The sequence below is a fragment of the Eschrichtius robustus genome, chromosome 16 (genome assembly GCF_028021215.1).
Source record: "Eschrichtius robustus isolate mEscRob2 chromosome 16, mEscRob2.pri, whole genome shotgun sequence".
NCBI lineage: Eukaryota > Metazoa > Chordata > Mammalia > Artiodactyla > Eschrichtiidae > Eschrichtius > Eschrichtius robustus.
This window is the reverse complement of record NC_090839.1, coordinates 21414240-21702597: the sequence shown is the minus strand read 5'-3', so window position 1 is coordinate 21702597 and position 288358 is coordinate 21414240. Positions and strand designations below refer to the sequence as shown.

At 44.2% G+C, this 288358-nt stretch overlaps 4 protein-coding genes, 2 long non-coding RNA genes, 6 other non-coding genes and 1 pseudogene across 20 annotated transcripts in view; 9 read left to right on the top strand and 4 right to left on the bottom strand.

Moving 5' to 3' along the window:
• Positions 1 to 208, top strand: part of LBP (lipopolysaccharide binding protein) — a 27541-nt gene extending 27333 nt beyond the window's left edge. Inside the window, exon 15 of the mRNA XM_068565618.1 lies at positions 1 to 208. This exon is cut by the window's left edge and continues 174 nt beyond it. The gene's annotated coding sequence lies outside the window, so the exon portion shown is untranslated.
• A 64302-nt stretch (positions 209 to 64510) lies between these two features.
• On the bottom strand, positions 64511 to 71456 carry LOC137750250 (uncharacterized). 4 transcript variants are annotated; one of them, XR_011070405.1, is made up of 6 exons: positions 71303 to 71456; positions 67774 to 68033; positions 66535 to 66687; positions 66171 to 66355; positions 64957 to 65056; positions 64511 to 64850 (listed from the first exon to the last, which is right to left on the bottom strand). It is a non-coding gene; the product is annotated as an uncharacterized lncRNA (long non-coding RNA). The 4 variants fall into 4 exon arrangements; XR_011070404.1 differs by having other exon boundaries at positions 64511 to 64879; positions 67774 to 71456; XR_011070403.1 differs by having other exon boundaries at positions 67774 to 71456.
• Positions 67075 to 67206, bottom strand: LOC137750842 (small nucleolar RNA SNORA71). The gene has a single exon (XR_011070622.1). It is a non-coding gene; the product is annotated as a small nucleolar RNA SNORA71 (small nucleolar RNA).
• LOC137750838 (small nucleolar RNA SNORA71) lies at positions 68777 to 68910 on the bottom strand. The gene has a single exon (XR_011070617.1). It is a non-coding gene; the product is annotated as a small nucleolar RNA SNORA71 (small nucleolar RNA).
• On the bottom strand, positions 69941 to 70074 carry LOC137750840 (small nucleolar RNA SNORA71). The gene has a single exon (XR_011070619.1). It is a non-coding gene; the product is annotated as a small nucleolar RNA SNORA71 (small nucleolar RNA).
• An 11152-nt stretch (positions 71457 to 82608) lies between the features above and the next one.
• Positions 82609 to 89463, top strand: LOC137750485 (uncharacterized). 3 transcript variants are annotated; one of them, XR_011070460.1, is made up of 8 exons: positions 82609 to 82733; positions 83770 to 83840; positions 84368 to 84686; positions 84913 to 85070; positions 85668 to 85728; positions 86911 to 86983; positions 88807 to 88977; positions 89064 to 89463. It is a non-coding gene; the product is annotated as an uncharacterized lncRNA (long non-coding RNA). The 3 variants fall into 3 exon arrangements; XR_011070462.1 differs by lacking the exon at positions 84368 to 84686 and having other exon boundaries at positions 82613 to 82733; positions 83770 to 83848; XR_011070459.1 differs by lacking the exon at positions 84368 to 84686 and having other exon boundaries at positions 82614 to 82733.
• Positions 84069 to 84202, top strand: LOC137750841 (small nucleolar RNA SNORA71). The gene has a single exon (XR_011070620.1). It is a non-coding gene; the product is annotated as a small nucleolar RNA SNORA71 (small nucleolar RNA).
• LOC137750843 (small nucleolar RNA SNORA71) lies at positions 86315 to 86447 on the top strand. Its single transcript, XR_011070623.1, has one exon. It is a non-coding gene; the product is annotated as a small nucleolar RNA SNORA71 (small nucleolar RNA).
• On the top strand, positions 88004 to 88137 carry LOC137750839 (small nucleolar RNA SNORA71). Its single transcript, XR_011070618.1, has one exon. It is a non-coding gene; the product is annotated as a small nucleolar RNA SNORA71 (small nucleolar RNA).
• Positions 89464 to 107228: 17765 nt separating the features above from the next.
• Positions 107229 to 213136, top strand: RALGAPB (Ral GTPase activating protein non-catalytic subunit beta). Of its 4 annotated transcripts, none has more exons than XM_068565358.1 (30): positions 107229 to 107485; positions 126077 to 126292; positions 129816 to 130018; positions 137407 to 137570; positions 139146 to 139332; positions 141893 to 142024; positions 152480 to 152658; positions 153709 to 153857; positions 153984 to 154200; positions 157727 to 157928; positions 160727 to 160894; positions 161420 to 161534; positions 161917 to 162064; positions 170172 to 170236; positions 171438 to 171567; positions 173384 to 173517; positions 177930 to 178112; positions 179374 to 179525; positions 185093 to 185280; positions 187610 to 187716; positions 189274 to 189426; positions 191585 to 191794; positions 197011 to 197169; positions 198781 to 198946; positions 201616 to 201738; positions 202995 to 203131; positions 204828 to 204936; positions 205715 to 205793; positions 208043 to 208191; positions 209027 to 213136. In XM_068565358.1, the coding sequence occupies exons 2-30, from the start codon at positions 126107 to 126109 to the stop codon at positions 209218 to 209220; spliced, it is 4488 nt and encodes a 1495-aa protein (XP_068421459.1). In that variant the 5' UTR covers positions 107229 to 107485; positions 126077 to 126106; the 3' UTR covers positions 209221 to 213136. The 4 variants fall into 4 exon arrangements, with proteins under 4 accessions (XP_068421459.1, XP_068421460.1, XP_068421461.1 ...); XM_068565359.1 differs by lacking the exon at positions 107229 to 107485 and adding an exon at positions 111306 to 111379; XM_068565360.1 differs by lacking the exon at positions 107229 to 107485 and adding an exon at positions 125746 to 125761.
• LOC137749719 (small ribosomal subunit protein uS3 pseudogene) lies at positions 175733 to 177004 on the top strand (annotated as a pseudogene).
• Positions 213137 to 215415: 2279 nt separating the features above from the next.
• Positions 215416 to 219459, top strand: ADIG (adipogenin). The gene is made up of 2 exons (XM_068524820.1): positions 215416 to 215542; positions 219347 to 219459. Exons 1-2 carry the CDS (start codon positions 215416 to 215418, stop codon positions 219457 to 219459), a joined length of 240 nt encoding a protein of 79 aa, XP_068380921.1.
• Positions 219460 to 233481: 14022 nt separating this feature from the next.
• Positions 233482 to 243124, top strand: ARHGAP40 (Rho GTPase activating protein 40). Its single transcript, XM_068524728.1, is given in 10 exon segments — positions 233482 to 233544; positions 234136 to 234179; positions 234181 to 234277; positions 236653 to 236713; positions 236716 to 236817; positions 238343 to 238433; positions 239053 to 239124; positions 240878 to 240914; positions 240971 to 241171; positions 242966 to 243124. Coding segments are annotated over 10 exon segments (927 nt in total).
• The last annotated feature ends 45234 nt before the right edge of the window (positions 243125 to 288358 follow it).

Below are 288358 nucleotides of genomic sequence, written 5' to 3'. Positions count from 1 at the left end.
CTCGGTCCCCACACTCCTCCTTTTCAGCACATACACCCACACCCCCTCTAACTCTGGACTTTACTTTCCCACCAGGACGGACCGTCCTCCCCCACTAGCCTGTACTATCTTTAAGGGCAGGCACTGTCTTTTTTATTCACCATCGGATCCCTGTGCCTAGCAGAGTGCTTGCACTTAGTAGGTCCTCAATAAATATTTATTGAATGGCTCAATGAAGGAACCATCTGGTACTCTAGCTGAACCTCCCTACTGCCAACCCTCTCTTACTTAAGGGGTCCTTGGATGGTCAGCTCCATCTGTGGTCTTCAAGGATGAACTCTGACCACATTCTCATTTCTCAGCACTGCTGCTGTGGGAACCTCAATGAGAGAACGTGGGATTCCACTCCCTGCTCAGCCCTGGACCTGGTGCTGACGCTGGCTCTCTAAGACAATTGTCCATCTCAGTTTGGGGGCAGTTCATGGGTAGTTCATGGGCTCATTTCAGTACATGCTCCCTCTCTCCCTCCCTCTGTGTCTGCTGCAGACACAGGAGCCAGCGGGTCTCCGGGAGCAAAAACTCAGCCTCCTGCTGCTCTCCCCATTGAAACGGGTGTAAATTAGGAGGAAATGGATCTGTCTAGGTTTTGGGTCCGACCCGCATAAAAAACTCATCCAACTGTTGTTTATGAGCCCCAAGCCTGGAGGAAGAGGCCGTGATTTCTAATTACTGAACAACCAGCCTTTGATCAGACTTTACCAAACAGTCATTTCCAAGTTATGTGGTTGGGCCCCCGGGGACTGGGAATCAGAAGGCTCATTGGATGCTTTCTTAATTGTGTTAATGAGCGGATGGATGGAGCTGCCAGCTAGCAGATAATTCACAGGGAATAGACCCATTTACCCTGTGTGTGACAGAGATGCATTCCAAGATGGGACGATGCACTGTCCCCCAGCTGGAGGCAGGGTGAGCCGTGGCTTCGCCGCGTCCCTTTTGTTCACTTGTCCGCCACCATCATCCATCCTGTGATGGACTGTGAAGGGCTCGGCTTCATCCAGCACTGGCCACGTGGCCTCGGACTGGTCCCTTTCCCCCTTTCCCCCACTTTATCCTATAAAATAAGGATGGTAATAATAGTAGCCATGTCCTAGGACTCTTATAATGATGATATTAGGTAACCCATGTAAAAGGATTTATTTAACCCTAGTGGGGATTCAATATTTATTGACTGGACATGCTTACTGAGCATCCTCTTGTTTGCAGGCACTGAGTTGGTCAGCACAGGGGAACTAGAGGCAGCACAGACCCAGTTCCTATGTCTGTTTTTCAAAACGTTGCCTCACCATGGAAAGAGCCAGTCTTGATTCCAACTTACTTGCTTTGGGCCTCTGGGAAAGGCCTCTCTAAAGCCTAAGTGTCCTCCCTTGTCAAATTTGCTGGGAATACCTCCTTGCAGGGTGACTAGGGACTCAGTGGGTTCACGTCCAGCTTCTGGGGGTGAGGGGAGGATAGGGCATAACCAGGTCCTGGTAAACAGCTGATGCGATTATCACCTGCCTTCCTTTGGGCTCCCCAGAAGCAGACTCTGAAACAAGGAGGTGGGTACAAGTAGTTTACTGGGAAGAGGATCCCAGGGAAATAGCCAGTAGAGGAGAGAAAATGTGATGGGGAAGGGAAGGCAGCCTTTAAAGTGTTCATGATCAAACCAATTACCACCTTAATCCCACTCGGGAAACTCTGGGAGCCAGTGTAGAACACTCAGAGTGTCCACACAAGGGCTAAGATTGCCGGGATGCTTGTACATCATCTCCCATCAGCCACTGTTTGAGGGGAGCTCCTGGGGACATTAGTTCTTTGGTTCTTCTACTCTGGGCAGGGCGGGCTCTAGCAGCTGTAGAAACCTCTCAGGCAAAGAAACGCAAGTGCCAGCAAGTAGAACTCAGGTTGGCGTGCGCTGACTGGTAAGATGGGCGGGGACCGTGTGTGGCTGTACAATGGGGTAGGAGTTCACCAACTCAAAATTCTGGTTGTGATATGAGACTGTTTGCCACATTGCCTGGAAAAGCTGTGGGTTGGTCTCCTCTGCATATTTGAAAAACTTTACCCATACATCATTTCTTATTCATGCATCCATACAAACATAGGAGCAGGTACATCTGTGAAATAAATATCCAGAAATGGAATCCAATCATTTAAAGAGACCCTTCCATCAATTTAGCGATGGGGTATTTGCTCTCAGTCGCTCCTCTTTCACCCTCCCGCCTCCTCCTGAGTATACAGGGGAGGGGGCTCATGTGGTATCACGGCAGTGGCGTGGGGGAGGGTTATGTAGTAAAGAATTCAGCTTGGCTCAGAGAGGGGGCTGGTCTTTGCCCTCAGCCCCTGAGAAGTCATCTCTAGGCCCTTGGGAAGTCCTGCCTGATCAGAGTGTCTTGTCTAGCTGGGGGCACTGGACATGCCCGACAGTTAACGGTGTGATCTATGGTGGGGGCTTTGGGTGACGTGGTACCATCTGGACCTCCAAAGGGGCTGCAGATGGGGGTCAACCACTTGGGTGATCAACCATGTCTACAGATGGAGCCCCAGTAAAGACTGGACACCAAGGCTTGGGTGAGCTTCCCCAGATGGCAACACCGTGCATATTGTCACACTGTGTTGCTAAGAAAGTAAGGCCATCCACGGATCCACAGGGAAAGGACAACTGGAAGCTCGGTATTTGGAACTTTCCTGGATTCTGTTCTCTGCCCCTCTTCCACTGGCTGACTTTAATTGGTATCCTTTCCCTTTAACAATCTGTAACCAGGAGTGTAACAGATTTCCGTGAGTTCTAGAGTCCTTTTAGCCAATTATAGAACTTATGGGTGGTCTTGGGGACCCTCAAACTTGCAATGGATATCAGAAGTGAGGGTGGTCTTGTGACTGTGCTACCTCTAACTTCACAAGGGGTCTTGTATTCTCCGGCTCCGAAACACTGCTGGCCTCAGACACAGAGCACGAGGCCAGTGACACTGATATCTGTTCTCTGTGGTCTGACCAAGCCTGGAGGGCCCCCATCTCCTGGCCCACTGACTCATCCCCAGCTCTGCTCTTTTTGGTGCTACAAGTCCTGTACTGGTCAGGATCCCTAACTGCAAACTTCAGAATCCACTCTGGTTAATATAAGCAAGAAGGAGCTTTCAGTCTCCAAAGATTTGAAGACCATCAGTGGTTGCCATGAGCCCCGAGTATATGCCTTTGGTCCAGACCTCTCTTCTGAGATTCCGACCTTTCCCATAACTATAGGCTTGACATTCACCTCCAGCTGACTGGATTAGGGGGCTGCACCTGGCTCCTGTGACAAAGGAATCTGTCAAGGTGTCCTGAGGATTTCCCTTGGAGTCTGGTACATAACTTCCCTCACAGCACATCTACGTGGGCCTGCTTCTCCCAGCCCACAGAGGATTAAAACACAGCAGAATAGATGGCTGCTTTATGGCCACTAAAGAACCCAGAGCTGGATTCTCTCCATCCCTTAGAGAAGGCTTTCCTCCCACCTCAAGTGATCTCATGGGGCCCTTAGTGCAGACCTATCATCACAAACCCCAGGGACAGGTAGGCTGTTTTTAAAGGATGCTCTCACCACTGCCATCTCATCTTGGGGTGCAGGGCTAGTCCCAGAGCCATCACTGGCATCCCCCAGGCCCAATCAAGCCCAGCTTTCTTTCAGCCCTACCCCTCCACCCCCAGCTAGCTTTCTAGGACCTGCGGTTCAATCAAGAGTGCCTCTCTAAGAACTCCCCCTGACAAAATCCGGGTGTTATCAAGAATGTGGAGTAACTGGAACACTTGTCCACTGCTGGTGGGAATGTAAATTGGTACAGCCATTGGAAGGATCTGCTACAGTTGAACATGGATGTGCCCCATCACCCAGCAATCAGACACCCAACTGAAATGCCCACCTATGTTCACCAAAGACACATACTGGTGTGTTCATATACACTCTTCATCATAACCCCCAACTGAAAATAACCCAAATGTCCATCAGTAGTGGATGGATACGTGGTGGAATATTCGCACAACAGAATATTAAGCAGCAATGAGCACAAAAGAACTTCAGCTGCATATAGTAACATGGATACCTCCCACAAACAGAATGCCGAGTTAAAGAAACCTGACACAAAAGAGTACCTGCTGTATGAGTCCATTGACACAAAGTTCAAAAGCAGGCGAGTCTAATTCCTGGAAGCAAAAGTCAGGAGAGTGCCCATGCTGCCTGGGAGGAGGACTGACCAGAAAAGGACACGAGGAGCTCCTAAGGGGGTTTGATAGTGTTCTACTTCTTGATCTGTGTGCTGGTTACATGGGTGAGTTCACTTTGTGAACATCAATCTATCTGCACACTTATTATTTGTACACTTTTCTGCATGTATTCAAAGAAGTATACACAAAATGAGTCTGTCTGTATTTATGAGACTTCTTATAGTGTCTTTTATTATGTAGGCTCCCCATAAACAAAGTTCGATTTTTCTGGGTTTATTCATCTACTATACCAGAGCTGTGTGGGCTGTTTATTGTGACATTGTTTGTGATAGCAAAACAATAACCAAACCCTACAAAACAAAAACTGAAGGCAACCCCTGTGGTCCTAGATAAAGACTAACAGATAAATTATGCTGCATCCACACAAAGGAATACTATGCAGTCATTGAGAAGAATGACTATATATGCAGACATGAAGAGACGTCAAGGCGTAATTAAGTAGAAAGCCTAAGCTATAGAACAGTAGGTACAGTATCATCTCCTTTTATTTAAGATGATATAGACATATGAATGCTTATATGTACACAGGAAATTTCTAGGAGGTTACCCATTACTGGAAACAGAGGTTACCTCTGAATAGTGGAAATAAAGGGTTCATTAGGTTGGGAAGTTTTCATTTTCCTTGTTGTGCCATTTTGTAGTTTGGATATTTTTTACAAAAGCAAATATTTCTTTTTAAAAATAAAAATTTTAAGATGTCAATCAAAGCAAATTTAGGCACATGCTTTAAAAAAAATCAATGTACAAAATGGATAATCAACAAGGACCTACTGTGTAGCACAGGGAACTCTACTCAGTATTCTGTAATAAGGACTTCCCTGGTGATCCAGCAGCTAGGGCTCCCCGCCCCCAATGCAGGGGGCCCCGGTTTGATCCCTGGTCAGGGAACTAGATCCCACATGCCGCAACTAAGAAGTCCGCATGCCACAACTAAAGATCCCGCACGTGGCAACGAAGATCCCGCATGCATCAACTGAGACCCGGCACAGCCAAATAAATAAATAAATATTTTTAAAAAATATTCTCTAATAACCTATATGAGAAAAGAATCTGAAAAAGAATGGATATATGCATATGTATAACTGAAGCACTTTGCTGTACACTTGAAATTAACACAACATTGTAAATCAACTATACTCCAATATAAAATAAAAATTAAACTAAACAAAAGAACAAAAACATCAATGTACAAAAGGGTCCATAATAAGCAGCAATGGTCTCAGAGGGAACAACTTTTAATTCCTTAAACGTTTCTGTTTTTAGTTCTGGATACCTCCAAATATTAAGTAATGTTCCTATTTCTCTCTCTCTCTCTCTCTCTCTCTTTTTATTTACCAATATTAAACAAAATTACTGACTTCATTAACCCGCCCCACTTACAGTCCCTCTCTCAAAATAGTTATGTAACTTCATATTTTTGGCTTCTCTGTTGGTCAGTTTATAATTTCAGATACTACGTTCGCACATTTGTTTTTTGCTCCATCAGCTATATATAGCTGGGGTCTCTCAATTTCTCTACTCACTGTGACCTAGCACCTCTCTGAGCCTAAGTTCCCTCACCTGAAAAAGAGCAGGTATGAAAGAGTCTGACTAGATAGCTAGTCACAAAACCATTTCTCTTTCTTCCTGGGCTCACAGCTGTTTCCCAGCCTCCCTTGCAGTTAGATGTGACCATGTAGCTGAGCTTTGGCAAGTGGAATGTGGGCAGAAGTGATGTGTGCCACTCTGGGTGTAGCCCATAAACACCCCTATTTGAGTCTCATTCTCTCTCTCTCTCTTTCTCTCCCCTCCCCCATCCGGATTTGACACCCAAGGTAACTTGAGATAAATGTACTGACGATGACAGAGCCTCCAGCAGCCTGGATCCCCTAATCATTCTGTGTCACGGACTTCCAGTACTATGTTGAACAGAAGTGATAATAGTGGGCATCCTTGCCTTATTCCTAATCTTAGAGGAAAAGCTTTCAATGTTTCACTAATGAGTATGATGTTTGTGGTGGGCTTGTCACATATGGGCTTTGTTAGGTTGAGGTCGTTTCCTTCTTCTCCTAGTTTGTTGAGTGTTTTTATCATGAAAGGGTGTTGAATTTTGTCAGATGCTTTTTCTGCATCTATTGAGATGACCATGTGATTTTTATCCTTCATTCTGTTAATGTGGTGTGTAATTTGCATATGTTGAACCGTCCTTGCCCCACACAGGTAAATCCCAATTGGTCGTGTTGTATGATAATTTTAATGTGCTGTTGAATTTGATTTGCTAGTATTTTGTTGAGGATTTTTACATCTATAGTCATCAGAGATATTGGCCTGTAGTTTTCTTTTCTTGTACTGACTTTGGTTTTGACATCCGGGTAACAATGACCTTGTAAAATGAGTTTGGAAGTATTCCCTCCTCTTTCGTATTTTGGAAGAGTTTGAGAGGTATTGGCATTAATTCTTCTTTAAATGTTTGGTAGAATTCTCAGTGAATCCATCTGGTCCTGGGCTTTTCTTTTGGGGGAGATTTTTGATTACTGATTCAATCTCCTTACTAGTTACAGGTCTGCTCAGATTTTCTACTTCTTCATGATTCAACCTTGCTTGGTTGTACGTTTCTAGGAATGCTTCCATTTCTTCTGGCTTACCCAATTTGTTGGCATATATTGTTTATAGTAGTCTCTTATCATCCTTTTTATTTCCGTGTCGTCAGTTGTAATGTCTCCTCTTTCATTTCTGATTTTATTTGGATCTTCTTTTTTTTTTAAGTCTAGCTAAAAGTTTATCAATTTCATTGATCTCTGTAAAAAAGCAGCTCTTAGTTTCACTGATTTGCCCTGCTCAGTTAACCCTTCGTTTCCCCTCAGCAAGAAAATATGCAGCCTATCTAGACCATAAATAACCAGATAATCTCTCCTGATTCAGAATTCTAAAAGCTTGTCATCAGTTCTACAGTTCACTTGGCAAATGATTGTGTGGCACTGTGAATTGCTATTTAAATATTTTGTTATCTTACTTCTCCTGAGTCTTATGTCTAACCTCTGTAAGTAGATTATACTTTCCTTGAGGGCAGGAAACAGATATTATATGTCTTTGTATCACCCATGCCTCATTGCAGTACTGAGTTGGGCACTTAATATGTATCTGGTGATTTGATTTGAAGTCTCTTGTCACTTAACCTAATTTTCCAATCTTTTCCCCAGCTATGGGCTGCCCCAGGCCCTTTTCACATAGCTCCTCCAATTTAGAGTCTGCTGTTAATTGTCTCCGTATCATTGCCTCTGCTGTGCTGCGTATGCTCAGTGCCCCTGCGTTTGACTTTCATATCACTCCTGTTCAGATCACAGAGCTCCCCAAAGGATATCTCACCCGGTTCTCGCTCTTTCTGACGGGTCTAAGCCCTCTGTTGGGGCTCCAGAGGGTATTCGGGAGGTAGATGAGCCATGAAATGTTAAGTCAGGAGGGTGTAAACCCAGGTCAGCAGGAAACAAGAGAGGATCTGAAAGACCTACATTTTAAAGGGTCATCAAGTGTTGCAGGGATTAGCATAGTTAATATTTTGGTGAATTTCCTTGGTGACTTTCCATTTTAGGAGAGCCTGGGCGTGGTTAAGGTCATGCAGAGAGGGAGTATAGAGTGGGGTGGCTTCATAGAAAAAGTCCCTTTTAGATCTAATACTCCATGATTCAAAATTACTTACCGTTATGTGTTGAATTGTGTCCTCCAAAACAGATACGATGAAGTCCTAACCTCCAGTACTTCAAAATGTGACTTTATTTGGAAATAGGATCTTGATAGAGATAATCAAGTTAAAATGAGGTCATTCAGGTGGTCCCTAACCCAATATGACTGGTGTCCTTATAAATTTGGACATAGAGACAGACACCCACAGAGAGACAAGATGATGACAGAGGCAGAGATCAGACATGCAGTTTCAAGTCAAAAAATGCTTGAGGCTACCAGAAGCTAAGAAGAGGTAAAGAAGGATTCTACCCAGAATCTCTGAGGAAGCATTGCCCCATGGATATCTTGATTTCAGAATTCTGGACTCCAGAACTGTGAGACAATAAATTTCTGTTGTTTTAAGCCACCCAGTTTGTGGTACTTTTTAGCAGCAGCCCTAGGAAACTAACACACTTATCTTCTCCATGCTTCCTTCCCCCATCCATAAAATGGGCACCTAATGTCAACCTCACAAGAGTGGGAGGCTTTTTGCTGAGATAAAAATACCAGTGGATTTTTATTTTTTAAACATTTATTTATTTATTTGACTGTGCCGGGTCTTAGTTGCAGCACACGGGGTCTTTGATCTTCATTGTGGCATGCGGGATCTTTAGTTGCGGCATGCGAACTCTTATTCAAGGCATGTGGGATCTAGTTCCCTGACCAGGGATTGAACCCAGGCCCCCTGCATTGGGAGTGCAGAGTCTTAGCCACTGGACCACCAGGGAAGTCCCACCAATGGGTTTTTAATTAGTTATGCAAAAGTCAGCTTCTCACTGAGTTTGCAAAATAAGCACAGCTGTTCCAAGTATGCTTTTTTTTTTTTTTTGGCTGTGTTGGGTCTTCATTGCTGCGTGCGGGCTTTCTTTAGTTGTGGCGAGCAGGGGCTACTCTTCCTTGCAGTGGGCGGGTTTCTCATTGCGGTTGCTTCTCTTGTTGCAGAGCACAGGCTCTAGGTGCGTGGGCTTCAGTAGTTGGAGCATGCAGGCTCAGTAGTTGTGGCTCATGGGCTTAGTTGCTCCACGGCATGTGGGATCTTCCCGGACCAGGGCTCGAACCCGTGTCCCCTGCATTGGCAGGAGGATTCTTAACCACTGTGCCACCAGGGAAGTCCCTTGACTATAGTTTTTTATTCTTTAACTATATTACTAGATTCTACCTCTTAGTCTTTCATGAAGAAGTTCTGCTTCAATATTCATAGATTAAATTAGTCTGTGAATTTCTTTTTGTTGCTTTGTCAGGTTTCGATATTTATCTTAGTCAACTCAGGCTGCTATAACAAAACACTGGGGTGGCTTTAACAACAGAAACTTATGTCTCACAGTTCTGGAGGCTGAGAAGTCTAAGATCAAAGTCCCACCAATTTGCTTCCTGGTTAGGGTCTAATTCCTGGCTTACAGATGGTCATCTTCTGGCTGTCTTAACATAGCAAAGAGAAAGGGAGATGTCTCTCAGGACACTTTTTATAAGGACACTAATCCCATCATGAGGGCTCCATCCTCATGACCTCATCCAAACCTAACCACCTCCCAGTTGGAAGGCCCCACTTCCCAATACCATCACATTGGGTGTTAGGGCTTCAACATATGAATTTGGGGAGAGGACACAATACAATCCGTATCAATATTAATACCCTTCCAAAAAAAATCACTGGGCAGTTTCCTTCTTTCTTTTTGCTCTGGAAGGGTTTGGTGAGCTTTGGAATTACCTGTCACTTGTAGATTTGAAAGAAACCATGGGGTTGTCTTGGACAACTTTCTCAGCTACTTCCAAAGTTATTAGTCTGTTCAGGTTTTCTATTTCTTCTTAAGCCTGTCTTGGGAATTTTTATTTTTTAAATTTATTTTGGTTTTAAATCATCCAAATTTTCAAGAGGATTAACATTGCATTGTGTTAAATGGGCCTTCATAATTTCCTCCTTACCTTTATACTGTATAATATCATGCAACAATTAAAGAGAATAAAGTAGATCTATATATGCTGACATGGAAAGATCTACAAGATAGAATGGGGAAAGAAAGCAAGTCTCAGAAAAAGAAAGAATCCATTTTTTAAAATAAGCTTTTATTTTGGAATTAGAATCTCCTTTTTATACATTAAATGGATGTAAAATGGTCTAAAAAGATACTCACTAATATCTAGTTGTAGCAGTATTCCCCTTAGACCCGAGCAAGAGGGACGTCTCCCTTGGGCTTGCTCTTTAGAGGGGCTGCTCATCCTCCTTCCAGACGCACCACATCCACAGAGGACATGCCCATCTAGAGTCTGAACCTTCCTTCTAGACCAGCCTTCCTATTCCTGGGACCCCAGCATTCCTTCCAGAGTCTGTGGGGACCTTGCCTCAGGTATGTCTTCCTGAGGATGGAGTGTACCACTGCTGTGACCACTGCTAGGTCCTGCTTGAGGGGTGTGTGGAGAAACCTGGATGTGCAGGTTAGAGTCTCCATCTATGTATGCATGAGGCCCTGGTGGTGTAGACGGAGCCGGGCAAGGGAGGAGAAGGGAGGCCCTACACCACATTCTAGGAAGAAACTCTGGAGAGTCCAGGAATTCTAAATCCAAACGTGGTTTCTCAGGTCAATATGAAGGTATATTTGTCCAGGTAGGAGGATAGAATGTTTCTATTTAACAGTTTGTTAGCTGGATTTACAAAAAATATGTAGATATATGGTATGTGGGCCTTGGTTTGACTCTTGTCCTGGGCCCCACAAATGTCATGGGGTTAATCATATTACTTCTGGGAGAGACGTGGAACTTGAGGGGGGAAAAGGGAGAGAGGGTGTTATGGGCTGAACTGTGTCCTGCAAAATTCATATACTAAAGCCCGAAACCCCACCCCAACCCTGTACCTAAGAATGTGACTCTATTTGGAGATGGGGCCTTTTAATGTGGTGATGAACTTAAAATTAGGCTGGGCCCTAATCAAACTGACTGGTATCCTTATAAGAAGAGGAAACTTGGACACACAAAGAGACACCAGAGGCTCATGTACAGAGGGGCAAACGTGTAAAGAATGGTTAGCCTCGGAACTGTCTGCACCCCAAGGAGAGAGGCCTCAGAGGAAACCAACCGTGTGGGCACCTTGATTTTGGACTTCCAGCCTCCAGAACTATAAGAAAATAAATTTCTGTTGTTTAAGCCACCCAGTCTGTGGTATTTTGTTCTGGCAGCCTGAGCTGACTTTAACTTTTTACTCTATTTTTTTCTTCTTCTTTGACTTTTATTTCTAATGCCTCTGTATCCATGCATTATTTATGTAATTAAAAAATACATATTAAAATGTTCTCTTATCATGCGTGTCTTTCATTTCTCATCCTAATTATGTGTTCTCTATATGTGGTCTTTTTCCTCTTGATTAGGCTGGCTAGTGGCTTCTCTATTTTACTGTGTAGGGATTTTTTCCACAATGAATCAGCTCTTCCATTTACCAATTCTACCTTTGTTTCGTACTTTAATTCATTAATTTCTGCTTGTCTTCATTCTGCCCTTCTTTCCTTAGATGTATTTTGTTGCTCATTTTGTATCTTCCAGCTTTGAATGCTTGATTCATTTATATTTGTCTTTCTTTTTTCTTTTTCAGACATATAAGTGTTTAAGAAGAAATTTCCCTCTCATAATTTTTTTTTTTTAATTTTATTTATTTTTGGCTGCGTTGTGTCTCCATTGCTGTGCGCGGGCTTTCTCTAGTTGCAGCGAGCGGGGGCTACTCTTTGTTCCAGTGCATGGGCTTCTCATTGCGGTGGCTTCTGTTGTTGCAGAGCACCGGCTCTAGGCGCACGGGCCTCAGTAGCTGCGGCTCGAGGGCTCTAGAGCGTAGGCTCAGTAGTTGTGGCACACGGGCTTAGTTGCTCTGTGGCATGTGGGATCTTCCAGACCAGGGATCGAACCCATGACCCCTGCATTGGCAGGCAGATTCTTATGCACTGGGCCACAAGGGAAGTCCCTCTCATAATGGTTTTAGCTGTATCTCATTGCTTTAGACACATAGTGTTTTCATCTTTGTTTTCCAATCTTGTTTGAACTTACAGTTTTGACTTTCTTTTGTTCTCAAATGGAGTTTTAAATTTTGAGGAGGGGATGCAACTAGAGATTATCATACTAAGTGAAGTAAGTCAGAAAGAGAAAGACAAAAACTATATCATATCACCTATATGTGGAATCTAAAATATGACACAAATGAAGTTATCTATGAAACAGAAACAGAATCATGGACATAGAGAACAGACTGGTGGTTGCCAAGGGGAGGGGGTTGGGGGAGGGATGGAGTGGGAGGTTAGGGTTAGCAGATGTAAGCTTTTATATAGAGAATGGATAAACAACAAGGTTTTACTGTATAGCACAGAGAACTATAGTCAATATCCTATGATAAACCATAATGGAAAAGAATATTTTAAAAAAGAATGTATACATGTGTATAACTGAATCATTTTGTTGTATAGCAGTAATTAACACAACACTGTAAATCAACTATACTTCGATTTTAAAATAAGTAAATAAATTTTGAGGAGGGTTTTAAAAGATTTTTTTTCATTTATTTATTTGGTTGCACTGGGTCTTAGTTGCGGCATGCGGGCCCCTTAGTTGCAGTTCCCTGGCTCCTTCGTTGTGGCATGCAAACCCTTAGCTGCCGCATGCATGTGGGATCTACTTCCCTGACCAGGGATCGAACCCAGACCCCCTGCATTGGGAGTGCAGAGTCTTAATCACTGCACCACCAGGGAAGTCCCAAGGAGGGGGTTTAATTTTTCCATGTGGTTCGGTTTTTGTCTCATTTCTACTTTTTTTTTTTAAATGTATATACTAGTTTTTTTGTTTTTTGTTTTTAAATTATTTATTTATTTATTTATTTATGGCTGTGTTGGGTCTTCGTTTCTGTGCGAGGGCTTTCTCTAGTTGCGTCAAGTGGGGGCCGCTCTTCATCGCGTTGTGCGGGCCTCTCACTATCGCGGCCTCTCTTGTTGCAGAGCACAGGCTCCAGACGCCCAGGCTCAGTAATTGTGGCTCACGGGCCTAGTTGCTCCGTGGCATGTGGGATCTTGCCAGACCAGGGCTCGAACCCATGTCCCCTGCATTGGCAGGCAGATTCTCAACCACTGCGCCACCAGGGAAACCCCTCATTTCTACTTGTTGTTTTAATTTCTGGTTTTATTACTTGGTGGTCAAAGAAGTCTCTACTATTTCTATTTGGGGGAAAATTACTGGTATTTTCTTTATAGCCATGGTCAAGTTTTGTAAATATTCTCATGGGTGTTTCAATGGAAGACATATTCGCTGTTTACATATTCATTTGTTTGCACGATGCCATATTATCACTAATATCAACCTGATTCATTGTTTGATTCGGATCCTCTGTATCCCTTTGTGACCTGTGGCTCTTGGTAAAGCCCTTTAGCCAGTGTGGTTGAGCTGATTCACCTCTGTTCAGCTGGCATTGTACAAAGGTGATATCAGAGTGTGATTCTCACCTCTCTCTCCTCAACTTGCCCTTAGCTTGTTGGTTTGATATAGGAGCCCAGCTCAGAGAATTACAAGGGTGGTAAAGTTACAGGGTCATCCTTACAGCCCTGGTTCCCATCACCCTGGGGCTTGAAGACAGTCGCAAGGTGTGACCTTCCCTAACACTCTTGAGTCCTCTTTTGCTCTGAGTTCTCATCTTTCCAAGTAAAGATGTTGGCCAGACCCTTCCAGACCCTCTTGCTTTTAGGAAACCTGTACCTACTTAATACCTGGGAGATAGGCAGGGACTCTCCACGTCTTCCTTAAATGTGTTACAGATATCTCTGTGCGTCTGGAAGGGTACTCTTGCCAATTTGCTCAACTCTGCCACATTCATTTCAGATGACACTTTCTTCTGTTACTTGCTCCGTCAATTTGTCTCTGCTGCTGCTGTTGTTCACCTGAAAGGTGTTGGAGAGGGTCAGCGGGGCTTTCACCCTGCCACCTTTTCCTCCTCATACCCATCAAAGCCAATTGCTTCTGTCTCTTGCCACGTTCTATGAAAGCCAATAGCTGGATCCTCACTAAATTGAGAGACTGTGTGCTGAAGTGTCTGACTCAAAATAAAAGCTATTAACTTCATGGATCCTTGGGGACACCTCAAAGGTCATTCTGAAACTAGAGTTCAGCGGGAAGCCCATGTGCTTGCTGATGAGGACAGACAAGGCGTGTTAAGGTGCCTTTGAGAGAGAGCACAATGGCTTCAATCACATGTCTTGAGGACGGAGAGATGCTCCCTACTGTGTCTCCCACAGGCAATTCGAAGTGGCTTCTAGATAAGCAGCAACCAGGCTGCTCTGGTTTAATAATATTCCTCTTATTTTCCTGAGCAATACCAAGGAGTCAGTTGAGCTGTCTATAAACACAGTATTCTCAAATTTTCTTTGCTTTTTCTTTACTGTTTTACCTTTCTCTTTCTCCTTCCCATTTTGTTCTTTTTTCTTTCTTCTCCTGTTCCTGCAATAAATTTGAAAGCATCAGTGTTTCTAATGTCCAGGAAGTATTTTTACGACTCTTTTTCTTTGCTTTAGACCTTATTGGCTCTTTCTTTAACCATAATTCTCACCTCCTCATAGTAGTATTTTACAAAACAGGAAATTTCTATTTACTGTAACTGGCAATTATTCTATAAACATTCTTCATGTGTATTGGTCAGGTTTCAGCAGGTTGTGCTGCAGAACAAACAACCCCAAGATCTTAGCGGCTGACCACCACAGTGGTTTATTTCTCACTCACATGACATGTCAGTTGCAGCTCTGTGCCAAGTCCTCTTCATTCTGGATCCAGGATGCAGGAAGAAAGGGAAGATCAAAGGGCAAAAGGGACAAACTAGCCAAATCTAATCCCTTTTAGAGGGCTTTTCCAGGAGTCCACCCTTTCCTGGTTCAGGTGGGTCACTCAGCAGCCTCCTACAGCGCAGGCAGCTGCTCCAGCACCCGTTCCTACAGTCTACAGCAGCCAGAAGCACTGAAAGGCCAGTAGCTTCCCCCAGCATCCCCACCTTTGGCAATTTTGTATTCAAGTGCTTCCATTGAGATACCTCAATGGTATCAGGATAGCTTTCCCTGGTATGATAGAGGGCAGTTTTCTGGCAAGTTCCACCAGGGCAGACCTCAGTAACTTCTCTGCTGTTCAGTGAACCACAGCTGTGCCCAATCCAACAAAGTCTGGACCTCAGCACTGGAGGGCATAGGGGAGGGGAAGCTCTGTCTCAGCCCTGAGAGTCATGACTGCTTCTTATAACTGCTACTTCACCTGTATTCTTCAGAGTTCTCTTTACCTCTTACTAGGCAACCCCTCATTACTTCAATCCTCTGTTATAGTCAATAATTCTTTATATTACACTTTCCCTATTCAAATTACCATGTGGTTTTTCTCTCCTGATTGAATCCAGACTAATACACCAGCCCAGCTTTGTTGGGTCACATCTCATTGGCCAGGACTAGCTGCCAGTGCTGGGAAATGTAGCTCTTTAGCTGGGCAGGTGGCCACTTCAACTAATCCAGGGTTCTGCTAACAACGAAGAAGGAGTTGAGGTCTTGCATAAACAATGTGCAGCGTTGACCTCAACAAAAGTACATATTGATAAGGATGTCTTCCAGATCTCCAGTCAAACTTCTCTGCTTTCTAGGACAATTCCCTTGACCACACCCATTGGTGAAAATCCCCACCTGCCCACATCTCCAGGTGAACATTCTTACCTGTCCACGTCTCCAGGCTCATTTCACACCATCCTCCCCAATACCATGGATCCCTTCCCTTGAAAATCCCCTCAGTCCTCCTAGAAAAGGATTAAATAAGCGGAAACAAATTCAACAAGTATGATTTGCTCTATTATGAGCATTACACAGACTGAATGTCCCAGTGTCCCCCTGAAACAGGTGGGAAGGGGGCAGGGCACAACCTTTAAAAGAATGACATAGCCTTTGGATATGACATAAACTGGTTAGAACCAACTAGGTCCAAGATGGCAGAAGATTCGACTTCCAGTAGACCTTGAGCTTCATTTTATGCTCATTGTAATACATTAGCATATGCTAAATGACACCAGGGCCATGACAGTTCTGAGGCTAACCATAAAAGGCCAAAAAGTGGGCGGTGGCCCAATTCTTGGAAATCTCCACCCCTCCTCCAAGATAGTTGGAATAATCCTCCCACTCATTAGCCTATGAAATTACCCAGCCCATAAAAACTAACCATACTATATTTCGGGGCCTCTCGCCTTCTGAGATAGCCCACACTCTGTCTGTGGAGGGTGTTTCTCCCAGGGCCACTCTCGCCTTTTGAGACACACCATGCTCCGTGTATGGAATGTGTATCCCTCTAAGTAAATCCACTTTTTACCTATTGCTTTGTCTCTCACTGAATTGCTGAGACATAAAGACCCTGAACTTCAGTAGGTCCTGAGACCAGATATGTGATTTTAATTAAAAGACAGTGGATTCAAGTCCCCATCTGGGTTTTGACCAGGTTTGAGTTCTGGCCCATGGGTTCAAATCCCAATCTGAGTTGTGTGGTTTCACCCCCAGTCTTTGAAAGCCCCCCAGTCCCTCCAGCCTCTCAGAGTCTCTAGACAGCCTGCCCACTGGCCCTCCATGTGCTGTGACCCATGTCGTGTCTGCCTCCCTAAACAGTTGAAGCCCCCTTAACAGGAGGACTGACCTAGTGTCTGTCCCTTGCAACTCCCTGCCCAGTCACCCTGGCCCGCAAGGCAGGGAAGGGCATCCTCTCCTTTCTCAGGATGCTCCCCAAGCTCTCAGAGTCTGCGCCTGAGGTGCAGACATTATTGCTCCCCGTCTGATCCTCTGACTCAAGCACAAGTTCCAGCCAAGATGGAAACAGGAGGTAGTGATGGGAACTTGCTGTGTGACTGTGGGAAGGTTAACAATCTCCTTCTCAGGGGTAGCTGTGAGCGTTAAATGAGAAAGCGAGAGTCTTGCTAGTCACACAGTAAGTTCTCAGTAAATGCTAGCTGGGGTATTATTATTTTACAGTTGCTGGCTAGCTCTTCAGAAAGAGGGGTCTCTCACCTCGAGGAGTTTAGGAACCTCCAAGTGAGTTCTGACCACTTTGAGGTCCTGGGGCATCAAGAGAAGTCACTCTGAAGGAACAGGAGGGGAGAGCAGCTTAAACAGCCAAGCTCCCCTGGTGGATGTTAACTTGAATTCACAGGAAGTTTCACAGGGAGATCTTTCCAGAAATGCAGAAGCTGCATTGAAAGTGCAAACTGCACCGCCATCTACTGGCCATGTCTTGGAAGGACCGTAGACAAGTAGACAACTGGCCACACTGTGCTGGTTAATCACGTAGATTCCTGGCCCACACTCTCAGGGGTACTGGGATGTCTGCATGTTTATCGAGTCTTTCAGTGGATTCTTGTGCAGGTGGTCCAGTGCCCCTCACCTCTTCCCATGAGGGGACCCTATTTTAAGGCATGAACAAAAATATTCACAATGATGTGATGCACTGAAATGCACTCTTGCCCAAAACACCTAACCTGAATCTGATTATGAGGAAACATCAGACAAACCTAAGGAGAGTGACTGGGCTATACTCTTCAAAAATGTCAAGGTCATGAGAGACAAGAAGACTGGGAAACTGTTACCAGGAGACTGTTACAAGGAGACTAAAGAGAAAGGAAAACTGAATGTAATACATGATCCAAGATTTTCATTCGTTATGTAGGATGTTATGGGACAGCTGACAAAATCTGAATATAGTCTGCTGAAAATAGTATTTTATAAGTGTCAATTTCATGATTTTAATCATTGTACTATGACTATATAAGAGAATGTCCTTGCTTTTAGGGAATACACACTTAAGTGTTTAGGGGTAAAAGGCCAACAGGTTTGCATCTGACTTGCAAACAGTTCAGGAGGGAAATTTAGGTATGTATATGTATAATCTTGATGAAGGGTGTTCAGGAATTCTTTGTATTCTTTTGCAACTTTTTTAGCAGTCTGAAATTATACTAAAATAAGAAAAAATTTTTCACAGCCCTACTGAGAAAATAGTGACATAATGCCACCATAAATCAGTTACACATTAAAAACCTCACCTTTTTACAGAGCCCTTAGTAGGTGCTGGACATGTGCTTTTCATGGTTTATCTCATTAAATGCTCACAGCAATCCTATAAGAGAAATGCTACTATTACCCTCCAATTTTCACATGAAGAAAGCTTCACCTCAGAGAGGTGAAGTAATCTGCCCAAGATCACACAGCCAGTAGGTGATAGAACTGGGATGGGCTCTCTCAATCCAGAGTCATAAGAATCCAACTAGCAGCGAGTAGGGTCCACAACACTAGAAGACATGGTTCTCATTTTTGAAAGGACTGGGGACCACTCCTGCAGTTGCCAGATTGAACTCTACCATATCCTCCAAACATGGTCTGCCTCTGTCCAGACCATTGCTCCTGACTGCCTTTTTTGCTGTCTTCAATGTCCCTCCCCTACATCCTCTTCTGGGCTGAGAAACCTCTTCCCCCATAGTTCCTTCCCAAGCCCTGTACCTAGGAGGGACCTGTCCCCGCTCTGCAGTCCCACAGCCCTATACTTGTCCTTCTCTCAGAGAATATCCTATTCTCCATCTCCCACTATAACCCTTTGGCAGAGGCAGAAGAAGCAAGCTATTGCTGGCTCCAGCTCTGCACTCAGACAGACCTGGATTCGAAACCTGGCTCTGCCATTTACTGGCTGTGTGATCTTGGGCAAGTCACTTCACCTCTCTGAGCATCTTATAAGTAAAACAGAGCTACGATAACCCAACTCATTATAAAGAGAAAGAAAGATGAGCTATACAAGACATTTCCTATAATATCTGGCAAGCAGCAAGTACTTAAAAATGTTAATTACTATTCCTGTGTCCTACCTCCATAATGACTGTTTTAAATTTTTTCAGATAAATTACTTATAAGCACGTGTCAAAGTTTTATTTTGATCATGCCACAAAGCCAAGTCAGAGTTCCCTTTTGTTAAGGACATTTCCCAGGAAAAGAGAATGATTGGATAAGCATTATTAAACTGAATACAAGATAAAGAATGTCTGATAATCAGCTGAGTGTTTGGGTAGCTGATTTCTCCAAGGAGGTTTTAATCTTGTTAGAGTTTATCAGAGAATTGCTTAAGCATTTATCAAGAATGCTAATTTCCTCCCAGAAGGAGATTGTGAATTGCATCAAGCAAGAGAGTTCTATACCAGATCGTGACGGGAACACTTTTCTCTTAATCAAACTCATAATAATCAAGGCTGACATTTCGTGAGGGTTCACTATACACCCAGCATAGAGCTGTGTCACAGGCCTAGCCTTGAAGCAGATCCTGGATGTTCTTTTGTCACTGTGCCCTGTTCTGACTTAGTTCAGAGTCAGACTATGCAGGAGGCTACAAAATGCTGGTGGAATATGTGAACGGGAGTAGCGGCCATCACGTCCCAGGACTTTGCATGATGTGGGACACACACCCTCTCCTGTCCTGCACACCACCAAGATGGAAACAAACAGGTTTCTGAGAGTAGAAACCATCCACTGTTCCCCCAATATAATGGGATGTAAGTACATGACTTGGTTAGGCTTTCTGGTTCAATACTGTCAAGAAAGTCCTTTACCGGCTAGATGACAAAGTGCTTAATTCTGGCCACAGAGCCTGGCAGAGAGACCAAAGACTCATTACCAAGCATGGATGCCTTTCCTCTGGCAGACAATAAAGAGTTGGATCCAAGTTGCTCATTAGTTTCTTTAGGGATTTGTTGGACATCTTGCTACTATGTGAACAAACAGATGGACTTGGCTGTTGGCCACAAGGATATTTAATAAGGAACAGATCTGCCTACCCATTGTGAGAAGCAAAACGCTGTGTCTGAAGGGGGTGCACTGCCTCCCATACGGTTTTGGGATGAAGTCAGTGATCTTCAAAGTGTGGTCCCCTGACCAGCAGCATCAGTATCACCTGGGAATTTGTTAGAAATGTGAAGTCTTGGTCCCCACCCCAAACTTACTGAATCAGAAACTCTGAGGTGGGATCCAGCACTCTGTGCTTTAACAAGCCTTCTAGGTGATTTGGATGCACATTCAAGTTTGAGTTAAATTGGGTTAAGTTGTAATATGTTTTCCTCTTTCTGTCTAATCTGGCTTCCCCACATCTTCTCTTCCTCCCCATCATCTCCCATCCTTTCTCCTCTACAAACCAACACCTTCTCAGAATCTCCTGGGATTGAATATAAGTACTCAGCTGGGTTGTGAGACCATCCGTGGATCACCAAGAAAAGTGGAAGATTATCAAACTCCAGAAAATTGTCACATTCTCCCAGCTGAACGTTTGAGAACAGGCCTGCCTGGATGAGCTAGAAGACACCTTGATGGCATCTGAGGCCACAGCACCACATGCTTCTGAGGCAGAAACAAAATCAGGCCAGAGTTTGGAGTCTGTGCTGTCCTGGAGCCAGCCATGGCTGCTCAGAAGATGTTCAGAGCAAAATAGCTCAGGGAAAGAACAGCAACTGGGAGAAGAGGTGAAGAAATGGCTGTAGGTGACCACAAAGAGGCCTGCCACAATGGAGCCATTCAGAGAAAAATGCAACAGCTACAGGATGGATCTATGGAAACACATCAGCATGTACTGGGCTCTTGAATGGATTTCCTGCAGATCTGGAGGCTGATATTCAGTGGATGTTCAAGGAAAGGGTGACTCCTGAGGGCTGGAGAACTTGGGACACTCATGTGACACCTACAAAAAGAAGGCACAGTCAACTGATTCTTTTAATAAACATTTGCAATTCACCATGGCACATGCTGAATTTTAGGCAGAGGGCAGATCTGGTACCTCACTCTGGTACTGTGGTCCCTTCTAGCAGGCTCTCCAGCCAGCTCCACAGTCATCTCTAGGTCTACTTAGACCACTCAGGATCCCAGGCAGCTCAGGGAAACTAAATTTCAAAGCCTCCTGCTATGGACAGAGTTATGTAACCCCAAAATTCATATGTTGAAGCCTAACCCCCAGTGTGCCGGTATTTGGAGTAAGGAACTAATTAAGGTTAAATGAAGTCATAAGAGTGAAGCCCTAATCTGGTAAAATGAGTGTCCTTATAAAAGACACCAGGCATATATACAATGGACTATTACTAAGCCATAAAAAAGAATGAACTTTTGCCATTTGCAACATCATGGATGGACCTGGAGGGTATTATGCTAAGTGAAATAAGTTAGACAGAGAAAGTCAAATACTGTATGTTATCACTTATACGTGAAACCTAAAATATAAAACAGGTGAATGAATACAATAACAGCAACAAAAAGAGACACCAGGGAGGCCACTCTCTGTCTCTCTCTGTCTCTGCTATGTGAGGACATGGTGAGAAGGTGGCCATCTGCAAGTCAGGAAGAGAGACCCCACTGGAAACCAAATTGACTGGCACAATAATCTTAGACTTCCTGGCCTCCAGAACTGTGAGAAAATAAATTATTTTATTTAAGCCACCCAGTCTATGGTATTTTGTTTTGACAGCCCAAGATAATGAAGATAGCTCCCTCTGCCTGACCCCACCAGGCTGTCCAGTTGTCCTGGATATACTACAGGATAAGACAGGGGATAGTTCAAGAAGTGGCTTCTTTCAGATTGCTAAATGGGAAGCAGAGTAAATGATTTCCCTCCTATCCTCAGTGTTCCCTCTAATGCACCTTTCCCCCTGCAACCCAAAGTCCACAGAAGAGACACCTTGGACCCCTCAGCCATCTGTCCAGGATCCAGTCTCCCTCACCAGTGGGCCAACACTAGCCTTGGGACATCCCAGATACTGCAGCCAGTTGTATCAGGAACTGGCCCCACCCACCAGCAGGCTGACACTAAATCTGAGACCCCCAGCCCCACAATCACCCACTCCAGAACCCAGTTCTGCCCACCAGTGAGCCAGCACTAGCTCCAGAACCCCCCAGGATCACACAGCCAGCAGCCCCATGACCCAGCCCTGCCAGCCAACCAGTGGCTGGCAGCCTCTACACAAGGTAGGGCCTGACAACAAACCAGACCAAGTGCCAGCCACGCCTACCAGATTGCCCACAGCAGTCAGTCTGCCACAACACGCAGCCCAAATAGTGGGCACCCCTAGAGCATATAGCTTTGGTGACCAGAGAGAGAAGTGGGCTGCTGAGATACACAGGACGTCTCCTACAAAAGGCCACTTCTCCAAGGATGGGAAATGTAAACAACCTACCAAATACACAGAAATAAAAAGAGCAAATTAGGCAAAATGAGGTGACAGAGGAGTATCTTCCCAATGAAAGATCAAGATAAAACCCCAGAAGAAGAACTAAGTGAAGCTGAGAGAGGCAATCTACCCCACAGAGAGTTCAAGGTAATGATCATAAAAATGTTCAAAGAATTTGGGAGAATATTGGATGAACAGAGTGAGAAGTTAGAATTTTTTAACAAGGTTAGAAAATATATAGAAGAACCAGAGATGAAGAATACAATAATTGAAATGAAAAATACCTAGAAGGAATTTCTAGAAAATTTCCTAAGAGTCAACAGTAGACTAAATAATACAGAGGAATTGATCAGCAAGCTGGAAGACAGATTAGTGGAAACCAATGAAGCTGAAAGGAAAAAAAATAAAGATTAAAAAGAAATAAGGACAGTTTAAGAGATCTCTGAGACAACATCAAGCATATTAATATTCACATTATAGGGGTCCCAGAAGAAGAGAGAGAGAAAGGGGCAGAGAACATATTTGAAGATATAATAGCTAAAAATTTCCCTAACCTGGGAAAGGAAACTGACATCCAGGTCCAGGAAGCACAGAGAGTCCCAAACAGGATCAACACTAAGAGGACCACACCAAGACACACTGTAATTAAAATGGAAAAAATTAAAGAGAGAATATTTAAAGCAGCAAGAGAAAAACAACTAGTTACATACAGGGGAACTCCAATAAGAATACCAGCTGACTTTTCAGCAGAAACTCTGCAGGCCAGAAGGGAATGGCATGATATATTCAAAGTGATGAAAGGGGAAAGCCTACAACCAAAAATACTCTACCCAGCAAGGCTCTTTTCATTCAGACTTGATGGAGAGATCAAAAGTTTTACAGGCAGGCTGGGCTTCCCTGGTGACGCAGTGGTTAAGAATCCACCTGCCAATGCAGGGGACACGGGTTTGAGCCCTGGTCCGGGAAGATCCCACATGCCACGGAACAACTAAGCCCGTGTGCCACAACTACTGAAGCCCTCGCGCCTAGGGCCTGCGAGCCAACTACTGAGCCTGTGTGCCACAACTACTGAAGCCTGCGTGCCTAGAGCCTGTGCTCCCAACAAGAGAAGCCACCACAATGAGAAGCCTGCGCACCACAACGAAGAGTAGCCCCTGCTCACCGCAACCAGAGAAAAGCCCACGTGCAGCAATGAAGACCCAAAAGCAGCCAAAAATTTTTTAAAAATTAAATTAAATTAAAAAAAAAAAGTTTTACAGGCAGGCAAAAGCTAAAAGAGTTCAGCACCACCAAACCAACCTTATGAGAAATGTTAAAGGGACTTCTCTAAGTGAAAAAGGAAAGGCCACAACTAGAAACAAGAAAATTACAAAGGGAAAAAAATCTCATTGATAAAGGCAAATACACAATAAAGGCAAATACACAATAAAGGTAAATTAGCAGTGTGTAAAGCTACTGTGAAGGTTAAAAGACAAAAGTAGTAAAATCATCTATGACTGCAATAAGTAGTTAAGCGATACACACAAAAAAAGATGTAAAATATGATGTCAAAAAGAGTAAACGTTGGGGTGGGGAAAGTAAAAATGCAGGGTTGTAAAAATGTATTTGAACTTAAGAGATCAGGAACTCAAAATAATCACATATAGATTGCTATATACAGTGTGGGGAATATAGTAAATAACTATGTAGTATCTTTGTATGGTGACATATTGTAACTAGACTTATGGTGGTGATCATTTTGAAATGAATAGAAATACCAAATCACTATGTTGTGTAACAGGAGCTAACATAGTGTTGTAGGTCAGTTATACTTCAAAAACAAACAGATAAACAAACTCATAGAAAAAGAGATCAGATTTGTGGTTACCAGAGGCAGAGGGTGAGGAGAGGGGGAACTGAATGAAGGCAGTCAAAAGGTACAAATTCTCCATTATAAGATGAATAATTACTAGTGATGTCATGTACAACATGATAAATATAATGAACACTGCTGTATGGTATATATGAAAGTTGTTAAGAGAGCGAATCTTAAGAGTTCACATCACAAGAAAAACTTTTTTTCTATTTCTTCTTTTTTTTTTTTTTGGCTGCATTGGGTCTTCGTTGCCACGCGCGGCTTTCTCTAGTTGCGGTGAGCATTGACTACTATTCATTGCAGTGTGCGGGCTTCTCATTGCAATGGTTTCTCTTGTTGCAGAGCACAGGCTCTAGGCACGTGGGCTTCCGTAATTGTGGCACACGGGCTCAGTAGTTGTGGCTCATGGGCTCTAGAGCACAGGCTCAGTGGTTGTGGTGCATGGGCTTAGTTGCTCCACAACATGTGGGATCTTCCCAGACCAGAGCTCGAACCTGTGTCCCCTGCATTGGCAGGTGGATTCTTAACCACTGTGCCACCAGGGAAGTTCCTCTATTTCTTTAATTTTTCATCTATATGAGATAATGAATGTTCACTAAACTTATTGTGATAATCATTTCATGACGTATGTAAGTCAAATCATTAGGCTGTACATTTTAAACTTATATAGTGCTGCATGTCAATTATATCTCAATAAAGCTGGAAGGAAAATTAATAATAATAAAACATCCATACTACCCAAAGCAATCTACAGATTCAACGTAATTCCTATCAAAATTCCAATGGCATAATTCACAATAATAGAACAAACAAGTCTAAAATTTATATGGAACATAAAAGACCCCAAATAGCCAAAGCAATCTTGGGAAATAAGACCACAGCCAGAGGCATCACACATCCTGATTTCTAACTATATTACAAAGCTGTAGTTATCAAAACAGTGTGGTATTGGCATAAAATCAGAAACATAAATGAATGTAACAGAATAGAGAGCCCGGAAGTAAATCCATGTGTATAAGGTCAATTAATTTACAACAAAGGAGCCAAGAATATACAATGAGTAAAGAACAGTCTCTTTAATAAATGGTGTTGGGAAAACTGGAAATATACATGCAAAAGAATCAAACTGGACCCCACTCTTACTCCATACACAAAACTTAACTCAAAATGGATTAAAGACTTGAATGTAAAACCTGAAACCAGAAAACTTCTAGAAGAAAACATAGATGGTAACCTTGACATCGGTCTTGGCAATGATTTTTTGGATTTGACATGAAAAGCAGAGGTAACAAAAGCAAAAATAAGCAAGTGGGACTACATCAAACTAAAAAGCTTCTGCACAGCGAAGGAAACCGTCAACTAAATGAAAACGCAACCTACTGAATAGGAGAAAATATTTGCAAATCATGTATCTGATAAGAGGTTAATAATCAAAATAGATAAAGAACTCATAAATTCAATGGAAAAAAAAAACAATCTGATTTTTAAATAGGCAAAGGATCTAAATAGACATTTTCCAAAAGAAGACATACAGATGGCCAACAGGTACAGGAAAAGATACTCAACATCACTAATCATCGGGGAAATGCAAATGAAAACCACAATGAGATATCACCTCCCACCTGTTGGAATTATTATCACATAATATTTAATAATAGCTATTATCAAAAAGACAAGAAATAACAAGTTTCGGCTTGATGTGGAGAAAAGGAAACCCTTGTGCATGCCCTGTTGGTGGGAATGTAAATTGGTGCAGCCACTATGGAAAATAGCATGGAGGTTCCTCAAAAAATTAAAAATAGAACTACCATATGATTCAGCAATTTCACTTTTGGGTATTTATCCAAAGAAAACAAAACCACTAAATTGAAAACATATCTGCACCACCATGTTCACTGCAATATTATTTATAAGATATAAAAACAACCTAAGTGTCCATCAAAGGGCAAATGGATAAAGGAAATGTAGTATGTATATTCAGCTATAAAAAAGAAGGACATCTTGCCAGTTGTGACAACATGGATGGACCTTGAGGGCATTATAATAAGTGAAATAAGTCAGACAGAGAAAGACAAATACTGTATGATCTCACTTATCTGTGGAATCTGAAGAAAGAAAAAACAAGCTCATAGATACAGAGAACAGATTGGTGATTGCCAGAAGTGGCGGGCAGGGAGTGGGCAAAATGGGTGAAGAGAGTCGAAAGGTACAAACTTCCAGTTATAAAATAGATAAGTCATGGGGATATAATGTACAGCATGGTAACTCTAGTTAATAATACTGCACTGCATTTTTTTTTTTTCTGCATTGCGGTTTTAAAAAGCAATTATTGTGTTGGCCAAAAAGTTCGTTTGGGTTTTTGTATCATCTTCCAGAAAAACCCAAACGAACTTTTTGGTCAACACAGTATCTCATACCATTTTCAGGAAGATTACTTAAGTTTCTTTTATGATGGTTGTCAGAGGCATTTTTAAGAAATAATCTAACTTAACTTTCACTTGTGTTCATGAAATAAGCTGGATTTAGTTTTGCTTGCGTGCTTAAATGGTTTTGTCTACTCAGGGAATTCTCAAGTCCAGTCTCCATTTTGTATTTAAGTTTAACACTTCTTTGAACCATTGTTTGTAATATGCAGTCCAATCTAAATTTAAATAATACGATGGCAATGAGACAAATGGGGAAGTCTGGAGCGGGGCTTCTGGGGAAGTTTTTCATTCCTAAGAAAGAGACACAAGAAAGAAACGGTGTTTCTGTTTTTCCTGTGGGTGCTGTCATGTCAGGATACACCAAAGCAAACTTGATACCAACCAGAGGATGGTAACACGTAGAGATGAACAGGTTCAAGAGAATCACAGGGAAGCAGAGCAAAACCAAGAGCACACTGGAGCTGCCTGCAGCCCAACTTAACACTGCACCTCTTGTCATGAGCGATGATAAATTTTCTTATTGCCCAAGCCAGAGGGCGTCATGGATTTTGATTCCTTGCTGCCAAAATCCTGATACCCACCCTACTAAAATTTAAGGTCCATAGGGTAGCAGCTCTGCCTGTTTTGTTCATGGCTTTATCCCCAGCATCTAAAATACCACCCAGCACATGATAGATGCTCAATAAATCCTTGGTAAGGAATTAATGGATGAATTTGTTAAGTGGAAATAATGATACCCATTTGAGATAATAGACGTGAAAGTCCTTTGAGAAATCGAAAGCACCAGGCATAACAGCCCATTATTTACTATCACTGTTATCTGAAAAGAGCAGCAGCCACCATTCCCGACAGAGGGGTTGGCCTGAAGCTCTCTGGTCATGCTCAGCATCTACCGCTATCGCCCAGCACCTGCACGGTCCAGTGGACCTCAAGTATCAGGCCCTCCCTCCCCACCTTCACAATTTTGCCTGAGCCAAAGACCATCTGTACCACTATGTACTATTTCATTAAGTCCGCTTTACATTAGCAAGCCCTTTAAACTCAGTTTCCTCCTAAACAATAACATTCATGAAACCACAGTTTTGACATCCTGGTTATATTTTTTCCTCAAATAGACTAAAATAATTCTCTAACTATCAAAACTTAAAATATGCATTCAGGAATCATCTAAAATGCATGTTGGCAAACATTTTCTATAAAGGACAGATAATATTTTCAGCATCATGGACCATATCTACACAACTATTCGATTCTGATGTTGTAGCGTGAAAGCAGCCATAGGCAATGGGTAAATTCATTAGTGTGACTGTGTCCGAATAAAATTTTATTCTCAAAAAGAGATGGTGGGGACTTCCTTGGTGGCGCAGAGGTTAAGAATCCGTCTGCCAATGCAAGGGATACGGGTTCGGGCCCTGGTCTGGGAAGATCCCACATGCTGCGGAGCAACAAAGCCCCTGTGCCACAATTACTGAGTCTGCACTCTAGAGCCCGCGAGCCACAGCTACTGAAGCCCGTGCACCACAACTACTGAAGCCCGCGCGCCTAGAGCCTGTGCTCCGCAACAAGGGAAGCCACCGCAATGAGAAGCTCGCGCACCGCAACGAGGAGTAGCCCCCGCTCGCCGCAACTAGAGAAAGTCCGCGCGCAGCAACGAAGACCCAACGTAGCCAAAAATAAATAAATAAATAAATAAAAATTTATAAAAAAAAAGAGATGGTGGGCCAGCTTTGGCCCACAAGTCATAGTTTGCCAACCCCAGGTCTAGAGCCAACTTAGATATCATCAAGATGGCAGGTCAGATTTGGATAGCAAGAATAGAGTGGACAAAATGTTGTTTTGGGGATCAGGGAATTTGATTTCAAACCTCTGCTCTGCCATTTACTAGTTGTGTGATCTCAAGCAGACACATATTTTCTAAGTCTCAGTGGATTCATCTGTGAAATGAAGAGGCTGTGACCTCATCAGATGGTCATGAGAATTGAACACAATCATGTATACAGAGAAGCTCTCGGTAAGCCATAAATAAGATATATGTGTGAGTAATTGCCCAGGAGATAGATTCCCCTGAAAGACAGTAAGTATTATCACCTCTACCTGCAACACACTTCCTCCCTCCACCCACAGCCCTCCTTCCTCACCGGGCCTGTCCCCATTCTTCTGGTAGGACCCGTAGCTATTCACATGAAGAAACACATATGTGTGTTCTCTGTACTGCTTGTCTGCCTTTCCCACTGGACCACACAGCAGGACTCATCTCATTCCCAGCTCTATCTCCCCCTAACCAGGCCAGTACCTGGCCTGGAGTCTTCTCAACAAGCACTTGCTTAATCTTTTCTTGAGTTCTCTTCCCGCAGTCTTCTATTGGGGTGGCCAATAGAAGAAAAACGTTCATTTGGGTTTTTCCGTAATGAAATTTTTGGCCAACCCAGTACTTAAATTTCAGATACTCTGTGAAGGAAAGTTGGATGGAGACAATGGAAACATTTCCAAGTTCGTGGGTTTGGGAAAATTCCTTATAAAAGCTGGATGAGAAATCACTGCCCAGGATTCTGAGTGTCAGAGTCTCTGGAAATACTCTGAGAAGTGGGAGGCTACATGTGTCCAAATGTTCCCACACTTCTCATTTCTGTTCTATTTCCTCCTTCTTTAAGGGAAAGGACATCTACACTTTCCCCCAAGCATCCTTGGGGGAAACTTCAGCCTATATGTGGGAAGTCCTTAGAGATTTTTTTCTTACATTTTTTAAAATCTCCCCTCACTTCCAGGCAAGCAAGTTATACAGGTAGCCTGAATAAAAGGGAGTAATTGGCCCTCCTGCAGTTCACTTACCTGCTAAGTTTCATTGAGCATATGCCTACAGTCCGCCCGCAGAAGCATATGGGGAAAGTCTTCAGTCTAGTAGTGAAGTAATGGAAGAGATCACCCCCTACATCAATTGTTTCCCCTTGTGAGTGCCAGGGGGAAAAGTCCCTCAAGCCTGCAGCCAGGGAATGCTTTGCTTCTTATGAGCAATTGGTATTTTTTTCTATGCCATAAGTCTTGTTTGCCACTTTGCTTTGGCTGCAGGGAAGCTCAGCATCTACCTCTAATAACCTACATGTGAACTTTTCTTCCAACCTCACCTCACTCTTCTAACCTTATTTTCCATCAGCCTTGATTTCTTTATCTGTTTTCAGCTTATCGTAGTGTTATTCCTTCTGTAAGTTGCTTTAAAGCCTATTTAAGTGAATTGATTATAGACACAAAAACACTTTGAGCCTGGTGTGTGTTATTGCCCAGAATTCATCTGGGGCACCTGGAAAAATTGACTTGAATACATCTGACCACAGATGTCTATGTCTTTGGAAGCAGAATCTCCTCCCTACAATTTTGGAGAAATCCTGGTGGGCTTACATTCTCACTTATTCACTCAACTTACATTTCATGAGCATGTAACCTGCTCCCTCTGTATCCAGTGGTGCCACACATATAGCCTCAATCCTAAACATAAATGCAACTCCTTGGATCCAAAAAAAAAATTAAACATAGAATTGCCATGTCATTCAGCAATTCCACTTCTGGGTATGCATCCAAAAGAATTGAAAGTAGGAACATAAATGGCTATTTGTACACTGATGTTCATAGCAGCATTATTCACAATAGCCAAAAGGTGGAAACCACACAAATGTCCATCAACAGATGAATGTATAAACAAGATGTGATATATACAAACAATGGAATATTATTCAGTGAATACAACTGACATATGCTGTAAAAGGATGAACCTTGAAGGCAGTATGATAGGTGAATGAAACCAGTAACAAAAGGAAAAATATTTCATGATTCCACTTATATGAGGTACCTAGAGTAGTTACATGCATAAGACAGAAAGTAGAACAGTGGTTACCAGGGGCTGGGAGGAGGGGAAAATGGGAAGGAGGTGCTTGATGGGTACAGAGTTTCAGTTTGGGAAGATGAAAAGGTTCTGGGGAAGGATGGCAGTGATGGTTGCACAACGATGTGAATGTACTTAATGCCACAGAACTGTACACTTAAAAATGTATAAGTGGTACATTTAAATGTTAAAGTGGTAAATTTCATGTTATATAAAACATATACTTTACTGCAATAAAAAATGTTTAAAGTAAGTCAGACAGAGAAGGACAAATATTGTATGATATCACTTATATGTGGAATCTAAAAAATGGTACAAATGAACTTATCTACAATACAGAAATAGAGTCACAGATGTAGAAAACAATCTTATGGTTACCAAGGTGTTAAGGGGCAGAAGGATAAATTGGGAGATTGGGATTGATATATACACACTACTGTATATAAAATAGATAACTAATAAGGATCTACTGTATAGCACAGGGAACTCTACACAATACTCGGTGATGACCTGAACGGGAAAAGAATCTAAAAAAGAGTTGATATATGTATATGTATAACTGATTCACTTTGCTGTACACCTGAATATAACACAACATTGTAAATCAACTATACTCCAATAAAAAAATTTTTTTTAATGTTTAATGCAGCTCCTTCACCACTTTCCACCAAAGGAATACACTAAAATAAAGACTCCTAAATATCTCAGACCTTACCAAAGAGTTAAGGGAGGTAAAGAGGAGATCATGTAATGCACCACCCAGAAAAAAGATGTTCTAACATACATTCAGCATTGCCATTCTGAAAGGTCCCTTGTGGCCACTTTGCAGCCTGAGTTTTCTTTGACATTTTCACCACACTCATCTCCCTCTTCATTTTGGTTCCTCTCTGGTCCCTCCACTCCTCTGCATTTCAACTCCTACTGTTCTGAAATTCCAATCCCCCCCTCCTTAACTATGTATATAAGTTCGGTTGTCGCCAGCGTCTACATACTTACATAATCAGTGCCTTCCATTGAATGGAAGCCATCTCCTTGGAAGGCTAATGTGGTTGTATGTGCCATTATTTCCTGGGGACCAGATCAGGTTGAACTCGAATGTAAGTGTTCAAGGATATGAGTGGCTGAACAAAAGGTCAACTCACTTCACAGCCCGGATAGTACAGGTAAGGGGATGGTCAACCCGTCAGTATAAAGACCTGCTCCAAATGAAATAGCCTACAAGAACCGGATAGATCATTCTGTCTTTCCAAGGCAAACGCCTCCACCAGAACGCTTACTCTCTTTGAGATTCTGTTTTATTGATAATTACCTCTCTCAACTCCATTTTCTCCTCGCTCCTCCCAGTGGCTCTATATGTCAAGTGAACACTGGGCTCAAGCATTGGGGTTCAGATGGCCAATGAACTAAAAAACAAAAATAATTTTTCCTCAACCTCACCAGCCCAATGGTTCATTATCTCATCTCATATTTCTTTAGAAAGAAGAAGAAACCTGTAGGGAACGTTCTCAACAACGGAGTCTGCATCTGCAGAGGTCAACCTCCCAGGGCACAGTTAGGGTGGAGAAGGACGGAGGGTAGATATAGAGAGGCCAGGGAACACTCTCCAGCCACTTTACTCCAGCAGGTTTTCAACGCCATCCAAATACAGAAGATTCCCATATTTATATCTTCAGCCCAGGGACTTCCCTGGCGGTCCAGTGGTTAAGACTCTGGCTCTCCCAATGCAGGGGGCATGGGTTTGATCCTGGCTGGGGAACTAAGATCCCACGTGATGCATGGTGTGGCCAAATAATTTTTTTTTAAAGTATATATATTTTCAGCCCAGATCACTCCCCTGCCGTCATATATCCAAATTCCTGCTTGACAGCCTCACCCCACTGAACCATAGGCCTGCCAATCCAAATATGTCCAAAACAGAGATCTTGATTTCATAACTGGTGGCTCCCTGATCTTACCCACCCCAATGAATGGAACCACTAAACATGCATTGCCTAAGCCAAGAAAAGCAAGAATTATTGTTGATTCCCCTCCCTCTTCACCCATATCCAACACATCAGAAATCCCCAGCTACATACACTGCCACCCTAATCCAAGGCACAGTCACCCCTCCCCAGATCTAATACCCTCTTAGTAGGGCTTCTGGCTTTCACTCTCAGCCTCCTCCAATCTATTCTCTTCTCAGCGGCCAGGGCGTTTGTTTAAAAGTGTTAACCAGATCATCAGGCTCACCTGCTTTAAATTCTTCATTCACAGAACAATATCCAAACCCTTCATCATGGCCCCAAAGCCCTATAGGAGCTGGCCCCTGCTGATCTTTCTGACTCCATCTCCTACCTCCCTGGCCCTTCTCATCTTACTCTTCCTCATCCTCGCTCTTATTCAAACACTGTGAGCCGAATTTGGGCAAGATGGCGGAAGAGTAAGACGCGGAGATCACCTTCCTTCCCACAGATACAGTGGAAGTACATCTACGCGTGGAACTGCTCCTACAGAACACCCACTGAACGCTGGCAGAAGACGTCAGACCTCCCAAAAGGCAAGAAACTCCCCACGTACCTGGGTAGGGCAAAAGAAAAAAGAAATAACAGAGACAAAAGAATAGGGACGGGACCTGCACCAGTGGGAGGGAGCTGTGAAGCAGGAAAGGTTTCCACACACTAGGAAGCCCCTTCGTGGGCAGAGACTGTGGGTGGCAGAGGGGGAAGCTTTGGAGCCACGGAGGAGAACGCAGCCACAGGGGTGCGGAGGGCAAAGCGGAGAGATTCCCGCACGGAGGATTGGTGCTGAGTAGCACTCACCAGCCCGAGAGGCTTGTCTGCTCAGTTGCCGGGGCGGGCGGGGGCTGGGAGCTGAGGCTCGGGCTTCGGTGCTAGCCGGGAGGGAGTCCGGGAAAAAGTCTGCAGCTGCCGAAGAGGCAAGAGACTTTTTCTTGCCTCTTTGTCTCGCGGCGCGCAAGGAGAGGGGATTCAGAGCGCTGCCTAAACGAGCTCCAGAGACGGGCGCGAGCCGCGGCTATCAGCGCGGACCCCAGAGAAGGGCAGGAGACGCTAAGGCTGCTGCTGCCGCCACCAAGAAGCCTGTGTGAGAGCCCAGGTCACTCTCCACACCGCCCCTCCCAGGAGCCGGTGCAGCTCGCCACTGCCAGGCTCCCATGATCCAGGGACAACTTCGCCGGGAGAACGCACGGCGCGCCTCAGGCTGGTGCAACGTCACGCCGGCCTCTGCCGCCGCAGGCTCGTCCCGCATCCGTGCCCCTCCCTCCCCCCGGCCTGAGTGAGCCAGAGCCCCCGAAGCAGCTGTGCCTTTAACCCCGTCCTGTCTGAGCGAAGAACAGACGCCCTCAGGCGACCTACACGCAGAGGCGGGTCCAAATCCAAAGCTGAACCCCGGGAGCTGTGCGAACAAAGAAGAGAAAGGGAAATCTCTCCCAGCCAGCCTCAGGAGCAGTGGATCAAAGCTCCACAAACAACTTGATGTGCCTGCATCTGTTGAATACCTGGATAGACAACGAATCATCCCAAATTCAAGAGGTGGACTTTGGGAGCAGGATATATTAATTTTTCCCCTTTTCCTTTTTTTGTGAGTGTATATGTGTATGCTTCTGGGTGAGATTTTGTCTGTATAGCTTTGCTTTCACCATTAGTCCTAGGGTTAGGTCCGTCCGTTTTTTTTTTTTTTTTACTTAAAAAATTTTTTTTCCTAATAAATGTTTTCTTAATAATTTTTTCCTTATTTTCTATTTTTAGATATTAAAAACTTTTTTTAATAAGTTTTTTCATATTTTTATTTTAAAAAATTAAAAAAATTTTTTTCTTAATAAATTTTTTTCTTAATTTTTTTTCTTCTTTTTTACTACAAAAAATTAATAAATCTATTTTTAAAAATTAAAAAAATTTTTTTTCTGAATACATTTATTCTTAATAATTTATTTCTTATTTTTTATTATAATAGCTTTATTTTATTTTATCCTCTTTCTTTCTCTCTATTTTTTTCTCCCTTTTATTCTGAGCCGTGTGGATGAAAGGCTCTTGGTGCTCCAGCCAGGCATCAGGGCTGCGCCTCTGAGGTGGGAGAGCCAACTTCAGGACACTGGTCCACAAGAGACCTCCCAGCTCCACGTAATACCAAATGGCGAAAATCTCTCAGAGATCATCTCAACATCAAGACCCAGCTTCACTCAACGACCAGCAAGCTACAGTGCTGGACACCCTATGCCAAACAACTAGCAAGACAGGAACACAGCCCCATCCATTAGCAGAGAGGCTGCCTAAAATCATAATAAGGCCACAGACACCCCAAAATACACCACCAGACGTGGACGTGCCCACCAGAAAGACAAGATCCAACCTCATCCACCAGAACACAGGCACTAGTCCCCTCCACCAGGAAGCCTACACAACCCACTGAACCAACCTTAGCCACTGGGGACAGATACCAAAAACAACGGGAACTACGAACCTGCAGCCTGTGAAAAGGAGACCCCAAACACAGTAAGATAAGCAAAATGAGAAGACAAAAAACCACACAGCAGGTGAAGGAGCAGGGTCAAAACACACCAGACCTAACAAATGAAGAGGAAATAGGCAGTCTACCTGAAAAAGAATTCAGAATAATGATAGTAAAGATGATCCAAAATCTTGGAAATAGAATAGACAAAATGCAAGAAACATTTAACAAGGATGTAGAAGAACTAAAGAGGAACCAAGCAATGATGAAAAACACAATAAATGAAATTAAAAATACTCTAGACGGGATCAATAGCAGAATAACTGAGGCAGAAGAACGGATAAGTGACCTGGAAGACAGAATGGTGGAATTCACTGCTGCGGAACAGAATAAAGAAAAAAGAATGAAAAGAACTGAGGACACTCTCAGAGACCTCTGGGACAACATTAAACGCACCAACATTCGAATTATAGGGGTCCCAGAAGAAGAAGAGAAAAAGAAAGGGACTGAGAAAATATTTGAAGAGATTATAGTTGAAAACTTCCCTAATATGGGAAAGGAAATAGTTAATCAAGTCCTGGAAGCACAGAGAGTCCCATACAGGATAAATCCAAGGAGAAACACGCCAAGACACATATTAATCAAACTATCAAAAATTAAATATAAAGAAAACATATTAAAAGCAGCAAGGGAAAAACAACAAATAACACACAAGGGAATCCCCATAAGGTTAACAGCTGATCTTTCAGCAGAAACTCTGCAAGCCAGAAGGGAGTGGCAGGATATACTTAAAGTCATGAAGGAGAAAAACCTACAACCAAGGTTACTCTACCCAGCAAGGATCTCATTCAGATTTGATGGAGAAATTAAAACCTTTACAGACAAGCAAAAGCTGAGAGAGTTCAGCACCACCAAACCAGCTTTACAACAAATGCTAAAGGAACTTCTCTAGGCAAAAAACACAAGAGGAGGCAAACACCTACAATAACAAACACAAAATATTTAAGAAAATGGGAATAGGAATATACATATCGATAATTACCTTGAATGTAAATGGATTAAATGCTCCCACCAAAAGACACAGACTGGCTGAATGGATACAAAAGCAAGACCCATATATATGCTGTCTATAAGAGACCCACTTCAGACCTAGAGACACATACAGACTGAAAGTGAGGGGATGGAAAAAGATATTCCATGCAAATGGAAATCAAAAGAAAGCTGGAGTAGCAATTCTCACATCAGACAAAATAGACTTTAAAATAAAGACTATTACAAGAGACAAAGAAGGACACTATATAATGATCAAGGGATCGATCCAAGAGGAAGGTATAACAATTGTAAATATTTATGCACCCAACATAGGAGCACCTCAATACATAAGGCAGATACTAACAGCCATAAAAGGGGAAATCGACAGTAACACAATCATAGTAGGGGACTTTTAACACCCCACTTTCACCAATGGACAGATCATCCAAAATGAAAATAAATAAGGAAACACAAGCTTTAAATGATACATTAAACAAGATGGACTTAATTGATATTTATAGGACATTCCACCCAAAAACAACAGATTACACATTTTTCTCAAGTGCTCATGGAACATTCTCCAGGATAGATCATATCTTGGGTCACAAATCAAGCCTTGGTAAATTTAAGAAAATTGAAATCGTATCAAGTATCTTTTCCGACCACAAAGCTATGAGACTAGATATCAATTACAGGAAAAGATCTGTAAAAAATACAAACACATGGAGGCTACACAATACACTACTTAATAACGAAGTGATCACTGAAGAAATCAAAGGGGAAATCAAAAAATACCTAGAAACAAATGACAATGGAGACACGACGACCCAAAACCTATGGGATGCAGCAAAAGCAGTGCTAAGAGGGAAGTTTATAGCAATACAAGCCTACATCAAGAAACAGGAAACATCTCGAATAAACAACCTAACCTTGCACCTAAAGCAATTAGAGAAAGAAGAGCAAAAAAACCCCAAAGCTAGCAAACACTGTGAGCCCTTGGACATTTGCACTTGCTGTTCTCTGTGCCTGTAGTAATCTTTCCCCAGCTAGACCCTCCTTACCCTTCAGTCTCCTCTGAGACACCTTCCCTGACCACCTTATCCAAAGTAGATCTCCCTCCTGCTCAGGTCCTAGCTTATCACCCTATTTCTTTTGCAGAATCTGCATGATCTATAGCAGACATTGTCAGCATCCTCCCAGAGCCCTCAGATCTTTTTTTTTTTTTTTTTTTGGCCGTACTGCACAGCTTAGGGGATCCTAGTTCCCCGACCAGGGATTGAACCTGGGCCCTGGCAGTGAAAGCACAGAGTCCTAACCACTAGACCGCCAGGGAATTCCCTAGATATCTCAGATCTTTCTGTGTGTTTCCAACTGCTGGGGAATCAACACCCCCTCACCCTGGGAATAGTCTCACCACACGTTGGGAGGCGTAGTTCCAAGGCATGTGTTTTGCACCATTTCTTAGAGTTTCCCTCCAGGATTAAGCCCCAGTCTCCCACTGTGGTCTCTGGCTTAATATCTCATCTTTTGTCAGCTGCTTTCCCTTCCTGTGTGGATTCCCCATCCCACTACCGTGTCCCTTCCATCTTCAAAATAAACCACTTACACTCAAATCCTTGTCTCGGGACCCACTTCTGGGGAAATCCAGGTGAAGACACTACCTAAAATTATCGTGTTTATTCAGTTGTTCATTATGTCCCTGACAAGGATGTAACTTCTTTGCCGATATGCACTCTGTCAGCTCGGGCCCTCCAGGAAGCAGACACCAAGATGAAACTGAAATGCAAGAGATTTATGAGAGAAAATGCCTGTGAAGGATAGAGAGGAAAGGAAGCAGGAGTAGACAGAGTCTTCAGACTACAATTTTGGTCTGACATATGTGAAGGGAGAGAGGGAAGGAGGGAGAACTGAGTTGTTCTAATTGAGAACTGTATGTGTAAATCACACACTGGGTTTTGATGACTTAGTATGGAAAAAATGTAAAATATCCCATTAATTTTATAGTGATTATATGTTTAAATGATATTTCAGATATACATATTAGGTTAAATAAAACATTATTAAAATTGGCTTCACCTGTTTCTTTTTACTTTTTTAATGGGGTTAACAGAAAGTTTTAAGTTACACATGTGGCTCGAATTACTTTGTTTTTTGCCCAGCACTGAGCTAAACAAAAGTTGTGAGGTTTGGAAGACAAGGACCGTACGAGGCTTCACATATTAGAAAGTGCCAGTCATGTGAGAGGCTCTATGTACATTGTTTTATAACAGCTTTATTGAGAAGTGAGTCACATACTATAAAATTCACCCTTTTAAAGTGTACAATTCAGTGATTTTTAGTATATTCCCATAGTGGCACAGCCATCACCACCATGCCATTCCTAAACGATTGCATCACCCACCAAAGAAATACCCGCAACTGGGTATAACCTGCAACAATTCTGAGCCTTCTGACAAGTTCAGACCTTTCCCATTTGGGGGCTCCTAGACTATTAAAAACTGAAGAACTCCTAAATAAGTTTACAGGCTCAATTTACAAAATTTATTAAAATTTAGATATTTACATTTAACAAATAAACACTATTAAAATACTCACATAAAAATACCATGAAAAATAACTGCGCCATTCACAAAATAAGTATAGGGTATGTTTTCTAAAACATTAATTCAGGGAATTCCCTGGCCGTCCAGTGGTTAGGACTCCTCGCTTTCACTGCCAAGGACGCAGGTTCAATCCCGGGTCAGGGAACTAAGATCCCCACAAGCCAAGCCGAGCGGCACAGCCAAAATAAATAAATAAATAAACAAAACATTAACTCACTGTGCACCAGAGGCAATATTGGTCCTGGAAAGAGACACAAATTTATGTTTGAGGATTAACCTCCTGAGAGTCTAAATCAACAGACCCTTTGAGAAGGAGAGACCCAACCAAACATGGCCCTCTTCCCACCGAGCCCACCCCTACCATTCTAGGCCTTGCTAAGGTTATTTGGGGATTATGAAATACTGTATTAAGTGTTGTAAGTACACACATTAAGGAAGTAACCACCAAAAAGGATGGACTTTTATTAAAAATTAGGGGAAAAATCTAGTTTTCTCTTCGAAGAGTATGTGATGACTCTTGCTCACCTCTCCTTAGAGCAATGCCAATCTTAACAGGAAGAAGACTCCTAGGTATTTGGCTAAATTTCTGAATGGATGTATGATGGAGCCATTTGAGACACCTACTAGACATCCAAGTGGAAATGTTAGTTAGAAATTTGGGTCTATGAGTCTGGAACTCATGGAAGTGGTAGGCACTGGAAATGTAATGTGAGGTCTTATACAGATAGAAGATGTTTAAAGCCAAGAGACTGAATGAGGTCACCTAGGAAGTGAAAGAAGAGAGGAAGGCCAAGGTTGGAGCCCAGGACACTCCAACATGTAAAGGCTGGAAAGAGGAGCAGGTGTGAGCAAAGGGCCCTGAGAAGAAATGGTAAACGAGATAGGAGGATATCCAGGAAAAGGTATTGTCCCAGAAGACAGGTGAAGAAAATGTTTCAAGAAGGGAGGAATCAACTCTGTCAAATGCTACTGATGAGTTTGGCCAAGATGAGGAATGATAGTTGACCAATGTTGGCCTCAACAAGAATAGTTTTGGTGGAGTAGCGGTGGTGAAACCTGATTACCATGAGTTTAGAAAAGAACAAGGAGACTTCCCTGGTGGCACAGTGGTTAAGAATCCACCTGCCAATGCAGGGGACACAGGTTTGATTCCTGGTCCGGGAAGATCCCATGCCTCGGAGCAACTAAACCCGTGCGCCGCAACTACTGAAGCCCGCGTACTGAAGCCTGTGCTCCGCAACAAGAGAAGCCACCGCAATGAGAAGCCCGCGCACCGCAAAGAAGAGTAGCCCCTGCTCGCTGCAACTAGAGAAAGCCCGTGCACAGCAACGAAGACCCAATGCAGGCAAAAATAAATTAATTAATTTTTTAAAAAGAACAAGAAAGAGACAGTGAGCCTATGCAACCAAATCAACAAAGGAGCCACTAATTTTCTATACCCCTTTCCTGGTGCACATTCGACTCTTCTCCATTTTGCTCTGTGCCCAGGGAGGTCAACCTGTATGGACCACACCAGTGGGCTCCTTATCCTCTGGCTTCCAAGTGTGTCTGGCAGGAGATGGGAGGGAGGAAGGAAGTGAGTTGGGGTGTCCTCTACAGGAGGCCTCTATACAACTCTCTTCTTCCAGCTCTGGTAAGTTCTTCCTCCCTTCTCCTTTTGTGCCTGGGGTATGAGTTCAGCTGTCACTAACTTCAAGTTCTTGAACTATCCCTGTGGATCCCCTAAACTTTGCCCATACCTTTGAAAACAGTCTCTTTGTAAATAAATTCTCTTTGAATCATCCTTACTTAAATATGTCCTCCATTTCCTGTTGAGATATTGACTTATACAAGTTATAATCCAAGAATTGAGCAGGTACCTGGGAACCTTTTGTTAAAAACATTTATTATGGAAAATTTCAAGATATATTAGAGAGAATTGTTATAATAAACCCCCATGGACCCATTACCCAGCCTTAGCACCTAACTCATGGCCACTCTCATTGCATCTAACCCCTGCCTGCCCACTCCCCACCCCTGCCACTGGATTATTTTAAAGATCTTGGACACCCTGGACATTCATCCATGAATAGTTCAGTATGGATGTAAAAAGTAAGAATTTTTTACATTACCACAATACCATTATCACACCTTAAAATTTAAGACTAATTCCATCGAAATATATAGTCGGTGTTCACATTTCCCTAATTGTCTCATAAATGTTTTTTTTCCTGCACAGTTTGTTTGTATACCAGGATTCAAACAAGTTCTCTTAAGTTTCTAAATGTCCCTTTTATTTACTTTTTTTCTTTGCCATTTTTTTGGTTGACGAAACCAGATCATTTGTCCCGTGGAATTTCCCACATTTAAAAATTTTTCTAATTGCATCCCTATGGAGTCATTGAACATATTTTCATTCCCGTGTATTTTCGGTAAACTACTAAAATTTAGAGGCTGGCTAGATTCAGATTTGAGTTTGTGGCAAAAATACTCATAGATGTCTCTGGGTACCCCTATTAGCACCAAATCAGGACTTACATAATATCTTTCGAGTGCAATGAGCACACCTACTGTCCAGATCTTGATTTCTAAATACCTTTCTTCCCTAAAAGGAACCAGGCTCCTTGGAGAAATGACAGATGCCAAGTTGGGGGCAAACAAAATATAAGATAAGCGTGAAATATCTTCTTCCATCGGAAAGTAAGTAAGTGCTCAAAGGAAGATGGAGACACATCAAAAGGACATGCGAGCCAGCTTGAATGGACTCTCACTGGACAAATCTGAGATAAATTTTTTTTTAAATAAATTTATTTATTTATTTATTTAGGGCTGCATTGGGTCTTCTTTGCTGCGCGCGGGCTTTCTCTAGTTGTGGCTAGCAGGGGCTACTCTTTGTTGTGGTGCGTGGCCTTCTCATTGCAGTCGGTGGCTTCTCTTGTTGAAGAGCGCAGGCTCTAGGTGCGCGGACTTCAGTAATTGCAGCACAAGGGCTTAGCTGCTCCGCGGCATGTGGGATCTTCCCGGACCAGGGATCAAACCCGTGTCCCCTGCATTGTCAGGCAGATTCTTAACCACTGTGCCACCAGGGAAGTCCCAAATCTGGGATAATTTGAGTATAAAAATAAATAATGATATTAATGAATTATAACTCAGGGAACAAAACAAAGATCCATGAGTCCACACTAATATAAACAGATAAATATATAAGTAAATACGAAGGAAACACTCTTCCTTACAGTAGAAATTCAATTAATTTGTAACTTTATGTTTGGTAGCTTTTTATTATAAATAATTTAAAACCTACAGGAAAGTTGCAAAAACAGAACAAAGATCTCCTGTATACAATTCACCAAAATTCCCCAATTGTTAATGGTTTCACTATATTTAGTTTAGCTACCAAAACATAAAGTTTTGCATAGTTGAATTGTAATATGAAAATTCCAACCCCATTTCCCGACCAACATCTCCTTATACATATATGCTGGCTTAGATACAAAAGCATATTCTTACAATAATTTCTTGGCAGTGAAATTAATGGGTCAAAGTGTCTTAAACTCAAATATTATCCCATTGCCCTCTGTATTAGCTCCCTAGAGCTGCTGTAACAAATTACCAGAAATTTGGTGGCCTACAACAACAGAAATTTATTCTCTCTCAGTTCTGAAAATCAGAGTCCAAAATCAAGGTGATAGCAGGGCAGCAATCCTTCCAAAGACTCCAGGGAGGATCCTTCCTTGCCTTTCTCAGCTTCTGGTGGCTCCTGGTGTTCCTTAGCTTGTGACTGCATCACTCCAATCTCTGCCTCCATCTTCACACGGCCTTCTTCCCTATGTGTCTCTCTGTGTATCCTCTCTTCTTATAAGGACACTCTCATTGGATCTAGGGCTCACCCAAGTCCAGTATGACCTCATCTCAATCCTGACCTTAATCACATGCACAGACACTGTTTCCAAATAACGTCACAGTCTGAGGTTTCAACAGGAATTTGGGGGCACACTCTTCTATCTACCACACCCCTCTGAAATGCATGAATTTATACTCCAGCAACAGTGTGTGCATATGGCACCACATTGTTCAGCTTTAAAATTTTTTTTTGTTCAAGATCAGCCCCAGCCCCACTGAACTATCCCATGATGGGACCCAGAAGTTCCTAAGAAGTTCTTTGGAAAAGCAGATGTCCAGCCCAGCTGTGAACTCCTGCTCCAGTTCCCTTGTCCTGCAGCTGCCTTGGGGCCACTGTTTCTTACATCTGCCCTGGGTGACATCCAACACTGCTGGGAAGAAGAGGAAGCACTTTCCCCTTCAAAAGCCCCTCCTTGGACTGCAGGGCAGTGAGAGGACAAAGCTCCATCTATCCCTCCGAGGAGGAACTACAACAGAACTCAATGACACATACAAGCAACAACTTCCTGGCAACCATGATAGTCTGCAGGGGAAATCCAACCAAGAAAGCACAGTCCAGCAGCCCTTCAAGCAACCTTTTCCTTCATCACAAATTGCTGGAACTTGGGCTGCCCGAAAGCCTTGAACTTTTTCAGCTCCTCTCAACTGGCTCAGTTCCTCATCTGGCCCCTGGCTTTATAAGCACCTAAGCTTCTGCTTAGGGAAGCTGCAGGACACATAATGCAAAGCCAGCTCGCAGCGTTACCAAAAGTGGGGTCCGGCTCCTTGCAGCTTGAAAGCCAGTACTTGAGAGGCAAGGTTGATAGAAAGGAAAGTTTTCTTTATTTCGGAGGCTGGCAACCAGGGGAGAGGGTGGGCTCATGTCCAAAGGCCAACTCCACACTGACAATCAGTGGGCAAGAGTTTCAGGGGTGTATAGGTGGAGGGAGGGGGCTACATGCAGAAACAGCACAGTCAGCTCTGACAGTCATCTTGAAATTGGGCATGCAGTGGTCTGATCAGCGTCATCTTGATTGTTTTAAGTACAGTTAGTCTTCAGTTCCAGGGTCGGTTTGTTCCCATTTCTTGGAGACCAGTTCTCAGAATTGTGGCAGCCTACGTCATGGCTACAGTCTGGTCATCATGTATCGATAGTTAACTTCTTCTACAAGGTGTGGGTTTCGGTATATACAAAACAGCTCAAAGGATATGGCTCAGAATATTACCTATAGCCCTTGAGGAGGAACTTAAGGTCCTTGACTTTACTGAATGACTATATTATTATTTGGTCTCGTTTGACTGTTTTCCTTTGTTTCTACATGTTTTCACTTCTCTGATTAAATGTATTCTTTGACTAAAGTTCTCCTACAGACAGGCAGGCGGAGGACATGTGTGGGGCTGGCGTGGAGGACCATCAACATGGTCCTTGCGGTGGTGAGAGCCCAATGAGTAGGATGGACAAGGGCAGCTAATGGGGGTGGGTGTCTGAGGCGAGAGGAAGGTCTTTAGTCTTGGAACGCTGGGGAAGGCTTCCTGGAGGAGGTAGAGCCTGAGCACACCTTGAAGGATGTGAATGAGATGATTTAATTGTCCTTTGCGGTTTAAGTCAATAAATTTGAAACAGCGTGAGAGGCTGAAGGGGATTCTCAAGATTCATTCAGAGGAGTGATGTGCCCTTGGTTTTTCTGAGTTTGATGATCTGTCTTCCTTCCCTAGACTGAGGATACATCGCTTCTTACTCCGGAACTCCAATCTGAGTCTACACCCAGGGCAGGGTGTCAGAGCCTCCCTGTCCAATAACTATGTGTCTGTCAGTGGGAACTGGAAGGTGTTTTTCACGTGAGTAGTACTGGCGTTAGACTGTTTCTCGGCTTTGGGCAAGGGCATGTCCTCTTCCACTGGAATTCCCTTTCTGGGTTCTGAAACCTCCAGTCTATAAAGGACACAGATCTGACCATCTCTAAGCCTCAGTTTTATTATCTGTAAAATGGGGTCAATAATAACCCACCTCATAGATGCAACTGCGGCTTAAATAAAATAACAGATGTAAGGCATTTAGCAGTGTGCCTGGCACGTAGCAAATAATCAACACCGGCGGTTTTAATTTAAAAGTTGAGGCTCAGGGACTTCTCTGGTGGCGCAGTGGTTAAGACTCCGCAGTCCCAGTGCAGGGGGCCTGGGTTCGACCCCTGGTCAGGGAACTAGATCCCACATGCATGCCGCAACTAAGACTTCACATGCCACAACTAAGGGGCCCGCCTGCCACAACTAAGACCTGGTGCAACCAAATAAATAAATAAATTTTTTTTTAAAAATTGAGGCTCAGACAGGACACACAGCTGGTTAGTGGGGACTGGGAGACAAACCTGGGTCTTCATACGTTTGGCTTCTCTTCTGGGAGGTGACTGGTTCTACACCCTTTGCTTCTCATTTCTCCCACCCAGCACCTTATATGGTACTTTTGATCTGAGTGTGGATGGCACTTCCATCTCGATTTCTCTGAACTTGGGCAAGGACCAGTCTGGGCGACCCACTGCCTCCATGACCCACTGCAGCAACTCCACTGGCCATGTCAGCATTGAAATTTCTGGACACCTAAGGTAAGTGAACCCACACACTTGCTGGAGATTGTCAGAGTGGCCTCGGCATCCAGCTCACCCAGGGGATGCCTCTGATGGGACATCAGAGTTAAGACTGAAGATTCATTAAGATCAGAGTTCAGCGAACCAAGGCCTGTGGGCCAAATCCACCTGCCACCCATTTTTGTAAGCAATATTTCACCGGAACACAGCCACGCCCATTTGTTTACATTTTGTCCGGGGCTGCTTTAGTCTGACAACAGCAGTGCTGAGTAGTTGGCAGAGACCATACGGCAGGCATTGCCGAAAATGTTGACTATCTGCCCCTTTAAGAAACAGTTTGGGGACTTCCCTGGTGGCGCAGTGGTTAAGAATCCGCCTGCCAATGCAGGGGACATGGGTTCCATCCCTGGTCCAGGAAGATCCCACATGCCGTGGAGCAACTAAGCCCGTGTGCCACAACTACTGAGCCTGTGCTCTAGAGCCCACGAGCCACAGCTACTGAAGCCCGCGCGCCTAGAGCTGGTGCTTCGCAACAAAGAGAAGCCACCACAATGAGAAGCCCGCGCACTGCAACGAAGAGTAGCCCCCGCTCACCGCAACTAGAGAAAGCCCGTGCGCAGCAACGAAGACCCAACGCAGCCCAAAATAAATAAATAATAAATTTCTAAGAAAAAAGAAACAGGCAAGATTGTCTTTAATGGCAAGCCAGCATTTCAAAGTGACTTCCTTGGAGGGGCTGCTCAGTGACTATGAAATGAACGATGGTGGTCTCTGGGGTGACTGCCTCTCACTCAGTTTGGGTTGGCACTGCATCACTCAGATCCTGGCAGGACACAGAGGGCAACTCAAAAGGCTTAACTGACAAGAGTCTAATGAAGAGAAGATTAACTGGAGTGTGGTTAAGATTAAGGGGTGTTCAACAAGGGGAGGGAAGGGGGTTACCAGAGCCTAGAAAGAACTGGAATCTTGGAGAAGGAGCCAGGGGACAGGAGTATAGTGGTCCAGCAGGGAGGCACCTGGGTGTAAATACCCCATCTCCTCTCTCCTTCCTGCCTGTGTCTCCCATTAGCCAAAACAACCAGCAGCCAGGCAACAAGAGAGCTTGGGAGATGAATCTGCTGTCAGCCCTCCAGGACACAGAGAACAGAATGGAGCTGGCAGGGGGAGCAGTGGCAAATAAAATAAATTGTGAATTAACTTTTTGCTTGAGATGTATATGTTGGGTGACCATGTTGAGTTGAAAAAATGTTTCTTAATCCTGTCAGTTTTGGGGGAATTTCTATTTTGGGGAACCCAGAGACTGTTCCTTGTTCATTTATTCAACTGACAAATGTTTTCTGCACAAATACTAGAGGCTTTAAACCTGAGGCTGCCATTTGGGAAAGAAAACTTTTAGCTGAGCCTGTATAGCTTCAAACCACTGTATTGTTTTTGGTGTTTTGTTTGTTTTATTTTTCGCTGCGTTGGGTCTTCACTGCTGTGCACGGGCTTTCCCTAGTTGCAGCGTGCGGGGGCTACTCTTTGTTGTGGTGCGCGGGCTTCTCATTGCGGTGGCTTCTCTTGTTGCGGATCATGGACTCTAGGCACGCGGGCTTCAGTGGCTGTGGCACACGGGCTCAGTAGTTGTGGCTTGCAGGCTCTAGAGCGCAGGCTCAGTAGTTGTGGCACACAGGCTTAGTTGCTCCGCGGCATATGGGATCTTCCCGGACCAGGGCTCGAACCCGTGTCCCCTGCAGTGGCAGGCGGATTCTTAACCACTGCACCACCAGGGAAGTCCCCACTATATTGTTTTAATTGGATGGGCATAATACCCCATTTCTCAGGAGCAAATCCATGAAATTTTATATGGTTTACACACACACACACAAAGTGGAAATGGACAGAGTAGAGCCAGCAAAATGTTTTAGCTACTTCATTATGGTGGTGATAGCTACATGGTTGCAGTGCTATTGATATGGACACAGAAAACATGAACACACATGCTCTTGACCAAAATGGGGACTTAGTAGCTTTACTTAATCATTCGTTCAACAAAGATATCTTGATCCCCTATTATTTGTCAGATCCTGAGGTAAATGCCAGGAATACAAGATGATGCAAAATAGACAGGGTCCCCATCTTGGTGCAGTGTATACTCTAGTGGGAGAAAGAGACATAAAATATTTTAATATATATTGAATTACCTTCAACATACCTGTGATAACATACTCATCAGGAAAGTCCAGATGCTATGGACGCAGAAGGATTTTCCAGCCTCTGGAGCAGGGATAGTTTCTTCATGGAAAGGATATCTGAATCAAGCCTTGAATTCCAGCAAAAGCAGAGGAGGGAGAGCTTTTCTAGCAGAGGAAGAAGCATGTGCAAAGATCCTGAGGCATGAAATAGCCTGTGCTTTCCAGGAAGTATAAGGAGATCAGTGTACTTGGAGGGGGAGCAATTAATTAGGAGAATTGAAGGGAACGGGCAGCAGTCAAATTTCGGTCTTTACCCTAATAGTAGGCAGTGGGAAGCCATTGGAGGATTTTAAGAAGGGCAGTGACATAATCAGAATTGCTTTTTAAAAAGAGCACTTCCTTTAGGAGAGATTAGAGTAGGGCAGAGTGGAGGGAGGGAGACCAGAGAGGAGATGGAGGCAGTAGTCCAGGTGAGAGACGGTGATGCCCCAGACAGGTGATGGCAGTGGAGGTCGGGGAAACAAGAGGAAGAACCAGTCCAGGATGACTTTTAGTCTGTGATCCACGGAAAGTCTCTTAGTGCTTCAATCTTTTATACTTTGACTCAGCACTGGAGAGGTACCCATAGGTGTCATGGGGGGCAAGCTTTTCCAGAAGCAACACCCCAACCACAGCTGCCTGGGAACCCAGCCACAGTCTCTATGGCCAAGGTCACTCAGGCCCATCCAGGGGCCAAGGGTCAGCCAGGCTGTGAGTCCCAGGCTTGCTCAGGGGACAGAGCCCCAGAAAGTTCAAGATGCTTTCTGCAGAACCCCAAGAAATACTTGTGTCCGATTTTACCACATGGCTTTATAATACATGTACATTTAAAATAACACGCATAACTAATCATTCAATCAGCAAGCATCAAATGGGAAAGGAAACTTTATGGGAGAAAAAATTTTATCGGAAGTGATTCCACAAACTTAGTTCACTTTTTTCCTACAACCCCTTAGACTCACCCCCAGGTGAGTATATAGCGTGACACGCCCCGTTCTGGACCACGATTCTCACAGAGTGGTCTGTGGCTGGAAGTGGCTTAGACTCACATGTGAGCTCTGTGAAGTTCATGTAAGTTTCATGAGATCCCCTCAAGCACCTAACAGTGCTTAGCATGTAAATGAGGTTGGCAAATGTTTGGGGTTTTTTTTAAACCTATTTTTTTAAATTAATTTATTTATTTAGTTTTTTGGCTGTGTTGGGTCTTCATTTCTGTGCGAGGGCTTTCTCTAGTTGCGGCGAGTAGGGGCTACTCTTTGTTGCGGTGTGCGGGCTTCTCATTGCGGTGGCTTCTCTTGTTGAAGAGCACGGGCTCTAGGCGCACGGGCTCCAGTAGTTGTGGCGGCACATGGGCTCAGTAGCTGTGGCTTGCAGGCTCTAGAGCGCAGGATCAGTGATTGTGGTGCACGGGCTTAGGTGCTGCGCAGCATGTGGGATCTTTCCGGACCAGGGCTCGAACCTGTGTCCCCTGCATTGGCAGGCAGATTCTTAACCACTGCGCCACCAGGGAAGTCCCCCAGATGTTGTTTTAAGTATTTGTACAAATGTTAATGTATTTAAATTTCATACCACCTCTATGAAGTAGAAACCATTAACATCATCCCCATTTTATAGGTGAGGAAGTTGAAGCACAAAGAAGTTGGAGACTTACCCAAGGTCCCAGAGCTAGTAAGTGGCAGGCCAGGATCCCAAACCATATAGTTAAGCTCCAGAGTCCATACTTTTCACTGGGCTGTGCTCCCTCCCCTGCATCCTGAGCCTGGAAGAACACAGGACACAGCTCCCCACCCAAAGAGAAGATTCTGTGACAGAGGAATTTCAGGCAGCTGTCAGGGCCTACATATTGTGGAGCCAGAGGAATCTTCCAGGACCCTGATCCACAATCTAGAGAGGAATCTCCAACCCAGCCACCATCCAGGCAGGCGTTGGATGCTTCTGCCCGACAACCTCTCTGGTAGGCACCTTGGTGGTTGATATGTCCTTCTGTCTTCAGGGTGAATTATTTGGCTGAAACTGGAGCTCCCCAGTCCCCTGTGATGCTCCGCCCATCAGGCTGCCCCCAAAACACAACCGCATGATCTACTTTGCAGTCTCCGAATATGCCATCAACGTGGCCAGCAGGGTTTACCAGCAGTCTGGGCACATGAAATTCATCATCTAAAATAAGCATGTGAGTAGGGGAGGGAGGAGGGTGGGGGCCCAAGGAGAGAGCATCAGATGGGATGGTAGACCTATTGTGGGTGCTCTCAGGATCCAGGGGAAGAACGTTGAATTTGAAGCCTGCCAAATAGGGGTTCAAATCCAGGCTGTGCTTCAGTTTCCCTATCTGTGTGTATGGTTCCTAATCATTCTTATTCCCCAGGGATTATATGAAAGACAGTCTGTAAAGAGCTTGGTGTCTGATGCACGTATGTACATGTTAGCTATTATTAGCAGTATTTCTAAAAATAAGATAGACTCTGGTGTGTCGTATCAGGTACTCCAAGCAGCAGATGCCAAGACAGCTTTAGACTTGTAAGAGATTTATTAGGGAAACACCCGAGAGAGATAATGGGGATTGGAGGATGGAGCAGGCGGGGAGAGCCCTCAGACTGGGATGCCCGAGAAGCAGAGGGAAGGCAGGCAGATGGGGTAGAGGAAGTGCTGCTGTAGCTCTAAGTCTCAGCTAAACTGATGGGGAGCCACAGCACAAACCTTGCTCATTAGAGGAGTGCACATCAGGCAGAAATCAAAGGAGTCTGGCTCCAAGGTGAAATCCTATGCGTGATCTTTTAGGTCTGACCATAGGCAATTACATAAGCTTTACCTGACAGGTCTTACCTGGCAGACCAGACTTGGTTCATGGCCAGCGTTCGCTAGTTTCCAGAGGGAGCTGCCCTTAAGGACACAAGCCCCCGCCCTGCTCCCGCCCGGGGCTGGCCACGCTCTTATGCCCATCTGCGTTCCTAGCTTAGACACCTCCGTTTAGAGGCCGATTTATGGATGGGGAGGGGGGAACTTTAGCTGAGACCCCTTACTGGGGGCCTTGAAGACAGTTTTCTCCAGTTTGACTCAACAGTCAATACTTTTCTCCTCCTGGTCCTTCCCCATGTCCTCCACCTCCTCCCCCTGGGTCCACAATGATATCCTGTGTCCTGCCACAGGGAAAAGTACAGAACACAGCGGGGGCCAACGTCCTTTCCGGTTTAGCCTCCTGCTTGCACTCTCGCAGTAAGTGAATGAAGCCTTAATTGTGACGTTCAGTGTGGCTCATTGTCTTAACCAATCACCTCGAATCCTGAAATCTGACAAAATTCTCCAGCTCTACCACCCGGACTGTGCCCAGTCTGGAGCTGGGAGCTGTCTGGAAGAGGGTGGCTCCCGCGTGAACGATGTGGGCTCTGAATGTGACGCAGGGGATGCGGGGTGCTGGGGGGAGGCTGTCAGCCGCTGCCCTCCTCACAGCTGATCCCCTGAAGGGAGGTCTGAGCAGCGCACACACACAGCCCCCAGCCGAGCGCTGTGATAAGGAGCAGCCCCGGTGAAGAGTGGGGATCTTGGGGGGGGGGGGGGCGGAGAGATGGAGGAAGGTGCGCTGTGGACAGGTGTAGGCAGCGCTCACCAAGCTGAAAGAGGAGCAAGTCAGAGGCCTGGGTAGAGAATAGCACCAGGAGAGATTTCTGGCCAGAAAAGGAGTTTGGGGGAAAGCCATATCTGGAAGCACATTAAATCCAGATTGCGGTGGTTATCAGCTCTTGTTGGCCCTTTAGGGGAGCACCCTGAGAAGTGATAAATAACAATAACAGACATTTATTAAGCCCTTCCTATGTTCCAGGCCCTGCATGTAGCACTTTACCTTTATAATATCTCATTCAGTCCTCACACACCCTGTACAATTTGCTATTACATTCATCCTTGTTTTCGAGGTGCAGAACCTAACAAAGTTTATCAACCATCAGTCAGCCAAAAAATGGTAGAAGCAGTATCTGAGCCCAAGCTGCCTGACCTCCAAGTCCACCCCTCTAACTACTCTGCTGTCCTGCTTCTCAAGTAGCTTCCTGCTTCGTCTGCTGCAGATTCCCTTGAACTTTCCAATCCAGCTGCACACCAGCTCATTCCGGGCCATCATTCCTCAGGTAAGACCTCTGCCCGCTCATCACAGAGGACAAGACAAGCCTACTGACGTGGGCCAAATGTGGAGATTGTATGTGGACATCTATGAATGGTGCATAAACTTTCTCCAGACAAACAGCTTACTTACTAGCATAGTGGATAAAAACAGAAGTTATTAAATGATTTTTTTTTTTTTTTGGTACAAAATTCCCATCATTCTCTGACTCCTTGTGGCATAAAGACACAGGATCTGGATTCAGATCACCTGGGTTTGAATCCAGGGTCTGCTGTTTCCTGTCTTGGGAACTTGATCTTGTTGGGTCTCAGTTTCTTCATCTGTCAAATGGGAACGACTCTACTACCTGCCCCACTGGGTTGCTGGGAGGTCAAGTGGGAGGTAACACTCAACCAGTGCAAATACACAGGCTCCTTCCAGGATGCAAATAGGGGTACATAGGGCAGGCTAATAATTGGGGGCTAGACCAATAATTGATTATTTGTTTGATGTTTATGTAGAACAGAGCTGAAAAGTGGCAGGAGCAAAGTGGAAAAGAGCTCTCAGCCTCCTCTTTTTTGAACCAGGCAATTCAGCTCTGGCCCCAAACTTGCACACTAGTCAACACAAGCTGGCCTACGTAGGATGCAGTATGGTGACCATCCACTGTTATTGGAGGATGCCCACCGGGGTGTCTCACCCATCCCAGATACTTTATCAAAGTGCCCTTTCCAAGCATAAAGCCCACTGAAAAGGAGTTCTGAAAAATATAATTCCCACCATCCTGTGATCTTCTACTACCATTTTAGGGCCCTTGAAGATTTGAGTCTTGGAGCTCTGCCCATCTGACCATCTCCGATACAGCTCAGGGTCCCTCTGTCCATCTCCTGTCCTCCCCAAGTCTCTGCCCTCTTTTTCCAGCTGGCCAGATTGTACCCCAATATGGAGCTAGAGTTTGAGACGTCACCTCAATCAGCTCCATTCCTGATGTTCACCCCCGGAAATGTGACCCTCGTGCCAGTGATGGACATCCAAGCCTTCGCTTTCCTGCCCAACTCCTCTGGCCGCAAGCCCCTCTTCCAACTCAGGGCGGTAAGTCTGAACCTGGCCAGGGCAATAAAGGGTCATGTTTGCCATGGGTGGAAGCCCCTCGCTCAGCTGAAGGACTGGGAGACTACGCAGCTGATAGATTCTGGAGGCTATTTGTTTCTGGAGCGTGGTGAGTGGGTCTTGCGTTCCTGGTCTGAACAGCCAGCCTTCCTGAGGCCACAGGTAATCAAATCATACACTGGCAGAGTTGCAAGAAACCTTAAAAGTCATTTACTCCAGCTGAGGTGGAAAATTTTAGCTTTCTCACCGTTACATTTACTATAAAAATTTGTTTAATTTAAGGCATAAACTTATTTAAATTGTTATAAATAAAAATCATCAAATTACCTTTTTAAAGAAGGTATAAAATTTAAAGAACTTGTAAAATAGCAATACTCTTCAAATTTATTTACAGATTCGACACAATCCCTATCAAAATCCCAGCTGGGGGCTTCCCTGGTGACACAGTGGTTGAGAATCTGCCTGCCAACGCAGGGGACACGGGTTCGAGCCCTGGTCTGGGAATATCCCACATGCCACGGAGCAACTAGGCCCGTGAGCCACAACTACTGAGCCTGCGCGTCTGGAGCCTGTGCTCTGCAACAAGAGAGGCCGCGACAGTGAGAGGCCCGCGCACCGCGATGAAGAGTGGCCCCTGCTTGCCACAACTAGAGAAAGCCCTTGCACAGAAACGAAGACCCAACACAGCTAAAAATAAATAAATAATAAAATTTTTTTAAAAAAGGAATTCCTTTAAAAAAAAAAATCCCAGCTGGGTCTTTTGCCAGCTGATCCTAAAATTCATTTGTAAATTCAAGGGGCCCAGAATAGCCAAAACAATTTTTTTAAATTAATTAATTAATTTATTTATTTATTTTTGGCTGCGTTGGCTCTTCATTGCTGCACGTGGGCTTTCTCTAGCTGCGGTACTCTTCACTGTGGTGCGCGGGTTTCTCATTGCAGTGGCTTCTCTTGTTGTGGAGCACGGGCTCTAGGTGCACAGGCTTCAGTAGTTGTGGCACGTGGGCTCAGTAGTTGTGGCTCGCGGGCTCTAGAGCACAGGCTCAGTAGTTGTGGCACACGGGCTTAGTTGCTCTGCGGCATGTGGGATCTTCCCAGATCAGGGCTCGAACCCGTGTCCCCTGCATTGAAAGGCAGATTTTAACCGCTGCGCCACCAGGGAAGTCCCAGACAAAACAATCTTGAAAATGAAAAATTAAGTTGTAGAACTCATACTTCCCTATTTCAAAAGTTACTATAAGGCTATAGTAATCAGACACTGTGGTACTGGTATAAATTGATGGAATAGAATTGAGAATCCAGAAATAAATTATCATAATTATAAGTCAGTTGATTTTCAATAAGGAGACCAAGACAGTTAAATGTGGAAGAATGAACATTTAAGAAATGGTGCTGGGGCAACTGGATATTCACATGCAAAAGAATGAAACTGGACCCCTTCCTTATACCATACACAAAAATTAACTCCAAATGGATCATAGAAATAAATGTGAGAGCTAAAACTATAAAACTCTTAGAAAAAAGATAGTAAATTTTCATGACCCTGGGTTAGGCAAAGCCTTCTTAGATACGCCTCAAAACCACAAGCAACAAGATAAAAAACAGCTAAATTGGACTTCATCAAAATGAAAAACTTGTGCTTCAAAGGGCACCATTTGAGAAAGTGAAAAGATGACCCGCAGAATGGAGAGAATATTTGCAAATCATATATCTGATAAGGGATTTCTATCCGAAATAGTTAAAGAATTCTTACAACTCAGTAATAAAAAAGACAACCCAATTTAAAAATGGGCAGAGCACTTCTGGGAAGATGGAGGAGATGTACATTTCCCTATGCCCCCTGCTAAGTACAACTGAAAACTCATTATGTATAAAACAAACATAAGAAGACTCTGCAAGGCAGAAATAAGAAGGCAGATTAGCTAGGGACCTCAGGACTTATGCAACAACATAACCATGAGCTCTCTGAGTTTTATTTTGCCCTCCTGCATATCCCAATTTGGGGCTGAATACGTCAGCGACCCAGAAATGCCAACAGGCACAGACAAAAACAATAACAACAATGACAACAACAACACCTCCTTTCTCCACCCAAAGAACCAGAAAAAGGGAAGCCTAGTAAGATAGAAAACTTTTAGACAATAATTCCTCTACTGCAGCCAAACACCAGAGAAAAAGAAATGTAGCCCTAACCCCACCCCTGCCAGCAAACACTGATTGGAAAGCTTAGACTTCCACTCTCATGAAGCTGTAACAAGTGCCCCAACACCCCTCCTGGGGTGGGGTGGTGTCAGTGGAACAGAGAAAGAATAAGTGAACTAGAAGATAGAAAAGTAGAAATCACTTAATCTGAACTACAGAGGAAAAATAGACTGAAGAAAAAGAATGGAAAGAGCCTCAGAGACCTGTGGGACTATAACAAAAGATCTAACATTCAGGTCATCAGAGTCTCAGGAGAGGAGAAAGTAGGAGGGGCTGAAAAAGTCCTCAAAGAAATAATGGCTGAAAACTTCCCAAATTTAGCAAGAGACACAAATCTACAGATTCAAGAAGCTGAGCACATTCCAAACTGGATAAACCCAAAGAAATCTATGCCAAGACACATAATAATTAAATTTATGAAAATTAAGGGTAAAGAAAAAATCTTGAAAGCAGCCAGAGAAAAATGACACCTTATCTATAAGGGAAAAACTCTTCCAATGGCAGTATGTTTTTCATCAGAAACCATGGGGGCCAAAAGAAAGTGACACAATATTTTTCAAGTGCTCAGGCTCCCATAACAAAATATCATAGACTGGGTGGCTTAAACAACAGAAATTTATTTCTCACGGTTCTGGAGACTGGGAAATCCAAGACAAAGTCTGGAAGTAATGCACATTTATGCCCACATTCCATTGGCCAGAACTCAGTCACATGGCCATACCTAACTTGAAAGGCGGCTGGGAAATATAGTCCAGCTCGGTGTCTTAGAAAACATGTAGCAGGCTCTGCCACAGGACCTTCCTTGTTCATCCTCAATACTTCTTGGCCACTGTTCAAACTGATAATGACCTTGTCTATACCTGAGCAGAAGCCAGCCTTTTTCTGTCCTTTGGCTGGAACACAAATAATGTTCCCTTTTTCCTTCCACAAGCCTTTGGGACATCAATTAGGTTTCAGAGTGGAGCTGTTCAGTGTTGCTGCCACAGGCATTCATTCAAGTGTTGCAGGTAAGATCTCACCTCCTGGAAAGAGGAAGTGGACTCAGGTAGAACAGCTAACCATCATAGATGGGACAGGCTTTACAGGGCCTCCAAATCCAATCACCTGGTTCAACCCCACCCCTGTAACAGGTCAAGCTTCATCATTAAACACAGATGTCAATTACTGGTGTCTTTAGATGTCCTTAGGGCTCGGGGACTCTCTGAACTTCCCTTGGTAGCCTGCTTATAAGTGGATGATCTCCCCATTCAAATGCTCTGTATCTTTAGTTTGGACTTCTTCCCCTTTCTTGATGCTTCCATGAAAGTGGAGACCTCTGAAACCTCAGCTCACCTCTCATAACGTCAGCTGTGGAGCCACCAACATCCTGCATCCTCAGTCCATAATCCTTGGGTAGCTGCTCTTCACTCATCTGTCCCACATCTGGCTGTAGTATGTATCTCCAATATTTCTGGAGATTTGTCTCCTGGACTTGGACCCAACAGGATGCCTTCATGGGCTGAGAGTCTGGGTCATCCTCTTTTGCTTTTCTAGAGAACCAACATCTCCATCACCATCAATGTGAACTCCAGCAGGATCGTTGGTTCATTGACCACAGGAAGGTAAGAGGCCATGGGTGGGGGGAGGGGAGAGGATGGGACGGTTTGGCACTTGTCCTAGCGGTGTCCTCTGTCCAGAGCCTTTACCTGTGCCCCACATCTCATCCACTCTGGGCGCTGCTCCCTGCTGAGGTACAGGTGCAATGGGTTGACCAGAGGAATGAATTCCTGGTCTCAGGGTTAGATGCTGTTGGCTAATAGAATGCCCGGATCCTGTTAAAACAAACATCTCCTTAAGGGATCTTTAAAAAAGAAAAGGTAATTATGAGCATTTGGGGCTTTTGGAGGTCCTGGAATTTGAGTTTACGCATGTGGCTTGGGGGTCTCTGCAGTGTCAGGGAAGACAGCCAAGGGCTTAGACTATGAGGAGACCACAAAGTAAGGAGGCTTTGTGAGAAATCTCACACAATGATTTTACCAGGGAATCAATGATACTCCTCTGCCCCATGAGCGGAAAGCCAAGAGATCTGTCCAGGGTAATTAGAATTCCTGAACAAGGGAACCAGGTCAGCAACGAAGTGAAAGTCCATCAGGAAGGAGATCAATGGGGGGAATTGGGACTCGGCTTTTATAGTGACAGCAATCGGCATGCCAGCATCATTTGTGGTGCCTCTTTTTTCCATTTTTATTGTCTATTGCCATATTATAAAAGTATTGCATGCTCATGGCAAGAAAAAATTGGAAATTACAAAAGTATTGAAAAACAAACAAAATCACCCATCACTTTGCCACACGGAGATTATCACCATTAATTGTTTCATGTTTTCTTCCAGTCTTTTTTTTTTAATTTATTTATTTATTTATTTATTTATTTATTTATTTATTTATTTATTTATTTTTGGCTGTGTTGGGTCTTCATTGCTGTGCATGGGCTTTCTCTAGTTATGGTGAGCGGGGGCTACTCTTCGTTGTAGTGCACGGGCTTCTCATTGCTGTGGCTTCTCTTGTTGAAGAGCACGGGCTCTAGGCACGTGGGCTTCAGTAGTTGAGGCACGCAGGCTCAGTAGTTGTGGCTCGCGGGCTCTAGAGCACAGGCTCAGTAGTTGTGGCGCGTGGGCTTAGTTCCTCTGTGGCATGTAGGATCTTCCCAGACCAGGGCTCAAACCTGTGTCCCCTGCATTGGCAGGCGGATTCTTAACCACCGTGCCACCAGGGAAGTCCCCAGTCTTTTTTAATACATTTTTATATCATTGGAGGCGTACATTACTTTTTGTATTCCACTTTTTCCAGGTAGTATTTATATCATCCTAACTTCTTCAATTTATCAAAGAGGCTCAGCAAACATTATTTTGAACAATGTCACTTCTTAAATCACAATGCATGCTTAAAGCCTTAAATCCACAAGCACCACATTGCAGAGGAACCCTTGGGTATCCAGCCCCCAGAAATGCCTGTGCCCTTAAGCACCACACACCCCACTGGGGTGACCTTGGAGAAAGTATCAGCCATGGTCCGTAGTGACAAGTGCTTCTTTCTTTCTCTGCACAGTGAGCTGAAATTGGAACTGAAGCACTCCAACATCGGTTTCTTCAATGTGAGTTGTTTTCCTTCAGCATTTCTTGAATGTCCTCTCCAAGCAGGGCTTCATGGGAAGAAGCTTCATGGAAGGGTTCCAGGAGAAGCGACGTGGTCCCAGATAAAGACGCACTGTAGTCTTGCAGGAAATGGGATACCATGTCTGAAAGTTAACCATCCAAGAAGGGCTAAAGGGGCAACAGGACATGAAGATTAAGAGCATGAGCTTTGGAGGAAAATAGGTCTGGGCTCTTCTATCAGCTCTGCCACTTGCTAGCTGTGTGACCTTGGGCAAATCCCTTAACCTTCCTGAGCCTCAGCTTCCTTGACTATAAAATGGGAATGATAATAGCATCTACCTCAAATGGGAGCTGTAATTTGAGATGAGCAATGAATTCAGTAAGACCCTTTGATCAAGTGCCTCACACATATTAAGCTCTCAATATATGTCACTATTGTAATAATAGTGCCCAGGTGCACAATCCCTTCTCTAAAGCCCTTGGGACTGATTGGTTTCAGAATTGGAAATTTTTGAGAGGTAATATGAGGCATGGCCCCTGTGTTATAAAACACTTCCAGCAGGACCTGGGGCAGCATTCTATAATCAAAACACATTTCATAATTTTGCAGCAAAATGTTAAAACATTCACATAAAGTAGAATAAAAAAAAAACACTAAATAGTCCCATGACAGTTCAGGTCATGTTTGCCATAAAATAAGCTTGCAGGCCCTTATGGGGAATGAAGTTCACAGATTTGGGATTTGGGGATTGTGAGTAAGGAGCTGTTTATTGTGTCATGGTGATGGTCATTGTCAACCTGTTTTTTAAATGGGGTGACAGGTTGATGTTTCCAGAGTGGGGAGTCAGATGTTCTTCCCTTGGATTTGTTTTTATTCATGTCTTACTTGATTCCTTTGCTCTGGCCCCTCCTCTGCTCCAGATGAATTTGATGGAATCCATCCACAATTACTATGCGCTCCACATCATATACCCCTCTCTCGATGGTAAGAATAGCTGCTACTGACTGCCCCATGCAAAAGCTGAATTCTACCCTTTCTGTAGGATTCATGATTTGTTCATTTATTCATTCATTCCTTCATTCCTTCGACAAGGTGAGCCTCTCTTCTGTAGTGGCTGGGGGACTGGCAATGCATGATCCTTGCCCTCATGGAGTTCACACTTTGTTGGGAAGGCAGACGTGTAAATGACAACAGATAAATGCCACAGCGGAAGAAAACTGTGGGGACTCGAGGGCTGCAGGAGCTAGGAGGAGGCACTGAACCTGACTTAGAGGTCAGTCTAGACTTGCAGGAGGTGAGGGCTATGTTGACTCCCAAAGCACAAGGAGTTAGGCCAAGGGAGGAGGAGCATTCCGGGTGGCACCGTGGAGAGCACCTGGAGTTAGCAAATTTGGGTCCTGGTCAGGTTAGGTCACTGACTTGCTGGGTGACCTTGATGGAAGGAGGGCTTGGGACAGTCGCTGCTTGTGAACCTAGTGGGTTCCTCCGATGCCAGGGCCTTCTCCAACTGGCCTCACCATCTGCCTTTTATGACCAAGAGGTAAGAGCAGCGAAACTGGCTGGGAAAAGAGAAAGTGGGGGAGATGGTGGTCCTCGGGGATGAGTCCTTGGATATAAACACTGCATGTCCCAGCCCAGGCTTCTTTGGATGGTGGATGAAAGAGGGCTCTCGAAGGGGCCAATAGAAGCTCAAGAGTCTGTCACATCTGTCCACCCCTGAAGAGGCCTGTGTCTCTATGTGCCCTGCATCCAGTAGCCTGCCACCTGTCAAAGTAGCCCGCTCTCTCATTGGCCAGCTGGGAATGCAACGTTCTGCATCTATATCTGCAAATATATTGAAATAAGGTATATAAACTGCTCAGGGCAATTCTTGGCTCACACTAAGCTAGATCGATAAATTATAGTTGTCATCATCCATTCTTACTTATTAAAAATTCCTTAATATACTAGTAGGATGACACTTCTTTTTTTTTTAACTTTGGGTTTATTTATTTATTTATTTTTATGGCTGTGTTGGGTCTTCGTTTCTGTGCGAGGGCTTTCTCTAGTTGCGGCAAGCGGGGGCCAGTCTTCATCGCGGCGCGCGGGCCTCTCACTATCGCGGCCTCTCTTGTTGCGGAGCACAGGCTCCAGACGCGCAGGCTCAGTAATTGTGGCTCACGGGCCCAGTTGCTCCGCGGCATGTGGGATCCTCCCAGACCAGGGCTCGAACCCGTAACCTCGGCATTGGCAGGCAGACTCTCAACCACTGCGCCACCAGGGAAGCCCGACACTTTTTAATTTTAAAAAAAGTCTATCTTAAACCATCAACCAATGTCATTCTTCTGGTGAAATCATAGAGGTGTTCTGTTTTTATCTTGGAAGGCCTAGGGAATTAGCCAGGGACGTCTGATGACCTTGGCCAGGAAAACCGAGGTACCAAAGAGTAAAGACGTGAGATTTTTGGCAAGGATGGTGAAAGATAATGAACCAACGCCAAATAGTATCCTGGAATGCTTGGTTAGTTAGCAAAGAAAGTTACGATTTTTCCTGCAGATTACTCTATCCAATCTACTGCTCTAATCATGGGCTGTTTGAAAAAAACTTATTATAAAAACTTTCCAGTCTCCTTGGCCCCTCCTTCTCTGTTTCTGCATCTTTTGGCAGCAATAGGCTCCCCAGTTTCTCATGGGTTTTCCTGACCAAGGTCATTGGACAACCCTGCCTACTTTCCTGGATTTTCAGGGTAGAAACATGTCCCCTCCAACCACAAAGGCCCACTTCACACACCACACACCACACACACACACTTCTCCCACTGGCAGGAGGCATGCCTACTGTTTTATTTTTAATGTCAGCAGACATGTAGGCAGATTGACAAACAAGGCTGAGTCTCTGAGAACAGATCGTTGTCTGGGAGCTGGGAGTGACGGCTGACACACACTTATTTAAACGGTTCAGCTGGTCCCCTTGCCTTCTGGACTCCTGGGTTAGCTAGGCCAGCACCACAAGCGGGCAAGTCTTCCTGAAGAAGTACAACACCTGCTGGGCCTCATGCCAGGGCTGGGCCCATCATAGGATACCCTAATAAGAAGCATCATACCTGACAAGCTTAGAAAAAGAATCGATGATGCTTTGGATTATAGTTGACAGACATCCAGCTTGACTGGGTTTATGCAGAAAATAGACTTGATCAGAAAGTTCTTGTAAGCAAAAGCCAACATTGGTGGGAAGATTTTAAAGGCCTGACCAATGATGTTTCTCATGCATGTCCTGTCTACAACCAAATTCTGACAAAACTACGGACAGTCTGAAGCCAGAGCCTCAGGGTCCCTTCAACCTCCCCCAAATGGACTGCATTCAATTGTCCCTTAACAATGGGACATATGTTTTGGTCATTGTATGTCTATTCAAGAAAGGATCAAAAATTCCTCTTGTGAGAAAGTCACACTTTAACAGTGACCAAAAAAGTTTATGTTGCAACAGGCGAATAAATCTGACTTTATTGTTCCCTTGTGGTCTTTATCAGATGGGTTTTATCAGACTATTCAAGTTTTCCTTCTCCTTGAGGCAATTTTTTTGGATGTTTTCTAGAAATGTGCTCATTTTGTCAAAGCTTAATTTTTGTTTTTGGCCACGCCATGCAGCTTGCGGGATCTTAGTTCTCCGACCAAGGATTGAACCCCGGCCCTCAGCAGTGAAAGTGCCGAGTCCTAACCACTGGACCGCCAGGGAATTCCCAAAGTTTAATTTTTTTATTTTTTTTTAATAAGTACCTGATTATTTTTTATTTATTTTTTAAATTTATTTTTGGCTGTGTTGGGTCTTCGTTTCTGTGCAAGGGCTTCCTCTAGTTGTGGCAAGCGGGGGCCACTCTTCATCGCGGTGCGCGGGCCTCTCACTATCGCGGCCTCTCTTGTTGCGGAGCACAGGCTCCAGACGCGCAGGCTCAGTAATTGTGGCTCACGGGCCCATTTGCTCCGCGGCATGTGGGATCTTCTTCCCAGACCAGGGCTCGAACCCGTGTCCCCTGCATTGGCAGGCAGACTCTCAACCACTGCGCCACCAGGGAAGCCCAAAGTTTAAATTTTTATAGGCGAAAAGTAATCTGTATTTTTTTAAATCCCAGTTCTGTCCTATGTCCTATTCCCTTCCTGAAATTATTTTTCTTCATCAGTTTCATGACTTTTCAAAGAACCAACTGTTAGCCATGTTGATCGTTGTTGTATTTTTGCCTTCTGCTTTAGTTTCTGCTCTAATTTTTATCATTACTTCTATTTTTTATTACTTATTAATAAAAATTATTCAGCCTTTCTTCTAACATAAGCACGTGAGGCATAAACTTCTTCAGAATTACTTTAGCTACAGCTCACAAGTACTGGCATGTAGAAATTTTCATTATCATTCAGTTCTAAGTATTTTGTAATTCCCCTATGGTTTCATCTTTGATGAGTTATTTTTAAACGTTTTAAATTTTCCAAATATTGGATTTTTCCAAACCCATTTTTGTTGTTAATGTCCTTAATTATATTGTAGTATGATACAAATGTAATCTGTATAACTGATTCTTTGGTATTTGTGACTTGTTTTGTAATCTGGAACATAAAAAGTATTTGTAAATGTAGGTGCTTGAGAAAAGCATATATCCTCTAATTTGGGGGTATATGTTTCTAGATATTTATTAATCATTGCATTATACATATCTTAAGTTGTAAAAGGAGGGGAACTATTTTTGCTTTCCTGGAAACTTCAGCATTACAGGCTATACCCTGAAAGCCTCAAGGCCGAAAAAAGACAAAAAAAAAATTGAAGAGGAAACTTCAATAAATAATAATAGCTATCAGTTATTGAACACTTTCTGAAGCCACACCCTACACAGGCTTCCACATACAAGTCTGTTTAATCCTTACCTCACCATATTCCTGTGGAGGTGTGGTTCTCATTTCACAAGGGGAAATGGAGGTCAGGTGATGGAAACTCACATTATGTCACCCTGCTGGGTTAGACCCCAGGTCTGTGACTCAGAAGCCAGTGCTCTCACGCCCCCTCCAGGCTGATGCCCCCGATTTACCCAACCCCACCCCCACTCATAATCACAGGAATGCAGCGCCAGGCACAGCAGCCCTCTTTGGGCTCCTCAAATGACAGCCTTTCTGTAAAGGTGTCCCAGCAACTCCTTTCATGGAATTCAACTCCTTATTTTCTAGACTGGTGCTGTCTGAACTTCCTGCAGTGATGGGAATATTCTATGTATCTGCACTGTCCAACCCCGCAGCTACTTGTGGCTACTGAGCACTTGAAATGTGGCTGATAAAACTGAAGACCTGAATTTTAAACGTTTTATTTAAATCCATTAAAATAGCCACAAGTGTCTGCTGGCTTGCCATAATGGACAGCAGTTCTAAACAAGCTCCAGGAGGCACCCCGTTTTGTTTAAAGCTGCATCCCCAATACCTACAGTGCCCAGCAGTGCGTGTCCTGTAACGTTTGGTGTGTGGAGACATTATCTATATACTTATTGGTGACCCCTTTTAGGGCACAAACTTATTCACCATTGTACCCCTATGTCTAGTATGATGTCTGGTTAATCTCCCACCAGCTGCTCCAGTGAGGCCGAGTTTCCCAGCCAAGGTTTGTGCCTTACTGACCTTAAGCCTGGTTCCTGGGTCACCTTGGATGAATGCCCTCCTCAGATCTCCTCAGGCCCTCCAGACCTGGGATGGCTCCTGCTTCACACACTGCGGTAGAACAGGGCTGGCACGATGACCAGTGCCCGGTGTCCCCAGGAACACTTGTCAAGGACTGGCCTGTGTCCTGCTGCTGCTGCTGCTGCATGGCAGCAAACGTCACGCTCAGTCACAGCTATCTCCAGTGGACCCAGACTCCTTCTCTTCGCATCTTTCCAGGCAGCTACACCCAGCTGAATAAAGGTGGCAAACAGAAGTCAGAGGATAGTCCTTGGAGTGAGACAGAAAAAGGACTTCCCGCTTCTGGATGCCTCTACCAGGAACTGGCTAGCGGGGCAGAACATTTCAGCCATGAAGAATGGCTAGCGGGGCAGAACATTTCAGCCATGAAGAATGGCTAGCGGGGCAGAACATTTCAGCCATGAAGAATGGCTAGCAGGGCAGAACATTTCAGCCATGAAGAATGCCTGCCCCTGCACAGACCTTCAGGGTCTCAAAGCCACCAGGCAGGCCTGACAGCCTGAATCCTGCCTCAGCTCAGCCAAGGTGGTTTCAATTCCAAATGCAGAAACTGGACAATTAAGTAGAGCCTTTCATCACAGCCTTTGGGACATACTTCCTCATGTAGACTCCTCCATCTATAAAATGGATATTAAAAAGTTCACATACATGTCCTCAGTGCAACTGTTGATTTTACCCCAATTATCTCCAAAAGACTGAGTCCACCAATGGCAGCTCCACGTTCACCATTCTCACCTTTACTCAGTAACCTGTCCTCTCAAGTTGACACCATGTATTTTACACCCAGATAAGCTGACCAACTTGTTCCAGTTTGCCCAGGACTTTCCTGGTTTTGGCAATAGAAGTCCCATGTCTGAGAAACCCCTCAATTCCAGGCAAACTAGGCCAGTTGGTCACACAAGCAGGTACGTACTCATGAGACAGGCACCCACAGCTTCCCCAATGCCATCAGCACCTGTCTCACTCCGGTCCCCATCACCCTTCCCAAGCCCTGGCCTGACTGTTCCTCGACGCCCTCAACTCTCACAGGTCCTAACCTGAGCCAACCACCAGCGTTTGTTCACCCCCGTCCTAACAGAACACCTCAAACAACAGCCCGTGTGCCAAGCCTCAGGAGCAGGACGGAAAGGCTCAGAGTGAAAACAGGATTTGGCCTGTGACCCACTTTCTCCCTGCCCAGCCTCGCTGGCACGTGGCTTGTTACTGACTTAAAACACAGGCGGGGTGGGTGCATACGGTTTATTGAACGGATGCGTGGAGAGAAAAGTGATGAAGATGAACAGCTGCCAACTCAAGAGAAAAACTCTCGGTCACTGAAGCCACGCAGGCACGGCAGAGGGACGGGGGCCGGCCTTCCCCGTCCACGGCGTCCAAGCGCACTACTGTCGGGACTCAGAGCCAGCTGAAGGGGACCCCAAGCCCCCCAGTCCCAGCGCTTTGCCCTGATTTCTCGTGCTGAGTGAACAGTTCTCCCATGACACTCCGAGCAGGCGGCGGGGAGCTCTTCATGTGTGGACTGCACTCTCCACTCTCTGCCCCGCTGGTGTCCACGAACAAAAGGAATCTACAAGAAAGGACAGGCGAGACCAACGGCTGGGAGTTCCCATTTGCATAAACTCAAACCAGCCAACCCTCTGGCGGTGGGTTCCCAGCCCGTGGCATTAACTCACCTTGGGGAGAAATACCAGCAATGCCAGATCCCAAGTCACCCCAAAGTCACTGACTCATGGCCTTGGGACCTCCTCAACGATCTCCAGATCTAACGCTGACCTAGGAGGGAGAAGAACCATACAAGCATTTAATCTCCAGCACCATCTTCTCCCCAAGTAACATCACTGAGAGGGTCCCAATCGACTAGGCCCTACTAGGTATCACCAGAATAGGACTTCCCTGGTGGTCCAGAGGCTAAGACTCCACGCTCCCCAATGCAGAGGGCCCGGGTTCGATCCCTGGTCAGGGAACTAGATCCCACATGCCGCCAACTAAGACCCACCACAGCCAAATAAATAAATATTAAAAACAAACAAACAAAAAAAACTGACCTTAGATATCACCAGAATAGACGGGATAATAAAGGAAAACACCTCAAAGGTTCGGTTTTTAGAATAAACAATTTTCTTTCAAGCAGTTCCCGATCAAGGCAACTGGCCAGATACACCAGAGCTCAGTCTGAGCTCACTGTCAGAGACTTTGACACCAAGTTCCCACTGCATCTTGATCAAAGGATGGACCACCGTCCTCAGCAGTTGTCCCACCACCGTCATTACTTCTCTGCCCAGTCCATCCCAAGGCCCCAGTAGCTGTCATCCTATTCTGCAAAGACCCACTTAATATGCCCACCCAAGCAAGGCAAATGAAAGAGAAACTTCCAGAAAGACTCATTAGGTGCCCAGATGGGTGAAAATCAAGACTGCCAGGCCCATTTGAAGGATAAATGAGAAAATATCATTAACGCTTGAGGACACTACACAAGTGACCCCCAACTCAACGTGTGGGACTTTGCACCCAGAGGTTTAAAGTGCCAGGTCTGGGATGGGGGGGGATGGGGTGGAGATAAAGTCTTTTCAAAATGGTCACCATCAGCCATTAAATCCTCCAGGCTGGCTGAGGAGCCCCAGGACCAGGGACTAGGCTGTGGGACAGGACAAGCCTCTGATGCGAAGGGGCAGAGGGCAGGTTTGAAAGACAAGGGAAGTCTCAGATTTGTTAGACGGCTACCGAGGACCGGGTGGTTCACATATATTAGTCTCACTACCTTCACGTCATCATGAGATGAGAACAAAAACATCTGGCAAAACAGGATCAAACCGGAGAAACTCGAATGTAGATGGAAGAAAAGGAGCCCTCAGGCCAAAAGTGGGGGGTGAGTGGGACCCCACCTCACCTGTTGTCTGGGAGCCAGACACGCCTCTTGGGAGCACCACGTTGCCCCTGCGGAGTCTACTAAGCGAAGGCGCCGGTGCAGGGTTGCGGCCTCCACCCAACACATCTGCAGCGCAGAAAGGCAGAAGGGCAGCCTCTGCTGACGGCTGACTACATGGCGGGAGACACCTCCTGCCACACAACATCCTAACATGAACCAGAAAGCAAGCCTTGAGTCTACAGATACAGACTCACAGACCCACAGGCCTGGGATTTCTTCTCCAGTGAACACCTGGGGTCACCCTTTTTAAAAGAGAACCCATAAAAGCACAGGTTAAAAGCGGGGGCTACAAAGAGGTTGGTGAGTCAAGGCACTCTTCTCTCACCAGTGACTGACAAGAAAACTCCTCGGGCTTCTGGCAGACCGTGATGAATGGAACCTTTCTGAATGATTCAGAGTTGGTAGGACCCCTCTTTGCTCCTACATCTGGCCCACCTTTATTTTTCTTTCTCCACATATTCGACACTACTGGCGGCTCCTGGAGAAGCAATACACATTGTGCTCAAGAAACAGTAAAGGGAAAAAAACCAAAAAAAGAGTAAAGGAGCAAAGTCAACACACAAACAAGCATGTCGGTCATGGGCTGCCTTGAGTAATCTATTATCATGGGTTGTCCTCCATTCCTGTGAAGTTCATAGAGCAGAACCCACGATTTACAGTTCTCCCATGTGCCCTTCAGCATTATCTGAACTTATTCCAGTGTGAGGTCCAAATACAAATGTATGCACTGGTTTCTGTCCGGAGGCTCCTTTACTTCAAAGACAAAGTGAACCTCCACAAGCCCGGGGCCCAGCCCGGTCACCATATCACATGTGGGCCGGCAAAGGCCCGTGCTCTGAAGGAAATGGCAGGACCAAAAAGCTAGTGTGTGAAAGCTCCAGGGTTTGGAAGGGACAACTGGGCCCTTCAAACACGGGGAAAGGTCTTTCAGCGACTCCTGTCCCTGCACTATCGATGACCAGGGCACGGGCAGCCCACGATCAATTTCGATGCAGGAGCAGAAAAGGACAGAAAGAGCCAGGAAGGACGGGAGGCTGGAGCCAGGGGCCTGGGTCAGGGAGAGCAGCCCAGCCCAGCCGAGTCCCAGCAGCTTCTGTCGTGTCCTGCCAAGACCCCACAAAACCTCCCTGCCAGGGGGGAGTCAAGACACTTCCAGCATAAAAAACTGGAAATGCTTTCGGGCTGAAAAAGATCAGGATCATGTGGTCATGGCACCACCATGAAAAGTTTTTTAGAACTTTTGCTGCTACCCCAGCTTTGCTCTTCAGATGAAGATGTGGAGTCTGAGATGGGGTCACAGAGCTAGACAGGATGAGAGGCGGGACCGGTCTCCATCACAACGGTACTTGCACTGACACCCCAGGGCTCGGAAGGGAGATGCCCCGGGGAGCCCTTCACCCAAGCAGGTTTCTACAGGGCCCTCCCCTAGGCATGTGGGGGACTGCCCCACAGCAGGATGCTACTGTCACCGCACTTCCCCTTACATGATCACCCAAGCCCCAGAAAACACGCACGTGACTTTACACAAAACACAAAATTCCAGAGAAAGGTCCAAAAGCCTTACCTGGGGCCCCAGGGCCTAGCGCCTGGCTGACACGAAGATGACGCCTCCTGTGGAGCCTCTGTGCACACAGACCCAGCTGCAAAGGAAAATCGGTGAACGGGCACTCACAGCAGGCCCTGGGGGACACACGGAACACTTGGCACAGCAGCTGGCAGTTTCTAGCACCCACGAAGGCAGGCTGTTACTGCAGGACCTGAACGGCCACACTACGGTATCAGGAACAAGGACGATTTGGCCCTAGGAAGGGGTCTGCAGGTCATCTGCGACAGGAATAACACCCACGTTACCCTGTGTGCCAACTGTGAGCAATTTGCTGCTAACCAGTCTGCAGGCTGTGGCTACCTGGCAATGACTAGAATAGACCAGGAGGGGTAACAGGTCGGGGGAGGGCCCCGTGCCTGCTACGTAGTATAAGGGCGACTTACACATGCATCCTCAACTATACTGGGCTTTGTCCAGGTCGGTCACTAGAAAATCACCCACAGCGGACCACGGGCCCTGCTCTTGACCAGGATTAAAGGCAGATTATAGTAAGTCTACCTTTCATTACAGAAACAACAATTCCAGTGTACAAAAGGAGGCTGACCCGGCAGGCTGGCTTGCTGGAGGGCTTGGTTCCCTGACACTCTGCAATGGGAGGAGCCCTGTCACCTCACAACAGGTGGGTCATCTCCACCTCTTCGGGGTTTTTTTTTGGTCCAGGTGCTATGCATCAGGCACCAGACACAACACAAAACAAGGAGGCGCTGCCCTCAAGATTACAGCATAAGGGGCACGATCAGCCAATCAGCACTTTCTAGGTGTGATCAGTGCTGAGGGGCGGGGCTGAGGATGTGGGATGAGGAAGGGGTGCGATGGGGAATCAGAGAAAACTTCCGGAGGGGAGCCCTCCACTGCCAGCCCATGAACTGCTGAGGCAGGGCCCTGTTCGGGAAAAGGGGCACTCAGTGAGCACACAGCGCCAGGGACCAGGAAGCAACACAAATCAGTGGGAAGAAAGACATGTACGAAAGCTCCAGAGTTTGCAAGGGACAGGAGTGAACCCTCCAAACACGGGGAAAGGCTTTCAGCAATTCCTCTCCCTGCACTATCAATGACCAGGGCATGGGCAGCCCACGATCACTTTCGAATGCAGGGGCAGGGCAGTGAGAGAGCTGAGAAGGGAGGCCACTGCCAGCATCCTGGGAAACGGCCTGGCCTAGGAACAGACCAGCAGACAGGTCACTGACCAGACGTACAGCCTGAGATGACAGAACCACCCGATGATTCACCAGTCCCTGCCAAGAGCTGAAGAGAAGACTAACCGGCAGAAATACTGAGAACTCTTAGGTACTGAAGGAATGTGTGTAAGTGGCACCAGGATTGAACCCCTGACAGAATTCTCGCTCAGGCTCACAGAAGGGCACTTGGCTGGTCACTGCATGTGAATCTCTGTCCTCTCAACATCACAGCAGCCTCCATCCAGGCTCTCAGGAGCAGAAGGGGGCCCAAGCCTCCACTGCACCCTCACTCTCCACACCTCAGCACCCAGCACCTCTGGCCTCACAGCCTGCACACAACCCAAGTACTAGAGAACCGGCAGGACACCATTATGCTCATCGACAGGAAAACACGGAGCGTGTGCTGGGGGGATTCGGGTCTCAGGCAATGAACGCACTATAGCCTGACTCCCTCCACCCTCAGACTGCCTCATGCTTGGTCACTGCTAGTCACTGAAGCCTGTCCTGCATGGAAGGGACAAGTATGGGTCCCCTGAACATGGGGAAAATCTTGCAACTTTTCCTCGGCCCATATTACCAATGTCCAGGACACAGGCAGCCTGTAACCACTTCAAATCCAGAGGCAGAAAAGAACACAGGGCTGCTGAGACTGGAGACCAGGGTCAGAAGACCACAGCTGTGGCAAGACCCACTCCCACTCTCCTGTTTTAAAGCCTCAGAGAAACCAGCACCAAGCCAGGCAGAGGGCACTCAACAGACGCCAGGTGCCAGGAGACATCTAAAGAGGTGGTGGAGGGATTCCCTGGCAGTACAGTGATTAGGACTCCGTGCGCTTTCACTGCCATGGCCTTGGTTCAATCCCTGGTCAGGGAACTAAGATCCAGCAAGCCGTGCGGTGTGTAATAATACATAAGTAAAATAATAAAAAGGCGGCGGGAGGAAGGCCGTGTGGGACAGCTCCAGAGTTTGGAAGGGACGGGAGTGAACCCTCCAAACACGGGGAAACGCTTTCAGCAACTCCTCTGCCGGCACTACCAGTGACCAGGGCACAGCCAGCCCACGATCACTTCCCAATGCAGGGGCAACAAAGGGCAGAAGAAGAGCCAGGCAGAGGAGCCCATGTTAACAGCCGGCTCTCCGCCCAGGCAGGGGAAAGCTGCCCAGCCAAGCCCGGGACCCCAACGCTATCCTCACTTCATGGAAAGACTCCATCTCCCCTCATCAACAGAGGCCACAGGACGACCAGCTTCTCGTGAAAATGCCTCAAGTACTCATCCACCCCCGAAATACCAACTAAGTACCTACTAACCACTTGCCAGGCACTGGGGGTTCAAAGGCACAGACCAGGCCTCTGCCCTCCCGGACTGCTTGTTGTTTCCCCCGTGGAAGGAGAGGAAAGCTCAGGAGAATGAAGTAACTCACCCAAGGCTCCACGGCTATCGAGGGGCTGCGTCAGGATCTGAACTCAGGCCTTTCTGGCCCCCAAACCCAGCCCCAGCCTCCTGCACAAGACTTTGCAAGTCAGTTCCCAGACCCCCACCTGAGACCAGGGACCACCCCCTCTGCGGCGGGGCAGGAAGGCCACGGCCCCCAGTTCAAGGCCCTCGGGAGCAGCACTTGCCCAAGGGACAGCTCAGCCCCTGGACACAGTGGGGCGCAGAGGCAGTGCGGCTCAGGGTCCTGCAGGAGAGGAGGGGGCGCTGGCAGAGGCAGGCGCAGCAAAGCCCTTCGAGGGAGGGTCTTCAGCAGCGCAGGGCCCGGCCAGGGAACGGGTGCGGAAGGGCTTCGGTGCGAAGCAGGGACAGGAAGCCAGACTCTGCCCCTCGGGGGCCCTGGCGCGCCCTCACTTTAAAGCTCAAACACCCGTTTGGAAAATGGACGTTTCAACACTTTCCCTTAAAGCTTATTAAGGGGAAATGGGCTAACGGTCACCAGAGTATTTGGCCGGTAACCGACGAGCGGCTTTGAGGCGTGAAACGCTGGAGTCGGAGGTGATGGGCAGTGAATCAGGGGCTCTGGCGCCTCTCGGGCCAGGTTCACACGGGCTCTGCACGACCCCCTGCGGGACCTCGGGCCGACACGTCACCCGACCGGTCTCTCGACATCAGCGGGCACAAGTCTCCCCACGGGGCGGGTGAGGCTCCGAGACGGCGCCGGCCGGTGGCGCGGTGACCCGAGGCCTCTTTGTCGAAGACACGAGGGCCGAGAAGTCGACACGCGGCGCTCCCCGCCCCCTCGGGCCTCAGTTTCCCCTTAGGGTGGGGGGGGCGGAGCAGACCACGTGCCCAGCGCTCCCCGCAGTAACGCACCCGGGGCGCCGTGAGAGACGGCGCGGGACAGAGGCGGAGACACAGCAGACAGTGCGGGAAAGTGCGGATGTCCGCGGGTGCTGGAAGATGGCGTGGATCCAAGAGAAACAGAAACCACCAGAGCCGGGAACCTTCTCCACCCGCGCAGCGGCGGCGGAACTGCAGCAGAGGCCAGGCCTGCGGCCTAGAGCGGCGTCGCCGGGAGCGGATCCCTCGCGCGCGGTCCTGCAGCGACCTCCGGTGGAGCGGAGCCCGAGTTCTGCGTCGGGATGACTTGGTAATTTCCAGAAGCAGTCTGAAATTTTGAAAATAACATTCCCTCACCTGTTTTGCTTTTCTCTGTGTTCTGTTTGTTGTCGCTGATTTGTCATTAATTTGTAGGAATGGTGACTCTTCCACATGAGGAGCTTTAATTAGCGAAAGCTCTTTTTATTATTTTTTTTAATATCCGAGTATAGTTGATTAATAATGTTGTGTTAGCTTCAGGTGTACAGCAGAGTGATTCAGTTATGCAGATACATATATCTATTCTTTTTCAAATTCTTTTCCCATTTAGGTTATTACAGAGTACTGGGCAGAGTTACCCCTGCTATACAGTAGGTCCTTGTTGGTTATCCATTTTAAATATAGCAGTGTGTACATGTCAATCCCAATCTCCCAATCTATACCTCCCCTGCCACCCTTTCCTGCTGGTAACCATAAATTCGTCCTCTAAGTCTGTGAGTGTGTTTCTGTTTTGTAAATAAGTTTGTTTGATCATTTTTTTAAGATTCCGCATGTAAGCAATATCCTATGATATTTGTCTTTGTCTGACTTACTTCGCTCAGTATGACAATCTCCGGGTCCATCCATGTTGCTGCAAATGGCATTATTTCATTCTTTTTAATGGATGAGTAGTATTCCATTGTGTATCTGTACCACATCTTCTTTATGCATTCATCTGTTGATGGATATTTAGGTTGAAGAACTCATGTATTGTGTTGAGTTTGGACAATAGGGATCTTGTCCGATTGACCATTGTACTCAGTTTAGTGGCTGGCACAGTTGAACAAATGAATGAATTCTGGCCGTATACTTATTTGGACACATCACCAGACTAAAATATTGTTCGGATGACCTGAAACTGGAACATGAGGGTGACAAGGAGATAAGCCTACAGAGGTGGGCAGGTGCTCTGCTAAAACGTCATCCTAAAAGTAAAAGCAGTCTTGAAGCAGAGGGACTTGATCAAATTTGCATTTCAGGGACCTGGTCAGATTTGCATTGTGCCAGAGAAGACAGACAGAGGTCCCATACTCCCGATGGCACTGCAGAGAGGCTTGCTTGAGAGGTGGGCTCACAGCCCCTAATCCCACAAGCACTAACACTGCCTGCATCCTGGGCCGGGTGTATCTCTCAGACCTGAGGCAACCCTGCCACTGACTTGGTCCACATTCTCAAGTGCAAACAGCCCACCCTTGTGTCCGAGCAAGCGTCTCCCCACTTCAGATTCCTGGCACTTCACTAAGTCAGCACAGTGTGGAAATCCAGGCCTGACCGATGCAATGGAGAAGGAAATGGGGGGGAGTGTCTCTGAGGGTGAGAACACTCCATCTTCTGTACCTGGGAGGAGCCCGTGGGATTCTAACACTGTGAGAACACTGGGGATCTCCGTGATGAGGAGGGGCCGTGGGATGCTGTGGCGGGACGGACACTGGACAAAGGGGTCAGGTGTGCACACAGCCCCAGTGTCCTCTGCTGCCTCCTGCTCTTGCCCTTACTCTCCCTGTGGCTTTGGCTAAGTGACCTAACTTTGCCCGGCCTTAGTTTTCCTTTTCTGGAAATGGGCAGAGTCATGGTCCCCCCTCCCCCAATAGTGTTGCTGTGAGAATTAAGTGAAACAGTGCACACCGGGAACACAGCACAGAGCCTATGGCCAAGCACGGTAGTTGCTATACTTTGGTATTTCTGCGAAAGCCCAGAGCTTCTGTCACTGTGAGGACACCGTGAAATTATTTATGAGGCAGAGACAGTGTGCTGTATTTGAAGAGCCTAAGGCAGCACTATCCAGTAGAAACATAATGCCGGCCGGCCGCATGTGTAATTTTAAACCTTCCAGGAGCCACATTAAAAAGGTACCAAATGTACAGAACATATAAACAACAAGGTCCTACTGCATAGCACAGGGAACTATATTCAGTATCCTAGGATAAACCATAATGGAAAAGACTATAAAAAACAAGGTATATATGTGTATAACTGATTCACTTTGCTGTACAGCAGCAGAAATTAACACAACATTGTAAATCAACTCTACTTCAATAAAAATAAACAAATTAAAAATAAAAAATTTAGGGACTTCCCTGGCGGTCCAGTGGTTAAGACTCCATGCTTCCACTGCAGGGGGCACAAGTTCCATCCCTGGTTTGGGAACTGAGATCCCACATGCCGCATGCGGTATGGCCAAAAATTTTTTTTAAAATTAAAAAAAAATAAAAAGGTACCCAAAAAGGTGAAATTAATTTTAATAGTATATTTTATTTAACCCAAGATAACCGAAATATTACATTTCAGTGTGTAATCAATATTTTTAACTTATTAATAAGATATTTACGATTTCTTTTCCTTTGTTCAAAGTCTTTGGAATCGGTGCTTGTTTTATACCGACAGCGCATTGCAGTTGGGACCGGCTACGTTTCCAGTGCTCTGTGCCGCATGTGGCTGCACGTGTCTCGTGGCTGCTGTATATCAGCACACGTCTAGGGCCACCTGGCTTTGATCAGCCCTTCAGAGCCAGAGGAGAAAAGCAGCAAGCAGGAGGCTGAGAGCATGTCCCTACCACAGGCCCCCGCCACCCATGAGCCTGGGACATCCTGGGGGGGGGGTCTGGGCCTCCTGCAACACTCAGGTTGGAAGCCTCATTGTTCTGAGCTGGAGATTAAGGGAAAGGTGCCTTCCCAAAGCTGGGAAGGGGCAGAGCCACAATTCCAACCTAGATGATCTCCTGTACCCTTTGCACCCATGATGCTAGGGAGGGGATCTAGGCTGGTTCATTTCTGCATCCCCAGTGCCTAGAGGAGGCTGGGCATCTAAGAGGCGTGGCTGATGTTTGCTGTTAGTGTAACAGGCTATTAAAATGGACATTTCAGCCAAAGCACCAAGGCGGCACCAAGATAGTGGAATGAACCGCGTAACAACAACAAATCACAGTTGTGGTAGGTAAAAGGTGGTTCAATCTTGGCAGTCTTTGAAGGTTCCACCTGCTATCATGGCAGCGGCCTTCTAAAGAAGGCATTGGACCAGATGCAGAATTTAGGAAGAAAATAACTGGAAAATGGTTACTTGTGACTCAATTCTCTCTTCTAATTTGAGGGTCTTAACAGTACAGTGTTAGACATGAAAAAGAGAGGGAATTATGGACTCTGTGTCTTAAAATAGTCCCCCCCCCACCTTGCCCCCAAGAGGGAGAGTAGGAGGAATTTCCCCTTTCTCTGGTGATCCTCATACCAGGAACTTCAACAGGAACACATGAGAACTTGATAAATGTCACCTGGAGTTGGGGAGCACAGGTGACCAGTGCCCAACCCGCTCCTCAGTCAAAAGTTCATTGTCTCCTTCAACAGGTGTAAAATCTGGGATAGGACTGTCCACCTGCTGCCCAAGAGGTTCTGCCCTACAGGGAGCCTGCTAGGGGGAGGGGACTCCAAGAAGAGGGCCTGTTCACATCACTGGGGGTACATTAAAAAGGGCAGCAGGAGGGAGGGTCTCTGAAGAACCCCTGAAATAAGGGCTGAGGGAGAATACTCAGCATTAATTTCATGCCCAGCCTGGAGAGAAATGTTCCCCCATCTCACTCGTCATTCCATCTGATTCTGGAGGTATTGAGAGTGGGGGTGGGCTGGGGAGAGTGGGCAGAAACCTGGTGAAGAGAAACACATTTGCATAAGTAAGGAGAGAAGGTTCCCATCCCCTCCCAGCAGACAGCAACCCACCCTATGCTTGGCCCCAGTTGGTGGAGAGCAGAGAAGTCTGACCTATCAATGATCATTGAAAACGTGATTAATACATGAGATGGACATTTAAAATAATTGAATGAAAACTATGTTCCCCATTTTTAGTAATACAAGACTTGTTACCTAAGAATGATCAGAAGACTGATGGCTGCCTGATATTTTTCTAGGGGCAGGGAAAAGACACTTCCACTTAGAAAGCTTAAAGAGACAGGCAAAAAAAAATGTTTTTATGATGACATACCAGAAGTCCCTCTTTCAACATACTGGTCACATTTATAAAGGATTGGGCTGTGGTCTGGGAGGCCAACCTTCCATCATCTTGGAGTTTGTGACCTCACAGTGGCTGAGAGATTCCTGGAGCCTGGAGATGGGGGGGATGGGGAGATGGGGTCTCAGCTGGCTAGACAGATTGTCCCAAGGAGGTGATGCCCAGGGTCTAGGCTGGAAGTCAGCAGCTGGCCCGGTGAGCCCCGCAGGATCTCCAAGCCCTGTCCCCGCACTAAGAATGATCAGCATGCTGGCGGTCTTGCTTATTCTGTTCATCTTCCTCCTCGCCGTCTTACTGATCAGCTGTTACTGCATCTTTCGGGAGGAATAGGCTTGGGCTCCTGCAGGCTGGGACTGAGGCCCATCGGTAGCCTTGGCCAGTCCAGCCACCCAGGGCCTCTGCTGCCCCATGGCCTGGGTCTGGGCCTGTTTGGGAGCCTCCAGCAGCCCCCAGGCCCTCACTGGATGCTCAGACACACTGAGATGAGACAGAGGGTCTCCCCGGCAGGGTCAGTTCCCACTGAGGTGTCAGCATCCCCTCCTCCCTGTGTCCCCTCGCTGGTCCTCTGACCCCCACAGCCTCTTTGTCACTAGTTCCGCTTCTGGTTCATTTTTGTCCTGGGCTGAAGGCCACTGGTTCCGGAGAGGGGGGTCAATGTGGGCTCAGTGAAAGTCTAAATGGCTCAGGCCTCTGACATGGGGACAGACAGGAGAAGAGGTGGCCCGTTTCCTTCCCAAACAGGCAGGGCTGGGCCCTGGGGGACCGGAGTCCAAGCAAAAGACTGATAACCTTCACTGGTGACATCGGACTTTCCTTCTATCTGTGGTGGACAATCCTTGAAAACAACCTTCTTGACTAATGAATCTGGATGCTCTTAGCTAATTAACTTGGGTTTCCCTGAACAACAACTTTGGACCTCCTTTGCTAACTAAATAACTGAGATGTTTGTGGCTAATTATACTTAAGCTTTCCTGGCTTGAGAATCATGAACTTTCTTGCCTGCATACCTGGGCCTTCCGGGATAACAATATTTGACTTTGGGTCGTTCTCTCTCACCATGCTAGCTGACTATATCAATTCTTTACTCTTAAGACCTTGGGTTGTCCTGGCCAAGGGCAGCAGACATCCCTGACTATTTTTCTGGGACTTCTAGGATAAAAATAGAAGAATTCTTCTATGATTTCACCATTACATGTGATATTGACCGATGGTTTATGATGTATATTCTATTTTTAGAATTCTAAGACTCTTTCAAAGTTATGAGTGAATAGTAATTTTTATCAAATTATGATAATCGTGATGATGATGGTGATAGCTAAAATGTATTACTAGCTGACAATAAGCCAAAAGCTAAAAAAAAAAAAGCACTTATGGTATTCATGTATTTCAATGCATTATTTTACCTATTTTTACATTTTTGAATTGTAAAGTACACATAACATAAAATTTACCATCTTAATCATTTTATTTTATTTATTTATTTTTGGCTGCATTGGGTCTTCGTTGCTGCGTGTGGGCTTTCCCTAGTTGCGGTGAGCAGGGGCTACTCTTCGTTGTGGTGCGCAGGCTTCTCATTGCGGTGGCTTCTCTTGTTGCGGAGCATGGGCTCTAGGCGCATGGGCTTCAGTAGTTGCGGCACGAGGGCTCAGTAGTTGTGGCTTGCGGGCTCTAGAGTGCAGGCTCAGTAGTCGTGGCGCACAGGCTTAGTTGCTCCGCGGCATGTGGGATCTCCCTGGACAAGTGCTTGAACCCGTGTCCCCTGCATTGGCAGGCGGATTCTTAACCACTGCACCACCAGGGAAGCCCCAGTCATTTTTAAATACTCAGGTCAGTAGTGTCAAGTACGTTCGCATCGTTGTACAATCAATCTTTTCATCTTTCAAGCTGAAACGCTGTACCTATTAAACACTAACTCCCTATTCCCCACTATCCCCAGCCCCTGGCCACCACCATTCTACTTTCTGTCTCTGAATCTGACTACTCTGGGTACCTCATATAAGTGGAATCATATAGTATTTGTCCTTTTATAACTGGCTTATTTTACTTAACGTAATATTATTAAGGTTCATCCATGTTGTAGCATTTGTCAGAATTTCCTTCCTTTTTAAGGCTGAATAATATTCCATTGTATGTATAGACCACATTTTGTTTATCCATTCATCCATCAATGGACACTCGAGTAGCTTCTACCTTTTGGCTATCGTGAATAGTACTGCCACGCACATGGGTGGACAAATATCCCTTTAAGACCCTGCGTTCATTTGTTTCGAGGATAAGTGGAATTGTTGGATCCTAAGGCAATTCTATTTTTAATTTTTTGAGCAACCACCATACTATTTTCCATAGTGGCACACCATTTTGCATATTTTATCTACTTTGAAGTTGAAAACTTGAGGTTCAGAAGGATTAAGTAGCTTGCTAATGTGTAAAATGTGGTAGAGAAAAATTTCAAGTATGTCTATTGAATTAGTTTCCTAGGGCTGCCATAAGAAATTACCGCAGGGCTTCCCTGGTGGCTCAGTGGTTGAGAATCTGCCTGCTAATGCAGGGGACACAGGTTCCAGCCCTGGTCTGGGAAGATCCCACATGCCGCGGAGCAACTAGGCCCGTGAGCCACAACTACTGAGCCTGCGCGTCTGGAGCCTGTGCTCCGCAACAAGAGAGGCCGCGATAGTGAGAGGCCCGCACACCGCGATGGAGTGGCTCCCGCTTGCCACAACTAGAGAAAGCCCTCGCACGAAACAAAGACCCAACACAACCAAAAATAAATAAATAAATAAATTAATTAATTAAAAAAAAATTTACCACTGTTTAAAAAAAAAAACAAAAGAAAAGAAATTACCGCAAACTGGGTGGCTTAAAACAGAAATTTATTCTCTCACTCTTCTGGAGGTTAGAAGTCTGAAATCAACGTGTCAGCAGGGCCATGCTCCCTCTAAAACTCTGGGTAGGAGTCTTCCTTTTCCTAGTGTTTGGTGGTGTCCATCAATCCTGCAGCTGTGTCACTCCAATCTCTGGCATTCTCCTGGGGTGTCTTTGTCCTCACTTATAAGGGCACCAGTCATGTTGGATTAATGGTCCTCCCTCCTGCAACATGACCTCATCTTAATTTACATCTGCAAATACTATTTCCACATCAGGTCACATTCCCAGGTACCAGGTGTTAGGACTTCAACATAACACCTTTTGGGGGTACATAACTTAATCCATAATATCTGTCTTCCTCCAAATTCTGTGATATTTACCATACTTTTGACCTCTTAATGTGATAAACTACCAGACTTCCCAATAGAAAGCCATGCTTGCATTTATGGGACAGAACTTATTTGATATTAGTGGATTATTAGACTCTAAGCTTGGAGGAAGGCAGACACAATAGGCTTCTTTCATTCATCCCTTTGCCTCCAGTCATTATACAAAAACAAAAACAAAAAACAGTATTGGAAAAGTGGTATAGCTTTTCCAGTGCCTTTATGGGGAAAAATCATTTGAACAGTTGTTTGGGGAATTATTTAGGTGGTAGTTTTTGTTGTTCCTTTCTCAATTTCCTGCCAATCAGGCTGTTGTTGACATCTGTTGGACACACCCACCAGCATAGTGCCCCATAGAGCGGAAGCGCTTATTTACCATGTATTGAATGAATGAATAGAAGGTTCATTGGCTCAGCAGTGCCCCTGCCCCCTTTTTGCTGCTACTGTTCTGTCTTGATGACCAGTGGCTCCAAGTGGCTGGTGGCTCCTCCTCCCCCTACAGCCTCCTTAAGCCCCCTGTGTCCACTCCTGAAAGAGCCTTGGTCCAGGCAGACCTAATCACCAGCCTACTCCTGCCTGGGTAGGTCCCCAACACATCCCCTTCTGGCAAAAGACCCACTTGAAACATTCATCCCTTCTGGAGCTTGCAGAGAGTGCACTGCAGTTTTGTTTTGTTTTTAACGTCTGCAGACACATTGCTGACTGACAAATAAGGACAAGCCACTGAGCATGGACTGTTGTCTGAACGCCAAGAGCAAAGGTTGTCGTAACACATTTATTTCAAGACCTCAACATGCTGCCCTGTTTGCTGGAATCTCCAGTTAGGTAGGCCAGTGTCGTAGATGGGAAAGTCATCTGAGATAAGCATGCAGTGCCTCGTGCAAATGCCAACCTCCCCCCCCCAACCCCCACTGATGGAATACCTTAATAACTGGCCATTTAGGATAAGTTAAGGAAAAGACTTGGGCATTTAGCCAGGAGTGTTGGTGACAGAAACCTAACTTACGCTAAAAAAAAAAAAAAAAAAAAAGAATTACATTCTTAGAAAGCTTATGTAACCGAACAAAAGGAAAGGCAGAGGTGGAACTGGGCTTCCAAGATGACAAACACCGGGGACTGAAATTCCACCAGTACTCTCTGTCCTGCATCTCCCCCTCTCTCTGTGTGTGGATTTCTGACTTTACATTTACTCCGTTTCCTGTATATGGGGTGGGGGGGACATATGCTACATTTGCCCTGAAGTACATCTCCATACATCTTCCACTGTAGGTAGGCAGGATTGCCACATATGGTTGTGCAGGTTGTGTACTGCCCAACTCATGGACGTGCCATTCACATCATAGACTCTGGCTGAAAAGCAGAGATGTTAGGGATACTTGGCTGAACATAGAAAACACTTGATGTTTTCCTAGCACATCCTTCTCTTGTCCAGCAGAGTCACCCTACGTTCTACCATCCTGAAGGGAGGGGTTCAAAAATCTCCATTCTAATCCTTAAATGGTGGGCCCTTCTAATGAAGACTCTTGGGAATATCTTTAAAGGGCAACACTTCGGGGGAATTTTCCCACAAGCTTCATGAGGACAAGCAGAAGATAATTAAACCTGTGACAGTGTAACCCGTGCAGGTCCATTAGAATAAGAGAAAGGTTTGCAAGAAGTAGAAGGGCCGTCTAAGAAATGCAGCCCTTAACGCCACAATCTTGGAACTCTCAATCCTCAAAGTTACTCTCCAGGCCAAAGGATAGGTCCTTCTACCTTTTCATAGCTGTGGGAGGAGTCACCCATCTCAGAGGTCTCTCATCTCATGGGTGGGTTGGGAGGTGTTGAGCGTGCATAGGTGCATAGGTGTTAAGCATGCATAGACTTCAGAGTCTCTGTGGTTTGCCCTGCTTGGGATGCTTGGCCAAGACCCAGCTCCTTCCTGGATGAGCTCACTGGGCAGGCCCTACCCAGTGATGCAGTGGGTGGAGGGTGGGCAACAACGGTGAAAGGAAGAGGAGCCTGAAGGTGATCGAATCTGAGCTGGGTCCTCTGTTAACCTGTCATCACTGACCGAGGCTGCTTCCGCCTGAAACTTACCAATATACTTTTAGGATGTTTAGGTCTACATTACTGAATAAATTAACCTGTAATTTACTTTTCTTTTATTAACCTTTTCTAATTTGGGGATTATGTGAACTGAGAACTGTTCTCTCTTTATAATCTGGGAGACTGTGTAAGGCTACAAATCTTTGTAGAATTTACCTATTAAGACAACTGGGGGCTTCCCTGGTGGCGCAGTGGTTAAGAATCCACCTGCCAATGCAGGGGACACGGGTTTGAGCCCTGGTCCGGGAGGATCCCACATGCCGCGGAGCAAGTAAGCCCGTGCGCCACAACTACTGAGCCCGTGCTCTAGAGCCCGTGAGCCACAACTACTGAGCCTGCGTGCTGCAACTACTGAAGCCCGCGCGCTGCAACTACTGAAGCCTGCGCGCCTAGAGCCTGTACTCTGCAACAAGAGAAGCCACCGCAATGAGAAGCCCGCTCACCGCAATGAAGAGTAGCCCCTGCTCGCCGCAACTAGAGAAAGCCCACGCGCAGCAACGAAGACCCAATGCAGCCAAAAAAACAAATCGATAAAATAAATAAATTTTTTTAAAAATAATAAATAAATAAATAAATAAATTTATTTTTTAAAAAAAGACACCTGGGTATGATGTTTTCTTTGTGGGAAGATTGTTAACTGATTCAATTGTTTAAAGTGTTATGAAATTATTTAGGTTTTCTATTTTTCCTTCAGGCAATTCTGTTAAATATATTCCAGGAATGTGTTCATTTTACCTAAATTTAAAATCTTATGGGCAAAAAGTCAAACATATTGTTCTCTAACTTTTTACCCTCTGCTGACTGTACAAAGCCCCTTTTCCCATTCCTCAAGTTGTTTGGCTATGTTGCTCTAAATATGGTTATGCTCTTTTTCTGCCATTTTGGTTTCTACTCATTGTTTTATTGATGTTACTTTATTTGGGTCATTTCAATTGTCCTTTTCCTCATCTTTTTAAGCCCTCAGGAACCAAGAGCAGACTGAGACACATGGAATTTTTCTTACATTTCAGAATCAAGTGAGTGCCTCTCCCATTGCAACAATGAGAATTTCTTTCTTCTCTTGTAACATTTAAAGATTCATCTATTACAGGCCATGCAATGAGATGCCCTATCCAGTTTCTAACTTCTTCACATCCCAACACATGTATCCACTCCCCCATCCCTTCCCCCACATCAGCTTGTGCGTCTTCCTTTTCCTCCCTTTTCTGAACATCTTCCCCTTCCCCCTTTCTGTTTGAGTCCTTCAAATCCCTGCTAAGGTACACCACCTACAAGAAACCACCTTAGTTTGGAAATTGATTGAAGTATGACTCCACTCATAGCTCCACAACTAGCCTCCAGGCTCCTTTAGGATCACTGCTCTCTCACACTGGAGATACATAATTAAGGAAGAAAGTATAATTTTCCCAGCTTGGGTCCCACGCCCAACCCTTTCTCAGGAGAGGGCAGGACACCATAATTGATATTCCCAACAAGACTGAATTCAACAGGAAAATTGAATGCCACAAGAAAATCAGGGAGAAGGAGTAGACAGGTCAAAACTACAGATGTCCTAGCCATTTAATATTCAGATGGGTGGTTGGGAAGAGGAAAGGATGCTTGGAGTCTTGGGAGGTCAGTTTCAGTTCTCATCCACAAGGGGGCGCGAAGGAACCGCTTGCGCGGATTCCGCCCTGGGAGCTGCCTCTCTAGGCGGCATCCCGCACCTCGCCTGCATTTCCGCTGGCGCTCAACCGCTGGACGCTGGGCCCTGCGTCCTAGTCGCTGGGAACCGAGCCGCATTTTCTCACGTCGTCACCTGTGACCGGCAGCCGACAGTCCAGGCGCACTGGGTGAGTCACTGCGGGGCCGCGCTGCCCAGGGACCCCCGGCGGCCTCCAAGGCCGGTGCTCCGTCTCCCCGCCACCGACAGGAGGGGAAACTGAGGCCCGAGAGGGCGGGGAGCTCCGGCCGCAGCTCACCTCGGAGCCCTTGTCCGCTCCCTGTTCTGAGCCCGTCCCCTCCGCCGCGTGTGGACCTTTCGGGACTCGTGTCCTCGACAAAGAGGCCTCGGGTCACCGCGCCACCGGCCGGCGGCGTCTCGGAGCGTCGGGTCCCCTGGCCTCACCCGCCCCGTGGGGAGACTTGTGCCCGTTGATGTCGAGAGACCGGTCGGGTGACGCGTGGGCCCGAGGTCCCGCAGGGGGTCGTGCAGAGCCCGTGTGAACCTGGCCCGAGGGGCGCCAGAGCCCCTGATTCACTGCCCGTCACCTCCGACTCCAGCGTTTCATGCCCCAAAGCCGCTCGTCGGTTACCGGCCAAATACTCTGGTGACCGTTAGCCCATTTCCCCTTAATAAGCTTTAAGGGAAAGTGTTGAAACCTCCATTTTCCAAACGGGTGTTTGAGCTCTAAAGTGAGGGCGCCGCAGGGCCCCCGAGGGGCAGAGTCTGGCTTCCTGTCCCTGCTTCGCACTAAAGCCCTTCCGCACCCGTTCCCTGGCCGGGCCCTGCGCTGCTGAAGACCCTCCCTCGAAGGGCTTTGCTGCGCCTGCCTCTGCCAGCGCCCCCTCCTCTCCTGCAGGACCCTGAGCCGCACTGCCTCTGCGCCCCACTGTGTCCAGGGGCTGAGCTGTCCCTTGGGCACGTGCTGCTCCTGAGGGCCTTGAACTGGGGGCGTGGCCTTCCTGCCCCGCCGCAGAGGGGATGGTCCCTGGGCTGTGGGGGGGGGGGGGGGGTCTGGGAACTGACCTGCAAAGCCTTGTGCAGGAGGCTGGGGCTGGGTTTGGGGGCCAGAAAGGCCTGAGTTCAGATCCTGACGCAGCCCCTCGATAGCCGTGGAACCTTGGGTGAGTTACTTCATCCTCCTGAGCTTTCCTCTCCTTCCACAGGGGAAACAGCAAGCAGTCCGGGAGAGCAGAGGCCTGGTCTGTGTCTTTGAACCCCCAGTGCCTGGCAAGTGGTTAGTAGGTACTTAGTTGGTATTTTGTGGGTGGATGAGTACTTGAGGCATTTTTACGAGAAGCTGGTCTTCCTGTGGCCTCTGTTGATGAGGGGAGATGGAGTCTTTCCATGAAGTGAGGATAGCGTTGGGGTCCCGGGCTTGGCTGGGCAGCTTTCCCCTGCCTGGGCGGAGAGCCGGCTGTTAACATGGGCTCCTCTGCCTGGCTCTTCTTCTGCCCTTTGTTGCCCCTGCATTGGGAAGTGATCGTGGGCTGGCTGTGCCCTGGTCACTGGTAGTGCCGGCAGAGGAGTTGCTGAAGGCATTTCCCCGTGTTTGGAGGGTTCACTCCTGTCCCTTCCGAACTCTGGAGCTGTCCCACACGGCCTTCCTCCCGCCGCCTTTTACATCTGCCTCCTGGCCCCTGGTGTCCGGCTTACTGAGTGCTCCCTATGCGAGGCCCAGTGCTAGTTTCAGAGAAGCTTTTAAAAAAGGAAGATAGGGCTTCCCTGGTGGCGCAGTGGTTGAGAATCTGCCTGCCGATGCAGGGGACACGGGTTCGAGCCTTGGTCTGGGAAGATCCCACATGCCGCGGAGCAGCTAGGTCCGTGAGCCACAACTACTGAGCCTGCGCGTCTGGAGCCTGTGCTCTGCAACAAGAGAGGCCGCGACAGTGAGAGGCCCGCGCACCGCGATGAAGAGTGGCCCCCGTTTGCCGCAACTAGAGAAAGCTCTCACACAGAAACGAAGACCCAACACAGCCAAAAATTAATTAATTAATTAATTAAGTAATTTTTTTAAAAAAAGGAAGATAAAGCATGGGCTGTGTCTAAGGAGCTATGGGCTGGCTGTGGAGCCCCTGTTCGGGTAATTTTCACCAAGGGCTTCCCTCCAGGAAGCCAGGTCTGCCTCCCCCCTCTCCCCTTTCCAAGTCCTTAGTCAAGCATGTTTCCTGGTGTGATGTAGTGTGGGAAGTGGCTTGATGTGAGATGAGGCCATTAATCGTACTTCATGGAAATCGTTGGTTTTCTTGTTTTTTTGCCTCTCTCTGATCTGATCTCAAGGTCAGTGTCTGAGTTTTGCCTCTCCGCAGGCTCAGTGCCTGGCAGGTGTCCGGTGCTCAGCAACTGTGGAACAGCTGCCCAGCAGGAAAGAAGGAAAGGACAGACGCATCCCGGTGAGGTGGCGTGGCCCATCATGTCATGGAGAATCAGGGAAAGACTGCTTGTGAGCCAGCCAGCCGGGGGAGAGGTGAGGGCACTTCCTGTGTTTCCTTTTCTTGGAATTGTTCTTCCTATTGACCAGTATTTATCCCTCGGAGGTCCCTTGGCATAAGATGGAGCCCAGTCTGCCAGGGGAGACTTTCCCCCTGGCCTGCGGTTATGGTGGCAGGAACCAGAGCGTATTGCAATTGGACAAGGCTTAAATAGACACCAGACCTCACCTCCGCAGGCAGCCTGAGGTGCCTTCACCCCTCCTACCCCACCCCTGGGTCAAGGCCAGACCAGGCCAGGCACGGCCTGTCAGGTGCTGCATGCTCCCAGACCTGTCCTGGACTTTTATCCTGTTCAAGATCCAGTTTCCAGAAACTGTACAGTGTCATTAGAGTTTGCACAAAAGACGATCTGAAAAGGCCTCTGCCTCAGATGCACATGAGCTGTTGTCCCATGTGGAGTAATAACTTCCGTCCTGTTCATGAGTAGGTGGCATGGCTCGTGGGTTGGTAACAACAGCCCACGTTTGTGAAGTGGCTAGCCGCTATGCCATGTACTCTGCCTGGGCTTCCCAGGACATGCAGTGACCAGGTGGGATCTAGGTTACTCATCCAGGGCTTCTCGATTGTTGCAGAGGAGACCCTTGAGAGGTGACCCCATCCTGTCAAGAAGCGGCTGGACCACGTGCTGCTGAGGTGAGCTTTGTTCCCTGGAGATCTGGGGCTTTGCCTCCCTCAAGGTGCACGCAGGTCCCGCCGTGGTCTGGGAAGCAGCTAGAGGAGAGACAAGAGTGGCTTCGACCCGGCCCTCAGCTTTACCCTCTCTGGGGCCTTTGAGAACACACCTGGTTCCTCTTTATGTGCTTGTTTCTGAGAGCCCCTGGGGAGCCCTTCCTCAGACTGTTTGTTATGTTGGCAGCAGAATGTGTGAACGGAGGCAGGGAAAGGGTTTCGGTGTGTCCACCTGTACCCAGGTGTCAGTCACTTCTCTGCCTCCTCCTAACTTTGGGACCTTCTCTTATCGCTGGTTTCATCCTCCATAAAGCAGGACTACAATGAGGCCATTTGTCTTCAGATCACCTAGTCCCTGTCTTTTACAACATAAGAACTCTGTCACTTTTCTTTCAGAGGTGTCCTCCCTTTGTCTCTCCCTTCCGGGCCACGTGGAAGGCTTTTTTGCAGGATTAGAAGCAGATACTGGGCCCTTGTGCTCCGTTAGGCTGACTGCTCCAGGCCTCTGCCATTGGCCTCCTTTTTCAGCAAGCCCTCTGTCTTTTCCTGCCCCTGCACTTGGAAGTGATCACGGGCTGCCCGTGGCCTGCACTTTGGTAGTGCAGGCAGAGGAAACGTGGTAGGGTTGTCCTGCATTTGGAGGGTGCACATCCTCACCCTCCAGTTCCGGGAGCTTTCCCACACACTCCTGCTTCTTCCCTGCCACACCTCAGGCCTCCGGGGCCTTGGGGTCTATCATGCGTGCATTAGTGTCATTGTTGGGGCATTCGCTTCCTGCCCCTGCTGTTGGGAACCAGGCCCTGTGTGCTGCTTAAGTTCCCCTTGATGCCCAGTTGCTGTCAGTCGGCCATGGCACGTTCCCGTAAACCTGGCAGTGGCATCCTTTTCCGCCTATCACTGATCAATTACACATTGATCAGCGCTGGCCACCCTGCCATAGGCCATCCACTGTCTCCCTTTTTAGAGTTAACTACTATTTTTTGTATGAAGAAATAGTGTGTCTGTTCAGGAAATAATAACAGCCAACATATGCAGAACGTTTGCTGTCTGGTAACTCTTGCACTAAGTCCTTTCCTGGTGCCTGACATGCTCTGCTGTGAGCAGGGACAAGTCGGGTGCTCATCCTTGGCTTCTTGTCTGTTGCAGATGAGTCCACTGTGTGCAGAGGTGTCATGGAAGTTGTCATGTCAGGAGTGGTCTAGACCCCAGTGTCCTTGAGGTAAGGTCTCTGGTCCATTCTCTGGAGTGTTGGGTCCTCTCATCCGGTAGTCGTGTGTGTGTTCCCAGGGGCTTTGGGTGAAGCTGTAGGGGAGCCGAGAGGTGAGCTGAAGGCAGCATCCACGAGTCCCCAGGTCTGCTCACCACCCCAGCCCTGGGCATCCTGGACCACATCTGGCCCTGCAGTGGCTGCTGCAGGGGTGGAGCCTCTAGAGTTCCACTGGGGCAGTGAAGAGTTGTGGGGTATCTGTCTTTCCCTGGAGTGTGGGCAGAAGCATGTTGTGATGGAAAATGGGTGGACCTGGGCATCAGAGATTCCTCCCCTGGCTTTGAATCCCCGTCTTAGTCAGTGTCCTATTCAGAACCTTGTTTTCTTCATTTGAAAAACCAAAGCTGTGTTAGAGGTGACTTTGTGGTTCTTAAGACCACATGATTTCTGTAATTTCCAACCGTAGTATTTTCCCGTTTTTGTCCAAAGTGACTTCTCTGTTTTTTTTTTTTGAGTGGACCTTTTACTGTGCTTTTTTTTTTTTTTTTTTTTTAATTTTTGGCTGTGTTGGGCCTTTGTTGCTGTGCGCAGGCTTTCTCTAGTTGCGGTGAGCAGGGGCTACTCTTCGTTGTGGTGCATGGGCTTCTCATTGTCGTGGCTTCTCTTGTTGCGGAGCACGGGTTCTAGGCGCACACGCTTCAGTAGTTGTGGCTTGCGGGCTCTAGAGCACAGGCTCAGTAGTTGTGGCGCACGGGCTTAGTTGCTCCGCGGCATGTGGGATCTTCCCCGGCCAGGGCTCAAACCTGTGTCTCTTGCATTGGCAGGCAGATTCTTAACCACTGCACCACCAGGGAAGCCCCAAAGTGACTTCTCTTTGATTCCCCTTGGGAGAAGGTTTCTGTTGGGCTTTTGCAGGAAAGAATGGCCACTCCGTGGGTCCTGTGCTTGGCTGGGTGGTTTTCCCAGACTCAGTCTACCCTGTAGGCCACTGGCACTCCCTTCTCTTTCTGGAGCTCTCTCTGCCTTGTACGCACCTGCATTCAAAAGTGACCATGGGCTGTCCGTGCTCTGGTCGTTGATAATGCAGGGAGAGGAATTGTGGAAAGCAATTTCCCGTGTTTGGAGGGTCCACACCTGTCCCTTTCAAATGCTGGCGCTTTCACACACTCCTGCTTCTCTCCAGCCCGTGCTTTCCAGCCCTCAGGCACTGGGGGCTGCTGTGTGACAGGCAGTGACAGGAGACTTCCGAGCTTGGCCTGTCTCAGCTTGGCCTCCTGTTAGCAGAGCCAGGCTACGTCTGTGTCAGGTTTAGATACTTTAGGGGGTATAGGGAACCAGGATGAATTACACATAATGAATAAGCACGATGTTGGGTGGTGTATAGTGGTTGCCATAAGATTTTCAAAGGGAAGCAGCTTGTTGGAGGTGGTGGACCTGGCCTTTGAAGGAATGGGATGTGATAGGCCGTAGGAAGGTCTTCTGGGGGGGAAGGGAGGGACACGAGGACGATTTGAGGCGGGGGTGAGCGTGAGCACCTGGGAGTCCGGTGTACAGGCAGGTAGTGACAGTGCAGGGGACAGCTGCTGGGGGTGGCGGTCCCCAGTCCTGCCACAGGGGGTGGGGCCGAGTGGGAAGAGCTCCTGAGAGCAAGCTCTCCAGCCGTCTCTCTGCCAGTTACTACATTTGCTCTGTCGCCCTGAGAAGGCCCATTTTTTAAAGACAGTGTTCATTTTGACTCTTCTCTGGGAGTTGCGAGATTGCTTTTTGAGCCGAGTTTGGTGTGAAAAGCCCGCAGCTCATGCCTGACTAATTGGGGGCACTCTCACGTGTGTCAGCTTGAAGGAAGACGAGGTAACGTTGGAGAGTTATCCCTGGTCCTGACCTCCTGCCCCGTGGCCTCCTCATCACTCTGGGGTGCTGCCTTGGAGGAAGCCTCAAGGGATGGAAGCTCTGGCCTCTCAGGATGGTGACCTGGGTCCCAGCTCCCCTGGAAGGGCCTCCTCATGGTGAGTAACTGCCACGGGGCTAAGTCGGCCTGTGTTTCTGAAATAGAAATTCCAAGCTGCCGGCCTCATGTGACTTCCTCCTTTAGGTTGTTTTGGGGCTGTTCACGGATGCTGGCGTAGCAGAGTGAAGAGGGATGTTGCCGCTGATTGTCACCAGACCTTCTTCTCCTGTTGCCTTAGCACAGTATGGAAGGACTTTGTCCCCGTGAGCGGGGCAGAGGGAAAGTCCTGGGACTCTGGGGACTTGGGATTCAGAACTGGAGACCTTCAGCTGGCTCTGCCCTTCCCAGCAGGTGCCACAGAGCACCGCGGACCCAGAAGACTGCTTTCCTTCCGTCTGGACCAGGTCATCCAGTGGCCTCCGTGTCCCCTTGTCTGCTCCTGGTGTAACTTTTTAGAAACAGGAGTTCCCATTGGAGTCTTCTGTGCTGGCCATCGTGTCCTCTCACCCACTTCAATAAATCTTGAAACTGTCTTGCCGCTTTTTATGGTTTTGTTTTCTTTTTTTAATGCTTGCTTCCATGTGCACAGCTGGGTATAGAGACAGTGGGTCACAGGGGCAGGTCTTCCAGGTTTCAGTCATTGAGACTTTCCACTTAGCACACTCCTGAGGCCTGACCTAGGGATGGGGATGGGATGTAGAATTGACATGGGGTTGAATAATCCCAAGTGCTTCTGGGGGCTCAGGTTTAGCAGAGACGGGAATTGTTGGCGGAGGAATGTTTGCTCCGGGGCTTTGGAAGAGAGGATGAGGGCGGGGTGGACGTAGAGACAGACAGGGGCTGAAGTCCTCGAGGAAGGCAGGAGAGCCTTGGGCTCTGGGGGTGAAAGTACACGGGGTGAATTTGGGGAGATGGTTTTGAGCAGGGCTGGGAGAGGGGTGTATGAGGAACAGCTGCCCTTGGGAGAACTCTGGGGGTGTGGTGGGCAAAGGCCAGGTGTTGGGGTTACTGGTACAGTAACAATAACGGCAGTGGTGCGCTTCACCACCCTGTGGGTACATGGTGCTCTGCTCACCTTTCAGGTGTCGTCCACACAGGGGAACTCTGCCAAAGGCCCTGGTGAGAACGGAGGAGTTCGCTGTCCATTCCTTCCAGTGACGTTGAATCACCTGACTGGGGCTGAGGTAGCAACCAGGTGGTTAGGCCCACCTTTGTGAGGTCAGCAAATTGATGGCTTCTGTCAGTGGGAGGCATTCTTGGCCCTGGAGGGTCCACACTGCCGGGCAGCCGCAGCAGAAGTCCTTGTTTCTGCCGTTCCCCTCTCCTCGGTACCTGCCCAAGGGCCATGTGAAGTCTCCCATTTGCTCTCTTGAAGACCCCCCACCTGCTCCGACTCCTCTCTGGGCCAGTTTCATCCCACCGTGGCCCTAGTCCTCTAGTGAAAAAGGAGCACATGTCCGCCCACTTAGCCAAAGCCCCTTCCTTTCCAGCGAGATTTCACTGCTGGCTGTTGCCTTGACACTTGGAGCCCTCTTTCTTTAACACCGACTGTCCCCTCATTGCTAAGCAACTTCCTGTCAGCTTTTGGTACAAGTGTCTATGCCCCATTCCCCTCCCCTTTATTCTGTTTATTCTTTCATGGTTTTCTGGACCCCCTACCTCAATCCTATAGCCCGGGGGCCCATGATGCCGTTTTGTCTGTGTTCTGTAGGAAGGGGCAGCGATGGAGCACTGGAAAGGGGAGAGGTGCGAGGTGCTGTGGTTGGTGAAATGGGGGAGGGGAGGGGAGTCACAAGCCTATGGAGGTGTGATCTCTGACCGTGGCTGGGCCCAAGGGCACCAAAATTTCCTTCGTAATTCGCCAGACTGGTCACTTTCTGGAGGCGTCACTCATTCCTCGCCCTGTTTCCGTGGCATCCTGGTATAATGACTGGAGGTGGGGGTGGGTGAAGTAATGCATTAGAAGTGCAGGTTGCACCACCCCGCCTGCCCGCCCCGCACGTAGCACTCAACAGAGGACAGCGCTTCCTGATCGTTAACCTGTTCACTTTCAGATTATAAGTGATGCTCACCCCTGACCCAGCCTCTTAAGTCTGCCCTCCCCTGCCCTCTGCTACCCTCAGCCCCAGCTTAGGCTTCCCACTCGCCAGGGTAGACACGCAGGGCCCTCCCCTGTGACCGTGGTCTACTGTCCACCCGCATCTCACACATCACGCCCCACTAGCACCACAGGCCCCAGCCATGCTACCACGCAAGGTTCCTGACCATGCTGCCCTTTTCCTGGCCTGCGTTTTGTGTGCCTGGAACGCCCCTTCCATTTCAGATGCTCGCCTGACTCAGCTTGTGTCACTTCCTGTGGGAAGCCTTCACTGGCTAAACCTCCACCCAGACTGGATCCCCTGCCCTTCCTTTCATTCACATCAAGTTCAATTTTGGATAGGCATGATTCTAGGAAATGATAAATAAAAGAAGGCAAAAGAGTGAAAACCCCTGCCTTTATGGTGCTTCCATTTTAGAGGACAGGGACATACCATAAACAAAGTACTGAAATGTCTAGTATGCTAGAGAAGGACTGAGAAGAAAAATAATCAAGCAGAGAAACAGGACAGGAAGTCTGGGGGCAAGCAGGGGGCATGGCCTTTGAATCTGTAGATGGAGAAGGCCTCACCTAGGAGGTGTGATTGGAGTAGAGTGAGGAGCTCTCCCCTCTGGGTGTTCATGGCAGCCTGTGCAGTCTCCATCACAGCACGGACCAGCGATGGGAGGAATCTTTCCCCTGGGATACCAGGCCCAGGGAACTGGGGGGACGAGATACCTCTGAGGCCTCTGCAGGGCGACGGCTAATTAGCAACGTCTGCCGTGTGGTGAGGGCGGCAGCCGAATCGAGTTGGGATTAGCTAGTCAGACCAGGCTGTGCACGTCTGGAGGGTAGGCTCCGCATTGTCAGCGCGCAGCCCCTCGCCCCACCCCGCAACCACAGCTCGGTGGACTCGGTGCCATCACCCATGGGCAGGCCTAACCCATGACCCTGGTCTAGGACCAAGAACAGTGCTAACCAAGCCAGGCATGTTTTCCTCTTGGGGAGGAGTTCTTAGCATGTCAAGAGCCTGAGTGATTGGTTGCAGGAACAAAAACAGGAAGAGATGGAAGAATTAAGTCCCTTTAACAGCAGAGTCCAGAGGTGCAGAGCATTGAGCTCCTGTTGTAAGCAAGAGAACCATTTCTAGAATTTTTACAGGGAGAGGATGAGATTGCAATTCCCAAACCATGTTTGTGCTGCTGTACAAGGCCTGGCTATGGAATCTGAGCAGCACTTGATACAAGGCCTGGGGTTCAGTTTTCCCTGAATTCTTATAAGGCGTGGCCAAGTGACCAAAATTCCCGTCTTCCTTTTCTTTCTAAGAGACGTTACATTCACCATCGCTGTACCACTAGGAGAGGGAGCTAAATGAGTCCTTGCTCATAACAGCCTACAGGGTGTTACTTACCAGTGTAGTGGCTGACACAGGCGAGGAGCTCAATCTGCATTTAAGGATGAGGGATGAAGCCAGTGGTGGCCTCGACCATGGGTACCAGGAATAGTTCACTGAGGCCCCTCTGCCCCCATGACTACAACTGCCATGTCACCAGGATACCTAACTCGGCCTGCATTAGGAAGCGACCTAGAGAAATCATTAAGAGCCTGTTGAATTCTGATGTTGTCCCTTAATTGCTGCGGGGCCTGGAGCACATTCTTTTGCCTCCTTGAGCCTCGGTTTCTGGCTCTGTGGTTTGACCATCAGAATAGGACCTACCACAAATAGTAATGATGAAATAAGATGATGCTTGTTAGATGCATAACACAGTACGTGCCTCGCACTGAGTGCTCTGTACACATCAGCTATTTTTATTCGATGAGCACGTCTAGCTTGTTGATAGTTAAAATGAAGAACAAATATAAAATGTCATTATGACAAACTCATCTATTAACGTGACACCATAAATACTTACTTCTTTGCAAATTTGCAGACGTCCCAGTGGGGCTGGTGTTAATCATCCCTACCATTGATTGAACTTTTATTAAATTCCATGCACTGTACTAAGTGAGCCTGCATATATAATTACTTCACTTAATCTTCACAACAACCGGTGAGGTAGACTTAATTATCCTCCGTTTTATAAATGAGGAAACCAAGGCTCAGAGAAATGAAGGGACCTGTCTCCCTTCCAATGAACGGTTCAGCTGGTTTTCCATTGCCTGGTGTATCAAGTAGTGAAAAATGTTGCAGGCTGATTTCATAAATAGCACAAGCATACGAGGCTGTCAGATGCTTGTTTGTACTGGGAGACTGGAAATTAGGATATTTTACTATTCCCTCCATCTGTTTCAAATTATGGCCTATTATCCAATCTTCCTAAAATAGTCCCCATCTAAATCACCAGTCTTGAGGACTGAACTTGTGAACCTGACATGTACAGAGACGATAGGCATGTTTCAGCCAACGTCAAAGTATCAAGTGCGCATCTCATTACGGTTGTGTCTGAGGCAGGTGTCATCCTAGGTCTTCTAAGCTTGAAAAAACCTTGGCAGGGTATGACCAAGGTGGCCCAAGAACCAAGATTAGGGTCAAGAAGGGCCATGATCCTATCAGCAAGTTGGTGCCTGGTACCAGAGGTGAGGCAGCTGGTGGGAGTTTTATATACAGTATAATCAAGCCAGGAGAACGGACATCTGGGAGAATGAAGGTTTATTTGTCCATGCAAAAAAGATTTGTCAGGCATTGTGCTGAGAAGCAGGATCTGCCCTCATGGGGTTCACATACAGGTATATAGATAATAAGTTCTATTTCCAGATATTTATGGAACAGTCACTATGTGCGGGCCTTGCTCTAAGCTGTGCACACAATCCTGAACTAAGCTGAGGAGGGGCCTCATGGAGTGTACAGTCTAGAACAGCACTGTCCAATATAAACCCATACATGTAATTTAAAATTTTCCTACTAGCTGCATTAAGGAAATAAAAAGCAGATGAAATACATTTTAGTAATATGGTTTTATTTGATTCACTACATCAAAAAATATTGTCATTTCAACATATAATCAATATAAAAATGATTGAGATGTTTTATATTTTTCCCCCAAACGAAATCTTTGAAATCTGGTGTACATTTCATGCTTATAGCACATCTTGGTTATGCTTGTAGCACATGTGGCTGGTGGCTACCTTACTGGACAGCACACAGATCTAGATGATGAGGGGTTCGAGGCTAATTCCATGAAAGAAGAGTGCCTGTAAAGGATGCCTCCTTTACAGGAAGGCTGCTGCATCTGGTAAAGAAGTTCCTCCAGCCTGGGTTCCCCATCCCCTGGAATCCCTCTTCCCCATCTTGGCAGAGCAGGGCCAGGTATATATCAGGTGTGCCGGATGGAATCCCTGCATCATGTTCCAGAACCTTCTGGAGGCAGGATGCCAAGTTCCGTAGTGCTCGCCCAGCATAAGCCACACCTCCTAGAGTTAACCTTAGTGTGCTGGGAGTGCGTTCATTCAGTCAGTTACTACTTGTTACTGAGCACCTACTAAGTGCCAGCCTCAGTGCTAAGTAAGCACTGGGAACACACACCAGTGAACATAGACAGTTGGTATCTCACAGTTCCATCATGATAAACAAGTAACCCATAAATGAAGAAATCATTAAAGACTGTAAGAAATGCTATGGAGGACAAATGACAGGTGCTGTGAGATTCAACAGGGCCACCTGACCTCTTTGGGTGTCAGAGAAGTTCTCCCGGAAGAAGTAGAATTAACTGGGCAAAGGAGGAGTGGTCCACGTGCAAAAGCAGCGTAGGGGATGCAGGGAGGAGCTCTAAGACAGCCAGTGGGGATGGCATGCACCACTGAGGATTAGGGCAGCAGCCTGGAGTGGCTGGGAGAGCGCTAGCTTTAGAGTCGCACAGATCTGGTCCAACCCAGCCAGAAACTTGGGTGACAAGTTTCAACCTGTCTGGGCCCCAGTTACCTCCTTTAGAGGGACGTGGTGAAGGTTAAACAGAGTGATGAATGAAAACTCTTGATATAGCAGATGCCCTACCTCACTGTTAAATTATTGACCTTTGTTATTATTTATTGAAGGTTCTTCTGCACCATATCAAGAAGATGGCCAAGTTTTGTGTTTGTTTCCTTCTCTTGGGGATTTCAGAAGGCTCCAAAGTAGAAGTGTTTGGAGAACTGGAGACAGAAACCTCCCCCACCCTTTATTTTTTCCCCTTGCTTTATTTTTACTAGAAAATTTGAACAGTACAAGTAATAGACGACTTTTAAAAATAAACCCTTTATTTTGGAGTAGTTTTAGATTTGCAGAAAAGTTTAAAACCTAGTACAAAGAGTTCCCATGCATCCTTCACCCAGGTGCCCCTAATAAGCAAATTTGTCAAAATTAAGAAGTTAATACTGGTACCTTACCATTAACTGAACTCCAAGCTCAGTTTGGATTTCACCAGTTTCCCCACTCATGTCCATTTTCTGTGCCAGGATCCAATCCAGAATACCACATTACATTTAGTCATTATGTTTCCTTAATCTCCTCCAATCTGCAACAGTTTCTCAGTCCTTCCTTATTTTTCACGACCTTGACAGTCTCTTGTTTTTGTTTTTGGCTGCTAAGTATGTGGGATCTTAGCTCCCCGACCAGGGATCGAACCTGTGCCGCTTGCATTGGGAGCACGGAGTCTTTTTTTTTTTAAGGTCACTGCAGTAGTGGTTGGAATAAGAGGCTGAAAGGATTTTTTTTTTTTTTTTTGGGCTGTGTTGGGTCTTTGTTGCTGCGCGCGGGCTTTCTCTAGTTGCGGCGAGTGGGGGGCTACTCTTCGTTGCTGTGCGCAGGCTTCTCATTGCGGTGGCTTCTCTTGTTGCGGAGCACGGGCTCTAGGCACGCGGGCTCAGTAGTTGTGGCTCGTGGGCCCTAGAGCGCAGGCTCGGTAGTTGTGGCACACGGGCCTAGGTGCTCTGTGGCATGTGGGATCTTCCTGGATCAGGGATCGAACCCGTGCCTGCATTGGCAGGCAGGTTCTTAACCACTGGGCCACCAGGGAAGTCCCGACCTTGACAGTTTTGAAATGGGTTTGTAAGATATTTTGTAGAATGTCTCTCAATTTGGGCTTTTCTGATGTTTTCTCATGATTAGACTGGAGTTATGGGTTTGGGGGAAGAATATCACAGAGGTGAAAAGCCCGTCTCATCACATCCTATCAGGGAGTATATAACATGACTTATCACCAGTGATATTAACCTTGATTACTTGGTTAAGGTGGTGGCTGCCAGACTTCCCCACTATGAAGTTACTATTTTTCCCTTTCCATACTCTAGTCTTTGGAATATAGGCTTGATTTTAATAGATATTTAAGAAAACATATTTGGAAATCATTGCCCAACAGTGAGAGAGTATATCTCTTTCTCAAGCACATTTGGAGTATTTACAAATAATGACCACATTATCTGCTGCAAAGCGAGTCTCAAATACCAATGCATCAGTATCACATAGATTACAATATGACTACAGCATAAAGATACGTAAAAACAAAACTTCAGACAATACTTAGACTTGAACTATTACGAATATACCATATATCAAAACTTGTGGAATGCAGCTAAAACAGTACATAAGGAGAAGTTTATAACTTCGAAGGCCTTCATTGAGAAATTCCCTACAGTAAAGGGAGCGTGTGACTCATCACACAGGAGACTTACCTCCACTGACCAGTGTGGACAGGAGTTCAGAGGGTTTCTCCCCAGTGTTATGGGCTTGGACACTCCTCCAGCACTTTAGCAAAACCCTGAGGGAATCAGAACCACAGTGAACCACTGAGATTGAATGGCCCACCAGTTCCAAAAAATGGAGGCACAGAACAGTTCCTATTCGATTCTACAAAGAAAAAGGATAAAGGGAACTATGTTCAATATGCTGTGATAGGGACTTCCCTGGTGGTCCAGTGGTTAAGACTCTGCGCTTCCAATGCAGGGGGCGCAGGTTCGATCCCTGGTCAGGGGACTAAGATCCCACATGCATGCCGTAACTAAGAGTTCGCATGCCACAACTAAGGAGCCCACCTGCCGCAATAAGACCCAACTCAACCAAATAAATAAATAAATATTTTTTAAAAATCCTGTGGTAAACCATAAGGGAAAAGAATATAAAAAAGAATATATATATGTATATAACTGAGTCACTATGCTGTACAGCAGAGGTTGGCACAGCACTGTAAATCAACTATACTTCAATTAAAAAAAAAAAAAAGAAAAGGGATGAGATATTTTCCCCACCCTAGCTTTGTGAAATAAGTTGCAGTTGTGATATCCATCAGAGGTGTTGAGGGAAACCAGAGTTTACGTTATCTTTGATTTAGATCTGCTAAAGACATTGTTTTGTTGGGAGCAAGAGTTTTATAATTTTTTTAAAAAGCTGTCCTTTCCAAATGCAAGAAAGACAGCTTCTCAACAGTGAAAAAAGTACACAAGAATATAGGTTTAACCTCTTCTTAAAATAAAAAATTCTAAGTAACGAAGTTTGCTCCGACGTCACAGGTATTGCCTTTAAGTGCTACCTTTTTCAGAATGTGCCACCTCCTTGTAAAACTCTCGCCACTTCTGATAGACCCTGTGCGGGTTCTGCTCTCATAGGTTTAGCTGTCTTCTGCTTGAGGTGATCAAGCCTGGGACTACAAAGCTTCAAAGTGCCGATTCTTTGAGCTATTCCCTGGCAGCTCTACCAGGGAGATCATTAACGGTTAGGGTGGGATTCCTTGAGCTCCCTTGGAATGGGCTTGTCGAGGACCACCCTTCCCCACCAGAGAAGAATGTACTAAGAAAACCTACCCTTCTCTTTCAGTCAAGCATTTTCTATGGCGTGGGCTCAACCAAGCATCCCCAGCATCTCTGCTTCTCAGCTATGAAGTGTGATGTGAATGGCTCCCAGGAGGTGTACAGTGTACATCCATATGTGGCAACCCTGCCTACCTTCAGTGGAAGGTGGATGGAGACATGCCTGGGATAAACCTAGAGTATGTCTCTCACTGTATGCAAAAAACCGGAGTGAGTGTGGAGTCAGAAGTCCACACACAGGGAGAGGCAGAGCTGCAGGACAGGGAGTCCCAGAGGAATTCCAGTCCCCCGTGCTTGTTGTCTGGAAGGCCCAACTTGACCTCTGCCCTCCCCTTATTTGACGACATAAGCTTTCCAATAAATATTTCTTTTTAAAGTATAAGTTAGATTTCCATCGCCAATGCACCCTCGCTAAAAGCCCGAGTTTTCCCCTTAACTTGCCCCAAATGGCCAGTTGTTAAGGTGTTCCATGGAGGGTTTGCTTATCCAGGTTGACCTTGCCTACCTAACGGGGATTCCAGCAAACAGGGCAGTGTATTGAGGTCTCAGAATAAACATGTAGTGACAGCCTTTGCTCCTGGCATTCAGACATCCGTCCATTCTCAGTGGCTTGTCCTTATTTGTTGGTCACTAAATTTACTTCCTGGTATTAAAAATAAAAGAGTAGGCTCACTCCGTCCATGTGGGAGATGTATGTGTGATTTGGACCTTTTGACTGGAGGGGATGTTCTGGGGCAGCCACTCCAGTGGGGGCCCAAGTTGGCAATTAAGACTGCCTGGAAAATGGTGCTTTCAAGAGTCGGGGAAGTGAGCTCAGAGGAGCTCAAGGGGCCTATAGGGAGAAGAGGAGGACACCAGCCAAGGCAGTCCTAGTATGTGCAAGGCCTTGGCAAATATTTTTTGTAGAGCCCCTGTCTATATAAACAATTTTCTTAAAAATGTATTACAGAGGGGAATTCCCTGGTGGTCCAGTGGCGAAGGCTCTGCACTCCCAATGCAGGGGGCCCGGGTTCGATCCCTGGTCAGGGAACTAGATCGCACATGCCTCAACGAAAAGATTCTGCATGGTGCAACTAAAGATCCCGCATCCTGCAACTAAGACCCAGTGCAGCCGAATAAATAAATATTTTTTTTTAAATGTTATTACAGGGAATTCCCTGGAGGTCCAGTGGTTAGGACTCCGTGCCCTCACTGCCGAGGGCCTGGGTTCCATCCCTGGTCAGGGAACTAAGATCCCACAAGCCACGCTGTGTGACAAAAAAACAAACAAACAAAAAAACATAGGCCCCATGTGGAGCATTGTGATTTACTGATGAAGATTTAGATAATGGGTAGAGAAGAGGTGCTGAGACTTTATTTCTTGTCCTCTCAGTGCACGTGAAGATTCTTGGTAATATCCAGACGCCATCTCTTCCTCTTCAACTCCAAGAACCATCTCTTCATGTTATTTATTGTGAAATGTGCCATTCTTGCTTAGTTTCTTATTTCCCACTGCAAAAAAAAGGTATGCCGTTTGGAACCTGTTAGTATTGAAGCAATACAGATCTTCTTAACTTTGTATTTCTCTATAATACGTTTCTTTACTTATATATTACATTACAATTCATACATTACTCATGATGCTGCAGCATCCATGGTGGTGGTCCCTACGTACTGGCTTCCAAGGACTCTCTCAAAGATTTTTACTGTGCCTCATTGATGAGAACTACGAATATAAATCTTACCCAGAGTATGCAGGAAAATGAGAATGATGATTTATTTTCTGGTCATGTTAAATTTATCATTTGCAAGATTGTTTTGTAAACGTGGAGTAACACAGCTTCCAATCATGACTTGAACTCTCTTTTTTTTTTTGGTAGAAAGGAAAGTTGCTTTAAGCAGAAAGCCAGCAATCTGGGGAGAAAGTAGACTCATGTCCTAAGAACAACTCCAAAGATTCTGCTCAGCCATGACAATTTTTAAAGGGAAAAAGGGGGAAATAATCTCAGTTAAATATTAAGAAGGTCATATTCTTTGTCATTTTTCCATTGCGTGCAGACCTGCCGACTTCTCCTGATCTTCCTTTGGATGCTCTCCTGCCCGTGTGGTCTGCCTGCAAATTTACCAAGGGGAACCTAGGGGTAGATAGTAAGTCATTCTTTAACTACTTAATTCTTCATTATTACTCCTTCTAATCCAGGAAAGGAATCAACAGGTTAGGCAAGGCATTGTGTACATTCAGTAAAGCAAAAATCAGGAGTTAGGTTAAATGTTACCTAGTGATATCATTTTTATGATTAAGGTCTGAGGAAAACAGAGATGAACAAACAGAAAAGGGACAAAAGAGATGCTTACATATCTACTGTACAAAAGCCTAGATTTGCTGAGAACACCGTATTTCTCTTTTTATTACAAGTCTTTTCTCTGAAGTCAATATTTCATTCTGTTTCTTGGTAATATATATTTTCTCTCTAACTAATTTTATTCTTTTTATTCCAATTCTGGTTTTATTTATTTAAATTAATTTTTATTGGAGTATAGTTTCTTTACAATGTTGTGTTAGTTTCTACTGTACAGCAAAATGAATCAGCTATACATATACATATATTCCCTCTTTTTCAGTTTTCCTTCCCGTTTAGGTCAACACAGTGCATTAAGTAGTTCCCTGTGCTATACAGTATGTTCTCATTAGTTATCTATTTTATACATAGTATCGCTAGCATTGAGAAGCTAGCATCGTTTTGGATTTGGACTCTGCTATCCAGAGTATTCACCAAGCCTCGGGGCTTCATGTCTTTTGAGAATCGGCTCAGCTGGTTTTCTAGGTTCTCATCCAAGTCTCTGCAAGAAACTGTTGGGTCAGCCAGAGCTTAGGGCTGAGTCCTCTAGGATTCTATTGGAACACACTCTCCAGCTTGGCTTTGACCCTTTGGAGACTGGCTGAACTCGCTAGGCAGTCAACCAACTGTGTTATTGTCCAGCTTACCTCTCTTTATCTCACTTAAAAAGATATCATGAGGGTTTGGGTCAAGGGCCTTTCAGGCATAATATGGTTACACACAGGCCTTCCCAACCTATTAGTCTCTGATTCTATCACAAAAACCGAATAAGATTACTTGCTATAACTTATTCTTGGGAATCCTTTACTGGCTCCTAGAGCTCATTGGTCCCTCTCTAAGGGTCTACATACTACCTATTTGGGAACAATTATAGTTTTTTTTTTTTGAATAAATTTATTTATTTTATTTATTTATTTTTGGCTGCTTTGGTTCCTCGTTGCTGTGCACGTCTTTCTCTAGTTGCGGCGAGCGGGGGCCACTCTTCGGTGTGGTGCGCAGGCTTCTCATTGCAGTGGCTTCTGTTGTTGCGGAGCACGGGCTCTAGGCATGTGGGCTTCAGTAGTTGTGGCTCACAGGCTCTAGAGTGCAGGCTCAGTAGTTGTGGTGCATGGGCTTAGTTGCTCCACGGCATGTGGGATCTTCCCAGACCAGGGATTGAATCCGTGTCCCCTGCAGTGGCAGGCGGATTCTTAACCACTGCGCCACCAGGGAAGCCCCTCGATTATAGTTTTGAGTGAGTTAGAATTTGCCACACAGTTTGTCAGGTCTATCAGAATTTATTGAAGGGCTTCTTAACCTAGGGTTTTTGAACTTGCATGGGAATAAATTACATCTTTATTTTCACTAATCTCTAACTGAAATTTCGCATGTTTTCTAATTGTTAACGTAAGCAACAAATCACAGTAATGTTACTGTGACCTGCATGACCTTGACTTTGTCGCCAATACAAATCATGGATTTTTTACATCACGCTGGAGTCGTTGTAGACATTTCAAAACACCTTTCAAGTTCAAACCTACTTCAAAATTATGGTACTTATAAGACCTGCTGCTAGATCTTGTTATTTAATGCATTACTAAAGAGGCACATATATTACCATATTGCAGGTTTAAAAAAAATTCTAATAGCTTTATTTTAATATAATCGGCCTCCCTTGCAATCTGACATATTTCATTTGATGCATTTAAAAATACGACTCTGAGAAGAGGTCTGTAGGTGTCACCAGTTTGCCAAAGGGGCTCATGTACAGAAATCCATGCTTGTCATGATGGTAGCAGCCCCTCCTCAGAAGCCTCAGGGGCCAGAGCTCTGCCCGGAACTCCCCTTTGCCCAGACAGATCTCTCGAGGGGCAAAAGAACCCTCACCTCAACTTTGGGTTCCTGTCTTCTCTTCACTCAGACTAAGCTAACACTAGTGAAGCTTTCCTTTCGACTACACGTCTTGAACTCTTTAGGCCATAATCACTGCATTCCTGAATTATGATTGCTTTCAATGCTGGCCACAGTCCTGCCTTCCACACACCACACCAGCGGGGAGCACAGGAAAGGGGCCTGTGAGCAGAGTGAGAAGAGCGGCCCCCTTCATACAAGATACATCCATCCCTTGTTCTCCATGGCTTACGACAGATGAGAGCACCATGTCATCACACTGATTGGAGGCATGAAAAGTACATCAATGGAAAGAGCACGTCGGCATTGCAGATCAGCATCTCAAAAGTCCTTGGAGGAAACAGGCATGGCTGCTTCTGCCAAAGGGAATGAGGTGACCACCCTGGGGGCTAGCTGGGGAAGGGACAGCAGAACACACAGAGTAAAGGACATCTGCTGCCCTTTTCTCCCATTTCCCTGGCTGCAGTAGGTCAGAGGGGCACTGTGGTCTGAACAGAGAGGTGCAAGTCAGTACCTGGGTCCACGCTTGCGGCTCAAGCGTCTGCAATGGATTGTTGGTGGCTCACAATCTTAAACCCAGCCTGGTTCCAAAGTGAGTGAGAATCATCAAAATCAGCATCCTAATAAAACTATTTTGGCAGCCCAGTCTTGCACAAATGGTGAAAGAACTACTGTATCAGACAGCAAGAGTGAGGTCCTTGCCTGGCTGTCCTCTTGGAACCAGAGCTGGCTATGGGGCTCCATGATATGAGTCCTGGAGTATCTCAGGGCATCTGGTCAACCCCACACATGAGTGAGAGAGGGCTGGGGGTAAGATAGAGGGTTGAAGAGTTCTTCAAAGAAAAGAAATGGAGAATGAGACCCACCGGGGATGGACATGGTCTGGGACGGGGTAGCTGTTCCTGGACGGCACCTCTGGCCAGCCCCAACCACTGAAGTGAGACTTAGAAGATTTCAACGTAGAAATTTCTGGCCAACAGGACCCACATGGGGCCTGGTCTGGATTGGGGCACCTGGCCAAGATGGCATTGGTGGTCTTGGAGGGGCATTCAGAAAATTTTGGGGAATACCAATCCAAAATGCAGTACCACTTGAGGCACAAGGTCTGGGGCAGGGGACCTCTTACCTAGATCTAATGATATTTTCTACCTCTACCACTGGATATTATTCACTAAGACTTAACGGTCCAGCAAGAAACTGGGTTCAACGCTGAGCCAATGAATCTTCCAACCACCCACCCATCCATCCAACAAATGTTCGTTGAGCACATAACACTGTGCTAGTGTTGCGTTAGGTTCAGGAGAAATAGAAGTGGATCTTCTTAACCATTATCCACACCAAGCTAGTTCTGTACAACTGAAAAAGGAAGAAAAGGGAAAAAAAACTGGCTGCAGATGACATACCTCTCATACATCTGTTCAGTTAAACACTTTTCTCAATTATGGCTTTTGAAAACTGTTCCAGTTACTATGGTTCCACACAATTTACCCCAAAACTTAGTGGCTTAAAACAATGACAATATTTAGTTTGCTCATGAATCTGCTCTTTGGGCTGGGGTTATCTTGTCTCTGCTTTGCTTGCTTTCAGGTGAGTTGGCTTGAAGCCTGGGGACTGGAATCATCTGAAGCTTTCCTCACTCACACGTCTGGCCATTGATGTTGTCAGCTGAGACAGGTTGTCTCAGGTTGTCAGCTGGAACATCTCCACATGCTCTCTTCATGTGGTCTGAGCTTCCTCCCAGTATGGTGACTGGGTACTGAGGGTGAGCATTGCAAAAGGGGGTAAGCCAGGTGGAAGCTGAATCCTCTTTATGACCTAGCCCCAGAAGTCACCAAGCATTACTTCTGCCCTATTGGCCAGAACAGTCACAGCAGCCTACCAGACTCAAGGAGAGGGAATATGGATCCATCTCTCAGTGGCAAGATGTTGGTTACATTGTAAGAAGAACTGGGGGATGGATTATATATATTGGTGAGGTCAATTCAGGAAAAAAGTGCCACATAAGGTTGATACAACTGCTCCATTTTTTTTCCTTTTTCAAATGCAATACCTTTTAATACACAGTAATTAAGTACATGATACAAAGTGATTATTCTGACAGTACAGTTTCAGATGAAGACAATTCCCCAATTCATTCTACTTTTATAGTTAGAATTTACGACGTAGAACAGATTTGAATTGTGCCCTGTTTGGAGAATCCAAATGTTTTATTCTGTATAGCATTTCATATGTCTCTTCAGTCCATTGTGCATGCACACTTTTCGCATATGTTTCAAAGTGTTCTGATGTTTAATTTTCCCTCAAGGTGTTTTGTGTGTGTTATAACTTTATTTTTATATTGGTTTAAGAGAAACCCTGAAAAATTTTTTTAAAATTGTAAAAGAAAAAGATGCAGAAATATAATCTCACCTTTAAAAAATGACTGCTCACTTGTATCTTTCCTCCACCCACGACCCCTCACCTAATATTAAATCTTGTCTTCTTGGTCAGTACATTAGTCCTTATACGTTACATTTTTATGTAGAAGCCACATTCTTTTTTTTTTAGCATTTTATTTTATATTGGAGTATAGTTGATTAACAGTGTTGTGTTATTTTCAGGTTTACAGCAAAGTGATTCAGTTTCATTTATTTATTTATCTTTTGGCCACACCGTGTGGCCTGTGGGATCTTAGTTCCCCGACCGAGGATCGAACCCGTGCCCCCTGCATTGGGAGCGCAGAGTCTTAACCACTGGACCGCCAGGGAAGTCCCACAAAGTGATTCAGTTACACGTATACATGTATCTATTCTTTTTCAAATTCTTTTCCCATTTAGGTTGTTACATATTATTGAGCAGAGCTCCCTGAGCTATAGGTCCTTGTTGGTTATCCATTTTAAATATAGCAGTGTGTACATATCAATCCCAAACCCCCTAACTATCCTTCCCCCCACCCCCGTAGAAGCCATATTCTTAATTTAAAATTATTTATTTATTGCTTATATGATTTTTGTTTCCATTGTTCCACTGCTACATTTTTGCCTGTTAAAAATATTTAGGTGTCTTGGGTTGGAATTGAACACCTATCTTTTTCCCATTAAAATTAATGGAAGGGCTTCCCTGGTGGTGCAGTGGTTGAGAATCCGCCTGCCAATGCAGGGGACACGGGTTTGAGCCCTGGTCCGGGAAGATCCCACATGCCGCGGAGCAACTAAACCAGTGTGCCACAACTACTGAGCCTGTGCACTAGAGCCCATGAGCCACAACTACTGAGCCCACTTGCTACAACTACTGAAGCCCAAGCGCCTAGAGCCCGTGCTGCGCGACAAGAGAAGCCACCGCAATGAGAAGCCTGCGCACCGCAACAAAGAGTAGCCCCCGCTCTCTGCAACTAGAGAAAGCCTGCGCACAGCAACGAAGACCCAATGCAGCCAAAAATAAATAAATTAAATAAATAAAAATTTAAAAAATTAATGGAAATATATATTTTTTTCATTTATCAGCTTTTCACTTAGAGGCAGAATTTTCAGCAATGAATTAAAGTCATCAGGTGGGAGCCAGATGTACTTTCATCATCTCCCTAAAAGCTTTGACAGCCTCCCAGTCCTCTGTGTCTGTCATTTTTCCAGTTCCCATCACCCATTGCTCTTCTAAGCCATCACCTCCATTATCAGCTCCTTACCTGTCTGATATATTACAGATGTTCCATATTTATTACATTAGGAATGAGTCTGGTTTAAATTAACAGGTAACTTGACAAACTGTGGTCTAAAAAATATTTTTTCCCCCCTCATAAAACAGGAAGGCAGTCCAGGGTTTGCACAGCTACTTGAGTATGTCCTAAAGTACCAGGCTTCTTTTGTCCTTTTATTTTATCTTCCTTAGCACAATCCTCCTCATGGTCTCAAGATGATTGCTGCACCTCCTGGTGTTGCGCCTCAGTTCCAAGCATGAAGTAGGGGAAGGGTGAAGGTCACAAACTTCTCCAAAGAGTTCCTTTTTATTCTGGAAGGGAAGCTGTCCCTTGGGACTGCTGCCTACATCTTATTGGCCAGGACTTTGTCTTATTGCCACTTCTAGCTGCAAGGGAAGTTGGGAACTGTGTGCTTTGCTTTCCAGCCTCTGCAGTTTGGAAAGGCAAGGGTTAAGTGGTTGGAATAAATATTGAGAGCCTCTTACAACATGTGCCACACTGCGTTTAATTGAAATGTATTGCTTCGATCCACAAAGTATCCTGGATATAGCCTGTTCTTGTCCTGGAACATTCTTCCTTTTCCTTTTCTCTCCTCTAGTTACTTTCCTGGGTATGTATGTGTGTGTGTGGGAGGAGACAAAATATTGAGGAAACACTCTTTTTTTTTTTTTCCGTGAAGATACCAGTTCCCTTGTCGCTCCTTCCTCCATGGTCTCTTCTAACTGAGGGTAAGGAGGACGAGTCAGCATCTTCTTTGCTCCATTCTGCTCTTTTCACACACAGTGACTTCAGCACTTCTACCCTGATCCCTTCCTCTCTGAATATCAAGGAGAGTCTCAAGGCCAGGTTCTCCCTCCTCTTCTTTCTCAGCCCAAGTTTCCTCCTTTACACTCCCAAGGGACTTGAGCTGTATCTCTCTAATGGTATTTATCATTTTCTTCGTTGAAGCTGAAACCGAATGATTGGAAGTGGTACTGTTTACGAAATGTGTGGTGCATTGTAGGTGCTCAAACCGGTAGCTCTTGCTATTATTACTACTATGAATAATGTCTTATCGCCTATATCAGACGCAGCTCCTTAATGACAGGCTCTGAATCTGATGTCCGATTCATCTTTGTGACACACATCTGGCCTGGAATTGAACATTGCTCATAATGCTATCAATATAACGGGGGGGGGGCGGGTAAAGGACAACATTTCAAAGGAAGGGTGCTGTAATGGTGTGAGAAATTCCTAGAACCTGAGTGGGAGCCAGAATCTTGCGGAGAAAACCCTTACTCCGTCCGCATCAAAAACACGCAGAGTCCCAACTGTTTCGTAGGGAAGCATGTGGACCGCCTCCACGCCTATATTGCGATGAGGTAGGAGCGTCCGTCACTTCATCCCTCCTGCTCCTCCGGAAAGGGAGGCGGGACTATACCCCGCGCGCGGCGAGCTGGGATAGCTGCGCACGCGCAGCTTCCGGCTCCGTGTCTGGGGAATTATTTGACGCCGCCGCTTCGGCCCCCACACAAGTCTCTGATCAGGCGCGCCGCGCACGCGCAGTGATCCACTAGGCTCGGGGAGTTATTTGACGCTGCCGCCCCTGGCAGTCGGAAGTTGCCTGAGCAGAGCCCAGCCGGCCGGCCCGAGTGGCCTTCGTAGACCCGGGCGCCCTGGGAGAGTCGCTGACGGGTGGACGGAGCGACCGCCTGAGGACAGCCGGCCGGGGCAGCGAAAGCGCCGGGCCTATGGCGCGGGTGGCGTGAGGCGGAAGGCCGAGTGCGGCCGGCGGCGGCGGCGGCGGCGGCGGCGCCCGCCCCAGCAATGCGGGCCCCGCCCGTCGCCTCAGGTAACCGGGCGGCCCTCCCCGTCGCGACCGGACCCTCCCTTCTCCTCCCCTCCGGGTGGTCTAGGGATGGCTAAGCCTTGTTTCTCGGCCCCGGTGGCTCCAAGGGCCCTTCGGAAGCGCATCTCATTTTGGGGGGGGACCCACGGGGTCCGGGGGAGCTTGGCCGTGGAGTCGGCGGCTTCTGTCGGGTCTTTTCAAACCCGGGGTGGCCCTTGAGAGCTGCCCCGGCCGGGCGAAGCTCTTTCCTGGCAGCCTGGGGGAGGGGGCGGGTCTGGAGCGGAGCTAGACAACTCTGGCGAACAATCTGGTCCAGCAGCAAGGTTGGTCGAGTGGCTGTCTCCCTGTGGGGACGATGCTGCCCATTGCACGGTGACTGTCGGATGAGGAAGAGTTAATAATGAGAATAAACAGCTAGCCCTTTTTAAGCGCTTACTGTACGCCGGCCATTGTGCCAGACCATTACGTTCATCCCATCTAACTTCACAGCAACCCTGTAAGGGAGAATGATTATCCCCATCTTACTGACGAGGCAACTGAGGCCCTGAATGGTTAGGTGACTTCCTTGCCCAAGGTCACGGAGCTGGTAAATTTGACTCGAGATTCAAGTTTTTAACAATTAGGTCAGTGGCTCTCCAACTTCGCTGCACGTAGAAATCATCTGGGGCAGCTTTTAAAGATTCCTGATGCCCAGGTAGCAGAGCCAGGCCAATTAAATCACCGTATTTGGGAGTGGGGTCGGTGGGGGAAGCCAGACAGCAGTATTTCTTAAAGATCCCCACATGAATTCAGTGTGCAGCAAAGTTTGGGAACTGCTACCGTAGATAATTCTGCATCTCAGTAAAACGTTTCGGTGTTTCTCCAGTTTAAGTGTGTACGAGAATTTTCTGGGAGTTTGTTTAAAATGCAGTTTCCACCCGCAGAGATCTTTTCATTAGGCCCACGGACTACTACACCTTGTGAAAGCCTGTTGGGGGTGGGAAGTAACTTTCTCTGCAGGATTTGTGAGTCAGCTGGACCTTTTAAAGTGCGTGCATCTCATACAAAACTGTTAGTTTGCAGTTTTCCTGGATACACAGTACTCGTGGTTACAGCATCTCTGATCTCTGGGTCTTGTTTGAATATGCTGTTCTCTGCCTAGTCTGTCCTCTGTGCTTTCTCCCTGCTCCGCCCAGACACACACACTTCTGCTGTTTCTTGCACACATGCACGTAGTCTTTTCTTCCCATCTCTGGCTGCGTAACTCCCAGCATTCAAGAAGCCTCTGTGACCCTCACACCTCTCACTCCCAACCACCTTGGGTCTTTCCTGTTTGCTCTTTAGCATCATCATAATGGAATTTACCAGTGATTTTTCTGTGTTGTATTTATGTCTGTTTTATTAGATTGTGAGCGACTTGAACCATGTTTCCTCATCTCTGTATTCCTCCCAGTTCTTTGACATACAGACTCACAAAAGTTTTACTGAATGGAATGTTTGTGTCCCTTTTATGTCACAGACTGCATGCTGCAAACCGATTCTTCTCTATTTCCAGTTTTGCAAAAGGTGTTTGGTAGTTCTTGCCCTACAGAGTTTTGTTCTTTTTGCTTGAAAATACTCTAGTTAGGTCTGTTAACTTTTCCATCCAGTAGTTAAATAAACACATTGAGTTCTTACAACTGGTGAGACACTAGGGAAGACTAACTATGTGCAGTCAACATTGGTTGATTTTTAATATCTAGTTTTATCACAGTCAGATACAATCAGTTCTGTAGTGGAAACCCTTTTATTGCCCTTAGGCCTTTGCGTGTGTTCCCTACTAAACACTGTGCTGTCCAAACTAGTGTTTAGTTGTCATCCACTAAATGTTGTTACCTTTCTGGTACTTGGTAAATACTAGTAGATGGAAATGCTGTTGGTAGTAGTTCATCCTGTTACCAGGAGAGATGACTTAAGCAGTACTTAGATTAAAACCTTGATGTCAGAGGAATTGACAAACTTAGTATATATTTATTACAGAATGCCTGAACTGCTGTTGCCCAGCATATTTACAAATTATAAAGGAAGGCAGCCCGGTAATTCAGATTATATTTGTTCTTGGCTGGTCTTAAAACCATGTAAGGTTTATAAAAGTGAGTGAGTGAGTATGTGTGTGAAGGTCATTATGAAGAGGTTTTTGGACGATAAAGTTTTTTATAGTAGTTAAATACGGTAAAGTATGTGGACTGAATAAGAAACACATTTCACGTAATGACATTCTTTACATCATACAGATTGTTATAGAAAGAGTTTTCTTGGTTCTGTTTTGTACTGTTTACTCAAATTTTAGGCTAAGGCTAACGTAGAAACTGATGGGATAATTTATGTTAAATTCAGATACTCAAGAAACTTGCCCTTGTTTCTCGGATCAGATATGGGCAGAGTATCCAGTTCTGGCCTCAGCACATGGAAGAAACTCAATCTTCAAGCCTGAGGTTTTAAGTCTCTAGTTTGAGCCCCCAGAAAAGGTGAAAAACTACGCATGCTCAGTTAAAGACCAAAAATGACTCTAATCATGATAGCCTGAGACCTAGAAATGGATTCTTTTTAATTTGAGGTACCTATCAGTGTTAGCGGATGTGTTCCCTGACATGTGTAAAGGCCTTTTTGATAGAATACATGATTTTCTTTGGTGCAAGACGATTAAACGTTTTAGAATTAAGGTACATGGAGTTTAAGTTTTAGATGCAGAAAATAGGTAACTTGCCCAAGACTACTTGGTTGGCTGTAGCACATCTAAGAATAGAATGCAGGTCTCCTTCCTCTGGACTCAGTATCCCCTTGCACCCTCATGCCCCTCATGTGAGAGGATGTCTTGTTTCTTGTTGTTGTTGTTGTGTGTGTGTGTGTGTGTGTGTGTGTGTGTTGGGGATGGGGGAAGTGGACAGAGTAGTCTGCTATGTTTGAGATATTAAGTTAGATATATAATGAGTGCTTGTAGTATGACATGTACTTTGCTATATAAACTGGGGATACTAAGATAAATAAGACACAGCCCTTTTCCTTCAGGAATCTATAGTCTAGTCAGGGTTGTAGTAAAGGTAAAAGTATAGTATCTAAGGCAGCTCTGTCAAATAGAAATTTCTGCAGTGATGGAACTGTTCTATATCTGCACTGTCCAGTATGGTAGCAGTTAACCACATGTGATATTGAGGACTTGAAATGTGACTAGTTTACCTAAGGAACTGAATTTATAATTTAATTTAAATTTAAGTAATATGTGGTTATGGCTGCTGTGTTAGAGCAAGTCGGGGGCATAAAAGATGAGAACTGTGGTGGGGGTGGGAGCAGGCAGGGTATCCATACTTTTTTGGACAGACTAGCAAAAACTACCTGTTTTCACTTTTGGGGAGGAATGCAGGCAGAACCTGTCTCCCTTTCTTGTAATTCAGGTGTTTGATAGGATCCTTAACAGAATCTGGTGCACAGGTGAATACATTCCTTTTTGGCCAAGCTTGATTGATATTTGCCTTGGGGGTCAATAGGACTACAACAGAAATATGAAATATGTTCCTTTTGCCTTTATTAGTTGTAAAGGTTATATGGATGACCTTGAATGCACTTATGCACCTTAAAATCCAGCATTTATTTACTCAGCTCATTTATTCAGTGTTTTGGCACCCTGTACCCTATTTTTCCTAAGAGAAACAAGGCATGCCTGATAGTGTGTACCTTGCATTTGTACAGCTCAAAGTATGTTGACTTACGTTGTTTTATTTGATCCTTTTCCCAAGTCACTTTAGCTAGGTACTGCAGGTATTCTCCCTGTTTTACAGGTGAGGAAACTATGACAAAGAAATGCCAAGTGACTTGTCCAAGGTCATATGGTGAGGTACGGAGTCAGAACAAAAGAAGGAGCATTGGACTTCGAGGCAAGAGGTGGAGTTTCTTGTCCCAGCTCTACTGTTACTTGATGTGACCCTGAGCAAGTTGTAGAGGCTAGTGACATCTGTCTTGCTTAAATTTCTAGGCTTGTTATTGAACTGAAATGAAGTAACATGTGAAAGCTCTTTGAAAGTGATCAATTATGCGAAGGCACATTGTTATCAAGCAAGATCTGAAATAGTTTTTCTGTTGTAGGATGCCACCTTCGTAACTCATCACGTCAGTTACCATGTTGAATACTGCTGTAACACGGATTTATTTATCATGGATTTCTCTTGTCTTCTTCACTATGAAACTTTCTCTTGGGCAGCCATGGTGTCCTATTCATACCTGCCTCCCTACATGTTAGGACAATACCTGACACATAGCAGGTGTTTAATAAATGTTTGTTTAATGAAATGACTGATGTACAAATTTACAAAGTTAAAAGAAACTGTTCTCTGTAATTAGATTTGAAGCTCCTTGGGAGCAAGGATGATGTTTATTCATTATTGTAGTCCCTGTGTTTGGTGTATAGAAGGCATGTAATAAATATTGGCTGAGTTAATTGATGTAATTAATACCAAGCTGTGATCTTAGTGTGTCTACCACTGTATTGATCATTTTGGTAGTTTGTCAATTAGACCAAACCTTCATGTTACTTTGTGGTAGTACCTACAAGTCATAAACTGTTACCCAGCACACAGTGACCTGATAGTAGAAACATACAGAGATTACCTAGAAAATGGATACATGCAGAGTTGGGAAGGAGATTAAGTGATCTGCAGGGTAGCACTGTCATCTTTGCTTTCCTCCTATCACTTCTGAAGTTTGAAAGTGGAGACTTCTCTGCTCGCAGCTCAAGTTGATAGCCAACAGAGCCTAGCTGGGAAGGAGACTCATATGATCCTAACACAGCAGTCAAAGCCCTCAACCGTCTGACTTCAGTATCTCACCACAGTGCCCAACCCTCCCTGCAATGTTCCCATCCTTCCTGCCCTCCCTTTCCTCAATATATTAGAGACACTGGAGTCTGCTTTCCTGCTGTCCCTTCAGACTGTCTTCGATACTTCAGTCAAATTTCCTTAATAGGAATTCAGTTCCTGTTGTATTATTCCTATGATAAAGTTAAACTTTCTCTCATTCTCTGCCCTCAGTTTTTACTAAGTTAATTTCAAATCTCCAATCTGAGGATTCATAGTATTCTTCCTCCATAAGGGCTATCGTTTGTTGATTGCTTACTATGGACTAGATAGGACATGTTCCAAACATCTTACATGTCTTGATTCTCTAATCACAACTCCAGAGTAGGCTGTTATCCTACTGTTATCTCCATTTAACAGATGAGGATGCTCAGGCACAGAGGTAGAGCAACTTTTGCAGGATTTTCCAACTTGCAGGTGGTGGAACTGGGATTTGAATCTAAGAAGTCTAGTTCCAGAGTCCTGGCTCTTAACCAGTCTCCTATTTGTTTTCATGCTTCTCATCTCTGTGTTTAATGGCTACATTATAGTATATAGAGTTAATATGCCCTAATTGCGAAGGTATTCCATTATTGATGGACAGTTAAATTATGATCACTTCCCCATCTTATGTGCAATACTGCAGTGAATGAATGCCTTGTGCATTTTTCTATTGAGTTGTTTATCAGGATAAATTAAGTGGTATTACTGGGTCAAAGCACCTGATATTACTATGTCTCCCACTATGTATTGGCAAAACATTCGTGCTATCCTTGGGTGAATGGTTAGAAAAGTGGCGTTAGCCTGAGGTGCCTTACAAGTGTGTCAATTTATCGGCAGGATAGAGCTACAAACAATTCCATGGCAAGTGAACTAGGCAGTCAGGGCCCAGCAGAGTTTTGCCATGGTGCTATCCTGAAAGGTTGATGCACATATGAACATCTTTGCCCAGGAGGACCTAGGCTGTGAATCAATTCTGGTTCTTGAAACTACAGATGTTCTCTGAGATCTCTGGGTTGCTTTGGACAGCCTGAGCTGCAACAGCAAGAGGAGGTTCTTATTTGTGTGTTTAAGACTAGGCTGGCCACTGACAAAACTGGACCCAACAGGACTTACCCTGCCAAATCTGTGACATTACACTCTGCCCTCATCTTTTTTTTTTTTTTCCTAACAGCAACAAACATGAAACAAAATGAAGTTATAGGACTTCCATAGTTGGGTTATAAGCCCAGACCCTGGAGCAGAGGTGGGATAGGGTGACTTTCAGGGCAGCAATGGCTCATTCATAGGGTATGCCTCCCTACCTTCCCTCCACAAGAATCATGCTAATTCAGTTACCAAAAGTAGCATATGCCTTTATCTTTGATCAGAGGCGTAAGTTGACCCATAGATGAGTTCTTCTTAGCTTACATCCTGTTTTGTTTTTTTTTTAAACTTGAATTAGTTGCCAACATTTAAAGAGTGGACTTCACAGAGATGTCCAGATTTTCTGTGTCTCTTGAAAAACTGGATTATCAGGCAACACTGGGTCTACATTCCTTCAAGGTAATAGTTGGCTAGGGCTGAGTAGTGATTGTGTCCTTTAAAGAGAACCTTAATTCTCTAATTTGCCCCAATGTGCACCCTACCCACTTCACCCCATGTTTGGTTTCCTAGACTGGAGGTTTTCATCCTTCCCGGACCTAATGACCGCTTCACTATCCTGAAATTAACAGATAATGTATAACCTACCAACACATAGAATTTTAAAAAAATCTTTGAAACTAACAATAACAAATGAAAACCATAAATTACTGTCCTTCCAATAAAATTGGTATTTCGGTAAAAATGCTCAGGTAGAGCTATACTAGAGGACATAACAAAGTGGTCAGATGCTTGTGTCTACTTATAACTTGAGAAGTAAGACAGTAATATGGCACTTTATATTTGACATTTTGAAATAAGGGCTAAGTAAGTAGCCTGTAGTTCTTGTGATTGTGTTCCTGACAGCAGTGTGTGGTATTAGCAACTCAGACACCACAAAAGGTATGGCCTTAGGTGATGTGATTGTTCTGAAATGGTGAGCAATTCTTGGTATGGTTAAGGTTCCAAACATAAAAAAGTTGAATCTTTCCTCGGTTTGCATGGTTAATTGTGTTACTGGAAAATTAAGTGTATATTAAAATAGCACAAAATATTTTATATTTATGAGTAAAATGAAGTTAGATTTTTAGCCTTAGACAATTAAGAACAGAATGATTTTCTGGCAGACATTAGAAAGTCAGGTGAAATGTAGCAAAATTATTCATTGTGCAGGACTGTCACCTGTGTTACAGGATGTCTAGATATCCTGGATCTGCCCATAAATACCAGTAACATGCCCCAATCGTTGCGTTAACCAAAAGTGCACTTAATATTTCCAAAATACCCTGGGGGGGGGTAGTCTTTTTTTTTTTTTAATTGAAAATCATTGCCCTAAACTCTTGAGTGTGTCCTGTTGGCCTTACCTCCTAAATCCGAGTGAGTTTTTATCACTCATTTTGCTAGTTTAATATTTACAAAATGATGCCTTAGTTACTTTACTTTGTGTTTCTTTGATTTTTTTTATGTTTGTTTCCAATGTTTATTTTCTCTTCATTGTTTAATTTGCCTGTGCAGTTGGCCCTTTCTGTTGGTGGGTTCTGCATTTGCAGATTCAACCAACCATGAATCAAAGATACTTGGGGAAAAAAAATCCAGAAAGTTCCAAAAAGAAAAACCTGAATTTGCTCTATGTAGGCAGCTATTTACACGGCATTTGTATTGTACTTACAACTATTTACATAACATTTACATTGTATTAGGTATTATAAGTAATCTAGAGATGATTTACAATATATGGGAGGATGTGCATAGGTTATATGCCACATACTTTTATATAAGGGACTTGAGCATCTGTGATTTTGGTATTGTCGGAGGGTCCTCGAACCAGTCCCCCATGGATACCAAGGGACAATTGTAATTATAAGGTACATCTTTGTCTTATTATTTTTTGTCTTTTATGCATTTTGTTGAAATTTAGCAGCTGTATTTTTCTATTACATGCGTTAAATATTTTAGTTCAACCTTTTCTCTCTCTCGGTCTTAGTTGCAGTACGTGGGATCTTTAGTTGGGGCACGTGGGGTCTTTAGTTGCGGCATGCGGACTTCTTAGTTGCGGCATGCATGCAGGATCTGATTCCTGGACCAGGGTTTGAAACCAGGCCCCCTGCATTGGGAGCGCAGAGTCTTACCCACTGGGCCACCAGGGAAGTCCCTACCTTACATGTTTCTTAAAGCATTTATTTCATTTTCTTCCATGTAATCATTTAAACATTAATAGATTTGAAGAATTTAAATTTCTTACATTTAAAAACTTTTTTAAAATTTTAAGAAGAATTTAAGAGCTATTAATCCTGTTTTGATTGGTCTTTCATAGTGTTTTTTCAAGAAAGATACTCCTGTCTTTACTTCAGAATTGGGAAGGGTGGTAGCTGTTTCTTAAAAATGCAAATTCCCAGGCCCTAACCCAAACCTACAGAATTGAGCTTTTTAGGGATGGAGTTTTGAAATCTACATCTTAAACCAGAGGGGGCCCCCCTCAATGATTCTTATGTATACAGTGGAGTTTGAGAGCTAGCTTGTCTTTTTTTTTTTTTTCCTTAAAACATTTTTTTCCCTCTAACAATGTATTATCCGAAATGGCCGCTAAATATTATTTAAATATTCCTTGAATATTTGAAAACCATCCAGCTACTTTTTTTATACTAATAAATAGCTTAAAGCAAATGGACATTTTCAATTTTTATATGTATACAACATGCAAAATTTTGGACTTCCTTCAGTGGCATAAAGGGAACACCTTCTAACATCTTCCTTTTTCCCATTGATACACCTTGGCATTCTGAAACATTCAGTATTCACTGTGTGCCAAGGACTTCTCAAAGATTCAGGAAGTGAGGTTTCCCCTCAAAAAAGGTTGACACACTTGTGGTGAAGATATCTTTACAAAGCTAATGAATAACCAAACGTGAAGCTTAATATGAATAGCCTGTAGGCACTCAGAGCTGGTGAAGAGGGGTGATGGGAGGAGTCAAAAAAAGTTTTACCAAAGAGGACATTTGAGCTGTGCTATGAAGTGTGAAGACTTCATAAGGTGGATAGAGGTGGGGAACAGCATGAGCAGTAATATAGGGCATGAACAAACTTGTCGGTTTTGAGCAATCATCAGTAGTACTTTGGGTCATAGCTTGGAGGATGGGGTGGGAAAGTGGCCGTAGAAGATAAAACTGGGAATGTGGATAAGCAATTTTAATTAGAATTTTAGCAAGGTTTTTTTCTTTAATTGGATAAAATCATCTTAAATTTTATATAAAAGAGTAAATGCCTGAGAATAAGTGATAAAGTTTTGAAAAAGAGTAGTCAAAGTAAAGGGGGCTTCCTTTTCAGATGTTAAAACATTCTGTAAAGCCATTGAATTTAAATCATTATGGCTGGACTTCCCTGGTGGCGTAGTGGTTAAGAATCTGCCAATGCCGGGGACATGGGTTCTAACCCAGGTCCGGGAAGATCCTACATGCTGCAGAGCAACCAAGCCCGTGTGCCACAACTACTGAGGCTGCACTCTACAGCCCACGAGCCACAACTACTGAGCCTGCGTGCCACAACTGCTGAAGCCCGTGCGCCTAGATCCCGTGCTCCGCAACAAGAGAAGCCACCGCAATGAGAAGCCCGTGCACCGTAACGAAGAGTAGCCCCCGCTCGACACAACTAGAGAAAGCCCGCACGCAGCAACAAAGACCCAATGCAGCCAAAAATAAAAATTAATTAATTAATTTTTAAAAATCGTTATGGCATTAGCATAGGAATAGACAAATAGTTGAACTGAACAGATTTGTAAATAGATTCCTACATAAATGAGAGTTTAATACATGACAAAATTGGTATTTCAGGTCAGTGGGAAAGGACGTGCTTCTTTTTTTTGTTTTTTGGCTGCATTGGGTCTTCGTTGCTGTGCATGGGCTTTCTCTAGTTGAGGCGAGTGGGGTCTACTCTTCATTGAGGTGCACGGGTTCCTCATTGCGGTGGCTTCTCTTGTTGTGGAACACGGGCTCTAGGTGCATGGGCTTCAGTAGTTGCAGCATGCGGGCTCAGTAGTTGCAGTGCAGGGGCTTGGTTGCAAGGATGTGTTTTTAATAGATGATGTTGACACAACTTACTATACATCTCTAAGAAAATAAAATTGGATCTTTCCTATACCACTTGTAGAAGTAAATTCCAGATGATATAAAACTTAAATGTGGAGAATTAATTATCTTGCATGGAAATCTAGTAACTACATTATACACTTCAGGATTATGTCTTTAAACTTCTGGACCTAGACGCATAGTAAATATTTTATGTATTTTACATTATGACCCAGAACATATGCATATATAAAAAATGAAACAAGTCTCAGAACATTGCTTACCTTTACTGTGTGTGGTGCCTTTATTGTATATTCTATTCCATATAATTAAAAAGTATTATCTATTTCATTTATTTTATGACCCACAGTTTGAAAAACACTGATACAGGGGATAGGAGGGAGAAATCACCTAAGCCAGACTCAAAACTAGAAGTTATAAAATAAAAAAAAATATTTGGCTAGAATAATGAAATTTCACTTCATACCTACCAAATTGGCAAATAAATAAATATGTAAATAAATCTGATTCTTGGCAAAAGATTGGGAGTGAGAGGAGGGAAGGGCTCTCATCCATTCCTAATGTAAATGGGAGTTGTTACAGCTTTTTGGGAATCTATCTGGCAAGACCTATTAACATTAAAAATACATATACTCCTTGATCCAATGGTTTCACTCTTGGAAACTTGTTCCATAGAAATTAAAAGGCCACTACTAAAGGATATATAAGCAAGCATATTTATTGCATCATTATTTCCTGGTGACAAAATATGGGAAATGAAGTAAATGTAAATCATTGGGAGACTGAATGAATCTTATTGGAAGGATATTCATAAGGTACTGGTGAATGGAAAAAAGATGTAGAAGAGTATATAGTCCCTAGCTATGTGTGTATATAAATTATTTTAATATGATTGAGTTAGGGTGGAGCAAAATACACAAGGAAATGTTAGGTTGGTTAAATGGATTATCTATTCAGGGAAATGAATTATTTGGATAGGGAATGAAGACAAATATAAAGGGTAAAAAATCACACTAAAAACAAAAAACCTTGTAGTATAATGTTCTTGTGCATTTATTGAAGAGATTATAGTGTGTGTATATATATTATACTATATACTATATGTATATGTGTGTGTGCGTTTATATATATGTTTATAAAAAAAAGGTGAGAAAAACTGTGTGGGTATAAGTTATCCTCTGATGAGAATGGCAACCTATCAGAGTCTCCCCTTTTTACCCTTCCATTTTTTTTTTAAAATTCTTATTAGTCATCAGTTTTATACACATCAGTGTATACATGTCATTCCCAATCGTCCAATTCATCACACCACCACCCCCACCACCCCCATGGCTTTCCTGCCTTGGTGTCCATACGTTTGTTCTCTACATCTGTGTCTCAATTTCTGCCCTGCAAACCAGTTCATCTGTCCCATTTTTCTAGGTTCCACATATATGCGTTAATACGCGATATTTGTTTTCCTCTTTCTGACTGACTTCACTCTGTATGACAGTCTCTAGATCCATCCGCGTCTCAACAAATGACCCAGTTTCGTTCCTTTTTATGGCTGAGTAATATTCCATGGTATATATGTACCACATCTTTATCCATTCATCTGTCGATGGGCATTTAGGTTGCTTCCATGACCTGGCTATTGTAAATAGTGCTGCATTGAACGTTGGGGTGCATGTGTCTTTTTGAATTATGGTTTTCTCTGGGTGTATGCCCAGTAGTGGGATTGCTGGATCATATGGTAATTCTATTTTTAGTTTTTTAAAGAATCTCCATACTGTTCTCCATAGTGGCTGTATCAATTTACATTCCCACCAACAGTGCAAGAGGGTTCCCTTTTCTCCACACCCTCTCCAGCATTTGTTGTTTGTAGATTTTCTGATGATGCCCATTCTAACTGGTGTGAGGTGATACCTCATTGTAGTTTTGATTTCCATTTCTCTAATAATTAGTGATGTTGAGCAGCTTTTCATGTGCTTCTTGGCCATCTGTATATCTTCTTTGGAGAAATGTCTATTTAGGTCTTCTGCCCATTTTTGGATTGGGTTGTTTGTTTCTTTAATATTGAGCTGAATGAGCTGTTTATATATTTTGGAGATTAATCCTTTGTCCGTTGATTCATTTGCAAATATTTTCTCCCATTCTGAGGGTTGTCTTTTCGTCTTGTTTATGGTTTCCTTTGCTGTGCAAAAGCTTTTAAGTTTCATTAGGTCCCATTTGTTTATTTTTGTTTTAATTTCCATTACTCTAGGAGGTGGATCAAAAAAGATCTTGCTGTGATTTATGTCAAAGAGTGTTCTTCCTGTGTTTTCCTCTAAGAGTTTTATAGTGTCCGGTCTTACATTTAGGTCTCGAATCCATTTTGAGTTTATTTTTGTGTATGGTGTTAGGGAGTGTTCTAATTTCATTCTTGTACATGTAGCTGTCCAGTTTTCCCAGCACCACTTATTGAAGAGACTGTCTTTTCTCCATTGTGTATCCTTGCCTCCTTTGTCATAGATTAGTTGACCATAGGTACGTGGGTTTATCTCTGGGCTTTCTATCTTGTTCCATTGATCTATGTTTCTGTTTTTGTGCCAGTACCATATTGTCTTGATGACTGTAGCTTTGTAGTAGAGTCTGAAGTCAGGGAGTCTGATTCCTCCAGCTCCGTTTTTTTCCCTCAAGACTGCTTTGGCTATTAGGGGTCTTTTGTGTCTCCATACAAATTTTAAGATTTTTTGTTCTAGTTCCGTAAAAAATGCCATTGGTAATTTGATAGGGATTGCATTGAATCTGTAGATTGCTTGGGGTAGTATAGTCATTTTCACAATATTGATTCTTCCAATCCAAGATCATGGTATATCTCTCCATCTGTTGGTATCATCTTTAATTTCTTTCATCAGTGTCTTCTAGTTTTCTGCATACAGGTCTTTTGTCTCCCTAGGTAGGTTTATTCCTAGGTATTTTATTCTTTTTGTTGCAATGGTAAATGGGAGTGTTTCCTTAATTTCTCTTTCAGATTTTTCATCATTAGTGTATAGGAATGCAAGAGATTTTTGTGCATTAATTTTGTATCCTGCAACTTTACCAGATTCATTGATTAGCTCTAGTAGTTTTCTGGTGGCATCTTTAGGATTCTCTATGTATAGTATCATGTCATCCGCAAACAGTGACAGTTTTACTTCTTCCTTTCCAATTTGTATTCCTTTTATTTCTTTTTCTTCTCTGATTGCCATGGCTAGGACTTCCAAAACTATGTTGAGTAATAGTGGCGAGAGTGGACATCCTTGTCTCGTTCCTGATCTTAGAGGAAATGCTTTCAGTTTTTCACCATTGAGAATGATGTTTGCTGTGGGTTTGTCGTATATGGCCTTTATTATGTTGAGGTAGGTTCCCTCTATGCCCACTTTCTGGAGAGTTTTTATCATTAATGGGTGCTGAATTTTGTCAAAAGCTTTTGCTGCATCTATTGAGATGACGGTTTTTCTTCTTCAATTTGTTAATATGGTGTATCACATTGATTGCTTTGTGTATATTGAAGAATCCTTGCATCCCTGGGATAAATCCCACTTGATCATGGTGTGTGATCCTTTTAATGTGTTGTTGGATTCTGTTTGCTAGTATTTTGTTGAGGATTTTTGCATCTCTATTCATCAATGATATTGGTCTGTAATTTTCTTTTTCTGTAGTATCTTTGTCTGGTTTTGGTATCAGGGTGATGGTGGCCTCATAGAATGAGTTTGGGAGTGTTCCTTACTCTGCAATTTTTTGGAAGAGTTTGAGAAGGATGGGTGTTGGCTCTTCTCTAAATGTTTGATAGAATTCACCTGTGAAGCCATCTGGTCCTGGACTTTTGTTTGTTGGAAGAGTTTTAATCACAGTTTCAATTTCATTACTTGTGATTGGTCTGTTCATATTTTCTATTTCTTCCTGGTTCAGTCTTGGAAGGTTATCCCTTTCTAAGAATTTGTCCATTTCTCCCAGGTTGTCCATTTCATTGGCATAGAGTTGCTTGTAGTAGTCTCTTAGGATGCTTTGTATTTCTGCAGTGTCTGTTGTAACTTCTCCTTTTTCATTTCTGATTTTATTGATTTGAGTCCTCTCCCTCTTTTTCTTGATGAGTCTGGCTAATGGCTTATCAATTTTGTTGATCTTCTCAAAGAACCAGCTTTTAGTTTTATTGATCTTTGCTATTGTTTTCTTTGTTTCTATTTCATTTATTTCTGCTCTGATCTTTATGATTTCTTTCCTTCTGCTAACTTTGGGTTTTGTTTGTTCTTCTTTCTGTAGTTCCTTTAGGTGTAAGGTTAGATTGTTTATTTGAGATTTTTCTTGTGTCTTGAGGTAGGCTTGTATAGCTATAAACTTCCCTCTTAGAACTGCTTTTGCTGCATCCCATAGGTTTTGGATTGTCGTGTGTTCATTGTCATTTGTCTCTAGGTATTTTTTTATTTCCTCTTTGATTTCTTCAGAGATCTCTTGGTTTTTTAGTAACGTATTGTTTAGCCTCCATGTGTTTGTGTTTTTTACATTTTTTTCCCTGTATTTGATTTCTAATCTCATAGCGTTGTGGTCAGAAAAGATGCTTGATATGATTTCGATTTTCTTAAATTTACTGAGGCTTGATTTGTGACCCAAGATGTGATCTGTCCTGGAGAATGTTCTGTGCACACTTGAGAAGAACGTGTAATCTGCTGTTTTTGGATGGAATGTCCTATAAATATCAATTAAATCTGTCTGGTCTATTGTGTCATTTAAAGCTTCTGTTTCCTTATTTATTTTTATTTGGATGATCTGTCCTTTGGTGTAAGTGAGGTGTTAAAGTCCCCCACTATTATTGTGTTACTGTCTGTTTTCTCTTGTATAGCTGTTAGCAGTTGCCTTATGTATTGAGGTGCTCCTATGTTGGGTGCATATATATTTATAATTGTTTTATTTTCTTCTTGGATTGATGCCGTCATCATTATGTAGTGTCCTTCCTTGTCTCTTGTAACATTATTTTAAAGTCTATTTTATCTGATATGAGTATTGCTACTCCAGCTTTCTTTTGATTTCCATTTGCATGGTATATCTTTTTCCATCCCCTCACGTTCAGTTTATATGTGTCCCTAGGTCTGAAGTGGGTCTCTTGTAGACAGCATATATATGGGTCTTGTTTTTGTATCCATTCCGCAAGCCTGTGTCTTTCGGTTGGAGCATTTAATCCATTCACGTTTAAGGTAATTATTGATATGTATGTTCCTATGACCATTTTCTTAATTGTTTTGGGTTTTTTTTTGTAGGTCCTTTTCTTCTCTTGTGTTTCCCACTTAGAGAAGTTCCTTTAGCATTTGTTGTAGAGCTGGTTTGGTGGTGCTGAATTCTCTTAGCTTTTGCTTGTCTGTAAAGCTTTTGATTTCTCCATGGAATCTGAATGAGATCCTTGCCGGGTAGAGTAATCTTGGTTGTAGGTTCTTTCCTTTCATCACTTTAAGTATATCATGCCACTCCCCTCTGGCTTGTAGAGTTTCTGCTGAGAAATCAGCTGTTAACCTTATGGGAGTTCCCTTGTATGTTATTTGTCGTTTTTCCCTTGCTGCTTTCAATAATTTTTCTTTGTCTTTAATTTTTGCCAATTTGATTACTATGTGTCTCGGTGTGTTTCTCCTTGGGTTTATCCTGTATGGGACTCGCTGTGCTTCCTGGACTTGGGTGCCTCTTTCCTTTCCCATGTTAGGGAAGTTTTTGACTATAATCTCTTCAAATATTTTCTCTGGTCCTTTCTCTCTCTCTTCTCCTTCTGGGACCCCTATAATGCGAATGTTGTTGCGTTTAATGTTGTCCCAGAGGTCTCTTAGGCTGTCTTCATTTCTTTTCATTCTTTTTTCTTTAGTCTGTTCCACCACAGTGAATTCCACCATTCTGTCTTCCAGGTCACTTATCTGTTCTTCTGCCTCAGTTATTCTTCTATTGATTCCTTCTAGTGTAGTTTTCATTTCAGTTATTGTATTGTTCATCTCTGTTTTTTTGTTCTTTAATTCTTCTAGGTCTTTGTTTAGCATTTCTTGTACCTTCTCGATCTTTGCCTCCATTCTTTTTCTGAGGTCCTGGATCATCTTCACTATCATTATTCTGAATTCTTTTTCTGGAAGGTTGTCTATTTCCACTTCATTTAGTTGTTATTCTGGGGTTTTTTCTTGTTCCTTCATCTGGTATATAGCCCTCTGCCTTTTCATCTTGTCTGTCTTTCTGTGAATGTGGTTTTTGTTCCACAGGCTGCAGGATTGTAGTTCTTCTCGCTTCTGCTGTCTGCCCTCTGGTGGATGAGGCTATCTAAGAGGCTTGTGCAAGTTTCCTGATGGGAGGGACTGGTGGTGGGTAGAGCTGATTGTTGCTCTGGTGGGCAGAGCTCAGTAAAACTTTAATCCGCTTGACTGCTGATGGGTGGGGCTGGATTCCCTCCCTGTGGTTGTTTGGCCTGAGGCAACCTAACACTGGAGCCTACTTGGGCTCTTTGGTGGGGCTAATAGTGGACTCTGGGAGGGCTCAGGCCAAGGAGTACTTCCCAGAACTTCTGCTGCCAGTGTCCTTGTCCCCACGGTGAGCCACAGCCACCCCCCGCCTGTGCAGGAGACCCTCCAACATTAGCAGGTAGGTCTGGTTCAGTCTCCACTGGGGTCACTGCTCCTTCCCCTGGGTCCCAATGTGCACACTACTTTGTGTGTGCCCTCCAAGAGTGGAGTCTCTGCTTCCCCCAGTCCTGTTGAAGTCCTGCAATCAAATCCCACTAGCCTTCAAAGTCTGATTCTCTAGGAATTCCTCCTCCCATTGCCGGACCCCCAGGTTGGGAAGCCTGACGTGGGGCTCAGAACCTTCACTCTAGTGGGTGGACTTCTGTGGTATAAGTGTTCTCCAGTCTGTGAGTCACCCACCCAGTAGTTATGGGATTTGATTTTACTGTGATTGTGCCCCTCCTACGGTCTCATTGCGGCTTCTTTGTCTTTGGATGTGGGGTATCTTTTTTGGTGAGTTCCAGTGTGTTTGTGTTGATGAGTGTCCAGCAGCTAGTTGTCATTCTGGTGTTCTCACAAGAGGGAGTGAGAGCACATCCTTCTACTCCACCATCTTGGTTCAGGGCCACAAATTTCCCCTTCCATGTTTGAGAGTGCTTATTTTAGGGCGGTGGTGCCGGGGGCGGGGGGAACATCAGGATATCCTTAGGGGGGTTCCTTATAAATCCTAAGGAAATTGAGGCAACTTTAACAGTCAGTCGCATCCACCCATCCTTCACATTGTAGGTACCTTGTTCGATTCTGGTTCATCCTTTCTGCCTTCCCATTTTCAGGGCCTCTTGGTTCAGAGGAGGACCATATCCTCTTGAAAAACAATGATACTTACTGATCTGGAATGAGGTTTTGTAAGATAAAATTAAACAAAGCTTCCAGTTTGAAGAAAAGCTAGTTTAAGGGATAGAACTTTTTAAAGCTTAAGTGTATCCTTAAACTCTGCTGGCTGGGCAAACGGATTTCAGAGCAAGTAGAAAATGAAAGTTAATAGAAATTAATTGGAAAGGACTAACCATCCTTGATTCTCCTCATGGGTATGGCATTTATGATTGTAATATTTACATTGCATTCATATAGATATGTTTTCTGTGGCTAAAGTTTCTCATTTGTATGGTAGACTTAGATATCTTTACATGGAGAATATACAGCATAGGGAAAAGTAGGACATGTCATGGAGAATATATAGGTTAGGGAGGGGCAGTACATGCTGTGGTTAAGAGCATGGTCCCTGGAGCCCAACAGATGTGGACTCAAAACCCACCTCTACCATGTTATAGTTCTGAAGCCTCAGGGAAGCAGCAGACCTCTCTATGCCTCAGTTTTTTCATCTGTGAATTAGGGATAGCATTACTTAATTTTCATAGAGTTGTTATGTGATTTCATGAGTAGTATGTAGTAAATGCTCAGTAAGTGGCAGGTCTTTATATATTTTCTGAAGGACATTGACTTCCAGGGGTTCCATTACCAGAAGAATGTATGCCACTGCTGTAGAGAATGAAATATTCTCAAAGAATTTTATGTCTGATTTGAGGGCATTGGTGGGGAATTGCAGGGGTATGTTTCTAGCAAGTAATAGGTGCTTGGAAACTGTTGACTGAAAAATCTGGGGCCTAGAGTAAACCCTTTCCTTTGTCTCCCTTTCTTACTTAGAGCATACCCTTCTTGTATCTTTTTCTATCCTGGAACATGGAATGTAGAAGGTTCCCTCATGCTGTGAGTGTACCAAATTTGATTATTTTATCCCCTTGCACGGTGGCCATCTGCCCCAGCTCTACTCTGGGCTTCTGAGGGCTCTTTTGGGGAGGTGCTCAGACAGCTGCTTCCCAGGGTCTGCCTTTCCTACCTGATCTCACTAAGAGGCTATTTAGGACATTCTCAAGACATTTAAATGTTTTTTTTCCTCAGTCTTCTCGAGGCAATATATTTACAACTTCTTTATCTTGCTATGTAGGGTAAATATGTATTTTACTAAGTTTTATTAGTTTGCAGCAATATAGTTTGACTTGTAATTCTCTTTTGTCTTTTCAGGTGCCATTTGGATAGTCCTTTAGCGGCACGATGTACTCTGAGTGGAGGTCGCTGCATTTGGTGATTCAGAATGATCAGGGCCACACCAGTGTGCTACACAGCTATCCAGAGAGCGTTGGGCGAGAGGTGGCCAATGCGGTGGTTCATCCTCTCGGGCAGGCCTTAGGTACCCTTTCAGCGGCTGGTAGTGAGAGTTTGTTGAAAACTGACAAAGAAGTAAGTGTTTTCTCATTTCATTCTACTCTGTGAAAATATAAGTTTGTTACTGAATAATTTGTTTAACATTGTCTTTTTAAGTGGATTTCTGCTCAGTGTAGTGTGACGTCTTAATTTGACTGTATTTGGGTTGAGGGTTGGGGCCCAGAGTCTGTGGGAGTTATGAAGAATAGGTTGTACCATTGTGCTGTTGGGACTTCCTGCTAGCCGGACCCAGTTCTCCACTTGAGCTGTGAGCTGAGACAGAGACTTGCCTGTCAGGTCCCTTTCCCTAAGTCTTAGGCTTAGTCTTCAGATTTCCATTCAGAGGTTGTGTTTGGAAGGTCTTCATTCCTACCTCTAGATAGCCTCTGACTGAAGGCCTATCTTGTGTTGTCTTCAAGCTACACATGTGCGCTGCGCTTGAGGCTCTCCCGCTGTCTCCATCCCAGTCTACCCTTGTCTGACTTCTAGGTTTAAGAGTGCTACAGAGCAGCTAAGTCTGTATGGCTGTGAGCCCACGTGGTTGGAATGGGGGTTGTGTTTGCTGTTTCTAAAGATGAGGAGCTTTTGGAGTGGCTTGGCCTAGAGCTGGTCCTCTGTTCTTGGGTTCAGGGGACGGGGCTGAAGTTAAGTTGCCAGTGGGGAGTCATGAAGGGGCCCTGAGAACGGAGTGATACAGAGCTTGCTAGTATGAGGTCTGGCTAAGATCGGGATTAGAACTTGTCCCCTGTGCTTGAGGACATTCATACAACCTTTAGGCTTTGAGTTTACCGATTTCTCAGACACCGCCCCTGCCCCCCGCACCGTTTTTCACTTACATTTTGATTTCTTGTGAAGGAGAGATTAGACTTAATCTAGATATAAGACAACTCTAGATAGGAGACTAAGGTTTATAGCTCAGGAAGCATTTTATTTACCCTCTGTAGGCCAAAGAGCCTGGGTTGCCGGAGGGGAAGCCCCTCATACTGAGGAGCATTTTCTTCCCAGAGTGCCCTGGCAGAGACTTACCCCGAGGACCAGCGCTTGTCCTGGTGCACTCTCTTCTTGGTGTGTCTGTAATTCCTTGCTGCCCTCTCCTGGGAAGAGATGGCATGTGAGTAGATAAAGGTGCTCAGTGCAGCCCTTGTTTTTTCTCCTTTTCTACCCTCGAAAGGATATGAGAGAATAGGTCTTGAATCCAGTGTCCTCTCGAATTATACAATTGAACTATTGTGTGAAGATATTACCAAAGATATCTTCTCCTTGGTCTTTCTTGTGATAATTAGGGACTTGCAACCTCTTTTAAAATTCTTTCTCTTGTTCAGCTAAATCCCACCCCCTCCATACCCCTTCCCACCTCATTTGTCACAGCTTCACTGTGTTTTTATAGTCACTTTTAACATTTATTGCTGTTATATGTTACTTTCTATTATATTATATTGTTGTTATGTATTTTCTACCCTTAGCCTTTGTAGTTCTGAGGTTAAAAATTTCAGTACATGTATTTATCTTGTTAGATTCAGCTTTAGTTTTAAGCTGTTATAATCTTTTTTTTAAATTATTACTTTTTATTTATTTATGTTTGGCTGCGTTGGGTCTTTGTTGCTGCGCACGGGCTTTCTCTAGTTGCGGCGAGCAGGGGCTACTCTTCATTGCGGTGCACGGGCTTCTCATTGGGGTGGCTCCTCTTGTTGCGGAGCACGGGTTCTAGGCGCACGGGCTTCAGTAGTTGTGGCACACGGGCTTCAGTAGTTGTGGCTCGCAGGCTCTAGAGTGCAGGCTCAGTAGTTGTGGCGCACGTAATTGCTCCACGGCATGTGGGATCTTCCAGGACCAGGGCTTGAACCCGTGTCCCCTGCATTGGCAGGCGGATTCTTAACCACTGCGCCACCAGGGAAGCCCAAAGCTGTTATAATCTTTTTGAATCCTGAATTTCTATTTAACAAGTTAGTTTTTTTTTTTTTTTAGCTTTGTGATATCTACAAATGGTCAGCATGTAATCTGTTTTTCTCTAAGTTAAAATCTTGGCAGAGCCTTTGGCATGCCATTGGGCATCTTCTTCCAAAATGATCTTGGTACAGTAATCCACTGCTATTCTCCCATGTTATTTTGACCAGTTACAAATCCAACCATTCTACCTCCTTCTGGACTGTATCTTTCCATCTTGTCCACAAGGACCAAATTTCTTGTTAAAGCCCAGATCCGCCTTTGCCAGAGAAGGCTGTTAATGGCATGGTGAGAATAGCTTTAGATTTCTAGTTGGAAGACCAGGGATCAAGTTTTCAGCTCCAGCATTTTCAAATGAGTGCCATGGGCCAAATTGCTTAATTTGCTAAACTTCAGTTTTCTTATGTATGAAATGAGGATGGGGACTTCCCTGGCAGTCCAGTGGTTAAGACTCCACGTTTCCACTGCAGGGGGTACACGTTTGATCCCTAGTTGGGGGACTAAGATCCCACGAGCCATGCAGTGTGGCCAGAAAATAAAAATAAAATATAAAAATAAAATGAGGATAGTTTACCGTTTCACACCGGTTATTTTGATGTTTAGATAATATTTATGAAAGTACCTCAGAAACTGGTTTTAAATCAGTGCCAGGTTTCTACATTTGTCAGGTGCTTTCATAGTAACCCTCTTAATAAAGGAATGAAGCTTGTCTGGCATGACTTGTTCTTTTTGAGCAGGCTGGTTCTCAGTGACCCTGCTTCCCTTTCATAAGTGCTCACTGATCATCTGCTTAGTAATTTGTCCCGGAGTTTTGTCTGGAATTCACTTAAACTTTCCAGTCTACATTATCTGGAATATAGTTTCATCCTCTTTTGCAAATTAGGCCATTTCCCCTTTCTCATTGTGCCTTATTCGTTCATGACTGCAAGCAGTGGTTCAGCAGTCTCTTAGGCAACTTCTCTCGGCCCCTGTGATTTAGACAGGTCAGGAGGCTGGAACTCGTTTAGTGCAGCTAAGTGCCTTTTTAAGATCTTACCCAGCTTCAGTCCCTTCTGACCTGTGTTTGTTCTTGCCCTTCCATTTAAAATATTGTTTTCTTTGCCAATGAAAATAGTCACAAAATAAGAGTTGGGCAGTTCATCTTCCTTCCTGTTGTTTGTTAAAGTTGCGTAATCTGGAAATGGAATATAATTAAATTTATGTAAGTGATTTCCTAAATGACACACATACCCGCATGCAAATTAAGTGGAGAAAAATATCTAAAATTTTCTATTTCTGTGCCTCCAACCTCTATGGAAAATCAAGATGACCTGTACTTACTTTTTATTTTACAGAGCAAACAATAATAATGTTTAAGGGGTGAAAGCCAACATAGGCTTAATAATTAGAAATAAGTAATTTATTTTCTTCTTAAATCTTTTGCTTAGGAAACGTTGTCTGAGTATGTCTTATACATGGAAAGTACATTCTGTAGAATTAATCTGATGTATGTTGAGATGAGTATACTTCAGTTGAGAGGTTTTTGACAATAAAAGAGGTTAACATTTTATATCAGTCTACTGATATACAGATAGGAATGTATAATAATTCTATATGTATATTTTCTTTTGTTTAGGTAAAATGGACCATGGAAGTAATTTGCTATGGACTGACCCTTCCATTGGACGGAGAGACTGTAAAATATTGTGTTGATGTATATACTGACTGGATTATGGCTTTAGTGTTGCCGAAAGATTCTATTCCATTGCCAGTTATTAAAGAGCCTAATCTATATGTTCAAAGTATACTAAAACACCTGCAGAATCTTTTTGTACCAAGGTAAGCTGTACTAGTCTATCTGGCCTGTTATCAGGATCATAATAAACTACTCATCAATGTTACTTTTCTATATTATAGGAACTAATTTCATTGTTAGACCTTTGAACAGTAACTTTCATTACTTGTTCAGTTAAAGAGTGTGTTAATATGAATGAGAGAGATGGGCTTGTATAATGTTTACTAGGACTCTTTAACAAGTGTGTGTTCATTTTAACGGCTTTTGGCTTTGCTTCTAAGATCTGATAGCTATTAGACGTTAAAATACTGTGACCCCTTTCCCTTCCAGTCAAAAAAAAACATACTTTTGCCTAACGTAATTCTTGTCTCCACTTAAGCTAAAGGCGACTAAGCCATCTACCTTAAAATGAATCTTTCTTATGAGAAAATGAAGACATTGAAGTAAGCAGATTTGAAATTATAGGCACATTTGTAGTAGGCCAAAAGAATACTTTTGACAGTTTGTTACTGAGTTTTTCCCCTATCTCTGCAGCAGAGACCTTAAATATTGTAATGTAAGATTGCCTTACTTGTGCCTAAAACATTTTTTTCCCATTCTAAAAGAATTATATGTCACTATAAAGGATTTTGGAAATATAGAAAATAATGGAGAAGAAAGCATTAGTTGCCTACCTATTTGTAGGGATTTCCTTTGAGAAAAATCTGTTTTCAGCTGTTTTTTATGTCTGTGGAAGGGGCAAGTGGGCTTCCCTCCTTTTGGAAAAGTTCTGGTTAGGGCTTTTGGTCTGTCAGATGATGAGGACTTTGAATCGTCCAAAAACCAGCCCTGTAGATTTTAACTTTTTAAATTTAGAAGGAAGATTACTTTGGAAAATCTGAATTAAAAAAGAGGAATCTCCTTTAAGAGCTCTGGTCTATAGGATCAGTTGTACAAACATACCTCAAGATATTGCAGGTTTGGTTGCAGACCACCACAATAAAGCGATCATTGAAATAAAGCAAGTCACATGAATTTTTTGGTTTCCCAGTGCGTAAAAGTTTTTATACCATACTGTAGTCTGTAAATATGCAATAGCATTATGTCTAAAAAAACAATTATATATCTTGATTAAAAAATACTAGCATTGCTGAAAAATGCTAACCATCTGAGCCTTTAGTGAACTGAAATCTTTTTGCTGGTGGAGGGTCCTGCCTCAATGCGATGGCTGCTGACTGATCAGGGTGGTGGCTGCTGAAGCTTGGGTGGCTGTGGCGATGTGTTAAAATAAGACAGCAGTGAAGTCTGCCACATTCATTGACTCTTCAGTTCATGAACCATTTGTCTGTAGCGTGCAATGTTGTTTGATAGCATTTTACCTACAGTAGTTCTTTCAAAATTGGAGTTAATCCTCTCAGACCCTGCTGCTGCTGTATCAACTAAGTTTATGTAATATTCTAAATTCTTTGTTGTCATTTCAATAATTTTCACAGCATCTTCACCAGGAGTAGAATTCCAGCTCAGGAAACCACTTTCTCTGCTCATCCATAAGAAGCAACTCCTCTTCCATTAAAGTTTTATTATGAGATTGCAGCAATTCAGTCACGTCTTCGGGCTCCACTTCTAATTTTAGTTCTCTTATTATTTCTACCACATCTGCATTTACTTCCACCACTGAAGTCTTGAGCCCCTCAAAGTCATCCGTGAGGGTTGAAATCAGCTTCTTCCAGACTCTTATTAATATTGATGTTTTGATCTCTTCCCATGACATAAATATTCTTAATGCCATTTAGAATGGTGAATCCTTTCCAGAGGGTTTTCAATTTCCTTTGCCCAGATCCATCAGAGGAATTGCTATCTGTGGCAGCTATGGTCTTAAGAAATGTATTTCTTAAATAATAAAACTTGAAAGTCGAACTTGCTCCTTGATCCGTGGGCAGCAGAATGGATTTTGGGTTAGCAGGCAAACATTAATCTTGTTGTACATCTCAGTGTTGACTGAAAAAACTGCACAGTCGAAAAGTTGAGAATTATGTTTTATTCGGCGGACTTACTGAAGACTATAGCCCGGATACTGTTTCTCCGCTCTGAGGGGCTGTTCCAAAGAGGTAAGGGAGGAGCGAGGATGTGTAGGACTTTTGCTGGGAAAAAAACAAAAAAACAAAACTGTGTAGTGGAACATCAAAAGATTACTGCTAATCAAAAAACAGACATCTCAAGTTAATGATTTTAGTGCCTTTCTGTGTATGGGAAGGTGCAAGAGTTTGGGCTCATTGAAATTATTCCTTTGGTATGCATCTTAACTATCTAGGGCCACTATTTTGTTTCCCTCTGTCCTGAAGTCCCCTCAGGGTGCACCATGGGGGTGAGGGGGCAGCTGCAGCAGCTGATGGCTATGGCCACAATATTGTTTGTTTACTGAAATGGCAGGTGACATTCTTTGTCCACATCCATTAGAGCTCTTGGATGACCCAGGTACATTGTTAATGAGCAGTAATATTTTGAAAGGCATCTTTTTTTCTGAGCTACTGTAGGTCTCAGCAGTGGGCTTAAAATGTTGTAAACAGATGTGTTGGCATCCAGGCTTTATTGTTTCATTTATATGGCACAGGCAGAGTAGATTTAGCATAATTCTTAGGGGCCCTAGGATTTTCAGAATGGTGAATGAGCATTGGCTTCAACTTGAAGTCACCAGCTGCATTAGCCCCTAACAAGAGAGTCAGCCTGACCTTTGAAGCTTTGAAGCCAGGAGTTGACTTCTCTATAGCTATGAAAGTCCTAGATGGCATCTTCTTCCAATAGAAGGCTGTAGGCTGTTTTGTCTCCATTGAAAATCTGTTGTTTAGTGTGGCCGCTTTATCTTGGCTAGATCTTCTGGATAACTTGCTACAGCTTTTACATTAGCAATTACCGCTTCATCTTGCACTTTTTTTTTTTTTTTAATAGAGACATTTCCTTAAACTTCATGAACCAACCTCTGCTGGCTTCAGACTTTCCTTCTGCAGCTTCCTCAGTGCTCTCAGCCTTCATAGAACTGAATAGAGTTAGGGGCCTGCTCTGGGTTAGGCTTTGGCTTAACGCAATGTTGTGGCTGGTTTGATCTTCTATCCAGACACTAAAACTTTCTTCATATCAGTAGTAAGCCTGTTTCTCTTCTTATCATTTGTGTGTTCACTGGAGTAGCACTTTTGATTTCCTTCAAGAACTTTTCCTTTGCATTCACAATTTGGCTAATTGGTGCAAGAGGTCTAGCTTCCAGCCTGTCTTGGCTTTTGACTTGCCTTCCTCACTAAGCTTAATCATTTCTACCTTTTTACAATGTTGTGTTAGATTCTGGTGTACAGCAAAGTGATTCAGTTTTTTGTGTGTGTGTGTATATATATATATATATATGTACACACACATACATATATAAACACACACATATATATGTATATTCTTTTTCAGATTCTTTTCCGTTATAGGTTATTACAGGGTACTGAATATGGTTCCCTGTGCTATAAGGTAGGTCCTTGTTGTTTCTAGCTTTTGATTTAAAGTGAGAGACATATGATTCTCCTTTCACTTGAACACTTAGAGGCCATTGTAGGGTTATTAAATGGCCTAATTTTAATATTGCTATCTCTCAGGGAATAGGGAGGCCTGAGGAGAGGGAGAGAGCAGGAAAATGGCCGGTTGGTGGAGCAGTCAGAACACACACAACATTTATCAGTTAAGTTCGCTGTCTTATATGGGCGTGGTTTGTAGTGCCCCAAAACAATTACAATAGTAACATCAAAGATCACTGATCATAGATCACCATAACAGATATAATAATGAAAATATTGCGAGAATTATCCAAATGTGGCACAGAGACACAAAGTGAGCAAATGCAGTTGCAAAAATGGTGCCGATAGACTTGCTCAGTCAGTGCAGGATTGCCACAAGTTTTCAGTTTGTAAAAAAACTGCAGTATCTGTGAAGTGCAACGGAATGAAGTGCAATACAATGAGGTATGCCTGTAAACTCCTTATATTGTGTGAAATGCCTGCTGTAATCTGGCCCCTAACCAGGTTAGCTGCTGCTAATTCTGCGTGAGCCCTGCTCTTTGGTCAGACTCATAAATTAAACATTCTCCCAAGACTCCTAAAAGATCTTCCCCATCATTACCTACTCTTTTGCCATCCTCATCCTCCTCTCCCTGTCCTAGTTGTCCACATCTCTCTCTTGATGGTTCATCTTAAATTCAGCCTTACCTGATCATCCAGGCCCATAGTGATCACACCTTCTTTGACCCTGTAGGGTACTTCCTGTGTACTTCTTGTATCTCTCCAGTTTTATTGCTTATCTTTTAAAATGTGTATGTCTCATTTCCCCATCTAACCAACTTGAGGGTAGGAACTAGGTTATATGTAGTTTGGACTTCCTCAGTACCTAGAGCAGTACTGGTATTACATTAGGGAGAATAAAATGCTGGTTGCTTATATTTATTGATTTCAAATAGAATTATAACAGGAAATGATGGGAAGTAAGTGGCATATTGTTTGTGGCTAAGCAGGTTCTTCTAAAATAATATAATACTTCTAATGCTTTCTTGTCATCCCCTTTAGGAGACTAATTTACTAGGCTTTTTCTTAGTGCGTGGGACAGTCTCATGGATAGTACAGCCACTGTGTTTCTTTCCTCTTTGTACTCTTACCAACTCTCAGTGCTCAGTTAGTTTGTATTGATGAGAAAAATCAGTGGCATTTGAGTTAATTAGGATTTTGCTTTGGCTTTTCTCTTTTGAGAAACATGACTACCTTATAAATTGTTCATCTTACTGTTTGGTAATTAGCTTATTTTCTCAAAAGTGTGTGTGTGTGCATACTTCTGAGTGGGTGCTGAACTGAGTATTAGAGTTCTCATGGCCAGTAATGTCTTAGGGAGCTGAATATTTTCAGTGCTAAATATTGGGAGTTGTGATCTCATCTCCTATTACTGGAAGTTTCTTTTTTTTTTTTTTTTTTTAATTTATTTATTTATTTATTTTTGGCTGTGTTGGGTCTTGCTGCGCAGTGCAGGCTTTCTCTAGTTGCGGCGAGCGGGGGCTACTCTTCATTGCGGTGCGCGGGCTTCTTATTGCGGTGGCTTCTCTTGTAGCAGAGAACAGGCTCTAGGCGTGCAGCCTTCAGTAGCTGTGGCATGCAGGCTCAGTAGTTGGGGCTCGCGGGCTGTAGAGTGCAGGCTCAGTAGTTGTGGCGCATGGGTTTGTTGCTCCACAGCATGTGGGATTTTCCCGGACCAGGGCTCGAACCTGTGTCCCCTGCATAGGCAGGCGGATTCTTAACCACTGCGCCACCAGGGAAGCCCTCATTTTTTTTTTTTTGATTCAGATAGTTCACAAAATTGTCGTCAAGTTTACTTAATTAGTTGTTTTTATGAAAACTAACACTCAGAATAGAGGAAACAGCCTCTACTACTTTGCTAGAGATTAAGTCAGAGTGGATGTAACCTTTCTCTTTTGCCTTTCAGTTTTTTGGGGTTTTTTTTTGCGTAATTGAGTGAAGAGTGACCCATCGTTTAAAATTTAGTGTTTTCATTGCTCAAATAAACTTCTTTAGAAAATGTGATGTTCTTCTAAAGCAGTGGTCAGCAAACTTTTTGTGAAGAATCATATAGCAAATATTTTAGCCTTTGTGGGCCATACGGTGTCTGTCACAACTATTCAACTCTGCTGGTGTAGAGAAGCAGCCATAGATGATATATAAATAAATGAGCATGGTTGTGTTCCAGTAAAACTTTATTTATAAAAACAGCAGGCCAGATTTGACCCATTGGCCATACATAGTTCACCACCCCATGTTCTAGAACAGTTTTCTGAAGTTCACAAGTTGCTTTTGAAAATATTAAGGGGAAAGGAACATCTTTGGTGTTTAGACCTTTCTGTTTATTTTTCAGTAAAGATTACCTTGTTTCTCCTAGCTGTAGAAACTTGGACACTGCTCTTAAATTTAGGCTGTCTGAGTGAGGCTACAGTTCCTGAGGAGCAGATGTTTCCTTTTCTGCCACTGGGCAGGTAGTACCTAGAAAGGGTGGGTAGGCCTGGGTTACCATTTGGAAGGCTTCTAGTGTCATTGCTATCTTGCAAGAGTGTCACCCCCAGGACTGCTAGTGGTATTTTTCTTATTCTGGGTTTCCTCTTACATGGCTACATGAGGTTTGGGGCTGTTATGTATTTCTTACTCTTCTTTAGTAGCCAGAGCAACAGACACAAACTTGAGCCTCATGGCTTCCCATGGACTGGATTCAGATCAAACTGAACATGGGACATCTTCCTGCTCTTGGGGACTCTTGGCTTTGCCTAAGTGAATGTCTCATCATTTTACTTTAGATGTGACTTCTTTAGGGAAAACTTAAGGTTGTCATTTTTTGGCAACTCCAGTGTAAGTTTCTGGTTTTCTGGGTCATGGCCCAGAATCTGAGAATCTTTATTCTAAGGTTGTAATGGGAGTTCTAAGGGCACTCACTTCATTTTCTGGATTTCTTGAGGCAGCTCTGTGATTCCCTACTCTGATTCAGACATGTTTTATGAATTTTTGTAACATGAGTCATAATATATAGAAACTTGGCCTCAAGATTTATTTCAGTAGTATTAGTTACTTCTCTTGGGTTTCACATGGGAACTCCAGAGGGCAGTTCAGCATTTGCCGATGCAGTGGGTTTACTACGATTCTTGAAATTCTCACGGTGATCCACTTTGGACAGTGGGGATAAGGGCTGGAGCTTGGACCTGATATATTGATCTAATTCTGTTGGGGAAAAATGGTCCTGTGGACTAAAAAGCGTTATAAAACTGTTCTTCGGGAGTATCTTGGGTACCTTTGGAGCCCCCATCTTGGGTTATGTTACCTTTTTTTTTTGTAGAGCAGCAGTAGCAGGTGCTCATTTCTGAGGCAATTGCCTCTATATCTCGTCAGTTTTGGGGACCTGTTAGGATATTCCGTTCTGTAGGCTCTTCTCTAGCAGACATTAGCTTCAGAGGGACTGTGAGCACTATGAAATCACGTGCAGGATTCTTGTAAATGTATGTTTAAAATTTTTAAAAAGAATATAAAGGCCATTCTGCTGTGTGAGCAGCAGAAGTGGCTGTGGGTATTTACTCATTCATTCAGCAGAAACCTATTGTGTATCTGTTGTATGTGCCAGGCACATTTCAGACTTGGAAAATCTAGAGGTGAAGTTTATTTTGTATTATCCTCTATCTCTCCAGGAGCTCTTCAAGCTCTTTAAGAGTGGTAGGCTGAGATCCCAGAGGGCCAAACTGTATGACGAGGAAGTAGCTTTGAACTGAAGAGGGTGCACCTAATTCTGTCTGCTGATGCTGTTAGGGAGTATCATTGGATCATTGCTTGCTGTGTCCAAAAGTCGCCTGTCCTTAACTGTTGCATTCCCTCCTCAAGGCTTGTCAGTGATGTCTGTCTGTCTTCTTCAGACAGGAACAGGGCTCCAGTCAGATCCGACTATGCTTACAGGTCCTGAGAGCCATTCAGAAACTGGCCCGTGAGTCATCCATTATGGCCCGAGAAACCTGGGAAGTCTTACTGTTGTTTCTTCTGCAGATTAATGACATACTTCTAGCACCACCAACCGTTCCAGGTTTGTTAATTTTTTTTCTAATTTATTTCTGAGCTCCAAATGCTGTTTACTTTTAGTCTCAATGAGTAGTAGACTCTGTGGGGATTTAAATTTTGGCACTACAGTTGACAAACCAAGATGAACAGTTCTTAGAATGGAAAACCCTCAAAGGCACAATGCAAAGTTATGTTACCTTCAGTGATGATTTTGCTAATATAGGGAGGGACTCAGTGAATTAATGCATGTTTGATGATGACAGTAACAGTAGCTTGTTCAGTATATTAAGATAGAGCCTATATACGAAACAACTAATGCACCTGATTACAAAGTAGTTATCCAGGTAGACTCTGAAAACTTGATAGCTAGATGATATTTTGTTTAGCAGATGAACCCTACAGAATCTTAAAGTGTTCTATTTGGAAGTATGACAGTATGTCATTCATTGCCTAGCCATTAAAAAGCCTCCAACTTTATAAGATTTTAGAGCGTATTTTAGACATCCTGCTTTGTATGCACAGTATACACAGACAATAAGTTGATATTCTAGATCCAAGTTCCCTTGTTGTTTATTCATCTGTGCAGTCTCTTTACTAACACATGTGAGTGTGCTTGTGCTCTCACACAAATGCAGTGTCCAGGAAGATATCTTAAAAAAAAACTAGAATTTTAGTGTTGCAAGGGACCCCATAATAGGAATGCCCTCTCTGGTATTGATGATAGCTGGCCAGACACAGATAGTGTGTCTCTCTGCTACACACTCCCCATGCCAGGGATTTCAGCACCATGAGGCAGGCAATCCATCCACTTCTGGGGCTTATTATTGTTGAAACTTCATTTTTGCACATTTGAAATAGGAATTCTTAGAACTTTTCCTTCTCGTCCCAAGTTTGCCTTTGGAGCTATGCAGAGTACAGACCACTGCTGTTCTTCCTAGTTCCGGGGCTTGGAACAGAGCAGCAGCTCTGTTTTCATGGTTGAGGCTCTGTCCTGCCCAGCACCAGTCCTTCGGCTCCCTTCTTTGTCTCCCTCTCCCTTGAAGGGTAGCTTTCAAACACCTGAAGCATTTTATAGCAGAGTTTAGAGGTAAAAAGTCTTGGGTATTTGTTCTGATTCCTTTACTTATTGGCTGTGTGAACTTGGGCAAGTTACTTACATTTCCTGAACCTGTTTTCTCATCTTCAAAATGGGTATAATCGATAATTGGTAAGAGATACTATAAACACCTATCCTGCAGAATTAATGTGTATGAGCTGTGTGCACAGAAACTGACTTATAGCAGTCGTTCATTATAGACACTCATCCTTTCCCTTCTTCCCTCTGTACTCCTTGTCCCACTGCTGGAAGATTAAGACGTTCAATACGAATCGAGCAGGGCCACTTGAAAACTTTCAAAGTGATAATGGGTTGATGTATCCATGATTTCCTTCATAGGAGCTTCTAAGAATAGTTTTTTGTTCTCACTGTTAAGTGGTTATTTGAAAGTCAAAACTTAACATTGCAGTTATTTTAATTTTTTGACAGTTCTCCCAAGTCAGTGAATTAAAGATTCTGCTTTACAAATAAGTATGCCAAAGATGTTTTCTTTTTGTTGGTAAGGTGGCATTGCTGAGAATCTAGCAGAGAAGTTGATTGGTGTTCTCTTTGAGGTTTGGTTACTAGCTTGTACTCGGTGCTTCCCAACACCTCCTTACTGGAAAACAGCCAAGGAGATGGTGGCTAACTGGAGGCACCACCCGGCAGTGGTGGAGCAGTGGAGCAAGGTCATCTGTGCGCTCACTTCCAGGTAAGTTACCATCATCCACTTGCCTTCCTTCATCCGTCTGGCCTTGGGTAGCTTTCCCCTAGTTCTGTGTCTTTCTGGGAGTCACAGAGTACATGGTAAAAAGTCTCTATTCTGTGTCTCTTATTACTGTACTTTAGATAGAGAATCAAACCACTTTTTAAAAATAGATGTGTCAGTTTGGCTAGTGCCTGTCTAATCCAAAACATTTTAGATTAAGCAAGTATTTTGGAGAGGCAGATAAATTCTGAGCCCTACCACTCCCACCCCCAAAATCCCACTCTTATTCTGATTATTAAAATATTCATGATCATTATTTTAAAAAAACAAACCAAAGAAAGGTATAACAGAAAGAGTTAAGTTCACCAGAAGTCCTATTATATATGTTTATACATAATTTTACAGAAATAGGACCATGCTATAATGTTCTCCTGTGTAACCAAAGTAGGCAGTATTTTATTATAGTAATTTAACTTTTTTTTTTTTTTTTTTACCATTTATATGTAATGCCATCACTATTCTGTGAGTAAACTGTTAGGCTTCATTTTTTTCAGACTTGTTTTCTTCATTTCTTTTAATATGACTCTAAAAGCTGAGCATTCTTTTTTAAACATAATCACAATACCACTTACCACACCTAAACAAAATGTTAATAGTTTGTTAATATTGGTTAGCTGTTGAGTGTTCAGATGTCCCTGCATGTCTCAATTTTTTTTATAGTTGATTCCATTGAATCAGAAAACAAACAAGGTTTGGACATTGTATTTAGTTGACATGTTTCTTAAGCCTATTTTAAACTGTAGGTTACTGTTCTCTCATTTTTATTTCCTTGCAGTTTTTTTGTTGAACTGGATTGTTTGTCTTATAGAATGCTTCACATTTTGGATGTTTCTGATTATGTCCTAGTTGTGTTAATTAGCATGTTCCTCTGTCCCCTGTATTTCCTGTCCACTGGTGGTTAGATCTAGAGACTTGATCTGATTCAGATTTGATTGGGGGTGGGGTAGTGGTGGAGGTGAGAACAGATCATTCGTAGGTGGTGTCATGTATCAGAAGGTAGACTGGTCGTTTTGAGAGTTAATAAATGTTTATCTCTTTATCATCGTTTAAACTAAGATGAAGGTTTGGAATATTCTATCGATTCTGGTATATCTTTGTGAATGTCAATATTATGAGTCTATTTTTAAATAATACATCCTTTTATCTTGATTATAAAAGCAATACATGCTTATAAGAGAAAATTTGGAAGATGTAGGGGGAAATGTCCATCACTTACAAATAACCAAAGTTTGAATGTATTTCTTCTGTTTTCTCTTTTTTAAAAAATCAATTTGAGATTATTTGATATAGTATTATCTTCTTTTTTTAATCTGTTGTCTGATTCTTGTCCCAGTAATTACATGTGCCTTTTTTCTTCTTAAATAAATCTCAAGATCATTTTTTAATGGCTTTATAGTTTTTCATTTTATAAATGGAATTATAATTCATTTAATAATTTCCTTGCTGTTTTGATATTTAAGTTTTTCCCTGTGTTTTATTTAAAAAATATTGTTGATATGTGAGTACTTTATACGTAGTCTTTGTGTATATTCTGGTTATTTTATTAAGACATAATCTTTAGATTATATAACTATAATAGATTATAATCTATTCTAATTATAATAGGTTAATAATTGGGTCAGAGGGCTTTGAACAGTTTTAATACATTTGGAATATTACTATTTAGTTAAATAATTGAATTGTCAAATTCATTTTATGGCACACAGACCATAAATTCTAAACTTCATTTAAAGTTATGTAGCAGTTATTATGAACAAATTATAGCTTAGTTGTGTTGAAGGCATTTGCAGTGTGATGAATCTTTTAAAAGTAATTTAAAGAATTTATTATTTATATTACATGACTAATTATATAATCAACATGAGCATAATTGTGTATTATGATTATATGATTTGTTATTTGCAATTTTAAAGTAAACTTTTAGGTAATTTTTAATTTTATAAAGTAATATTTAATTTGTAATTTATGTTATAGTATATATTATAAAATTATATTATGTATAATTATATTATATACACCATTGTATGTTACATGTTATACATATTATAATGTTATATACAAGATGTATTATAAAATGTATATGAGATATAATATTTAATTTATAAAATCACTTATTTGATAATTATAATAAAATCATATAAGTAAAATAAACTTACAATTAAATACATAAATTTATAAAATTATAAAGAAATTTTATAAGTAAATAAAATAAACTTATAAATTATATAACTTAAAAATATATGAACTAAATTATAAATAACATTAATTATTTAAAAAAAGAAATACATGTTTTAAAAAATCCTTTACAAAACTGGAAATCCTCTTCCAGTTTGTCTATTTTATAAACAAGGGTTTTCATTTATTTTATTCACTTCAATGAGGTATAATACAAGTTTCATCTATTTTCTCTTATCATATTTCTCTTAGTATATTTTAATGCTTGAATGTATTTTCCATTCTGTTACAAAATGAACTTGGTGGTGTGATTTTTTTTATTTTCTAGATTGCTACGCTTTACATATGGTCCTTCATTTCCTCCATTTAAAGTTCCCGATGAAGATGCCAGTCTGATCCCTCCTGAAATGGACAATGAGTGTGTTGCACAGACATGGTTTCGCTTTTTACATATGTTAAGGTACTGTTGTTGTTGTATTTCATGTGGTCTTTACGCAGTGAGTGTCTTAGGGCTTGGAACAGAGGAGCAGCTCTGGAACGGTGCTATAACTCCTTGTTGGAGTTCACAGTGTGGCTGTTAAGCCCAGTCATCAGATGGAGCCAAATTGGACAGCACACACATCTACATCATGTGCCCCTGCTCTCCCCGTCCCAGCAGGGTCAGGCTGTCCTCAGCTGTTCTTGGGCCACACTCTCTAGAGGCTTGTTCCCTACAGTAGTTGCAGCATTTGTTCTCTTGCCTGTTGGTGCAGCTTGGATGATGATCTCTCTCCCAGGACTTTGTCACATTCTGTGGGGACTGGAGACTAGCTTGTTCCTCTCTATGACCAGCACTGACTGGTCAGTCTGGCTCTCAGGACCTCTCCTCCAGTAGCGTTGTTTAAAATTTCACTGAGGGTACCCCATAAAATTTCACAGAGGGACAAATTGCTAAAAGTAATACTTCATGCTCTTTCTTTTTTTATAGTAATTCTATTCAATTCAATTTCATTGCTTCCTACCTTTCTCTCTACTAGCCCCATCCTTGTGCTCTGTGGAACTTTGGTTCTGTTGTATACTGTCTTGATTTGTAAACTTTTTCCTTGCATATCTTTTCTTTCTGGTTTGACGAGCCTCATTTTTCTATTTGTGTATTAGTGATTCTAAATTACTCTGTATGACCTGTTTATAAGTTAGGGATCTTAACCACTTTCTATCATTTTTTTTCAGTTTGTATTGTGTGTTTTTCATCTTTCAGTGATTTTAGTTTATTTTTTTAAATCTGTCTTTTTCTGTGATTATTTTCTGTTTCCTTTAAGATTAGAAAGTCTTTGTGTTCTTTGATCAGATAGATATTCACCTATGATTTCTTCTGACTTTGTTTCCTTTGTGCCATTAAGTTCCTTTATATATATGGGTTTTGTCTTTGGGTCACATATTATTCCATTGATCTTTTAATTCATTCTTATAGGAGATTAGTACTTTTAATTATTTTAACCTTATAATAGTTATTGATATTTGGTGGGACTAATATCTTTTTCCCTAAAACATTTCTTGGAATATTTTTTAAAATCTCTTCTTGCCTGTTTAACATTTTAGATGAATTTTAGAATCTGTTTGACATGTTACAAAACACAAGTGAACAGAAGAACCTCACAAAACCTTTTGGGGTTTGGAGTGTGTGTTAATTAGGGTAAGGAACATGTCCTCCTTTAGCAGATGAACCTGAAAATCTTAGTGGCTTACTACAGTATGTTTCATAAAGTCTTGGGTAAGGAGCAGCTCTGCTTAGGTAGTTGTTCAGGGACCCAGGCTGGCAGAGTCTCTGCCATCTTCAACATGTGGCTTTATTAGGGCCTTAACTTTGTAGGCAGGTGCCTCTGTATCTGGCTAGAAGATGGAAAAGAGAGAGAGCAGGAAAATTGTGTGGAAGGTTTTCATGGACCAGCTCCTGAAGTGTGATGTAAATCACTGCTACCCATATTCCATTGGCTGGAACTCAGACATATGCCACACTTAATTGCAAGAGAACATAGGAGGAAAAGAGAAGCTAGTGAACATCTAACCAGACTCTGCCAAAGAGGAGAATTGCATTAAGCTTGTATTTATATTTAGGAACAGCTGACATCTTAATATATTGTGTTTGCTTTTCTAAGAGTAGGTATTTTTCTTTTTTAGAATCTTAATTAATTAATTTATTTATTTATTTATTTAGGTTGTGTTGGGTCTTTGTTGCTGTGCATGGGCTTTCTCTAGTTGAGGCAAGCGGGGGCTACTCTTCATTGCGGTGTGCAGGCTTCTCATTGTCATGGCTTCTCTTGTTGCAGAGCACAGGCTCTAGAGCGCAGGCTCAGTAGTTGTGGCACATGGGTTTAGTTGCACTGCAGCATGTGGGATCTTCCCGGGCCAGGGATTGAACCCATGTCCCCTACATTGGCAGGCGGGTTCTTAACCACTGCACCACCAGGGAAGCCCCTAGAATCTTAAATATCTTGCAGAAGTGTTTTGTAGTTTTCTTCACAGAGATCTGCATAATTTTTTTCTTTTTACCATTATTCCTATGTATTTATTGCTGATGTTGTGAAAGGCTAACTTTTTTTCTACTGTTAAATCTTGTAAGTGGCTATTGCTGCTGTAAAGAAAGTGTTTTGCTTATTTTATTTTTGTATATTTTTTATATGTTTGGGATTTTAAAATGCTCTGAGTATTTCACTGATTCTTTTTAAATTTCTAGATATAATGAACACATATCTGCAAATAAATGTCTCCTTTCTAGTAATTCATACTCGAATCTGTGGTAATTAATTATAAGTGCTTTGATTGCAGTAAGATCTGTATATGAGTTCATGTTCTGCTACTTTTTTCTTTGTGAACTTGAGCAAGCAGTTTAGTCTCTCTGAGTCTCAGTCTCTTTTTAATCTATACAATGGGGATAATAATAGTATCCATCTTGTTATAAGTATTGAAGATAAAGTATGTAAAACAGTACGTCTAATGCTTGAAAAGTTGCCATTGTTGTTATAATTATTTTTGTATGTGTTTTACTACATTAGGCAGAATTTCTAGTACATTGTTGAGTTAAAATGATACTGTTTTGGCATCCTTCTTTCATTCTGATTTTCATTGGAATGCCTCTATTGCGTGAAATTTTGAGTGGGATATTGGTTGTTGATATTAGATAGTTATTCTTTTTTATGTTCCTGATTTCCTAAGCAATTAAAAAATTTTAGGGCTTCCCTGGTGGCGCAGTGGTTGAGAATCTGCCTGCTAATGCAGGGAACACGGGTTCGAGCCCTGGTCTGGGAAGATCCCACATGCCGCAGGGCAACTAGGCCCGTGAGCCACAACTACTGAGCCTGCGCGTCTGGAGCCTGTGCTCCGCAACGAAAGGCCACGATAGTGAGGCCCGCGCACCGCGATGAAGAGTGGCCCCCACTTGCCGCAGCTAGAGGAAGCCCTCGCACAGAAACGAAGACCCAACACAGCCAAAAATAAATAAATAAATAAATAAATAAATAATAATTAAAAAAAGAAAAAAACTGTTTAAAAAAAAAAATTTTAAATTTAAAAATATAAGTAAAATCAGAAATAGTACTGAATTATTTTCAAATCATATTTTGGCATCCATTTAAACAATTAAATGTTTTTTCTTTTACCTATTGATAGTATGTTAATTTTCCCCCAGTACTGAATCATCCTTCATTGTTTAGAGAAAAATTCTGCTTGGTTATGGAATGCTGTTCTATTGAATCATCCTTCATTCTTTAGAGAAAACTTCTGCTTGGTTATGGAATGCTATTTTAATGTTTTCCCAGATTATCTCCGTTTCTATTTTTTGACTAATTTGTATTTTGGTAACTTAAATAGGAAACTACCTATCTTTTTCTATGCTCTGTTGCATGAAAGTTATATATTTCTTAAGAGTTTGTAGTTCTTGGATAATCTTTTCCTATTCCTTCACTATTAATTGATCTCTTCAGGCTCTCTCTTTCTTCTTGAGCTGAAAGATTTTAGTATTTTAGTCAGGGTTTTTTTTGATATACAGAATAGGAACTTACTTAAACAAATGCAGGTGAAAAAGAGGCGTTATTGTGTGGTGATAGAGAGGTCTCACTGGGCTCCAAGAAGCAGTGAACATTCAATCATGATAGGGAGGGATCAAGGCAGCCTTGGGACAGGCTGCTCTATTGTCTGTCTCTTGGCATTTTTGCTCCTCTTGGGCATATGCACTGCTGTCTTTCTCTGGCAGGCTCCCCCTGAACCCCTGTTTCTTCCTCCCCGGTTTTCGGTATCAAACAGATACGAATTTAGCAGAGCTCTGCTGGACTGAGGTGTAGTCCATTCCAAGCTTATTGCTTATTTTTCTAATTTTTGAACATAGAACTATAATCCCCAGTAGGTACTGCTTCTAGAGACTTCTTATCTTCTCTATGCCACATAGTGGACCACAGTTCTTTGGATACAGCGTACTAACACTAGAAGCCCCTTTTCCATACATGCACACACACGCCCCTGTCCCCACTTGCAGTTATGTGAAATTCAGAGTCTGAGTAGATGGAGAAAGGTTTCAAAGGCTCAGGGCATCTATAAACCACTGATTTATGTTTCTCAGCCTAGTTCTTTTCGTCTTGAAGCTAGTGGAAGTTCTTTCCAGGTGCTGGCTGTAGGTTGACTAACAATATTACTTTGGGTTGGAAAGGCTGTTTAATGGACAGTTAAGCAGACTATTTTGAGTGGAAGCCTAAATCTATTTTTTAATGGAAATGTTTAAAATTATTTATATATAAAATATACCTCAAGCCCATTGTTTTAAATACATTGAAGTGGGTCTGCTGCCCTATCCTACCTGTCTGCCACACATGCTGGGGTGTTGCTCCAGGACCTTACTTCAGACATCCGTGTGGCTGACAGGGTCGTGGTGCTCTGGCCTGGTGTCAGGCCTGAGCCTCCAAGGTGGGAAAGCCAAGTCCAGGACATTGGACCACCAGAGACCTCCCGGTCCCACGTAATATCAGTCGGCAAGAGCTCTCCCAGAGATCTCCATCTCAGTGCTAAGACCCAGCTCCACCCAACGGCCAGCAAGCTCCAGCTTGGCTGGACGCCATACCAAACAACTAGCAAGACAGGAACACAACCCCATGCGTTAGCAGAGAGGCTGCCTAAAATCATACTAAGTTCACAGACACCCCAAAACACACCCACCACCGGACGCAGCCCTGCCCACCAGAAAGACAAGATCCAGCCCCACCCACCAGAACACAGGCACCAGTTCCCTCCACTAGGAATCCTACACAAGCCACTGAACCAACCTCACCCACTGGGGCAGACACCAAAAACAACGGGAACTACGAACCTGCAGCCTGCGAAAGGGAGACTCCAAACACAGTAAGTTAAACAAAATGAGAAGACAGAGAAATATGCACCAGGTGAAGGAGCAAGGTAAAAACCCACCAGACCAAACAAATGAAGAGGAAATAGGCAGTCTACCTGAAAAAGAATTCAGAGTAATGATAGTAAAGAGGATCCAAAATCTTGAAAATAGAATGGAGAAAATACAAGAAATGTTTAACAAGGACCTAGAAGAACTGAAGAGCAAATAAACAATGATGAATAACACAATAAATGAGATTAAAAATTCTCTAGAAGGAATCAATAGCAGAATAACTGAGGCAGAAGAACAGATAAGTGACCTAGAAGATAAAACAGTGGAAATAACTACTGCAGAGCAGAATAAGGAAAAAAGAATGAAAAGAATTGAGGACAGTCTCAGAGACCTCTGGGACAACATTAAACACACCAACATTTGAATTATGTGGGTCTCAGAAGAAGAAGAGAAAAAGAAAGGGTCTGAGAAAATCTTCGAAGAGATAGTAGTTGAAAACTTCCCTAATATGGGAAAGGAAAGAGTCAATCAAGTCCAGGAAGCGCAGAGTCCCATACAGGATAAATCCAAGGAGAAACATGCCAAGACACATATTAATCAAACTATCAAAAATTAAATACAAAGAAAAAATATTAAAAGCAGCAAGGGAAAAGCAACAAATAACATACAAGGGAATCCCCATAAGGTTAACAACTGATCTTTCAGCAGAAACTCTGCAAGCCAGAAGGGAGTGGCAGGACATATTTAAAGTGATGAAAGAGAAAAACCTACAACCAAGATTACCCAGCAAGGATCTCATTCAGATTCGACAGAGAAATTAAAACCTTTATAGACAAGCAAAAGTTAAGAGAATTCAGCACCACCAAACCAGCTTTACAGCAAATGCTAAAGGAACTTCTCTAGGCAGGAAACACAAGAGAAGGAAGAGACCTACAAAAACAAACCCAAAACAACAAAGAAAATTGTAATAGGAACATACATATCGATAATTACCTTAAATGTAAATGGATTAAATACTCCAACCAAAAGACATAGACTGGCTGAATGGATACAAAAACAAGACCCATATATATGCTGTCTACAAGAGACCGACTTCAGACCTAGGGACATGTACAGACTGAAAGTGAGGGGGTGGAAAAAGATGTTCCATGCAAATGGAAATCAAAAGAAGACTGGAGTAGCAATTCTCATATCAGACAAAATAGACTTTAAAATAAAGACTGTTACAAGAGACAAAGAACGACAGTACATAATGACCAAGGGATCAATCCAAGAAGAAGATATAACAATTGTAAATATTTATGCACCCAACATAGGAGCACCTCAATACATAAGGCAAATGCTAACAGCCATAAAAGGGGAAATTGACAGTAACACAATCATAGTAGGGGACTTGAACACCCCACTTTCACAAATGGACAGATCATCCAAAATGAAAATAAATAAGGAAACACAAGCTTGAAATGACACATTAGGCAAGATGGACTTAATTGATATTTATAGGACATTCCATCCAAAAACAACAGAATACACTTTCTTCTCAAGTGCTCATAGAACATTCTCCAGGATAGATCATATCTTGAGTCACAAATCAAGCCTTGGTAAATTTAAGAAAGTTGGAATTGTATCAAGTATCTTTTCTGACCACAACGCTATGAGACTAGATATCATTTACAGGAAAAAAACTAAAAAATACAAACACATGGAGGCTAAACAGTACGTTGCTAAATAACCAACAGATCACTGAAGAAATCCAAGAGGAAATAAAAAAATACCTAGAAACAAATGACAATGAAAACACGACGACCCAAAACCTATGGAATGCAGCAAAAGCAGTTCTAAAAGGGAAGTTTATAGCAATACAGTCCTACCTCAAGAAACAAGACAAATCTCAGATAAACAACCTAACCTTACACCTAAAGCAGTTAGAGAAAGAAGAACAAAATAAACCCCAAAGTTAGCAGAAGGAAAGAAATCATAAAGATCAGATCAGAAATAAATGAAAAAGAAATGAAGGAAACAATAGCAAAGGTCAATAAAACAAAAAGCTGGTTCTTTGAGAAGATAAACAAAATTGATAAACCACCTGCCAGACTCATCAAGAAAAAAAGGGAGAAGACTCAAATCAACAGAATTAGAAATGAAAAAGGAGAAGTAACAACTGACACTGCAGAAATACAAACGATCATGAGAGATTACTACAAGCAACTGTATGCCAATAAAATGGACAACCTGGAAGGAATGGACAAATTCTTAGAAAAGCACAACCTTCTAAGACTGAACCAGGAAGAAATTGAAAATATAAACAGACCAATCACAATCACTGAAATTGAAAACTGTGATTAAAAATCTTCCAACAAACAAAAGCCCAGGACCAGGTGGCTTCACGGGTGAATTGTATCAAACATTTAGAGAAGACCTAACACCTATCCTTCTCAAACTCTTCCAAAATATAGCAGAGGGAGGAGCGCTCCCAAACTCGTTCTACGAGGCCACCATCACCCTGATGCCAAAACCAAAGATGTCACAAAAAAAGAAAACTACATGCCAGTATTACTGATGAACATAGATGCAAACATCCTCAACAAAATACTAGCAGACAGAATCCAACAGCACATTAAAAGGATCATACACCATGATCAAGTGGGGTTTATCCCAGGAATGCAAGGATTCTTCAGTATATGCGAATCAATCAATGTGATATACCATACTAACAGATTGAAGGGTAAAAACCATATGATCATCTCAACAGATGCAGAAAAAGCTTTCGACAAAATCAACACCCATTTATGATAAAAACTCTCCAGAAAGCAGGCATAGAGGGAACCTACCTCAACATGATAAAGGCCTTATATGACAAACCCACAGCCAACATCGTTCTCAATGGTGAAAAACTGAAACCATTTCCTCTAAGATCAGGAACAAGACAAGGTTGCCCACTCTCACCACTATTATTCAACATAGTTTTGGAAGTTTTAGCCACAGCAATCAGAGAAGAAAAAGACATAAAAGGAATCCAAATCGGAAAAGAAGTAAAACTGTCACTGTTTGCAGATGACATGATACTATACATAGAGAATCCTAATGATGCTACCAGAAAACTACTAGAGCTAATCAGTGAATTTGGTAAAGTAGCAGGATACAAAATTAATGCACAGAAACCTCTTGCATTCCTGTACACTAATGATGAAAAATCTGGACGAGAAGTTAAGGAAACACTCCCATTTACCACTGCAACAAAAAGAATAAAATACTTAGGAATAAACCTACCTAAGGAGACAAAAGACCTGAATGCAGAAAACTATAAGACACTGATGAAAGAAATTAAAGACGATATAAACAGGTGGAGAGATATACCATATTCTTGGACTGGAAGAATCAACATTGTGAAAATGACTGTACTACCCAAAGCAATCTACAGATTCAATGCAATACTTATCAAACTACCAATGGCATTTTTCACAGAACTAGAACAAAAAGTTTTGCAATTTGTATGGTAACACAAAGACCCCAAATAGCCAAAGCAATCTTGAGAAAGAAAAACGGAGCTGGAGGAATCAGGCTCCCTGACTTCAGACTCTACTATGAAGCTACAGTAATCAAGACAGTATGGTACTGGCACAAAAAACAGACATACAGATGACTGGAACAGGATAGAAAGCCCAGAGATGAACCCACACACATACGGTCACCTCATCTTTGATAAAGGAGGCAAGAATATACAATGGAGAAAAGACAGCCTCTTCAACAAGTGGTGCTGGGAAAACTGGACAGCTACATGTAAAAGAATGAAATTAGAACACTCCCTAACACCATACACAAAAATAAACTCAAAATGGATTAAAGACTTAAATGTAAGGCCAGACACTATAAAACTCTTAGAGGAAAACATAGGCAGAACACTCTTTGACATAAATCACAGCAAGATCTTTTTTGATCCACCTCCTGGAGAAATGGAAGTAAAAAAAAAAAAAAAAACAAATGGGACCTAATGAAACTTAAAAGCTTTTGCACAGCAAAGGAAACCATAAGCAAGATGAAAAGACAACCCTCAGAATGGGAGAAAATATTTGCAAACGAAGCAACTGACAAAGGATTAATCTCCAAAATATACAAGCAGTTCATGCAGCTCAATATCAAAAAAACAAACAACCCAATCCAAAAATGGGTGGAAGACCTAAATAGACATTTCTCCAAAGAAGATATACAGATTGCCAACAAACACATGAAAGGATGCTCAACATCACTAATCATTAGAGAAATGCAAGTCAAAACTACAATGAGGTATCACTTTACACTGGTCAGAATGGCCATCATCAAAAAATCTAGAAACAATAAATGCTGGAGAGGGTGTGGAGAAAAGGGAACCCTCTTGCACTGTTATTGGGAATGTAAATTGATACAGCCACTATGGAGAACAGTATGGAGGTTCCTTAAAAAACTAAAAATGGAACTACCATACGACCCAGCAATCCCACTACTGAGCATATACCCTGAGAAAACCATAATTCCAAAAGTGCCATGTCCCACAATGTTCATTGCAGCACTATTTACAATAGCCAGGACATGGAATCAACCTAAGTGTCCATCGACAGATGAATGGATAAAGAAGATGTGGCATATATATACAGCCATAAAAGAAACGAAATTGAGTTATTTGTAGTGAGGTTGATGGACCTAGAGTCTGTCATACAGAGTGAATGAAGTAAGTCAGAAAGAGGAAAACAAATACCGTATGCTGACACATATATTTGGAATCTAAAAAAAATGGATATGATGAACCTAGGGGCAGGACAGGAATAAAGATGCAGACGTAGAGAATGGACTTGAGGACACGGGGGTGGGGAGGGAAGGGTAAGCTGGGACGAAGTGAGAGAGTAGCATGGACATATATACACTACCAAATGTAAAATAGATAGCTAGTGGGAAGCAGCTGCATAGCACAGGGAGATCAGCTTGGTGTTTTGTAACCACCTAGAGGCATGGGACTGATTCAGTTTGTTGTACAGCAGAAACTAACACAACATTGTAAAGCAGTTATACTCCAATAAAGATGTTAAAATAAATAAATAAATTTTAAAAATATGGAACAGAAAAAAAAATAAATACATTGAAATGTATGGCTTTAGTATGTGCACGTGAACACAAACACTAATCCCAATTTTCACATAGTTTTTAAAAAATTGGAAATGTTAATATTAAAGTAAGATTTTTCTCCTTGGGCTTCTTGTTGATTTATTTATAGTTTTACCATTCCATTGCTTAATTCCAAACATATTACAAAATATCCATGTATACGTTAAAAAAATTAAAAACTAGTCTTATTTTGATTCTCATTCTCTGAATAGGCAAAGTAAGTTCATGTAAGCACACTGCAGGTCTTCTGTAAAGTAGTGTTGATGTTTGAGTCCCTAGCTTATTAAATACAGATTAATCTCCTCTCTGAATCAAAGAAATAGGCACAAACAGCCTGTTCTTAAATTAGATTGCATGCATTTTATTGCTAAAGAAATTTCTAAATGTATAATTAATTCTTGCTCTCTCTTTTGATAGTAATCCCGTGGATTTGAGTAACCCAGCCATTATAAGCTCTACTCCCAAATTTCAGGAACAGTTCTTAAATGTGAGCGGAATGCCGCAAGAATTGAATCAGTATCCCTGCCTTAAACATCTGCCTCAAATATTTTTTCGTGCCATGCGTGGAATCAGCTGTCTGGTGGATGCATTCTTAGGTGAATTTTGCGTATGTTGCTAGATGTTTGAAGATAACTCTAGAGTCTAGTTTTAGAAACTTTTGTGGACAGCCCAAAGCAAAAGATGAACAGAGTTGATTACAAATAATAACCTGGGAAAAATTATTTGCAACGAGTGTGATAGCTAGAGGGTTTTTGTTATTATTATATAAATAGATCAAATAATGCAAAGAAAAAGAATGAGACCTGGTAGATAAATGGACAAAGACTATGAGTAAATAATTTGCAAAAGAGAAAAGTGTTCATTCTCAGTAGTAATCCAAGAAAATACAGATTAAAATGCATTAGGTATCATTCTTATGTGAATCATTAGGAAGCAGTTTATACTTTTTGTGAACCGTTGTTTTAAACTGTTTTTCACATGAAAAGTCAGAATTTTTTTAACCTGTTAAAAGGCAGCGATATTTAATACCTATCATTTTCAAAAACGTTTTGTTATGTGCAATTAATATATTACAGAGGTAATATATTAGTTCAGTTAACTTTGGCTGCCACCTAGCCAAAAGTACTAGTGGTTTAAACAAGGTAGTTTACTTTCACACGTGTTAAGTGCAGGACTAAGCTGTATACAGGGCTGCTATAGCAGTTCCACCATTGTCAGAGACCCAAGGCCCTTCCATCTTCTGGCTCTTCATCCGTTGTACACACTCTCATGGGCCATGATGGCTGAAAGAGTTCCAGCTATCCTGTTCAGGAATTGGGAAGGAAGGAGCATCTACCTTTGATTGGTTCTTTTAAGGAGATTTCTTGGGGAAGACCCACCCAATAATTGCCCACTTCTCTATGGTCAGAACATGGCCACATCTGGCTGTAAGGGAGCCTTCAAAAGGCAGTTGTTTATTCTGGGTAGCCATGCCTAGCTAAAATTTGTGTTTTGTAACTCAGGAAGAAAGGACAAATTGATATTGGGAGGCAGCTAGCAGTCCCTGCTGTAGGCTGTTGTGAGCCTTCACTGGTGTTGCTCGAGGAAGATTTACTGACCACATATTTTGAACTATGAAGAGTAACTCCATTTATCTTTCTTTAAAGGCATTTCTAGACCCCGATCAGACAGTGCTCCTCCAACACCCGTGAATAGATTGAGTATGCCTCAAAGCACTGCTGTCAATACCACCCCACCACATAACCGGAGGCACCGGGCTGTTACTGTGAATAAGGCCACCATGAAGACAAGCACAGTAAGTTTTCATGACCATTGTTATACTGTATAAAATGGGCTTTTTAATCTGCCCTCCTTTTAAAAAATTCTGCTGTTTTCTCAAACTTTTCATGAGTGTGGCTATATTCTTGTGTTCTTCTAATAGGTTAGTACTGCTCACGCCTCAAAAGTTCAGCACCAGACATCCTCCACCTCTCCTCTGTCAAGTCCAAATCAGACTAGTTCAGAACCCCGGCCACTGCCTGCCCCACAGAGACCAAAGGTTAACAGCATCTTGAATCTCTTTGGATCATGGTTATTTGATGCAGCATTTGTTCACTGTAAACTTCATAATGGGATAAACAGAGACAGCAGCATGACTGGTAAATATTGCTCAAGAAATACGTTGTCATTTTTTTCTTTTCTTTTTTTTCTTTTTAATCTTTCCTACCTGCAAGATTAATATGTATCTTAAAAAGCTCTCTGTCTCTGACCAAGCAGTGTCTTGTGCTTAACCCCTTCCAGCTGAAGTAATTTTGAAAGTTTCCCTACTTGTCCTTTTTATGTTTGTTCTATGAGGTTTGGCTTTTGTCTGGCTTTTGTCTAACACTTCAGGTTAGCCACTTTTTGTTAAACCAGATTCCTTTCAGTAGGTGACCTGGAAGTTCCCTTCATGTCAGCCAGGATAATAATATTGATATAAAGAATTAAACATAATTGACCAGAAATTTATTCATAAGAAGTGTTTTCTTAGATTTTGACAGCCATTCACTCATTACTACATATAAATATCAGAAAATTTCTGCTTCCCAGAAGACTCTAACCTTTTAGGTTTTAGTCTAGAGAACTTTATTTCAAGGGCACACTTTGAAAAATATATTTTCTCTGTAAGTAAATAAGGCTGGTGAAGAATTAATAACTCAACCCTGATATCTTCATTTAGATTTTATTACAGAAATGAAATTCTATCTAAATCTGATTGATTTTTGTCATCTTACCATTATACATGGAAGTAGTGGCATAGGGTGCAGGATGGAAGGCTGGGGTACTGCAGAATATACTGAATATTTATGACTGTTTTATAGAGCTGAACAATAAAAATGGCTAGCACTTATTGATCTGCAGTTACTCTGTGCCAGGTACTATGCTTTATGAATTAACTGTGCTTTATGTAATAATATAATTAATATTGGTTGGTTGGTAAGAGAAGCACTTTTCCACTGGGGTTGGAAATAACTTGAGATAAAAGGATGCCTAATTGCATTAGATTATGCATCTCTAGGGAGAGTGTTAATTTCAAGGATAAAACTAATAAAATGGTCATAAGGGTCTCTGCTTTCTCTCAGAAATGCATTCTTATTATGTATCATCTCGGAACTAAGGGTCTATGACTGTTAGCATTATATACATGTAAATTATTTTGGTTGTCCTTACAAATCTTTAAATAATTTAGAAAAGTAGTGCATATAAAGGCATTTTCAGGAGTATCATTTGAGATTGCATGATTGAGTTTAGGGATTCCTTTGTTTATTTTGTTCAAATTCAGACACTTTATATTCTACCATTTCCCTATTTTATTTGCAAGTTTGACTTACGGATAAGTAAATGTACTTATTTGATGACTAAATGAAAACATTTAAAAAACATTTTGGCTTATGTTTTCTTACGTTCATGTGCCTTATATTTTGAGTTTTATGACCCATGTTTATATTTATTAATTTGTATTGTATATTCTAGATTGAGTTAGTCATATTTTTATTTTTTATTTTTATTAAGATACAATTCTTTACAGTGTAACTTTTGGGTATCAAGCTGTTGACACTAAAATCCCTGAATCCAGAGTGGTTCAACCTGCTGCTTCCTTGGTGGGCTTGCTTAAAGGGAATTTATAGATCTTCCCACTCTCTAGGGAGTTTTTAACAGCTTTTCTCACCCTCTTGTGCCAAAAGATAGAAACTAGAATTCAAATCATGTGTGGGCTACAAATTCCTACTTTTAACTCTTACCATTTTCTTTGGTGGGGAAAAGATAGAAGCTCTTCTTCCCCCACCTTGTGTTCAGAGATGAGAAAGGCTGTTGTATTTATTACCCAGGAGATAGGAGGTGTCCGGATAGCTGAATGGGTTAGAGTGCTGTTGGGTGCTACTCTTGCGGTCTTGGGGGTGGTGGGAAGTTTGAGAATACTGACTCTGTTAGTCTGTTCTCTAAGTACTGGCTGCCATCAAGGAATTCTGCCATGTAGTTCACCTCTAACTTAAAATGTTTGCTTCTGTGAACTGGTTAGCTTTAGAGTTACATGACAGTACACTGTGCTTTGTAATTGTAACATTGAGCTGGGAAGGGTTAATGAACTAAAATTTTAATGCACGTTATGGGCAGTTCAAAACCTCAATTTTTTGTAGTTGTGTAATTTTCTTCGTTCATTGTTTTGCATGATACAAAAATCATAATTTTGGATCTGAATGCACAATTTCCTGTTTTTGAACTAGCTTGTGGTATCATAAAGCTTTTAATCTAACTTTTAAAAAGCTAAAAAGCTTCTTAACTTACTGTAAAATTTCACCATCTTTAAAGTATTTTATAATTACTACTGTCCTTTGATTTGTTTCCATTTATTTCTATTATCTTGCAGCATCTTTTATCCAAATTCTTCTTTCTTATAAATCTTGTAAGTAGGAACCAGAAGCTTCTCCTTAATTGCAGTCATGTTTTTATTTTTTTCATAATTCCATTAAAAATTTTGATTGTCATTGTCTCTTGTAGTTTTTGCACTTGGGAAGAAAAATACTTTTCTGTGTTTTGAATGGGGAAGATTGTTGGCAAAAGCAAATTAATCTGCCTGAATCAGTCCCATTATTTTCGTACACTAGTCTGGTCATGTCATGAATTCCAGGATTTTGCACTAACTGTGTTTTGGCTTTTTTTTTTTTTTTTTTTAATTTAAAGCTTTAAGCGTATTTTTATACAGATTTAGTGTTTGATTTGTATGCATTCTGCATGTAGTGTTTTTCAAATGTATTATTGCTGGATAGCTTATTCAGGACTAAAAATGGCTCATGGGAAGTTGCATAAAGATTTATGCTTGACTCTGCATTCTGTTAAATCTGTTATTACAAATAATTTAAACATTTCATGTAGAGTGATAAAAGATTTCAGAGTGATTTTCAATACACTGTGAAATCTTTAGTTAAAAATAAAAGCAACTTTCGAAGGGCTTCTGTTTCAGTGACAACGAATGACCATGATAATCTTTCTTACCAATCCAATTTTCTGATTTATCAACCTCAAGTTAGCTGCTGTCTGTGGTTGTTAAAATTCATTCTCATTTTGCTTGGTTGGGCGATTCTTTGGTGTGTGTTTTAGAGTTGGGTGGGTGGTGGGAATGCTCTCTCTTCCTCCCTACCCATTTCTTATCCTTACCTTGCCCTCTCCCTAAAGTATACAGCCTGGCATGGGATTACCCATTCAATTATGATGTCTGTCTGGGGTAATGTGTAAATTTGCAGTACCTATTTTTCTCAATGTTTAAGCATCATTTTTTAGGGAGAGGAAAAAAACAGAATAAATAATAGAAAGGCCAAATTCTGTGTTATATATCTGTATGTATGTGAATACAGATATATACAAATGTACTCTGCTAATCAGAAATTCAGTTGAAAAATGCATCTTGTAGAATCTGTTAAACTGACAGTACCACTGTAAATTGTTACCCCTTTTCAAAGAAGATTTCAGAGAGCCCTTTTTAAAAAAAAAAAAAAAAAATTAAGACATAATTGCTAAACAAAAGCATTATTGGATTCTATTCAAGTAGCTATTTAATGACACCAACATTTGATCTTTGTGTCCAGGGTCCCATGAGCCTATTTACATATCAACAAATATAATAAAACCCTCCTTTTTTCTCCCCAGCCATTACAACACAAGCTAGCATGGAGTTTCGACGGAAAGGGTCACAAATGTCCACAGACACCATGGTTTCCAATCCTATGTTTGATGCAAGTGAATTTCCTGATAACTATGAAGCAGGAAGAGCTGAGGCTTGTGGGACACTGTGTAGGATTTTTTGTAGCAAGAAGACTGGAGAAGAGATTCTGCCAGCTTATTTATCCAGGTCTTAGAATTTTTTTTGTTTATTTTTCCATTTATATAGTTGTGATAGTGAAACTATTATAGCATGGCTTAGTAGGTTGAATTGTTAAGTAAACGTTGGTTTGGAATACCTGCAAATGTATGTAAGTAACTGAAATTTTTTGCTTGAATTCTTCCTTTTTACCTGCCTTACCAGATTTGGTGAGGACCCCTAACACCCTTTTTATTTTAGATGTATTGTTAATTCCATCTTACATGATGTTTGTTAATTACAGAGAGATTTGAAGGGCCACACTAAATTTTTAATACATTTTTACCACAGTACTAGACACTATAGATGGTCCAGAAATGTTAGCTGTCAATCCTGCCTCTAAGGAGCTTATTTTCTCAAGTGAGCAAAGCCATGTACACAAGTAACACCAATCCAATAGCAATAGGAAGCTGGTAAGAGAGAGACACAGAAAAAGTGCTATAGGCATTCAGAGGAAGCAGCAGCATACACTTGCCCTGGGGGTTCAGGAGAGAGTTACAGAGGATTGGATGATTGTGCTGGACTTATAAAAGATGACTAGTATTTAGACTATGTTAGCAAGTTGGGTAGGGTCATCCTATCCAAATTTATGACTTCAACCAGTCTTTTTGAATGGCTCTGCCATCCATTCAGTTGCTTATGCCAGAAACTAGGAGTCTTTAGGCTTCTCTTCTCTCCCTCTGTATCTTTAGATGGTCAACCGACTCTTGCCTTTCTGCTACTTAACCCTCGAAAATCTCTCCACTCTGTCCCCACCATGACACTTCAGGCCTTGTCACTTTTTTGCTAAATTAACTTGTAATGGCCTCCTATTTTTCTTGACTGTCTTTTGCCCTCCTCAACTGATCATTCACACAGCTGCTGAAGTGATACTTATATTAATAAGAACATTCAGGTGTCTGTACATACTAGGTTCTCAGGAGAGAGGATTAAACTGACTCAGAAGGAAAAAGTGTAGAAGAATACAGATATGAAACAGAATGGTACATGCAAGGAAGTAAGCAGTATCTTAATAGGCACTTGACTTTAAGTAACAGAAAACTCTTTCAATGTGACTTAAGCAAAAGGGGAATGAGTTATGAGAAACTCACGCTATTGAATACTTTCTAAGGTCAGGACATGCAGCAGGGTCTCACGAAGGGCAGGAACCAGGAGCTAGAAAGTGTTCAGGGACCAAAACAACCTTCCTCCTTTTTGTTTCTCTGTCATCATGGTCTCCCAGAACTGCTTCGTTCTTCTCTTACCTGCAGATCATGTTTTTATATTGTAGTATGCTTCTAAGTTCAAATTTCCGTGACCTTTGTCTAGGTGACCAGCAGGGCCAATTAGCATTCTGAATCCTAATTTCAGATTCCTGAGAAAGAGGATCTGATTAATCAGGTGTCTACCTCTGGTCTAATCAGCTACAGCTGTGAAGGTGGGTCCCATTGGATACTGGCACCCCATGTGGTGGGGGCACATTTCTTAGGAGGGAGACGATGGGTTGGGGCGATACTCCAAACGGTATCGATAGCAGTAAGGGAGAAGGCTGTGAACACGAGCCTTCCATCTGGCCCATAAGATTGGGTGGGTGGTAGTGTGACCGAAGAAGGGATTTGTGAGGGGGCCAAGGATGGGGTTAGTGTTGAACCTGTTGAATTTGAGGTGCCTGCGGGCTATTTATCAACAAATATTTATTAAGTTCCTACTTTGTGCCAGTCGCTGTGCACAGGGAGTACTAGAGTAATCAGTAGACATGTCCTGCCCTCAGGTCTCCAGTATGCTTTTGGCTAGTAGATCTGGAGCTAGAGACTGATCTGATTATGTTTGGTGGCTTAAGTAGTGTTTAAAACCAGGCTAGTAGAAGAGATAGCTTAGAGAACTGAGGTTGGCAGCCTGAGGAACACCAGTGTTAGGAGGCACGTGGAGTAAGAAGATCTGTTAAAGGAACTAGCCATAGAAGCCAGAGAAGAATTAAGAGCAGAAGGGAGTAATCAAAGGGTTGAATGCTTTAAAAAGGCAAAGTTAAGACTTAGACATGTCTTTTGGATTTAGCAATTGAGAGGCCATTGGTTATTTTCTATAACATGGTTTTAGTTGAGTTCTAGAAAGAGAAGATAGATTGAAATGGGTTGAGCAGTGACCAGGCGGTGAGGAAGTTGTTTCTGAGGAGGTTTGTGGGGAAAGGTACCTTACAGTAGCAGAAGAGTATACTAGTGTAGTTGCTCTTGAATGATGGAAGATTGAATGCTTAGTTCATTGGGGGTTAGGGGAGGATGTTGAAAGTAAGGTATGTTCAAGTACATTCCTAAAAGGATTCTTATTCAGAGTGACCTTCATATCGTGGGGAATACAGGGTCGAATGAGGTTTCTTTCTTTCACTGTGCCCCCAAAAATAATGGGGGAGGGGGAAAGGGACACAACACACTTTTTTTCAGGAATTGTGAAACGCTACAAAATTTTACTGACATGGAAATCAATTCAGTAATTCCTCCAGTTTATTGATAATTACTGCAGCCTTTTGTTTTTATCAATACTTACTTCATTTGCAGGCACCTGTAACTGAGTTGCAAGGCTTAAAACTTCAAGAAAGTGTAATAGACATGAATCTTTTTTTTCTTTTGATTAGGAAATATAACTTGGTTCTTAGTGTATTTAATTCTGATTTGTTCTAACTCCAGTAATACCTTTTAAAGGATAGAAGTAGTGAAGATTGGAAATAGACTTTAAGATGACTGTGTAGAAAATATTAATAATTATGAAAATAATTGATCAGCAGTTTGTTTAAAATTTTTTTCTTGCTTTCCTAGATTTTACATGCTTTTAATTCAAGGTTTGCAGATAAATGATTATGTGTGCCATCCTGTCTTGGCCAGCGTTATTCTAAACTCCCCTCCTTTGTTCTGCTGTGACTTGAAAGGGATTGATGTTGTGGTTCCTTACTTTATTTCAGCTCTTGAAACCATTTTGCCTGACAGGTAAGCTTTCATTCTGTACTAGTATGTCAGTTGTCGGTTTTGGCCTGGTCTGTTTTGGTGCTTCCTCCCCAGTTTCCCAATTTATCCTGTCCAGTTGTCTTCATGGCCCAAGGGAACTCAGGCCATATTAATTGAGTGCAGAACATCCAGGCCTATCTCGTCCCTGAACTCTTTCAGTTCTCTTTGTCCATAGGCGTGTTGAATCCTTCTTGGTCTGGTCTAGAGGGGTAAGAACAGCCCCAGCCCAGAGGTCTTTTGTGGAATAGGCCTTACATTTAAAATCAATCAATCAATCAGATTCTAGTTTAATTCCATAACAGTTTAACATAGAGATTCTCTCTCACACACACACACACAAATTGCAGAATATAAACTCAGTGGAAAGTAATTACTGCATTCTTTATAAAACCAAACCCAGTACGTGTATTGTGAAAAATTGGCATAATGTATATTTGGCAATAGCTAAAAACATACTTTACTTCAGAAATACTAATAGCTGTCTTTATTATTATTTTTTTTTGGCAGAGAACTCTCAAAATTCAAAAGCTATGTAAATCCAACAGAATTAAGAAGATCTTCCATTAATATCCTGCTTTCTTTGTTGCCCCTCCCACATCACTTTGGCACAGTCAAATCCGAGGTAAAGTTTTATTAAAGTTTTTTATATTCTGTATTCTCTTTTGTGTGTTAATTCAAGTCAAATTGAATTTTTAAAAATGGAACAGGAGCTTTTAAAAAATTTTTCAAATTATTTCAGGTGAATCAACAAAGTTGATTTGTTGAGGTATTTCTTCTGTCAGTGAGCCAGCACGCCCTTGGCCTACCATTTCAAGCGGTGATGAGCTAGTGATGTCTGATCTCATATGTTGTGTGAGTTAGTGACACACTTAGCACAGTGGCTAATGTTAGTCAGACTGAAAGCCTTGCTTGTTAGACTGATCTGTGTGTCCACTGTAGCAGTTCCTACATGGGCATAGCGTACCACAGCAGACGATGTTAAATGTTATTTGTTTCTTCCGTAGGTGGTCCTGGAAGGAAAATTTAGTAATGATGACAGCTCTTCTTATGATAAACCAATAACTTTTTTGTCACTGAAGTTGAGACTTGTGAATATACTAATAGGTGCCTTGCAAACGGAGACAGACCCCAACAACACTCAAATGATACTAGGTTTGTGTTCACATGTTTTTTTGTAAGTAAGTGAAAACCCAGGTATGTTGACCTCAGGCATGTTGAGGAGGCAGGGGTCAGGGATGGGAACCTAAGCATAATATAGCCCTACTTGTTCTGAATCAGAGGCAGAATTTGTTTGCTTTTATATGTGAAAAATTTTGAAGGGGTGAGATGAGGGAAGGAAAGCATCCTAGTTGCCTTGGTAGGTCATGTTGGCTTAGTTTTATTTGTGTTCTTTATTTTTCTCGTTCCCTCTTGCCCTTCCTCTCTCCTTCTCTCCCCTTGCCTCCCCTTCTTCTCCCCTTCCCTCTCTTCTCTTTCCTTTCTGCCCTCATTACTTCTGCCTCTGCCTCTTCCTCCTGCCTGTTACATACATGTGAAAATGTTTGGAGTTGGGTGTAATTCTGGAAGCCATGTTTGAACAGCCAAGAGGAGATTGAGGAGTAGCTGTTGCTGTGCCTCCTCCCTTTTTCCTTCTTATTTCCTGTTGGTTTTCTAATCATACTGACTCTCTGTCTTAAGTGGCTCCTTATTATTATTGCCACTTACATATTTTAAACCCTTATCACCTCTCAGCTTGGTTACTGCAGCTGTCTCTTACTGTACTTCTGGTTTTTTATCAAAGCCAAGGGCATGGTCCTATGTGCAGGTACTCCAAGGAGAAAGAAGAGAATGGCATGGCTTTTATCCTTGAGCAAGTCTCATTGCAGAGATTGGAACACCTTCACAGAGTACTCAGATAACAGCAGAAGGCAGTGCTGATTGCGTGTCATGTTGAGTGTCTTCAGGGTTGAGAAAGAAGAAACCAAAAGAGCAAGGAAACTTCATAGAGGGAAGTGGAAGTTAAATTGCATCTTGTAGGGCAAGATTTGAATAGGTGCCAGTGAGGTTAGGATTTCATTCCAGGAGAGGAGAGGACAAGGCCAGAGAATTGGTGGTGGCAGTAGTGGTTGGAGTGGGTACTCAGGAAGTATAGTATGTTATGCAGCAAGAGAGGGGAATAAACAGGGAAGAGTAAATCCTTTCATTTTGGAAAGGAGTTGAAGGAACAGAGGTTAAATCTCGATGTGAGAGAGCCTCCAAATTATACTTTTTTAGGTTATTCAAATAACATCACTTGAAATCAGATAATTTCTACAGTTGATAGAGTATTTAGTTCCACTTTATCCTTTTTCTGAAGAAGCTCCTATGTGTGTTCCAAGGAAGAATCAATTGTCGGTCTTGCCATAGATTGGCAAAGCTGTGTCTGTCCTCTCTTTATCCATAGTGCACAAGAGCACTCCCCCACTGGGATGAGAAGCAGTGTGCTAGGCTCACTATCTTGTTTCTGTCCTAGTCTTTCTAGGGCTATGAGTTCCTTGGTAATAAATACATACAGCTTGCCTTCAGAATATGCAGCCATGGGCGAGCCCTAAACCATTCGTAAAAAGCAGTTGGTCAGAAAGATATAGCTGTGATTTCTATTTTGTTATTTTATATTGAAAAGATCAGGGCTTCCCTGGTGGCACAGTGGTTAAGAATCTGCCTGCCAACGCAGGGGACATGGGTTCAAGCCCTGATCCGGGAAGATCCCACATGCCACGGAGCAACTAAGCCCGTGTGCCATAACTACTGAGCCTGCGCACCACAACTACTGAGCCCGCATGCTACAGCTACTGAAGGCTGCATGCCTAGAGCCCGTGCTCTGCCACAAGAGAAGCCACCGCAATGAGAAGCCCGCGCACCGCAAGGAAGAGTAGCCCCCGCTCACCGCAACTAGAGAAGGCCCGCGCGCAGCAACAAAGACCCAGTGCAGCCAAAAATAAATTTAAAAAATAAATAAATTTATTTAAAAAAGAGGAAAGATCAGAATCTGGTTTTGAAAGTATTACATAATATTTTTCTTAGTTTATATTACCCTCGAAATTGAGGTGTTTACATCTGGTCTTTCACACCAATTAAAAAATACCTGAAAACGGTCTTTTTTTTTTTTTTTTTTTTTTTTTTTACCATTTTAACTATTTTTTTTCCTTTTTTTTTCTTTTAATCATTCATCAATTTTATACACATCACTGTATACATGTCAATCCCAATCGCCCAATTCAGCACACCACCATCCCCACCCCACCGCAGTTTTCCCCCTTGGTGTCCGTACATTGGTTCTCTACATCTGTGTCTCAACTTCTGCCCTGCAACCCGGTTCATCTGTACCATTTTTCAAGGTTCCACATACATGTGTTAATATACGATATTTGTTTTGCTCTTTCTGACTTACTTCACTCTGTATGACAGTCTCTAGATCCATCCACATCTCAACAAATGACTCAATTTCGTTCCTTTTTATGGCTGAGTAATATTCCATTGTATATATGTACCACAACTTCATTATCCATTCATCTGTCGATGGGCATTCAGGTTGCTTCCATGACCTGGCTATTGTAAATAGTGCTGCAATGAACATTGGGGTACATGTGTCTTTTTGAATTACGGTTTTCTCTGGGTATATGCCCAGTAGTGGGATTGCTGGGTCATATGGTAATTCTACTTTTAGTTTTTTAAGGAACCTCCATATTGTTCTCCATAGTGGCTGTATCAATTTACATTCCCACCAACAGTGCAAGAGGGTTCCCTTTTCTCCACACCCTCTCCAGCATTTGTTGTTTGTAGATTTTCTGATGATGCCCATTCTAACTGGTGTGAGGTGATACCTCATTGTAGTTTTGATTTGCATTTCTCTAATAATTAGTGATGTTGAGCATCTTTTCATGTGCTTCCTGGCCATCTGTATGTCTTCTTTGTAGAAATGTCTATTTGGGTCTTCTGCCCATTTTTGGATTGGGTTGTTTGTTTCTTTAATATTGAGCTGAATGAGCTGTTTATATATTTTGGAGATTAATCCTTTGTCCGTTGATTCGTTTGCAAATATCTTCTCCCATTCTGAGGGTTGTCTTTTCGTCTTGTTTATGGTTTCCTTTGCTGTGCAAAAGCTTTGAAGTTTCTTTAGGTCCCATTTGTTTATTTTTGTTTTTATTTCTATTACTCTAGGAGGTGGATCAAAAAAGATCTTGGCTGTGATTTATGTCATGGAGTGTTCTTCCTATGTTTTCCTCTAAGAGTTTTATAGTGTCCGGTCTTACATTTAGGTCTCTAATCCATTTTGAGTTTATTTTTGTGTATGGTGTTAGGGAGTATTCTAATTTCATTCTTTTACATGTAGCTGTCCAGTTTTCCCAGCACCACTTATTGAAGAGACTGTCTTTTCTCCATTGTATATCTTTGCCTCCTTTGTCATAGATTAGATGACCATAGGTGCGTGGGTTTACCTCTGGGCTTTCTATCTTGTTCCATTGATCTATGTTTCTGTTTTTGTGCCAGTACCATATTGTCTTGATTGCTGTAGCTTTGTAGTAGAGTCTGAAGTCAGGGAGTCTGATTCCTCCAGCTCCGTTTTTTTCCCTCAAGACTGCTTTGGCTATTCGGGGTCTTTTGTGTCTCCATACAAATTTTAAGATGATTTGTTCTAGTTCCGTAAAAAATGCCATTGGTAATTTGATAGGGATTGCATTGAATCTGTAGATTGCTTGGGGTAGTATAGTCATTTTCACAATATTGATTCTTCCAATCCAAGATCATGGTATATCTCTCCATCTCTTGGTATCAGCTTTAATTTCTTTCATCAGTGTCTTATAGTTTTCTGCATACAGGTCTTTTGTCTCCCTAGGTAGGTTTTTTCCTAAGTATTTTATTCTTTTTGTTGCAATGGTAAATGGGAGTGTTTCCATAATTTCTCTTTCAGAGTTTTCATCATTAGTGTATAGGAATGCAAGAGATTTCTGTGCATTAATTTTGTATCCTGCAACTTTACCAAATTCATTAATTAGCTCTAGTAGTTTTCTGGTAGCATCTTTAGGATTCTCTATCTATAGTATCATGTCATCTGCAAACAGTGACAGTTTTACTTCTTCTTTTCCAAGTTGTATTCCTTTTATTTCTTTTTCTTCTCTGATTGCCATGGCTAGGACTTCCAGAACTATGTTGAATAATAGTGGTGAGAGTGGACATCCTTGTCTCATTCCTGATCTTAGAGGAAATGCTTTCAGTTTTTCACCATTGAGAATGATGTTTGCTGTGGGTTTGTCATATATGGCCTTTATTATGTTGAGGTAGGTTCCCTCTATGCCCACTTTCTGGAGAGTTTTTATCATAAGTGGGTGTTGAATTTTGTCAGAAGCTTTTTCTGCATCTATTGAGATGATCATATGGTTTTTATCCTTCAGTTTGTTAATATGGTGTATCACATTGATTGATTTGCGTATATTGAAGAATCCTTGCATCCCTGGGATAAATCCCACTTGATCATGGTGTGTGATCCTTTTAATGTGTTGTTGGATTCTGTCTGCTAGTATTTTGTTGAGGATTTTTGCATCTCTATTCAAAAAAATAATCAGTGATATTGGTCTGTAATTTTCTTTTTTTGTAGTATCTTTGTCCGGTTTTGGTATCAGGGTGATGGTGGCCTCATAGAATGAGTTTGGGAGTGTTCCTTCCTCTGCAATTTTTTGGAAGAGTTTGAGAAGGATGGGTGTTAGCTCTTCTCTAAATGTTTGGTAGAATTCACCTGTGAAGCCATCTGGTCCTGGACTTTTGTTTGTTGGAAGATTTTTAATCACAGTTTCAATTTCATTACTTGTGATTGGTCTGTTCATATTTTCTGTTTCTTCCTGGTTCAGTCTTGGAAGGTTATACCTTTCTAAGAATTTGTCCATTTCTTCCAGGTTGTCCATTTTACTGGCATAGAGTTGCTTGTAGTAGTCTCTTAGGATGCTTTGTATTTCTGCGGTGTCTGTTGTAACTTCTCCTTTTTCATTTCTGATTTTATTGATTTGAGTCCTCTCCCTCTTTTTCTTGATGAGTCTGGCTAATGGCTTATCAATTTTGTTGATCTTCTCAAAGAACCAGCTTTTAGTTTTATCGATCTTTGCTATTGTTTTCTTTGTTTCTATTTCATTTATTTCTGCTCTGATCTTTATGATTTCTTTCCTTCTGCTAACTTTGGGTTTTGTTTGTTCTTCTTTCTGTAGTTCCTTTAGGTGTAAGGTTAGATTGTTTATTTGAGATTTTTCTTGTTTCTTAGGTAGGCTTGTATAGCTATAAACTTCCCTCTTAGAACTGCTTTTGCTGCATCCCATAGGTTTTGGATCATCGTATTTTCATTGTCATTTGTCTCTAAGTATTTTTTGATTTCCTCTTTGATTTCTTCAGTGATCTCTTGGTTTTTTAGTAACGTACTGTTTAGCCTCCATGTGTTTGTGTTTTTTACATTTTTTTCCCTGTAATTGACTCCTAATCTCATAGCGTTGTGGTCAGAAAAGATGCTTGATATGATTTCGATTTTCTTAAATTTACTGAGGCTTGATTTGTGACCCAAGACGTGATCTATCCTGGAGAATGTTCCGTGCGCACTTGAGAAGAACGTGTAATCTGCTGTCTTTGGATGGAATGTCCTATAAATATCAATTAAATCTATCTGGTCTATTGTGTCATTTAAAGCTTTTCATCTTTTATAGCTGTTAGCAGTTGCCTTATGTATTGAGGTGCTCCTATGTTGGGTGCATATATATTTATAATTATTATATCTTCTTCTTGGATTGATCCCTTGATCATTATGTAGTGTCCTTCCTTGTCTCTTGTAACATTCTTTATGTTAAAGTCTATTTTATCTGATATGAGTATTGCTACTCCAGCTTTCTTTTGATTTCCATTTGCATGGAATATCTTTTTCCATCCCCTTACTTTCAGTCTGTACATGTCCCTAGGTCTGAAGTGGGTCTCTTGTAGACAGTATATATATGGGTCTTGTTTTTGTATCCATTCTGCAAGCCTGTGTCTTTTGGTTGGAGCATTTAATCCATTCACGTTTAAGGTAATTATCGATATGTATATTCCTATGACCATTTTCTTAATTGTTTTGGGTTTGTTTTTGTAGGTCCTTTTCTTCTCTTGTGTTTCCCACTTAGAGAAGTTCCTTTAGCATTTGTTGTAGAGCTGGTTTGGTGGTGCTGAATTCTCTTAGCTTTAGCTTGTCTGTAAAGCTTTTGATTTCTCCATGGAATCTGAATGAGATCCTTGCTGGGTAGAGTAATCTTGGTTGTAGGTTCTTTCCTTTCATAACTTTAAGTATATCATGGCACTCCCCTCTGGCTTGTAGAGTTTCTGCTGAGGAATCAGCTGTTAACCTTATGGGAGTTCTGTTGTATGTTATTTGTCGTTTTTCCCTTGCTGCTTTCAATAATTTTTCTTTGTCTTTAATTTTTGCCAATTTGATTACTGTGTGTCTCGGCGTGTTTCTCCTTGGGTTTATCCTGTATGGGACTCTCTGCGCTTCCAGGACTTGGGTGACTATTTCCTTTCCCATGTTAGAAAAGTTTTTGACTATAATCTCTTCAAATATTTTCTCTGGTCCTTTCTCTCTCTCTTCTCCTTCTGGGACCCCTATAATGCGAATGTTGTTGCATTTAATGTTGTCCCAGAGGTCTCTTAGGCTGTCTTCGTTTCTTTTCATTCTTTTTTCTTTAGTCTGTTCCGCCACAGTGAATTCCACCATTCTGTCTTCCAGGTCACTTATCCGTTCTTCTGCCTCAGTTATTCTGCTCTTGATTCCTTCTAGTGTAGTTTTCATTTCAGTTATTGTATTGGTCATCTCTGTTTGTTTGTTCTTTAATTCTTCTAGGTCTTTGTTAATCATTTCTTGCATCTTCTCGATCTTTGCCTCCATTCTTATTCCAAGGTCCTGGATCATCTTCACTATCATTATTCTGAATTCTTTTTCTGGAAGGTTGCCTATTTCCACTTCATTTAGTTGTTTTTCTGGGGTTTTTTCTTGTTCCTTCATCTGGTATATAGCCCTCTGCCTTTTCATCTTGTCTGTCTTTCTGTGAATGTGGTTTTTGTTCCACAGGCTGCAGGATTGTAGTTCTTCTTCTGCTGTCTGTCCTCTGGTGGTTGAGGCTATCTAAGAGGCTTGATGGGAGGCTCTGGTGGTGGGTAGAGCTGACTGTTTCTGTGGCGGCCAGAGCTCAGTAAAACTTTAATCCACTTGACTGTTGATGGGTGGGGCTGGGTTCCCTCCCTGTTGGTTGTTTTGCCTGAGGCAACACAACACTGGAGCCTACCTGGGCTCTTTGGTGGGGCTAATGACAGACTCTGGGAGGGCTCTCGCCAAGGAGTGCTTCCCAGAACTTCTGCTGCCGGTGTCCTTGTCCCCACGGTGAAACAGGGCCACCCGCCCCCCCCGCCCCCCCCCCCCCCCGCCTCTGCAGAAGATCTTCCAACACTAGCAGGTAGGTCTAGTTCAGTCTCCCCCGGGGTCACTGCTCCTTCCCCTGGGTCCCGATGCGCACGCTATTTTGTGTGCGCCCTCCAAGAGTGGGGTCTCTGTTTCCCCCAATCCTGTCGAAGTCCTGCAATCAATTCCCACTAGGCTTCAAAGTCTGTTCTCTATGAATTCCTCCTCCCGTTGTCGGACCCCCAGGTTGGGAAGCTTGACGTGGGGCTCAGAATCTTCACTCCAGTGGGTGGACTTCTGTGGTATAAGTGTTCGCCAGTCTGTGAGTCACCCACCCACCAGTTATGGGATTTGATTTTACTCTGATTGCGCCCCTCCTACCATCTCACTGTGGCTTCTCCTTTGTCTTTGGATGTGGGGTATCTTTTTTGGTGAGTTCCAGTGTCTTCCTGTCGATGATTGTCCAGCAGCTAGTTGTGATTCTGGTGTTCTCGCAAGAGGGAGTGAGAGCACGTCCTTCTACTCCGCCATCTTGGTTCCTCCTCTGAAAACGGTCATTTTTTTATGTAAAGCAAAGTTTGACCTTCAGAGTTTTTTTTTTTTTTTGACCTTCAGATTTATTTTAGGAAAACGTCATTTTAAAATTTGGGGGTGAGATCAGGAGATTAGGTCATTTCTAAAGAATATCTTTTCTGACCAACCAATGGATTTATTAGTAATTTTATGGAACCTTCAGGAATACTCAGCTAAAGTAATATTCTTATCTCTGTATTAATGGAGATGTTTTAGCCATTTTAGTATTCTTGTCATGTATTTAAATGTATTTTTTTGTTGTTTCAGGGGCAATGTTAAATATTGTTCAAGATTCAGCACTTTTAGAAGCCATTGGTTGCCAGATGGAGATGGTAAGAAGCATACAACATGTAATTTGTCAGAGAATATCAACTTCTGTTTTTATGTAAATTATATTCCAAAATGTCTGTCCTTGTGTTTTTTAAAGGCATTTGTTTGTAAATTCAGCTCACTGATTCAGAAAGGATCCTTTTTAAAATATCTATTTTGAGGTTTCTTACCTTTCAGTGCCTCATCAGGTCCCTGAGAGATTCGGCATGAGAGAAATTCCAGCTAAACACTGTCTTTATTCGTGGACAGTGTTTACTTAAAGCTCTTACTTCTTTTGCTGTGTTGGTGAATTGGCTTGAATAATCTAGAAAAAGCCCCCTACTGCATAATTCCTTGTATCCCTTGTAGATCTAGTGTTGGCTGTAAACAGCATCTAGTTTATTCTTTTCTATCTCATCAGCTCTTTCTGGCCCCTCTAGACCAAAGTTTGAAGATCCCCCCAAAGCACCAATGCTTCTAAATCAAAAAAACTTTCCAGAGACTCCCAGTTCCCCCTGCTTCTGTCTTCAAGATATGTGATCCCTCTACCTGGAGTAGAGGTGGGGCGGTGGGTGGGTGGGGAATTAATAGAGTATACTGGAGTGAGATGGGTGGATGTTGGATGGGTGGTCAAGTTATTATTAAGGAAATTATGTTCATGTCCCAGTAGGTGGCTAATAACAGTCACCTTATCTGGATAAAAGGAATTGTGTTTGTAGGGGAAGAAAATGAGGAATGTCTTTAACAGATACCTTTGTTAGCCCCTATACATACAGGAGTTAATCATATGTTTTATTGTTTGTGTTTTATCATATAACTACATTTGAAAGTTGTTTGTTTATTTGTGTTTTGTTTTTTTAAGATTGTATTCCTGTTCTGATGTTTTGCTTGGGAGGCACTAGGGTATGTCTTTAAGGACCCAGAGTCATTAGCTAGTGAAGTCTAGTGAAGATGGGAAAGGTCTGGCCCTTTTAAACAGCAGCAAAGAAAACCCCAGAATGGGTACCCTCTAATCATCAGACCCTTGATACCTCCAATAGGTGGTGTTTATGTGAAAACACCACAGCAGTTTTAATCCTTTGTCAATTTTTATCTGTGTATCAGTTTGTGCTGTTTAGCTGGCACATTCCATTTTATCAACATGGCTTTAGTGATTGACTTCTGTCTATACTTGTAAACTATGGGTCTAGCTGTCAAATATTTGATTCATTTTTATTTGACTAGGGTGGTGGAGAAAATAACTTGAAGAGTCATAGTCGCACGAATAGTGGTATTAGTTCAGCAAGTGGTGGAAGCACGGAGCCCACAACTCCTGACAGTGAAAGACCTGCTCAGGCTCTCCTAAGAGATTATGGTAATCCATGTTTGTTTTTTTTTGAAATCTAAAGTTTATAGAATAACTTTTAATGCACAGATATACAAAACAAGCGAAGAAACTTTAAACCAGATTTTAAGTTCATGACTTTTATGTATCTAAGTGTAACAGAGTGGCTATTAGTCCAAAACATTAAGAACAAGAAAACATTTAGCTCTGTAGCTTTTAGTAGTTAGATTTGGGGTGGTTTCTTAGATTTTATAAGTGATTATAATGTGTGGTTAGGAAACATTTCTGAATTCTGTACCAAGCGCTAGTAGTACAGAGTCAAATAGGATTTACGCTCTGCCTCAGAGTCTAATGGCAGAGTCAGCCAGTATATCAGTTTTTGCAGTGTGGTAAGGGTGGGTGATGGTTTATGCATTAGATGGCAACCCAGAGGAGAGTCTGTCTTTGTGTTTGAAGGCTATATACCCTACTATATCTGGTTAGATTCTTCAGTCACAAAATGTAAGAAAGAGTAAGGAAACACTTGCCATTAGAGCATCCTATTCAATAATGTCCTTTATCCTGGGCAGTTACTTTATGGGTTCTGTGAGTTTATGGGTGCCTTTATGTTTTTACACATAAATACTAATGGTGTATTGAATCTGTATTAATCCAGCTAGATTGGGATGCAATCTAGCTCCTTAGATATGAGCTTAATTTTTTTAATCATTTGGAGAGTTCATGAGCCCAGGAGTCCAGGCATATTTCAGTGATTTAAGTTTGTTTTAAGTATCCTTCAGCATGTCAGATACATAAGGTCATTATGTGGCTCTTAAACACATTTAAATATTGCATTTATGAAGAAGTTATTTAAATTGCTGTCTTACTCATTATGCTTGTGGATTTAAGTGTAGGTGAAAATTTGTTTTATTTTTCATGTTTCTAAGACACTTTTAAACTAAAGAAATTTTCGCGTTATTATATGTGTTCTAATATAAATGTTTGAAGTGGTTATTGTTTGTTTCAGTATTTTGAACTGGTGTTAGTGAGTTCTGCTTGTAATGTCATAAAGTATTTTTCCTAAGAAATCCAGATTTGTGTTAGTGTTGCATGAATGTCTCTCTTTAATGATCATTCCTTTTTTTGTTGTCACTGCCCTCTTTCTGATAGGATCGACAGGTATAATGTCCCTAAAGCTTCCTTTATAAATTCAATTTAATTTGTCCTAATTTATTATTAACTAAGTAGTAATTACTTTTAAATATAGAATTGGAGGCTAAATAAAAACACAATAACTTGGTTATTTAATTTTTTTAGAAGTATTAAAGTTGTCTTAGAGAATTCAGTGTTAAAATTTGTTTGAAAAGGGATTGCATGTAACTTTTGGTGGTTTAAACCCTGAAAATAATTTCAGTAGATGCTTTAGGGTAATTCCCAGCATCTGAGGAGATTCTAAAATTTGAATTCTTTCCTCTATAAAATTCCAAGGAAATAATTGATAGCCTTTTCATTGTTTTGCTTTTTTGTTTTTTAAATGTAACTCTGTGATTTAATTTAGAAGTTTTAAGATTTACATTGTTATAAGAATGATATTGAAACTTTCAAATCCCAGTGGATGTCTGTATGAAAGTACCTGAGCTGGGAGCTAGAAGCTGCTCTGGTCCAGTGTGTATGTATGCCCTGTGCACTGTTGTTCAGTCAGGCTTGACGCTCAGGCCAGTGGGGCGGGGAGCATAGTGCTGTGTGGGTGCCCATCGTGCTCACTGTGGCTGCTGTGGTCTGTGCCTAGTGGAATGCTGTGCTTCTCGTTACTAATGCTTAGTTGTTTTCCCTCCCTGTGGGATGTGGCATTGGGGTTATATCCTAGCTCTTAATACAGATTCAGCTGCCGGGCTCCTGATTCGCAGCATTCATCTCGTCACCCAAAGACTCAATTCCCAGTGGCGGCAAGACATGAGCATATCACTGGCAGCTCTAGAGCTCCTCTCTGGCCTGGCGAAGGTGAGAAGGACAATCCTTTTATTTTAGCCCAGCGGCCTTGGACTATGGCTCTTTTTTCTGTACCTCCTGACCCCTTCTTGGGGTATTGCGGTGTTGGTTATATTCAATGCAGTTGATATCAAGGTGTGCAGAAATGAGCCTCCAAGTGAGATTTTACAAAATGATCTTTAGTATTTTGTTTAATAGGTTCAAAGAGTGTGAATGATATTTTTTGCTGTTAAATTACTGGAAACATTTCGATGCTTGCTATTCATTTGTACATAATAATAGAATACCTGTTGATTTATACCTGTTGATTTTGTATTTGCTTATAATACCCTTAAATTTTCAACAACATTTTGTGCCATTATAAGATCATCTAACTTCAATGAACAAATGCAGATTTGGCAACAAAAGAAAAGCTTATCCTAAAATATGCCATTTGGGACTACCTGTGATTCTTCCATCTTCCATTATCAGAGATAAGTGAAAATTGGCTATGTTTGCAAATTTCTTTCATAGCTCTTTTTCAGTTTTGTGGAACCTTAGAGCTGGGTGTCCATTTGCATTTCTCTAAGTATTTTCTTTTTTTTTTACTGAGGTAAAATTCACATAACATAAAATTATCCTTTTAAAGTGAACAATTCAGTGCCTATTAGTACTTTCACCGTGTTGTGCAACCACCACCTCTATCTAGTTCCAAAACTAGATAGAGTTTTATTTATAACCCCAAAAAGAACCCTGTACCCATTAAGTGGTTGTTTCCTGGTCTCCGTTTCCCCTAATCCCTAACAACCACCAATCTGCATTCTGTCTCTATGGATTTACCTATTTTGGATATTTCTTATAAATTAAGTCATACAACCTATGACCTTTTATGTATGGCTTCCTTCACCTAATATGTTTTTGAGGTTGATTTATGTTGTAGAGTCTGTCACAACTTCATTCCATTTTATGGTGGAATGATATTCCAGTATATTTATGTACCAATTTGTCCGTTCCTCTGTTGCACATTTGGGCTGTTTCTACCTTTTGGCTATTGTGAATAGTGCTGCTATGAACATGGACATACATGTGTTTATTTGAATACCAATTTTCAGTTGTTTTGGGTATATACCTAGGAGTGGAATTGCTGGGTCGTATGGTAATTCTATATTTAACTTTTTGAGGAGCTGCCAAACTGTTGTCCACAGCGACTGAATCACTTTACGTTTCCGCCAGTGATATAGGAGGGTTCCAATTTCTCCACATCTTCACTAACATCTAAATGTTTTCTTATCTGTAAAATGGGCAGGATTATCTTCTGTATAACACCTGGTGATGTGAGGATGAAATGAAATGAAATATATAGAACACTTTGTAAACACAAAGGTGATGTACACACATAAGGTGATATTGTCTGAGATAAAATTTAAGCCCTCGTTTTACAGATGAGGGGACAGGTAAACAGAGGGTGTGACTTACCTAAGTTATGAGAGACAAAATAGGCAAGAAAACCTGAGATGTTCTCACCACCACTTAGAGCTTACCTTTACCTCAGAGATTCTCAAGGATAGATGAAATGGCCATAGTTTTGTGAGGAGCAGTATTGATGCAGAAGGTAAGAATAGCCATTTGTGAGACATGCAGGACCACACTGTCTTTGAGAGCAAGGTACTGTTGCCTGTGACCTTCAGTACACTTGCAGTGGTAAGGAATAATTAGTCCTAGATGGAGTGCTCTCTGGACCTAACAAACCATAAAGGGCTAACACTACGTGATTTCAAGACTTGCTGTATAAAGCTATGGTAATCAAAACAGTCTGGTATTGGTATAGGGTTAGACAACTAGATCAACAGCGTAGTATATAGGGAGTCCAGAAATAGATCCACACATGTATGGACATCTGATTTTTGACAAAGGTGCCATGACAATTCAAAGGAGAAAGGATAGTGTTTTCAACAAATGGTGCTGGAACAATCAGATATTCATATACCAAAAAGAAAAAAGAACTTTGATTCATACTTTGTACTATGTACAAAAATTACCTCATAATGGATTGTAGACCTAAATATAAAACCTAAACTCTAAACTTCTAGAAGAAACAATGGGAGAAAAATCTTTATTGGTTGTACAGAGATTTGGGTTATACAAAGATTTCTTAGATATTACACCACAGAGGAACAAACTATTAAATTGGACTTTATTAAAATTAAAAACTACCATTCTTCAAAAAATACTGTTAAGAGAATGAGATGACAAGTCACAGATTGGGAGAAAATCTTTACAGAGTATGTATGTGGTGAGGGACCTGTATCCAGATCATATAAAGAATTCTCAAAACTCAGTAATAGCCTTTCGTTTTGGTGTGTGCAGTAGTAATATGGTGGTGAAAATTTCCAAGAACAGGACGTTTGTTGTTGATGGCTTTTTTAGAATTAAACTGAATGAGTTCCTCACTCAGAGGCTGGCTGAAGATGACTGCTCTGGAATTGAGGTCTGAATTATACCAACCAGGACAGAAATCATTGCCTTGGCCTTCAGGAGCAGAACGTTCTTGGTGAGAAGAATCCAGGAATTGACTGATGTAGTTCAGAAGAAGTGTGGATTCCCTGAGGGCTATGTAGAGCTTTGTGCTGAAGAGGTGGCCACACGAGGTCTGTGTGCCATTGCCCAGACAGAATCTCTGCATTACAAACTGCTAGGAGGGCTTGCTCTGCAGAGAGCCTGCTGTGGGGTGCTGCAGTTCATCATGGAGAGGGGGGCCAAGGGCTATAGGGTCATGGATGTCAGGGAAACTCCAAGGACAGAGGGCTGAATCCATGAAGTTTCTGGATGGTGTGATGATCCACAGTGGGGACCCCGTTAACTACTATTTTGATACCCCTGTGTGTCAGTGTTGTGCTGGGCATCAGAGTGAAGATCATCTTGTCCTGGGATCCAAGTGGTAAGACTGGCCCTAAGAAGCCCCTTTCTGACCACATGAACATTGTGGACTCTAAGGGTGAGATATTATCCACCATTTCCATCTGGGGACAGAAGGATAGGACGCCAGAGCTACCTGCCATGCTCGAGCCAGTCCCCACTGCATAACATGGTCTTCTTGGCACCTGGATCTGGAGTCTGGATGTTGCTTTGTAAGGACCTTTAATACAATCTCTTAAAAAGACAGTATCACAATGACAGCAAAAGCCCTCAATAATACAACAAAGAACCCAATTTTAAAATGGGCAAAAGATTGGACAAATACTTCTCCAAAGAAGATATACTGATGGCAAATAAGCACATGAAAAGATGCTCATTATCATTACTTACTAGGGAAATGTAATTAAAATCACAGTGAGATACCACTCCATACCTTTTAGGATGGTTAAAATTTAAAAGACTGACCATACCAAATGTTTGGTGTTGATACAGAAGAATTGGAGCTCTCATATACTGTTGAAGGGAATGTTAAATGGTGCAGCCATTTTAGAAAACAGCTTGGCAGGTCCTTAGAAAAATAAACATGCATCTATCATATGATTCAATCAGTCCACTCCTAGAAAATAAAAGAGCATGTACATGTACAAAGACTCGTACATGAATGTTTATAGCAGCTTTATTTGTAATATTCAGAAGCTGGAAACAATCCAAATGCAACAGGTGACTGTATAAATTAATTGTGGTATAATACATATAATGGAATACTACGCAGCAATAAAAAGGAATGAACAACTGATACACACAAAAATGTGGATGAATGTCAAAATAATTGTGCTGAGTGAAAGAAGCCAGACTCTCTCCCCGACCCCCGCCAAATAGTGCAGTACTCTGTGATTTTATTTATATAGAACTCTAGAAAATGCAAGTTAACCTATAGTGACAGCAAATCAGCAGTAACCTAGGGAGGGGGCAGAAAGGAGTGAGAGGAAGGATCACAAAGGTGCATGAGATTTTGAGGGGTGATGAATATATCCACCGTCTTGATTGTTGTGATAGTTCACAGGTGCATACTTAGGCTAAAATTTATCAAATTTTACACTTTAAATATGTGTAGTTTACTATATGTTAATTATACCTCTGGGCAGCTGCACAGAACTTTGTAGCCCATAGAGCATTACTGTGGGGTTGGGTTAAGGGGCTTAAAAAATGTACACATGTGCCATTGCCAGCTATTCTTGTGATTTGTGGCAGTGATGAGTAGCTGCACCCCAGGAGTTTAGGTTTTAGAGCATGAAAAAGTATGCTAAAGTGAAATACTGTTTTAGGGTTTGAAAAATGCCCTCTATTTTTATAGAGTAGTATATGATAATACATCTGAAATGTTATGTTCTTCTATATAAATAATACTTTAAAAAGCAAGGCTTCCTGTGGTGTGTCATAGTCTCAGAAAGGCTGGGCCTCAGTATTGAGGCTTTGACATTGGTACAGTGGTTCCTGGCTAACTGTGTTCACCGTACGAATACGCTCAGGTGAAGGTGATGGTTGACTCAGGTGACCGGAAGCGAGCCATCAGTTCCGTGTGCAGCTACATTGTGTACCAGTGTAGTCGGCCAGCTCCTCTTCACTCCCGGGATCTTCACTCCATGATAGTGGCAGCTTTTCAGTGTCTCTGTGTCTGGCTGACAGAGCACCCTGATATGCTTGATGAAAAGGTTAGTCTACTAGATCTTAAACCAGTAAATAGAAACAAAAATGTATGTTGGGAAAATGTCTTTTGAAAGAGAATATCTAAATGTAAATACAACATTGCATACTTTAAACTGAATATACTTTTTATATTTCAGGAGAACACTTGTCCTAGTGAGCATAATTCAAAAACTGTCATCGTACTTATATAGTTGACCCTTGAACAATATGAGGTTGAACTGTGTGGGTCCACTTATATGCAAATTTTTAAAAATAGTAAATACTACACTATTACATGATTCCTGATTGGTTGAACCCGTGAATGTGGAACTGTGGATAAGGAGGAACCGCATATATGGATGGCTGACTATACATGTGGATTTTCGACTGAACTGAGGGTCAACACCTCTAACCCCCATGTTGTTCAAGGGTCAGCTGTATTTGGTTGCAAATTAACCCATAGAGAAGTTCTTTTCAAAGACGGGGCTTTGAATAATTTATCTGTGAACTGTCAAGAGATGGCCAGTAGGTACTTTGGTCACCTGTCATCAAACCAAGAAGGGCAGTTGATAGCCAGGCTGCAAACCTAGAGCACTGCTTGTTCATAAAGGTTGCTTGTATCTAAAAATTTCATTTCACACACGTGTCTTTCTTTTCAAGTAGACACAGATATCTAGGCTGCTTTCTCTACCATTGTTCCATGTAATACTTTTCTTATGGGAAGGCAGACAGTTATAAAGAATTCACAGTGTAAATAAAAGAAGAGATACCAGGTTTATTGGAAAATTATAGAGAGCTTTATATAGTTTTTAAAAAGTAATACTGTTGATTAATTCTTAGTCATTTTCATGATGACTTGTAAAGTTATCATACCAGAAATTGCTTTAAAATGTCACTAACCTATGAGCTTCCCTTTGGATAATGTAACATGTTTTACACCATCTAGGTTTAACTGAATTACTGTTACATCTCTTTCACTCGGCCTTTCACGATTTACAGTCCATGGTAATTTTACAAGAATTGTGACTCATAAAATTGAATTGAATTTATCATTACTTATTATCTAAATCTCTTAACACTCAAATTTAGTGTTTTAAAGAGAAATTGGGGGGGGGGGGACAAGTTTATTTTAATAAATTATTATGCAGTTAATATATACCTATTCAAGAAAATGAGAAATTAGAGTTCCACCACCAAAACACACCCATATTGACAATTTCATGTATTTCCTTGTCGTCTCATAAGATAGGTGTATTACAAAAGCTAATCTGCTTTTCCTTTTTCTAGGACTGTCTTAAGGAAGTGCTGGAGATTGTGGAACTGGGTATTTCAGGAAGCAAGTCCAAGAACAGTGAGCAAGAGGTCAAGTACAAAGGAGATAAGGAGCCAAACCCTGCATCTATGAGGGTAAAGGATGCTGCTGAAGCCACCCTAACATGGTATGAAAGTGACTGCACAGGGATTGTGCCTAAGAGTTAGATGGGATTAGATGTGATCCTATGTTGTTTCATCTCCTCCCCAGTTGTTCAGCATTAAGTGACACAACCCCGTTTAGGATACTTTTTCTCCAGAAATAAAATGGAAAAGAAAATGTCTTGTTTTTTGGACCAAAGGAAACCAGGAACTTGGGGCTGAGAGTTTGGGTCCTTGTTCTTCTATACTGGTTGTCAGTTAATTCAAGTCATATCATTTTAGAGCTGGAAAGGATCTTGGAGAGCCTTACCCACCCCCTCACTTTGATGGCTGAGTCCAGAGACAGGGTATGTCCGTGGTCACACCATTAGGTCTCCTCCTTGCCAGCTCAGTGGTTTGTATTCTCTGCTATACCATTTATATTACATGTTATAGGTTCATTCAGCAAGATTTATAAACTTCCTCTTATGAACTGGTAATAGGATTGTAAAGATAAATCAGATTCAGTTATCACCCTCAAAGAGCTTCTTGTCCAGTAGGGAAGATAAGATGTGAACACAAATATCTATAATGCTAGTTAGATTAAATGCTCCAAGAGAAGAGGTACAAATGAAATGCCGGGGTGTTGGAAGGAGGAAATGAATACTTCCAGATTCGGGGAAATCAAAATAAGATTCCTAAGGAAAATGACATTGACCTGACTCTTAGAGAATGGATGAAGTTTGAGCTGTAAGTCAGGTTGCAGGGTGGTTAGGCAGCAAGAGAAGACTCCTGTGTCGAGCAGTTTGGTAGTGAAGGGACAGAGACAGGTTGGTATCTTGAAAAAGTATTAGAGAATTGAAAGAGTGTGTTTGGCCAGTTAGTGAGCAGAGTAGAAAGAGGGAAGAAAGGCAGTTTATCAACTGAAAGGACGAGGTAGGTGGAGAAGATTAGGTGGAATTGGTACAGATGGAAAGATGAGGCTTATGAGAGGGTAAATGTGGATGAGACCCCAGAACAACATAAAAACAGGAAGGAGGAATGTCAAGTCAGTCTGGGTTGGCTCATCTTGGTCTTCTTGGTAAAGTGGTAGGTAAGACAGCTTGTAGATTTGTATGTAAATCAGCCCTTACCAAGATCCCAGAATCTTTTCTGAGTTCTGTGACCCATTGAAAGCTTCACAGTAAAGTGTGCACAATAAAGTTGGGTTTATTTCAGTTCCTCACGGGCTTAGGTCATTCAGTAAAGTTTTAGAAGCGCACTTGCTTTAGTTCAGTCCTGCTCACTATGCTAATGATGGGCTTTCATTGACTTTGTGGAGGTTTGGCTAATAACTAGAAAATTAGAAAAATGCGATTGAGTACTAGAAATAATAAAATTCCGGAGAGAAGACCATGTGTGGGCTGGGGCGGACTTAAAAGCATTATTAAAAAACTAAGACTTGATGTGTGTACCTTGAAGAGTAAGGAATATGGAGAAAGGGGGAAGGACATTTCTCACTGGGACTCTGCATTATATAAAAGTCAGTTTGCTCCATCCTAGGCTGGATGGGACATTCCATTGAGAATATGATTGGCAGTGAGGATTGGATATGAGCTCGGAATAAGTAGAGAGTCCTGGGATGCTTCCAGGACTAGCCAGTAGTTAATCCAGGTGGCTCATCTGTCTTATCTCTGCTGGCAGCTCTACAAAAGGCATCTTCAGTTTTAAGTCTTGAAGAGGGCCCTGAAGAGTCATCATGAAACATATCCAAATCACGTTTTCTCTGTTCCCTCACAATTACAGCTTTATGTCAGTATCATTGCTGTTTTCCAGTTATGCAAACACAAAACTTTGACGCATTTTCTCATTTATCTCTGCTTTATCTATTATTCCCCATATGAAGCCAGTGACTGAGTCCAGTAGACTTTACTTTTGAAAGTATTTCCTCCATTTGCTCTGACCTCAGATAGCATTCCCAGTCCAGGCCCTTATCACTTCTTGCCTGATTTCCCTGTTTTCAGTCTCTCACACTTTTCATTTTGCATTCTGTTGCTGAACTCATCATCTTAGGTACTGTGCTTATTCTGCTGCTTGAGTGATTGAAAACTGAATAGATTGCTGTTTACTGCCATATGGTGTGAAATTTTTGGTCTCGTTTTCAAGGCCCTCCTTGAGTCCCCCACTCAAACTGTCTGATCTTTCCCAGCACATCCCTTCTGCTACAGCTGGCAGGCCACTTGTGGCCGTGAAGTGCACATGTTCATACCTGTCTGTATACTTCCCCTGGGTTTCAGGACTTCCCTCTTCTCCTCTTGGCCACATCCTCCATTGTTCGGTGCTCACATCATATCCACTACTTCCATGGACCTTCTTTGGTCATTCTGCTTCTTTTCCACACCTCTGTGCTCAATTAGTCTGACCTTACCACACTGCATGAATTCTACAGTGTCATGATCACACCTGGTTATATTTGATAACATGCTAGTGTTACCTCCCCAACCTGGGTAAAGGCCACATTTCCCTCTTCACACCCCTCACAGTGCTGAGCACACAGGAGATAGTTACGGAATGCAGATCAGCTGGTTGGTGTTTTTCCCCTTGTTGTATAATATACATTAGGACGCTTGGAAGACATTTCAGCGGCCCCTCTGCTTAGTCACCTTTAAGACTTATTTAGCAAGTTATTTAGCCTCTAATTTTGGGATACTTTAACCCCCAAGTTTGCCCATTTCATTTTAATTGTTAAAACCTTGAAGTTTACACTGAGCTGAAATCTCTCCCGCTTTAACTTCTACCCATTGGTTCTGATTCAGACTTTTAATAATGAAACCCTTTTTTCCGAGGAGTGGTGATATCCGAAGACAATGCTCATGTTCTTTCTGATTCGTTTCTGCCAGTACCTTCAACTGTTTCTCATATGACAGGGATTTAGAGTGCCTTTATCATCCTCATCTTTTTCCTTTCAATGGCGCAGGTTTGGCTGTGTACCTCTTTAAAGGTCAGTGACCTTTAAATTGTAGAATATTATATTTTCATTAAAGTGTACTTAGAGACTGCATTGGGTTTTTGAGAACCTGGTGGTTTGTACTAAGTCAACTAAAATCTAAGAGGCTTTTTTTAACGCATTTACCTTTTGTCTTTCTCATCCTATACTTATTTTTTGGGGGGGTATTTGGATGTAATATGTAATGTACAGAGTTTTACATTTAAACTTGAAATTTCTTTATGTAAGACTTACCTCATTATTATTAATCTTTTAAGATTCTTTTGGATCCCAGCTCTTACTCTGATATATTAACTCTGCAGCTCAACTTTTGGTCAACTGCAGATTTATTTTATTTATTTATTATTTTAAAATTTATTTATTTATTTCTTATTTATTTTTGGCTGTGTTCGGTCTTTGTTGCTGTGTGCGGGCTTTCTTTTAGTTGCAGCGAGCGGGGGCTACTCTTCGTTGTGGTGCGCAGGCTTCTCATTGCGGTGGCTTCTCTTGTTGCAGAGCACAGGCTCTAGGCGAGCGGGCTCAGTAGTTGTGGCTCGTGGGCTCTAGAGCACAGGCTCAGTAGTTGTGGCGCACGGGCTTAGTTGCTCTGCGGCATGTAGGATCTTCCTGGACCAGGGCTCGAACCCATGTCCCCTGCATTGGTAGGCGGATTCTTAGCCACTGTGCCACCAGGGAAGTCCCCAACTGCAGATTTAATGAGCCTGCCCTGTGTGTCCTAATCATAGATACTGAGAAAAATATTGAACAGGGACTTCCCTGGTGGTCCAGTGGTTAAGACTCCGCTTCCATTGCAGGGGGCACAGGTTCTATCCCTGGTCGGTCGGGGAAGATCCTGCGTGCCACACGGCGTGGCCAAAAAAATAAATAAATGGTTAGTTCTTTAAAATATAAATATATATATATATATATATATATTGAACAGAGAAAGACTCACAAAGCACATGATAAGAGGTTTCCCTTCAGGTTCACAGAGGTTTTTAAATCTTGTCTATAAGTTTATAACGATACACTGCCAAATACTTGCATGTCTTGATTTCAGAGATATTTCTCTGCCTTTCCAGTCTAGTAATCATCAAGAAGAGAAAACGTGGTTAGGCTGGTGTGACCTGTACCCTTGCCAGCAACCTATTTGATAATGTCTTAGAATCTTGCATGGAACATAAGCTCACATGGTCCATATGCTTTGTGACAACCATCTCTGTCCCATATTAGAAAACCCATATTTTCCCATTACTCGTCTCTTGGTTTTCCATAAATCCTTAGGTCTGAACTCATCATGAAATTCTCCTGGTCCTTGAAATTCTTAGATAGTCCTCCTCCTAGGAGGAGAGAAAATGGAAGGAAAGTATCTGTTGAGCAGTGTTGCCTTCTATTATCAGAGAGATTTGGGTTTCAAGCATTAGAATGAAAGAGAAAGGGAGAGGATTGCAATGGTGTTGGGGAATACTAATTTTCAAATGAGTTACATATGAAGGATCAGGTGATATTAGGACCACAAGATAAAATCTTTAAGTTTTCTTAACAAGGTTCTTTCTGTGTTTCAGTTTCTTAATTATAAAATGGTAATAATAATGATACCTATCTCATAGGGTTGTTATGATAACTAAATAAAATGTGTAAAGTACTTAGACCCAGTGCCTGGCACATGGTAAGTGGTATATGTAAGTTATTACTATTATGCATTGAAGGTATGCAGAAATCTCTGTGGATATAAACATGTCAGAATGGTAAGACTTGATCAGTTGAATTCCAGTTTATAAAGCATTTTTTCTTATATATTCTCATTTAATCATTACAGTGGTTCTGTGTGATGTAACTACTAGTGCATCAAGTTCCTTATCTGTAAAATGATGTTATCTGTTCATGGCCACACAGTGAGAAGGCAGTAGGCCCTGGTTTCTGGTCTCTTGATGATCACTTATCTCTTCTGAGCCTGGGTTTCCCCGTCTGAAAAATTGAGGGGGCTTGGCTGATCTTTGGATCCTTTTCTAGGTCTAGAATGCTTTAGCATTATCCTGAAACCTGGAGCACACACATTTTTTAAAATATATCTCTAGGAGCTTCATGATTTGGAAGTATGATTAGTCAGGTTCCCTGGGTAGCAGACTTCGAGAGAGAGAAATTTGCTTGCAGGAAGTTTATAGGAAAGTGCCCTCAGGATCAACCCTTATGAGGGAATGAAGGAAGTAGGACTGAGCAGAGGGAAGACATAAACTGTGATGCATTTGCAACAAAGAGCTCTGGAGCTGGCCTGGCCCTTCAGGATTCTCTCATGTTGGGGCCGGGGGGCTGGGACTTTATACCCCTGCATTAACAGTTCATTGGACGAGAACTGTCCCAGGAGGAAGCTGTGATCTTGAGTGAAGTGGTTCTCATTGGCCTCTCCAGGACTCAGCTGAAAGCGATGGCCGCCATCTCCCTGCATCTGGGGGACAGGGTCTTTCAGTCTTGGAGAGGGAAATCTGGACAGTACACCACAGCATCCGCCACAGGGAGTAATCTGACTCTCAAAGAGGAAACGTGGCTGTGGTCCAATAAATCCAAAAGAACAGAAGGACAGATTGATGCATGAGGTGAACTTAAGATTTCCCTTTGGGGATTAACTGTTATCTTTTGCATTCTCCGTAGTATTATGCAGTTGCTTGGCGCATTTCCTTCACCCAGTGGTCCTGCCTCTCCTTGTAGTCTGGTGAATGAGACCACTTTGATTAAATACTCCAGACTGCCAACCATAAACAAGCATAGTTTCCGGTACTTTGTCTTGGATAACAGTGTCATCCTGGCAATGCTGGAGCAACCTCTTGGAAATGAACAGAGTAAGTTTCAGCACTTTGGGCTTTTTCCACTGCTAAATCAACATGTTCATCAGTATTAGCAAGCTGTTTCCAGGATCGGGGAAGGAAAGACTGCAAATTCTAAGTAATTTTGCATTTGTCAGAAAGCCTTCTAGCTGATGAGATAATAGCAACTAAAAAATAGAGGGTCAGAAAATACAATATACATATTAAATAGAATCTTTTAGAGGCTCTTTATATCTATTAGAAAAGAGCTCCATAATTTTATAAAAAGTTTACTTTGGTGGGATATTTCTGTTGTTTACTGTGTATAAAAATCATTAGTACTCTTCCGTCCTTCTTGAACTTTGGACCCTGCCCCTCTCCTTTCCCGCCCTTCACTCCACATTGTTCTTTTTCAGTTATTGGTGCCACCCAAACAGGCTGGAAATTGGAGGAGTCATCTTTGCCTGCTCCTTCCTGTTACTCCCTTATGTAGTTGGTTTCCAAGTTTCTACCCCCCTGGTGACTTTGCAATCTTCTTTTCTCTGCATTCCTCCCAGTACAGCCAAATGCAGGACTTTATTATTTCTTACCTGGATTATTGCAGTTGCTTCCTACCTGATCTGATTCTTCCTCCTTCCAGTTCCAAAATTTGTTACCGTTACCTCCATCCTACTTGCTGCCACCATTGCATTCATCCTCAAATGCAGATCTGACCATGCCAGTGCCCTCCTGAAAATTCTTCAGTGATTTTCCATTGACAAAACATGTGCTGTTTTCTTCCCCTCTTTCCCCCAATTATAAACCATCTCAAGGTGTGTGATTACCACTGCAACGCAGACTACTCAAAGTACATTTTTTTCTGATGGTAATTGGAATCAGCCAGTATGTAAAGGAAGCATGTTCTTAGAGAGACCCTTATTGCTGGGAAGGTAAAGGAAAGTGAAGGTTACAGAATCGTTGGGCATACAGGGAATCACCTAGCGTGCAATTCCCTCATTTACAGGTTAAGAAACGGGGGCTCAGAGAGGATATGTGACTTGTCCAGGGTTACTTGAGAAGTGTATGGTATGACCAGGACTAGAGTCCAAATTTTCTGAACCTCATACTGTCTCTTTGTTATTGTTGCCCCACAGTGATAGGATTTCCTCAGTGATTAAACACTTACCTTCTTACTTTTGCAAATGTGAAAAGGATCTTAGAGTCCCATGCAAATTCTGTTGAGTATATATAGGTAGGATCTCATAAATCCATAAAATGAAATGAGACGTTTCCCAGTAGTTCAGGGACAAGTGAATACCATCACAGGTTTCCTTCCTCTTGTGGTAAGATACAGTGACTTTAATATGAAGTGGCTGGAGGCTTTAATCGTTGCCCAACTCCAGAAGCACTGGTCCCAAGTCTTTCCTTCCTAAGGCACCTCATCCTTCTCTACCTCAGACCTGGGTGTTGCTTGACTTTCTTCCCTGGTTTGTGCCAATTATTCATGATTCCTCCAGTTTCCCACTCCCAAGCCACCTGCTAAAGAGTCTATAAAATCCCAGTATCCTCTCCAGGTTTCCTGGCCTGAGGGGTAAATGTCAACCCTTTTCCAGATTTTTTAGGTTTCTATTACTCTCATTCTAAGCAATTTCATTGCATTAGAAGTCTACCAAAAACATAAACAATTGGGATTTTATAGAAGTACAGGATATTTTAATGGTTCATTGTAATAGTTAATAACAGAAGTAAGAGAGAGAAGTTTGAACAAGTTTGACTCCTACACCAGAGACAAAAGAAGGGAATAGGAAGAAGGATCTGGGTACTCAGGAAGTCCATCCTGAGTTCTTTACCTCCCTTCTTCCTGCCCCTGAACTTGTGTTGGGATGAAACAGTGCCTGCCTGTGGTGGGCCGTGGTGCACAAAGGCATGGGTGAATGTAACATCAGCACCGCAGGCACCCAGCCTGTCTTCTGCACTTAGGTCATTCCCAACACTGAAAGTTAAGAGTATTTGCTAGGATAGTGTTACCCAAAAATGTGTATGTGTATTGCTGGAGGTATGTGAGATGATGTTGGTTGATATATCGGTGAACATTATTTTATGTATTTTTAAACATGTGTTTTAAAAATATATAATTAGCACACCAAAATTCATGGTTTTCCTTTTAAGGTAGAAATATATCATTTCCTTCAAAAATTTTAAGTTTAAATTTAAATAGTAATGACGGTACTTGAATATGGCAGAATCCACAGAGATGGTTCACAAAGGATATAAGTTAGGGAAGCACTGTGCTAGGGCTTTGATTATTAGAGGCTCTAAAATTGACAATAGATGTATTTTATATGTTGTCAGAAATAAAAACTTTTCCACCAACATTTTATTCTAGATGATTTTTTCCCCTCTGTCACTGTGCTGGTCCGGGGAATGTCTGGAAGACTTGCTTGGGCACAACAACTTTGCCTTTTACCCAGAGGAGCAAAAGCAAATCAGAAGGTATCCATCAGAAGTTACAGGGAAGTGACTAGGAGTGAGTGTGTGTGTGCACGTGTTTGTGTGTGTTGTGATTTAAAGGTTAAATAATATTACGACAAAAATCACAGATAAATATTTTTGATCCTAGCCAGATTCTCAGTCAGTGAGTTCACATCAGAATCATCTTAGCAGCCTAGAATTCCAGGTCCACTGAAATACTCTTTAAAGACGTCTTCAAGGCAGGTGTATTTTCAGAAAGCTTTCCGGGTGACCCTGACATCCACTTATGATTAAGAACTACTGTTCTGAACAGTGGCCCGAATTTTTTTCATGCAGTGTTTAATATAATAAAATTTAGGTACATGCCATTATGAAAAAAATTTTGCCAGAGCCTTGATGTCTCTGGCAACAGCTCTGTAATTTTTTAATGTGCTGTATAATTTAATGAAATCTTTCTTTGCTGTGGCACAGTTTGTTTTCTTTATAACAGTTGTAATTATGTGAATAAAATTTGCTCACGGGAGAAAGTTGGAAAATTCAAATAATAAAGAAGAAATTTTAAATCACCTGTACTCTTACTCTCCAGAAGTAGATAGCCACTGTTAATATTTTAGTGGATTTCCTTCCGATCTTTTTGTTCCTTTCTGTACATAACACTTAAATAGAATTTTAGTCATTTTTGTATACTGCTCTTTTCACTTATCACACTGTAAGCTTTTACTTATGTTACTAAAAATTCTTTAAAACATAACTTAATAAAATTTTAACCAGCATTTAAGAGAGACGCTCACAAAATTGGAGCAAATGCCTAAAACAATTGAACATTCCAGATATCTCTGTTAGATGAGATGTGTTTGCTGTGAGGAGCACACCCCTATTTGCTCCTGGTGGCGTCACGCCAATCACATTCTGTCAGCAGCACTATATAAGCCACTGAATGCCATTAAAGACTGAGGAAGAAGGAGATCAGGAAAGGCACTAAAACTGTTTGATAGTTTAATATGTGCCATATATTTTTTTGTTTAATCCTTATGACAGTCTTGTGGTGGATTATTTCCATTTCTCAGGTGTGAAAACGGAAGTCACAGCTAATATATATTAAAGCAGGGATTTGGCGCCATGAAGACCTAGATTCGGTGCCATATCTTTTCAGTTAAGCCATGCTGAGGTTCTAATTATTGAACTCACTGTCTAGAGATGCCCAGTGGATGTAAACTTGTACCTTATTATATGGAATGATTTGAGAGCCCTTAGGGAAGAAGGAAGTTTGAGCCTTAAGCTCTGAAATGGCTTACCTATTGGCTTACCACTGAATATGGAAGATTCAGGCCTGGTGCCGTGGAGGTCCGTAACCCATTTATCAGTCACAAAAATCTGTCATAAGTTGATGAACATTCTTATAAAAATAAAATAGAGTACATTGGTACCTTTACCATTAGCAGTAGTATTTGCAGATTCTTACTGAATTTCTGTGTTATGCAATCCTAGGGAAACGCAGGCATCTAAGAGACCAAGGAAATACATGTCATTTCAGATGGCACCCAAATGTAATAAACATAATGTTATTTGTTTTAACAGCTTTTTGTGCCTGAACCTCGTCCAGTTCCTAAAAATGATGTTGGATTTAAATATACTGTGAAACATCGACCATTTCCTGAAGAGGTGGACAAGATTCCTTTTGTGAAAGCAGATCTGAGCATTCCAGATTTGCATGAAATCGTCACTGAAGAAGTAAGATAAATTATTATCAGCTGTTGTTAAGAGAATGACTATTAACATTCTTCAACAACTTCTGTGGTCAAGACACTGCCTGTCTTTGGTATTCCTGGAGGTGATTCATAAGATGACCTGGGTATTTGTCATCCAGGAGGTTACCATGTAGTAAGACAAATATAGATTGTGGCTGATTGAAAGGAACTGGACATATCTTATAGAGGGGTGGCACTGGGCTGCCTGGGCTGGTCTGTGGTTTCAATAGTGTTCTGATATGATCAGACCCTAGTGGAGGATATTTGGAGAAGGGAGCCCAATTCAGAGACAGTTATGACAATCTAGGCAGGGGATGGGAAGGACTACCTCATTGATAGTGGAAGTTTAAATATATGGCATGTCTTGTAGAGGTGGATCCAGACAGTCTTGGATTGACGAGGGAAGGAAAAGAGCCGAAGAACTTTAGATTTCAGGCTTGAGTGACAAAGATAACAGTGCCATTTATAGAAATATAGACATTAGGAAGAGGACAGGTTTGGGAAAATGGGAAAAATTTATTTGGTTTTATATTAATTTAGAGACTTAACTAGATTAAGTAATTGGTCGCTTAGGTCAAGAGAGAAGAGTTTTAAGAAATGGAAGACAGGTATGTCAGGGCATGAGAGAATATAAGGGTAGGAATGGAGGCTGCCTGCAGTTTCAAATGCTAGAGAGATCAAGCAGAAGGAGCACTAAGAAGAGGCCCCTGGATTTTGTCATGAAATGTTGGTGACCTTTGAGAGCAAGTTCAAAGGAGTATTAAAGTGTAAGGGTCTGGGGAATGAATGGTTAAAGAGGAAAGAAAAGGCAGTGAATATAAACTACACTGTTACTGTTAGCAGTAAAGGGAAGGGTACAGAGTGAAGAATAGTGTGAGGAAATAGCCTTAGCTAAGGAAAGGCAGGGCTAGTTTTTCTTTTTCTTTTTCTTTTTTTTAATTCAAGAAGAATTAGAGGTGGAAGGAGCCAGTGGAAAAGGGTCTGCACCTGCTAACACTGTAAGGTGGGCTGGGAAAGTGATAAGTAACAGAGTAAAGCCCTGGAGGCAGTAGGGTCAAGAGTCTGTGATTGAGTCTAGAAAAGGGACACTTCTGGTCAGACAGGAGAGGAGAGGGTCAGTGAAGGTTCAGAGACATTTAGAGGTGGAAAGGAGGAAAATTGAAGCAGCTTATGTAAATTGTAATCTTAGTTCTTAGCAATGAAATAGGGGAACAAAGATGATTCTTAAAATTTCCAGGCAGCCCAGCTAGGTTTAAGTAGCATCATCTGTAGTGAAGTTACCTAATGCACTCTGCTGACTTTCTTCAAAAGTCCTTGGTATCCAGAGGCATAAGTAAAAAATTTGAATGGTGTGGAGATTGGCTGGGTGAATAAGGAAGAATAAGGAACAACATAGCCGTGTTATATGCTTAGAAGAGGGTATTAAATTTATGTCACATTTGGGGATTTAGTTTTGGTTGGGAGGTGGATGAAGCCAGAAGGATGCTAATGGCTTGGGGAAATATGGGGCGGGGTTGTTCGCCGCTCAGTGACAGTAAAGGGGGAGCAGGGGTATGGGTGAGCTGTAGGAAAGGAATTTCAGGATTGTAGCTCTTGAAAGTACAGCACATCTGAGGTGCAAAGCGTGTCATGGATGGCCAGAGTTGTGAAGGTTGAGGAGATTGTAGGAATATAAGCCAGGCTGTTCGCCACAGGGGATGGAATTTTAAATAGGATGGATCAGAAGGGAAGCAGAGATAACTCCAAGAGTATAGCAACTAATGCATATGGTTGTGGACTTCAAAACATGAGGGGATCACTGCAGGATGAAGATGGACAGGGATCTGGCAGAGAGCAGCAGCTCTGCCCCCTGTCTTGCCGCTGTGAAGGGAAGCAGAGACAGAGTGGTTTCAGTTACAGCGAAGAGATGAAGGAGCAGTTTTCGAGGCTGTAGGGACATGTTTTGGGTATTTGTTTTAACCTTGTAACATATTTGCTTGATTGCATGCTCTTGGTTGTACTGAATTGAAACTCAGTGTTGATCACGGAAAATTGTCTTCATTTATTTTGTTGCTTGTAGCTTTATTTTCATTTAAAACTTAAGATTAATTCTATTACTTTTATGATAATTCCAAAAAAATGAAATGTTCGGTTTATTTCAGTTAGAAGAGAGACATGAAAAATTAAGGAATGGCATGGCCCAGCAGATTGCTTATGAAATACACCTTGAACAACAAAGTGAGGAGGAATTGCAGAAGAGAAGTTTTCCTGATCCGATTACAGATTGTAAGCCCCCACCTCCTGCCCAGGAATTCCAAACAGCACGCCTTTTCCTTTCACACTTTGGATTTTTGTCCTTAGAAGCATTGAAGGTAATTTCTATAAACTTTTATGAGTAAATATATTCGTAAATTAACATTCAGCTGCTGATAGCTAAAACATTTTTATGAAGATAGAAGGAATTTTAAAAACCAAAAACTGTTTAAAACCTTACCCTTCATACCAGGAAATGAAATTCTGTGATGCTGTAGGTTATAATATGAGCTCCAAGACAGTTTTCCCATGAATGTATTTAGAGTTCTGTCTGAGGGGACTGCTTATAATATAATAATATATGCGCCTCTGAATTTTCCTGGGTAATGTAGGACTCATATCACACATATTAATGAAATCTATAGATAATTAGAAAAAAGAATGTTAAAACTCTTCCCCAGTAAACTTTATTACTGAAAGTATGGGCTACAATTTACTCTGCTCTTTTATGCCACTTTTAAAAAGGAGCAAGTATAAGCACTTCTTATGTTGTGCAGTTCCTGAGATCAGACTGTCTAGGTTTATGTCCTGGCATCACTACTTGCCAGCTATGTGATCTTGGGCAAGTTGCCCAACTTTTCTGAGTCTTAGTTCCTCATCTATAAAATAGGGGTGGGCTTCCCCGGTGGTGCAGTGGTTAAGAATCCTCCTGCCAATGCAGGGGACACGGGTTCGAGCCCTGGTCTGGAGGATCCCACATGCCACGGAGCAACTAAGCCCTTGCACCACAACTACTGAGCCTGCGTTCTAGAGCTCGTGCGCTGCAACTGCTGAGGCTGCGAGCCACAGCTACTGAAACCCGCGCACCTAGAGCCCGTGCTCTGCAACAAGAGAAGCCACTGCAATGAAAAGCCCGCGCACGGCAACAAAGAGTAGCCCTCGCTCGCCGCAACTAGAGAAAGCCCGTGCACAGCAACAAAGACCCAGTGCAGCCAAAAATAAATAAATAGATAAATAAAATAGGGGTGATAAGGGTATCCATCTCATTATCATCGTGTCAGGTGCTTCATGTAGTACGTAGTACAAAGTCAACCAGCCTGTAAGGTAAATAATGTCATTACTCTTAATTCCATTAAAACCATTTTACAAGGAAAGTAATGGTATCTCTATTTCACAGATGTGGAAACAGGGCCTCAGAAATGTGAAATGGCTTCCCTGAATGTGGATTTAGAGTTTGTACTAAGGCCTGTTTGTTTTGAAAAGCACAACTGAAGATTGCCAGGCAAGAAGTGGCTTATTGCATAAGTTGCCCCCTGCCCTTACTCTCCAGCAGCTACTTGGTTAAAGGCCATTTAACTTTTAAGGAAAGCAGAGGGGAACATTGCTGACTGAGTTTGGATTTCAGCATGTAGATGAAAAATATTTTATGTTGTAGAAAATTGAGTTAGTGGTGGAGAGTAAAAAGCAAAAAACTCTTAAAACACAGAAGAAAACAACAGAAAGAGGAAAATAATGAGAAATACAGCGGTAACTGTGGAAGGCCAGGAACAAAGATGCAATCTACAAATGATTAGTGGTATTCCTAGCGGAGAAAATTGAACAGAGTGGAAGCAGTAAATAAAAATATACTAGAAGAAAATACTACATTCTGTGGACTGAAGGGAGACAAGAAGAGCCTTAACAGCCCTGTCTCTGAGATTGCAGTTTTCCTTTCATGTTATCTATTCTGCTTGAAATTTTTAAGCTTTCAAGGAAATAATTCTCATGCTTTCTCACCTGGTTCAGAACATAGGAAAAAGGGACTTCCCTGGTGGTCCAGTGGTTAAGACTCCGCACTTCCAGTGCAGGGGGCCCAGGTTCGATCCCGGGAATTAGATCCCACATGCCGCAACTAAGAGCCTGCATGCTGCGATGAAGATCCCGCGTGCTGCAACTAAGACCCAGCACAGCCAAATAAATATTTTTAAAAAAAAGAGAGAGAACATAGGAAAAAGTCAGAAAGTAAACTGGTTTATTTTATGAATCTTAGCTTATCTCTAATAACTTAAACCGGACAGCACACACATATGAAAAAGCTATAAACCAGTCTTTACTTATGAATATATGTGCAAAAGTGTTAAGGAGAATGCTAGTAAAACTGAATTCAGCAGCGTGTTAAACAAATTAACTTCTACAACCAAGTAAGGTTTATCCTAGGAACTCAAGGAGAGTCAGTTATTGGTAAATATTAGTAAAGTTATTAAGAAAATAATTTGATCCTATTTTAGCAGATCAGTCAATAAAACAGTCAGTATTCAGTAGAATAATATTCAGTCTGATTTTTAAAAAATGAATAAACAAAAAAACAGAAACTTAGCCAGGGCCAGTAATGTAGTAATGTAGACCTCAGTAAATGGCAGCCTGTTTAGGAAACGAGATGGGGAATGAGGAAACTAGAACCACCCTTTGTTAAAAATCAGAGGTAAAGGATGTCTACCTTGGCCACTGTTTAACACTGAGAGTTTTTTAGTTAATGGAAAGTTATTTTTATTTTATTTTTAATTAAAAAAAAAAATTTTTTTTTTGGGTGTGTTGGGTCTTCATTGCTGCATGTGGGCTTTTTCTAGTTGTGGCGAGTGGGGGCTACTCTTCATTGAGGTGCGCGGGTTTCTCATTGCGGTGGCTTCTCTTGTTGCGGAGCACGGGCTCTAGGTGCGTGGGCTTCAGTTGTTGCAGCACGCGGGCTCAGTAGTTGTGGCATGCGGGCCCTAGAGCATGCAGGCTTCAGTAGTTGAGGCACGTAGGCTCAGTAGTTGCAGCGAGTGGGCTTAGTTGCTCCGTGGCATGTGGGGTCTTCCCGGACCAGGGATTGAACCCGTGTCCCCTGCATGTGCAGGCGAATTCTTTTTTTTTTTTTTTTTTTTTTTAATAACTGGAGAAGAAGTAACTCTTTTTAAAAAAATTATTTATTTATTTATTTATTTATTTATTTTATTTTTGGCTGTGTTGGGTCTTCGTTTCTGTGTGAGGGCTTTCTCTAGTTGCGGCAAGCGGGGGCCACTCTTCATCGTGGTGTGCAGGCCTCTCACTATCGCGGCCTCTCTTGTTGCAGAGCACAGGCTCCAGACGCGCAGGCTCAGTAGTTGTGGCTCATGAGCCCAGTTGCTCCGCGGCATGTGGGATCTTCCCAGACTAGGGCTCGAACCCGTGTCCCCTGCATTGGCAGGCAGATTCTCAACCACTGCGCCACCAGGGAAGCCCCAGGCGAATTCTTAACCACTGCACCACCAGGGAAGTCCCTATTTTAATTTTTAAATAATTATAGATTAACAGAAAAATTTTTTTAAAATGTGCAGGGAGGTTCGCCCAATGGGTAACATCTTACATAACTACAGTATAGTATCAAAACCAGGAAAGTCAGTGAAATATTAAAAGAAACTAAATAAGAGGAAAAAAACCATTGGAAAGGAAAAGACAGTTCCCAGGTAATATGATTTCTAATTAGACAGCCATAAGAGAATCAATAGAATGTTTAAAGTAAATGAGAATTAAGATCACTACACACAAAGTACAGATATTAATGACTGTGGCTCTAATATCCAGTTAGAAATATGATGCCAAAATACCTCAGTTACAACTGCGATATTGACAAAAGTTATTCTAAGAAAATGTATTAAAACACCGACCTAGAGGGAAGAACTTTAAATAAAGTTATTAAGAGTTAAGAGATATAAAACATATGCATGTTATATTCCTGAATCAGAAGATCATCCAGAAGAACAAGCTGATGAGACAGCTTATTTAAAAAAGAAAGAATGAAGACCCTTTGTCCTATAAGGTGTATCATAGCATGCTGCAGGTCTACAGTTCCTTATCCATGATTTCAAAGTGAAAAATGAAAACTAGAAGTTGTTTTGTATGTTTGTATAAAATTCACTTAGTGGAAAAATCTGACCTGAATTGATGCAAGGCTATTTGTAGTCTTACTTATTTCATAGTGTGAATACTCTTCTGTTTGACTGCAAAAATAGTAATGTTTTTGATGATAGGGTGTTGCCTCAACCCCTGTTAAGAATGTTACATAATGGACTAGAAGACCAGGCTCACGATCCTTGCTATTGTAGAAGAGAGTAATCCTTGTCATCTCTGGGGGATGCTTTCCTGAAAAATATCGTGGATGGCCCAACCTGCTGGGCAAGATCAGGGTCTCAAAGAAGATAAGGGATGGGGGGAAACAAAACAAAAAATGCCTTAAAAAATTAATAGACTATTTTTTAAAGCAGTTTTAGGTTTGCAGAACAATTGAGTAGAAAGTAGAGAGACTTCCCATATAACCTCTCTTCCTCCACACACATAGTTTCTCGTATTGTAACATCTTGCATTGTTGTGACACATCTGTAACAAGTGATGAACCAGTATGGGGTGGATTATTAACTGAAGTCCATAGTTTACATTAGAGTTCACTCTGTGTTGTACAATTCTGTGGGTTTTGACAAATGCGTAATAACGTGTCCATCATTATAGCATTATACAGAATAGTTTCACTGCCCTAAAAGTCCAGTGTAATCTTCTTAGTCATATTTCCTCCTCCTTCCCCCACCCAACCCCTGAGTTTTTACTGTCTCTACAGTTTTACCTTTTCCAGAATGTCATATAGTTGGAATCATATAGTATGTAGCCTCTTCAGATTGGCTTCTTTCACTTAGCAATTTGCATTTAAGTTTCCTCCATGTCTTTTTGTGACTTGATAGCACATTTCTTTTTATCATTGAATAATATTCCATTGTGTGGATGTATCACAGTCTACGTATCCATTCACCTACAGAAAGACACCTTGGTTGCTTGCAAGTTTTGGCCATTATGAATAAAGCTGCTGTAAACATTTGTGTGCAGGTTTTTGTGTAGACATGTTTTTAATTCATATGGGAAAATACCAAGTTATGTAATTGCTTCACTGTATGGTAAGACTATGTTTAGCTTTGCAAGAAACTGCCAAATTGCCTCCCAGCATGGCTGTACCATTTTGCATTAACACGGGCAATGAATAAGAATAAAATACATATAAAATTTTTTTCTAGAAAGCTTGATATTTTATAGAGAAAATAGGATTTTAAATTATACACATATTAAGATTTCAACTGTCTTTCAACAGAAAAAGGCAAATAAGAGAACTGGAAGGAAGTACACAAGCATGTTAAATAGTTTCTGTAGTTTGGGATTATGGTTGTGCTTATTGCTGCCACTTTATTTTTTTTTTTTTTTTACTTAATGTTTATTAAAACATGAGCAAGTATTGCTTTTATAATTAGAATGATGAAGAGAGATAATAATTTCTCCTTTCTTCCTTTGGCGATAGGAACCTGCAAATAGTCGTCTACCTCCTCACCTTATTGCACTTGACTCCATGATACCTGGATTTTTTGATGACATTGGGTATCTGGATCTCTTGCCATGTCGTCCCTTCGACACAGTTTTTATTTTCTATATGAAGCCAGGTCAGAAAACAAACCAGGAGGTAAGATTTCTGGATTTTGGGGGTAAATTTTTATGCTGTAAATTTTATAAACCCTTGAGGTAATTCTTAAACTGGTTGAGTTTCCTTAGCTTTCTAGGGACTGAGTGTGACTAGAAAACAATAAGATTCTCTGAGGCCTCCTTTAGAATGGCTGAGACCTGCCTTCCCTAGCCACAGGGAAGATTTAGATTAATTTCCAGCTGCCAGCCAGTGGCCTGCAAGTTGAATTTGACTTAACTTATTGCATCTTGACTAAATTTTCAAGTTGTTTATTGAAAAGTTTCACTTCTGAAAAAAATTTTTAATTTGAAGAGAACGAGAACTGGCTGTCAAATCAGTTTCCTGGCACTTAGAAGAACATGAAGGGATATGGGTGAACTAAACAGGTACACTTCTAAGGAGATGATGTGTTTAAGAGATGATATGTTTAAGAGATAATGGCCTGGCAACGGTGCCCAGTGGATTGAGAAGTATTCGACGTAACACACCACATATTTTGACTTTATTAGGCCTCCAGATGGTCTTGCCATTGATTAACATTGTATGAACTACATCAGTGATCTGTGGACTGGCTGCATCAAAAGTTACTTGGGAGAGCTTTTAAAAGCAGTAATTCCAGGATCTTATCTCTGCTGAACTGATAGAGAAGTTCTGGAGTAGGCTAAGAGAATCTTATGTTTTAAGAGATTCCCCAGGTGATGTTGATACACTACCCCTCTCCCCATCTCATTTTTAATTTGTAGAGGATTTCTCCTTTTTCTTCCTCTAGCATTGGGTTTTCAACAGAAGCACTGTTGCTATTTTGGGCTGGATAATTCCTTGTTATGGGAGCTGTTCTATAGAATAGGACATATAGCAGCATCTTTGGCCTCTACTCACTAGGTCCCAGCGGTGCCCCACCAGTTGTGATATCAAAAATGTCTCCAGACATTGCCACATGTCCCCTGGAGAGCAAAATCACCCCCATGAGAACCACTGTTTTAGAACAAGGGACTTTTCTTTCTGAGGCCTAGGAATTAAGTTTGGTACTTGGTAAAGAGGAGAGACCCTTCTGGTCACTTCATTTTTTTCTGGAATGGTTGCATTCTCTTCTTTGGACTAAGAGAAGGATGTTTTCCCACTCATTAATTATTGAATTTTTAATAGGTTTATCCTTTTTATAGCATTTGTCAAGATTTGTAAGTAAACAATCACATACCTATGTAATGTTTTTCACTAATCAGACTCTGTGAAGGCGGGGACTTAGTGTTTTTTGTTTACTTTTAGTAAATATGTCTAGCTCAATAATTATTTTGCTAGGGAGGGAGCTAAAGGATTTTCTTGTATTATCTCACCTAATCTTCACAACCATCATTATTACTCACTTTATAGATGAAGAAACTGAAGCAGTGGGGTTAAGAAACTTGCCCAAGGCCCAGCCAGGATTTGAACCCAAATCTATCTAACTTGGAAGCATGCATTTTTAACTGCAGTGATATATATAGTCCCCAGTTTATTCTAAGCTTGGGCTTGATTTATCAGACACTTCAAAGTGAATCGATTTTTATGAAGCTTATTTTGATACGCTCTTTTGTTTCCTTCATTATACCTGATGATTGGTATGTATTTCAGATTTTAAAGAATGTGGAATCTTCCAGAAATGTTCAGCCACATTTCCTAGAATTTTTGCTCTCCCTTGGCTGGGCGGTAGATGTGGGCAGACACCCTGGCTGGACTGGGCATGTTTCCACCAGTTGGTCTATTAACAGTTGCGATGATGGTGAAGGACCTGAACAAGGTAAAACTCATATGTTGATTTGTTTTTTCTTGTTTTGTTACTCTTGACTTTTCCCCCTTTACTATTAGTTTGTAGTCTTATTAAAAAAAACAAGCAGAGGTATAGAATGGAAAAGCCTCTTTCCTCTAATCCTCACAGGAGGTCACTTAATAATTGTATAGTCTTCCAGACATTTTCTGTTAATATGGGGAATACTTATGTATATGGATATATAAATGAATGTATATGTTATATACATATGTAATGACAGAGTTAATTAATATAAAATTAATGGCCTAATTATCACAAGGTTAGTAAGTTCCTTTTTTGGAGTGTGAGTGAACAAATTCCATTTTCTATAACAATATTATAATAGATTATAGCAAAAGTACAGTTTCCTAACAAGTGTATTTTGTCTAATAAGTATAGTTTTCTATTAAGAGGTGTGTTTTTTAGACTTTGTGGCTGTCATTTAAGTTACATTCTTGGGATATTATATAAAAATCTTTGTAGTAAACAGCTGACTATCTCTGAGAGGTTCATGCCCATCTCTGCAAATCCTCCTGAGGAACTGTAATCAGGATAACAAGTACCAGAGCAAGTATAAGTTTAAACTTAAGGCCTTTGCCCCACCTGGCTAGTGCTTTTTGTTCTGGGGGCCCTTGAAATCACTGGAAAGTTAATAATACCTTTCTCAAGTGGGTAATGCCTGTGTCCGTGCTTTGAATTAGCAGAGTTTTTCTGTCAACAAGATCATACTCTCTCAAGGTTTCCCATTGAATATCATTGTGACTTGTGACTTGTAATTTTTTCTACTTTCAACCAAGGTTGAATCAAAGTATTTGAGGATATGCTCTAATTTTAATTGCCACATAACCTTTAATATGTGCTTGAGTGTATTTATAGACTAAGTTCTCATAAGTAGAATTGATAAAGGATTTAGTTTGATAAATGTATCAGTTGGATGCTTAAGGTTGCAGGTAATGGAAAACCCGACCCAAATTGGCTTAGATTTTGAAGGTCATTTATTGCCTCATATAACTGAAAATTCCAGAGATTAGTGTACATTTTTTGTTGCCATTTGATCAGCAGTCCTGTTCTATTTCTCAGCAGTTTTCCTTTAGCTCTGTTTTCCATGTGTTGGCTTTGTCCCAGCCTGGCTTTCCTCATAGTGCAAATAAGGCAGTTCTAGGCTTTACATTCACATACCACACTAGTCTGAAGAGGAGAGATTAGCTGAGTCTCAGAACCTCCCTTCTCCCCAAATCCTGAGATACGCAGTGATTGGACCACCCTGAGCCTGTCGCTGTGGCAAGAGAGATGGAATGATCCTGATAGAAATAAACAAGGTAGAAGAGGGGAGGGTGGAGTGGATGTTGGGGCAGTAACCACAGTGTGTACTGCAGTAGACACAAGTGCCTGCCCAGCATCTAAACCGGGAGTCAGCAACTACAGCCCATGCCTGTTTTTGTAAATAAAGTTTTACTGGATCTCAGCCACGCTTCTTTATGTATTAATCTGACTGCTTTCATGCTACAACGGCAGACTTAAGTAGTCGTGACAGAGACCATGTGGCATGCAAAGCCTTATTTACTATCTGATCCTTTGCAGAAAAAGTTTGCTAACCTCTGGTCTAAACTTCTGTTTGCCACATCCTCACCAATTTAGGTGTCTTCCGGTCTGTTAGGTGAGGAATTTTCTATTTTTAATTATGATTGAGTTTCAGCATCTTCTCATATTTTTATTTCTTACCTGAGAACTACTTGTTCATTTCCTCTTCCCAGTTTTTTGTCAGGTTGTTGATCTTTTATGTATTACGGGCAGGGCATTGTGTTCATTTTAAATGAAAACTATACTAGCTCTCAGGAGTGTTACTTTTGTTAATTCAATCTTGCTGGCTTAGAGCAGATACTATTACTAAACTGCCTGTACACTTTCATATTATATCACTGATCACTGGAGAAAGTGGAACAGAAGCAAAGCTGAGGAGCAGTAGAGAGAGACCAGGGACAGGAAATGCCTTGAAAGCAAGAGTACACACACGCAGGCATCTGTCCCCCTTCCCTTCAGAGGGACTGTGGTAGTCTTCTCCCTTTTGATTACTGTTACCTCTTCCAAAAAGACTGTTCCCTAAATCCGCCTTATACAGATGAGCTAAAGGTCCTGCTAATCAAAAGTGGTCTGATTTAGAGTAGTTTCAGAAAGTATGAAATTAAGATTTTATGATTTAAAGTTAGTGTACATGCACCACAACTACTGAGCCTGCACGCCACAACTACTGAGCCCGTGTGCCACAACTACTGAAGCCCGTACGCCTAGAGCCCGTGCTCCACAACAAAGGGAAGCCACCACAATGAGAAGCCCGTGCACTGCAACGAAGAGTAGCCCCCGCTCGCTGCAACTAGAGAAAGCCCGCACGCAGCAACGAAGACCCAGCGCAGCCAAAAATGAATAAATAAAATAAATTTTCAAAAAATACAACTTCTAATTTAAAAAATAAATAAATAAAGTTAGTATAAAGACATTTAATGAACATTTATGGTTTATTCTTCTTACACATTAATTGGTTCATGTTGAAAATGTACCTTCTATTTATTATCACTTTATTAACCAGTTAAAATTTCATGAAGCAGGATGATATTGGTTTTCCCCACTTTTTAGAGCAGTAATGTAGTGTTTCTCATTCCTAGATGAAGTGATTTCCTCTGAAGATGCTGGGGCTAGCATTTTCAACGGACAGAAGAAGGTGCTGTATTATGCTGATGCCCTTACGGAAATAGCTTTTGTGGTTCCTTCTTCTGTGGAGTCCTTAAGTAAGGGCAATTTTTTGTATGGAACTATTTTTGTATTCACTGGTTTGTGCAGTAGTATTGCATTGGGGGAGATTCTGAAGTCATCTAAGACATTCTTCAGCTTCGAAGGCATGATAGCTTTTAGATTATGCAGAGGTACAGGATGTTATCCCCTCTTAACTAAAGGAAAGTAGTTAAAAACAAGAAGACTGGCCCTCTAATACTAATTTTTAAATAAAGGAGATCCACTTTGGCCCATTTTTTAACTTGTTTTAATCTGATTAATACATAGAAGCCCTATTTTCCAGTTTATTCATTTCTTTCTCTAATTATGAGTAAGCCCTCACCTGCTTCCTTGTTTCCATGTGAGAGCCTTTATATGGAACCCCAGAGAATACTGCAATTGGAAGGCTCTCATGATGGCATCTGGCTGATCTTCTAACACTGAGGAGGAGAAACTTCAGCCTAGAAGAGGTGGTGATTAAGCCTGTTCTTCTCAAGGATCAGGAGTGATCATTACTTCTCAGTCTGAATTCTTAGTCTTATTTTGCCTAGAACCTTTGCTTCCTGCAAATTAAACTCATTTCTTTGTGCCTGACCAGGCAGTAGGTGGAAAACTTCAGCTTCTTCATTGAGACCATCCATAGGATAGGATGCTGCACATCACACTTGGATGATCTCATCTCTAGGCTGATGACTTTTGTGTACCCTAGCCTACCTAGGCAGCCTCCTAACCTTTGTATTTGGACCCTTAATTTTGCACTCTAGGCCCCTCTCTGTCTCTTACTCTGGGGCCAGTTGTGTCCCTGGCAGGAGGGGCCTTCCATGGCCTAGGTCAGTGTCTTAGCAGCTGTTTGCCTTCATGTCAAGGCTGTGATCTACCACCTGAATTCCAGAAGCCAGGCCCCATCTGTCCTCTATGAACTGAGTCCCTGCCTGGTGTCTCTGGCCCAGCGTGTTTGCACCAACTCAGTAGAGCCAGAGCCAGCAAATTACGGCACACAGGCAAAATTCAGAACACTAAGAATGGTATTTACATTTTTAAAGGGTTGTAAATAAAATACAAAGAAGAATATGCAGTAGAGACCTGTATAGCCAGCAAAGCCTGAAATATTTATTACCTGATCCTTTGCAGAAAAACTTTGCCAACCCTTGCTGTAGAAGCAATGCTTTGCTTAAGTGACTTAGGTTGGAGTGTTAGCATAACTAGTTTAATAAACACGTTTGCTCTAAAGAAGTAGTAGGTATTATAATTATTTTTTTTCTTTACGCTATAGCTGATTCGTTGGAAAGTAACATCTCAGACCAAGATAGTGATTCAAATATGGATCTTATGCCAGGAATTCTGAAACAGCCATCCCTGACGCTTGAGCTTTTCCCTAATCACACAGACAATCTTAATTCCTCACAGAGGGTAAGTCACTTTGTTGATAAACCTCCAAAAATTTGTACTGAAATGGAAGTAATTATAGAATCGCACCTGAAAAGCTTTTAACTTTAACCCAGAGAGTAATTATAGCAGTACTGATTCATTAGTATCTTAATTTTTTTTAATCAAATTCTTATGATTTTCTTTTTTTCAGCTTGCAACAAATATTTAATTTTAATTCAGCCTTTGTTGTTTTCCTTGATTTAGCCATTTCAGTTCCATGCTCGGTTCTTTCACCCATTCCGTCTCAAGCCTAGGTTTTTATTTGGTCCCTAAAATATCCACTAATGGTACAACAGTTACTATACATTTCATAGCATTAATCATGCAAAATTCAACTTAAGTCTGACAACATACAGATGATAGCATTTTGAAGAATCACCCAGTGTTTGAATAAATGCACTGAGTGAGGCAACACAGCAGCTACTACAAGAAGGCAGCATTTTACTTTTATCCTTGTTTCTTACCTTATCAGATGTTATGTCTTATCTGTGTCCTCCCCTCATGTTATGTCTTAATCCTTACTGGAAGGTGACCAAGTAAGTGATAACAAGAGTACAGGATCAGTTTACAGGTGTAAGAAAATTGATTTAGAACAAATAATAAAAAAGACGAAGTGTAGTGTAAACTTTTCTGAAGCCCTTCTTCCATTGTAAAGGGGTTTAATTTGGCTCTTTCTACACTTAAAATTATTTTTAACGTAAATATTTGCTTAAAAGAATATGGGAGAGGTTCACCTTTAAAATTGATGTAGGAAAAAAAGTTAACTTATGTAAAACTCTCTGAAGTAGACTGATTTTGAAAATCATGAGTTGCTACCTTTAAAAAGGTTTCACAGAACACAGTTTGGAGAAGAACAAGTCAGGTAATGCAGAATTTTAGTCAGATCTAATAGTCAGGGATTGCTACTCATTTTCTGAATGCCAGCGTGGTTACGATCAGAAGGGAACTTCCTCAACCTGAAACAGAACTCTACTAGAAACCTGCAGCTAACATTATACTTACACATTATTCTGAAAGCTTTCCCCCCAGATGGAGGCAAGGATGTTTGCTCTCACTACTTCTATTCACAAGATAGTAGAGGTTTTATGCAGGGAAATAAGAAAAAGAAATAAAACACATAAAGCTTGGTTATTTCTTAAAATCCAAAGAATGACAACTCTTAAAGCACCATGTTTTTATATACCACATACTTTGCAGACTACTAACAAACTTAAGGAAAGAAAAATCATATCATTATATCAGTAGATACAGGAAAAGCTGTTGACAAGAATTCAACACTGAAAGGATCCCCAGGCAAATCAGTGATGTTGCTATGATGGAAAAATCGCACTGCTTTCTGACCATAGAAATAGACTCAGATCCTTTTTAAGCACTCATTAAGACATTGCATCAAATTTTATTTTTATAACTATAATTGTTTAGTGTTCCTTATCTTTTTTTCATTTGAAGTTTCTAGACCTTCATTTCCTTGTTCTAGTTTGAGACTTGATAAACAGAGGAACCAAAGAAGGGCTTTTCTGCAAACATATTTTATACTTTTTTCCAGAAGTGACTTCCCATGACGTGATCCTTATTTCACTGGGTAGCTTGATGAATGTGTGGTTGTAGTTTTATTAAGCCAGTGTTTTTTATTTGTTTGTTTTTCTTCCCCTCTTCTGCTTTTCTCTGCCTCATATAGCTCAGTCCCAGTTCCAGAATGAAGAAGCTGCCTCAGGGGCGCCCTGTGCCTCCCCTTGGACCTGAGACAAGAGTTTCTGTAGTCTGGGTGGAACGCTATGATGATATAGGTACTGTGTAAGGACTTTGTCCATAAATAAGATTATAATAGGATGACGATGACTTGTTAAATGTCTAAAGGGAGTGGCAGCATAGGCCCTATATGGTGGCCAAGAGCTGGGACTGGAGTTCAGCAAGCCTGGATTTCATTAAGCCTTAGGTCACTCATCTGTTAAATGAGTGATCCAGCACTTATTTCATAGTTGTGAAGATTTGATGAGACTCATGGTTACAAAAAGCCTTTAGCTCTTCTTGGTATGACAGTTACTGGTTTGTGGCCACTTGGTCCCACTGCATGTAGCCCCCAGTTACCCCCAGAACCTCTGGAAAGGAGAAGGGGGAACACCTCCCTCACCCTCTTTCCACAGACCCTACTGTCTTATTTCAGTGTAAAGACTAATTTGTCCTTAGGGATTCTGCTATAGATATGTTTCTCATGATTTTTATGTAAGCTGCATAAGAACATTAGAAATGTGTATTTATCCTAGAATCTCATCCAGCTCAGAGTTTATAAGAAAGTTGTGATAGTTGCTTTCCAGAACTTCTAAAGCTATTTCCAAGCCCTCCGAGACTATAGATTATGTTCTGTAAAAACTCTCTGCTTTAGATGAACTTACCTAAAATATGTCTTAAGGGAGAATTTTTTTTTTTTAATTTGTGAAGAATAGTTAGGATTATACATTTTAGGATAGCGCAGTCCATATATTTGTTGCCCGCTATGTGAAGAGATCAGGAAAATAGGTTTCCTAGGAGGGAGATATTAATTGTAATGCTATGATTTTCTTCCAGAAAACTTTCCCCTCTCAGACCTGATGACAGAAATCAGTACTGGTGTGGAAACTACTGCAAATAGTAGCACTTCTCTGAGGTACGCTCTTTACTTGCTTGAAGTTTATCAGCATTGTGTTTAAGCGTAGAGAAACCTATTTTTTACAATATGTTGATTGCAGTTTAATTAAGAGATAAAGACTTTAATGAAACAAAAGGGATGAAGGCAGTAAGAAGTAAACATAATTAGGGGAAAAGAATCAGAGAGAAGTTTGTAGATTAATGCACAAGGTGATCAAATTAGCAAGAATTTTTAAATGGCATAATTAATTGCTGTTTAAATTTATCTGAGGCAAAAAGAAAGATGGAGAAGTGGAGGCAATTAAGTATTAATCAAGGCTGATAATAGAGGAGCAATATTAGATAGAAATAATGGAATTAAATTGGTCAAAACATTCTGGATAGATAGCAGTTAAAATATCCTCATCACATAGGAGCTATTTAATGGGAAAATATTTCTAAGTAAAACATAATACTAACTTTATTATAATATTAAGATTTTTATTTTAACTTTTCATGCACAAAAAGGATAAAAACAGAATAATATGATTCTAAGAATAGTAAGAATGTATCTGTGCAGCTTTTACTGTTTCAAAGCTTTTTGCTTGTTTGTCTTTGGTTTAAACAAATAATTTGTATCAAGCTAAACTTGATATTTTAACTTTGAATAAGTTCCTTCTGTTTCCATGATCTGGTTTGTATTGCACGTGAGATGAATTTAGATTACTGTTGTAGAAATGAAGTCAGTAAAGGTGGTTTATTTTAACATTATCATATTAAATTTCTAGAATAGGGCAAGTCATTCTTAAAACTTCCATGTTTGTTTTGGTTTTTTTTGGCCACACCGCGTGGCATGCGGGATCTTATTGACAGTTCCGCGACCGAGGATCGGAACCCGTGCTCCCGGCAGTGGAAGCATGGAGTCTTAACCACTGGACTGCCAGGGAAGTCCCCATGTTTTTTATGCTAAAGTATTTTAAAGCAAATTACAGATTTTCTAACATTCTAAATATGCACCTCTGAAGATTAAGAACACTTTTCAAATAGATAAAGATAACATTATCACAGTAATAAAGTTAGTAGCAATTCCTTAATTTCATCTAGTAGCCAGCTCACATTCAAATTTCTCCATTTTCCCTAAAATAGTCTTTATAGCTGGTTTGTTTAAACCAGCATCCATTTCATCCATCTGGTGTTAATTCCTGCAGTCTCTCTTAATACAGAACAGTCCTGTTTTTCTTTTTTTCGTCCATGACAGTGACTTGCTGAAGAGACCAGGATAGATTTCATGAGGGGTACTTTTCTAGAACTGGTTTGGAAGAGAACTTTTAAGTCTCTTGTACTGTTTGTTGTTGTTTTAATCTTTTTAGGTCAAAAGTTGTAATATGATTGGACTGTAAAATTTGTGTTTTACTAGTAGTTTAGCAAAGTTTAGAATTTGTCTTGGGGACAGAATTAGTATAGGATTGGTTTTTATTAAATGTCTTAAAATATTGACTCACTGTCCCTTTGGCCAAAATCACTTTAGAAAGAAAGCTCATTGTGTTGCAAAACAAAAACAAACCAAAACCCTGGCATATAGCATCGAAGAGTAACATGGGTACCTCTAGATGCATTGGCATAGCCCCGACACATGATGTGTAATTCAGTCTTCTAAAGGTACGGTTGCTGACCTTGGCAGCTGTGTTACCTGTTCAGAGACTTTGAGGGCTTTGACTGTGATAAGATTCAGCCATTTATCACCTCTGCTGAGGAGGACACTTGCAACTGACCCAGGCTAAGGTCCTCCCGACCTCTTTCCCCAGCCCCTAAAAAAAAATCATATCAGGGATTCCCATAGTGAGCCTAAACTGTATTCCCACTTCTGCTCTGAGGTGCCAGCACTGACTGTGGTGGAATTCCCTGCCCTCTGGCCAGCCGCACTTTTGTTCCCTACAAGAAGGAGGAACTAAGTAAAAGTCCCATGGCTGGTTGCTATTGATGGTTCCCCACCATACATTTTTCTGGCCTTTCCTTCCACCCCGTGTCCCCAGTGGTTTTCTAAGCACAATTTTTAGCCCCTTTTTTGGTCAGCTTCAAAAGGCCAACCCCAGTGATAGGTAATTAGGGTCAGGTGTTGGTGTGGGGAGCTTCACCATGGGCTCCCAGAAAGAAGATTCTGAGCAGACTGATCACTTGTCTCTTCTCAAATACTGCCTGGCAGTAAGTCCCCTTGGTATTCTTATATTACACATGGGGGACTTCAGCTCTTGAATATCTGGGGTAAAAAGAGTTTTTTCTTTTCTTAAGATCTACTGCTCTTGAAAAAGAAGTTCCTGTCATCTTCATCCACCCTTTAAACACTGGATTATTCCGGATTAAAATTCAAGGAGCCACTGGAAAATTTAACATGGTCATCCCTCTTGTGGATGGGATGATTGTCAGTAGGCGAGCACTCGGTAAGCTTCATATGTGGCTGAAGGATTGAATTTTCTTTTCATTTCTTTTTTTAAAATAAATTTATTTATTTATTTATTTTTGGCTGTGTTGGGTCTTCGTTGCTGTGCGTGGGCTTTCTCTAGTTGCAGCAAGCAGGGGCCACTCTTTGTTGTAGTGAGTGGGTTTCTCACTGCAGTGGCTTCTCTTGTTGCAGAGCACAGGCTATAGGCGCGCGGGCTTCAGTAGTTGTGGCACACGGGCTCTAGAGCACAGGCTCAGTAGTTGTGGCGCACGGGCTTAGTTGCTCCGCGGCATGTGGGATCTTCCCGGACCAGGGATCAAACTCGTGTCCCCTGCATTGGCAGGCGTATTCTTAACCACTACGCCACCAGGGAAGTCCCATTGAGTTTTCTATTTTTTTTTCTTTTTTTTTTTTTTTTATTTAACATTTTCATGAACCAAAAAGAAGTATAAATAAGGAAATGGTGATATTACTTAGTAGGTCCCGCGTGTAGAAAATCCTGTGGCTCTTGTTAAAAGGAAGCATGTTTGGTTCTGTTTTGAAGTGTGCTTAATCTGCTAAGTACGAGCACAACTATAATTCACAAACTTCCAGTCCTGGAAAACGAGCATAGTTGTTTACAGTCCAGGGCAGGAAATGGGTTGTCAGGCTAGATTTTGATTTTGTTTTTCCATGTCATTGTGTGTTTCTTCTGACAGTTTTATCTTAGTAGAGCTCTGTCTCTCTGGGGACAAGGAGTTTTGCAAATGGAATGAAATAGTTTGAGTTTGCAGAGAATAGTTCACTTGAATACTGATAGTTCACCTAGCTGACTAACACCCTCTGTTTTCAAGGTTTTCTGGTGAGGCAGACTGTAATTAACATTTGTAGAAGAAAGAGACTGGAAAGTGACTCCTACAGTCCACCACATGTCCGCCGGAAACAGAAGATCACCGACATTGTCAACAAGTACCGGAACAAGCAGTTGGAGCCAGAGTTTTATACTTCACTTTTTCAGGAGGTTGGACTCAAGAACTGTAGTTCTTAGACCACTGTCTGTCTAGGACTATTGAACTCTAGTTTGGAGCTATAATATCAAAGCAAAACAGTTTGATAGGTGATCACTGTAACAATAAAACAAATCACTCCCCAAGAGCTTACTGTTTAATCACCGGAATAGAAGAGACACATTATAAACCCATCTGAGAGAAGACTTTTCGGCTTTTTAGTGAAATGGGCTCCCAGACACAATCATATTCCTGCTGGTAATGATGATATACGTTTTAGCCATAAACTTTCTTTTAAAAGTGGCAATTTTAGTTAAATATAAGCCTTTTGAGGAGAAAGGCTTTTATGCATCTCAGTTAAACATGTGCATTGGTAGTTTCAAATTTGCAAATTAGAAGTTGAAGATAGTTTTATACCTCACTTTTTAGGAGGTTGTGCTCAAAAGTAAAATCTGTCTCAGAATCTTCCAGGACATTTAAAGACTCGTGTTGATAGCATGGAGGAGAAGGAAGGAAACCTCAACTTTCTGCTCACTCGTAGGTCCATTTGTCATCCAGCTGTCATCCAAATGTCATACTGACGGGAAAGAACTTAAGTGTTTTTTGCTCAGATAAGAAGTCTGAGATTAAAATATTTCATAGTCTCTCTCCACATTTCAAAAAGTTACTCTCATCACTGCAAAGGTCTGTCTGAAGGCCTCAGTTTCTGGGCGGCCCAGGAACAGATCTAAAATGGAAGCATGGCCCAGTCCTTTAATGAGGATACAAATGGAGTTTGTGGAGTTAAGTTAGAAGACAGCTTTGATGCCTCCACTCTCTCCGTTATTGTCTAGCTCCGTGACATTATGACAGGTTAACCATTTGTAATTCCTTGGTAATTTCTTGGTTAAATATTAAGAAATATAAATTCACAGCAAAGGTTAAACATTATTTGGTTTCATCCATTGTCTCTTATTTCAGGACCAAGCAGGAAACTGCAGTAGTTCATGAAGGATTCTAATTTGGGGTTCAGGAAATAGCCTCTCAACGCTACTAATTCAGATCTCTCCCAGAGAGCTACTAGATTTCATCATAATTGACAAACATTAGTGACCACCTCCTTGGGTGGCTTGCTTTTAGAAATGGCTGTTGTCATATTTTCTGGACTTTGCTGGCTGAAGGCACAACAAATCCCTGCCCGGGTTTTTGAAATACTTCTGTTACCTTGCTGCTACTTTTCTGCCAGGGATAAATGTTTTGAGGTGGCCAGACCCAGAACCTCCTTACAAGGATTCCTGTTACAGTGCTAGCATATACACTGCTCATTTCTCCTATTCTTGTGTGCTTTCTTCTTTATTAAGATTATTTTATGTTAAGAAAATAAGTGACATTTAAAAGTCCAAAGAGGAGTGATCACAGTTGTATAAGGGGTGATTTCCCACTTGAACTCTGATGTCAGTAGATTCTGTAGGTCAGGCCTACAATGGTCTGTTTGGCTTGATGTTTTGGTAGTTTAATTAGAGGGTGGGGAATAGTATAGGACCTAATTCCCTGTGCAGATATTTCTATTCCAGAAGTACATGTTGATGTCTGTGAGCAAGAAACGGCATAGCAGCTCTTGGTTTTAAGTTTGCCGTACCTTTTTCTTCATGTTTGTTTTAAGCTCAGGTAAAAGTAACCTCCTCCTTCTATGACTCCAGTTTCCATTCAGGGTATAATATTATTCAGTAATTGATTTTCTTTTTAATCTGGGCAATAAATTGATGTTTCCAAATGGTAGCATGGGGGAGGGGGTTGTATGATTAGCACGTTCTACCCTAAAAATGTTTTAGTAGCTCAGCAGGTGTAAAGTGAGGTTTAACAACTTTCGTGGAAATTCCAGATTGACATTTCATGGGAAAAAATAGGCCCTTGTTCTGATGGATGTGGACAAAGAAGGCTATAAATTAATGTGCAACTTATAACATTCCAGAGGTTAAAAATAACTGATGTAGGTGTACCTCTTCAGTGTGACTCTTCAGATAACACTTTTACCTTTGGCATAGTTCTGCTGTCAGCAAAATGTACGGTGGTGTGTGTGTTGGGGTGGCCTTCCTGTTGCTTCAGTTTGCTCTAATTTCTGACAACTCTTTGTAATTCTAATGGCTTTGATAAGTCAGTGAACAACCATGTTGAATGCATTTATGATCTGGAAGACTTTGTGGTCCCCCAAGGAAGGAGGGATGGATTTAGGACTGTGCTGCTCCCAAAGGCATGAAACCCCAGTGTGTACGGCACAGAGTGTGGGGTACACGTACCTCGTCAGGTGCTGACTCCTTCTGCTCAAAACCACATCTACCTAAAAAGGGAGTGTGGTGAGGACCCTTGGACCTTTCACTAGTGTGGGTTTGAGTTCATGGTCACTAAGTTCTCTCAACTGCCTTTGTAAAAGTCACGTTGAGTACAGTAATGCCAGAGGAGCATATTTAGTCCCTAATAATAATCTTTAGTAGTCCACTTGATAAATTTGCTAACATAGGTTCAGAACCTTTGGGGGGAAGCCAGGACCACTTTGGTCTTTGGCTTAAACAGTTTAGTTGCTGCATGTGACAGGTGCACCAGGGTGTGGATGAGTGTGACATTTGTTGACAAGGAAAGCATTACCCAGGGGACAGAGGCAGGTAGCCCCTCGTAGTCCCTTCTCACATTTGGGGGGTAGGGGCTCTCTCCCCCTCTCTGACTGGGAGCACTGAGGACAGAGAGGAGGGCTTTCGCCTTTTCCTGTTCGGCCGGCTCTCTTTTGTCCCGTGCTTCCTCCTAAGACCCCCTCCTGTCCGTTGGCCCTTTGACCTGGATAGTTACATGGTGGTTTGACCCCCCTCCCGTCCTGGCAATATATACACAACATGCATGCATTGCTGTCCTCCATTTCCAGGTCTTCAGGTCCCCTGAGGCCGCCCATTCTCCTCTGGACTCATTTATAAAAACAAAATACCTACATCTTTGGCCAGTAATGTCATTTCCCTACAGGTTGTGTGTGTGAGGCCTTCATGAGTGGTTACTTCCTGTATACACTGAGGAAGCATTTGTCAGACTCTGCAGAGTGATTTTTAGAGAAGCAGTGTCTTCAAGAGTATTTATTTATATTGGAAGGTGGAATTTTACCCAAAGAAAGTGGGAGTCAGCCTTGCTCAAAGACATGTAGGTGGTAAAAAATGTATCGGAGGTAATTTGACACTCCTGCTGGTAGTTCTCCATTCAGCATTTTAAAACCCGTTCAGGTTATATCTTCCTAAAAAGAATTGATTTATATGTTTACATGAAATGGTAAGTTGCGTTAGGTGGTCTGTTTTAGGGATTTCCATGACAGCCTCTTTTCCCGAGATGGAGAGATTGGAGGTAATCCACCCGTTCAATGTGGAATCAAACTGTGGGTTCTCAGTAGCTAAAGAAGCCATGTACTGTATAGTGTTTTTCTCGGAGTATCAACTCATGTTTTTCAGATGCTTTTCTTTTTTTAATGGTGAGGGAAAGGTATAATTTGGGATTCCACAGTGCCTTGCATACAGTAGGCGCCCAATAAATATTTGTTGAAGCAAACCAAGTTTCCCAAGTCCTTGTCTCTTGCAGTGACCAAGAACATCTTTCTCCTCTGAAGGGCTTGGCAGTTGTGGCTAAAAAATAAGCAGTATCATTATTTGCTTGAAATCATATACACAATTTGTATGAATTTTGGTATGTTGCCAAGACATGATCTTTTTCTTATTGTATTTTCTGTAAATATTTCTGGCACTGAACTGTAAAGTAAAGGCGAAATGTAAATATGAAGGTGTCCTGTGTACCCTCGCCTCCTGTGTTTCCTCTTCGTCAGTTAGGGAAGAAGGCCCAGAGGCTTGTTTGTATTTATGCAGCCCCTTTGTCCAGAAGAAACCCATGGAATATTGAATGTAATACATTTAGTCAATTAAATTTTAAGGAGATTCTTATCTAAAAATGTCATGTGTGCTTTTCGTTTGCCTCTGGCCTGGGTGTGCTTCATAATTTAGATCAGTAGGTTTTCACCCTGGTTTTGTAGAGTATCATGAAATACTCAAAATTTGATAAATTTAAAAAGAAAATTATTTGGCCTTCTAGGCTGGAAGGAGCTTGTGTAACTAAAGCACTGCCAGCAGAGACCCACCTTACAGAGGCTAGCAATTGCTGAGTGGCTGGCTGGCGCTCTGTGTCCTGGGAACAGAAATGCCAGCTGAGCTCCCTGCCTGCAGAAGATCTGAGCTCTGCCAGGGCTGGCCAGTCAGGAAAGCAGAGATGCAGGGGGAGGTCCTCCCGCTGCCCACTGGCCCTTTGAGTAGGGTCTTGGCTGCAGAAGGTTCCATGGGGCCAGATTAACACCTAATGCCTAGGTCACACGTTGGTGGGGGGGGGGTGGTGGTACCACTTGAGCAAACAGCTGTGGTGCATGACTCTGCCCAGAGCCACCCCTCCAGCCTGGCACTGACTCCACGTGACAATGCGTGACCCCCCAAACTGCAACTGGAAGCCAGGGCTGCGAGTTGCCTCCCCTGCAGGTGTGTGTCCACACCTGCTTGCCTCCTCACCACAGGACCTGCTGCTGGGTTCTGGTGGCCAGGGGGGCTTAGCCCTGGGCTGACTGCACGGTGGCCCTGTTTTGGGGTCTGGCAAGGATATGTGTGTTCGAGCCTTTCTCAGCTGCGCTGCTCAGCTCTTTCTGACCCCAGCCCCTTCAGAACCCAGTGCCAAGGGACTTCCCTGGTGGTCCAGTGGCTAAGACTCCGTGCTCCCAATGCATGGGCTCAGGTTCGATCCCTGGTCAGGGAAATGGATCCTGCATGCCCCAACAAAGAGTTCGCATGCTGCAACTAAAGATCCTGCGGGCCACATTTACGACTGGCACAGCCAAAAACGAACAAACAAACAACAGTGCCAAGAAATCACCCCAACCCAGACCACCCAGCTCTTGGTCTTGGCCCCTGGGCCCTGAGTGGCACAGCTTGCCAGGCTACCGTGTTTCATGGATGCACATTCTAATACCATCTGCCCTGACCCTCCTCTGCTGGGGACTCAGGTCATTCCACAGCTGGGCTAAGACTCCCTTTAAACACACTGGCCCTGCAAACCCCAGCTGTCCCCGCCCCCATTTTTACTGTGGCTGGACCCCTCTTACCCTTCTCCCTGGGCCAGAGTCTTCCTCTAAGGGGGTCCTTCCACTCCATGTCTCCCCTAGGTCTACCACCCACTTCCTACAGCTGCTCCCCCAGCCTGGAACGGGGTCTGCCTGACCTTCCAACCTATGCTCCACGAGATGCCGTGGTCTCAAAAGCAAGTCGACCTCAGACTGGTTGCCCATTGATGTGTGGAGTCCGCGCCTCACCCCCTGGAGGTTCTGATTCAGCAGAGCAGGGTGAGCATGCCAATTGGCATGTCTCATAAGTACCGTCCAGCCCCCTCCGCCCCTCTGCCGGCAGTGGCTGAGGCAGGTGGGCCAGCTGGAGAATACCACGCTTCTGCCTTCCTGCCCTCCACAAGCAGCAGCCGCTCTTCGTGTGGACTTCCCGCACCCACCAGGCTCCCAGCCTGGCCAGAGTCTCCCTCCAGCTTAGGGGCTCTCAGGCCCTGGGAGGTCCAGCGCCTCCTTCCTGTCGTGGGACCTGATGTGGAGATTTACTGACTACTCCATAATGAAGGAATGACAGAGGCGAGGGGGAGAGAGAAGCTCAGCATTTGGGGGTGTCTTGCCCACTTGGGAGATAAAGGAACAAGGTTAAAGTCTTAGAAGCTCTTCACTGAAAACCCTAATAAGGAGAGATGCAGAAGCTTCCAGATTAAGTAACAGTCATTTACTGAGGGCCTTGCTGGCTCCAGAAGGAATACGTGACCTCAGATATATGAACACCCACCTGGGGGCAATTTGTATCCCCTTTTCTAACTTTTAGCAGCTTGGTGAGGTAAGGATTATTTCCATTCTGCAAGAGGGTCGGGGAGGTGTCACGTGAACCCACAGCATCTTATGAGGATTCAAACCCAGGCCTGGAAGCCTGGGCTTTTGTTCTCAGTCAGATTGTCCCACTACCCCTGCTTCTGCCCACTCGTCCAAAACAGCTCTCTCTTCAGCTGCCTGAAGGACCTTGTGGTTTCCTTATTACGCCACCCGTTCAGTCACAATTGGGCTGAGAGCGGAGCGTGGCTCGGCCCGCCAGGTCCCCAGGGCATCCCTGCCAGCCCAGCCCAGGCCGGCCTGGCCTAGCCACACACACACCATGAAGTACCCTCTGGTGCCGCTGGTGAACGAGCTGACGTTTTCTTTCCTGGTGTTCTGGCTCTGTCTGCCCGTGGCTTTGCTGTTGTTCTTGCTGATCGTCTGGCTACACTTCTTACTCAGCCAAGGTGAGCTGCCCAGGTCGGGCCCTAATCCTGGAGGCTGGGCAGGACTTGGGATAGGGTGGGAGTCCCAAAACAACTGCCGAGAGAGGGTTGTCCTTCAGGCAGAGGGGTTTCCTGCTGGCTCCGAGTTGACAAGCAGTCACCTGCAAGAGAAAGCATTGACTTGGTAGTTTAGCGTTTCTTAACCTGGAGTCCCAGAGTGAATCCTGAGTTTGGAAAACAATATGTATGTGTGCACATCTGTCCCTTCAGGGCCACTGCTAGCATATAAGGTCTTTGGTACATATGAAATTATTGTGAATGTGATTGCGAATTTAGTTAAGATATTCTAGATAGAAGATAAAACAATTTATTACTTTTGCACTATAATATAAATATATTTGTGGTAAAATAAACTTGGAGCAGAAATGTACTTGGAATTGGTTATCGTGTATACAGAATTCATACTATTTCTGAAGAAGCAGTAGTCATGTACCACCGGTAATAGAAGCTATTATTATCAAAATGTGTATGTAAACTATATATATATATATATATATATATATATATATATATACACAGAATAATGGAACTATAATTTTTGTGTGAAATATGGTGTCAAATGTAAAATGTATGTTTCAGCATGGCAGTAAATGCTTTCTGTTTTTGTGACCAATCATTAATTTAGAAGGAATTGAATCTTTATAATAAATAAATAAACAAATAAATAAATACACACACAAAAAGGTGTCCCTTCAGGGCCACAGCTGGCACATAAGGTCTTTGGTACAAATCAGAAAGAGGTGGCCCCTCTGGGCAGATGAATTAGTAAAAGATGTCCCTTCCTGTGAATGCAGCCAGGGCACAAGGCTCAGTGAGCAGACCATGGGCTGGCTTTCAGCCCCTCTCGGCCCTCAGCCCTGTGCTTTTGCAGTCAACAACCAGTTCGATGGGTACAGCAGCCTTCAGCATTTAGCAGGTGCCCAGAGACCACTCACACAGTTTCCTGCCCAGACCACACATCAGGGAGGATCTGGGTTTCTGTGGGACACAGGATCACGGAAGCTGACCGACATCTGTCCTGAACTCAGCATGCCACCCAGAGGAGTGGGAGGCAGGGCGAAGCAGGCCTGAGAGAGGCTGGAAGCGGTGGGCCGGTGGGGACGGGGGACAGCCTGGCCACGTGGCAGGAATGACACTCTGCTCCTCAGGTGTCCCGTCTCCCCCGGCACTCTCGTCACCTAGGGCCCTCCTCCTGGGGACTGCTTGACCTCCCACCTCCTGCTCAGCAGCCCCATGACCTTTGACCACCTGGGCAGGGAGGGCACTGAGTGTGCTGCCAGCTCTGCTCAGATGGTGCTCAGACAAGCTGAGCAGTTCACCCCCAACTTGCCCCATGATCTCACATGTAGGGGCTGGCAATTGTGCAATTGTTAGGAGTTCCTGGCGAGAGCTTCCAGAAAATGTTTGTTTAAAGTGTGTTCTCCTTCTGTTCCCAGGGTGGACGGCAGCCCTCCCTGAGGGCCAGTGTTGGGTAGGAGGCAGAGCCCTTGCCTGCAGTGGCTATAAAATCCCGTTTCTCCAGAGTCTAGGGGATGTGGGCCGGGTTTCAGCTTTGCCCCTTAATCATTCATAGCAATAGCTTTTTTGAACACTGTGCTAGGCCTTGTGCTAAACACTTGGTGTACCTTATTTCATTTAATCCTCAGACTAACCCTGTGAAATAATCCTTATCGTACAAGTGAGGAAACTGAGGTTTGGAGAGAAGTTACCTGTCCAGGGCCACACCCTTAAGAGTGCCGACTGTCCAGTGTCTCACCTGGGCTCTGACACCTACCAGCTGTGTGACTTGGGGCAAATCCTCTCTGAGCCCCAGTTTTCTCACCTACAAAATGGAGATAATAACGGTCCCTACCCTTTGGGGCTGTGGAGAGATGCATGTCAGGGGCAGAGTACCTGTACACACACGGCACATAGCAGGTGCTTGGAAGCTGAGAAATAATTCAGGCAGTGTCGGTTTTATCAAGGTAGGAGGAAGTGTAGGCGTGGCTTTGGATGGCTTTTCCGGAAGGTGGGACACCTTCCCTGAGGTCCAAGGCACTAATCTCCTCCAGCAATTCGTTCTCCTTGGAGGCCCATCTCTAAGCCATCCACAACCTGCCCTGTCCGACCCCCCTCTCAGACTTTCTCCTGAGAGGCTGTTTACCCACCGACGTCTCACGCGGCGGTTTGAAACAGGTCCTTTTGTTGATTTTGCATTGAAGAGAAACTGTCCTTGAAGTGAGGCAAGCAGCCCTCCCTCAGGGTCCCCGTCTTCTTGGAAATCTCAGTATTACTGTGTTCTGTCTTTGTGCTGAGAATTGGCTCAAACCCAGGGTCTGGACCTGCCAGGGTTTGCGGGGCTGGGGCTCGGGACACCCTGGCCTGGGGTTTTCTATTCTGCCGTGGATCTCTTGATTGGAATCAGTCTGGCCTGGAATCCAGTATGAACAGCCGTCAAGAGGAGCTCTGATTCCCCTCTCCCCACCCCCACCAGGCCTGGCTCAGCAGGGCGGTTTCAGAGCCCAGAAGGCAGAAGGTTGAGCAGCAAGTGCCACGTGGCCCACGAGGATGTGAGGATGCCAATGAGCTTTTCCAAGTGGAGGCTGGAGCAAGTGGGGAGGAGGAGGGAGCTGCCTGGTGAGATGGGTGCAGAGGCAAGAAAAGATGGTTGGCAGCTGAGCCCTGGAGAAGCCGGCCAGGGAGGTCGATGCTGGTCCCCAGCCTGACATAGGAGGGGACGATGAAGCCTCCGAATTCCCTGCCTTTGGACAAGGGCCCCCATGGAACCGCACGGGACTGTGGAGCCAGGACCTGCTTTTGCGTCCAGCGCTGCCACCTCCCAGCGGCAGGAAAACCTACACGTGTTGTTAGATGGGTACCTGAGCTTGCTAACACGGCATATCTCGGGAAGGCAAGGTGAGAAAAGAGGGGGAAGGGGGAGATTATTATTTTTCTGAGTATACTCAAGTTGTTTCACTGGTTACAGAGAAGTAGAGGAGGTTGAAGACAGCCCCTCAGATTTCAGACCAAGAAAAGGCCGAGGGAGTTTCCTGGTGGTCTAGTGGTTAGGATTCGGTGCTTTCACCACCGGGTCCTGGGTTTGATCCCTGGTGGGGGGGGTTTGGGGTGGGGAAGGGGGCGTTCTTTTTTTTAAAAAAGGGATTCTACCATATACTTCTCTGCAACTTTCTTGTAATATACCATAGACATCCAGCAAGTTAAAAGATACAGATCTAATGCGAGTGTTTTAAAAGCCTCATGACATGCCACACGTGAGTGTGCCACACTTCATCACCCAGACCTCTCGTGTGGAAACACACACACGGTTTCCAGGGTGTTTTAGTGTGTGTGTGCGCGTGTGTGTGTTTCACCATAAAACAGTGCTGTACGGGAAACCATTGGACACATAATACTCAGACATTTGTTAATGAATGAACTGGTGGACGGATGGATGAACAGGTGGGTGGGTGGGCTTGTGTCTCCTCAGTGTCCCCTCCTGGACCATGCTCAATACAGGTAGGTCATTTGCTCACCCCTAGGGTCCTTCCTCTTCTAGAAGGTGGATGTGTCATGGGCCAACCTTCTTTCTTGGTCCCTGGTCACCATTCAAGGCCCTAAAGTCTTCCTGAGGTCTTGGGGCTGTCTCACCTGCCAGGATTCTGCCTTGGCACCCTGGCCTCAGATAAGGCTGCAGGGGATGCCCAGGCCCGGCAGGGGGCTCCTTTAGCATCGAAAATAGGAGCTAGGATGTGACCACCGAAGAGGTCTTGTCTTGTCCCTCCACAGATTCAGAGGAAAATGACTCAGATGTTTGCTTTGATTGGGAGCCCTGGAGCAAAGGCCCCGCCAAGTTTTGCCAGAAGACGCGCCATAGCCAAGAGGAGGAGAGGCCCTGCTAGTGAGCCTATTCTGCCAGGTGAGGCCCCTCTAAGAGGTGGGGGGCTGGAAACAGGAGCCTCAGGGCCTGCCCAAAGCCTAGGGCGGCTGCCATGTTGGAGCTCTGCTCCCTCTACCATGTTGGAAATCTTGCTGTCTCTGCCATGTCAGAGAACCTTCTGCCTTAACTGTGTGGGAGACCTGTTTTTGCCACGTTAGAGGACCAGTCACCTCTGCCGTGAAGAGTTTCTTTACAAAGGCCCCCCTACCCATTATCTCTAGGACCTCACCTCCCATCACCCTCCTTAGGGTCTTTGCACTGGCTGTTCCCTCTGCCTGAAACTCTTCTCCCCACACATGCCTCACCTCGAAGGGTTCTGCTCAGATGTCACTTTTTCAGTGACAACCACCCTCCTTAATACTATAATCTCTTCCCCACTCTGACTCTGCTCTATGTTTTCTTTTACCATAGCACTTATTACCCCTGACATGCTCGATAATTGATGTCTCCAAAGCAGCCATAGCAATGCCTGACACACAATGGAGGCTCCACAGATATTTGTAAAAGGAAGGAGAAAGACATGATAACAATAGTAATAGTAATAATAATGGCTGATATCCATTGAGTGTTTAATAGGTACCAGAGCCCGCGCCAAACATTCGCAAGCTCATTTACGGAAGTCCTACGGAGAAGATATTATTCTTATCTTCATTTTACAAATGGGAATTCAGAGCGTCAGTGCAGTTAAATAATGTGCCCAAGTATCAGAGCTCTACCCTCACTGAACAGCGAGGATACCTCATCCATCCCAACGGGATTAAATGCCATTTCTATGCCAGTGACTCCAAATGTATCTCACTCTAATCTCCCTTCTGAGCTCTATTATTTGTCCCCTCGATGCCTTTTCATGGCTAGAATGGGATTCTTAATTCCCTTTGCTACCCAACAAAGCAAAACACAGCACCCGATCTTCTGCCAGCTGGTCCCCATCTCCATGAACATCACTGCCGTTGGTTGATCTAGTTGCTTGAGCCACAAGCCCGGGAGTCAGCCGTCATGCCTTTCTTTTCCTCCCACCCACGTCCAGTCCATCAGCAAGTCCTAAATGCCATCTCTCATGCGTCCACTTCTCTCTGTCCCCAGGGCCACCATGGCCTGCCGTACCCCAAGGTCTGCCCGTACGTCTCACTCTTGGAGCCCCTGCCTGTCCGAGTGGAGAAAGGAGGTGGTGGCGAGAAGCAGGGACCCTCACTTAACCTCAGTCACACTGACCTTGTCAGGTCATGACCTTGACAGTTAAGAGCCCTTTCCCCAGAAAACACACGCTTGGACACGCACTCAAAGTTTTGTGCTCAGGGCCAGGTTCACAGGTTGTCACCTGTGCAGTCCCACAAGGTCACATGTTCAGAAGAGCCTCATGCTTTGTTTAATGTTCTGCTGTCGCTGTCTTGAAAGTCTTAATTTTTTTTTTTTTCTTTTGGCTGTGCCACGTGGTTTGTGGGATCTTAGTTCCATGACCAGGGATCGAACCCTGGCCCTCGGCAGTGAAAGCCCAGAGTCCTAACCACTGAACCACAAGGGAATTCCCTTGAAATTCTTAGTTTTTGAACAAGGGGACCCACATTGTTCATTTTTTTAATGAGCCCCACAAATCACATAGCCCGTCCTGTTTGCGTACAATTAATGGGGTAAGAAAAGGAGATATTCGGACGCTGATATAGAGCCCTTCCTGCCCCATAGTGGGTCTGTCTCCCTCTTACTCTTTCATCTCATTGTCACCCTAGGTCCAATGTTCCACTGCTTCCCAGCCTGGTTTTCCCAGAGTCAGCGGGGCTGCGGCAGCGGCCGAGGTGGATGGGAGACTCGCTGGGGAGGGGAGAGGACTTTGGCGAGTGAGGTGCTCCCCAGGGACCCCCGACTCCTCTCCTCCACTGATGGACACACGAACGCCTCCAGAGACCCGGCTCTTCTCCGTTACAGACCACCTCCCAGTCCCCCCAGGGAGGAGCCTGAGCCTGTGAAGACAGTATAAGCCGGCCCTTGGGGAGAAGCTGCCGACTGAACTCAGAGGCCTGTGAGGACAGGCCCCTGAGAAACCTGCTGGGCCTGACCAAGTCCACTCTTCTGACAAGCTGTGCAGCCCGGGCCCAGCCCTGGCACCACCTTGAGCCATCCTGACCTTTGGGAATCTCTTTCCCACCTGTTCAAAGGGCTGGGGATCTTGCTCTGAACTTCTGTTCTCTAATTTCAAACTCACTGTATGTGAAATCAAGCTCAAAATCACTCATCCTTTTTTTTTTTTTTTTTTTTTTTTTGCATGCCACGCAACTTGCAGGATCTTAGTTCCCTGACCAGGGATCGAACCCCGGGTCCCCGGCAGTGAAAGTGCCAAGTCCTAACCACTGGACCACCAGGGAATTCCCTCAAACTCACTCCTTGATTAGTCTTCAGGTTGATTTTAATAACAAATGTTCATTTTATAACTATGTACATTGTCTACCATTTGCCTAGTTACAATAGGAAGAGCTCACCTTTAGTGGGTGCTTACTGTGTGCCAGGTGCTTCACTATGCATTTTTTATACACATGATTTTTTTTCTTTTTCTTTTTTTGCCGCGTTGGGTCTTCGTTGCTCCGCACGGGCTTTCTCTAGTTGCGGCGAGCGCGGGCTACACTTCGTTGCGGTGCACGGGCTTCTCATTGCAGTGGCTTCTCTTGTTGTGGAGCACGGGCTCTAGGTGCGTGGGCTTCAGTAGTTGTGACTCGCGGGCTCTAGAGCGCAGGCTCGGTAGTTGTGGCATACGGGCTTAGTTGCTCCGCAGCATGTGGGATCTTCCCAGACCAGGGCTCGAACCCATGTCCCCTGCATTGGCAGGCTGATTCTTAACCACTGTGCCACCAGGGAAGTCCCACGTGATGGTTTTTAACCCTCACAAGCATTCTGTGAGGTAGGGTCTTTGGTTATTCCTGGTTTACAGATGGGGAAACTGGGGCACAGAGTGGTCAAGCAACTTGCTCAGCGTCACACCGGTCGGGTTGGGATTTGAACCTGGACCCTGACTCTAGCGCCTGGTCCCCGATCCACTGTGCCAGTTCTTCTCCAGGTTGGGGTGTTGGAGGAGAATATGGAGGAGACACAATGTTCTGACCTTTCAAGAAACCCCCTGTCCTTGTAACCCCGCTACGGGAAAGCAGCAGGGTTGATGGGCTGGAGAAGGGGACAGGCCCTCTCAGGGATCACCTGGGTGTCATCTTTGTGTCCCCTCTTTCTCTCTCACCCCACATCCCACCAGCCACCATAAGACTTCTAAACAAAGGCAAGAGAATGAGTCTGAATTATTAGCACCTGAATTATTAGCTGGTCTCCTGGACTTTGTTCTCTCTGGCTCTGCTTTTTTCTGCCCTATTAGAACAATCCATCCAAAACACAAATCGGAACATGTCTCTCCCCACCACCCCTATCTTTCTCCCTCTCTCTCTGTGTGTGTGTGTGTGTGTCTCTCTCTGTCTGTCTCTGTGTGTGTATGTGTGTGTGTGTGTGTGTCTCTCTCACACACACACACACACACACACACACACACACACACACGCCCCTTTCTCCACACATGCTTTGTCACGAGCTTCTGTCAGTGCTGTGCTTTCTGGAGGGTTTCCTGGCATCGAATAAACACTTTTAATAACAAACCTCCCCTTTGGCTGAAGCTTCCCCCCCCACCCCACCCCCGCCCCCGGCTTTGTCTGACATTTTCTCCAACTGCCCTGCTCCCTGGAGTGCCACGTACCGTTTAGTGCCACTGCCCCTTTGCTGTCTGTAGGGGGCTGCTGGGGCATCGTTCGGCTTCCTGCCGACCCAGAAAAGCCACCAAGCCCCACCCCGTCCGCCACCCGCCCCCAGCCATTCTGGAGGAGCTTCCTGGGGCGGGCGCAGCCTGGCTCTGCGGGAAGAACGTCCGCTTGTGCTCCCGGGAGCGGGAGGGAGCGGGAGCGGGGGCGCCTGCAGCAGAAGGCGGGGCAGACAGCTCCCTGGGGCCCCTGGAAGGCTAGCAGCTCCGGAGGATTGTTGGCTGTGTGTGTACGGGTTGTCTGTGGAAAGATGCCCTCCCTGCTTGGGTGGGAGGCTGAGACCCCAGGCCTCTGAGGGGATGGATTGAGGCCCCCTTTCTGGCATTTTGTCTGGTAAGGCAGGAGGGGTGTGTGTGTGTATGTGTGTGTGTGTGTGTGTGTGTGTGTGTCCTTCTCCCTGCTGCCCAGATGGCCCTGGTGGCCCTGGCTTCACCGTGTCCCCAGATCCCACGGGCCCTCATCGCCAGGCGGCTGGGGCGCTGTGCCTGGCGCTGGGCAGGCCTGGGCTGCAGGTACAGGAATCCCAGGAGAGGAGACGGAAGGTTTGGGCCACTGGCGTCTCAGGGCCAAGCCCGAGGGGCGAGGGGACCAAGTTGAGGACCCATATGTGCTGGGGGCGTGCTTCTTCTCACTTCATCCTCACCACACACTTGTGAAGCAAGAATTCCCCTCTCATCCTACAGATGAGGAAACAGACGCTCTGGGAGGTCAAGTAAATGGCCCACGGTTACCGCCAAGGGGTGGAGTGCGTTTCATTTTTTTGTGTTTTTTTTGACTGCATGTTGAATCCATGCCCGCTGCAATGGAAGCACGGTGTCTTAACCACCGGACCACTAGGGAATTGCCCAGATCAGAGTTTTTAAAACGTCCTTTCTCCTCGACTGCGATTACAGCATATTACAAACAATGTGATTCTGACAGAAATTCAAACAGTACAGAAGTATATGCGCCTATTTCCCAGAACCTACTACTGTTAAGGTTTAGACATATACCTTGGGAGAATGTTGTGACATATATAAAGCTGTACCTATATAATTCTATGCAAATACGATCATGGTAGTGGTTGTGCCTTTACGCTTCCTTTCAACCCTTAATTGATGTTATGGACATCTTTACATGTCAGTAACATAACGATCTAACTCATTCATTTTAATGGTCTCCCAGAATCCACTTTTATGGGTATCCTTTCGTTAATTAGTTCCTGGCTAATTTAGACATATAGATTGGCTCCAATTTTTAACCATTCTAAGCAACCATTCTAACCATGTTCATTCTAATGAACATCTTTGGGGATTTGTGTGGGTAAAACTCATTCCTAGAAGGGTAATTGTAGGTTTTAAAGGAACAGTTAGAATCTTGATAGTTCCTGCCCAATTGCCCTCCAAAAAATGCTGTAGCTCAGAACATGCCTGCATCAAGGGAGCCCCGTTGCTTTCCTCATTTCCACCTGAGGACCAGATTGCTGCCCCCAACCAGAGTTTCTAATTCAATAATTCTCGGGCAAAGACTGAGAATTGGCAGAGTAGATTCGCATATCCAAGTTTTCAAGCATCCAGTTTTAAATTTAAATTAGTTAAGATTAAATAAAAATTCATTTTCTCAGTCATACCAACCACATTTCAAGGGCTCAGTAGTCACACGTGGTTAGTGGCTACTGCACTGGCCAACACAGCATAGAAAATAGCCTGATTAAGTGACTCAGGCAGGGACAGGCTAGTGTCTATGACCTTGGTCAAAGGAAGGATCAGGGCAAGCCCCAACCCCCTGGGGAACTTCCAGAACCTCTCTGGCAAGCCCTGCAGGGAAGCCCATTGAAGGGGCAGCCACTGCTCAGCTTTAGCAAATTGTCGTCCTTCAGGGGTGGGGCCCCAGGATTATCCTCTCTTTTGATTTTTTTTGGAGAGAATTGGAGCTAGAGGATTTTTAAATGAGACACCTCCCTATGTTCAAACGAGGGCAAGCTATATTAAATGTGTTAACATCCAGTGGGGGTAGTAGCCACTCTGCTACTTCGAATGGAGATTGTTCGATCCTGATCTTCTGCTTGGGAACATTTGTCATCTCAGAGGTCACAGGCAGTACCGTAATCTCCCCCAGCCATCTCAAAAATGCAGGTGGCTCCTCCCAGAAGTGCTATGTGAGAATTTTGATGCAATCCATCCGTTTCACCCGACTCTTGAAAACTTCTGTGCAATTCTCTGAACCCAAGTGGCATAATGATGCTTCCAGCACTGCTCCCCAGCCTTGGCTGCACAATGGAATCAAGTGGGCAGCTTCAAATAATACAGGTGCCCATGTCCCATTTCCAGTGGCTTTGGTGCAATTGGTCTGGAGTGTTGCCTGGGCATTGGGACTTTGAAAGCCCGCCTGGGTGATTCCAGTGCACAGTCAGGGTTGAGAACCGCTGGTCTGTGGGTCTGGTCTCCACACCTAGAATGCGGCTTCTTGGCCCGGCAGGTCTCCTGTTTCTCTGGCTCTCACCTGCCTTGACCAGCTGAAGGGAACACCCACAGCTGTGCCTTTCTCTGTCTCCTGGCCCAGCCTCAGATCGGATTCAAGAAGCTAAATTATATTGATTCTATTTCAAGATGTTTTCATTCTTGTCTTCTATAACATAAAATAGTCATGTTTGAAAATTTTACAACCCAGACATCAACTCTAGAAGAATTACTTCGTGGAAGAAAGGTGGAGAGAATCACTGGACAATTCAAAGAATGAGCACACTGCTTGGAATAAACCTTCTTGTCTTAAGGGGAAAGTTGTTGCCTTATAGGGGTTTTAGGGGCTCAGTTAAGATGATACTCAAAATGTTAACTGAGGATTTGCCTTTTATAAGATCTCATTCCTGTCTGGCCCCCACACGGTCCCCACAGGGATTGCTTCATAGATGGCAGTGTTGCTGTGTACTGTTGTTCAGGTTGTGTACTGCATAAAGATGTTCCATCCAAAGGGGCACCATCCACATCATAGTCATATACTAAGTTATGTGAGAGTACCTGTGTGGGCATGGAGAATCCAGACTTCCTGGAAAGTCCTAAAGCAGCAGAGGAGAGATCCTCCTTCATAAGCTCCTATTGGCACACATGACCACATACACGTTCATGGGAGAGTATGGACCTACACATTCCCTGGCACACGCATGTGCACTTGGCTACGCCCTGCCCTGAGACTGACTTTTCAACCTCTGCTCTCAGAGGCTTGATTCTCACCCTTCACATGACTCAGAACCTGATGTGTAATTTCATCTGGGGGTTGGGGATAGGGTGGGACATGGTGTGGGTGTGTGTCATCTAGCATCTAGGAATGTGTGTGAGTGGGAGAGAGTGGGTCCTCTGCTCCTCTGGGCAAGCTGTTAGGGTTGTTCCATAATACACTGTATGTGTCAGCTATGACAGTGTAACAAATGATCCCAAACTCACCAGCAACCATTTATTAAAGCAACACTTATTCACGCCATGTGTTGATGGTCGGCTGAGGGTTGGCTGATCTGGCCCTAGGCTCGAGCTGTGAGTGCTCACTGGGCTCTGGCCTGTGCCACATGAGTTCATTCTGGGACCCAGGCTGCAGCCATCCAGGGATAGCACTTCCCATGGTGATGGGAGGTGCAAGAGGGCCAGCCCCACCACACAGCCTCAAGTCTGCTACCATTCCACTGACCAAGGCACATCACGCACCCAAAGCTCAAGTCAGTGGATGGGTCAAGGGGACAGTAGCCCCTGCCTCTGTTGCAGGAATGACCGATGCCTTAAGTAGAGGGAAGGGTAATGAATTGATAACAATAATTTGGTTTATCCGGTATTAACTTAAATGACAGAGGGACAACATAAGCTGCACACCTAGGACTCTGTTGGGAGAACTTTTCAAACACTGTAAAATATGTTTAGTGGCATAAAACAACAAATATGTGATTCTGTTCATGGATTCTGTGGGTCAGGATTGGGGCAGGGCAAGTGGGGATGGCTGGTCTCAGCTCCATGATTTCCGGGGCCTTGGCTGGGAAGATTGACCAGCTGCAGGTGACTTCACAGCTGGGGACTGGAAACATCTAGAAGCTTCTCTACTCATATGTCAGAAACCTAGACCAAAATGACTCAAAGGCATGGTTTGGCTGGCTCTGTTACCCAGAGTGCTTAGGGGTGACCTCGTACCTTACCTGGGCTTCTCAGCATTGCCACCGAGAAGGAGCAAGCAGAGGGAGAGAGCCAGGTAGGGGCTTTTATGACCCGACTCAGAAGTCACAGAGCTTGACTTCTGCTGTGTTCTGTCGGTTGCAGCGGTTGCAAGTCTGCCAGTTTCAAAGGCAGCAGACGTAGACTCCACCTCTCCATAGGCAGGGTGTCAAAGAACTCGGGGACCGTATACTATATACACTACACCTACTAATTGCCAGCAGTGTTCTAGGCACTGGGGAGACAGCAGTGACTAGAGAAGACAATCCATCGATATTTCCAGGAAGAATGAATGAGTGTTATCCAAAATCAAAATAGCAGAGACCTAATCCAGGTAAGGGATCTGAGAAGGTCTTTTTGAGAAAGTGACTTTCAGGCATGGACCTGAGGAAGAACTGACAGATGAGGGAAGGCCACTCCAGGCAGAGGGAGGAAGAGAGGACGGGGGATGAGGTTGGAAAGGGAGTCAGGCCAGACCCAAGCCATCTTAAGGTATCTGGATTTTATCCTCAGGGTACTCTCAAGCAGGAGACTGATAAGTCAGCTTCGAGAGCTTGGGAGATCTTTCTGAACCAGATAAGGGTACCTAGAAGCCATGTAGGAAGACTGTGATGAGGCTGTGGTCCAGGCAAGAGGGGAGGGTAGCCTGAACCAAGATGGCGGCTGTGGGAATGGGGGGAAGTGGGTGGATGCAAGAGATGTATGAAGGGCCGAATCAATTAGTGGTTAATTGAATGTGGGGAATTACAAGAAAGCATTTTTCAGGAGTGACCCTCAGCGCGCTTGAAGGTAACACCTGGCGAGACCAGGAATTCAGAAGGGGAATCAGAGTTTATGGTGGGGAAAGAATGGGTTCAGATCACTTCCTTCATACCTAAGGGCTTCCTGAAACCACAGCGCATACCAGTTGAGAGCACTGGAGCTGGGGCTTGCAACGTGGGTTCGAATCCTGGCTCTGCTGCTTGCCAGCTGGGTATGTACGAGTGGGCCATCTACTCCTGGGTCTGTTTCCTCATCTGTAAACTGGGGACAATAGCACCCACCCGTGAATATTAAACTGATGCCTGTGCGTGTCTGGTGCTGGGCATGTAGTAAGTGCTCAGGAAACACTGGAAACAAAATGACAACAGGAGACAGTTATTCATGCTCTACACGGAGGATCTGTGCACTTTTCTGCATATACTGTACATCAGTAAAACACTGAAAATAAAACAAACAAAAAAATCGGCTGTTAGTGATGTTCAGAACATATTTTGTGGATGTGCTGAGTGCCCTTGTTCTCCGGTGAAACGGGGGACTCACTGCAGCACTGCGTCACGTGACCTTGGGACAGTGACGCCATTGGAACTGTTAGGGTTTTTTTTCATTTCTGTCCCTTCCTGCGTCCCATCTGACCTCCTCAAAAAGTTCACCCAAAGAAATGATCACTCCCCTCTCCCTGCTTAGCTGTCAAAACGGGGACAAAGGTAACGACTTTTGTTTTGGTTTAGTCACCGCAGTTTTCAAATTGTCACAAAAGCACCCAGAGACCGGTAATTTCCAAGCAAATCACAAAGCAACTAAAGAAATCGTGCTGTGCACCAGCAGGGGTTTCCAAACGGACACAGGAGGTTCCCGGACTGGCAGTTTTCTCGAAAAGCATAAATCAAGCTAAACGGCCAATTTTATAATTAACTGGGAATCAGTCTCCAGTTAAGCTTCTGCTTGGTGAAATTGGCCAAGAGGTTGCCCAGGGAGAGCTGGTGCTCTGCCTCTTCCTTCGGGCAATGGCAGACCTGAGATTGCTTTGCTTTACCACTTTCAAGGATGTTTCAGGATGGGAGGGTGGAGCTCAGTGTGTAGACAGGACACCTGGGGGAAAGGCACAAGCCAGGGCCTGTGGGTAAGGTGCTGGCGGGACAGGCCACGTGCAAAATGAGCATGGGGGCCTTTGTTCAAAAATTATTAAGAATTTCAAGATGGTGATAGCAGAGCACTAAACCCAGCATGGGCTCCTCCTAAGCCTGGGATCCTGTGGGACTACCCAAGTCACACACCTGTGATGCTGGTCCTAGGTACTGGATCACACCTCCAGAAGTTGGGGGGACATCCATGGGTGAGGTGTCAGGCTGAGGGCAAAATACAGCCTCAGAGACTCCAGGGCACAGGACCCCACGAGGCAGAGGCCAGGTAGACAGCAGGAGCAAAATTGGCCCCCTGTTCCAGGCTATAACAACTACGACAACAACAAACAGAGAAAAATCCAATAGAACAATTCCGGGGGAGAGGCAATTTGGCAGGAAGTGTCCAAATGTTATACAAACCCTTTGATTCCGCAATTCTACTTTCAACTCTCTTCCACTGTCACCTCTGCGCAAAGGTACAAGGTAATAAATATGAGGATGCTTTTTACTCATGATCTGGACCCAATGGAAGCAATCCAAGCATCTGTCAAAAGGGCATGGATTAAAAAACCAAGCTACCTCCCCAGGTAAGGCTATTTCAAATAAAATGCACTCTGCGGGTGAACTTCTTATGATTTGACTGCTCAAGATATTATCTAAGGCCCCGCTTCTAAAATTTCTTTTTATTGCTGTGCGTGGTATCCACTTTGTTCCAAGCCCGGATCCCCGCTGGGTGACTGCCAGCACCTGGAGGCGGCTTATTTTCCGCACATGTCTTCAGCAAGTTGTCTACATCTCAGAATTCCCAACGGAAGTCCTGAGCTTTATCTTCTTGAAACAATTCCTGTGGCTGGAGGAATGCACGCAATGGTTCTTTTCTTTTCTGTTTTTGTTTTTTTTTTAAACAATAGCTTTATTGAACTATAATTCACATATCATATAATTCACCCATTATAAAGTACACAATCCAACCGTCTTCAGTCTATTCCTAGAGTTGTGTAACCCTCATCACAATCGATCTTAGAACATTTTCATCCCCTTAAAAAAACGCTGTACCTATCGGCAGGCACTCACACAACAGTTCTTAATTCAAGCTTACCTGGACCTGCGTCTGTGACTAGGCTTGGGGGGGGGGGGGTCACAGCTGCTATCACGGGGGATGCGTGGAAAGGATGCTGGGAGGCAGTCACAAGGCCCACCACATCTGTGCTCCACTCACTCGTGACGTTGTGATGTCCCTTTGTCCTCGTCTGGCCCCGAGATGCTGACGGCCTCCTGCGATATGCCTTCCTTACCTCGCCAAGCTCTTGTTGTAAGACTGCCTTTAGTGCAGTAAGAGTGGGCCAGATCTCATGTAAAAGGGATACGGTGGCCAGGATTGGGGAAACCCAGCCCTGGCTGGGGGAACAAATTATGCAAAGACACAGAGGTCTAAGAGAAACTGGAGAACTTGCCAACTCATAACTGGAAAGCAACGTTCACGTGGGGAAATGGCAAATGATGAGGCCCACGTGTTTCTGTCAATCTCACATTTCTAGCTGTTCTTGTTTATTTTTCTTGCTGTGCTATGAAGCGCATAAAGGTTCCTCACGGTCATAGGTTCTTTGTGGATTTACTCTTTTTCCCTCTTTAGAATGCTTCTCGATCTGAAAGTGCTATTGATATCTCGTCCGTTGTGTTAACATTTACCCAATATTTGGCCCATCTTTTTTACTTTTAACTTTTGTTCTTTTACATTACGTGTGTTTTCCCCAGCTTTATTGAGATATAATTGACATATAACATTGTGTAAGTTTAAGGTATTCCATGTGATGATTTGATACACATACATTTTGTGAGATGATTACCACAAAAGGTTATTAAGATCTTTATCACCTCACAGAATTAGCACTTGTGTGTGGTGAGAACATTTAAGATCTACTCTGTTAGCAATGTGTAAGTATTTTAACTGTAGTCGCCATGCTAATCATTGGATCCCCAGAACTTACACGTTGTACAACTAGGAGTTACCCTTTGACCAGCATCTCCCCATTGCCCCCACCAACCCCTAGCAACCACCGTTCCACTCTCTGTTTCTATGAGTTCTGTTTCTGTGAGCTGTTTTAGATTCCATCATACAGTATTTGGCTTTGTCTGAATTATTTCACTTAGCATAATACCCTCAAGGTCCACCCATGTTGTCACAAATGGCAGGATTTCCTCTTTTTTATGGTTGAATAATATTCCTGTGTGTATGAACACAAACCAAAGTCTCCCCTGTGGAGCGAACATTCCAGTGGAATTCTCAGACCTAGGCTCAAATTCCCAAATGTGTCTTCATCTCTTTCAGAATAATAGACAACTGTAGGTTCCCATTACGTATTATGCATAACAAAGCACCCCAAATTTAGCAACTTAGCAGTGTAAAGCAACTATTATTATTATATCTCACTGTTATGGGGGTTGACAGGGCTCAGCTAGGCAGTTCTCACTCCAGGACCCTCATGCAGTTAGTCAGATGGTGGCTGAGGCTGGAGTCGCCTCAAAGGACTTCTCACTCTTGTGTCTGGTGGGGGATGTGACCATCAGCTGGGCCTCACCTGGAACCATCGCCTGGAAAGCCTACTCTAGGCCTCTGTGTGTGGCCTGAGTTTCCTCACAGCGTGGTGACTGGGTTCTAAGAACAAGAGTTTGGGGGAGGGGGCGGGCAGGGGAGAAAGAGAGAACCAGACAGAAGCTGTCTTGCCGTGTATGACCCAGCTTTGGAAGAAAGACAGCATCACTCTACCACAACCTATTTCCCTACATCCAGCCCATATTCGAGGGGAGGGGAATTAGACCCCCATCTCTTAATGGGGTGAAAGTCAAAGAATCTGGGGACATGTAAAACCACCACATCACAGCTTACCAGGCTTTGCAGAATTGGCCCTGTGCCCCGCTCTGCCTCCTCTCCTCCCACCCCCCCTCCTCATCTCCCCACTTCTGCCACTCAGGCCTCCTTTTTGTTCCTGGACCATGAAGTAGTTCCTGGACCACTCCTGCCTCAGGGCCTTTGTCCTCACTGCTGCTGCTACTTGGAATGCTCTTCCCCTGGGGATCTGCCTGGCGTCTTCTCTCCAACCAGAACTGGGCTCAAACGTCACCTCCTTGGAAAGCTGTCACCAACAGCACCCCTGCCCTGTCACTCACTAGCCCCTTGACCTGCTTTATTTATTGTTAGAGCATTTATCACCACCTGACATCACATAGTGCATTTATTTGTGCATTTGTTGATGTCCTCCACTAGAATGTAAAGTCATGAGGCCAGGGACATTGCCTGTCCTTCTCACTGCTGTAACCTCAGTGCCTAGAACAGACCAAGCATACACAACTATGGGGGACCACAGGCAAATCCAGAGAACAAGGAAAGGAAAATTGCTTTTATAGGGAAAAGTTGGAAATTGGGAAAGGGTGTGATAACCGAAGAGCCCATTAGAGGAAGCCGGAAGACCAAAGTATGGAGGCTTCTTATTGCTTGGGCTGCTACAGTCTTTGGCTGAGCTGAGAGAAATTTTCTTCTTCCTGACGGATATTAAGTAGAGGCCCCTTCCTGTTGGAGTTGTAGGCATAGGTCTCTTCCTGTTCGGAGCAATTGGTGATGCATGGCAGGGTGTGAGAGCTCCCCCTACAGGCCTGTTCCGTCTCCAATTCTAGCTGAGGTTTCTTTAACTGCATAGCTTGCATGTGCTATGTCCCCATTTTACATTAGGTCTTCGTCAGCTGTGTAGGCCAATATGTATATGCCCGTTGCCACTGTGCGTCCTTGGGTGGCCTGAAAGCTTAGGTTCTCTCTCTCTATAGCCATTGTCAGTGCAACTCTCATACTTTTTATTGTCATTTATATATCCTGCTGGCACTTGAAACCTGATAGGTTGTGGGCATCTTCTTTCTTGGAATAGATTTGACGTGGCATAACCCAGTGATTGAAATGATAGCCACTGAAAGCAGAAAGACCTAGGTCCCAATGCCCACTCTCCCACTTAGCAGTCACGGGATCTTGGGAAGATCTCTGAGCTTCAGCCACTCCATCTATGAAGAAAGGGTAGTGAGTGGCTCCTATTTCCCTGGGGTGTGTGAGTACCATCTGCTTCCCACATGACTAACTGGAAGCTGTCTGTAATTTGCAAAGGAAATGTCTCCAGAGAATGGGGACTTGGGTGTGAAACGGAGCCACCTCAGTTCCGGGGCTTTTGAGCCTCCTCCACATAAGGGGCCTTCACTCTCCAGGGCCCTGGGAATCCTCCAGGCTTCATAGAGGGGCTGCTCCGTGAAGTGAGAGAACATGCATACTTCTGGGCATTTCTGTCTGTCTGCCTTTCCAGCTTGAGGGCAGTAGGAAGGGACCCTGAGGGGAAAACTTGGGCCCTTGAGTGGACTTTTCCCATCAGGCCCATGGGCTTCAGCCTGGAAAATCACTTCCTGGGCAATGAACCTTAGCTAGGAAACCACATCCTGGGGCAAGGGACTTAGCTAAGAAATTACTTCCTGGGGCAAGGGCCTTAGCTAGGAAACGACTTCCTGGGGCAATGGTTCTGAGCTCTAAGCTTTTTTATTCGATCCTGGGGCTTTGAGCTTGAGCCTGGAAATCACTTCTTGGGCCAAAAGGCCTCAGTCCTCAGCCTAAGAACTTGCTTCCCTGAGTCACGATCTCAGCCCCCGTATCCTAGGCAACTGTTACTGAGGTTCCTGGGCCTGAGCATGGGCACAAGCCTGGGAAATCACTTCCTGGGGCTCTGGGCTTGGAGGAGATAGGGACCCATCGGTCCTGACAGCCTCTCTGTTCTGTTTCCCCACAGCAGCAGAGTCTGAAGGGCTGCAGGTGCAGGCTGGCGGGGGAAACCTTCATCATGGACTCCGCTTACTCCGAACAAGCTGTGCTGCTTCTGCAGAGAGGCAGGGGGGCCCCGGAGGCACCTGCACCTGTGCCGGTGATGTTGCTGCCCAGAGGGCTGGTGGCTAGGCCCTGCCTTTACGCACCAGCACATCCTGTGCCTCCCTCCTCCCCCTTTCCATGCTGCTGGGCACCCAGCAGACAGTTGTTGAATCACGCATTCTTTTAGTTCATTCAACAAATATTTACTGGGAAGCAGGGAACTACAGTCAGTTATGCTCTTCTCTATTTTCATTTATCCTTTTCTTCTTTGCTTTTATGCGTTGAAAGTCCTCCCTCATCCAGCAAACTAACTATCCACCTACATGTGTTTTTCTAGTTGTGTTTTTAAAATTAATTTTGGTGTCTGGTGTGAGAGACCCAACTTCTTAGTTTTTTTCTTTTCCAAATGTTCAGTTGTCCCAGTACAGTCCCAGACTCCCAGTAAAGTGCACAGATATTTACCTTGCACATCTTGATGTGTGTACCTGTGTAACTACCACCAGATCAAGATATGGAACACTCCTATCACCCCAAGCCTCCCCCATGTCCTTTCCCAGTTAATCCCCCCTCCCCCCAGGGTAACCAGGCGTCTGATCTCTCATCAGGAAGAGTCTTTCCCAGGTCCTCGTGCTGCTGAAGGAAGAGGTTCTTCGTTGATCATATTTTGATGTGGCTGGATAATCCTAGGTAACATTTTACTGAGGGTTTCCCTGCCCCAGGAGTTGTTCCAGAGGCATCGTTCACATGCACTGGCTTGTTTTCTTACCTCACCCTACGAGATGGGTGCTGTCATTGTACTCCCACTTTATAGACAGAAAAAAGAGAAGTGAAGCTCAGAGGGAAGTGATGGAGCTAACTGAGCCCCCAGCAGCCTGACCCACAGCCTTGCAGATTGACCATTACTCCCTCTTGCTTAAGAAATTTGCCCTCCACCCCCGCAAGAACCCCACTCCAATGTGAAAGCACTGTCTTTCCCTCGAATGAAATCTTCTTTTAAACCTTTTGTTTTGAAATAATCTTAGACTCACAAGAAGTTGCAAAAATAGTACAGAGTTCCCATGTATTCTTCACCTACTTTCTTCCAGTGTTAATATCTTATTTAACCACAGTTCATCAAATAAAATATTTAAATAATGACTTTCTATTCCTAAAGCATCGGAGATAATTAATGTTCAAAATTATCTTATCTTCTCATCTTGGTAATTTGATTTTCCCCACTCAGCTATGAATGATGATAATAATTAATGCTAAAGGGTACCACATATTGCTGACCTTTTACCGTGGATCAGTTATTAGACCAAGTACTTTATATACGTGATTGAATTTCATTCTGTTATGTTGACAGTAATTATCTATAAATAAACTAAGAAATGGTAATAGCTATAATGACTGAGTACTCAGTATATGTCAGGTGCTGTGTTTTTTGGCCGCGTGGCTTTGGGGATCTTAGTTCCTCCACCAGGAATTGAACCCTGGCCCTCAGCAGCAAAAGTGCAGAGTCCCAACCACTGGACCGCGAGGGAATTCCCTCAGGAACTGTGTTTTATATGCTTTATCCAATTTAACATCCCCAACAACCTTGTGAAGTAGATGCTATTATTAGCCCCATTTTACAGATGAGAAACTTGACTCACAATAGGGTAAAATTACCCAAACTCACAGGTAAAGTCAGAATCCGAGCCCAGTGGGTGTGACTCCATAGCCCATACAACGAGCACTAGGCTGTATTATAGCCACAGCATTATTACCGACAACCACAGCATGATTCCTTTCCCTTCTTAGAGCACTCTGATGGGGCACTGGGGAATATTCTGGTTAAGTCTTCTGGTAATACTAAAGAAATCTGTCCCCCCCCCCTCGGCATTTTTCACCTCTGATAGCAGGAATGCCTGCAGATCCCCACTATTGCCTCTAGATGGCGCAGTCTAACATAATTTATTTTTCAATTAATATTCTGTCGTTACGCAGAGTGCGGAAGAGGAGCATCGGAGCTGTGGGTGACACGGCCAAGCGTAGGGACAGATTGGGTGAGAGAGAGAGCAACAAAGGACCTGAATAGACACAATGAGGAGAGGCCTGTGGGGTGACCCGTTTCTTCCCGCCCCTCCTGTTGGAATGCAGGTAGTAAAAGCATCTTCCATTCACTGGGGCCTCTGGCACCCGAAGCGCTTTACACCCCTTAGCCCATTTTACCATCACAAAAACCTCACAAGGTAGGCACAATTTTATGATTACAAACGGGGAATTAGAGGCTCAGAATGTGACCCCATCAGTCAGAGGTAGAGCTTGGACTTGAACCTGGGATGCAGTCCTGAGCCCCTGCTCTTCTCCACTCTGCGCTTCCTCTTCCTGGTTGCCTGGGCGGACGGGGGAGCCTCAACGCACATACTGCTGCATGGCTTGAACGAGTGTTTTTCCTTTTCTCCCTAGAAATTTAGGATCCCCCAGGGCAGACTTGGCCTGACTAGGGTAGGAGACTTGTCCTTACAGGATATCAGAAGGTCCCTGCCTTAGCCCTTATCGAGCTGACCACGCTCTGTGACCTCCTGGGCTTGGACCTGAAAAAGAGCAAGGCCGGCAAACGGAAGGCGACAGGTCAGCGGTCCCAGCGCATCAAAAACCCTGAGGCTAAAGTCCCAGCTTCCTCATCGAGGGAGCTGCCTGGGGAATGTTCCACCAAAACATGCTTAGCTGCGATATTTCTTATATATATAAAATTTTGCATGTGAAAACAATTCCTGCTCGTTGTAGGACATTTGGGAAATAGAGCAAAAATACAAAAACGAAAAATGCAATTCAGGTATAAGCTCTATTAACTTTCAGGGTATCATCTTCCTTTTTGTTTTTCATGTGTGTGTATAGCCTTTTTTCACTAAATATTCTAGAATTATGGACACTTCCTAGTCACTGTATCATTCAGCTATTGTCACAGTAATGCTACATAATAAGAACCCCAAAAGTCATGACTTAAAACAATTATTTACTCTGTTTGGGGGGTGAACTGGGGGTCAGTTGGCTGATCTAGGCTGTTGGCAGGGTCTGGGTCTGCTTCATATTTCTCTCATTCTCCTGGGACCAGCAGGCTATCTGGAGCCTGTCCTTAGGGCAAGAGGGCACGAGAGGGCGAAGCCTACCACACCACGCATTTTAAACCTCTGTGTGCATCACAGCATCTACTGTTCCACTGGCCAAAGCTATCAGCTGACTGACCAGCAAGGAGTGGGAAAGTACTTCCTGCTTCTTTCATGGGAAGGGTTGCAAATTCACATGGCAAAGGATATGGATACAAGGAGGGGTAATGAGCTTGGAACAGTATTATCATTTACCACGACTATTAAACAGTCTTTGAAAACACGATTTTTAATCAGGGCACTATTTCCCTCCTTGTGGATGTGATTTATTTAACCATTTCTTATTAGTGGACATTTATTATTTCATGATTTTCTATTATAAAACACAATCACTATGGCTGCACACACAACTTTGAATGCATCTTATTTAGATTATTTTAGAATATACTTATTCAGTTCTTGGTGTATGTTAGCCTTCAGTAGTGTATGAGAGTGTTCATCTCACTGCATCACTGTCAACATTACACACTGTGATTTTTTTTGTTTGCTTCTTCAGAGACAAGAGGATGGGGGATAAGAAAGGCCAGGGGTAGGGGTTTCGCAGAGAAACACGATGGTGGTTGAAGGGAGAAGGAAGGAAATTAGAGAAGATTGGGAAGGAGGAATTTGCCCAAGAAGACTGCAAGGCAGGATGCGAAATACATTTCTTCAGAACTCAGCCTGTCCTTGCAGACCTAGACCCTCTACCCCAGGCCATTGTCACATGTCATACCCAGCACTCCCTGGGGCTGCAGCACCTTTTCCTTTGAACACCTCTTTATCCAGCTGAGATTTTCTGCTCTGTGGTGCACCTAACGTTTTCATGATCACTGAGGCCAAAAGTTCTGTTGGAGAGATGTGGAGAATTTTGAGCTCAACCATCCTCCAGAGAGCTCAGTCCTCATGCAGGGAAAAGAGTCTGATTCTAGTTACCCACGAGATCTCGCAGGTTGGAGCCCAGTTGTCATTCCAGGAAGTGAAATGCCCCTTCTGCTCTTTGACTTCCGCAGAAACTTGCCTTTTCAGCGTGTCCCTCGACACCTTGCTGGAAGCCGACCGCAGATCCCTCCCCAGCACCCAGGTCCCGCTGGTCCTTCAAGCTGGAAGTTATCCCCAGATTGGGCTCATTTAGCCCATGAGAGGCTGGCTCTGGAGCCATTATTGGGATACGTCTAGCCTGGGAGATAAGAGTGTGGACTATAGAATCGGGAGACTTGGGTTCAAATTTGGTCTCTGACATTTGGTAGCTGAGAAACTTGGGATGAATTTTTTTTGAATTTTTATCATAGGAGTCTTTAATAATGTCTTAAACTTAAAAAATTTTTGCACAATCAAATAACAGAATTTAACATTCACTTGGAAGAGAGTCAAATTATTACGGTTGACCCTTGAACAGCATGGAGGTTAGTCCATGTGTAACTTATAGTCAGCCATGGGATGAATTTTTAAACCTCTATGAGCCTTTCTTTTAGTATCTACAGAGGAAGGTTTAGAATAACAGCATGCTCCTTTTATTACGGATGAAATGAGATAAATGCACGTAAAGCTCTCAGAACAATCCCTGGCTCATGGCAGCAGCCAAGAAAGCTGTTCTTCTCATTTTGAGGGAAACCTCCTCCAAACTCTCTCTTCTTCCTGGTTTTCATGGGAGACAAACATACATGTTTGAATCCCGCTTTCCAGTGGTTGCTGGTTTAAACATTGGTTTCTTTCTCCCATAGCTGCTGTCCTGTTTGGAAGAGAGAGGGCTGGACACATCGGGCATTCTCAGGGTGCCAGGGTCAAAGTTATGGTTTGGCTTCCCCACTTCTTTGAGGCTGAGTCTCCCAGCACCCTCCTCTGTGCGTTTTTTTTAAAAAATAAATGTATTTATTTATTTATTTTTGGCTGCATTGGGTCTTCGTTGCTGCGCGCAGGCTTTCTCTAGTTGCGGCGAGCGGGGGCTACTCTTCGTTGCGGTGCGCGGGCTTCTCATTGCAGTGGCTTCTCTTGGTGTGGAGCACAGGTTCTAGGCGCGCAGGCTTCAGTAGTTGTGGCACGTGGGCTCTAGAGTGCGGGTGGAGTAGTTGTGGCACACGGGATTAGTTGCTCCGCGGCATGTGGGATCTTCCCGGACCAGGGCTCAAACCCGTGTCCCCTGCACTGGCAGGCGGATTCTTAACCACTGCACCACCAGGGAAGTCCCGCCAAGTCTTTCCTGAGACTTTTTCCCTAAAGAAAGCAGATGGGTCTTGGAAGGAAATGGTGCTTCCCGGAGTGGGCACTGCGAACATTAGTGTTACGTGGTGTTAACAGGTGTCACTGGGAAAAGGGGCTCTGTATCCAAATAAGATGGGTAAACATTGAGTTAATGAAACAAAGTTAAGGATCATTCTTTCCTACAAGACTTCTCAGAGCCTTTGATATGCTAAGACTTCCTGAAATTCCAAGTGGGACTAGAGAATATAGCATTTTTCACACTTAGTTGTTCACGGACCTCTTTTGTTGTGGAAGACATTGCATGGCACTGGTATTCTCTGGGGCACTCGTTTGGGAAACAGTCTTAAGGAGCTCCCACTGTGTGTTATGAGAGTGGGCGCTCAGCACTGGGGGCTGGGGCTGGATGTAGGCTTCACTTAGCTCCCAGCACTCTCTTGGCTGTCCTTGGGTCGAACTCAAGATGCACCTTGAGCGTGAGGCTGTGAGGAGACACCTGGTCTACTGGAATCCTTGTCTGGTGTAAACCTAGGAGCCCCCGAGAGGTCTTTGTAAGCAGGTAGTGCTGGGCTCAAGGGACCTCCTCTCCTTATGCCTTAGCTTTGGTTACAGAGACAGCCTCTTGGAATTTCTGTTCCTTTTTCAGTACACTGAGGATAATAATAGCATCTTGTGTGATTGGGGAATTACAAGAGCTAACACCTGAGGAATCATAGAGTAGAAGATGTAATACTTTTCAGTATTTGCCCTTCCTTCTTTCCATCCTTTCTGCCTTCCATCATCCATCCTCATCCACCATCCATCCATCCATCCATCCATCTTTCCATCCTTCCATTCCTTCCTCCTTCCCTTCAGCCTTACTGGCTATGTGGCCTTGGGCACATTCTCCAAACCACAGTTTCCTTCTCTGCAAAATGGGTACAATAATAGAATCCACTTTATAGAGTTGTTGTGAGGATTAAGTGAGAAGATAAAAGTATGTAAGGTGCTAACAAAGGGGCCATGAGTACAAAGAATACTTAATACATTGTAGCTGTTTTCATCTTCCCCTTTTCTTCCCATTGTCTCTGCTTCCCTATTCTTTCCTTTGCATCCTGGGCAGATCCAGACTTCAGAAAAAGGAGCTGACGTGAGGCTCTCCAGGAAAAGACCCACTTCCTGGAGTTGTGGTCCTTTCCTGCCTGGGAGCTGTGGTCTGACCCAGATGTCTCAGTAACATCTGGGGGAGCAGGGAAGTGGGAGGGTTTTGGCCACTTTTTGAGGAACAGGAAACTGAGACGCGGGTTGTGGGATGGGCTGATGGCAAAGCTGAAACCAAAACCCCTATTCCAGTCCCTGGCTCTTTCCAGGTGTCCCCAGGTCGTGCAGCATGATGTTCTGGGGAAGGTAGGGAGCACCAGGGATGTGCTGAGATTTGAGGGAGGCTCTGTGTCCCCCTCCAGGCACTCCTGGAATTCTTCCCAGTGGCCCGGGAGCCGAGCAACAAGATAATGTTGTGGAGTGTTTCCACGGAGATGGCCCCTCATCTCTTCCAGCACCGAGGGGGGCCCCCCAAACTCCCCAGGGGCAGAGAGAAGCAGCTGGCAGAGGGGGCAGCTGAGGTGGTGCGGATGAGAGAGCAATACCAGGATCTGCCCTGGACGGTGAGTGCTGTGGTCCACCACGAATGGAGGGGATGGCTCGTCCACCCAGGTAGCAGGGACAGGCCCCGTCTTCCTCCAGGTACAGCTGTCCTGATGCCCCTGCCCTCCAGGATTGTGGGTGCTGTCCTTTCAAATCCCTAGTTGTGTCTCTTGTGGGACCTTTGCTGCATCCTATGTGTAGGCCAGAGTCTTCTTCCTCCCCCTGCCTTCGCATCCAAGAGGGGTCGACACTTTCTGTCTCCACTGCCACACCTCAGTCAGTCCACTGCCGTCTGATGTACCCCAGGTTATGGGTGTTCTCTGAGCCCCCGCAAAGATTCCTTCACATCAAAGCGTTAATGATGCTGAGAAAGCCCCACCCCTGAGGCTCAGGAGCACAGGGGCTGCCGAGGCCGGAGTCAGAGGACCAGGACACCCCCGCCCCACCATGAGCCTTGCCCTGAGTGACAATCCAGAGCAAGAGGGAGGGGCAACAGTGGGGAGAGAGACCCCTCTGTGGTCTATCTGTGGTCACATGCCAAGGCCCGTGGAAGTTGAGGGTGGAGCGGGAGCACAGAGAAGACCCGGCCGGCACTCCCATGAGCGCAAGGTAGCACCGCCACCGCTGCTTGTCAGGCCACTTCACTTAGACATGCAGCCTCCTCCATCCATCTCTCCATTCGTCCTTTCATCCAGTCACCCATCCATACACCTCCATCCATCAGTCCATCCACCCACCCAGCCACCCCCCAATCCAGGCATCCATCCACCCACCCATCCATCCACCTCTCCACGCATTCATCCATCCATCCATCCATCCATCCATCCACTCACCTTTCCCCCCTCCCTTTCTCTCTCTCACCTTCCCTCTCTCACTCTCTCCCTCTCTCCCTTCCTCCCTCCTATCCTTCCCTTCATCTGTAAAGTCATAAGATAGTTTTTTTTTTTTTAATTCCAGAAACCCACAAGTGAAGCTTTCTGACTGTTTCCAGTTTCTCCCCCCTCCAAACTCAGGCAATCTTTTCTGTTCTAAATGCACCAAATGCCAGCTCATTCTCCAAACTCATCCTGCACTGCATGCCTCTGCGTTTTTGCTTAGGTAGTTCACTCTGCCTGGAATTCCCTTCCATTTTAGAAACAGCAGAAAGCTGGTACCCTCTGCTGATTCTTCAAGACCCAGTTCAAGAGTCAACTCTTCTGCTGAGAACTCCCACCCTTCCCCCACACAGGTACCCTCCTACACGCCCAGAGCGCCTTTCTTCTCTGTGATCTTTCAGCTATCTGGCCTGATGGGACTACTAAAACACTTTTTATTGTATGCAGTTTTTTAAATTCAAGAAATACCTTAATGACTTCTTGTAAAACTTTCAGGCAACACAGATGTAGATAAAGTAAAATAGAAGAATCCTCTTCCTCTCCCTCTCATACGTGTCACCTTGTTTGGGTGTCACACAGCCAGTAAACAGAGGAGCCCAGAATGGAACCCAGTTCTGTCAGAGCCCAGGGCACATGCCCTTTATTATCAGGGTCCATGGAGTCTGGATTCTCCTGACTGTCTGCTGGGTTCTGATTCGACAGAGGGGTATGGGTCGATCCGGGGGTCTTTGGGGATCCGCCAGTGAGGGCTGGCTGGGGTTCTCAAAGCCTTAGTCCACTGCAGGTGTGTTCTTGGGGACACCCCTGCTTGGGTAAGACAATGAGCACCTGTCCCACAGCAGGTGCAGTACCCTCCAGCCTCTGTCTTGGGAGATCCCTGTCAGGAAGCCCAAGGGTGGGCTCTGCTCTCAGAGTCCCCTACTCCATGGCCCCCTTTAGGGACTAAATGGCCCCCCTCCTCCCATCAAACTAGTGCTTCAGCCCCAAGTTCAACAGATACATATTGCCAAGCTCTGTTTGGGACGCTGGGACAGGGAAGAGGCCCCAGGGACCCTGGCGGCTCTGCTTCTCACCCCAGCAGCCCGACCCCCCTGCTAAGACTTGATTCTTTCTGGCCAGGTTGCCTTTCTTGGTGGCCCAGGTGTGAAAACTGAACGACAGCATTCGCCGGTGCCCCCAGCTCTGAGATGAGGGACTCAAGACCTGGCTGCGAAGGATGCACGCAGACAGGAACGAGGCGATGGACGGCCCCGAGTTGGTAAGTGAGCCCTGCACCACCGCCCCGCCCCCACAGGTGGAAGAAGAAAGGGGCAAGGGGTGGCGGGAGGGCACCTGGTGGCCGTGCCTTCGCATCCTCTGCATCAGCCGGGACTCACGACCGGGCTGCCAGGAACGGCGCTGCCGACTGTGGCCACCAGGGGGCGTCCCGGGCCCGTCGCAGCGAGAGAGGAGGCGGGGTCTTAGAAACGAGGGAGGTGACGCGGCTGAGCAAGGAGGAAACGGTGGGGCGGTGCGGGGTCTTCTGGAAGCTATCACCCCTGCCTCATTTTTAGGCAGCACTTGTGTGCTTTGCCAAGGGTTGGGAAAGTGGGGTTTGCTTTGTGGGGTGTCGAGTGATTGGGGTGGGGAGGGGGGCAGTAGAAGAGAAGGGACTTCTAAGAATACTGAGTGTTTCCAGGAGGAGTCCAGAATGGGGACGTTGGCAGTGTCGCCTTGTGCATCATGTGTATTTATGTAAACCTAGAGGAGGTGCGTCTGGAGGTGCCCTGCACGAGCTCCTGTTGTGTGTGAGGGTGAACGCATGTGCACACATGTTTCTATAGCCTGTGTTTATGTATGCACGCTTTAGGGGACATTGTGTATGTGGACATATGATCCGTGCCCAAGCAGCTGGTGTGGGTGTGTTGTGTGTGTACATCCAGTATTCTGAGTGCGGGCCACCTCCCCCTGTTACAGGAGCCTCTCCCCTGCAGGAAAGAGGGTGCTGGTGCAGGGAGAGGTCAGCCCCTCGGAGCTGAAGGCCATTGAGGGGAGTTGTGCCTGCTGTTGACCTTTCCCTTTCTGGGGTGGTCAGAGCTGGGTTCTCCAGCCTTCTCAGAGAACTTCTTGGCTCCAAATCGTAATGGTAATAGCCATGATTCATTCATTTATTCATTCATTCATTTCACAGGTATTTAATGAATGCCTACTCTAGACCAGGTACAATGTGGAATGCTAGAATCACAAGAAAAAGAACAGACAGGGGCCCTGGACCTACAAGCTCACAGCCCTGTGGAAGACATAGACATGAGTCAAATAGCCACAAAGTAAATATCAAGTTACAAGCTGTATTAGGTTGTATAAGAAATACAGGGAACAATGTGAATGTAAAACAAGGCACCTGGTATAGTGTGGGAAATGAGGTAAGGCATCTAGGCACCAAAAACTGCATGTGCAAAGGTCCTGAGTCAGTGTGGCCAAAGAGCTGGAAGAGGATCCATGGGGACGATCTGCAGCTGTCACTCCAAGATGTAAGAAATAGCTTGAACTCTCAGGAGCCTCCTTGATGGAATTGGCACAAAGGACTCTTGGACTGTTGGTCCTTAGCAAGTGTCTAGTCCAGTTCCTCCTTGTACAGGTGGGAACACTGAGGCCCAGAGAGGGAAAGGGCTTTGCCCAGAGCCCCACAGCAAATTGGGGACAGACTTTGGAATTGAGCTCAGGATATCCATAATTATCATATGATAATTATATGATACTTATATACTAATTATAATTAACATACATACTCCTACAACATTCATAATCCATCTTGACTCGGAATTTGCCCCTCACTGCAGGCTCTTGTCCTCATCTGTCACTCCTCATCCCACCACTCCCATAGCTTCCATTCTGATGCCCAGCAGGAAGGGGCCTTGTGGCAGGGGACCCATGGCTGGCCCTCCCCTAGTGCCGTCCAGCTGCCTCTTCCCTGCCTCTGGGTGCTGGGCTCCTTCCTGAGCTCCGGCTCTCTCAGGAGGGTCCATATGTCTCATCTCCCACCTGTGACCAAAAATCAGTGAGGCCGCCCCTTCCAGTCCTGGGCTCCATACGCAGTGGTTGGTCTTGCTGCCTCTAGAAGAGCCAGTGGCTTGCTTCTCTCTGTCTTACAGCAACAGGTCCACGAAGTCAGCCGACATCCTCCTCCACGAAGTCGGAGGGAATATCAGTGAGTTTCCCTGTGGGGAATGAGTCTGAGCCCAGGTCACTGGGAGCTCTTTGACCTTGAGGGCTCACTGGACCCCTCTGGGGGAGGCCAGAGTCCACCCTGAGATGAATCTCCCCCTCAGGCCTCTGTCTCCCGTGAAACCAAGTGGAACCCTGCTGTGAGGTCAAGGGTCAGCTTGTGCACGCCTTAGGATTCCATCCTGGAGTTTGGAGTTTTGCCTGGAGCTGGCATCAGACACGGAGCGGGCAGAATTTTTTGTTTAGTGTGACAGTTGTCCGTACCTCCAGTGAAATTGATGCTTCTGGGCCAGCCTAGCTGAAGTGGACCTCCTCCCGGGCCAGTGACCATGGATTCCTTAAGGAATTCTGTAAACATGTGTCCAGCTCTGAGAGTCCCCAGCTTTGTGGGGACCGAGGATGGGCATCTGTCCTCAGTTGCATTCTCTGGAGCAGTGATTCTCAAACTTGAGTGGTGCATCAGAATCACCCAGAGGGCTCTTAAGACACAGGTGGCTGGGCCCTGAGAATCTGCATTTCTAACAAGTTTCCAGGTCCTGCTAACGCAAGGACCACACTTTGAGAGCCACCAGCTAAGGAGCAGAGGCTAAAAGACAAGGCTTAGGGTGTAGTGATGCTTTGAGGGAGTGTCCTCAGGCAAAGCCTTCCAAGGGAGGGAGGGAGGGAAGGAGGAGAAGGGGTGATGTCCAGCCATGGCCACAAGGGGGCTCTGGAGCACAAATTGCATCAGAGTGGTTCCCTTTGGCTGCGGGGAGGGAGGCTGGTCTTTCCTACCTCAACCTCCTTCACCCCTGCTTCCCACAGGTGAGCATCGCCTGGACCCAGATGCTCACCTTTTAGATCTGTACCGCACCAACCCCCATGGCGAGTGGGGGTCATCAAACAGAACCCCACCTAAGCCCCTGGACTCAAAGGAGCAGCCTGGATGCCACATCCCTGCCGCTACGGGCTGGGTGTACTCGGCGTGGGAGCACAGCTACTTAGGGAGAAGGTCTAGATTGTCCTCCAAGGCGACCTTCGTCTCTGAAATGCCTCTCAGAACCCACAAAGGACCCCGCAGAACCACACACATTGAGCCCTCACTCCAGGGTGGGCTCCTACACCACGCTTGCTGTATGCCAACACCTCTTGGGGACTTAGACTTGCATGGATTTTTGTCTGTGATTCCCAGCCCTGAGGAGAATAAAAAATATAGCACCCCTATCAAGGGGCAGGTTTTTCTTTTTTTCCAGGAAAAAATTGCTTTGAGAGTGGCCCTATGATGTATAGTGGGCAGAACTGGAGAAGAAGCCAGGAGAGCTCTGTGGCCTTGGGCAAGCCTCTTGCCCTTTCTGAGCCCTTGTGAAAGATGAGAGGATTGGGCCTCAGTGAAGGGGAGCAGGCACTGTGGCCAGGAACAGCCCCAGAGGGGACTGGAAAGAGGAAAAACCTCTCCCTTCACAGTGCCCATATTTTAAATATTGCTTTGGACAATCACGTCATTTTGTAAAATGGTATTTAAGTTCTGTTTGAACATTAAGGGCATAAGTTAAATGTCACTTTTACTTCATTCAAGTTTTTTTCTCCCCAGTCTAGCTCTCAGTGGGTGTTGTCCTTCCAGTGAGCTAACATGGGAGCTTGGTGACGAGGACGTCTTGCTGTGTTTCTCAACGTGGTCTGTCCACACCTTGAACCTGCAGCCACACAGAGGGGCCAGGAAGAGAATCAGAGGGGGAGGGTTGGAGTCATGACGACAATTGTTGAAGGGCGGGGGCCTTCAGGGGCAGCTTCTCTGGGATCATGTCCCACCCCTCTCCTATGGTCCCAGGTCTCTTCCTCCTCTTTCCCCTACCCTGGGTCTGTCTCCTTGGGACAGGTGAAGCCTCATTCATTCAACAATGAATTTATTAAGCCCTTAATATATACCAAGAGCTTTATAAGTTTAATCTTTACAGTAATCCAGGTCTTCATTTGTGTTCCCCCAGAAGCAGACCCTGAAACAGTGATTCAAGTGCACAGAGTGATCCCAGGAAACACAAGGGAGTGGGAAGTTAAGAAGGGGAGGCAGCCCATAAAAGGATTCATCATCAAGCAAGTTACCACTGTGGGCACCAGAGCTTAATTCTCCTGGAGAACTCTGAGAAACAATGGAGAAGATACTCATCAGTTATCCACACCCAGAGGGCAAGGGAGCTGGGTATTTATTCATCAGCTCCTGTGAGTGATTGGCTGAGGGCTCCTCCTGACAAGGGTGGGCATTTCGTTCCCTGGCACTTCCAGCCAGCATGAGCACAGGCATAGTTTGCTCCGGTAGCCAGAGATAGCCCTCAGGCAAAGGGATGTAGATGCTGGCAATTAGAAGTTAACCACTGGACACTGAAATGGTAGGTGATGAAAGGATATTGCTGGTGCATTGATAGTACCTGCTTGACCCTGCAAGGTGATGATGATGATGGTGATGAGAATGAGTGTGATGGTGATGTTGGTGATCATCATGGCGATGGTGATGGTGATGATGGTGATGCTGGTACTTCTGCTGCAGCTGCGGATAGTAGTGATGATGATAATGATGATGGTGATGCTGATGATAGTGACGATACCGAGAGTTTTATAAACTTAATCTTCACCATAATCCAGTGTTTTAGTTTGAGTGAGGATGTGATGACGGCAGCTAATGGTCACTAAGCACTAAGTACGTACCAGGTACTTTACATATGTTAACTCCTTTAATCCTCACAACAATCTTCTGAAACACAATATTATTATGGCCAATAAATGACAGGATTCAATACCAATGCAGGTTAGTCTGGTGTCAAGATGCAAGCTCTTAACTATTTTAGACTACAAATCCACACTATTTTGCCTTAAATATCTATATTTTAAAATATTTTCATGATAATCACTTTGTCAGTCTCCCCTTCTCTCTCCCCACCTCCCACAATGCAAACACCCTCAGAAGCAGAAAGAGGGAACCAAGAAAACTTAGTGAGGAGGGATCGACATTAATCCTAGAACTGCCTGGCGGGGCATGTGGAGATTGTAGCAGGTTACAAGCCTTTAAGCGGTCTCAGTTTCCCCAGCAGCCCCATCCGAAGAGCATAGACTGGATGAAGCATGAGTTTAGCCCAGCAGTAGCCCCAAAGTCCTATGAAATAGGTATTACCATGGTCCCATTTTACGTATGAAGGAACTGAAGTTCAGAGAGGCTAAACCGTGTGTCTAAAGTCACACTGAGAGTGAGAATCTTGGATGCCCGATTCCAAATCCAGTGCTCCTTCAGCCACACCACGATTGCCTGAAGCAGGAAAAGGACCTGGTAGGTGCTAGTGAGAGAGGACAGTCGAGAGCAGAAGTACGGAGATTGGGTAGATTTTCCATATTGGGTTCAGCTAGAGTTGCTGCTTCTGTTCCCCAATTCCTCCCTGCCCCCTACAGACCACCTCCAAGCCCTGCTGGACCTCCCACCAAAATATATCCCAATCCCCCCACTTCACTCCTTTGCTCCTACTGTCATCCTAGTCCAAGCCTCTGTCATCTAGATGCCTTTGACGATGATGATGATGATGGTGATGATGATGGTGGTGATGGTGATGATGATGATGATGGTGGTGATGATGATGGTGGTGGTGATGGTGATGCTGATGATGGTGGCGGTGATGGTGATGATGATGATGGTGGTGATGATGGTGGTGGTGATGATGGTGGTGGTGGTGATGTTGGTGATGATGGTGGTGGTGATGGTGATGGTGGTGATGATGGTGGTGGTGATGGTGGTGATGATGATGGTGGTGGTGATGATGATGGTGGTGATGTTGATGGCAGTGGTGGTGGTGGTGGTGATGGTACAAAGTCTCAGTGGCTTCCATGCCTTTTAACTACTCTCTCTCCTTGCCCTCCTATCTATCCTCTGTACGGCAGCCATAGTGACCCTTGTAAAACAAAAATTCAATTCTATTAAAAGCCCTCTTACTGAAAACCTTCCAGAGGGATCCCACACCACTTAAAGTAGTATCCCAACTCCTTACCCTGGCCTATGAGGTCCATCCACTGTCTCTGATGACACTTCACCCACCCTGCCTGTCGCTTTGCAGAGCCAGCCACATGAGCCTCCTTTCCATTCCTCAGACATACCAGGTTCATTCCTGCTTTGGGGCATTTGCACGTGCTGTTCTCTCTGCCCAGAACATTCCCCCCTCAGCTACTCTCACAGCCAGCTTCTTTCACCTCCTGGTCTCAGCTCACATGTCCCTTCCTTCCAGAGGCCTTCTCTGACCATCCTCTTTGAACTGTTTGAAGTTGCTTCCTCTCTTCCTCTCTCTCTCTCATCACCTTAATTAATTTTCTTCCTAGAATTTATCATTACCTGAAATTATCATATTTAATTAGTTTTTCCCCATCTGTGACCCTGACTAATATGTAGCCCCATGAAAGCAGAGACCATGTGGGACTTTGCTCACCTTTGTGGATATAATGGTGCATAGTAGGTGCTCAGTAAAAATCCACTGGATGAATGAACAGATACATGAATCCCTGTCTGCTCCTCTATTTCCTCCAGAAACTGTTGTCCTCACTACCTGACTTTTCCTCCCTGGTTTGATGTGTGAAAATGAGGAAATGACCTATAGCAAGTGCTCATTCAGGGCTGTCATTATTATTATTAATTATCAACAAGAGCCAGGCGGCCTGAAATGGTGAGTAACGATATTATCTCCCCCATGGTTCTCAGCACCTGCTCTGGTCCCATGGCATGCCTCACCCCCTCATTAACAGGGCTGGGATCCCAGGGAGCTGTGTGGTTGGAGGGACAATCCTTTAACCTTAGCAGGAGGAGGAGCATGTGCCTTGGTGGGTGCTGGGAGCCCAGGCCTGGCTGTGCTAACTTTGTACTCAGAGAGGGCCGTCAGCCATCAGCGGAGGAGCCGAGTTTAATCGCATGTTGGTTTCCCCATTCATCTTCAGCGCTGTCCGAGGGCTCACCTTTTCCCACCCTGTGGCGTCATGGTGACGGATGATCTCACACCAGCCCTGCTGCTGGGTTAGCATAGCTCACAGTGGGTGCCCAGCTTCTGCAGGCTCTTTGCCGTCTGGACTTGGGCCGAGATCATGTTTCTTTTAAGGAGCCTTGTTTTGTTATGGTGGTAGGTGCGAAGGGGCATGCGTGGAGCCAATGTGCACGGAGTGTCTGCTACGGAACACCTCTCTGAGGAGGTGACAATGGAACTGACACCGAAATGAGAAGGGGCCAGCCATCAGAAGAGCTGGGAGAAGAGGTTTGCAGATAGAGGGAACAGAAAGGACTCAGCTATGGCCGTAGTTGCTGGAGCCATCACGTGCCGGGGCAGAGAGGTTGTCTGGGGCAGCTGGGCTAAGGGGTGGATCAGGCTCCCTCCCTGAGATTCCCCAACCCTCCCCCCCCCTTCATCCAGGCTCCTCCCACCCTTTGTCCCCACCTACAGCAGAGTCACTCCACACCTGTCCCCTTGCTCCTCCTCTGCTCCCCATGTTGGCACCACATTTTCTGAACTTACTCTGTCTTCTCTGGCCTCAGAGCCTTAGCTTGTGCTTTTCCCTCTTCTGAGAATGCACTTCCACCCCATTTCTGCCTGCTGAAAATTTCCAACACGCAATCAGCAAAAATTTCTACTGAGAGCCAGGCACTGGGGATGGAGCGTTGAATCAACACAACACCTTCCTTTCAGAGTTTACCATCTAGGGAAGGAAGAACGATGTTAAAATAACTCATCCCACAAATTGCTATTTGCTACTTACCATTGTATTGCTAATTACAGTTGTGGGGAGTGAAACGAAAGAGAGGGGAAGTGGACTAGGTCTGAAGTTTCCCAGGAGGCTGAACTTGAAAGATGAACAGGTGAGAGGTGGAAGGGCCCTCTGGGCAGGAGGAACAGAACGTGTTAGCCTCTGAGCAGAGGAACAGAGCGTGGAGGAGACACTGAAAGGCTGGCGTGGCTGGAGTTGAGAGAGGGCAAGGGGGCAGTGGGCAGACTGGGCAGGGGCTGGAAATGGATCCAAAGAAGTTTGGGAAGACTGGAAGGGTTTAAATCTACCAAACCACCGGCCTGGGAATTCTGAGACTGCCCCCAGGTTTGCTCTTAGCAAAACTAAATATGGCCCCAAACGCCCTCGCATGGGACTGTCTGTTGGTCTGCTCTGGGCTCTGGTTGGTGCCCCTCACTGCCCCAGGCCCTCCCAAGGGGTCTCGTATATTCTTCGAGGCCTTCATTCAAGTCCCTCCTCTTGGAGAAGCCTTCTAACCTTGAAATCAGAAGAGATCTCGCCTCCCACGTCCTCCCCGCACTTGGCCCTTGGCTCTTAGGGGCACTGGTGTGAAGGTGAACATTCCTCTGGCTGCCGCCGGGGGAAGGGCAGCCCAGGCTCTGCGGGGGGTGAGGGCGGGAGGGTGCTGCCTGGTACCTGGCTGTGGGCAGGTGACTCTCCCCCTGCACGTCCTGGGATCCACACCGCTGCCTGCTCCTCACACCTGGATTCTGTAGGATACGTGCAATTGCGATCTATAAGGGACTTCGTCCATAGAGTGCGGGTGGCGGGAGGGGTGGTCTCCTGTCCTGATTTTCAAGTCTAGATGGGGAACAAGCCAAGGTCCACTGCTGTGCTTTGCAAGTCCCTGGAACCATGGCTAGGGTGGTAGAAACGAAAAACGATTCCTGGCAAACCCATCCTGCTGCCCCCTGCCCCCTCCTCGGGCTGCTCAGAGGGTGGGAGATGCCTTCTATTGAGAACCCCTCTTTCCACACCAGCCACTTTGCGTTCTGGGAGAGGGGAAGGGGAGCCACTTTCATTGTCCCTGAACGTTGGCTGGCAGGAGGCCCAGGGAGGGGGGGGGGGTCCTCAATAGGGAAGTCTGCAGCTGCCTGTCTTTAAGGTAAAATTACCGTAATTACTCCAATTACCAAATCCATCAAGAGCTTTGGACTGAGGAGGCCGGTGAACAATCACTTCTGAGGAGTGTGAGTCATGGGGTTGGGGGCACAAAGTGTAGGAGGGGGCAGCGGTTGATGTTAGACCAGGCTCTTGATTGGGGTGGGGGTGGGGAAATGCAGAGAAATCATGATTAGCCAAGACCCTGCTTTGCTGCCTCAGTGAGATTTTTCTCCTCTATTGGAAAGAAAATTTTTAAAAAACCCTCCCTCTGGCTTCTCCTTTCACAGAACCCTGCACCCCATGGCCAACTGACTTTGTTTGTCTTTACCTCCTATGAGAGTTAAAAGAAACGAAACAAAATAAAACAAAACAAAAGCAGCTGGCATCTCATACGCTCTCGCTGAGGGCCAAGCCCTGTGCAAAGAGCTTTTCAACTTTCATCCCTTCCAACCTCATTGAGCAGGTTTACTCCAGTTTTACAGACGTGGGCGTTGTGCCTTTCCTCTTGGCTTAGATGCTCCCGACGCCAGACCCTGGGCGTGGTTTGCTTCTGTGCCCCTCAGCCCTGTCGCACCTGGTAAATCTGCTCTTGGCACATAAGAGATACTTGGTGAAGGAAATGAAGTATGAGGCTGGCAGGTTTGGTGGGTTACTGGGAAAATCACCTTACTGGTCAGGCCCCCTTAAATCACCCCATCTCCTCCCTCCCTTCTCCATCCAGCTTACAGCCTGGACTTTGGGGCCTGGAGCTCCTGGTAGGGCTCACTCAGAGTGCAAGATGACCATGACCCCCCCGGGCCCACCCACTTAGACAGAAGGGTGACCCTGATCACTCATGAAGATGATTTCAATGCTGTGTAGTTGTGTATATTTTACCACTACTCAAAATGTATACATAACATAAAATTTGCCATTTTAACCGTTTTTAGGTGTGCAGTTCAGTGGCATTAAGTACATTCTCATTGTTGTACAACCATAGCCACCATCCATCTTCAGAATGTTTTCATCTTCCCAACCAGAAACTCCGTACCCATTAAATAGTAACTCCCCATTCCCCTCTCCCTCCAGCCTCTACCAGTAACCACCGTTCTATTTTCGTCTCTATGAATTTGACTACTCTAGGTACCTCGTGTAAGTGGAATCATACAACATTTGTTCTTTAGTGTCTGGCTTATTTCACTTAGCAGGATGTCTTCATGGTTCATCCATGTTGTAGCATGTGTCAGAATTTCATTCCTTTTAAAGGCTGAATAATGTTCCCTGGTACGTATAGACCACATTTTGTTTATTTGTTCGTCCATTGATGGACATTTGGTTGTTTCCGCCTTTCGGTTATTGTGAATAATACTGCAATGAACAGGGGTGTAAAGTATCTGTTTGAGTCCCTGCTTTCAATTCTTTTGGGTATAGACCCAGAAGTGGAATTGCTGAATCATACAGTTATTCTATGTTTAATTTTTTAAGAAACCATCATACTGGTATATATATATTTTACCACAATTTTAAAATACCCCCCAAAATGATGTTAACTGTTACATGATTATTTCCCCCAGATGCTGAATAAAATGGACATTCCAAGAAGGGGCACCCTCTGGTACTCTGCCAGACTACTCATATACCCCTTTGAAAAGCATGGCTATCGTTCATTCATTTATTTACTAATTCTGCAAATATTGGCTGGGTACCCTGTGTCAGGGATCCTACTAGATTCCGGGGATATAATGATGAGGAAACTGGACACAATCCCAGACTCCAGGGCTTACAGCCTGGAGGGGAGGCAGGCCTCGGAGGCATTAAAGGCCCAGAGCCATTCTCAGAGCCCAGACCTAGACGCAGTGTCTCAGCCCGCAGCAGGGATGCTTCTTGGTGGGCTGGCCCGGACCCTGGTGTCCCTTCTCTTCCCTAGGTCTCAGGTTTCTCATTTGTGAAATGGGGATGATCAGTCCCCCCTTCCCACTTCATTGGCATGGCAAGATGGGACTCTCTTCCTCTCATTTTCCTTCCCTATGTGTGAGATCAGTAAGAGAATTATCATGTCCATTTTACTGACAAGCAGACTGAGGTTTAGTGAGGCAGAGCCAGTCCCGTGCCAGCCCTACTGAGTTCTCAGCAAGGTCTTTCACTGGACAGTCTCCCTCTGTGGATCTTCTCTCCAGTCTCCAGTTTTCCTCAGCCTGTGGGGCACTGACCACTCCTCCAGCTGGGCTCCTGCTGAAGGTCAGTGCATCCTGGTGTCTGAGGGCAAAGACACTGCGGCTTTGCAGGAACCTCCCAGGGCACCTCCCCCTGACTTGCTTCCTTCCACCTGGCATGGACCACTGGGCTCCAGCTGAGGCATCAGTTCCCACAGTTCTGGAAGTTGGAAGTCCAAGATCAAGATGAAGCAGGTTTGGTTCCTCCTGAGGTCTCTCTCCTTGCCTTGCAGGTGGCTGCCTTTTTGCTGCGTCCTCACATGGCCTTTCCTCCGTGCGTGTGCATCCCCGGTGTCTCTTCCTCTTCTTACAAGGACCTCAGACCTTTATGATCTAATTTAACCTTAATTACCCCCTTAGAGGCCCTATCTCCAAATCCAGTCACATTGGGGGTTAGGGCTTCAACCTCTGAAATTTGGGGGCAACGCTTGTGGACACAATTTAATCCATAACAACTACTCAGAAATTAAAAGGAAGAAATTAATGATAAATAAGAGAAGCCAGACACAAAATGTATACACTGTGTGATTCCCATGATACGAAATGCTAGAAAGGTCAAAACAAGTCTATAGTCATGGAAAGCACATCTGTGGCAGCTGGGGCTGGAGGGATGGGTGGGAGAGTCAGTGAGGGGTTTGACTGCAAAGGGGCAAGAGGGAACCTTCTGGGTGATGAAAATGTTGCCTCTTGATTGGGGTGGTGTCTGTATGGATGTATACATTTGCCAAAACTCACTGAACTGTACACTGAAAATGGGTGCGTTTTATTCTATGTACAATTATGCCTCAGTAAAACAACAAATTAAAAACCCTACCTCAAAGGGTTAAAAATAAGGTTCAAGTTAGGTGGTTGTTCAGAGTAGATGAGCTAATGCCTGCAAAATGCTTAGATTGGAGTCTGGCACAGAGTAAGTAAATGGTAACCATGGTAACCGGAAAACAAAACTTTTGCTCAATAAGTGGGGCAAGAGAGAGAAATAAACACAGAGGGCACACATGGGAGGGGAGGGGGAGGGGGATGAGGGGAGAGGAAGAGCAGACAAGCAGGGGCTGTGAACTTGGTTCCCTGGGATCATCGCTCCCTGCTGACCCAGGGGAGGAACCCCCATCACCTGTCAGCATCTTCTGGGCCCCGGGGACCAGCCACCCACAACTCAGCCCCTGCTCTGTCCCCAGCCTGCTTTTCTTCATTCATTCATTCATTCATTCCTCCACTGAACATACACACTGGACCACTACCCAGTACATCAAAAGGCATCAATAGCTGCTTGTATTTACTGAGTGCGTTTTGGGTGCGGGACACTGCTCAGCGCTGGACATTTTAGGTTGAACCAAACGAAAGAGCAGATGTTTGACAGGTTTTCACTCCCAAAAACAGCAGCTTACTGTGGTTCAACCAGATACATGATCACGTTCCATCCTCTGTAGAGGAGATATTGTTATTCTCCTTTTTGTGGCTGAGAAGAGTGATGTTTGGGAAGGTGAAGTGGCTGGCCCAAGGCCCCACAGCTATAAGTGACCGGATTTGAATGCAGGTCTGACTCTGAAACCCTTATATTACATGTTCCTTGCCCTTAGAGAGCCATTCTAGGGGCTTCCCTGGTGGCGCAGTGGTTGAGAATCTGCCTGCCAATGCAGGGGACACAGGTTCAAGCCCTGGTTTGGGAAGATCCCACATGCCGCGGAGCAACTGGGCCCGTGAGCCACAATTACTGAGCCTGCGCGTCTGGAGCCTGTGCTCCGCAACAAGAGAGGCTGCGATAGTGAGAGGCCCGCGCACCGCGATGAAGAGTGGCCCCTGCTTGCCGCAACTAGAGAAAGTCCTCGCACAGAATTGAAGACCCAACACAACCAAAAATAAATAAATAAATAAAGTTAAAAAAAAAAAAAAGAGCCAGTCTAGTGGGGAGATGAACACATTAAGTATGCCTCCCTGGGTCCCCCTGAGGATCTCCCCTGAGTCCCCAGACAGGCTGCCCTCTGCTCTTTAGACCCTGGATATGAGAGTCCTTGGTCTTCTGAGGATGCTGAGGCCCTACCACGCCTGACCCCGGCTCCCTTGCCCACCAGGACATCCTACCCCTGCCTGGCCTGCCTCCTTAGGCCTTGGGGGGCTTGTTGTACGGGCAAAGCTGGCTGGGCCCCCGGCTGCGGCAGTATCCGTGCTCTTCTGCGGCCCCAGGATTTGGCCTCATTCTGCCCATCTTATCCTCACTCTGGGCCAACCCCTCATCAGCCTTGCCCTCTTTCCAGCCTCCCTCTGAGTTTCTGTTTGTCTTTAATTCACAGCTCATTAGCAGATGAAAGAAGTAGAGATACCTTGTGTCCAAGAGTCCCTCAGGCAGCCCCCTCCTCATACTCTGTGAGGTGCCGCCCTGGGCACAAGGCAAGGGACTCTCCCTTGGGTGCTCTTCGTGAAGTAAGAGAGAGGCCGGGACCTGCCTCCGGACTCCCCCATCCATAGCTGGGCCAGACACTGAGCTGGCGGGGGCTGAGGCCGAGGCGCTGGGAAGCAGCATCAGCCCCCTCCTCCAGAGCCTGAGCAGGACAAGGACAGTTAATTCCTCTGGTGTTATCAGCTGGGCACAGGCGCTGGTTGCATAGCAACCCAGATTGCTCTCTGTCTCCAGTGCTCAAAAAGAAAAAAAAAAAAAAATCAGCATTTTCTCCAATTCCACATCAGTGTGATGGAAACGGACCCGGGGCAGCTCTGACTCCCTGCCCCCGAGTGTGACTAATTTCCAGGGAGCTTCTACCCATACCCCTTGGTGGGGTTCCCACTCTTAAGGCCTGCACCTCCCTCTTGCCTCCCACATACCAGGCTGGGTGTAGGAATCCACCAATCACAGTAGCATGCAGCTGGGCCAGGAGCTGAGTCTGGGTTTGTGCAGAGGAATGCTGGGCAGGCCGGGGATCTGGGTGATAGGGTGTGAACTGTGGGAGCCCCGGCCAGTGCTGGCAATGGCATTGATTTCTTCATTCATGAAGAAATATTTATTGAGCACATACCGGATGCCATAACCCTAAACTCCCCAGATTTGGTGGCTTAAAGGTGGCTGCAAATTCTTTGCCACCCCTCTCATGGACAAGTGTAGTCTATTTCCCTTCCTCTTAAATCAGGGCTGGTTCTGTGGCCTGTTTGACCAGTAGAATGGGACAGTAGTGACACTGTGTAATCTGAAACTGGGTCCTAAGAGATCAGCAGCTTCTGCCTTTGTCACTTGAAATACCCCTTCCTGGAACCCAGCCACCATGATGTGAGGAAGCTCAAGCAGCCATGTGGAAAGGCTCTCCTGAAATCTGTATCATTTGCCATATGAGAAAGTCACATGATGGCATGTGAAGCAGAAAAATCATCCAGTTGAACCCTACCAAATCCTTGACCCACAGACTCACAAGCAAATAAAATTATTCTCGCTTTAAGCTAGTAAGTTTTTTTAAATTAATTTTTATTTTATATTGGGGTGTAGTTGATTTACAATGTTGGGTTAATTTCAGGTGTACAGAAAAGTGATTCAGTTATACATATACATATATCCATTCTTTTTCAGATTCTTTTCCCACATAGGTTATTACAGAATATTGAGTAGAGTTCCCTGTGCTATACATAGGTCCTATCTACTGTTGATTATCTATCTTATATATAGTAGTGTGTATCTGTTAATCCCAAACTCGTAATTTATCCCTCCCCCCTACTTTTCCCCTTTGGTAACCATAAGTTTGTTTTTGAAGTCTGTGAGTCTGTTTCTGTTCTGTAAAGAAGTTCATTTGTATCCTCTTTTTAGATTCCACATATAAGTGATATCATATGATATTTGTCTTTGCCTGACTTACTTCACTTAGTATGATTATCTCTAGGTCCATCCACATTGCTGCAAATGGCATTATTTCATTTTCTTATGGCTGAGTAATATTCCATTGTATATATGTACCGTATCTTCTGTTGATAGACATCTAGGTTGCTTCCATGTCTTGGCTATTGTAAATAGTGCTGCAGTGAACATTGGGGAGCACGTATCTTTTCAGAGTATGGTTTTCTCCGAAAGCTAGTAAGCTTTGGAGCAGCTTGTTAGGCAATAATAACCGAGACACCAGGAAAACTTACTTTTTTCATTCATAGATTCCCAGATATCAACAACATGGCTTAGGTACCTGATGTTGCTGGGCCCTGTGCTAAGCGCCAAAGCAAAATGCCACCCAAGAGAGCTGAAGTCCAAAATGCTGGAGTGCTGAGGGGTATCAAGAGATGGCAGAGACACAAGAGAATAGAACCAGGAGCTGAGACAGAAGCAGATAATGACTAGAAGTCATTTGTAATTAGAGGGGTCAAAAAAGGAGGTGAGGAAGGCAATCTTGGTTCCTGACCGGACCACATAGTTTTAAATTTGGGTACCAGCTCTGCTTATTTGGAAGTGGGTGTCTGGACCATATTGGGAAACATTCTGAAGCTAAGTCAGTTCCAGAGAGCTGTGATTGATTAGTGATGTCTGCAGTGGGTAGGCAAGGAGAGTAGAGACATATGTGTCATACATATGCCTCTTGAGCCCACACTGTCTGCTGGCCTCAGTGACTAACTCTCCTTGGCCTGCTTGGGTGTGGAGGGAGGCTGGAAAGCAGGGTGTTCAGGCAGGTTTCAGGAGGGCTGGAGCAGAGGACCCCACGTGTGCACTCATACTTTGAGACCCGGAGTTTCAGAGCTCCACATAAACTAGCAGGGCAGCTTCAGAGGGTTCATTTTAGCTTAGTTTTTGTTTTGTCTTGTTCATGTCTTGTATTCAATTCATTTCAAAATTCCATTGTCTCATTCTGTGAGGTTGGGTCAGATTTTCTTGACCCCTACCACACATCAAAACCACTGACTGGGACTTCCCTGGCAGTCCAGTGGTTAAGACTCTGCGCTTCCAATGCAGGGGGCATGGGTTTGATCCCTGGTCAGGGAATTAAGATCCTACATGCCACGCAGCCAAAAGATTAAAAAACAAACAAAACAAAAAGCCGCTGATCATGGCCAACAGGCATGGGGTGGGGCAAAGCTGTGGTGTGTAGAGGGTGTGGGATGGAATGGGAGGAGATGTGGCTGGAGACCTGGGTTCTCAAAGTGTGATCCACTGACCAGCAGCATCGGCAGCCTGGGAACTTGGAAATGCAAATTCTTAGGCCTTTCCCCAAACCTACTAAATCAGAAACCCTGGGGCTGGGGCCAGAGGCTGTTTTAACAACCCCTTCAGATGGTTCTGGTGCACGCTTACATTTGAGAAGCCCTGGGTTAGGAAGAGCAGAGGGAAGAGCCATGGAGGGTCTTCTGTGTGACATGGAGGGATTCCGGGTGGTTTGCAGGTCTAGGACTTCCCCCTTGCTGCCTCCAGAGTTTTCCTCCTTCTTGGACACCCCTTGACAAGAGCTCAGTGGAAGAAGCAATTTCCTCACTCTCTTTTGGCAGCCCCTGTCCTTGTCTCTCTCTCCCACTCGAGGGACACTTTTGTCATGTATTCCAGCATCAGTCACAATGATGTCATCACGGGTAACTGTGGGTAATTCCCTTACTCTGATATGTCCATGATGTGTGCAAGTATCATATCAACCACTCCTACAGTTCAGTCCTCGAGCCCTGACTTCCAAGTGAAATGTGACTTCTGAGCCAACTTCATGTGTGTGAGGCCTGGAGAGGGCTCCGCCAAGCACTGATGGATTTGCTGATGGGATAGTGATGGAGAAGGAATCCCCTGGAAGCATCCTCCACTCCTTCACCCCAGTCTTTGACCTACTAACTGATTCCCACACCTGGCCTTCCTGGGATGCCCCCTCTTCCATGAAGCCCTCCCTGCCTGCCACTCCCCACCACCATCTGGATTATGCCCCTCCATCACTATGAGCCTACAGCCCCCTCGACCTTCCCCACTGTAGCACCTTTCATGCTGTTCTCTGATCACTTGTTTAACTGTCTCTTTCTCCACCACAAGGCTGGGATCTTGTGCATCTTACTCAACGTGACATCCCCAGGACCCTGCCCACAGTCACCTCCATTCCAGTTCCAGTGTCACGCCAAGGGCTTTATGGGCATTGTGTCATTTAAACTTGATACCTGCCTTATGAGATGGGCATTTTTTTCATCCCCATTTTACAGATGAGGAAACCGAGGAACAGGAATAAAATACATTCCCCAAAGTCATACGGCTAGTGAGTCACAGGCAGCCTGCCTCCAATAGATAACGACATCTTGTTTTGTGAGTATTATTGTTCTTTTTGTTTTCGTTCCAGTGAGGGGGAAGATGAAAAAAATTTCCTGAGCATCTTCATGGCCCCTGGAGTCTGCAGCTCTTTCCTGACTGCTGGCCTGAAGTCCAAGCAGCACTGCTTTCATTCTGAGGGACACTGAGGAAGGACCTGGCAGACCTGAGTCTTGTCTGGGACCAGGGGCCACTACATTTTGGGGACAAGGAGCCAGTGTCTCTGCCTAGACTCGGTCATGGTCCAGGGATCTCAAGGGAACTGTCCCTGCAGGGCTCTGGCTGGCAGCTCTGGCAGATAGTACCTCCCAGCTCCCCCTCACTGGGGACTGTAGCCATTAGCTCTGCAAATTAGCATCGTAATTGCCTTTTAACTATTCATAGATGTGAAAGAGACCAGGCTGGCCCCGCCCCTCCCCCTCCCTACCCAGGGAATGCCTGGGCCTCCCTCTCTGGCCAGGAACACCCCCTGCCCACCCTCCCAAGAAGGGAGCTTCAGTTGCTCCAGCCCCTAAGTGAAGGTGATGAGCCAAACCTCAGAAGCCCATTGTGAGGCATGGAAAATGCCTGGCACAGTTCCTGACACCTGGGAACGCTTGTTGTCGCTGTTGTTGTTGTGTTTGGAGACCCAGGGAGGGCAAACATTTGCAAGTCGGTAGCACTCAGGTTTTCTCTGCAAGGAGCTCAGGGCTCTTCCTGCGCCGCTGTATCAGTCTTCATCTTTCCCTGCCAACCACGACTAGAGGACTTGCAATCACATGAGCGGAGAGTCAACAAGACTTGCCTAAAGATATTCCCCTTTCTCATCATAATTAGAAGATTTTTTTTTACTATAAACCAATCAGGGCTTAATTAAGACAGGGGATTTACCCCAACTGTGTTGGCTACTGGATCATCTAGTTTGTCTACTGTAAACGTGAAGATGCAGCAGAGTCGTGGTTAAGCCCAGCTGCCTGGGTTCAAATCCAGTTCTGCCACTTCCCACAGGGTGACCTTGGGCCAGTTGCTTAACCTCTCCGTGCTTCAGTTTCCCACTCTACAAAACGAGGATGAAAATAACAAACACGTCCCCTGTAGGATTGTTGTGAGGTAGCAATCCGTCAATATGTGTGCAGTACCTAGAATAGTGCTAAGATATAGTAAGTACTAGGTGCTTGCCCTTATTACTTATTAGGCGTCTTTTCTTTTACTCGCTTGTATGGCTTCTATATTGCATTTTTGGGGAGGGAGTTTCTGCAGTGATCTTCAGCAAGATGTTCTTAGGCCAGTCACCAACACATGGACCACAGACAAAGGGCTTTCTTGCCTTTAGTTTCCACTTGAATCTGAGTCAGGCCAGGAGGGGAGACCCTCAAGCTGGCCCCATTAACAGATGGGAAAACTGAGGCTCAGGAAGGTTAAATGACTTACCCGAGGTCACACAACTTGTAAATGGGAAGCCTGGTTTTGAATGCAATCAAGCCACTGGTGCTGGGAGCCAAGTGGCCATGGCCCACAGCAGGCCCTGCATCTTCTCAGCCCTCCCGGCAGCCCCTGTCACCAGCATCTCCATGTTGGATGCAAATGCTAGATCCTTCTTCAGTGTGAGAGGCAAGATACCACGCAGTGGTTAAAAGCACTGATAAACTGAGGTTGATGCGAGGATTAAACAAACTAATATTTATAGTGACCAGCACGGTGTAAGGCACATAAGTGCACAATGAGTAATCTCTATTATTGTGACTAGTCCTGTTATTATTTAGCTCTGAAGATCAGCCCTTAATGAACTCACCCGATACGCCACTTCCACGCCTGGATTTTAAACCACCTGCACAGTTTAGTGCTATGTCCTGGCTTCAAATAGGTAAATCCTGTTGTGAGAAGGACATGCCCTCATTAGTCATATTTCAGTTTTGCTTGGGCAGAGAAGAAAGTAGCAGCTTGGTGCTGGTGTGTCTTTAACACCTGCCTAGCGCTTCCAATCTCCTTTTTTTAAGGGGAAAGCAAGCAGCCTTGTCTGATTTGAGATTTGTAGCATTGTGGTGCTTCATTGTATTTATAGGTTATTTTACATTTATGGCCAGAGATACTGGTTTTCCATTTATGGCAGTAATATGAATTCCCTATTAAATAAATGTAAAAATAGCAAACAGCAATAGTTGAAATTTAGTAAAATAGTTGAAAATAGTACCAGTTGAGTCAATTTAAAGAAAAATATTAAGTAAATAATTAATAGTACAGATGGTATACAGACAACACATAACTTTTGGTGGTGATTTGTAGATGATTAAAACAGGGAACTCTGGGACTTCCCTGGTGGTCCAGTGGTTAAGAATCTGGCTTCCAATGTAGGGGACGCGGGTTCAATCCCTGGTCAGGGAACTAAGATCCCACATGCCTCAGGGCAACTAAGCCTGTGCGCAGCAACTACTGAGCCCACACGCCGCAATGAAGAGCCCTCATGCCACAACTAAGACCCGACACAGCCAAAAATAAATAAATAAAATATTAAAAAATAAATAAATAAAGCAGGCAACTCTGCCTTAATCCGGAGGGTAAGAAGCCTGAGCATTCAGAAAGAGGCCTGGAGGAGACTGGGGGCTGTGGGTAGCCCTTGGAGCCATGGAACCCAGAACTGGGATCAGCCAGGCCACTGCATACTTCCCCTAGTGTCATCTGTCAAAGATAAACAAAGCTGGACGCTGGCTGAACGTGGTAAGGATGGTTTTTAATCAGTAACGTACTACTGCAATAAGGAAGAGGGTCCAGTGTGAACTGAACTCAACCCTGATTTGTACAGAGGTGACTGGTCGTGTCAAAGGGAGAATGAGGGGATGGGGTTGGTGAACAGGGGCTCAGTGGAGTCAGTGAAAACTTACAAGAAGTGGGAATTGGGAGTTGATCCATGTGAAACCCATCTGGGTTTGCTCCCACCCTCCCGAAGAGGCAGGGAGACAGCGGCCCATTTTCAGGTGTTGGTTGGAAGAAACGGTCAATTCATTAGGCAGCCTTGAGTTTTCTCAGGCAGGCACTTTAAGGGGGGGCTTAAGGTATCCTAGGGAAGTGGCCTTGAGCTGTTAGAAACTATGTTAGTGTTTGTTCAAGTCTTTATAGGCCAAGGTTGCGGCCTGGCTGAGAAGAGGGCTCAGGAAAGCAGCTGGAGTTTGGTCAAGGAGAGAATCTTTGTCGCTTCTGAGAGGGTCTCAGGCTAGCCAAGACACCACCTGTGCTCTGCTTGGGGTTTGTGGGTGCAGGCGTTGTCCCCAGCTCCCATTTGTCCTCATTCAGTTTCCATTGTGTTTGTTGAAGTTCCGCTGGGAGCCCAGAGATTGAGGGTGGGAGGGGGTGGGAGGGGACAGAGGTCATCTCCCGAGATGACCTTCAGAGTGTTTTAAATAATATAATGATGCCAACAGCTATCTATGAGGGCTCACTGTGTCAAGAGCCATCCACACGTCATTTAATCCTCCAAAAAACTGTGAGACAAATAATATTACCCATGTTTCACAGATGGGGAAACTGAGGTTCAGAGAGGTGAAGTGACTTGTCCAGGGGCACCGAGTAGATGCATGGTGGAGCCAACTGGACCCAGATCTTCCTGATCCCAGAGTGTTTTTACTTGGCTGGTAGAGAGCCAAAGGATACTGTGGTGGCTTTAAAACTTGCCCCCAAACTCTTGCACACTCACTGTCAAGAGGTAGAGTTTATTCCCCTCCCCTTGAATATTGCTGGCTAGGGGCCGAGGCGCAGGCCTACGGAGTAAATCAGACACTCTGTCCAGCACTGTCCAAAGGAAATATACTGCAAGCCATAAATGTAAGCCACATATATCATTTTACATGTTTTAGTAGCCATATTTTTAAAAAATAACAAGACAGGTGAAGTTAATTTTAGGAATATATTTCATTTAACTTAATGGATCCAAAATAGTATCATTTCAACATAGAATCAATATAAAAAGTTATTAATGAGCTATTTTACATACTTTCCTTCACACTAAGGCTTCAAAGTTCCGTCTGCATTTTATGTTTGCTCCACATCTCCAGTGGAACGCATCACCTTTCATGTGGCCAGTAGCCATGTGGCTTGCCGCTCCTGTACGCGGCAGTGCAGCCTTTCAGCGCCAGGTTCTCAGAGTCTGAGGCTGGATTGGCCATGGGGGCCTCGGGAGTCAGGTCAGAGAAGGCCCCGCCCACCATGAGCACCCGCCTTTCCTGACCTGACCTGCCAAGGAGATGCGCTCTTTGATCTGTCCACCACCCTGCCACCTTCTCTTCCATCATAGCTCCCTTGAGCCTTTACTTCTCAGGAAGAAGGAGGGGGAGGGGGAGGAGAAAGGCGAGAAGAGGAGGAGAAGGAAAAAGAGAAGAACCTAAGACAGGCCAGGCACTCAGCTGGGTACTTGAGAAAGGGGTAGTGAGGGAGAAAGAGGCTGTCCCGCTTTGATGAAGCTTTAAATCAATCAGTGTCTAATTACAAAATTTGCCATGCCTTGAAAGTGAAGAAAATCAACAGGGTGGTATAGGGACTAACAGAAGTGTGGGATTCTACTTCCTAAAGGATGTTCAGGGAGGGCTTCTGGAGGAGGTGACAGTCAGCCGAGAGGGAAGGAGCCCGCCAAGCAGAGTGGGTCAACAGCTTTCCAGGCAGTGGGAAGAACACGTGCAAAGACCCGAGGACACGAAAGCGATTGGCTTGTCCAGGAAACAGAAAGGACACTGATGTGTGGGGCACATTAAAGGGCACCATGGTGGGCATGGGCTGCAGCGGGGCGGGGGTGGGGGGGCCGATCCCACACGGTCTCGTCACCATGGTGAGGAGTCAGGATTTACTCAACCCTGGGAGTCAGAAAGGATGGTCCACCCCAGTGCCCTGATAGGACGCTGTATGTCCGGAAACACTCGAGGTTGGGCCCAGTCTGGCAGGCCCCGCAGCCGCTGGGGGCCCCAGCCTTAGCTCCTCTCTCTCTCCGCCCCCAATTCTCCCAGGGCGGGGAGGGAGGGGACGCTAAAGACCCCCCCCGAGCGGCGTCCTCGCCCCTCCTGCCGTTGTTTAATCACAGGGCTCTCATTTTCCCGGCAACAAACAATTTTCCGCACGGCTCCAAGCGGAACAGCAAAAGCAAAGCAGGGCTTTTTACTCGTCCACGGATGGCGGCGAAGCGAGCGAGCGAGCGAGCACCTCCTTATCTCGCGTCCAGGCCCGCCCCCGGTCCTCCCCCAGATCCCACTTCTGGACCGGAGAACCAGCGCCAGACCCGACCTCCGACCTCAGTAGCCCGGCCTGTGGCGAGCGCCCGCCCCGCGCAGGCGCAGAGCGCGCCGGCCTCGGGGTTGGGGGCCGGGGTGGAGGCTCTCGGGCTCCGGCAAGTGCGCGGGCGTCCGCCTCTTTGTTCTCCGGCTCCCGGGGGCGGACGCCTGGGGGGCCGGCTGCACTGGGGGCGGCACGTGGTCGCCGACTGGGAGCGCCCCCGCTCCCGCCCAGCCCGTTTTTCAGACTGGGGTGGCGGGTGGGAAGGGAGTTTGCGAGTGAGTTCTGATCAGTCCTACGCCAAGTCGCGGGACCCGGGTCTCCGCACTCCTAGCCCAGAGCTCTCCCGCTTCTTCATTCAGCGCGGATATCCCTATTTAAGATGTGGGAGGTATTCTCAGGCACTCTGGGAGCGCCAGAGCAGGGACCCCAAACTCACCTGTGAGATCTGGGAAGGCCTCCTGGAGGAGGCGAGTCCACATGCCCGGAGCCGGGGTGGATGGGGTTTTGTCTTGGAGGGCCTTGAATTCCAGGCAAAGGACATGGGGCTGTAACTGAGGGCAACAGGATCTGCAGGGAAACGAGGTTGGGGTGGGTAGTGGGTCTTGATCACATTTGTGTTCTAGAAAGATCCCTCTGGCTTTGGGGGCTGGAGGGATGGGGCGGGGAGACTGGAGTCCAGGGCACCAGGAACCAGGACGCTGCTGTTGTTCTGGCAGGAGAGGGTGTTGTGAAACCTGGGAGAGGTGGGTCACGGGGACAGAGAGAAGACATGAAGAGCTATTTAGGAAGTAAAATCTACCGAGCTAGTGACTGGTTATATTTAGGGAGAGAGGGAGGAGGAGCTGAGGACACCTCCGGATTGTGACTTCGGTGACCGCGTGGAAGGTGGCACCACTCCTGAGAAGCAGGGAAGGAGGGAATGTTGCTGGATTCAGCAGAACCTTCCGCATGGCTCCCCCTGCCCTGCCCCTGCCCACTCTTTATCCACAGTAATGACCACCTGAAGTTGTATTTGGATTTGTCCATTGGTTTCTTGTCTGTCTCCCCCACTAGGCTGTGAACTCCTTGAGGGCAGGGGTTTCCTTCTGTTCTCTGTGGCATTCCCAGGTCTTGGAGCAGCACTGGCTGATATTTGTTGAATGAATGAAAGAGGCAGTGCAGGGACCAGGCCTTGCTGGTTTGTCACTGAATCCCAGGCCCAGCCCTCAATAGCAGTTTCTTCTAGAAATCCATGAATGAATAAATGGTCACTTCAACACCTAGCAGACAAACTCTAGAGGCAGAATGTGAGAAGTGGTGCCATGAGATACCACCGCAATAATAGATGAGTAATAGCTATGTTTATTGAGTGCCTCCTTCACCCCAGGGCAATGAGTTACCTCATTTAGTCCTTGCATCAACCCCATGAACCAAGGATTGTTGGTGCCCCCATTATGCAGATGAGGAAACTGAGGCTCAGAGAGGTGGAATAACACGTCCAAATTCACATAGCTAGTAAGTGGCAGGACCAGGATCTGAACCCAAGAAGTTGGCTCCAGAAGCTGAACTATTACCACGTCACAGCACAGTAGGTAAATGCTCTGGCTTGTTGGAAAGGGTGAAAGCATCCTCCCAGCCACATGCAAGGCTCTTCCCAGCTAAGATGATCCCCTTCCCAAGGGATCAGAGCCTCCACGTTGCCCCCAGCCAGGCCCAGTGCCGCACAGATCTGAGTGAGTGGAAACACCAGCACTGAGTCAGCTGGCCCTGGCCTCCACTGGGACTGTCACTCTACTTTAGGTGTGTTACAACATTTAATCTTCACAGCAAACTCAATGAAGCCCCCATTGTTATCATTATCCCAGTTTTCCAGAAGGAGAAAGGGGGGCATAGTGGGGTTAGCCAGCTTACCTAAGGCTGCACAGCTATCACGTGGGAGAGCTGGCGTCCAAACCCTGTCAGTCTGACCCCAGGTACCACAATCTTGCTTTCTCTGCGCTGACAGCAGTGGGAGGCCGGGTGAGGCCGGGCCAGCCCAGCCAACCAGTCGGTGTGCCAGGCGATGGCTGCCAGGTATGTCTGGGGCAGCATTTACCCTGTGGCCATCCTGTCTCTGCTCAGGGATGGGGCAGCCCCTGGGAGCATCATAAGCCCAGCTGAGGCTGAACCGAGATAGCAATCCTCATCCTCCATCCCCTGTCACTGGACATCCTGTATTCAATCACCCACATATTCATTTCGTTTAATCGTTCTCTTCTTGACTGTGATAAAGTTATTTTTATAGCGCTGAGAACGTGCATTTCATTTGAATTAAGCGTGGTGGAGTCGATCAATTTTGTTGGAGAATCGGGCTGATAAAGGAAGACATATTTCAGTGGTTCCCTTCCTTTTAACTGATTGTTCTCCAGGACACTATTGTGAGTCTCATTCAGGGAGTTTTTGTATGTGACAATTTGCATACCGACTTTCTAGAGCTCTAGAATGCTAAGGAAGGCCACCTGGGAGCCTGTCTCTACGAAGGGCATCAGGGTTTTCAGACCCAGCAAGGGTCCCTGTGTACATGGTTGACATTCAGACCTCAGAACCACATGTCTTCAAGGACTACAGTCAGCCCTCGGTATCCGCAGGTTGTTTGAGTCCGCGGATGCAGAACCCGCGGATACAGAACCTGTGGATACAGAAGGCCGACTGTACTACACCATTTTATACAAGGCAGTTGAGCATCTGCAGATTTTGTTATCCTGGGGTGGACCAGGGTGGTGGTGGTCCTGGAACCAGTCCACCACAGACACAGAGAGATGACTGTATATGAGTTTGAACAATGAGCATTTCAATAGCAACCAGTGGGAATGGAGAACAAGAGGATTCTCCCCAAGCGACCTGCTCTGAGTAAACCCTTATGACCTCAATTCAACTGGCAGAGGCGGAGGTGAGGTGGAGAAAGCTCAATATGACTAGTTGAATTTTCTTCTTGGCCAGCTGGATGCGGATTTGAAACTGATCACATTTAATTTTAGGAAATAAGTGATGTGACAATTCTGACTCCCAAAACGATGGAGTTAATTCAACTTATTTCAGGGTTGTTAAATGGGGTTGCACAAGTACCCCTGATCCTGGGAACCTCTTTTAAGTTCTTCCCCTTGTCAAGGTGATTGCTTTGTTATAAGAGCTGGCATCTCCAAGAGGCCAGGTGTCCTGAGGCCTCACAACCAGTGGGCAACCTGTGGCTGAAAGGAGAGATTTTGAAAGCAGCCAGCCTGGGCTAGAGCTGCCTTGTCTAGGGACAACATGTCACCTACTCCCATGGGCCCACTCTGCCTTGGTTCCCTGCCTCATCTCATCCCCCGTCACCTCCTCCTTCCAGGGAGGGACTTCAGCATGGAGTCCCCCAGAGGGAGAGATGGCTATTAGGTACGTGACTGTGCATGCATGTGCAGACCCCCGTGTGTGCATCTATACGGGTGTGCTCTTTGTATGCATGCACTTTTGTGCCCTGTTATGGGTGTGCATGTGCATGTGCCTCTGTGCTTTAGTCTTTATGCACATGTTTGTGGCTGTCTCTGCATATGTGTGCACAGTCATATATGTGTGTGCCTGTGTGACCACGGGAGGTGGGACCCTTTGGTGATGGGAGGAACTTCCTCATACCTCACCTGCTCCCACAGCAAGAAGATGTGTGTTGGCTAAGGAATGGGCTTCTGCAGCAAGGATTCACCTACTGGGTGGCCCAGGAGGTCCTAGTCACAATCTGGGGTCAGCTGCTTCTCTGCCTCAGAATTCTCCTTCATGGTCCAACCACTGAGAAGCAGGTTATTCCCACATCAGGAAAAAACAGTGACAACCTCAGTTCACCTGTTTGAAGAAACAGTGCAGCCCTGGCCCCAGACTGTCCAGGATTCTATGGTGTAGATGGAGTGGTATCGTCCAAGCCATCCACTGCTTCTCTCCTCCACCAGTGAGTAAGAGAGGGATGTCCATCATGCAAGGGCCAGCCATTTTCACCTGGCTGTGCTAAGACCTTAGGAAAGTCATTTCACCTCTCTGAGCCTCAGGTCTCTTAATTAGTTAGAAAACTGCACAAGATTGTTGCAAATTCCATAAAATTAAATCCTATGTAAAATGAGAAAATGCCCTCTGACTGGATTCTTCCTGAGGGCATGAGACATGTCTTCTTATCTTTGTCCCCTAGTACTTTGTAGGGGACTTGATGAGTGGCAAGCTCTTAGTTTGTGTTTCCTGGAGGCATGGATGAGTGGATGAAAAAAGGAAAGTGTCTGAAACACAGTGGGTACACAATAAAAATTAGATTTAATTTTCATGTACTCTCAGGCTAAATTTCTCAATTGTGTTCTAAAAGCATTATTGTTCCTTGAAGACTCAATAGAAAAAATAAGTCATGGTAAAGGACTATTCTACAGTTAAATAATTTTGGAATATGGAAGCCCTTGGAGAGTCCCAATATTAATTAATTCAGTGCACATTTATTGAGCGTCTACTATATGTCTGGCACCATTCTGGGTGTTGGGGATTGAAAGAGCTGTCAGTAAGAGAGGAAAAAAATCCCTGCACTCATGGAGCTTACTGTCTAGCGCATATTTGTATCTCACGTTAGGCTCTGAGGCCAGCAGTAAAGAAACTTGATAAATTTTGTTTGATCCAGCGTTCTCCATATTTATTTATTTATTTTTATTTTATTATTTTTTGGCTGCGTTGGGTCTTTGTTGCTGCGCGCGAGCTTTCTCTAGTTGTGGCGAGGGGAGGCTACTCTTCGTTAGGGTGCATGGGCTTCTCATTACGGTGGCTTCTCTTGTTGCGGAGCACAGGCTCCAGGCACGCGGGCTTCACTAGTTGTGGCACAGGAGCTCAGTAGCTGTGGCTTGCGGGCTCTAGAGCACAGACTCAGTAGTTGTGGAGCACGGGCTTAGTTGCTCCGCGGCATGTGGGATCTTCCCGGACCAGGGCTCGAACCCGTGTCCCCTGTGCTGGCAGGTGGATTCTTAATCACTCTGCCACCAGGGAAGCCCTCCATATTTATTTAATTATGGAATCTTCCCCCATTTTGCTGAAATGAAAATTTAATTTTGCCTCATTTCTCATTACCTGTCACACTCCAAACTCCAAGGTCCCCCAGAAGAACTATGGAATATAGCGATGAAAATACCCAGTTCTAAAGCCAGGTTCTTGGTTCTGAATCACATCCTCACCACTTATTACCTGGGTAATTACCACTTACCTGGGTAAGACTCGCTTTATTCATGTGTAAAATGACGATAATAGCAAGGATTAAATGCTGTATTTCCAATGCTCAGTAATGTGCCTGATATTTGGTAATTATTCTTTTAAATAATATTTGTCACTCCAGGTCTCCTCAAAATCTACAAGATAATGGCCAAGTTCCTTACATGGTATCCAGTGCCTTACTCACCTCCCCAGAGTCATCTGAAATCATTCTCCCTTTTATGACCTGGCCGTTCAGAACCACTTCCCAATCTCTATGGCTCCCAAACAGCCCCCAGCCAGTTCAGGCCTTTGCTTACATGCCGATTCTTCTTCCTAAAATGTTCTTCTCAGTGCTGGCCACCTGGAAGACACATCTTCCAGACTCATTCTTGGAATCACCTTCATTAAATTTGTACTCGCTGTCTTATCCCCCAGCCCCAAAGGATCCACTTGCTCGTTACAGTTGTGTAAGTTACCCAGGAAAGGCCAGTAAAAGAATCACCCAATCAGCAGAATCACAATAAATAATTGTTGTGTTATGCCTCAAAGTTTTGGGGGTGGTTTATTACCCAGAAATAGACAATTAATTCAAGCTCCTTGAAGTCAGCAACAACTGGCTTTAATTCGTCTTCATCACCACTGTCATGCAGACGAGTACATAGGAATCCCTAGAACCACTGGTGAAGCCAGGAGATAGTGAATACCCTGGATTATCTTCACTCCAGACTATAGCTGGGATAAATGAGGGACATCCATAAATCATCCATGGAAGGACCCTAGTAGGAAAGAGCTGTCTGAGAGTGTGCCAATAGATCAATGGCAGACACCTTGAGCTGTCCAGCGTGCTGACTCTCTTGTTCTCCATACCTGGCCTCTCCTGCCCCAGGATCACCCCACTCAACCCCTGCCCTAAGTTTGACAGCATCTGTCCAAATCAAATTTAAGTAGAAGGTTTGTATCCTCACCTTCCCTTCTCCCTTCCACCCTCCCTCTCGGGAACCACCTGACCGTTATAATAAAAATCCAGCTTTATGTAAATACCCTATCCTCCAAGTAATAAATGCCATTAGCTGAGCCTGTCTGAGAAACTGCAGGCTTTTAAACATCCATTTGAAGATCTTTGAAAGCTCTCTCGAGGCTGTTTCTCATAATTCACTAAGTGGGTGTTGGTAATAACTGTGTTAAATGGCCAGGCCCAGCAATTCGCAGGAGGTGTGTCTGTTTGTGTGTTCGTGGTGGTGGCAGTGGGGGGATGTGCTGGGAAGAGGATGCCCTTTCTTCCATGCTGATCGGTTACTTATTTTTAAGAGTCCCCCTGGGGGCTCACAGTCCTTTGATGAGCTACTAATGAAAGAGCCAGATCTAACAATTAATTTCCCCAGAGTTATTATGTTGTTTTGGCAACAATTCTATGAAAAGCCTTAATGCTCACCTGGCTTCTCAATGGTTGAGGGGAGCCGTGAGTTGAGGGCAGAAATGGATTCTACTCATTCAACAGTCATGTATTGAGCTGTGTGCTAGGCACTGCATTAGATCAAGATACACCCCCTGCCTTCATGGATCCTTCAGTCTGGTGTATGAGTGGGAGGGTGGGGGGTTGGTTAAGACAGGTGAGTGAATAGGAAGTTACAATACATGTGATACATACTATGGAGAGGACAATGGAGGGGGCTATGGGAGTATGGGGGGCACATAACCCAGATCTGAGGAGTCAGAGAAGGCTGCCAGGATTAAGAGTCCTTAATGACTGCCTAGACTTAGCAAGATAAATAAGAAAATATGGAAAGAGAATGCTCTAAAAAGAAGGATCAGCATGTTCAAAGACTCTGAAAAGAGAGAGTATCCATAGAATTCTGGAGAGAAGGAGGAGTACCACAAATTCTCAGTCATTGCTAGTGGGAGTGCAAGTTGGTACATTTTATAAAACAGTTGGGCATTATCTAGCAAAGTTGGAGATATGCAAGCCCTATCACCCAGCAATTCCATTACTTTCCAGAGACAGTTATGTACATAACATTAGAAGATTCATACACAATGATCATAGCAGCATGGTTTGTAATGGCTAGTAACTGGAACCAACCCAAATACCCATCAACAGTAGAATAATTAATTGTGGTGTAATCATACAATAGAATACTATACATCAGTGAAAATGAATGAACTATAGCCATGCATAGCAACATGGATAAATCTTTCTTATATTGACACCAAAGAATACGTACAACAGGAGTCCATTTTTATTAAATTCATAGTAGGCAAAACTAAGATACTGTTTTGGGATGCATGCAAATGTGGTAAAACTATAAAAGAAAGCAAGGAAATAAATGACCGTAGCAAATGGAATAGTGACTTATTCTACGGGAAGGATGGGGGCATGATTGTAAAGGATCACATGGGTGGTTTCAGGCAATTTTCCATTCTTTAATTTGAGTGGTAGTTACACCGATGTCTACTTTAGAATTATTAAATAACCGTGTACATTTATGTCATAAGTTTTTCTAGATGTGTGGCATATTTCATAATTTTTGTTAAAAAGGGGCAGAAAAAGAAAATATCATTGTAGCCTCAATGAGGGGTCTCTACTCTGGTCATGTCCATGAGAAGCCCAGCATGCTGATGGGAGGGCTGGAGGTGGTCTCAGGAACTGAAGCCAACATCCTTCATCTATAAAGATAGAGAAATGGTAACACAGAGGGGAAATGAGTTGCTCAAGAACACCCGAATGCAAATATCAGAGCTGGACAGGGTCACACCTCTAGATTCCCTACACAGGGTTTCTCACCCACTTTACAGCTTAGATCCTTGTGGTAAATTTTCTGGGAATTGCTAGAACAAATTTTCTCAGAGTATGATCTTCCTTCATCAGAATCATCTGGTGCTTCATTAAAATTCAGATTCTGGAGTCATACCCAAATCCTATTGAATCAGAATCTCTAGGAAGTAGAGCCAATGAATCTGCTAAGAGAGCTTTTAATGCTTTTCTTATATTCACTAAAGTTAGAGAACCATTACCCTAAAAGCTCAAAGTCCTTGCATAGGCACAAAGGGAACTGTCTAGGAAGACAGGGGTGGAGAAGTCAATGGGATAATGGCATAGTAACTCTCCCCTACACCACCACCAGCTGGAGAGAAAGCCTTTAAGGCTGAAGCATCGAAACAGAGTTATCACTAGGGACCTCTTGGCCTCTTGCTGTCTTTAAGCCAAAAGCAAGCTTTTGTGGCAATAGGGGTGAATCTAATATATCACTTTCTTGCTGGTATAAAGGTGTAAGTGTCAATTTCTTCTCGTTTTTGTGAAGATTTGACAAAGCACTTAGAGCAGCACCCATTTTAATCAACAAAGAAGCCAGAAAGATCACAGGGCAGCAAGTGTGCCGTATCTATCTGAGCTCTAGGTGGATTTGAAAATTGCACTTTTAATTAAAATTGGCATTTCTGAAGCTCAGATTTGAAGCTGGCCGTTTTGCTGGGGAATTGCAGATCATGAGGCAAACAATCTGAGAGGGAGGTTTAAACGAGCAAAGAGGAAAGCTTGTGTATGAACAAGAGATTCTTGTTTAAATAATGAAGTAGAGAAAAGATGATGTAAAAATGCCTTTGTCTGTGTTTAGATAGGTTTCCTCGGAGACCCGTGTAATTGTAGCTGAGCTGTCCGAGGTGCTGACGGCTGGATATGAGAGGAAAGCTTGTCAGAGGTAAATGCCTGGTGCATACTTCTCAGTCCACCAAGTTTGGCCTCTTTCAACAGTTTCTTTCCAGTCAATGATAAACACACAGCCAGATGTTATACTACAATATTATTCATTCAGTAAGTCTGCAAAAGTTACTGATTACCTACTATGTATAGTGGGTGGTGCTCTGAGGAATGGAAAAAATGTCAACCCAGAATCATTGAATTCTGTTTTGCAGATGTGGCAATGAACCTCAAAGTTGATATTATTCCAAGATTTAAGGATTTTGTGAACCAGTAAAGTTAAAAATGATCAAGGACAATTCCAAGTAAAAGACATTTAAGAACATCAACTATCACCTACTCTCTCCATCTTTTAATAAAAATCAGCACATTTAAAAACTGAAAAGGTAGGAGGGTCATAATCTCAGACTAAAATACAGTTAGTTAAAATGAATTTATAAAAACTCCCTTCATTGTACTTATCTTAATCATTTCACTAAGAGCCACAGAAAATTTTATCATGCACTGGCATCATTTTCAAAACTGTCAGTTGGGAGTAATTGATCCAACATCTAGGCCCTCAGGAAATAAATAGTATCTCTATAAACATCCAAATCAGGTCAACATCTAGGCCCTCAGGAAATAAATAGTATCTCTATAAACATCCAAATCAGAGGTCTTCTACCTTCTAGGTGCACATCTGACCTCCAGGTTAGCCTGTTGGGCAGTCTCGTAAGAAATTTTTTCCTCTTTCCATAGTTACAGAGCCTTAAACATGGAGGAGGAGAGTGTCTACGGGAGTGGGTGAGAGGCGATGGAATTACCACTTGTTGAGAACCCACTATGTGCCAGAACTGTGACTGTGCCAGATCCTATACTTAATTTACTCCACATAATCTGATGTTCAGTCTCATTTTGTGAGGGGGGTATCATTAGCATTCTAATTTGGGGATGGGAAATGTGTTACATATAATTATTTAATTTATAATAAAAGAACTTTCAAAGATCAATTTAGAGAGAAACAGTCAATAAATAGCATAAGGTTAATTGGTTAGGAAAAAAAATATGTTTCGACCTTCACATCAGACGACTAATCAAATAAATTCCAAATGAATTAAATACTTAAATACAAACCATACAAACATATAAAGTATTTTTTAAATAGAAGACATGACATTGAAAAGTTGTCAAATCTCAGGAGGAAAATAGATTTTCAAAGCTTAGAAGCAGCTGAGGAAAAGGAAAGTTGAACAATTTTAATTTCCAGGATAGAAGGATTCTATTACACTTTTAAATCTCATTTTGCAAAAGCTGTAATTTGTAATTGTGGGTGTTTTAAATTTAAAAGTGAAACCCATAGTGATCACTTCTGGGGTAGAGGTATTGACTGGGAATCCTATAGGGGAAATATTCTCTATTTTGATCTGGGTGAAAATTCACCAAGCAGGATGTATACTTGAGATTAGAACACTTTATTGTGTGTTAGTTATACCTTGATTTAAAAAAAAAAAAACAGGAAAAAGTAAAATCCAATCTAAATGTAATACCCCTGTTTTGGACTACTTAGGGGAAGGAAACCAATTCCCTATGGCAGTAAAATCTCTTGAGATCATTGTGTTTTGTATGAATTCAGGCCGGACAATACTGACTCAGTCCCAGTTCATATGAGAAAGATTTGAAGGTTCTAGTTGACCGCAAACACAAGAATGTCAACCAGGTGGTTGAGCCAGTATCAAGAAAATGCACAACCCAAGGTTTTACTGGTAAAAACATAGGGCCAATAAGGGAATAATAGACACCTGGTTTAGTGACCATTACCACACCAGACTGGCTAATTTTTGAATAAATTAGTGAAACTGACTTATTGTTCTACATGACAAAGTGTAAGGAGAGAGGCAATCCAGCCTGAACTTTGGAGTTTGAATCCCAAATATAGCAAGTACAAGTGAAGTAAGTCACAAAGAGAAAGACAAATACCATAGGATATCACTTATATGTGGAATCTAAAATATGACACAAATGAACGTATCTATGAAAAAGAAACAGAATCAGGGACATAGAGAATAGACTGGTGGTTGCCAAGGGGGAAGGGGGTGGGAGAGGGTTGGGATGGGAGTTTAGGATTAGCAAATGCAAACTAGTATATACAGAATGGTTAGACAACAAGGTCCTACTGTATAGCACAGGGAACTATATTCAATATCCTGTGATAAGCCATAACGGAAAAGAATATGAAAAAGAATATATATAACTGATACTATATAGCAGTAATAACACAACATTGTAATTCAACTATACTTCAATAAAAAACAAATTTAAAAAAGGAATACCAAGGAGTTCCCTGGTGGCTCAGTGGTTAAGAATCCCCCCTGCCAATGCAGGGGACATGGGTTCAATCCTTGGTGCGGGAAGATCTCACATGCCTCGAAGCAACTAAGCCTGTGTGCCACAACTACTGAGCCTGTGCTCTAGATAGAGCCCGTGAGCCACAACTACTGAGCCCGTGTGCCTCAACTACTGAAGCCCGCGCGGCTAGAGCCCGTGCTCTGCAACAAGAGAAGCCACCGCAATGAGAAGCCCGCGCACTGCAACAAAGAGCAGCCCCCCTCACCGCAACTAGAGAAAGCCCGTGCGCAGCAACGAAGACCCAATGCAGCCAAAAATAAATAAATTAATTAATTAATTTAAAAAGAAAAGAAAGCCAAATCTACCAAGTACATGTTGTATGACCTTAGGAAAATGTCACTTCTCTGAGCTCAGTCTCCTCATCTGCAAAATGGGAATACTAATAGTACCAGCATTGGAAGGCTGTTGTAAGAACTAAATGAGGTACTGCATGTAATACACTTGGTCCAGTGCCTGACATAATGACACCCCCCCCCCAGTGTTAGTTATTTTTAATGGTATTATTAACCGTGAGTTCCAGGGATCCTGTTTGTATGTCATCTCCATGGTATTCCCGAGGAAGTTCCTCTTTTGAGGAGCTAGGAAAGTTGTGCAATCATTTGCGAAGAGAACCAAGTTGCCTCCTCCCTCCACCCCTCCTCTCACGCCACTGACCTAGAGATGCCCCAGAGCCTGCATGGTCTCATTTCGCTGCTTGAGTTGCTGCAATCAGTGTCCAAGGCAGCAAGCAAGGCAGGGAAAGGGGCTGTGCAGGAGCGAGAAGATGGAGAAATTGAGGAGCCAGCACAGCTGCGACAGGAGCTCATTGACTCCTTCTCCCCAAGGGCCAGCTCAGCCAGCTGGGGAGGCCTGTCATTCACTCTCTTTATTGTCTAAATTTTTTGCCTCACTGACTCATCTGAGAAGGCAAATGGGACTGGCTTTAAGTCACTCCTTGCAGGGACATTGCTTCATTGGCTTCTGGAACTGGGAGGAGCTGGAATCACTGAAAACACTGACTGCCAAGGAAGCATTCACACGTGTGAAATGGGAAACTGAGTGTGCACATAACTTGGGGTTTTGTCTTGGGAATTCATCCTAAAGACTATGGTAGTTTCCACCCAATCACACCTTCTTCCAAGCCCAGAGTCTCCTACCACTGCCACTTGGAGGGTCAGCCTTGTCCTTTCTGGCAAGACTCATAAACTCACCCCTTCAATTTTTTTTAATGTGTTCATAGGTTATTCCCCCAGAGGCTAGAAGCAGTGTGGCATGGACTTTGCATGTAGACATTGATTTGTTGCACACTTGCCATGAAACATTAGACTCTCTGAGCCTCAGTCTCCTTGTCTGTAAAATGGGGATGATTACACCTGTCTTGAAGGGATGGGTGAAGATTAATAACATTAGTCTCCATATTGAACATATACCAGACCCTAAATGCTTGACCAAGAGTTTTCTAAATCCTACCCTCAGAACAATCCAATGAGGAAGGTACTAACATCATCCCCATTTTGATGATGAAGAAACAGACACGGAAAGGTTGAGCAACTTGTTCAAAGTAACTCATCTCTCTCCCAACCTCCTGCAGGGAATTCACTCATTCTCATAGCTTTTAATATCATCTTTAGACAATGGCTGCCATGTTAATTTTTCCAGCCCCATCCTCGCTTCTGAGGTCCAGCCCTATTTATCCAATGGTCTACTTGACCTGTCAACTTAGGGGTTAAACAGATCTCTTGAATTTAACTGTCCTCAGACAGATGAAGACACTAAGTGACTTTCCCTAGGTCAAACAGCTAGGGAGTCACCGAGCCAGAATCTGAACCTGGATCTTTGTCTGCAAAGCTTGAATTCTTGGGCATGCATTATCTGTCTATTAACTGATTCACCCTTCAAAATATCCCTCTACATTCTCTGGCTTACTAAGCCAGATATCAGATAAGATCTTAGAAGTTTTATAAGTCAGATCTACCAGATCACCAGGAATTATGTCCCTGGAGATTCCTATGTGCATGAGGGAGGATTTCTGAGCTTCCCCAAAGAGTTAGAGTGTGTGACAACTCTCATTTATCCAGGCTACCCAAACCTTTTTCCATCTGCTGTTCACCTACTCCCAACTTGCCCAAGGTTAAGCTCCCACTAGCAGGTGCTCCCCCTCACATCTCCACCTCCAGTTTCATCCTCAGTGTAGAACACAGCCTCAGACACAGAGATGGGGCTATGCTACAAGGCAGTGAAGCCCGTCTTGACTTTACAAAGAAAATTAGATGGAGAAAACTCACACCTATTCAGTAGCATGTGCCAAGTATCTGCCCTGTTTGAAATTGTGGGGCCTCCATGATTTATGGAGAGAAGCGGTGTTTTGCTCAAAATCACTGAAGGTTGACAGCAAAGCTAAAGTTTGACCTTGGGTATATACTGCTTTTCACCTAGCTATTCCTTTCACATTGGATCAGCCAAAGGCACATGGAGCTTTCCTGAGATAACCTTATATTTGATGCTGTCAAAAGTCCATTTACATCACCCCTCCTTGGGAATCAGCCACAGAGTGACTGCAAGTCAGACCTTGGGGCCTTCCCTGATCAGCAAACTCCCTGCTGCAGAACATAGGGAACCAAACAATGCACTGGCTGATTCCAGCCCAGGAAAATCTAAAAGAGCTTTTTAAGTTACACGATGGAAAACATAACTCCCCTTCTGCAAACATGAGGATACGTGAGCCAATGAGTTAAGGAGAGACCAGTTTTGTATTGAAAGTTCAAAGAGATACAAGACACTCAAAGAGGATGGAGGGTGATCCGGAAGGGGTGGAATGGAGGGGAAGATAAGCAGGGATTTCTCCCCTAGTCCCAGGCATTGCCATCTTCTATAGTGTGACTTCAGTCTAGTTATTAAGCCTCACTTATATTCTGTTTCCTCATTTGTAATATGAGGGATATGATAGCACCTATATCACAAGGTTGGTGGGTGGATTACATGAGTCGCAGCACATATAGAACTTAGCAGAGAGCATGACACAGTAAACTAACTGATTATTGTTGTCATTTCCCTCAAGTTCCTTCTTTGGCCGATATTGATGTGGAATCTCTAACTGCCCCAAGTCCTTCCTATCTAACATCCGAAAGACTTAGCCTCACTCATTCTGCCTTGGCCAAACAGTCAACCTTTTCTTCAACCACTGAGCAAGTTGAAAAGTACAGACCCCAAAATAACACACCATTATTTGGCCTGCAAAAGAATTCTCCTTCCCCTTCCCTCACCATTCTCTGCCTCGTCCCTCCCCCCTCCCTCTTTCCTTTCCTCCTTCCCTCCCTCCCTCCCTCCCCCCTTTTCTTCCTTCCACCTTTTCGTGGAAAGCCTTGCAACGCGCTGTCCTTGGTGCTGACTCTTTTTCCTCCCTTGCTCAGCTGGGGAAGGAAATTGTACCTAAGTGAAAAGATGTGTAATTCCACACAGCTAGTGAATGCTGAAGCTGGGGACATTCCCCAAGCTTAGTTCTGTGCCTTTGGCATGGCCAGAACTGCCACAGTGCCCCCGGAAAGATGCCTGGAGATACTGACCCGGCCTGGAGACGCCAGTCTGGGTGTTACCCCCTCCCCACAGCCATTGACTTCAGAGCTCAGGGTACAGACAGCTAGTGCCTTATCTGGGTACCCCAGGGGCTGCTACTGGTACAGTGATGGCTCCACTGGGACCGTGAACGTGGAGCCCAAGCAGGATACACAGGCCGGAGATAAGGCCAAGAACAGAGTCCCTTTGGCGCTCAGGTGCTGTTCATCAGAAATCGACAGCCCCACAGCCCTGGCTGGTGACAGGCACAGGATGATAACAACGCCATGAGATCAGTGGCCTTGGCGGACAGGCTGTCACTGGCTCACAGAGATAAGGGAAATATGAGCAACCTCTCCACCTAGGGAGGGGTCCTCAGAGAGCCTACAGGGCAAAGCAGCAGCAAGTGAAGCTTGTCTCTGACCCCTACGCCTCGCCACAGCTCACTCTTCTCAGCAGGCCCCCAGAGTTCTCTCCTGTCACCCAGGGATCCTTGGCCCCCATTATGCACCTACTTTTCCAATCCTTGTTCTCTGGACTTAATCATGTTATTTCTAGAGCACAAGTGTTAAAGGATGATAACAGAATAGAGGTTTCCTTCCCACCTCCCTGCCCCACAGAGGCTGCTGAGGGAGTGGAGTGTGTGTGGGGTGGCAGAGGGACAGAGTTTCCTCCAGATGGTTTAACTGCCCTACCCACTATAAAAGGGAACTGCACCAGGGCATGAATTCTAGGAGGTGAGAATCACTAGGGGCCATCCTGGAAGCTGGCTTCCACAGTGGGAGATGTTCCCAAGGGTGAAACCACCTGCTTGTTCATAAATTCAGAGACTCTCAGTCATATCTGCCTGTGCTTTGGGGGATATCTGTTAGTCTTTCATTGTTTATCTCCCTTTGCATTCAAGCTCCGTGAGACCAACTAACAAAACATATTTCTCTTTCGTTACAAATGCAGGTGTGTAAATTATCACCATGTCGCAGGTAATGATAACAGCCAACTCTGATGTAGCAGTTACTATGTGCTGGGTGCGTCCTAAGCAATTTACATATATTAACTCGTTTGACCATCAAAAAACTCTATGAGGCAGAAGTTATCATTGTCCCCATTTTACAGATGAGAAAACTGAGGCACAGAAAAGCAAAGTAACTTCCCCAAGGCCACATAGCCATCAAGTGTCAAAGCAAGGATTTGAACCAAGGAAATCTAGGGGGTAGTGCTCTTAACCATTGCACACTTGACCACTAGCAGAAGGGGTAATAGATTGCATGAGACATGGGCGGTTTCCAAGTTCCCCTGGAAGCATTCAGAGGGGTTCAGTGACTGGGAGCTTGAAAGCACCAACACATCAGGGCAGCAGCCAAGGAAGAGCTTGGGAAGGAGATGGGAAGGGGCAAAGTAAGAGGTAAGAAAGAAGCAGGAGATGGGTGTTCACTGGGAATCAGATGTGAGGGGATAGAATTTGGCCAAAAGCTGCACAGGCCACCGAGTTGTCAAGGAGAATGAGGATGACGTTAGAGGCTCCAGATGCAGCAGTTTGGAAGAATGGTGAGTGGGTCCCAGATTACAGTGGGCTGGGAGTGGATGGGAGGTAAAGCAGTGGATATAGACCCCTCTAGGGGAGGGAGGCTGGCTGTGAATGAAGAGAGAGGCAGCAAGGTGAGTGCAGGGAGAGAGGGGAAAGAGACATCCCAGCATGACCTGAGGGGTGCAGGACAGAGCTCAGCCTGAGCCCCTGCCTCCCACCCAGGCCAAGTCGAGCAGAATCTGTCTGGCAAAATTTATTCTTGATCCCAGAAGGAAACCTCATCCCAGTGAGTGCCAAGCGAGGCCTGAAGACACAAATATTTGCTCGGCTTCTGCCCTTCTTGTTCAAATAGGGCTTTGGCTTTGGGGATTGAGGCTGGCTACGCTAGCAAGGAAGTGAGAAATCAGTGAGGGTGGAAGCGTGTGTAGGCGCAGCAATTGCTCCTGGGGCCAGTAATGAATCCCCCAGGCTCACAGCTACTGGAATCCATTAGCTCATCAAAGCAGCTAAATAACACCCCTGCTCCTTTAGTAGACATCTGTTCAAATAAAGGCAACCTTTCCCCTCACCATCAGTCTCCACTGCACCCCGTGTCTGCCCTGCTCCGTCTGACTGTGGCCGAGTCAGTCGAGTTGGGTTGTGTGTTGCTGCCTCTCCGTGCCCCAGGCTGTAAGATGGTCTATTCTTTCAACAGAGTGTGATGTTACATTAAGACCGTGACCGTGACCATGTGCTTCTCTGAGGCTGTGCTCTGTGTGGGTTTCTTTTTGCCTGTATGTAAGTGTCTGTGTTTGCTGCTGTGCCTGAGTTACTCTGTGTGTGTGTGTTTGTGTGTGTGTGTGTTTGTGACACCATCTTGCTGTGCCACTATATTATGTGGTGTGTGGCTATGTCACCACAGACTCTAAAGTGTTTTTTTCATGCTGTGACAATTTGTGTGCCACATGTTATTGTGAGATGGTGTGCTACTATGGGTGATTTGGTGGTTTGCTGTGAGATTTCTCCTCTGTGTGTGTTGTGTGCACACACAGTGTAAAATTGTCCCTGAGTTTGTACATGGCTATATTATGCCATCTGGTTGTGTACAAAGGTACATGAACAGCGGTCAGCCTGTGTGACACTCCTGGAATTGGGGATTTTGCTACATACATTGAAGTCGTGGGTCACTCTGGGGCACAGTGTGTTTTAGTAGGACGCCTTGTTGTGACTGCTGGTGTGAACAGAAGGACCTCCATCTGATTTCTTTCCCCGTGGACCAGGGATACCCTCAGGAGCATCTGGCCAGATGTGGCAGATGTGACTGGATGGTAGATGGGGTGGGGCACCACCTCTCAACTGCTGAATGAAGGTCCAAGCCCTAAATCCTACAAAGGACCCATCAAGGGCAGAGGCAACACCCAAGATGCAGCCATCCCAATGGGTGGTCGAGAGAAGCAGCCTGGAGAGAAGGGAGGGAGTCAGACTGTGGAATCCAAGCCCAAGAAGTCAGGTGGTCGGGTGGGGGCAAAGGCAGGGCCTGGAGATTCCATAACTGACCGGAAATTCCCTGCTGTCACCTTGCTGTAATGGGGTTAGGCTAGCAACATCCACATGTATCAGATTCCCTTGGGATATTTGTTTAAATGCAGGTTCCTAGGCCCGTAATCAAAGGTACTGGTTTAGTAGGGCTGAGGCCCTGCTATCTGCATTTTTAACAAAAATCCCAGGTATCGAGGGGACCACACTTTAAGAAACATTAGATTCCAGGAACTCTTGGAAAAGGTGCTGAGAACATGAGGCACGGTAAGGATCTCAAGGTGAAAGGAGGAAAGAAGAGAGGGGAAAAAAGGAGAAAGGGGAGGAAAGATGGAGAAGGGTGATATAGCAGGTGTCATCGGTACCTGCTCACATCTCATGAGAAATCCCCATCCCAGTTTGCGCTGTGTCCTATGGGCTCTTCCCGTGAGCTGGTGCCTGGGGCAGCCCGGAATGCCTGGGAGTCCATCCCCTGCACCGAGCTGCCCTCAGTGGATGATGGGGAATAAGTGTCCTGATCCCTCATTCCTCGGGCAGCACAGGTGTGTTCTGTGCTGTCTCCCAGGGGTCCCCAGCTGGGTCCCCAGCTGCCCTCAGCAAAACCTGCTCAGTAACCCCCTCCCATTTGTTTCTTACCTCTCTTCCCTTCCCTCTCTTGCTTGCTCTCCTACTGATGTTCCTGGAATCACCCGCCATCTAAACTCCCAGCACCCACATCCTTGTCTCAGAGTTGGCCTCTCGGGGGCCCAGCCAAAGACAGGTAAGGGAAAGGAACCCCAAATCTCCTCAGTGTGAAGAGTCAAGGGGTGCTGGGTGGAGCTGACCCACTGGAAGAACAAGTGGGGTGGGGAGTCCCAGGCTTCCCCTCCCACTGGCTGTTTTAGACCCTCCCCTGCTTTGGAGGGAGGGGCTACAGTGGCCTGCTCACGATCCCAAGGACTAAGTAGAGAAGGTTATGTCATTATACCTGTTTCCGATCTGGTCTTTGCGGTTTCTGATCAATTTGATGGATACTTAGAAGTCTCCACCTCCAAAACGTTGTTCTTGAGGCCACAGGGTAAGATCCCCAGGCCTGGCAGTTCCACTCAAAGACATCTTCCAGGGCCACCCTCTTAGCTCCTGGCCTGGGGAGACAGCAGGAGGCCTGGGCAGGATCTGCTGAAACCTCCAGCAGCTCCAGTTCTGGAGGCCTCCTTCCTGCTCCATCTGGATGGAATGCCTCTGCTCAGACGGTTCAGAAGCGCTGCCTGTGCTGTCAGATGCTGCCGCTCTCTGGTAGACCCAGCCCGCCTCCCTTGGGTAGCCCCACCATCTGCTTTGGAAATTTCCTGCAGGAATGTACTGCATGAAAAAAAAAAAGACCACTCTAGGATGAGACCCAGCTGCCCAAAGGTCAGCCCCAGTGAGCAGAGACTTTGGACTTTGTTCTGAGGTCATTTCAATGACCCTCGCTGACAAACTCCCAGCACCTCTCAGTCTACACAGCACTGTTCCAGCCTTTCCCCCAGCGCTGGAAACTGGGGGCTCTGGGTCTGATCCGTGGGTCCATGCATCTTCACTAGAACAGCAAATATGTTTCATTTCGAATGCTCCCCTGATGAATGGGTGGCTGCCCAGGGCACCATGGTGAGGATTCCGAAGCTGTGTCTGAACTCAGAAGATGACTGCGGAGTGGCTTGGTGATGGCTTGGAGCCTGGAGTGGACAATGGTAGCAGACTGTTGATGCCCCCCGCCCTACATTCCCTTGGCCACCTCCAAGCTCATTTCCAGCCTTGGTGGACAGTTCCAGGGCTCCCTGGCGGCTTCCCATCTCAAGTGCTGGTTCACTTTTGTCCTCAGCCTGAAGGCTTTCTCTGGTGCCATGAGAGTTGGTCCAGCCCACTCACAGGGCACCTTGGAAGTACTGGGGATTGCAAGGGCGGTGCTGGGTATCAATGGACTAATACTCCACTTTGTCTCTTGGTGGGAAAATTCTGAGACACGTTCCACACGCTTCCTCTGAGGGTCTCCAACGTGATGGCGCCCCAGTGGTCCACAGCGGCAACCCAGTTGTCAGTACCCCTTTCCTTCCTCGGCTTTCTCCCTTCCCACTCCCTCACTGAGTTCCCTAGGATCACCTCACAACTAAACCACTTGCACCCAAGTTCTCGCTTTGGGGGGAACCCGAACTAAGACAAGAGTGATGACAAATGCATCCCCCGCCCCAACCTGTAATGGGGCTGTGACACCTACATTTAGTGGCATCAACTCTCTGCCAGCGCCGGGAGCTGGGGATGGGGAGGCGGACAGAGGCAAATGGGGCAGAATCACAGCCTTGGAAGGGCCCAGTCTGTTGGGGCTGTTGGACACCTAAGTGTCAGTGATGTCCTAAGTAATGCAGGACAGGGGGAGCGTGGGGAGGGAAGCATGTGTCTCTGCACGAGGAGGCCAGCGAAGGCTTTCTGGAAAAGCTAACATGATGGGCTGAGCTTTAAGGATGCGCATGATTCCTTGTACTCCACATCCATGATGTAGGGTCAGCTCTTCTTCCGGGAGCACTGTCTTCACCTCCTACTTCCTAGAATGAGTTACATCCCCTTCCCAACGGCTGTTACAGCTCCGGAATCTCTCTTTCATCGCACACCACAGCCCAGGGCTATTTGTTTGATTTTCTGACCAAACGTCTGGCTCCCCCGTTAGATCACAAGTTCCATGAAAGCAGACCGGTTTCAGTGACGGGACAGTCTCCAGCATGGAGGGCACCTCCTTCCCTTGCCCTCTGCCATCTCCCAAGGTCCGACTTCATTGCCTCTCACCTGGATTCTTGTACCTGCCTCCTCACTGGTCTCCTTTCCTCCTCAAAGCCACCCTGCCCAACCGCTGGTGTCAACCCCTGCTTCCCCCAGGTCCCGGCGGCTGTAGTCAGTCCCCCTCCGCCGTGCAAGGGGCTAATTCTGACCTCGATGGAAAGGCATCATATCTACTGCCTGAATTGTTCACACCTACCCACTGAGCCACAGCCTTGCCCCGAGAGTGCGCCAGTATACAAGTTGGTAAACTTGTACCAGAGAGCCCTCAACTTTTAATCTTGCAAAACTCTTGGATCTCTCCTTCTCCAGGAAGTCTTCCGCAACCCTCTCCCCTTGGGCCGTGTTAGGTATTCCCTCGGTCCCCCGTGCTTCCCTCCGGCATCTGCCCTCCAGGACGCTACTGGGTCTGGATCCTTGCCCACAAGCCCATCAGCCCAGCCCTCTCCAGGTCCCCTCTTTCCCTAGAGGCTGCTTCCTTTGGCCCCCAGCTCTGGCCCACCCCATGTGGTGGGGTCACAACATTGCCCCTCCCTGCTGTCATCCTCACCCCGCCCAGAGCCCCAGCCCATCAGTCCCCTCTGACTGGAGGCGTCTGGCTCTGTACCAGGTCAGCTCTCCAATCCCTCCTCTTCTTCACCAGCCTAAGCTGCTTGACCCTCCCTTATGTACTGAAGGCCCTGTGTCCTTTCCTTGTGTGTTCCCTGGTCCAGCCAATGAAATACTTGCAATTTCCCAAACGCACCTATTGCCACATCTGAGCCTTGTTATATCGCCCTCCCCACGCCCTCTTCACCTGGACAACTCCTTCTAGGCCCGCAGGGCTCAACCCAGGTGTCACCTCTTTCTGGAACGCTTCTGAGAGCACCCTTAAGCTAGGACGTCCCTTTTCCCACCTTGTTCTTCTGGTCACGAGACTGTTTCTTCGGGGGACCTCTCCCCCACATTACTCTACAGCTAAGCTACCTAAGGTGAGCCCCACTCTATGACCTTGTTGCAGGTCACGGTCAATGGCTTCCTGATTCCTGATATTTAGAACACAATGTGATTACATCCCGCCTTGCAGCTCTATCTTTCCAATTTGTTTTCTCTGCTCCCTAACTCCCTCCACACTTGACATTCCCTGTTCCTAGACCTTGCCCGGAGCTTTCCCAGGTCAGTGGACAAGAAGTGGCCCAGCATGCCCCCAGTTGCCACCTCAGCATGGGCCTGGTACAGAGAAGGGTGGCTGGACGTTCAGACGCTGGGGGATGAGAACTGAGGCACATGCACAGGAGCGAGGTGAGGCTGGCGCTGCCCCTGGGCTCCTTAGAAATGTGGGGTTTGACAGCCCTGGGGTGGAAACTCAGATTTGCCACATACTAGCTCTGTGACCTTGGGCAAAGCACTTCAACTCTCTACGTCTTCGCTGTCTCCTTTGTAAAATGGAAGTATTAATACCTGCTTGGCAGGGCTGCTGTGAGAGTCCATTGAAGTAATGAGCAGGAAATGCTTTGCTTATGCCTGATATATATAGTCAGAGCATTGTAAACATAATTACCATGAGACAAATCAATTAGAAAACCTCTGCCACTTTTCCAGCCAGAGCAGTGGCCAGGAGTGGACTTTTTGCTCAGACCTGACTGTGCTTGATTTGTAAAGACTCAGGATTCCCCAAGACCCAGCCATGGGGTGGGGGTGGGGGGGGGCTCAGGACAAGCCAGTTCAGGAATTTGTGTTGAGAACCTGGGTCATGGAAACCCTGGAGGTGATGAGGCTGAGGGGGTCATGGGAATCTTAGCTGCAGGGTTGCAGAGGGGAAGCCTCCAGCTGTAGCCTTTCCCGTGGGTGTCCTCATCAGAGCTCTTCTTAGAGGCAGAATGTTTAGTCCATAAGTCTTGACCCAAACACAAACTCCAAAATGAGGATGCAGGATGAGACATCCACCAACCAACAGTGGCCGGGTAGGCAGAGTAGTACCCAG

Excerpts from the sequence above, each read along its gene's own strand:
- RALGAPB (XM_068565358.1), top strand. The coding sequence starts at position 126,107 with ATGTACTCTGAGTGGAGGTCGCTGCATTTGGTGATTCAGAATGATCAG. Across the intron at positions 191,795-197,010 it reads TGTCCTTAGAAGCATTGAAG|GAACCTGCAAATAGTCGTCT; the intron begins GTAATTTCTATA and ends CTTTGGCGATAG. Across the intron at positions 201,739-202,994 it reads TTCTTCTGTGGAGTCCTTAA|CTGATTCGTTGGAAAGTAAC; the intron begins GTAAGGGCAATT and ends TTTACGCTATAG.
- ADIG (XM_068524820.1), top strand. The coding sequence starts at position 215,416 with ATGAAGTACCCTCTGGTGCCGCTGGTGAACGAGCTGACGTTTTCTTTC. Across the intron at positions 215,543-219,346 it reads ACACTTCTTACTCAGCCAAG|ATTCAGAGGAAAATGACTCA; the intron begins GTGAGCTGCCCA and ends GTCCCTCCACAG.